Genomic DNA, 288,358 nt, shown 5'->3' with positions numbered 1-288,358 from the left:
ATTTTGTATGATATGTTACGAATTACAAATCGTATTATATGTTACGAATTTGCTAAATGTACAATTTGTTATGAATTTGCAAAATGTACAATATGTTACGAATTTGTTAAACATATGATATGTTCAGAAATTCTAGCTAGGTGGCTAACGTTGGCTAGACTAGGGATTAGGGTTAAGGTTAGGGTTAAGTTTAGGAGTTAGGGTAAAGGGTTAAGCGTAGGGTTAGGGGAAGGGTTAGCTAAAAGGGTTAGGGTTAGGGGAAGGGTTAGCTAACATGCTAAGTAGTTGCAAAGTAGCTATAAAGTAGTAAGTAGTTGAAAAGTTGCTAATTAGCTAAAATGCTAAAGTTGTTCATGATGAGATTCAAACTCGCAACATTTGGGTTGCCAGACCATTGCGGTATACGCCCACCCATCCACCCCGATCAACAACCCTAGCTTTAATTAACCATCTGTCTTGTGCAACCATACCAAACATAACATATCATACTACACTGAACAAAAATATAAATGCAACATGTAAAGTGTTGGTCCCATGTTTCATAAGCTGAAATAAAAGATCCCAGAAATTTGTTTACATCCCTGTTAGTGAGCATTTCTCCTTTGTCAAGATAATCCATTCACCTGATGGGTGTGGCATATCAAGAAGCTGATTAAACAGCCTGATCATTACACTGGTGCACCTTGTGCTGGGGACAATAAAAGGCCACTCTAAAATTTGCAATGCCACAGATGTCTCAAGTTTTGAGGGAGCGTGCAATTGGCAAGCTGACTGCAGGAATATCCACCAGAGCTGTTGTCAGATAATTTAATGTTCATTTCTCTACCATAAGCCACCTCCAACGTCGTTTTAGAGAATTTGGCAGTACGTCCAACCGGCCACACAACCGCAGACCACGTGTAACCACGCCAGCCCGGGACCTCCACATCCGGCTTCTTCACCTGCGGGATCATCTGAGACCAGCCACCAGGACGAAACTGTGGGTTTGCACAACCAAAGAATTTCTGCACAAACTGTCAGAAACCATTTCAGGGAAGCTCATCTGTGTGCTCGTCCTCGTCATCCTCACCAGGGTCTTGACCTGACTGCAGTTCGGCGTCGTAACCGACTTCAGTGGAAAAATGCTCACCTTCGATGGTCACTGGCACGCTGGAGAAGTGTGCTCTTCACGGATTCATCCCTGTTTCAACTGTACCAGGCAGCGATGTTATTTTATTTACAGCCTAAACTAGATGGGTTAGGTCTAGCTACAAAGCAGGATCAATGCGTTATAGCCAATTAATTTGCTTACATTTAGGAAATAGGTTTGAAATGGGCATGGATTGTTTTAATTGATTAAACCAACCCATGTTATTTTAGTGATATTAAGATAAGGGTGGTGTACCAGAACTCTAAGATTGTAATAGGTTAGCCCTGACACTTGACTAGTGCAGGGTTGATACTTGACTAAGCGAGGGGTGAGGTTTGAGGAGGAGGAATGGTGGAGTTCCTAATATGTATTCCGTACATCAGTGTAGTGTGCGCCGTGCTGATCCCAGTTGTCGCATGTGATTATGGCTGAGAAAAATATCCTGCTGTAGCCTCCAAATAATATTTTCAAGCTTCTTGAAATGTAATTTTAATTGTATTCTGGAAATATTGCAACTTTATTCTCGAAATATTGCAACTTTTCACGAAATGTAATCTAGACTTTATTCTCAAATGTATTTATCTAAGTACCACCACACATCACCGTTATTAGTTTTTCTCTTCACTTGGCCCTAATACTCTTCTCTACAAATGCGTATGGAAATGACATTAAGCTTAATATCTCTGTCATGGTTAGCTAAGTGGCACATCAGGGAAACAGCTGAGGCTCCCAGAGTACTGCATCTTATTTCTAAAAGTAATTTTAGGTTAAGAGGAGCTGCAGGCTTTTACATAACCAAAACACCTCCATTTATGTTTTTTTTTATTCATAAAACAACTAGATAAGCCTTGGAGTATCTTTTTGTTTTTTTATTTCACATTTATTTAACCAGGTAAGCCAGTTGAGAACAAGTTCTCATTTACAACTGCGACCTGGCCAAGATAAAGCAAAGCAGTGCGATAAAAACAACAACAACAGAGTTACATATGGAATAAACAAAAACAAAACGTACAGTCAATAACACAATAGAAAATCTATATACAGTGTGTGCAAATGTAGTAAGTTATGGAGGTAAGGCAATAAATAGGCCATAGTGCAAAATAATTACAATTTAGTATTAACACTGGAGTGATAGATGTGCAGAAGATGATGTGCAAATATAGATACTGGGGTGCAAATGAGCAAAATAAATAACAATGTAAATAACAATATGGGGATGAGGTAGTTGGGTGGGCTAATTACAGATGGGCTGTGTACAGGTGCAGTGATCGGTAAGCTGCTCTGACAACTGATGCTTAAAGTTAGTGAGGGAGATAAGTGTCTCCAGTTTCAGAGATTTTTGCAGTTCGTTCCAGTCATTTGCAGCAGAGAACTGGAAGGAATGGCAGCCAATGGAGGTGTTGGCTTTGGGGATGACCAGTGAGATATACCTGCTGGAACGCATACTACGGGTGGGTGTTGCTATGGTGACCAATGATCTAAGACAAGGCAGGGATTTGCCTAGAAGTGATTTATAGATGACCTGGAGCCAGTGGGTTTGGCGACTAATATGTAGTGAGGGCCAGCCAACGAGAGCATACAGGTCACAATGGTGGGTAGTATATGGGGCTTTGGTGACAAAACAGATGGCACTGTGATAGACCACATCCAATTTGCTGAGTAGAATGTTGGAAGCTATTTTGTAAATGACATCGCCGAAGTCAAGAATCGGTAGGATAGTCAGTTTTACGAGGGCATGTTTAGCAGCATGAGTGAAGGAGGCTTTGTTGCGAAATAGGAAGCCGATTCTAGATTTAACTTTGTATTGGAGATGCTTAATGTGAGTCTGGAAGGAGAGTTTGTGGTCTAACCAGACACCTAGTTATTTGTAGTTGTCCACATATTCTAAGTCAGACCTGCCGAGAGTAGTGATTCTAGTCGGGTGGGCGGGTGCAAGGAGCATTCGATTGAAGCCACGGAAAGAGTGTTGTATGGCATTGAAGCTCGTTTGGAGGTTTGTTAACACAGTGTCCAGTGAAGGGCCAGATGTATAGAAAAGGTGTCGTCTGCGTAGAGGTGGATCTGAGCGTCACCAGCAGCAAGAGCGACATCATTGATATAAACAGAGAATAGAGTCGGCCCGAGAATTGAACCCTGTGGCACCCCCATAGAGACTGCCAGAGGTCCAGACAACAGGCCCTCCGATTTGACACATTGAACTCTATCTGAAAAGTAGTTGGTGAACCAGGCGAGGCAGTCATTTGAGAAACCAAGGCTATTTAGTCTGCCAATAAGAATGCGGTGATTGACAGAGTCAAAAGCCTTGGCCAGGTCGATGAAGAAGGCTGCACAGTAATGTATTTTATCGATCGCGGTTATTATATCGTTTAGGACCTTGAGCGTGGCTGAGTTGCACCCATCACCAGCTCGGAAACCAGATTGCATAGCGGAGAAGGTACGGTGGGATTAGAAATGGTCAGTGATTTGTTTGTTAACTAGGCTTTCAAATACTTTCGAAAGGCAGGCCAGGATGGATATAGGTCTGTAACAGTTTGGATCTAGAGTGTCACCCACTTTGAAGAGGGGGATGACCGCGGCAGCTTTCCAATCTCTGGGGATCTCAGACGATACGAAAGAGAGGTTGAACAGGCTAGTAATAGTAGTAATAATGTTGCGACAATTTTGGCGGCTAATTTTAGAAAGAAAGGGTCCAGATTGTAACTGAACAACTGAATCACTGGACATTAACACCGGATCGCAACTAGCTAGCCGCAACCGAATGGATGTTGCTGTTGGATAATCAGCCTTGAGCTAGCCTCGAGTCAGGCCCATATCCCGGCCATCTACCTCTCTATCTACCGGACGGGAGTAGCCAGCTAACTAGCTACTTGCTATTAGCCACCGTTTGCGTTTTTTCACCATTGTCCGTGGCCTGCACTACCTACCAGCCAGCTCTAGCCTGGACTATTATCGGCCAGTCTGCACTGTCTGCACAGCGCGTTATCAACCCAGAACATATCGGTTTTTCTGTCGGAATCACTGAATCACTGGACCTTTAACACTGGATCATCGCAACTAGCTAGCTGCAACCAAATTGATGTTGTTGTTGGCTAATCAGCCTTGAGCTAGCCTCGAGTCAGGCCCATCTCCCGGCTATCTACCTCTCTGTCAACCAGGACGGGACCTCCTAGAGTCGACACGGAGCCCCGCCGATCCATCACGACTGGTCTGCCGACGTAATCGTCTGTGGTTTCAACAGGCTTCCCGTTGCGACGACCACGAAGATCCATCTGCTAGCCCCAGCCCGCTAGCACACACAAACAACAGCCGTGCTTCCTGCTAGCCTGTGCTGTAGCACCAATTTGAACTGCTCTCGGACTCACATATTGCTGTTCACTGGACCTTATGATCACTCAGCTGCACAGCTGATGCCTGCTGGACTGTTCCTTTACAAGGTACCCTGTCCTGTTTATCTGTTTAGCCTCAGCCCAAACTTTCATCGCCATTACCAGTTGTTGTCTTAGCTCTCTCAAATAACACCTGTGATTGCTTTATGCCTCTCTCCCATGTCAATATGCCTTGCCTATTGCTGTTCCAGTTAGTTCTTATTATACAATTTCACTGTAGAGCCCCAAGTCCCTCTCAAACTGCCTCAAATAGTTCCTTTGTTCCACCCCGCATACACGCGGAGACCGGCTCAATCGGTGCCTCCAGTGATGCTATCTCTTTCATTGTTACCCAACGCTTAGGTTTACCTCCACTGTACTCATATCCTTCCATATCCTTGTCTGTACATAATGCCCTGAATCTATTCTACAACACCAGGAAATATGCCCCCTTTATTCTCTGTACCCAATGCACTAAAAGACCAGTTCTTAAAGCCTTTAGCCGTATCCTTATTCTAGTCCTCCTCTGTTCCTCTAGTGATATAGAGGTTAACCCAGGCCCTGCAGCCCCCAGTATCACTCCTACTCCCCAGGAGCTATCATTTGTTGACTTCTGTAACCGTAAAAGCATTGGTTTTTTTGCACGTTAACATCAGAAGCCTCCTCCCTAAGTTTGAGTTATTCACTGCGTTAGCACACTCCGCCAACCCTGATGTTCTAGCAGTGTCTGAATCCTGGCTTAGGAAGGCCACCAAAAATTCAGACATTTCCATCCCCAACTACAACATTTTCCATCTAGATAGAACTGCCAAAGGGGGTGGAGTTGCAATCTACTATAGAGATAGCCTGCAGAGCTCTATCATACTATCCAGGTCTGTGCCCAAACAGTTTGAGCTCCTACTTCTAAAAATCCACCTTTCTCACTGTTGCCGCTTGCTACCGACCCCCCTCAGCCCCCAGCTGTGTCCTGGACACCATATATGAATTGATTGCCCCCCATCTATCCTAAGAGTTCGTACTGCTTGGTGACCTAAACTGGGATATGCTTAACACCCCGGCCATCCTACAATCCAAACTAGATGCCCTCAATCTCACACAAATTATCAAGGAACCTTCCAGGTACAACCCTAAATCCGTAAACATGGGCACCCTTATAGATATCATCCTGACTAACTTACCCTCTAAATAAACCTCCGCTGTCTTCAACCAGGATCTCAGCGATCATTGCCTTATTGCCTGCGTCAGTAACGGGTCCGCGGTCAAACGACCACCCCTCATCACTGTCAAACACTCCCTAAAACACTTTAGCGAGCAGGCCTTCCTAATTGACCTGGTGTCAGTAGAGGATGCCTGGTTGTTCTTTAAAAGTGCTTTCCTCTCAATCTTAAATAAGCATGCCCCATTCAAAAAATTCAGAACTAAGAACAGATATAGCCCCTGGTTCTCCTCAGACTTGACTACCCTTGACCAGCACAAAAACATCCTGTGGCGTACTGCATTAGCATCGAATAGCATCTGCAATGTTTGTGCAGGGCATTTCATCCAGCCATTATAAAGAAATCTCACAAATATTTTTATTTGACTTTACTTTTTCTTTGCCTTTCATTTTCCTTAACTATTGCAGTCTGGTAATATCTCAAGGCTTCTGCATTGTGTGTTTGTGTGTGTTCACCCCAGACTTGACTGCCCTTGACCAGCACAAAAACATCATGTGGCGTACTGCATTAGCACCGAACAGCACCCCCGATATGCAACTTTTCAGGGAAGTCAGGAACCAATATACACAATCAGTTAGGAAAGCAAAAGCTAGCTTTTTCAAACAGAAATTTGCATCCTGTAGCATTAACTCCAAAAAGTTTTGGGACACTGTAAAGTCCATGGAGAATAAGAGCACCTCCTCCCATCTGCCCACTGCACTGAGGCTAGGAAACACTATCACCACCGATAAATCTACAATAATCAAGAATTTCAACAAGCATTTTGCTACGGCTGGCCATGCTTTCCACCTGGCTACCACTACCCCGGTCACCAGCTCTGCACCCTCCGCTGCAATTTGCCCATGCAAATAGCCTGTTCAACCTCTCTTTCGTAACGTCTGAGATCCCCAGAGATTGGAAAGCTGCCGCGGTCATCCCCTTCTTCAAAGGGGGTGACACTCTAGATCCAAACGGTTACAGACCTATATCCATCCTGCCCTGCCTTTCGAAAGTTTTTGAAAGCCAAGTTAACAAAAAGATCACCGACCATTTCGAATCACACCGTACCTTCTCCGCTATGCAATCCGGTTTCCGAGCTGGTCATGGGTGCACCTCAGCCACGCTCAAGGTCCTAAACGATATTATAACCGTGATCGATAAAAGACAGTTCTGTGCAGCCGTCTTCATCGACCTGGCCAAGGCTTTCGACTCTGTCAACCAGAGGTTTATTTGAACAGTGAGAGACAGAATAACAACAAAAAAATCCAGAAAAACGCATGTCAAAAATGTTATAAATTGATTTGCATTTTAATGGGGGTGCCACAGGGCTCAATTATTTGGCCGACTCTTTTCTCTGTGTATATCAATGATGTCGCTCTTGCTGCTGGTGATTCTCAGATCCACCTCTACGCAGACGACACCATTTTGTATACATCTGGCCCTTCATTGGACACTGTGTTAACAAACCTCCAAACGAGCTTCAATGCCATACAATACTCCTTCAGTAGCCTCCAACTGCTCTTAAACACAAGTAAAACTAAATGCATGCTCTTCAATCGAACGCTGCTGGTACCCGCCCACCCGACTAGAATCACTACTCTCGACGGGTCTGACCTAGAGTATGTGGACAACTACAAATACCTTTCGCAACAAAGCCTCCTTCACTCATGCTGCCAAACATGCCCTCGTAAAACTGACTATCCTACCGATCCTTGACTTCGGCGATGTCATTTACAAAATAGCCTCCAATACTCTACTCAGCAAATTGGATGTACTCTATCACAGTGCCATCCGTTTTGTCACCAAAGCCCCATATATTACCCACCACTGTGACCTGTACGCTCTTGTTGGCTGGTCCTCACTACATATTCGTCGCCAAACCCACTGGCTCCAGGTCATCTATAAATCACTGCTAGGCAAATCCCCGCCTTATCTTAGATCATTGGTCACCATAGCGTAGTATGCGCTCCAGCAGGTATATCTCACTGGTCATCCCCAAAGACAACACCTCCTTTGGCCGCCATTCCTTCCAGTTCTCTGCTGCCAATGACTGGAACGAACTGCAAAAATCTCTGAAGCTGGAGACTCTTATCTCCTTCACTAACTTTAAGCATCAGTTGTTAGAGCACATTACCGATCACTGCACCTGTACACAGCCCATCTGAAATTAGCTCACATAACTACCTCATCCCCATATTGTTATTTATTTTGCTCATTTGCACCCCAGTATCTCTATTTGCACATCATCTCTTGCACATCTATCATTCCAGTGTTAATACTAATTGTAATTATTTTGCACTATGGCCTAATTAATTGCCTTACCTCCATAATTTACTACATTCGCACACACTGTATATATATTTTCTGTTCTATTTTTGACTTTATGTTTTGTTTACCCCATATGTAACTCTGTGTTGTTGTTTTTATCGCACTGCTTTTCTTTATCTTGGCCAGGTCGCAGTTGTAAATGATAACTTGTTCTCAACTGGCTTACCTGGTTAAATAAAGGTGAAATAAAAATAGTCTAGCCCAGCTGATTTGTAAGGGTCCAGATTTTGCAGCTCTTTCAGAACATCAGCTGTCTGAAATTTGTGTGAAGGAGAAGCGGGGGGGGCACGGACAAGTTGCAGCGGAGGGTGCAGAGCTGGTGGCCGGGGTAGGGGTAGCCAGGTGGAAAGCATGGCCAGCCGTAGAAAAATGCTTATTGAAATTCTCGATTATCGTACATTTGTCGGTGGTGACAGTGTTTCCTAGCCTCAGTGCAGTGGGAAGCTGGGAGGAGGTGCTTTTATTCTCCATGGACTTTACAGTGTCCCAAAACCTTTTGGAGTTAGTTCTACAGGATGCAAATTTCTGTTTGAAAAAGCTAGCCTTTGCTTTCCTAACTGATAGTGTATATTGGTTCCTGACTTCCCTGAAAAGTTGCATATCGCGGGGGCTGTTCGGTGCTAATGCAGTACGACACAGGATGTTTTTGTGCTGGTCAAGGGCAGTCAAGTCTGGGGTGAACACACACAAACATACAATGCAGAAGCCTTGAGATATTAGCAGACTGCAATAGTCAAGGAAAATGAAAGGCAAAGAAAAAGTAAAGTCAAATAAAAATATTTGTGAGATATCTTTATAATGGCTGGATTAAATGCCCTGCACAAACATTGCAGATGTTTGTGACAAATGAGATAGCACAATAAAGACAAATTCCCTATGGTAGTCTGCAGCACGAACAGAGCATTCCATGGATATAGTAGCCTACATCTCGATACTCATCAGAGCAAGTGCACTTTTCATCAAGTTTGATTTTGTATTATTTGGCATGATTGCATTGCACAATTTTTTAAAAGATAGAAAGCCTATACTTAGTCTGTGTTGGGTCATATCTGCACTGAAGGTATGACATTGACAAGATATTTCAGGTAAAATTGCAAAGTGGTGATGGCATGGCAGAGACGAGGGCACTGCCAGATAGGATGGGATTGGATAACTCTTTGCTACTGTCTCTTCTTGAAAACGTGAGAAACCAGCCCAATGCCTAAGCTTCCTCTTCTACAACCGGCATGCTTTGCGGTTTGTTGTCATGGCGGCTCACTGATGAAGTAGGAAAAGAGAGCAGGAGGGAGGAAGATGGTGGAAGTGGATGCCGGGGTTGAATCGAGCAGCGTGTTGAGCAAAGTTGGTGAAGATGAATGGTGGTGTCAAAGAATGGAACAAAAATGAAATGATCTAAAGTTGGAGTGGAGGACAGATCTTCGTGTATGTCGGATAATTATTATTTTATTGTTGGGATGCATTTGTTGATTAAGGATGCATTTGTGGTGGGGACCGCAGCAGCCCGCCCATTAGGGCGTTAGGGGCGGCGCCCCACTTGTGATTGGTAAAATAAAAACACACTTGTGATTGGTCAAACAAAGAAAGTAAATAGATATATGATAATATTATATAATTCATGGATTAGGAGTACACCACATCAGTCACTGGCTTCATCAATAATAATAATATAATAATCAATAATAATCAATAAGTGCATCAATGACGTTGTTCCCACAGTGACCGTACGTACCCCAACCAGAAGCCATGGATTACAGGCAACATCTGCACTGAGCTAAAGGGTAGAGCTGCCGCTTTCAAGGAGTGGGAATCTAACCCGGACGCTTATAAGAAATCCCGCTATGCCCGGCGACAAACCATCAAACAGGCAAAGAGTCAATACAGGACTAACATTGAATCGTACTACACTGGCTCTGACGCTCGTCGGATGTGGCAGGGCTTGCAAACTATTACAGACTACAAAGGGAAGCACAGCCGCGAGCTGCCCAGTGATACACGCCTACCAGACGAGCTAAATCACTTCTATGCTCGCTTCGAGGCAAGCAACACTGAAGCATACATGAGAGCATCTGCTGTTTCCGGATGACTGTGTGATCATACTCTCCGTAGGCGATGTGAGTAACACTTTTAAGCAGGTCAACATTCACAAGGCCGCAGGACGTGTACTCCGAGCATGCGCTGACCAACTGGCAAGTGTCTTCACTGACATTTTCAACATGTCCCTGACTGAGTCTGTAATACCAACATGTTTCAAGCAGACCACCATAGTCCCTGTGCCCAAGAACACTAAGACAACCTGCCTAAATTACTACCGACCCGTAGCACTCACATCTGTAGCCATGAAGTGCATTGAAAGGCTGGTCATGGCTCACATAAACACCATTATCCCAGAAATACCGCCCCAACAGATCCACAGATGATGCAATCTCTATTGCACCACACTGCCCTTTCCCACCTGGACAAGAGGAACACCTACGTGAGAATGCTATTCATTGACTACAGCTCAGCGTTCAACACCATAGTGCCCTCAAAGCTCATCACTAAGCTGACCCTGGGACTAAACACCTCCCTCTGCAACTGGATCCTGGACTTCCTGACGGTCGTCCCCAGGTGGTAAGGGTAGATAACAACACATCTGCCACGCTGATCCTCAACACGGGGGCCCCTCAGGGGTGCGTGCTCAGTCCTTTCCTGTACTCCTGTTCACCCGTGACTGCATGGCCAGGCACGACTCCAACACCATGATTAAGTTTGCCGACGACACAACAGTGGTAGGCCTGATCACCGACAACGATGAGACAGCCTATTGGGAAGAGGTCAGAGACCTGGCCGTGTGGTGCCAGGATAACAACCTCTCCCTCAACGTGATCAAGACAAAGGAGATGATTGTGGACTACAGGAAAAAAAAGAGTGTCGCCAGATTGACTTTAGATGCAGTATAACGTTAGGTAGCTAGCTAATTTTCCCCCAACATCGGACACCCCCTAACTTCGGACACTCTCTAGCGGTTGGAGGACTAAATCACCTCGAGTTCAACATTTAAATGGACCGGAAATTAACGGTAAGTTTTGCGACTGACCACCGATTTTCATTGCAATTTTTGTAAGTTAAGTTAGGTTTTGAGAGTTTTCAAAAAAGTTATATACATACACATTTTGTGGGACACGCTGTATATTGTAAAATTCGACTGTGCAACAGACCACACCTCATTTAATATCCAACCTTTTACCTCTGAAATATAGCTAACGGACTTTCTAATGTTGCTAGCTTAGTTGCTAAATGTTGATAGAACTGCTAAGTAAGCAAAAAGGAAAGAAATTGTAAGGATTAGATAATACACATCACGAAAACAGCTGAATGTTGTCAAGCTTGACCTTTTCAGAATTGGAGTCCTTTGACGGGGGCGTTTTACACAATCTGTAAAAATTAATTTAGAACTTTGAACCATTAACTTTTTGACACCAATCACTGTTGGCTATGTTTAATCTTACAACAGCTACATATAGGCAGTATTTTGTCTAATGTTACAATGTATGCATCAATATTAAACTAATTGGGACACACATTTTCATTACAGATAACATCAAACAAAAAACATGGGTACACTTTCAGTTATTGTGAAAACATTCATATGGAGGACTAAAAGTGCCACAATTAAATAAATAAATACACCATTAAATAATTACTTAAATGTGTCATTAATTAATTAAATGTGTCATTAATTAATTCAAATTAGAATTAAATACATAAATGTGTAATTACCGTAAATGTATCATTAATTAATTCAAATACCGATTCATTTTATGTAAAATACATATATAATTATTTCACTATTTACATTTACATTTCATGGTCCTGCGTTGGAGTGATTCATGAATTACTTAAAACTGTCAAACTGACCCATCAAAAGTTGGTAGGCGGAACCTAACGCCTGATTGGTTACCCTCTGCATCAAGCCAAGACAAATCAATTCCGGATAATGGATTGATGCAGAGCTACTGAACACATTCCAATACACTGGGTGGCGCTATTCACCTCTACGTTGGTTTAGGGGGGGGAAGCATAAACCTAGCTAGTTCGCTAATCGGCTAAATGGTGTTAGCTGGCTTGAGCATCCCAAGATAGAAGTAGAGGCTGTTTTAGCTGACTGGTGACCATTGAGCTGTTACGTTTTTCTGTGTTGCAGCGGAGGTAGCAAGGCTCTTTGCGCCATATAACATTGGAGCCAGAAGGAATATGACGAGACGACCAGCACAAGTCCAAGTTAGCCGAAGAAGCTACACACACACTGTCTGTTGTTTGGCTGACCACAATGCGGATATAATTCCAAGCGTACTGTTTAAAGCTGAACTTCTTACTTCAGGACTTGGAGAGCAAAAAGTAACATTTTCAGGTCAGTGCGAAACTAGGCATTTACCAAAAGTAAAAAAGGTTTGTACTGTCTGTGGCTTGTTGAAATTATTTGCATTTCTTTTTATAGTGACTCAAACTTAATTGGTGTTCATAGTGTCAATAATAGTTATCACAGGCTTATTTGCTTAATTTAAGGTGAGGTGAGTTATGATTTTGTTTTGTTTTTTTCTCCAGGGAATGACCACGATCCCATGGTTATAACAAATAAACTGATGGAAGTGTTTCCGAAGCTCCAACAAGGGGGAGGCTTTGAATTTCTAAAACTTGTAGGATCTACTCGCAGTCGAAATCTTGCGTTGCTTCAGTGTCCCAGCACTGGATACACCCTTGCCTATCTGAAAGATCCATCGACGATGATTGGACAGGCTACAATCTACATACGTCCACTTCAACAGGATCTACCCTTAGATTGTGTACATACATTTACAGAGACTTAGTTTAATACATAATCAAAACAAAGATTACTGGTGACTTTTAATCATTAATTAAAAGACATTTGTTGTTGTTGTTAGGAGAGCTCACGTCCTGCCTCTGGTCCAGTCATCCCCTGCATCACTTGTCAGAAGGAAGTTCCCTTTTCAGAGATGAAGCTGCACAGATTGAGCTGCAATGGGTATGTACTTCTTAAAGCAATGCAAGGGTAGCATAATTTATTTTCTTTGGGAATATGTCTCTCTTATTGTTGTGCACACAAATAAGCGAGTATGACCATCATTTCAATTGTGTTAACTTCAAGGACACCCATGCAGGAATCAGAAAGAGAACAAGAGGGAGGCCAAAGTGAAGAAAATGATAGTGAGACAGCCCTAGTCAGTGACAGTGTTCCAGTGAGGCCTGAAACATCAGCTGAGAGTGCAGTAGTACCGGCAGTGATTGTCAACGAGGAGTTGGATCGCAAAGAAACAGACAGTGGTTTGTGTCATCACAATAGTGTTGCTATAAGATTGTGTGTAACTGAAAAGTTAATAGAAAGATAACACCTGTAGGATATAATTAGATAAGATAATACAGTTACAGACAATTAATAACATGCAACTGGGTTTTTCTATTTTTCTAATATTTAGTTGTAGTTGTTTAGTAGTGCTGTTTTTATGTCAACACAGCGTTGTGACAGGTTCTGAAGATGTTGGGTCTCACGTTTTGTCAGTGAAATGAACAGAATTTTCCTCCTGTTCTGTAGAGTGAGAGGATATCTGTATATGCAGGTAACATGCCAACTCACAATATGTCTCTCTGTAATAGATAACTTTATTGTTGTTGTTTGTTTAGAATGGAAGCTTATTAAAGAACCCACTCAAGCTGCCAAAGTTTTCAAAGAGAATCTGCTAAGGGAACATGCAACTGGGAAACCACTTAGAATGAAGATGGATGTAAGGGACTCTGAAGAGGACAGGGAACGGGAGCTTCTCTTATTCTATAAACAGCAGCAAGAATGGGCATGTCCACTTCATTGTACTCTGGTTGGTAAGTAATATAACATTTATAATATAAATACATCAGTACAGTTTATACCACTCAAGTAGCTTATATGGAATTGTTAAATGGGAGAATGGAATGCACAAAATTATATAATTGATAAAAATGTTATATGTATCTATGTGAATATTGTGCACAATATACTCTTGTTATCTGGAATAATCAATATTAAGGATGCTATTCTAGAATTACAGCCAATAGAAGTTTTTCTCCCTTTCTTGTTAAATGTTACCAAATCCAGTTACCTGTATTAGGCCGCCACTTTTCTTCCAGTGTTATTATCAGTATTTTATTTCAGGTGATGTTGCTATCGGAGAGGGAGTGATGCGGTACTTTATGACAACAATCATATCCAAACTCCAGTTTGGATTCAGTCTAGATCTTGGTAAGTATCTTACTAATTTTTTGAAGGTTAATCCATCTATAAATTGCAGAAATGTCTGTCTGTAGCGCATGTCTCTCAGTTAGTCCGATGGATTTCAAACTTGACAGGTGTCTTGCTCTGGTCACGAGTAAGTGCAGTGCCAAGTTTGACGACGTTTGGATAAACGCAAAAGATAGCGTTACATATATAGGTAAAAGAAGCACACATTGGCTTTTGCCGCTCTTGCTGCTTGCCATTCTCACACTGCATGCAACGCTGACTGAGCACCTGTTTGTGTCGTGACTCACTCTACACCGCCTCTCTCTATGCGCGCGCACACACACACACGCGTACACGTACGTTCTGGTGGTTGATGAACGCGGATATGTGCTGTTTAGCGGAGGGCCGGTGGGCAATGTTTTGTGTCAGGTAAGTCTGTAGTAGGGTATACAGGGGAATTGAATTTGAAGTGGTTTGGGGTCCTTCTGTAAGTCATTTTGGAGTAGGCTACAATTTGGTTTAAGTGAATTCTACAAGCAGCAATACCACAGGCCAAGTAATCGCCACTAGTATGATGTAATATATCTATCTATCTATCTATCTATCATACATTTTTATTTAATGTATTTAAGAGGTTAATTGTTGTGACTTTATTCCCTGCTCTCTTGGTACTTTACAGGAGGAATGGGCCGAACACTGCTATTTGAGGGTGAACCTGACCATCTTGTTCCAGCAGCATCAGAGGCACTTATTGAAAGCAACCTCTTCCGGGTTGCAGGAAGGATGTTGGGCCACACCTTTCTGCATGATGGTCCCCATGTCACAGGACTAAGTCCTGCTGTAATTCATGTACTGTTCAATGGGGACCCTGAAATGGCTACTGTTGTTACAGAAGACTGTCCTGATCTGCACATCAGGAGCATCATAGAACTGGTATGTAACCTAAAAGAAACTTTGCCATGTAAAAAATATTGCTTGGGCAGATATAATAACTTGTATGGTCTTAATTCTAGCTTGAACATGAAGATCTTACACCGGAACAGAAGGACACAGTTTCAGATCTTTCCATGTCTTGGGATCTTCCGGAATTGACACAAGTTCAGTGTCTTTGAAAACATTAACACACTGTGCAGTAGTTGACTTTTTTTTCTTCCATTTACTAAAATCAAACTGTTCTGCACCTTCAGTGCTAACAGTACAGCATTCATGTTAGTCATTCTGTGGACCATAATGAGACAGGAAGCTTCAAAGAAACAGCTTTTTTTCCTTTCTTTTAAAAGGAAAGTAAACTTTCAGTTTTTCCTTGCTTGTTCTAACACAACAAATAAAAACATGGGTTGGACATCAGTCTAAGATTCTTGATAACACTTCCACAGTCTCTACATATAGTCTAAGTGCATCAGTAACAGAAACTCCTGGAGCTGGCAAAATTGCAACCTCTTCATCTGAGAGCTCACGGGCCAGCTGAACCTCGGGGACTGACACAGTGCCTCGATGAAGGCAGTGAGGTCCGTTCCAATCGATCCCATATTCTTCAGGAACCTGAATGGATGACAAGCATAATCAGTCTTGTACTTAAAACTAGTTTGACATGTCCTTACACAAGATTGTTATTTTTGGTCACCAAGGCAGTGAGAAATGAAATGTTACTTATTCAGTTTTTTAAAATAATACAGCTTTGCATAGTATGCACTGTAGAAACTACAGCTCACAGGTTGATCTTTAAAAGCTCGGGAGATTTTAAAGAGACAATAATCTATAGTAAATGTTTCATTTAAAGTATCTATATACACATACATACATACATACATATACATACATATATACATACATACATATATTTATATATATATATATATACACATACACACATATATATACACATATACATATATATACACATATACATATATATACACACATAGATAGATAGATAGATAGATAGATACCACATGCTCGAACAGAGATGACCTGAGATTTTTTGCCTCCTATGATATTTTGCTTTTCTATGATTATATTATACCCTTTACAGCAGGGGCACATCCGGACAGCTGAGAATATTACTGTCAGATATTGTTCCACCTCTATTAAACAGGAGGCTAAAAATCACAGGACATGTCTATCCTGATGATACAAGTCAGCCGTCCTGAAATGTGTGTTTCTCTTCACATTTCTTCTACACATTCTACATCTCAGAGGCGATGTCTTTCCATAAGCGGGCTTCCTTCACCTTTCAAAGGGGCAGAGCTCCAAATTAAAAATACATTTAAATAATGCCCATATTATTATCTACTCACTTGGAACATGCACACCTCTTGCATTCAGGTGACCACGCATTAGCTTGTAGCCGGTGTTTGGATGACTTCTGTGAATTTCACTTACAATACGGTCTAACTCCTCATCATTCACAGCTGAATAGAGATCTGTCTTTCTGTACAAACAAGAAAAACACAACATCAAGTAATGTTACCTTAAACGTCATATTCTTTCCGAGTGTATGAGAGCAGCAATTCATAAACAGAAAACTCATGAATTTAGTGTAAATACCTTAAACTGTATTGTTGCATGCGCCTCCTGATGGTCCTCTTTGACACACCGAACATCGCTGCAATTTGAACTGCGGGAACTCCACAAAGAAGTTGATGCTCCAGAACTGCACTCGGTATGTCAAACGCCAAACGCCCCGGTCCCTGTGTGTGTTGGGCCTGAAGTGCCCTGGTACCAGAGAAGCGGTGGACAACTTCTTCTAGATTTGCAATCACTCTGTGGTCGATATCTTCGTCGGAAAGTGCGGAAATGACTCCAACAACTTCAATAAGTTCCTCTGCTTTACTAGCTACATGCTCTGGGTCAGCAGGTCCTGCTTCTACATCCTCTGCTAAGTTTAAAATGTCTCTAACCAACTCCCTGGAAAGTTCACGGAGATCCTCCATTGTCTCTATCCAGGTTGGCCTACTCTACTTCAGACCAAAGCAATGGATCAGACTAGATTCGCGTTAGCCCCGCCCACTGACTTTGATGGGTCAGTTTGACAGTTTTAAGTAATTCATGAATCACTGCAATGCAGGATCATGAAATGTAAATGTAAATAGTGAAATAATTATATATGTATTTTACATAAAATGAATCGGTATTTGAATTAATTAATGATACATTTAATTACACATTTATGTATTTAATTCTAATTTTAATTAATTAATGACACATTTAAGTAATTATTTAATGGTGTATTTATTTATTTAATTGTGGCACTTTTAGTCCTCCATACATTCAATGCCTTAGATTTGAAATGTAAATGTTTATACATATTCAGATTGAGTTATCTTTCTAAAATGTATATAATATGCCAAGTTATTTAGCTACATGTATTTACCACCACAGCATGGAGAAAGTCAAGAGGAAGCAGTGGAGTGAGGTGGACATGTTCCATGCCATGGAGGACTGCAGGGCAGGGATGGCTATCCGCCAGGCTGCCAAGGTTAGGCATCTTTTGTTTTTAGGAGATTACCACGTGTATGTGAATTTTATCTGCTAGTAACAGTTTTATTTTCTTATCTACCAAGGTGCATGGTGTACCTCGGCAGACCCTGGCGGACAGGCTGAGCGGCCGGGTGACCCATGGTTGTCGCAGTGGACCACCCACATTGCTTGAAAATTCTCTGGTGCAGTATCTACTGCGCCAGCCATGGGTTCCCCTTTACCAGACAGAGGCTGATGAAATACGGCAACAAAATACGCAGGTATTTGGCGTTCTATGTGTTTATGTATGTAGAATGCTGGACTGACTGTTATCAATGTGTGCGATGTAAATGTGGATGTGTAAGGTGATGCCAAAACAAACATTTTCATCCTGGATGGACAATTACACATTCTCCAGGGGAAACAATCCCACCACTGGGGAAGAGGTGGTGGGAAATGTTCAGGAGGAGGCACAATAACCTGAGCATGAGGACACCGGACACCCTGGACAGGGGGAGAGCTGAGTGTGCCACACGTCCGATGATGGACACCTTCTTCACTTCTTATGAGAAGCACTTGGAGGAGAGTGGGTTGAGGGAGAAACCAAGACAAATCTATAACTGCGATGAGTCTGGGGGCCAAGGAGCACATCACAGTGCTGGCCTGCTTCAACGCAGCTGGGGAGGATGTCCCCCCATTTATCATCTACCCCAAGTGTTTCCCCGGTGGCCACTACACACTGGGAGGCCCCCCCCCAAGCCTTGTATGGACTGTCAAACAGTGGCTACATTGACAGGGACCTTTTCAGGAAGTGGTTTCAGCACTTCATTAAGTATGCAGTGAAGGAGCGCCCTCTCTTTCTCCTCTTCGATGGGCACAAGAGCCACATGGACCTGGAGGTGCTCGCGGCGGCACTAAGGGAAGGGGTTATACTTCTTTGTCTTCCACCACACTGAACCCATGTCCTGCAGCCGCTGGACGTGGCATACTTTGGGCCTTTAAAGAAGAGTCCCTGTGGTCGCCACATGCCTCACCGGGGAGGAATACACTGCTATGGTGGTCACACCACCATAGCAGCCTCGTCTGGTGTCCCTGCCCCCTGCAATTTGAATACCGCCACCTCCACAGGTAAACACATGTTAAAAATGACTTATCTGTTTTATAAAACAGCAATGTAAAAAATTTATAAAAAGATCTCTCTTTACATATCTACAGTCCATAGCACCAGCCCTCAAGTCATCTCCACCTCCTCCAAAACCTCTGCAGCTTCCTCCAGAGGTATTGATGTAAAAAAAGTTGAAAAGGGTTTTGATGAAACATGCTCAGTCTAACACTACTTTTTCTCAAACTGCAGCACAGAAAAGGAAGCGAAAAGCTCCACCGGTCACGTCTGTCACGCCACCCATGGCACTACTCTCTCAGTTGTATCAATTACTATTGTTGTTGAAGAAGTTCTACATTTTGCAAAACCATATTCATCAATTTTATTCTTATTTATTTTTTTTATAAAAGAAGACACCACCTGCTGTGCTCGCTGCGGGGAGCATGATCTGCCTGCAAGCTCCCCTCAGGAGTGTAGATCCGAGGTGCCATGGGTGTGCTGTTACTTCTGCCAGCACTGGTTCCACTGCAGATGTGTGCAGTGGGATCAAGAGGTAGCGGTGGAGCTGAATTTTTATTGAGATTTTTTTGACAATAAAGGGATGGAGGTTGAGATTTAATTGTTTGTTTTGTTTGTGTTCATATGAACTTATTTATTTGTACAAAAAAATTAATGTCTAAAATATAATATATATTTATTGAACCCATCTTGTGTATTTCTTCCTTTACTTTCCAAGTGCATCTCTGCAACACAAACTCCAACAGTGTTTTCATTGTTTATGTCAATGCACATTACTGAAATTAAAGTTTTATTTGATGTAAATTATTAATACTCATATTTTAGTATTCAAATGTTATCTACTTTCTCAAAACATAAGATTAATCTGTAAAACAAATGATGAGACATTATTTGGTTACAACACGAATATGTTGGTGAAGAACCATTTTTTTAAGAGTCCACAGGAGGGCGCACCGGGCTACGCAATGAAAAGTTGACAGGCAAGTCATTATTTTTTACCGGAAGGCTAGCCAACTAGTCAACTATCTAGTAAACACTTCGGGTACGTGGCTGGTGTCTCTTTTTTGAACAAAATTAAACAGATATATCTTGTAATTTAACAAAATAGTAAGGTGGCCAATAACTGGGGGCCGTATGCCGATAATACGGGATGTATTTTTTTGCTAAACCGCTTATCAAAAAGCTGATAATAGTAGTATTTCCACTGAAACGTCAAACTTGCTAATTGCTAACCTGTTAGCTAACATTTTTACGACACCAATAATCACATAACATTGATGGCTTGATCACAAGATAACACTGTTGAAGGTAATATATTTCTTAAACGCTGTTGAATATGCCAATAATACGGGGTTCCACGCTAGCTAAGATTGAGAGGAGACCTTAAGATTTTAGCTGTATCAATATTGATGTTACTCATATTGATGTTACACAGGAAACGGAAACCAGTTGGGACTTACTGTATGAATGTGCGGGTTGACAACATGCCTAGTAAAGTTTGCATAACTATATATATTTGTCTGTCGTGACTACAACGCAAAGCATATTCAGTCTCCCGAGTCTCCCGAGTGGCGCAGTGGTCTAAGGCACTGCATCGCAGTGCTAGCTGTGTCACTAGAGATCCTGGTTCAAATCCAGGCTCTGTCGTAGCCGGCTGCGACTGGGAGACCCATGGGGTGGTGCACAATTGGCCCAGTGTTGTCCAGGGGAGGGAATGGCCGGCAGGGATGTAGCTCAGTTGGTAGAGCATGGTGTTTGCAACGCCAGGGTTGTGGGTTCGATTCCCACGGGGGGTATAAAAAATAATGTAAGTCGCTCTGGATAAGAGCGTCTGCTAAATGACTAAAATGTAAAAAAATATATATATATTGAAACATGGTGACAGCGGTACTCAAAAGAACCTGGATCTCATCGATGTAAAGGAAGAATACATCCCAGGTGGCAGTTTGAAAAAGTGCCGCGCTTACAGGCTAGTCATCGCGCCAAACGTTAACGTTAGCTAGCTATCGTATCCAATAGCTAGCTGGATATAGGATACATGCAGATTCGTGAGTAGCTAATGTTCCATTCTAAGAATAAATCGCCATTGAAAATGCACTGAAACCTCCGGGAAAAATAGACTTTGATGATTGTAATTTAGCACTGACCTTGAAAAGATGGAAAGAGGAATTCAATTTGTACATGGCTCTTACAATGAGAGAAAAACCTGAGGATTACAAAGTGAAGCTACTGTATTATCTCATTGGGGAAAAATGCAGAGAGATTTGTGAGACTATGTGTGGGCAGTACAAAAGACAATCTCTCTGTTGAGGAAGTAATTGCAGCACTGGATGCATTTTGTGATCCCAAGAAAAATGTAACAATTGAGAGATATAATTTTTTCATGCGAAGTCAGGGCCAAGATGAGAGTTTAGACAAATATCTCACTGAATTGAGGACTCTAGTGGCCACCTGCAACTTTGGAGTAATCACAGACTATCTTATCAGGGACAGGATTGTGTGTGGCACATGTGACCCACACTTAAGAGAGCGCTTACTCAGAGAGACTGATCTCAGTTTAGAGAAATGCATACAGATTGGCAGAGCTGCATAACTGTCCATACAGAGAGCTAAAGTCATAAATGTGCAGGGCCCTGTAGCAGTGCATGCAGTCACACAGAAAGATAGGCCGAGAGGGAGAGGAGACCCTACAGAGGGACAGAGGATTATACAATGCAGATACTGTGGACGGACACATGAGAGAAAAAATTTAAAATGCCCTGCATATGGACAAAAATGTAAATCCTGTGGAAGAAACAATCACTTCTCTACGGTTTGCAAAAGTGCAGGGACCAGCAAGAGAAACAGAGTCCTGGCAATGGAAAATGCGTTAGCTGACTCAGAGAGCGGTGAGGCTGTTCTCTGCATCACACTAGTGAGAGCATCAAGGTGGTGCAGGAGAAAACCACAGACCCCAATGCAGCTCTCTTTGCAACCATGCTGGTCAACAAAAAGTCAGTCAGATTTCAACTAGATTGTGGTGCTAGTTGTAATGTTATCCCTGCAAACCTCATAAAAGCCAGTCACCTAGAGCCCTGCAGTCAGGTATTGGTGATGTATAACAAGAGTACTCTGACGCCACTGGGGAGGTGCACACTTAAAGTGATCAATCCACGCAATAAGAAAACCTACCGAGTTGAGTTCATCGTAGTCAACAAGAATGTGCACAGGCCCATTCTAGGCAGTAAGGCTATCCAGGCAATGGAGTTGATTTCTGTGCAGCATCACAACATCCTGGCCATCGAGAAAACAATAGCAAATTAAACAAGAGTACTCTGATGTATTCCAGGGAGATGGATGCTTACCCGGCAAACTGATGCTGGAAGTGGATGAGCGAGTGGAGCCCGTCCAGCTGCCAAAGAGAAGAATGCCAGTAGCACTATATAAACCACTCAAATAGGAGCTCGGTGGTCTAGAGAAAAGAAGGATGATAAAAGCAGTTGAAAAAAGCACAGATTGGATTAGCAGCCTGATCGTAGTGAAGAAACCGTCTGGAAAACTAAGAGTGTGCATTGATCCGAAACCTCTCAACAAGGCGCTCAAGAGGAGCCATTACCAACTTCCCACTATTGAAGACGTGCTGCCAGATCTGAACAGAGCATGTGTGTTCTCTGTTTGTGATGTAAAAAATGGATTTTGGCATGTGGAACTGGAGGAGGAATCCAGCTATCTCACCACGTGGGACGCTACAGGTGGCTGCGCATGCCAATGGGAATCAGTCCAGCCCCAGAGATCTTTCAGAGGAAGTTGAACCAGGCAATGGAAGATCTTCCAGGAGTCAAAATCATTGCAGATGACATCCTGATTGTGGGAGAAGGAGACAACGATGAAGCAGCGACTCTGGACCACGACAAAAACCTGAAAATGCTCCTGGACAGATGCAGGAAGCTCAATATCAAGCTGAATCCGGAGAAGCTGCAGCTCAGGCTGAAGGAAGTGCCCTACATTGGCCACCTGCTAACATCAGAGGGGTTGAAAGTGGACCCAGGAAAAGTGACAGCCATCAAACAGATGCCTAGGCCTACAGATGTGCAGGGGGTGCAACGCTTCCTGGGCATGGTAAACTACCTATCCAAGTTCTGCAGCCACGCCACGGAGCTCTGCGAGCCACTGCGACAGCTAACACACAAGGACTCACTGTGGGAGTGGTCAGAGAAACATGAGCAGGCTTTCAATAAAATCAGGGATGCCATTGCACAGACCCCTGTGCTGAAATACTACAACCCAACAGAGCAGCTTGTACTACAGTGTGATGCTTCAGAGAGTGGGTTAGGAGCAGCCTTGATGCAGGGAGGACAACCAATAGCATATGCCAGCAGAGCCCTGACAGAGACTGAAAAAGGATATGCACAGATAGAGAAGGAACTGCTTGCAGTGATGTTTGGCATGGAGAGGTTCCACCAATTCACATATGGATGAACTGTGGAAGTGCAGTCAGATCACAAGCCTCTAGAGAGCATCATGACAAAGCCTCTCCTCAGCGCACCAAAAAGACTACAACGCATGCTCAGGAGACTCCAAAACTATGAGGTCAGTCTCCGATACGTTCTGGGAAAACATGTGGTTCTGGCCGACACCCTGAGCAGGGCGTACCTCACAGAACAAGACAACAGAGGCCCTGTGGAGGTCGAAGTGGAATCAATCAATATGATACACTACCTCCATGTGTCAAGCGAGAGACTAAAGCACATCCAGAGAGCCACTGAGCTGGACAGGGAGCTCCAGACACTGAAAAATGTGATCCTGCAGGGGTGGCCTGAAGTGAAAGGACATGTACCCTTGGAAGTAGCCATGTATTTTCATAACAGAGATGAGCTGAGTGTGCAAAATTGAGTTATCTTCAGAGGTGAGCGAGTCGTTGTGCCTACTGCCCTCAGGTCAGAGATAATGCAGAGAATCCATTCCTCACACATAGGAACAGAGGGATGTCTGAGAAGAGCTTGCGAGTGTGTCTACTGTCCAGGCATGAATGCACAGCTGAGAACATACATGGCACAATGTAGCACCTGCACGGCATGGGGTATGAAGCAGCAGAAAGAAACGTTGAGGCCCCACTAAGCACCAAAGCGTCCCTGGGAAAGAATAGGGACTGACCTGTTCCAGTTCAACGACAGAGACTACATGGTCACAGTTGATTATCTCTCCAACTTCTGGGAAGTGGACCATTTGGAGAACACACAGTCGAAAACGGTCATTCAAAAACTGAAGACACACTTTGCACGCTATGGGATACCTGACATCCTTTACTCAGACAATGGTCCCCAGTACTCTTCAGACGAGTTCCGAAGTTTCAGCAAGGCTTGGGACTTTACACACAAAACATAGTCTCCAGGATACCCGCAAAGTAATGGGAAAGTGGAATCGGCAGTGAAAACAGCCAAAAGACTGATGGCAAAAGCAAAAAGAGCAGGTGCTGACCCATACCTGGCCATGCTGGATCACAGAAATACCCCATCACAAGGAACAGACAGCAGCCCTGCAATGGTGCTCATGGGAAGACGTACAAAGACACTACTTATAATGAGTGAAAATCTTCTGAGACCGGGGATGGCAAACTGTCAGCTGGAGAAGTTCAAAGAAAGACAGCAGAAACAGGCGAAGTACTATGACACCTCTGCAAAGGATCTCACAGAGCTGCAATGAGATGACAGGGTGAGAGTTCAGCCACTCACAGGACAGAAACACTGGTGGCAGAGGGCCACAGTAGTCAGACCAGTGGAGCAAAGGTCCTATGAGGTGAACACAGAACAGGGACAAGTCTTCAGGAGGAACAGGCGACACCTGAGGAAGAGCAGAGAAATAGAGGAGGATTTCCCCACTGTTGAGGAGCCTGGCACAGAGCCAGTAAACAGAGCACCAGCTGACACCCAGCAGGGTGCTGAACACAACCTAGAGGTGGACGCTGCACCTCAACAAGAAGATCCAAACATCTCAGGTCAAGCACCTCCTGATGTAATCAACACTCCCCACACAAGGTCTGGTAGGGCCATCCGAAGACCTATACACCTGAAAGACTTAAGGTGCTAATTAATGGACAGTCAGAGACAGTAAACAAACATTTAGTACACATTCCAGTTTATTGCAGACATGGTCTACAAGCCAGTCTGCCTTTATTGAAAAAAATAAAAATAAAAGAGAACATGTATCAATATTGATGTTACTCATATTGATGTTACACAGGAAACGGAAACCAGTTGGGACTTACTGTATGAATGTGCGGGTTGACAACATGCCTAGTAAAGTTTGCTTAGCTATATATCTTTGTCTGTCGTGACTACAACGCAAAGCATATTGAAACATTAGCTAGCTAACATTTAGCATTGCTAGCTATTTTTGACGAACTTTCCTAGCTAATGACAACATTGCTCTCTATCTAAAGTAAATGTGACAACATGATGATGATGGCACAGTTGTTTCCAAAGTCATTAGCCCCTGTTCTACTTTTGAGTATCAATATGGCATAATGTCTTTTTACTTATTGCATCTGCATGCTTGTTAAGTTCTCCCTGGTGCACTATTTTGTTCGTGAGCTGGCTGCTCGTTCTAGATAATATAATGTAATCTGTTCAAAACAGTTGCAGCTTGTGCAGCGGTGGTCATTAACAAACAGCGCCTCTTCAACGTCAGGAGGCTGAAGAAATTCGGCTTGCCCCCTTAGACCCTCAGAAACTTTTACAGATGCACCATTGAGAGCATCCTGTTGGGCTGTATCACCGCCTGGTACAGCAACTGCACCGCCTGCAACCACAGGGCTCTCCAGAGGGTGGTGTGGTCTGCCCAGCGCATCACCGGGGGCACACTGCCTGCCCTCCAGGACACCTACAGCACCCAAATATCACAGGAAGGCCAAAAAGGTAATCAAGGACCTCAACCACCCGAACCACGGCCTGTTCACCCCGCTATCATCCAGAAGGCGAGGTCAGTACAGGTGCATCAAAGCTGGGACCGAGAGACTGAAAAACAGCTTCTATCTCAAGGCCATCAGACTTTTAAATAGCCATCACTAGACAGATCATGTGACACTTAGATTGCACACAGGTGGACTTTATTTAACTAATTATGTTACTTCTGAAGGTAATTGGTTGCACAGGGTCTTATTTAGGGGCTTCATAGCAAAGGGGGTGAATACATATGCACGCACCACTTTTCCATTATTATTTTTTTAGACTTTTTTGAAACAAGTAATTTTTTTCATTTCACTTCACCAATTTTGACTATTTTGTGTATGAAATCCAAATAAAAATCCATTTTAATTCCAGGTTGTAAGGCAACAAAATAGGAAAAACGCCAAGGGGGTGAATACTTTCGCAAGCCACTGTACATAGACATGGAATCACTGGCCACTTTAATAATTGAACACCAGTAACTTTAATAATGTTTACATACTGCTTTACTCATTTCATATGTATATACTGTATTCTACTGTATTTTAGTCAATGCCACTCAGACATTGCTCGTCCTAATATTTATATATTTCTTAATTCCATTCTTTTACTTTTAGATGTGTGTGTATTGTTGTGAATTGTTAGATACTACTGCACTTATGGAGCTAGGAACACAAGCATTTCGCTACACCCACAATAATATATTTGTATGTGACCAATAAAATTTGATTTGATTTTACAGGTTACCTACACTGATTCATCTGCACCCAACTCCTTTCCCACCCACCCTGAAACCACAAATGGATCCGCCTACTGGACCAGATTCTTCTTTATCATGTCCATTGATGCCAGGCTCGGGTCGTTTTTCTCTGATGCTTGCTTTGGCACAGGTTAGTCGCAAAATTAGTGCCAAAACTCTGAGCGCACAGATTCGACATCGGCAAATGTAGTTTTGATTCACAGAAGAAGATTCACCAGTCGCAAGTTTAGTAAATGAGTTGCATTAATTCTCAAATTTAGTTGCATGCTTGCAAATCTTATTAAATGTATTCACATACCAGTTTACATGTTTGCAAGTGTGGTTGTATTTATTCACACATCACGTTATGCGCTTGCAAGTTTTGTTGCATTTATTCTCAAGAGAAGTTACATGTTTGCAAATATTTTTTGCAACTACAAAACTCATTATACAGGTGCAACTTATATTTCACATGTGCAAATCATACTTTACATGCTTGTATACTTGTCACTATTTTACCTCCATAGATATTTTACTACCCCCTTTAGAAGCTGGCGGCAATACACCTTATTGGTGTAGTCTGTCAATAAACCTAGAAGAAGAAGAAGAAGAAGAAGAAGAAGAAGAAGAAGAAGAAGAAGAAGAAGAAGAAGAAGAAGAAGAAGAAGAAGAAGAAGAAGAAGAAGAAGAAGAAGAATAATTAGTAGTGGGATCTCGCATTTTACAACGTGGTTTAAAAAAAGCACGTGGTCAAACGAAGCTTTGGATGTCATTGATGACGTACTTCTGATAAAGTGATACACGCATAGGCACAGTGCTTTGAATGCTGGGAACATGAGCGAAGACAGAACACGAGCTTTGGTTGGATGGGTAATACCCAGGCGAAAGAGATGGGACTGTGTGGAAGGGAGTTTAGTCCAACGGTAGTTATTCCTGTAAATCCACCATGGCTACTCCCGCCTCCAGTAGTTGATCTAGAAGTGTTGGAGAGACTACAGAAAGATAGGGAGGGTGTTGATCCAGTTGATTTCTTTAAGAGACGTCTGGAAACTGTGTATCAGGATTTTGTGGCCATTTACACAGATGGTTCAAAAGATCCAAAGACAGGACGTACTGGGTCAGCATTTATAGTGCAGGAATGTGGGGTGGAAGTCAGGAAACGTATTACAGATCATCTGGCTGTATATACGGCGGAGCTGATGGCCATGCTGTTGGCCTTGCAGTGGGTGGAGGAAGTCAAACAAGACAGAGTAGTTATTTGCTCTGATTCATGTGCAGTGTTAATGAGTCTCCAGTCCTTTAGCTCACGTAGCAGACAAGACCTGCTTTATGAGGTGCTACAAACCCATGGCAGGATTAAACAGATGGGTATACAGATAAGATTTACTTGGGTCCCAGCCCATGTGGTGGTGGAGGGGAACGAGGCAGTAGATGAACAGGCTAAACAAGCACTTAATAGTGTGTATATTGATGTTGAAGTTTCAATGAGCAAGGCAGAGGCAAAAATACTGATATATACAGTGATGGTGCAGAGATGGCAGGAGCAATGGAATAGAGATAATAAGGGAAGGCATTTATTTCAAGTACAGAGGAAAGTCGGGGAGGGGAGGACGGCAGGAAGGGACAGAAAAGAGGAGGCTATTTTTACAAGATTAAGGGTGGGAGACAGCCAGCTGAATAAGACATAAAATTTGATAGGAAAGCATCCATCAGAAAAGTATGATTATTGTCAGGAAACAGAGACCGTGGAGCATGTATTGCTACAGTGTGGGCAGTATCAGAGGGAAAGAGAGAGGATGAGATCTGTGTGGTCGAGGATAGAATAGACGCCGGAAGGGAAAGGAGGGGGAAAATTGAGTCCTTTGAGAAGGCAAGAAATAGATATTGGTTAGGAGAAATGCAGTATTATCATAAGGAGACGTATACTTGGATGAATGAGGAGGAATGGAGGGAAAAAGAGAGGCAGAGGAGGTCTAAGAGAGAGAGGGAGGAAGACTGTGAGTTTGAGTCGGTAACAAATGGCGGGGAAAAGGGAGAAGGTTTGTTAAAGAAGAGTGGTAGGAAATGTAAGCAAAGTGAGCTGAAGACAGGAGTAGAAATGGAAGAGGGTGAAGGTGAAGTGCTTGGAGCCAGAGGCTTGCACAGAGGGTCGGGATAAAGATGAGTCTGTGACAGTAGGAGTGAAGTTTGTGGAAAAAGTGGATCCTTGCCTTTTGGCTGATCCATTTGAGGTTTCAAGATGGGTGAAAAAAGCGTTGGGTATAGTGGAATCGGTGAGGGTAACCAGAAGTGGTCTAGTGATAATTGTTTGTGTTTCTGTTGGGCAGAGGGAGAAGGCGCTTAGAGTTAAACAAATGGGGGAAAGAATTGTGAATTGTTTCGCTCTTAAGAAAAGGGCGCCATTGAGAGGAGTGATTAATGGGGTAGCAGTAAATGTAAAAGTGGATCAACTGAAGGAGATGATTCCCGGTGTGTGTGATGCTCGTCGTTTGGTGCGACGTAAACAGGGTGGCGAGAGTGGGAAAACAGAAGAGTCATTGTCTGTTCTTTTAAGTTTTGAAGTTGAGTCTTTGCCGGATAAAGTGAAGCTTGGATATATAAATTATCCTGTGCGAGCATATGTGCCGAGTACGTTACGATGTTACAGGTGTCAAACTTATGGGCATGTGGCAGCAGTATGTAGGAGGGAGATTCCAAGGTGTGAGAAGTGTGCAGTAGGGCATGAGACTAAGGAGTGTGAAGCAGTGGAGAAAGTAGTGGTATGATTTTGTACATTTGCCCACTGAAAAAGACATGATCAGTCTATAATTTTAATAGTAGGTTTATTTGAACAGTGAGAGACAGAATAACAACAAAAAAATCCAGAAAAACACATGTCAAAACTGTTGTAAATTTATTTGCATTTTAATGAGGGAAATAAATATTTGACCCCTCTGCAAAACATGACTTAGTACTTGGTGGCAAAACCCTTGTTGGCAGTCACAGAGGTCAGACGTTTCTTGTAGTTGGCCACCAGGTTTGCACACATCTCAGGAGGGATTTTGTCCCACTCCTCTTTGCAGATCTTCTCCAAGTCATTAAGATTTCGAGGCTGACGTTTGGCAACTCGAACCTTCAACTCCCTCCACAGATTTTCTATGGGATTAAGGTCTGGAGACTGGCTAGGCCACTCCAGGACCTTAATGTGCTTCTTCTTGAGCCACTCCTTTGTTGCCTTAGCCGTGTGTTTTGGGTCATTGTCATGCTGGAATACCCATCCACGACCCATTTTCAATGCCCTGGCTGAGGGAAGGAGGTTCTCACCCAAGATTTGACGGTACATGGCCCTGTCCATCGTCCCTTCGATGCGGTGAAGTTGTCCTGTCCCTTTAGCAGAAAAACACCCCCAAAGCATAATGTTTTCACCTCCATGTTTGACGGTGGGGATGGTGTTCTTGGGGTCATAGGTAGCATTCCTCCTCCTCCAAACACGGCGAGTTGAGTTGATGCCAAAGAGCTTGATTTTGGTCTCATCTGACCACAACACTTTCACCCAGTTCTCCTCTGAATCATTCAGATGTTCATTGGCAAACTTCAGACGGGCATGTATATGTGCTTTCTTGAGCAGGGGGACCTTGCGGGCGCTGCAGGATTTCAGTCCTTCACGGCGTAGTGTGTTACCAATTGTTTTCTTGGTGACTATGGTCCCAGCTGCCTTGAGATCATTGACAAGATCCTCCCGTGTAGTTCTGGGCAGATTCCTCACCGTTCTCATGATCATTGCAACTCCACGAGGTGAGATCTTGCATGGAGCCCCAGGCCGAGGGAGATTGACAGTTATTGACAGTTTCTTCCATTTGCGAATAATCGCACCAACTGTTGTCACCTTCTCACCAAGCTGCTTGGCGATGGTCTTGTAGCCCATTCCAGCCTTGTGTAGGTCTACAATCTTGTCCCTGACATCCTTGGAGAGTTATTTGGTCTTGGCCATGGTGGAGAGTTTGGAATCTGATTGATTGATTGATTGCTTCTGTGGACAGGAGTCTTTTATACAGGTAACAAACTGAGATTAGGAGCACTCCCTTTAAGAGTGTGCTCCTAATCTCAGCTCGTTACCTGTATAAAAGACACCTGGGAGCCAGAAATCTTTCTGATTGACAGGGGGTCAAATACTTATTTCCCTCATTAAAATGCAAATCAATTTATAACATTTTTGACATGCGTTTTTCTGGATTTTTTTATTGTTATTCTGTCTCTCACTGTTTAAATAAACCTACCATTAAAATTATAGACTGATCATTTCTTTGTCAGTGGGCAAACGTACAAAATCAGCAGGGGATCAAATACTTTTTCCCCTCACTGTACCAGTACAGTGGGATAGGCAAGCAAGTGATATATGTTTCAGTAAGATTTGGTTTTTAGCGTTTATAGCAATGGTTATTAAATGTACTGCAGGGATGGAACGCAAATCGAAGAAAATTTAGGTTGTGGTGGCAGCTGCAGAGAGATATTTGGGTGTGCGAGACCTGACAGCAGAAGAGTTACAGGGAGTGTTAAGTGGTGATGTCCCATCATTTCAGGTTGAGGGCATGAGGTAGGATAGTGGAGAAGGGTGGGGTTAATTATTATTAGTAGTTTTGAAGTTGTGAGTGTAGTGTATTGGTAGGATATTTCTTTGGTTTGTTTTATTTATTTTTTAAGAAAAGATAAGATAAGGGAGTTGTACTCCAGTATAGTAGGTGGCGGTAATGCAACAAATTGGATGCCAACCGCCGTTAAACCTAATTGAAGAAGAACAGTGCTTCGAAGTTGGTTACTTAGCGATTTGGACGCATGCCTCGGAGCTCCAGTGTCAAACGTAACATCACTAATTAATATGCATATTTCAGCAATATTCAGGTCTTCTAGTTAAAAATATATTTTCTGCATTTCTGGAGTAGCTATAACGTTAGCTAGGTAGCTAGCTAACGTTTGATAGCTTTGCCAGATGGAGAAATAGCTATTTAGCTAGCTAGCCAACTTTACTTAGCTAACGTTATGAATTATTTGACTTTCAGGACGTGGAAGTTACAACTACTTGCAAGATTTAAAGAACAACCATGAGCACTCAAGTAAGTGAAATAATTCGCTAACGTTAGCCAAATCCAAGGTTAGTAGCTAGCTAGGTTATTTAGTAAGCTAGCTACTTCCTCGGTGCTGTAATGTTCTGTTGTTTTAGGTAGCTGGCTAACAGTAGCTGCTTGCTGGCTTGGTTAATCTAGCAAGTAACAAACACACAGGCGTGCTGAAATCAGCGTGCGTCTGTCTCAGACAGTCAGGTTAAGTCATTCTCTCAGTAAATCTGTCTGTTTGGGGGTGAACCAGAATCTTTATTTACAGGAGACGTTGAATATGGCGGTTCTCATTTTAAGACCAAGAAGCAGCCATTCACCAGCATTTCAAGTTTAATAACGTCAAAATAGGCTAGTGAGATACCCCTACCCGAGGTAGAACAAAACACAACCATGTTTTTTCACATCCCTAATGTCTCCCATTTATGAAATGGATGGTTGTGTAAAAATATTTTACTGCAAAAGTGGTTGAATATTTATGAAGAATGTAAGCTTTACTTTTTGGTAGCTGATTTAATAGACAACTTTCCAAGTCAAATGTGCTCTCATTCAGAGCTGTATCATCCTACCTGACAGAGATGTATACAGTTACATGTTTTGTTATGTTGTGGCTAGTATAATCTGCTCTAAGGAGAACAATTGGGCTCAGACGTCGGTAATTAAAAAATGTTGTGTCCAAGGTTTCTTGAACGATTTTGTATCTTTAGGCCATACTCTTGTAATTGGGTCAGGGGCCACAACAGATTATTTTTGAACCACCATGGATTTATCCTCAAATCCAAAATGGTGTCCAAAATCCAATATGGCTGCCATAATACCATGCAGGTTAAATCACAGGTAAATTCATTTTTCAGTTGTGTACAGCACCATAAAGACTGTTTTGGTGTAAATTAATTGTATTCTGAATCCAATATGGCCAACATGATTACACTTAAAGACCTTTGTCTGCATATAGGTTGTCTTTGTTTATTTTGTTTTGAATGTGTTATTCTGTCTTTAAAAGGGTTTCAAAAGGCTCTTGGTGTACAGTATCTAGGACTATGAGTCGCACTGCCATTCCTCTGTTTGAATACCTGAAGCCAAAAAATGTTCAATGTGTGTTCATGTTTAAATCTCATTCACACACTTACAGCATATCAACGATGGGCAATTCCGCAAAATATAATAACAAGCCTTTCACAACACAAGCACATAGTGCTTTAACCAAGTTACAGGAAAGCAACCTGTAATCCAACAGTCAGCTACTCTAGTAGCGTAAATGTACAACCCTAACCTTTTCCCTGACCAGCTTGTGCAGCTAACTGATCATTCTGGGATAGCTGCAGCGTCAAAGCCAGCATCCTTCCTGCATGACTGTCGGGGTATTGGGGCTGTGTGGTGATCAGTTTCCAATTCTACAACAGCAGGCACTCAGGAGATGCAGCTTGCATTTCAATGAGCCCCATGACTAATTGGAATGTTATCTCAGCCTGAGTGCTGGGGATTAGAGGTCTTCAGGGTCCAAAAAGTTGGACCCGTTCCGAAATGAACCTGGGGCGTTCCCACCCGGACCTGATATGCATAAATATATATTTTTTTAAATAAAGAGACCCATTCCGAATGGACCCGAAGAGAACTAGACCCGTTACGTATAGACCTGGTCAGATCCAGACTAGGTCCGATCCGAGTAAGGAAAGCAGCAGAAAACTACTTTATTAACCGGAGCTGATAAAGCGTGAGAGGAGCAGTTCTAGCAGGCGAGTGACATGGGGAGCAGGGAGGGAGAGACGGCAACCAAACAAGCCGACTTACGCTGTAGTTGACTAATAGCTGCCATAGCTAGGTTATTCATCATCAAATATGATTACGTAGTGCCTGTCTTGGACTGCATCAAACCGGGAGAAGCTACACTGAACAAAAATATAAACGCAACATGTGAAGCGTTGGTTTCATGAGCTGAAATTAAAGATCCCAGACATTTTCCATAAGCACAAAAAGCTTATTTTTCTCTAATTTTGTGCACACATTTGTTTATATCCCTGTTAGTGAGCATTTCTCCTTTGCCAAGATAATCCATCCACCTGACTAGTGTGGCATATCAAGAAGCTGAGTAAACTGCATGATCATTACACAGGTGCACCTTGTGCTGGGGACAATAAAAGGCCACTCTAAAATGTGCAATTTTGTCACACAACACAATGTCTCAAGTTTTGAGGGATTGTGCAGTTGGCATGCTGACTGCAGGAATGTCCAAGAGAGCTGTTGCCAGATAATTGAATGTTAATTTCTCTACCATAAGCCGCCTCAACGTCGTTTTAGAGAATTTGGCAGTACGTCCAACCATCCTCACAACCGCAGACCACGTGTATGGCGTTGTATGGTCGTGCGGTTTCCTGATGTCAACATTGTGAACAGAGTGCCCCATGGTGGCGTGGGGTTATGGTATGGGCAAGCAGGCATACGCTACGGACAACTAAAACAATTGCATTTTATCGATGGCAATTTGAATGCACAGAGATAACGTGACGAGATCCTGAGGCCCATTGTCGTGCAATTCATCCGCCTCATCACCATGTTTCAGCATGAAAATGCACGGCCCCATGTAGCAAGGATCTGGACACAATTCCTGGAAGCTGAACATTTCCCAGTTGTTCTATGGCCTGCATACTCACCAGACATGTCACCCATTGAACATGTTTGGGATGGTCTGGATCGACGTGTACAACATTGTGTTCCAGTTCCCGCCAATATCCAGCAACTTAGCACAGCCATTTGAAGAGGAGTGGGACACCATTCCATAGGCCACAATCAACAGCCTGATCAACTCTATGCGAAGGAGATGTGTCGCGCTGCATGAGGCAAATAGTGGTCACATCAGATACTGACTGGTTTTCTGATCCACGCCCCTACCTTTTAAAAAAGGTATCTGTGACCAACAGATGCATATGTATTTCCAGTCATGTGAAATTCATAGATTTCAAGGCACACCTGTTAATTGAAATGCATTCCAGGTCACTAACTCATGAACTGGTTGAGAGAATGCCAATAGTGTGCAAAGCTGTTATCAAGGCAAAGGATGGCTACTTTGAAGAATCTCAAAGATAAAATATATTTTGATTTAACACTTTTCGGTTACTACATGATTCCATATGTGTTATTTCATAGATTTGATGTCTTCACTATTATTCTACAATGTAGAAAATAGTAAGAATAAAGGAAAAACCTTTGAATGAGTAGGTGTCCAAACTTGACTGGTACTGTATGTGTGTATGTATACGTGTTGCCGCCCTAACGAGTCGTTGTCCCAAAAGTGTGAAGGCCATAGAAACGCATTAGGCTTATTTTGGCTTCACCTCTTCCTCTCCGGATAAAATCAATGACCTTTCCTGCTGCTGGATCAGAGTGATTTTATTGGAGTTGGATTTAGACCTCGTTTTGGAAGTACATACAGGCCGTGACAGCAGTAATGACAATAGTTGCTCAGCGAAACTCCATTATTTGGTAAGTACCGAACGTATTTTGACATTTTTAAGCTTGGAAAGCTGGTGTATGGCAAGTTGAATGGCTGCTTCCTGGGCTTAAAGGAGAATCGGCATATTCAACGTCTCCTGTAAGCTCAGATTCTGGTTCAGGTAGGGGGAAGCCATGTAAGGTGATTACATAATGAGTTGTGAAAGCTACCTGTGCTTGATTCAATAACAATTTATTTTCTTTCCAGTACAGTATTCTGTTCAAGCAAGAGCATGGTGAGTTTTGTCTAACTCATCCTCAATATTAACCCCCCTGTCCCAGACTCATTACATTTTGACATGAATATTTTCCTCTAAATGGAATGTAATTTTATTCTTGTAATTCCATTTTTGGTTGTTCTAATATGTGTGTTTGCCCATAGCCCACGACGATGCCATCTGGACTGCTGCGTGGGGCAGAAGTGAGAGGGATGGATTGGAGACAATAGTCACTGGCTCTCTGGACGACATGGTGAAAGTCTGGAAATGGTAATACACTTTTAATGCACCTTTTGAATCCAATTGAATTGAGCAAGTGCGGTCTACACTAAGTTGACTTCTCTCTTCTCTCTCTTTCCACTCAGGTCAGACGAAAAGTTGGAGTTGCAGTGGACCCTGGAGGGCCACCAGCTGGGTATAGTCTCAGTAGATGTCAGTCCCAACGGAGCCATAGCAGCCTCCAGCTCGCTGGATGCCCACATACGCCTCTGGGACCTTGAGTTCGGCAAGCAGATCAAGTCCATGGACGCGGGCCCAGGTAGGTCATTGTCTGGTGGCTTTTCAGCCACATTATGCATTATTACGAGGGCATTTGTAGCAGCAAGGCTGGGGACAATGCAATTTTCTTTCAGGAAATGTATGAAAACTCCATGAATTGAAAAATTCCATTTAGTTATTTTTTCATGATTTGGGATTGACCCCAACCTTGATGTTAAGTGTGTGCAACATTGAAGATTAAATATTATGGTCAGATGTGGTTCATAGGGTCAGGTTTTGTCAAGCTGCCACCCTTTACAAAGCTCACATGGCTCAACTGAGTGACCACGACCGACAAACTTGCAGCCAAAGCTATTGACATGATATGTGACATGACATGTTCCCCTATGCAATTGTGTATGATTTGTTTAGTTGTTGACTAATTGTAATTCAGGCCAGTGCCATAGGAGTTACAACTCTATAAATTGGTTATAAAGCCTGCTGAGCTGACTATCCCTGTGTCTGTTCACACTGTACAGTATCCTCAAGGGTCACCCAGGATGACACCTTTATTCTGTTTCTCTCCTCGTTCCAATCAAACAACTTGAGGAGAAACAAAGTAGCGCAGAAGTGTCATGGCTTTTACTTCTGTGGGCTTCAATGACCCCCTCATGTTTTCTCTCTCTGGTTTTCTGTGTTCAGTAATGTAATGAAGGGTCTTTTGTCTCATTCCAGTTGATGCGTGGACAGTAGCCTTCTCCCCAGACTCCAAATACATTGCCACAGGAAGCCATCTTGGAAAGGTCAACATCTTTGGGGTTGAAAGCGGCAAGAAGGAGTACTCTTTGGACACCAGAGGGAAATTCATACTGAGTATAGCCTACGTAAGAAACAATCAAGATTGAATGTCGTGTTTATTGTGGGCCATTTTACTGATCATTGCAGTGGAACAAGTGTTCACTCAAAATACATGTTATAGGTCGTCTCATCTCCCCCACACACACATTTTTCACACTTATACAGTGTTCGCTAGTTTCAACAACATAAAACAGTGAAATCTGTATTTTGACAGCACTAGGCCTTTTTATAATAACACCATGCACACATACAATTAGCATAAGGGCTCTCCATTTGCACTCTGGGAGAGCAATTTGCGCAAATTACTTAATGCGCATCTCTGTAAATGCACTACACCCAACACATAGGCTAGTCGTTATGAGTTATTATGTTGACTCGAGTATAGAACATTTCTGGGAACACAATTATATTTCTAATACTTGTTTCGATGTGTCACTTATGGGGATATGCCTTAGGGCGGGGTCACAAGCTCAAAGTATCCAATCACACAACATCTGTTGGACAGGTCGTGTGGCGAATGAGGTGAGCCCCTCTCCTCCATAAAGGGAGCCACTCGCCCGCCAACTGGTCATTCTCGTGACTTCTTTGCGGAAGTGACTGTGTTCACTGAAAGCTTTCCTCAGAGTGACTAGATTCCTGCCTTCCTACTGAACCGTTCTCAGGCTACCCGCTGATGAATGTAGGACATCAGCTCCTGTTGATAGTGTTGAGTACAGACTGAAAGGTACGTTTTGCTTAGCGTATAATTCATCTCCGTTTAGCTAGTGCCACACGGCTAGCTATCGAGACTTTGTTAGCTCTCGCCGCAAGGCTTTAGCTAACTTGGCTAGCTAGCTGCAAGGCTAGCTAGCCACACAAAGGGGTAGCTCTCGCCGAAAGGCTTAAGCTAACCCATCTAACTCACCGCAAGGCTAGCTACACCAAACTAGCTTTTCTACCTGCAACGGTAGAATTGCTAGCTCTCCTCTGGCGTTTAGCACAACACGCTCACAGGCCGTGTTGACTAGACTGACCACCCTAGCTTCACAGCCCGACGCTCGAGAGACACACTGTTCGTGGAGAGACAAAGAAGGCATGCGCTTTCTCTGGCAAGCAGTGTGCTAACTAGCTAGGCTATTAGCCACGAGGCAAACGCTAGCTAGCACACACTTTGCTTGAGGAATACTATTCCTCTGAGCCATGGAGCCTGCTACCCTTGCACAGGGAGAACCTAGCAGGCCTCCTGGCCCCACCCTTGAACTGGCACACCCGTGCCAATGCGGGGCGACGATAGCAGGAAATGATACACACCCCTGAGCACGCTGCGACATCACCCGCTAACCTGCTAACTCCCTTCACCGGCGAGTGCACAGAGCAAACCCTAAACACAACTTGTCGCCCTCGCAGCCTTCGGGCAATGAGGCTAACCCACATACCCTACCCTCTTGAGAGGAGGCTACAGTTGAAGTCGGAAGTTTGCGTACACCTTAGCCAAATACATTTAAACTCAGTTTTTCACAATTCCTGACATTTAATCCTTGCTAAAATTCCCTGTCTTAGGTCAGTTAGGATCACCACTTTATTTTAAAAATGTGAAATGTCAGAATAATAGTAGAGTGATTTATTTCAGCTTTTATTTATTTCATCACATTCCCAGTGGGTCAGAAGTTTACATACACTCAATTAGTATTTGGTAGCATTCCCTTTAAATTGTTTAACTTGGGTCAAATTTTTTGGTAGCCTTTCACAAGCTTTCCACAATAAGTTGGGTGAATTTGGGCCCATTCCTCCTGACAGAGCTGGTGTAACAAGGAGGGTTGTAGGCCTCCTTGCTCGCACACGCTTTTTCAGTTCTGCCCACACATTTTCTATAGGATTGAGGTCTATTAAAATGCTCAGAATGTGTCTCCGAGTGCTTGGGTTGATGGCATCCACCATTTCCATATTAACGCGGGGACTACTGAGAAATACTTTCAGCGTTGGGGTGCTGACCACCTTCGCCTGTGTCCACAGATGGCGGTGACCAAGGACTGTCTCTCGGCTCTCCGCCACCTTTGATCTTCGTTTCAGGCACTCCTCTAGGGCAGGGTTTCCATTAGCTGGCAGATAAATACAATTTTGCACAGGCCAATTGTCCGGGAGAAGAAATAATGGCATTGCGAAATTAATTTTAGCTTATTCATTGATGTAGATACCAGTCAATGTAAATACATTTGACAGGTCATGCTTATTGGTCTATAGGTTAATTTGCATCATTTAGTGGAATGAAATTGGCGCGTGTATATTCGTTATTTACATTTGTCATTTAGCAGACGCTCTTATCCAGAGCGACTTACAAATTGTTATGTATCTTATTAATCACACGCATACAGATAGAGCGCCTTTGAGCAAAAATATGTCAGACCGCGCGAGGGCTGCTGCTGCAGCATCTCAAACTGCAAATGCATAAGCAACGAAGGTGGGTTTCATCAGCACATCACTTTGCAATGAGCTGGAGGCAGTATGCATTTTGAAAACATATTTGTATTGATTAGGGATCACCATTAGCTGGTGCCAAGGCAGCAGCTACTCTTCCTGGGGTCCAAACACATTAAGGCACTTATATTACATATAAAACAAAAGATAAAACAGTACATCATACAACATTATTACACCACCACATACAAAATGTATAATACAACCATACAACAATATTAATGTACGTGAGTGTAGAGTGCATGTACTAGCGCTTGTGTGTGTAGGCGTCTGTACCTTGTGTGTCTTTTCAGTCCCCGCTGTTCCTTAAGGTATATTTGTATCTGTTTTTTAAATCTGATTCTACTGCTTGCATCAGTAACCTGATGTGGAATAGAGTTCCATTTAGTCATGGTTCTATGTAGTTCTGTGCGCCTCCCATAGTCTATTCTGGACTTGGGGATTGTGAAGAGACCTCTGGTGGCATGTCTTGTGGGGTATGCATGGGTATCCGAGGAGTGTGCTATTCGTTTAAACAGACAGCTCGGTGCATTCAGCTTGTCAACACTTCTTACAAAAACAAGTAGTGATGAAGTCGATCTCTCTTCCACTTTGAGCCATGAGAGATTGACATGCATATCATTAATGTTAGCTCCCCGTGTACTTTAAAGGGCCAGCTGTGCTGCCCTGTTCTGAGCCAATTGTAATTTTCCTAAGTCCCTCTTTGTGGCACCTGACCACACGACTGAACAGTAGTCCAGGTGCGACAAAACTAGGGCCTGTAGGACCTGCCTTGTTGATAGTATTGTTAAGAAGGCAGAGCAGCACTTTATTATGGACAGACTTCTCCCCATTTTAGCTACTGTTGTATCAATATGTTTTGACCATGACAGGTTATAATCCAGGGTTACTCCAAGCAGTTTAGTCACCTCAACTTGCTCAATTTCCACATTATTCATTACAAGATTTAGTTGAGGTTTAGGGTTTAGTGAATGATTTGTCCCAAATGAAATGCTTTTGAAATATTTAGGACTAACTTATTCCTTGCCACCCATTCTGAAACTAACTGTAGCTATTTGTTAAGTGTTGCAGTCATTTCAGTTGCTGTGGTAGCTGATGTGTATAGTCATCCACATACATAGACATACTGGCTTTACTCAAAGCCAGTGGCATGTCGTTAGTAAAGATTGAAAAAAGTAAGGGGCCTAGACAGCTGCCCTGGGGAATTCCTGATTCTATCTGGATTATGTTGGAGTGGCTTCCATTAAAGAACACCCTCTGTGTTCTGTTAGACAGGTAACTCTTTATCCACAATATAGCAGGATGTGTAAAGCCATAACAAGTTTTTCCAACAGCAGACTATGATCGATAATGTCAAAAGCCGCACTGAAATCTAACAAAACAGCCCAACAAACTTTTTATAATCAATTTCTCTCAGCCAATCATCAGTCATTTGTGTAAGTGTTTGTTGAATGTCCTTCCCTATAAGCGTGCTGAAAGTCTTGTCAATTTGTTTACTGTAAAATAGCATAGTATCTGGTCAAACACAATTTTTCCCAAAAGTTTACAAAGGGTTTGTAACAGGCTGATTGGTCAGCTATTTGAGCCAGTAAAGGGAACTTTACTATTCCTAGGTAGCGGAATGACTTTTGCTTCCCTCCAGGCCTGAGGGCACACACTTTGTAGTAGGCTTACATTTTAAGATATGGCAAATAGGAGTGGAAATATCGTCCGCTATTAACCTCAGTAATTTTCCATCCAAGTTGTCAGACCCCGGTGGCTTGTCATTGTTGATAGACAACCATTTTTTCACCTCTTCCACACTCACTTTACGGAATTTAAAAGTACAATGCTTGTCTTTCATAATTTGGTCAGATATACTTGGATGTGTAGTGTCAGTGTTTGTTGCTGGCATGCCATGCCTAAGTTTGCTAATCTTGAAAATGAAAAAAATCATTAAAGTAGTTGGCAATATCAGTGAATTTTGTGATGAATGAGCCATCTGATTCAATGAATGATGGAGCCGAGTTTGCCTTTTTGCCCAAAATTTCATTTAGGATGCTCCAAAGCTTTTTAATATCATTCTTTGTCATTTATCTTTGTTTCATAGTATCTTTTTTTATTTAGTTTAGTCACATGATTTCTCAATTTGCAGTACGTTTGTCAATCGTTTGTGCTGCCAGACTTATTTGCCATAGCTTTTGCCTCATCCCTCTCAACCATACAATTGTTAAATTCCTCATCAATCCATGGGAATTTAACCGTTTTGAGTAATTTTCTTAGTGGGTGCATGCTTTTTAGTAACTGGAATAAGCAATTTCATAAATGTGTTAAGTGGCTACTATATTGTGATCAATACATCCTATGGATTTGAATACTGCTTTAACGCACATTTCTGCAGCATTAGTAAAGACGTGATCAATACATGTTGATGATTTCATTCCTGTGCTGTTTGTAACTACCCTGGTAGGTTGACTGATAACCTGAACCATGCTGCAGGCACTGGTTACAGTTTGAAGCATTTTCTTGAGTGGGCAGCTTGATGAAAGCCAGTCAATATTGAAATCACCTAGAAAATATACCTCTGTTGATATCACATACATTATCAAGCATTTCACACATTATCCAGATACTGACTGTTAGCACTTGGTCTATAGCAGCTTACCACAAGAATGGGCTTTAAGTGAGACAAATGAACCTGAAGCCATATTACTTCAACAGTATTTAACATGAGATCCTCTCTAAACTTGATAGGAATGATGTTCAACACACTGTGCTGCCAGTCAGTGTAGGGCGCGATACACAACATTTTTAGGGTGGGGATGGAGGAAGAGTGCTTTGAAGCTCTGGGCATTTTGTTATGACATGCATTATCTGAGTTAGGCCTACAGAATTATACCTACGGAGGAGTGGCTTCTATGGAGGAACTTTGAATATCTTTGAAATTCCGAGTTGGTTTAACGTTGGACCATTGCAAATGTTAGCTAGCTAGCTAATAAGTTTGTGTTTGCAGAGCAGTACTAGAATTAAAAACACGTCTTACCTTTTTTGTAGTTAATAAATCCAATGTGAAACGTGATAACTATAGGATCCTTAACTAGCATTGGATTTCTGAATTACACTTGTAACATTGTCAGTAGGCTATAGTAACCTATGCTTCAGAAGGGAGGGGCAGGTAGCCTACGCACACCCACTGGCAAAGATGTCCAGCTGGCAGGCAGACGCTGCAGTAAGTTTCTGAGTGACAGAATGAGGGCTTTGCATAGGTGTTTTTTTGCGATTTGTGGGACTGGGAAAAAATGCCCGGAACGTAAAATAACGTTATCAACCGGTTCCCATGCTTTTAACCACCTAGTTGATTTCCACGTCCCGCGGCAATCTAATTAGCATAATAAAAAAATCCCCTTTTTAAACTAGTTTAAGCTAGAGATCTGTATTTTTTTGCATTGGATGCATCTCAATCCACCACATCCGCAGTGAAAGGTGGCAGAGCTAGAGCCGTGTTTGTCAGAGAATGAGACATCCCGAAAATCTGTCTTCTCATGAAAACGTTTGTAGCGTCCAAACTATTATGACCCCTCTATGGAAAGATTACTCTCACGAACATCATGGTGTGCTCCGTTTTGCTCTATGAACCCCCCCCCCCCCGTAATAGCAAGGGTTTACAGCCCCCGGGGGGCCTGAGGGCTCATTCCTGCAGAGGTATGGCTACCTCTTGGGCACTGTTCAAAGGCAACATTTGCAAGGCGTCATGTTGGGCCACCCCTCATACTTTTGAGGTTTTACCGACTGGATGTAACTGCACCTTCATTGGCGCGTACTGTCTGAGACTGAGGGGTGATGCTATTGGAACTACCCTGGCTTTGAAGAGCATGTCTGCGTTACAGGAGTTGGCCATATCCCATAAGTGACACGTCGAAACGAGTATTAGAAATAGAACTTTGGGTTACTTTCGTAACCCTGGTTCTATGAGAATACGAGTGAGATGTCACTGCTTTTCCCTGCTTGCAAGAGCGCAAGGAAGAGAGGCATGCTCGAGAATAACCAGTTGGCGGGCGAGTGGCTCCCTTTTATGGAGGAGAGCGACTCACTTCATTCGCCACTCGACCTGGAGGAGAGGGACTCACTTCATTCGCCACTTGACCTGTCTCTGACAGACACTGTGTGATTGGATACTTCGAGCTTGTGACCCGCCCTGCTTTTCCCATAAAACCAGGGTTACACAAGTAACCTAACATTTTAAAGAACTGAGTGGCTGCTGATCAGACTTTTCCCTGACCTTTTTTTCAGAGCGCTAAAGGTCCCGAAGCTTATGCGCATGTTTATTCTCTACTTTAAGTAGTATAGAACAGGCTACTGGCGCTTGTTTAATATAGTTAGATGAAAGCTGAATCAATGTCTGCAAGAACCCCCCCCCCCACCCCACATTTTTCTCTCATGTGGCCAAAACTCAATAGTGCGTACCTCTAGGCAAAATATCAAATCGTATGTCACATGCGCCAAATACAACAGGTGTAGACCTTACCGTGAAATGCTTACTTACAAGTCCTTAACCAACAAAGCAGTTAAGATAAATAAGAGTTAAAAAAAGATGTACTAAATCAACACTAAAATAACAATAACGAGGCTACATACGGGGTACCGGTATCGAGTCAATGTGGGGGGGTACAGGCTAGTCGAGGTAATATGTACATGTAGGTAGGGGTGAAGTGACTATGCATAGATAATAAACAGCGAGTAGCAGCAGCAATGGTTCAGGTAGCTTTTCAGCAGTCTTATGGCTTGGGGGTAGAAGCTGTTGAGAAGTCTTTTGGACCTAGACTTGGCGCTCCGGTACCACTTGCCTTGCGGTAGTAGAGAACAGTCTGACTAGGGTGGCTGGAGTCTCTAAATTTTTAGGGCCTTCCACTGACACTGCCTGGTATAGAGGTCCTGGATGGCAGGAAGCTTGGCCCCAGTGATGTACTGGGCCGTACGCACTACCCTCTGTAGTGCCTTGAGGTCGGATACCGAGGAGTTGCCATACCAGACGGTGATGCAGCCAGTCAGGATGCTCTGGTGCAACTGTATAACTTTTTGAGGATCTGAGGACCCATGTCAAATTCTCCTGAGGGGGAATAGGCATTGTCGTGCCCTCTTCACGACTGTCTTGGTGTGTTTGGACCATGATAGTTTGTTGGTGATGTGGACACCAAGGAACTTGACGCCCTCGACCGGTAGGCTAGCTACAGTTTAACACCATCTGCTCTAAATTTCACTCACTTTACATCATTCAACTACTTCGAAACGACACTATAACTCTGATCTAAATGCATATTCCCATGAGACTGAGATCAAATGGTTGGTATGGAGATGCTGCATGGTTATTTCACCGGTAAAACTATAAGCGTTATCATTCACGATTGACAGTGCAAAATGTGAAGGGAAAGACCCAACAAATCTGTGTGTAAAGTAGAGGTAAAGAAACATGCGCAGAAGCTTTGGGACCTTTAGCGCTCGGGAAGAAAGGTCCAGAAAAGTCGGATCCGCAGCCACAGCCTTTAAAGAATTGGCTGTGCTGCAACTATCAAATGTTCCTGATAATTAATTAACTTCTTCAGCTGGCAATGGTATCATAGTTTTTATCCCACATTTTGCCTTTGACTACACCAATAACATCTAGTTAAACGTTAAAATACAACAGTTCAAAGCAAGCTTTATAACTATCAGAAATACTTGAATTTGATATTTCCCTATTATTTTCTTCCCCAGAGTCCAGACGGAAAGTACTTGGCTAGTGGAGCTATAGATGGAATCATTAACATCTTTGACATTGCCACTGGGAAACTACTCCATACGCTCGAAGGTACATTCTCTGGCCTCTGTGTCCCTCAACTACTTTTCTTCCACTCCATCTCAGTAGCTAGGTTTCCATCCAATTGGCGACAGGTTTTCATGTGAATATTCTAAAATCAGCATAAAAACAATGTGCATTTTCCCACCAGAGATGTTTCCATCAAATTGACTTGTTGCGGATAAATTCCCATGTAACAAATAAAAAATACAAGTAAATGGGTTTCTACCGCATTTAACTCTACTGATCATTTTTGTCGCGAAAAGAAAGTGTTATATAGCGAATGTGGTCTTTACACGTGCGCTCTAGTCATCAGCTCGCAGACAGTGGGAATAGGCTAGCTACACATCTATTATGTACAAAAGAGTGAGATTTATTTTTATTTGTCAAACTGCAGCCAACCACCAATCGTCATGTCACCAGAATAAGACCCTTGATATTTATTGGAAAGCAGCATCAAGCTCATCACTGTGCACTTTAAACACCCTGTGAAGTTCATTATAACTTATTTCATCTGAAGCCTAATAAACTTAATGCTTTCCCGAGTCATAGTGGGATAATATACCATTGTGTGATTCCAAGTTTAGTCGATATGGTTATTATATCAATGTTTGCACATAAAGGCATTTCTACCATTTCTTGCATAATTCATTTTACCGGCACAAAAAGAGCCCACCTTAGCGTATTTTGTTTTGTCGACATTTGGAAAGTTTACTGAAACATTTGCTTTTTCCATCAGGCCTGTTGTGAAATGTATTTGTTTTATCAAATGTACTTAACTCTCATAAAAAGGTTGGATGGAAACGTGGTTAGTGAAACATTTCACTGGCTGCTATGTGACTCAATCTACAATGGACAATGTAATGCGTCTTCAAATTGAAGGGGTATAGCTCTCACGAATTGTCAGCACTATATCTCTGTCTGAAGACAAGCTGTGTGTGTGTGTGTTTTAATCGAGCATGCTGTCTCCCTCTCTGTAGGTCACGCCATGCCTATCAGATCGCTGACGTTCTCTCCAGACTCACAACTCTTGGTCACTGCCTCAGATGATGGCTACATCAAGATTTATGACGTGTAAGTTCACTGGGGAGTTAATGGCCATCTGACTTGACTGCTCTCATTTTAGGGTATTGTGGTGTAGAATTAGAATCCTACAGACTGTTCCAAATAAAACAATTTATGGCTGTATTGCTTTGTGTTTTTAAGGCAATGTATCTATGAATTGAATGTTGGGGATATATTTGACATAACTTTCTAAATCTTGGTGGTTCTCTTTTGAGATCCAAATGAAATGTCAAATTACAGTATGTCGCACAGGTCCACGCTGACTTCCAGTGATGGCTCACCCTGAAATCACCCCAAAGTCTGTCAGACCTTTTCAGACCTCAGCAGTGGTCTGATGCCAAGCAGAGTCCCTATTCTCATATGTTGCTGTTGCTATCACGCTCCTTTTTTGGAAGACAAAATAACTATTTGAAAAAAGTATTAACTGACGCAGATATGGTTGCAAAGCTACCAGTAATAATATGGCAACCTTTTGTTAATTTATAAATATATAGTATATTTTTATATCGTCCATGAGTTTCTAGTGGTTAGACCATATGGTTCAAGAGAAAATAGCCTATTTAATGAAAAAAGCATCTAATCAACAATGGCATTATTTTCAATTAACTCTGCAACTCTTCCAACTATTGACTTTTTTCACAACTGCCACCAGTTTGGAGCCAAAGCATTGACAACAAAGACATGGTAAAATAAATAAGTGTGTAAATATAAGAAAACAACAGGTTTTTAGAAATGTTTGCAAATGAATTCAAAATAAAAAACAGATACCTTATTACATAAGTATACAGACCCTTTGCTATGAGACTCGAAATTGAGCTCAGGTGCATCCTGTTTCTATTGATCATCCTTCAGATGTTTCTACAACTTGACTGAAGTCCACCTTTGGTAAATTCAATCAATTGGACATGATTTGGAAAGGCACACACCTGTCTATATAAGGTACCACAGTTAACAGTGCATGTCAGAGCAAAAACCAAGCCATGAGGTCAATGGAATTGTCCGTAGAGCTCCGAGACAGGATTGTGTCGAGGCACAAATCTGGGGAAGGGTACCAAAACATTTCTGCAGCATTGAAGGTCTCCAAGAACACAGTGGCCTCATCATTCTTAAATGGAAGAAGTTTGGAACCACCAAGACTCTTCCTAGAGCTGGCCGCCTGGCCAAACTGAGCAATCGGGGGAGAAGGTCCTTGGTCAGGGAGGTGACCAAGAACCCGATGTTCACTCTGATAGAGCTCCAGAGTTCCTCTGTGGAGATGGGAGAATCTTCCGGAAGGACAACCATCTCTGCAGCACTCCACCAATCAGGCCTTTATGGTAGAGTGGCCAGACGGAAGCCACTCCTCAGTAAAAGGCACATGACAGCCCACTTGGAGTTTGCAAAAGGCACCGTCACGTCTGGAGGAAACCTGGCACCATCCCTACGGTGAAGCATGGTGGTGGCAGTATCATGCTGTGGGGATGTTTTTCAGCAGCAGGGACTGGGAGACTAGTCAGGATCGAGGGAAAGATGAACGGAGCAAAGTACAGAGAGATCTTTGTTGAAAATCTGCTCCAGAGCGCTCAGGACCTCAGACTGGGGCGAAGGTTCACCTTCCAACAGGACAACGACCCTAAGCACACAGCCAAGACAACGCAGGATTGGCTTCAGGACAAGTCTCTGAATGTCCTTGAGTGGCCCAGCCAGAGCCCGGACTTGAACCCGATCGAACATCTCTGGAGAGACCTGAAGATAGCTGTGCAGCGACGCTCCCAATCCAACCTGACAGAGCTTGAGAGGATCTGCAGAGAAGAATGTGAGGAACTCCCCAAATACAGGTGTGCCAAGCTTGTAGCGTCATACCCAAGAAGACTTGAGGCTGTAATCGCTGCCAAAGCTGTTTCAACAAAGTACTGAGTAAAGGGTCTGAATACTTATGTAAATGTTATATATATATATATATATATTTGTTTTTTTACATTTACAGGAATTTCTAAACCTGTTTTTGCAAAAGTATGGACACCCCTTCAAATGAGTGGATTCGGCTATTTCAGCCACACCCGTTGCTGACAGGTGTGTAAAATCGAGCACACAGCCATGCAATCTCCATAGACAAACTTTGGCCTTACTGAAGCGCTCAGTGACTTTCAACGTGGCATCCTGTCATAGGACCTTTCCAAGTCAGTTCGTCAGATTTCTGCCCTGCTAAAGCTGCCCCGGTCAACTGTAAGGGATGTTATTGTGAAATGGAAACGTGTAAGAGCAACACTGGCTCAGCCGCGAAGTGGTGGGCCACAAGCCCACAGAACGGGACTGCAGAGTGCTGAAGCACGTAAAAATCTGTTGTCCTTGGTTGTAACATTCACTACCGAGTTCAAAACCTGCCTCTGGAAGCAACGTCATTACAAGAACTGTTCGTCGGGAGCTTCATGAAATGGGTTTCCATGGCCGAGCAGCTTGCACACAAGCATAAGATCACCATGCGCAATGCCAAGCGTTGGCTGGAGTGGTGTAAAGCTCACCACCATTGGACTCTGGAGCAGTGGAAGAAATGTGTTCTCTGGAGTGATGAATCACGCTTCACCATCTGGCAGTCCGATGGACAAATCTGGGTTTGGCGGATGCCAGGGGAACGCTACCTGCCCCAATGCATAGTGCCAACTGTAAAGTTTGGTGGGGAAGAAATAATGGACTCGGGCTGTTTTTCATGGTTCGGTCTAGGCCCCTTTCAGTTCCAGTGAAGGGAAATCTTAAGGCTACAGCATACAATGACATTCTAGACGATTCTGTGCTTCCAATTTTGTGGGGAAGGCCCTTTCCTATTTCAACATGACAATGCCCTGTGCACAAAGCGAGGTCCATACAGAAATGATTTGTCGAGAGCGGTGTGGAAGAACTTGACTGGCCTTCACAGAGCCTTGACCACAACCCCATCGAACACCTTTGGGATGAATTGGAACACCGACTGCGAGCCTGGCCTAATCGCCTAACGTCAGTGCCCGACCTCACAAATACTCTTGTGGCTGAATGGAAGCAAGTCCCTGCAGCAATGTTCCAACATCTAGTGGAAAGTCTTCCCAGAAGAGTGGAGGCTGTTATAGCAGCAAAGGGGGGACCAACTCCATATTAATGCACATGATTTTGAATTGAGATGTTCGATGAGCAGGTGTCCACATACTTTTGGTCATGTGGTGTATTTGATTAACACTTGGAAAATGTTGTTTTGCAGGCAGCATGCCAAGTTGGCAGGCACTCTAAGTGGCCACGCGTCCTGGGTCCTCAACGTAGCTTTCTCCCCCGACGACACGCATTTTGTGTCCAGGTAAAGTGTGTATGCTTGCTTGTGTTAAATCAGTAACAGTTTTTGTTTTTAATAGTGAGATCCCAGATCATATTTGATGTGATTTAATAATGGCAGGTGCCAAGGTCTAATTCAAAGACCATAGAACCATTGTCACCTGCATTTCTTTCACCAATCCAGTCATAACTTCAATGATGGGAGAAGGAAGAGACCCTATTTCCAAAGTGCTCCAACAAGTTTTTTTTGTTTCACACACATTCAGATTTTTGGGCTAGAGTCTACAAACTACAAATGACAGGTGTGACTCCAAGAATAAAGTGTTTTGAATTATTGGGGATGACAAGAAAAATTACTTTTTTGTCTTTGCTCCTCTCAGCTCCTCAGACAAGAGTGTAAAGGTTTGGGACGCCAGCACCAGGGCGTGTGTCAACACATTCTTCGACCATCAGGACCAGGTGAGAACATTCAGTCAACTCCCAACGGCTAATGGAACATTTTGTTGATCCTGAGGACCATACATTTGATATAGAAAGCACTTCTCGTTTTACAATCTAAAAAGTGCATTCAGTGAAGTGCATGTTGGGTGAACAGGACTCATAGCCTTAATCCGCCATATTATTTTCACCTACAGTCTGATCACAAAAGAAAGAAAATGAGGGAAGGGATTAATAAGACCATTTGGTCTAACAGCCATATACAATACAGTACACTCATCTCTCACCCCCTTTGGTGTGATAGTGGCTGGCCACTCAAAACAGAATATGGGAATTGATGTGGCTGTTGTCCTACTATGCCCCCTCCTGTCTTTCTGTTATGTCTCAGCGCTGGCAGACTGAATAATCCGAGCTGTCGTTAGTCTCTACTGCAGACGCCTGTAGGGAGGCTTAATCTTCTCTGGAAGAAAGCTACAAATGTACAGACATTGCTCTGAGGAGAGGAGAGATCAGAGGCAGTCGAGTGTCTAGTCTGCTTTCCATTTTTAGCCTCTGTCTGAATGAAAGCTGCTGGGAAGTCAGAATGATACGGCCAAGTGCAGCGGATAAAATAATCTTTATTTTGTAGCAGTGTCTCTCGTTCCGACTGGTCACAATAGACGGAGGAGCTCTTCTTGCTTTTCAGAGGTCGACAGTGTGTAATGGGTTATTGATGAAAGAACATCCCTTGGTTGTCCCACCACAATTTGCTCATTTCAAAGGGTGCATTTATTTTACAGAATAGTAAAAGATCTGAAATCTTGTCTGAATACATTTAATGGTGCAGACAAGATGCAGCCTTCCGTCGTACAACTGCATTCTAAACTGGTTTTGAAATGCCTGCAGTGTATTTTATGTGACATGGTGCGTTTTGACAACTGTGCCGCTGTTTTTACACTTAACAGCTGCCCTGAATGTTGTTCAAGTCTTGTCTGCTGTTTTCCCCCCCTAGGTGTGGAGTGTGAAATACAACGGCACAGGTTCTAAGATCGTATCTGTTGGAGATGACCGGGCCATCCATATCTACGATTGTCCCATGTGATGCATCAGCTCTCATTCCTACCACCTCTCCCAGCAGCAGACCAGGCAGCCTGAATACTGGCACTCTTAAACCAAGGGAAGCAGGGCGTTCTAGTAAGAGGACCACAAGAACATAGCTTATCTTGCCTGGCTCATCCTGCTTATGGTGCAGCTCAATATTCTGACTTGCTCTCCTTCCTCATCTGCACTGATCTGAAAACATAACAGGCATTTGCATTCACAAGCCCTGCTCCTTCTCGTGGAGATGGAAGGTGAGGAGAGGAAGTCTATTTAGACTATTGAGATGCACCTATGGCCTAGCTCAGTCAGAATAGCCCATGGTTGCTCCACTGAGCCAGAGCTAAACTGCTCTGGATTCATCCACTGAAATCCAACAATGATTGCGGAAGAGGTTCAATGTCATTGATTATTTTGCACTTCACTGTACCTGGCCCTCCTTTTTGTTGTACTCAAAATAAAGGATTTTTTGTATTTTCATTTCCCCAACTAATTTAAGTTAATGCTCCTTCCTACCAGTGCATGATTTATTCAATTAACTTTAACATTTGCTGTAAATTATTTTCAGAATGGTAACCTAGTAATTTGTGGAGATCTAAACTGTCTGCCGCAAATGAAATTACCGCAGATGTTTCCCAGACAGTTTGAATGTTTAGAAAAACAGTTACCGTACACAGGATTTCTGCAAATTGACAGACTTCAGTGAAGTGTGGGCACGCAATTTTAATCGTCAGAACTTCCATCTTAGGCTGGCACCAAGGCTACAGTTAGTTATCCTATTACGTTACATACAATGTGCTCAAGAAGAAAGTCTTGCAAACCAGTGCTCCATCCAGTGACCAAAAATCAATACTGCACATAGAATGAATTCCTATTCCAAAGCTTGTGTTTAAGAAAACAGTGCAACGTAACGGACACATTTGCACTTTGCCATGCCCATCGTAGAGAACATGAGTTCACATTAAGGGGAGTTTTTCCCAACTGTCCATGTTCTTAAGGTGGCACAGAAAAGTAGATTTGGGTTCAGTGTTTCCCCTGGGATTTTTTCCCTTTGCCTGGGGGGGGTATCCGTGGGAATGCAGCCCCGTGAGATTTTTTTTTTTTGAAGAATGACTTTTTTAGAAGGACAATTTAAATGTATCCCCAACTTATGCAGCATAGTGCGCTTTAAATAATTAGGCTGAAGCATGGGGTTGCCAATCAGCATTTACCTCATTGAAAAATCCCCAAAACACTCAATGCATCAATTGCTAATATATGTTGGAACTTGCCACTCCAGGGTTTTTACTAGAAGAAAAATTGGGTTTAGGTGGTGGGTGTGGTAGGTGGCAATTTGGCACAGTCTCAGGCAGAAAGTTTTAGAAGCCCACTTGGGTGCAGACTAAATGCAGCTGTTTTAAGTTAATTTCCTGCAATTCTTCACATTTTGTCATGGCTTATACAGTGTTATGTTATTTAACTCAAACATAACACAATCAATGGGGGCTCCATACCATGACATTTTTGTAATTTGATTCTCCCTGACAGTCTTTATTTTGGTGATAGTTAGTTCTCAAAGATCTTATTTTAAAATATGTCCATTCTTTTCTACATACTATCTGGTTTTAGTCAATTTGACACAAAACGTTTTACCATCCAGATTTTTATTTTAAGAATGTCATATTTTTGGGAGTGGGGTTAACATGGGTTGAAGGCAATTGGTGTAACTTTGAGGATCAAATCAGCTCCAGGCTGAAGAATTAGTCTGAAGTAGGCCTGTTGCCTGAAGCAGTACGAAGTCCAATCAATTTATAGTACAAACTGTCAATGACCTTGCGATTCAAATTCATTTTTGTGATTTATGATTTTTTGCTAAGCATTAGGAGAAACTTAAAGGCCTGAGAAAGGCTGTGACAGTATTTCAGATATTTCCCATCAAGTTAAAAGAACTTGTGCAAATCTATTTACACTTGATTTATCCTAAACACAGTTGTGACCTGAAATTGTTGCTAATTGTAAATCTCATTGAAGAAATCAGAACACTTAACCAGTTAACATGAATATACTTCACAACTGAGCATGGTACCACATATCTCAGAGCCAAATACCGGCACTCATATTTGAGGAATGTATAAGTAGATGGGCTGACAGGCAAATTCATTGTGTGTGACTGCTTCCAAACAAGGTTAATTTCATGAACTGATATCAATGAAGTGCAACATATCACCCTTATTCACTAAAGCATATTACTGCACATACTCCATGAAATGTATATAGTACATTTAGAAACCATTAATTACACTGCAAAACCTAATTTTGGCCAAGAAACACTTCATAGAGCATTTTATTGTGGCATATTTCAGAAGGAGAATGGACTCCTGATGTTGGGCGATTCAGTCGGCGTTCCAATTCATCCCAAAGGTGTTCGATGGGGTTGTGATCAGGGCTCTGTGCAGGCCAGTCAAGTTCTTCCACACTGCTCTCGACAAACAATTTCAGGATGGACCTCGCTTTGTGCAGGAGTGCTTTGTCATGCTGAAACAGAAAATGGCCTTCCCCAAACTGTTGCCACAAAGTTGGAAGCACAGAATCCTCTAGAATATCATTGTATGCTGTAGCGTTAAGATCTCCCTTCACTGGAACTAAGGGGCCCAGACCGAACCATGAAAAACAGTCCGAGACCATTATTCCTCCACCAATCTTTACAGTTGGCACTATGCATTGGGGCAGGTAGCGTTCTCCTGGCATCCGCCAAACCCAGATTCGTCTGTCGGACTGCCAGATGGTGAAACGTTTCCACTGCTCCAGAGTCCAGTGGCAGCGAGCTTTACACCACACCAGCCGACGCTTGGCATTGCGCATGGTGATCTTAGGCTTGTGTGCGGCTGCTCGGCCATGGAAACCCATTTCAACCGAGGACAGATGTTTTTACGCTCTTCAGCGGTCCTGTTCTGTGAACTTGTATGGACTACCACTTTGCGGCTGAGCTGTTGTTGCTCTTAGATGTTTCCACCTCTGAAATAGCCGAATCCACTATTTTGAAGAGGTGTCCACATACTTTTGTATATATAGTGTCCTATTCCCAAAAGTCCACAAGCAATGAAGGCAGGAGTAGGTAGTATTGTTGTAAAATTTACATGTGTTGAGCAAGCACCAATCATTTTACCATGCAAAAGTGTTTACCAAGCCTACTTTCAAATAAACTTGCTTTACACAAATCATATTCAGAGAAAAGGGTACTAGAGAGCAGTTCTGCTCTTATTCAACATATCTTCCTAGGGTGGGGGGGGCTAACTTGTTTGTTGAATGTGATTATGGTGCTTGGCTAGAAAACCTGCCTGTCGACACAGGCTCTCAGCAGGGTTGTCTACATTACCTTTTCCAGTGAAACGCAACCATTGGGTAAATACATGAACAATACAAAGCTGACAACCCTGCAGAGATAAACATGTGCATTTTAAAATGAATATAAGAACCCATTTTTAAGGGCTACAGCTCAACTCACACACATTTTTCTCCATACCTCTAATTGACAAGTTCCAATATATACAGTTATACTCCCTGAAAACAGAAAAATACGAATCATAATTCCTCCTCTGTAACCTCTACCCAAACTCACATTAAAACAAAGGCAACAGAGTTTTTCAAAGGCAAACCGAACCGGCAATATGGGGGACCAGGTAGCCATGTTTTGTCTGTGTTTGACAGTGTCCCTGGCTCCCTGGCCCAGTCTAGCCCGGGTCTGTCCCTGGTTGTCCCTCTGGTATTTACCAGTGTCTAGAGTTGACCAGCTCGGGCCGCAGGCTGAGTCTCTTGAGGGTCTCGTAGCCCACCACGATGACCACGGCTGTGGGGGTGGAGGAGATGATGCGGGCAGACAACCCCTTAGTCATCCCCCAGGGTCCTTCCTCTGCCAGCAGCTGCTTGAAGGTCGCAATGACCGATGACCTGCCCTCCACCTTAGGAGACACAGTGAGAAAGGTTAATATCATTTTTTTAAAATCCTTTAGAGTTTAGTGAGAAATCGATGGATCTAGGTGAAAAGACAAATGAGGAGTCCCTTTAGTGTCTTGACCAATGCCTAATCAGTTGTTTCAATGTGAACATGGGAATTTTTTTGCCTATGTATTTAAGCTAGGCAAATCATTCTTATGAACGTTTAAATACCCCCTGAAACGTCCCTATTTGTCATTTCAGAATGTTTGTAAAAGTTGGCCTGAAAACCCCTTGAACCTGCTTTGTAAAACATAATGAATAAGCCATTGAACTCATAAGTGCCTTGAACAGTATATACCCCCAGAATACAGTGCATTCGGGAAGTATTCAGACCCCTTGACTTTTTCCACTTTGTTACGTTACAGCCTTATTCTAAAATGGATTAAAGTGTTGTTTTTTCATCAATCTACACACAATAACCCATAATGACAAAGCAAAAACTGGCAAATGTATTAAAAATAAAAAACTGAAATTTCACATTTATACAAGTATTCAGACCCTACTTAGTACTTTTCTGAAGCGCCTTTGGCAGTGATTACAGCCTCAAGTCTTACTGGGTATGACGCCACAAGCTTGGCACATGTATTTGGGGAGTTTCTCCCATTCTTCTCTGCAGATCCTCTCAAGCTCTGTCAGGTTGGATGAGAAGCGTTGCTGCAGAGCTATTTTCAGGTATCTCCAGAGATGTTTGATCGGGTTCAAGTCCGGGCCACTCAAGGACATTCAGAGACTTGTCCGGAAGGCACTCCCGCGTTGTATTGGCTGTGTGCTGAGGGTCGTTGTCCTGTTGGAAGGTGAACCTTCGCCCCCAGTCTGAGGACCTGAGCGCCCTGGAGCAGGTTTTCATCAAGGATCTAGACAGATGTTTGCCTTTCCAATCAATTGAATTTACCACAGGTAGACTCCAATCAAGTTGTAGAAACATCAAGGATGATCAATGCAAACAGGATGCACCTGAGCTCAATTTCGAGTATCATAGCAAAGGGTCTGAATACTTGTGTAAATAAGGCATTTGTTTTATTTTTTATAAATGTGTAAATTTTTCTAAAAACCTGTTTTCGCATTGTCATTATGGGTATTGTGTGTAGATTGATTCGATTTTTTAATTTTTTAAAATTCATTTTATAATAAGGCTGTAACATAACAAAATGTGGAAAAGGGGAAGTGGTCTGAATACTTTCCGAATGCACTGTAAATCCAATAAGAGGATCTGGTATGGTAAACTTGACATTGTTTGCAAACCATGTCACCAGTGATTACAAAAAGGATCAACTAAGACAATACCACTGAATATGAATGTGTCACTTCGTTCAGTTAAACCATAACAAGGATTGTTTTCAGACAAAGCAATATACTTGTGGTTTTACCTGCACTCTGGCCCGTACAACATCCATGGGATTGGTGATGGTGGAGGCTGTGGCTGCTGCCATTGGCCCAGCGATGGCCTGCAGAAGCAGGTGAGGACAATCGCTGGGGGCTAGTTTGGAAAGGTTCTCTGTAAACAGGGGAAAATGTAAAGCACAAAAACATTTCAGATCCATTTCAAGCAGCTTTAGAATTGCCCATGTCATGTAATATCATAGAAAACCTAGCTAAAATCTACTAGTGCTTGCTATATATAAAGAGTATATGTAAAGAATTGCCTACCTGCATAAAAATGATAAAAAGGCCACCACACCGCGCTGTTGGGGATGTAGGTGAGGAGGGATGCCACGTATCCCCGGTAAAATCCCCGGAAACCGTCAGCGGCGCATATCTGCACCACAATGTCCCTGCTTTGTCCGAAAGTCACTTTGCTCTTGGATGTCGCCATCATAATTTTGGGTTTGACCTTGAAGCGGCTCAGGTGTCCCCCCTGGCCTTGCATCATGAGCTGCTGAGAGACCATATCTATGGGCACAGTGATGGTCTGGGCCACCAGGGACGCCGCTCCCCCTGCCCACAGAGACTTCACTGTGTTATTGCTGGAATATTGGGACACATACTTCCTTACCAGTTCATAGGTGGTGATGTAGGCCTGGCCTGAGATCAAGGTGAAGGTGTTGACCATGAAGCCTCGGTAGAGACCTCGCGGGCCCTCCGCCTTCAGGATCTTGTAGAAGGCGTCAAAGGTGCCCGTGTAGAGGGACTTGCCCTTCTGCACCTGCAGCCGGGTGCGGATGAGGGTGAACGGGTAGACTGTGGCCCGGGTGGTCATAGTCATGAACACACCCAGGGAGTAGAACTTTTTCTTGTCCAGGTCCTCCCATTCGATGATCCGGATGTTGCGTTTCTTCTCCTCCATCCTGCCTGCTGGAGTCCACAGCTCCTTGTTGAATGGACCGCGCCCTCCACACCACCTAATGGACCAAGAGAAGGACATTGAGGCAGATCGAAATCATGGGTCATTCTGCCTCAAAAAGCACAAAGATAGGATTTTGTCACTCACCATCTCAGATTGTTTTGAAATAATTCCTGCAACATTATTTTTATTGAAAGACAATATGAGGTCTGAGAAATTAAGCTAATTGATTGCACCCAAATTGGCCATTTCAATTGATAGAATTCATATAATATTCAATAAATAGTAACCAACATCTGATTTGGACCAAACCTCGTATTAGCAATGATTAAGATGTGAGGAACCCAAATAAATTGTCAAAAGCCAAATCACTGACCCCCAAACCAAGCCCACCCCAACGGCCAGTTTACAGCATCAGTTCTCTGTCTGACGAGTACTATGAAGCTGCGACTAGGAGTATTGTTTCTTTCTTCATACTATGTAATGTATTCTCAGTTAATTTGGTGTTGGCCATCTTCCCCTGTTCAGAGACATTTGGCATTTAAGTTGTTAAGTATATGTACCATCATACAACCACATATTACCAGGTTCTGACCACTAGAGGGTGCTGTTGAATGTCCCCCACCCCCTCAATGTTCATTTAAGACTGAACCTTGAAATGATAATGATTTATAAATGTAGAATGAGTGACAAGTTAAAATTAGAACAATGTATTTGCCCAAATATATCAAAGAAAAAGCATATGAAAACAAAAAACTGCCTTGAGAACTACTCATTCCTCATTTCATTATTTCTTTGTTCAGTGCATCTTCTATTGCAGTGATGTCGCTACATCCAAATTGATATTGGCAAACAGTTGCAGTGGTTTGTTCCTTAATGATGCAGATGTTATGTACCAAAAACAAGCATCTGGTCTCTCTCCGTTTGGCCAAGAAAATGATCTTGCTGGATAACTTGGATGCATGAATTTCACATTTACATCCATGTTTTCATCATCCACAGAATCGGCAATTCCAATCCAGTATTCATCATCATAGCAGCAAACTAGAATATCAGATACTCGCATATTCACCATTGTATGCTCATCTATGGGTTTACCATGGACCAAGTCAAACTTAATGGCAAACTGTTTACACCTATGAGGCTTTTGGAGAGTCGAACAAAGTGATGGAAGCTTCCGGTTTCTGGCAGAGTTCTTGAATTCTAGTTTGCTGCTATGATGAAGAGTACTGGATTGGAATTGCTGATGCTGTGGAGCAAGGTAATTTTCTTGGCCAAACAAAGGACAGGTTGTGTACCAAAAACAAGCATCATCTGCTCCATTAAAAGGAACATTTGTATTATATTTTTGATATAAGTGGCATGTTATAGAAGGTTCCAGACAGTTTTCTTTGCGATTTCACTTGTTTTTGATAAACTTACTCAGACTTCCTGAGCCTCATTCTGGAGTGCCAGGCCGTCCAAAAAACATGAACCAAGACTCCAACACCCAAATACGTCCTTTTACAAATGGCAAAACTCTCAGTATCGTGATGCAGATCTTTAGACGTTGAACACATGAAATTGTCATACCAAACTTTATCGGCAACGTTATAATCCATTTTGCGATAATTTCTGAGATTATATGCTATAAAGACATGCTATAAAGCAAGCTAGCTAGCTAATAAAGTAGCATCACTGATGAAAGGGGGAACACTAAGTCTGTTGTTATTTAGCTTATGTTAGCTAAAGGTTTGCTTGCTACCTAACCAGCTTCGCAAGTGTGTGTTTCGGGATAGGGTAAACGTCTAGCTACTTTCAGGTTGTTTTGAGCTTCGCTATTGTTATCATTCTGCAAAACATGTAGTTTGCCAACGTTTGATGGCTTAGAGCGCTTTCACATATCGGATCCTGTATCTTATGTTTGGGTACCCTGATAGGCTAGGTCTAGTTAGGTCTATAAAGCATGAGTGAAACGCAATATTGTACCCAGGCGAGTTGCGTGGAACTTTTTGTCCGTTGTAACCTACCTAGCTTGCTAGTTGAGCTGGTTGAGAGAATGCCAAGAGTGTGCAAAGCTGTCATCAAGGCAAAGGGTGGCTACTTTGAAGAATCTCAAATATAACATATATTTTGATTTGTTTAACACTTTTTTGGTTACTACATGATTCCATATGTGTTATTTCATAGCTTTGATGTCTTCACTATTATTATACAATGTAGGAAATAGTACAAATAAAGAAAAACCCTTGAATGAGTAGGTGTGTCCAAACTTTTGACTGGTACCTTATATATTTGTGCCCATCTCAGTGAACTAATCCATTGCGGACACCTAGATTAAAAGTCAATTTATGCTTGATCCAAAAATGAGGTCAGAGGCTCCATTTGGAGGGTGTGACGCAATTGCAGAGCCTCCAGAGGCATGCAGAGGCCAAATCAAGCTCCGTACCGCATCGCCTCCCAAATGTTGTAACAATGCGGAGGGCTCTGTATAGCTCCGCATTAACATGATTGGTTGACGGTAGAAAACACAAACTGACTTCCTTGACAACAGCTCTGCACTGCTCCGCGAAGCGCAATAAGTATGTATGCCCTGACTATGTATGCCCTGCTGCATGGCCAATGCAGACGTTGGATTGACCATGCACCCAGATGCACAATGCACTTCTCTCTCCAGAATGCGCTCTCTCCCGCCAATTTGTGCACATTCATTGTTTCATAACTTAATTGTGTGAATAGTTTGCGTTTGATTGTTAGTGTATATCAATTCCCCATGACATATCACTAGTAGTACATTTACCGTTAATTCCTATAATTTCTCATCTACAATGTTTGTTACTTTGGTTCCGGTAATTTCTGTTAATGCATTCAATATTATTATTCCAGTCTTCCCGTTATCATTGTCTGAGTGGACACATTGTTTGCAGAGTGTGAGAAACAAGTTTTGGTTTATTTCATTCCAATTACGAGTTTTGTCAATTTTGTCATTGTCTTTTGTTTGGATCGCTCCTGACAGTGTTGAGTAAGGATGCACACGCATAGAAGTAGGCCTATAGGCTACCTGGCCTGCGCGCAAATGTAGGCATATAAATGTGCCCATTTGGGGATCTGATAGTATTTCTGATTGGCTTAACGCACCACCACTAATGAGCTGTGGAGCTTCTCAAAGTAATGTTTTCTTCACCTCAAACAGCAAGCAAAATGTCTGTTTTTACATCCATTGAGAATTATAATAGTTCCTCAATGTATTTGAAAAATATTTCCAGCTCTCTCCCTTTCGATAACCACTCAGCGTGAAAGGGAAAAATGTAATGCTCTGATCCAGTGGAAATGTCATAAAATAGGTCTACCTGATTACTTCTTATCAGTGTTTGGCTTGGACTGAAATAGGTTCCGGTACTCATTTTGGGTGCTGGTACTGTTTATATTTAGGTAAAGGAGCTCCACAATACTTTTGAGCTAATATTCTATAAGAGGAACAGGAGCTCAAGCAGTAGAACATTTCAGGTGCCGGTACTCAGCTCCAGTGAGCTCCTGCCCAAGTCCAGCACTGCTTCTTATCCCTTGCAAATAGCCTATAGCTGTGTCTGTCCCGAGCTCACTGGCGCAGGAAACTCTGAGAGCCCAGAATATTTTATACAATGTTAGCTTCGGCGGACCCAAGTTAAATAGTTTATAGAATGTTTCAAGTTAGTTGCAGACAGGCCATATGTAGCCAATGTAATTTATAGGATATTTATTTTTATCAGGATATTTTCTACCTGCAGACTGCAATGTTTTTATTTGTTGGCTTTATGTAGGCTATTTTTACATAGTTGGCAATGGCAATATAATTTACTTTTTAGGTTTGTATCATTTTCATTTAGATATAATTTTTATTAACCACATGACAATGATTTTGAGATATGAAGACGTTATTATACATTAAATTAAACTGTTTCACGACAATTTGCATATGAAAACCCTAACTGGCATGCAGATCGGTAGAAATGGTAAGATAAATTGGCATTCCACATGAGAAAGGTTGCCGACTCCTCGTGTAGCCTATTACCAGCAACTTCAGGAGAGTAATGGCAGAATCTGCGAAAGCCAGCAGGAGCGGGAGGAAAATAGTTGGGTCAGGTAAAAAAAAAAAAATTCTGGTTATCTAGATCTCTGGCACCCTCGAGGCAGGTCTTATTTCATCAAACCGTAAGCTTTATGCATCAGACAAGCTCAATGCATATTGTTGATTTTATTAAAACACATAGGGTGTGTCTATATAAGGAAAAATACACCTTTAAAAATGTTGACGAAAGAACAGACGACTTTCAGTCAACCAATATTTTTTGGGGTCGGGGAGAGCCTTACTACTTATTTCCACTAGCTCTCACACTAGTTAGCCTTTCAAGCAGTAGTTGTCAAGTGTCAACCTCATGCAGAGTATACCGTGTCAGATCAATGAAAACGTATTCACTTGTACTTTAATTAATATTTGCAGAAAACAACGCCAGCGTGTGCTCAACTGTCCTTGTGAACTGTGTTTCAATTAGCTAGCAAACAATAGCTATGGGTTGTTCTGAAACCGTAGCAGACGGTTTGTGTTAGGCCTTGAAAACCCTTCTCCGTACATGGGGTTTTCAGCGGTTACAATCGCCCACGGTTGGCTCCATGTGAACTACAATTCTGATGCCGCGTTTTAACGTTTAGAAACGTCAATAATCGCTTTCAAAGCGTTTTTCGGAACATATGCTGATATATCCCTTATCTTTCATATCTGTGACATAGAATCGTTCAAATAAAAAATACACTTACTGTAGCAGTTTTGCACAGATCGACAAGCTGTGTGTGCGCGCCTCCAGTTAACGAACTACACTTCCTCCCCAGTTCAAATCAAATCAAATTGTATTTGTCACATGCTTCATGAACAGGTGTAGACTAACAGTGAAATGCTTACTTACGGGCCCTTCCCAACATTTTACATTTTAGTCATTTAGCAGACGCTCTTATCCAGAGCGACTTAAAGTTAGTGAATACAATTTTTTTTTTTATACTGGCCCCCCGTGGGAATCGAACCCACAACCCTGGCGTTGCAAACGCCATGCTCTATCAACTGAGCTACATCCCTGCCGGCCATTCCCTCCCCTACCCTGGACGACGCTGGGCCAATTGTGCGCCCGCCCATGAGTCTCCCGGTCGCGGCCGGCTGCGACAGAGCCTGGATTCGAACCAGGATCTCTAGTGGCACAGTTAGCACTGCGATGCAGTGCCTTAGACCACTGCGCCACCCAACAATGCAAAGATAAAGAAAATTGAGAAATAATAGAAAAGTAAAACACGTAATAATAAATACACAATGAGTAAAGATAACTTGGCTATATACACGGGGTACCAGTACCAAGTCGATGTAATTCAGGTAGATATGTACATATAACTAGGAATAAAGTGACAGATAAACAGTAGCAGCAGCGTATGTGATGATTCAAAAGAATTAGTGCAAAAAGGGTCAATGCAGATAGTTAAATAATTAACCAAATAGCTACACGGAGTAACTAGTTAACAGTCTTATGACTTGGGGGTAGAAGCTGTTCAGGGCCCTGTTACAGACTTGGTGCATCAATACCGCTTGCCGTGCGGTAGCAGAGAGAACAATCTATGACTTGAGAGGCTGGAGTCTGACAATTTTTAGGGCCTTCTTATGACACCGCTTGGTATAGAGGTCCTGGATGATGGCAGGGAGCTCGGCCCCAGTGATGTACTGGGCTGTACGTACTACCCTCTGTAGCGCCTTGTGGTTGATGCCAAGCAGTTGCCATACCAAGAGGTGATGCAGCCAGTCAAGATGCTCTCAATGGTGCAGTTGTAGAACTTTGAGGATCTGATGGCCCATGCCAAATATTTTCAGGCTCCTGAACAACTGTGTTGGTGTGTGTGGACCATGATAGATCCTTAGGGATGTGGACACCGAGGAACTTCAAGCTCTCGACCCGCTAAACTACAGCCCTGTTGATGTGGATGGGGGCGTGCTCGGCCCTCCGTTTCCTGTAGTCCGAATTGAGTGGGTCCAGGGTGTCTAGGATGATGGTGTTGATGTGAGCCATGACAAGCCTTTCAAAGCATTTCATGGCTACAGATGTGAGTTCTACAGGGCGACAGTCATTTAGACAGGTTACCTTGGCGTTCTTGGGCACAGGGACTATGGTGGTCTGCTTGAAACATGTAGGCATTACAGACTGGGTCAGGGAGAGGTAGAAAATGTCAGTGAAAACACTTGCCAGCTGGTCAGCGCATGCCCTGCGGCGTTGTGAATGTTAACCTGTTTAAAGGTCTTACTCACATCGGCTACGGAGAGCGTGATCACAAAGTCGTCCAGAACAGCTGGTGCTCTCATGCATTGTTCAGTGTTGCTTGCCTCGAAGCAAGCATAGAAGGCATTTAGCTCGTCTGGTAGGCTTGCGTCATTGGGCAGCTCGCGGCTGGATTTCCCTTTGTAATCCGTGATAGTTTGCAAGCCCTGCCACATCCGACAGTTATGCTTACACACAGGTGTTCGGAGCTTGACAGCAAATTAGCACAGGTGGCCACCTAGGTCTTCCGTAAACATGTAACATGGAGATGTGGGAGCACTAACTCTATAAAGGTGGTAGTAATTTAAATAAATAAAAATCTCCTCGCTGATATGAAAGATACGTTACTTATATTTCCAAAACCGTACCACAAGCGATGCATTTTTACGTTCAGAACGAGCGCCTGTATCTTAACAAAACTCCCTTGACCATAAGATACTATCGTCAATAGGCGCTAAAGCAGTTAGCGTCTAGGAATGGGTTAGTGTTAGATACAAATAATGGCTACAATAACCATATTTCCATCCAGGTTTTAATGCGAGTAATGTCATACCGTATTTTTTTTAAATCACAACAGCTGTTGAAACAGGAAGTTTCAGTATAATTTTATAAATGCAGACAGAATTTGTTCATTCAACATGGTGGTAACTTTTTGTGTCGGTCAAATTCATTATGCGAGAAATGCCGGTTTAAAACGCCTTTGTGCGAATATTGATATAATACCCATCATATCGAAGTAAACTTGTAGTCACGCAATCCCACTACGACTTGGGAAACCATGCAGTTTATTAGGCAACAGATTAAATAAATTATGAACTTCACAGGGTGGCGAAAGTGCTGTTGGCTAGAGTGCAAGCCCCCAGACCAGAGAAGGCACATTTGCTATTTAATGCAACCATTTTTGTGACAAAACTATTGGTAGAGTTGAAAATGCGATGGAAACATTTTACTTTAGATTTTTATTCGGTACATTTAAAACTTAACATTTTGTGCGCACTACGTCATCACGCACTGATTTGTATATGCAACAAGTCCGTTTGGTAGAATCACCACTGGTGGGAACATTTGCATATTTTATTTTGCGGATTTTTAGAACATTCGCATGAAAATCTATCCCCAATTGGATGGAAACCTAGCAATTGTAACAATATTTTCTGCAGACAGCGCACACGCAATTGAAGAATGCAATTTAACCTTAGCGCTCTGGTTAAACCTATCGCATGATCTGTTGATAAAAAGCTTATCGTTGGAATATAAAAAAAATAAAAACGCATCGACCTTACAAAACAAGGAAACGTGACTTACCGTGTTACAGAGCCATTTTCACATAGCTCAAAACGCCATGTTTATGCTACTGAAGGCTAAACTGATCTATAAGTATAACATTCTAATAACCTTGTAAAAATAAACATTCGTTTAAAAGATTCGGCGACTTTGCAAGCCTCGGACTAGTTTGATGTCAAATTCATGCCGTCAATGTACGGTCACCGCTGCCTGAATGAGCGTCTCATCAGCAACATTAAAAACGTACTTCCGGGTCACGGAACTTTTCTAAATAAAAGTCCCCCACCCTTTACGAAAAAAGATTGCGGTCAGAGTGCAATATAACTGCAGAGTGCAGTATAACTGCATAACACTGTAGTGTAACTGTAGTTAGAGTGCAGTATAACTGAAGTATGCTGCAAATGCTGTGTCCAAAATAACATTATTTTTACAGTAGTCATTTTGCAGTGTAACTGCAGTTACAGTGCCATATAACTGCAGTTCTTTATGCTATTTTCCTCATGACTCCTAAATGCATTTTTGACTATGACCTTGCTTGTTTACCCCCCGTGGGACAGACTGTTTGTTCCCACACTCGGGACTCTGACTCTTTATTGGTTACACGGTCTCTTGGACTCCCATCCAAATTCTAACCACCTCTCGCCGGCTTTGTATTCATGTTACCTGATGAAATTGCTGTACAATATGATCTTGTTGCCATCTGATACACATTCAAATGTCATAAAAAATCAACAAAGCAGAGCTCTCCCTGTCCTCGGCCGTGCCCTGATAGTATTACTGCTGATGATATCTGGAAATGTGCACGTACACCCTGGCCCATCTACTGTTGCTAGCCCCAATTCTGACTTGTGCTTTGATACAGTTGAAGTCGAAGGTTTACATAAATTTAGGTTGGAGTCATTAAAACTCATTTTTCAACCACTCCACAAATTCCTTGTTAACAAACTATCGTTTTGGCAAGTCGGTTAGGACATCTACTTTGTGCATGACACAAGTAATTTTTCCAACAATTGTTTACAGACAGATTATTTCACTTATAGTTCACTGTATCACAATTCCAGTGGGTCAGAAGTACACTAAGTTGACTGTGCCTTTAAACAGCTTGGAAAATTCCAGAAAATGATGTCATGGCTTTAGAAGCTTCTGATAGGCTAATTGACATCATTTGAGTCAATTGGAGGTGTACCTGTGGATGTATTTCAAGGCCTACCTTCAAACGCAGTGCCTCTTTGCTTGACATCATGGGAAAATCAAAAGAAATCAGCCAAGACCTCAGAAACAATTTTGTAGACCTCCACAAGTCTGGTTCATCCTTGGGAGCAATTTCCAAACGCCTGAATGTACCACGTTCATCTGTACAAACAATAGTATGCAAGTATAAACACCATGGGACCACGCAGCTGTCATACCGCTCAGGATGGAGACGCTTTCTGTCTCCTAGAGATTAACGTACTTTGGTGCAAAAAGTGCAAATCAATCCCAGAACAACAGCAAAGGACCTTGTGAAGATGCTGGAGGAAACAGGTACAAAAATATCTATATCCATGCTCCAAAACCGCCATAAAAAAGCCAGACTACGGTTTGCAACTGCACATGGGGACAAAGATCGTACTTTTTGAAGAAATGTCCTCTGGTCTGATGAAACAAAAATAGAACTGTTTGGCCATAATGACCATCGTTATGTTTGGAGGAAAAAGGGGGTGAAGCAGCATGCTGTGAAGGTGCTTTGCTGCAGGAGGGACTGGTGCACTTCACAAAATAGATGGCATCATGAGGAAGGAAAATTATGTGGATATATTGAAGCAACATCTCAAGACATCAGTCAGGAAGTTAAAGCTTGGTCACAAATGGGTCTTCCAAATGGACAATGACCCCAAGCATACTTCCAAAGTTGTGGCAAAATGGCAACAAGGACAACAAAGTCAAGGTATTGGAGTGGCCATCACAAAGCCCTGACCTCAATCCTATAGAAAATGTGTAGGCAGAACTGAAAAAGCGTGTGCGAGCAAGGAGGCCTACAAACCTGTCTCAGTTACACCAGCTCTGTCAGGAGGAATGGGCCAAAATTCACCCAACTTGTTGTGGGAAGCTTGTGGAAGGCTACCCGAAACATTTGACCCATGTTAAACAATTTAAAGGCAATGCTACCAAATACTAATTGAGTGTATGTACAATTCTGACCCATTGGGAATGTAATGAAAGAAATACAAGCTGAAATAAATCATTCTCTCTACAATTATTCTGACATTTCACATTCTTAAAATAAAGTGGTGATCCTAACTGACCTAAAACAGGGAATTGTTACTAGGATTAAATGTCAGGAATTGTGAAACACTGAGTTTAAATGTATTCGGCTAAGGTGTATGTAAACTTCCGACTTCAACTGTATCTGCTGATTTCTGCTCTCGTAAAACCCTGGGGTTTCTGCACGTTAACACAAGAAGCTTATTACCTAAAATTGATCAATTGAAAGTGTGAGTTCACAGCTCCAATCCAGATGTGTTAGTCATTACTGAGACGTGGTTAAGAAAGAGTGTTTTGAACACTGATGTTAACCTTTCTGGTTATAACCTTTTTCGGCAAGACAGATCTTCCAAAGGTGGTGGAGTAGCAATCTTTACCAAGGAACACCTTCAGTGCTCGGTTGTCTCCACCAAGTCTGTCCCCAAACAATTTGATTTGCTGGTTTTAAGCAATAAACTTTCAAATAGCTCTTTGTTGACTGTTGCTGGGTGTTATCATCCACAATCAGCACCGGCCTGTACCATACCTGCCCCAAGCTTTCTCCTGGCCCCTTACATTAAGTCTGAATTTGTCCTGCTAGGTGACCTAAACTGGGACATGCTTAAACCACCTGACCAAATCCTAAAGCAATGGGACTCCCTAAATCTTTCTCAGATTATTACCAATCCCACAAGCTACGACTCCAAACACCAAGAAAAGGCTACTCTCCTTGATGTTATCCTCACAAATAATCCTGATAGGTATCTGTCTGGTGTTTTCTGTAATGACCTTAGTGATCACTGTTTTACAGCCTGTGTTCGTAATGGCTACTCAGTGAAACAACCTGTACTGATTTGTAATAGACACTTGCTAAAAAAACGATTGATTCAGCCTTCCTTCATGACCTGGCCTCTGTAAATTGGTATAGAATCCGCTTGATCCCCTCTGTCGAAGACGCTTTTACCTTATTTTTTAATATTTTCAGTGGTATTGTTAACAAACATGCCCCCATAAAGACAATTAGAATTAAAACAGGTTCAGCCCCTGGTTCGACCGTGATCTGGCAGAGTTACTCCACCTCAAGAATTCCATTTGGCGAAAGGCTCGTTACACGCTTACTCAGGCTAAATGGCTCTCGTTCAGGCAAATGAGAAATAAGTGCCCTCAGGCTATCCGGAAGGCTAAAGCTAGTTACTTTAAGGAGCAGTTCTCTCTCTGTGGGTCTAACCCCAAGAAGTTCTGGAAAACAGTTAAAGACCTGAAGAATAAACCCTCCTCCTCACAGCTGCCCATGTCCCTTAATGTTGATGATGTGGTTGTTACTGACAAAGAGCACATGGCTGAGTTCTTTAATCACCACTTCATTAAGTCAGGATTCCTATTTGACTCAGCCATGCCTCCTTGCCCGTCCAACATTTCCTCATCTCCCACCCCTTCTAATTCGACTAGCCCCGATGCTCCTCCCTCTTTTCCCCCTGCCCCGCTACAAAGTTTCTCCCTGCAGGCGGTCACAGAGTCAGAGGTGTTAAAGGAACTCCTTAAACTTGACACCAAGAAAACATCTGGGTTAGATGGTTTAGACCCTTTCTTCTTTAAGGTTGCAGCCCCTATCATCGCCAAGCCTGTCTCTGACCTTTTTAACCTGTCTCTCCTCTCTGGGGAGGTTCCCATTGCTTGGAAGGCAGCCACGGTGCGTCCTTTTATTTGAAGGGGGAGATCAAGCTGATCCTAACTGTTATAGGCCAATTTCTATTTTTCCCTGTTTATCAAAAGGTTTGGAAAAACTTGTCAATATTCAGCTGACTGGCTTTCTTGATGTTTATAGTATTCTCTCTGGTATGCAATCTGGTTTTCGCTCAGGTTATGGGTGTGTCTCTGCAACCTTAAAGGTCCTAAATGATGTCACCATTGCTCTTGATTCTAAGCAATGTTGTGCTGCTATTTTTATTGACTTGTCCAAAGCTTTTGATACGGTAGAGCATTCCATCCTTGTCAGCCGGCTAAGGAGTATTGGTGTCTCTGAGGGGTCTTTGGCATGGTTTGCTAACTACCTCTCTCAAAGAGTGCAGTGTATAAAGTCAGAACATCTGCTATCTCAGCCACTGCCTGTCACCAAGGGAGTACCCCAAGGCTCGATTATCATGCTATTTCAATGGCAATACATTCCCTTATGCAGCATAATGAAAAATGTGATTTCCAATTTTGTGAGGAAGTTGACAAAACTTTGCAATGGCCAACTGGAAAACCTTAGGAATATGTGGGACAAAAATAGAGGTAATATTCAAAGTTTTGTTAATCAGATTGAGGAAAAGGTTGGGTTGACCAACCCTTTGAGCCCATCACCCATTTTCTAATGAGATAGATGAGGATGACAGTAAAAACTTGAGTCACTGCAACACAGTCAAAAACAAGAAACTCATTGATACAAAAACATCATAGCTTTCACCTGGTCAGTCTATGTCATGAAAAGAGCAGGTGTTCCTAATGTCATTTATAGGCCTACATTGCTGCATTGGGACCAATGAAATGGATGGAGTAGAAAGTGTTGCTGGGTATTTAGACCAGAGTCCCCCATGACATAACCCCATATCTAGATTCTACAGACACTACAGAGTATTCCCAACCCCACTTGTACATTGGCACATATTTTTCTTCTTCTACAAGCCAATATATCATTTACAGGCCTACAGTGTACTGCATTAGGACCAGTGGAATGGGTGGATTAGAATGTCCTGCTGAGTATTTAGACCACAGTACCCCAAGAAATAACACCATATAGACTCTAGTGCTAGATCAGTAGAGTATGTATAATATGATGTTATTTACATTCATTTACTTAAGATCCAACTATTTCTCAATGTGCTCCACCTTACAGTGCATTCGGAAAGTATTCAGACCCCTTGATTTCATCCACATTTTGTTACGTTACAGCCTTATTCTAAAATTGATTAAATAGTTTTTTCACCTCATCAATCTACACACAATCCCCCATAATTTATTAAAAATAAACAAAACTTAAATAATCACATTTACATAAGTATTCAGACCCTTAACTCAGTACTTTGTTGACGCACCTTTAGCAGCGATTACAGCCTAGAGTCTTCTTGGGTATGACGCTACAAGTTTGGCACACCTGTATTTGGGGAGTTTCTCCCATTCTTCTCTGCAGATCCTCTCAATCTCTGTCAGGTTGGATGGGGAGCGTCACTGCACAGCTATTTTCAGGTCTCTCCAGAGATGTTTGATCGGGTTCAAGTCCGGGCTCTGGCTGGGCCACTCAAGAATATTCAGAGACTTGTCCCGAAGCCAATCCTGCGTTGTCTTGGCTGTGTGCTTAGGGTCGTTGTCTTGTTGGAAGGTGGACCTTTGCCCCAGTCTGAGGTCCTGAGCGCTCTGGAGCAGGTTTTCAACAAGGATATTTCTATACTTTGCTCCGTTCATCTTTCCCGCGATCCTAACTGGTCGCCCAGTCCCTGCCGCTGAAAAACATCCCCACATCATGATGCTGCCACTACCATGCTTCACCGTAGGGATGGTGCCAGGTTTCATGCAGACGTGACGCTTGGCATTCAGGCCAAAGAGTTCAATCTTGGTTTCATCAGACCTTTAGGTGCCTTTTGGGCAAACTCCAAGCGGGCTGTCATGTGTCTTTTACTGAGGAGTGGCTTCCGTCTGCCCACTCTACCATAAAAGGCCTAATTGGTGGAGTGCTGCAGAGATGGTTGTTCTTCTGGAAGGTTCTCCCATCGCCACAGAGGAACTCTGGAGCTCTGTTGGAGTGACCATCGGGTTGTTGGTCACCTCCCTGACCAAGGCCCTTCTCCCCCAATTGCTCAGTTTGGCCGGGTGGCCATCTCTAGGAAGAGTCTTGGTGGTTCCAAACTTCTTTCATTTAAGAATGATGGAGGCCACTGTGTTTTTGGGGACCTTCAATGCTGCAGAAATGTTCTGGTACCCTTGGACACAATTCCTTCGACCTCATGGCTTGGTTTTTGCTCTGACATGCAATGTCAACTGTGGGACCTTATATAGACAGGTGTGTGACTGTCCAAATCATGTCCAATCAATTGAATTTACCACAGATGGACTCCAATCAAGTTGTAGAAACATCCCAAGGATGATCAATGGAAACTCAATTTCGAGTCTCATAGCAAAGGGTCTGATTACTTATGTAAAAAGTAATTGCAAACATTTCTAAAAACCTGTTTTTGCTTTGTCATTATGGGGTATTGTGTGCAGATTGATGAGAAAATGTTTTTAATTAATCTACTTGAGAATAAGGCTGTAATGTAACAAAATGTGGAAAAAGTCAAGGGGTCTGAATACTTTCCGAAATGCACTGTATATTATGCATCTTATATAAAATAGTAATTCTCTTTAGTTTAGTTAGTTGTAATTGTTTTTACATTATGCACTATTCAAAGCTGAAAAGATGATTGATTTCGTATCATACGCATAGCGTTTTACCGCAGACCTTTATTTGGAAGGAAAAAGCAAAAAACCGGAAGTCTTAATGTTGCTGCCGGGACGCTAATGTTGCTGTCAAAACGCTTATGCTGCCATAACGCTTATGCTGCCATGATGCTAATGCTGCCTGCATGAAAATTGACCAAAAAAGGTGAAAAGGTCACACAACGTACATTTAAATAACGTAGTGTAATCACTTTTTATAGTGATTTTTAGATATGGCCGTTGTCAAATATGCATAATGTTATTCTCAATGACTGTGATGCAAATGTTAATCTTTATTTATTTATTAAAAAGTCCTTACAAGCAGTCATGACGTCAAATTGTCATGTGACATGCTGCATGCTCACTTTTTAGTTTTCTCTACACTTTGATCAAACTATGTATACATTGAATGGATGCGAAACACTCACAGTGATAGATAGCGATATCATCTTTATATATGCCCCATTTTGGCGTCTGTGAGCCATACTTCTTCTATGAGTTGGCAAACAAACTCAAAGGGTGCATACTGCCACCTAGTGTTTGCTCAAGAGTATAATTCATTGGCTGATCCCTCCTGATGGTCCGGATGTGATCCTTCTTTAACCCATTCCCACCCAAATATTGGGGGGCATCGGTCCAACCCAGTTGACTACTTTAAAATGGTGGAAGCCCTCAATGGCAAGTGTCCTCTAATTATATGGATACATGTTACAAACAATTTGAAAGCTCTCTTTGAAAACGTTATTTGTGCATTTTCACAAATGTGCTAATCTGTAGGCAGGCTGAATCCTCAGGACTGTTTGTGGGTTATATCGTATATGCCAGTATGGCATTGCTGTCTAATATTTATTAATTGATAATAACAAGAGAAACAGTGGTGGAAAAGTACCCAATTGTCATACTACTTGAGTAGAAGTCTAAAAGTATTTGGTTTTAAATATACTTAAGTATCAGAAGTATAAATAATTTCAAATTCCTTATATAAAGCAAACCAGACGGCGTCATTTTCTTGTTTTTAAAATGTACGGATAGCCTGGGGCATGCTCCAACACTCAGACATAATTTACAAATGAAGCATGTGTTTAGTGCCAGATCAAAGGCATTAGGGATGACCAGGGATGTTCTCTTGAGAAGTGTGTGAATTAGACAATTTTCCTGTCCTGCTAAGCATTCAAAATGTAACAAGTACTTTTGGGTGTCAGGGAAAACGTATGGAGTAAACAGTACCTCATTTTCTTTAGGAATGTAGTGAAGTAGAAGTAAAAGTTGTCAAATATATATAGTAAAGTACAGATACCCCAAAAAACAACTTAAGTAGTACTTTCAAGTATTTTTACTTAAGTACTTTACACCACTGATGAGAAACATTTAAGAAAAGTGCCACATTTAGAGCTAGCTGAGCTGAGCCACCTATTCCTCATTATGTATCCTAATAAATGTAGCTATTCCATGGAGAAAAATGGCATACAATCATCACATTCTTCATGAATGCATAAATGCCCCCCAATATTTGTACGGGGACAAACACTGATGGGAGGGTGTGGTTGTGGTTTGAATGAATTCCAGGGAGGTGTTGCCATGGTCAGGAAGATTTATAGTCGTTGTTCTTGGTTACAGACACATCAAAACATTTGACAGAACAGTAATATGAATGTTTTAAATAATTTTTTTACCCCCTTTTTCGTGATATCCAATTGTCCCATCGCTGCAACTCCCGTACGGACTCGGGAGAGGCAAAGGTCGAGAGCCTTTGCGACACTGTCAGCTACCGTTCGCCAGCGCGATCAGATACTTGTGCCCAATCCATGTGCTGTATTGACATAAATTGAATTTTGTGTTTAACTTCTTCCGTCTCCTTTCTCTGTCTTAGCTAGCCGCTGACTACACTTTAGCTAGCTAGTTAGCAAAGCAGTAGATCTAAAAATAATGTTGTATTACTTAGCCTAGATAATTGTTTGTACAGTATGTCGACTTTGGGGTCTACTTCAAACCTTTTGGCATTTTTCAAGGATTAGCAGGAGAGCATTAAAAGGGGAGAAGACCATGTGGAGAAGTGCAGCTATAGTGCGGGGAAACTTGCCGGTTTGGTCAGGGCCAGCATGAGGGATAAAGTTGATCCTGTGTTGTTGAGTGTAGCTATTAAGTTAACTTTGAACAATCTAGCAATACAATGTGTTCTATACTGCTGTCAAAGTTCTACAAGGAAAGAGCCACTTAATAAATTATATAATCATTAACCAGATTACTCCGGATACCAGACTTACTGTAGATGAGCGATAACTCAGTTCTAGATAAGAATGTTATTGATAAGAATGAATCGAAAAAACAATTGACATTCAGAATTGACTTTGTTTAGACATCCAGCCTGTATTGTAGTTTCATGACCAGACAAATCTTCAAAGCCACAGTATTAAATTGTTCAGAGTGGTACATGTATTCACACAGTCTTGATTTATAGGATCCTTCCCACTATATGATTGATATGTCAAGTGATAGAATCCCAAGTTATCAATTAAAAGTTTATGGAAAAACAGCACTGGTCATGTAAAAATGACAGTTTATTAAATATTCCACATCTGTAATGTCATCAATAAAATCAAACTTTATTTATATAGCACATTTCTTACAACAAATGAATCTTAAGGTGTTCAAAGTCATGCATTGAAAGGCATGTGACACTTAACATCCTTCCTCTTGGCAGGTCTCTATAGGTGACCAGAGGATTCTCTCCACCACAAGCGAATGCCTCTGTGGAGCTCATAAGTGTAGCCATGCAGCCTATTTTGGCGGTTCACAATGTCAGCCGTACGGATGTGGAATGCGAGTGGAGGAAGCCAGCCGTGCCCAACCAGGTGCAGTCAGTGGAGGACCTGTACCCGGCCGAAGACTACAACCCTCTATCGCGACAGCCCACAGAGAAGGATCTTCAGTGGCTAAGGAACAGTCTCCGGGGCAGGTTCAGTGGAATGGCAACCTGAGCCAGAACAACCGCTACCCTCCCTGTCATCCCTGTCTGTACCGGACATTGTTAAAAAAACAAGGGCACCTGGGGCATGCAGGTATCCTGGCTGGCATGGCACTGTCCGTAGAGCAGCAGGAGGCTACATGGCAGGCAACAGTTGGACAGCACACCAACCCCAACAGGCACACCATGAGGAGAGGGAAGTTGAAGGCCAGCAATTATGGAGCAGTGGTTAGGGCCAAGCGCGTTACTCCGTCACTGCTACAAAGGGTCCTCAGATCACAGTCGTTAGATGGGGTGTTGTCTGTAAAGTGGTGCACAGATGACGAAGAGGAGGACATCAAGGCAAATGGCTACAAGGATGGATGTGCAGGAGTCAGGGCTTTGGGTCACAGGGTCTGGGATCCTGGGCGCCTCACCGGATGGTCTGGTGGTTACCGCAGCAAAGACCTTAAAGTCTTTACTGAAGACTCATCTCTTACAACAACTATGATTGAGTGTAGTCTGGCCCAGGGGTGCGAAGGTGAACGGCAAGGCACTGGAGCGACGAACCGCCCTTGCTGTCTCTGCCTGGCCGGCTCCCCTCTCTCCACTGGGATTCTCTGACCCTATTACGGGGGCTGAGTCACTGGCTTACTATTGTTCTTCCATGCCGTCCCTAGGAGGTGGTGTCACTTGAGTGGGTTGAGTCACAGACGTGATCTTCCTGTCCGGTTTTGCGCCCCCTCGGGCTCGTGCGGTGGAGGAGATCTTCGTGGGCTATACTCAGCCTTGTCTCAGGGTAGTAAGTTGGTGGTCTGTTGATATCCCTCAAGTGGTGTGGGGGCTGTGCCTTGGCAAAGTGGATGGGGTTATATCCTGCCTGGTTGGCCCTGTCCGGGGGTATCGTCCGGCGGGGCCACAGCGTCCCCCGACCCACCCGTCTCAGCCTCCAGTATCTATGCTGAAATAGTCTATGTGCCGGGGGGCTAGGGTCTATATCTGGTGTAATTCTCCTGCCTTATCTGGTGTCCTGTGTGAATTTAAGTATGCTCCCTCTAATTCTCTCTCTCTCCCTCCCTTCCCAGAGGACCTGAGCCCTAGGATTATGCCTCAGGACTACCTGGCCTGATACCTCCTGGCTGTCCCCAGTCCACCTGGTCATGCTGCTGCTCCAGTTTCAACTGCTCTGCATGCGGCTATGGAACCCTGACCTGTTCACCGGACGTGCTACCTTGTCCCGGACCAGCTGTTTTCGACTCTCTCTCTCTCCCGCACCTGCTGTCTCGACCTCTGAATGCTCGGCTATGAAAAGCCAACTGACATTTACTCTTGAGGTATTGACCTGTTGCACCCTCTACAACCCCTGTGATTATTATTTGACCCTGCTGGTCATCTATGAACATCTTGAAGAACAATCTGGCCTTAATGGCCATGTACTCTTATAATTTCCACCCAGCACAGCCAGAAGAGGACTGGCCACCCCTCAGAGCCTGGTTCCTCTCTAGGTTTCTTCATAGGTTCTTGCCTTTCTAGGGAGTTTTTCCTAGCCACCGTGCTTCTACATCTGCATTGCTTGCTGTTTGGGGTTTTAGGCTGTGTTTCTGTATAGCACTTTGTGACATCTGCTGAAAATTTGATTGATTGATTGATTTATTGAAGTGTCCCTATGGTGGAAGAGACCTTACCATTGAAGAGGCAGTGAAGTCGAAGGATTTATATATCAAGGAGGGAGGGTCTTACAACCTTCGTGAAGACAATCCTTACTGGCACCAGGTCTAAGGGCAGCTCCACATCACTGGAAGGGACACCTGCTTCTTCGTTGAGGGGACCACCAAAGCCTCCATCACCATCCCCATCCAGCTTGAAGACCTTTGACAGACTCATATGGCTCCTCCTCTCAGTACCTGTTTTCAGGGAAGCCAATGGTCCAAAAATATTCCACATAGATCACACACACGGCTCCCAGAATAGGTTATATTACATACAAGTTTAGCTCAAAGCAGCCAACTAAAGTAATGTAGTTAACTTTATCATGGGCGCACTGGGAATTTCTATCTGTGATGTTCAAATTATTTCTTACCCCCTGCCTTACTTGCTGAAAGCCCTCTGCCTGTACCTGACAGTGTGTAAAAACAAGTGAACAATGAATAAAGACCATACAAACAATAGGCTCCTAGAATAGGTTATATTACATTCAAGTCTTGCTCAAAGCAGCCAACTAAAGTAATGTATACTGAACAAGACTCAACATCAAAACTCAAAAGAAGACAATGACTTGTGTTTCACCACTCACGCCACCCTGTTTGTGTTGCACCAAATGACGAGCATCACAAACCCTGGGAATCTTCCCCTTCAGTTGGACCACTTTCACATTTACCGCTACCCCAGTAATCAATCATCTTTCAATGGCGCCCTTTTCTTGAGAGCAAAACAAGTCACAGGTCTTGTTCCAATTCGTTTGGCATGGAGTGCCTGCTCCCTCTGACTAGCAGAAACAAACAATTATCACAAGACCACTTCGGGTTACCTTCAATGATTCCACAGCACCAAACTCTGTTTTCACCCACCCTGAAACCACAAATGGATGAAATGGCAGGGGTGCAAGCCATCAGTGCAAGCCTCAGGCTCAACCACCACACCTGCCACCTCCGATAATTCGCCCTCATTCACTTCCATTTCATCTCCAGACCTCGATCCGGCTCACTCTGTTTACACTTTCTACCATTCTTCCTCGACAAACCATCTCCCTTTTTTTCTGCCATCTTTAACTGATTCAAGCTCACTCTCTTCCTCCCTCTCTTCGACCTCCTGACTCTTCTTTCCCCCATTCCTCCTCCGTATTCCACTTATACGTCTCCTTATGATAATATTGCACTTCTCCTAACATACATCTTGTTCTTGCCCTCTCAAGGGATGCCATTTTCCAACTCTTTCCCAGAGCTCAATCACAGCGTGACATTAGCTAAGAGTCCTGTCTGACTTCTTCTTCGTTGAGGTTTAACGGCGGTTGGCATCCAATAAATGTTGCATTACCGCCACCAACTAGACTGGAGTATAACTCCCTTATACTTTGCTATTCCTGTCTGACATCAATACACAGACCTCACATAAAGTAGTTCTAAAATCCCCAATGGAAAAAATTTGAAAAAACGATTGGAACCATTTCCGGGTTTTACCGCTAGGTTTTATGGGTATTATGACTCATTCTGTGGTACTAATAAGGTGTTCAAAGCTAATCAGTGCTTGGCACTCGAAAATCTCTGACTTCCGAGCGTTCAAAACAACTGGGAACTCGGTAAAAAAACTAGCTCTGACTGGAGAAAATCAACTTGAACGGTCATCCAACTGGGAATTCCAACTCTGGAACTCAGGCCTCTTTCAAGAGCTCCGACATGCCAAGTTCAAAACAACTGGGAACTGAAAAATACGAGGTCAAATAATGACGTCAGTGATCATCAGGTCAGAAAGTCAGAGCTCTAGAAAGAGGCCAGAGTTCCCGAGTTGGAATTCCGAGTTGGATGTGTCTTGTTTTGTATGCTTTGTACAAAATAATAAAATGCAGGACGACAGGATATTTATAAACGTAGCTCTTTATTAACTAGCTATAACTGGCATGTCCATGTGTCTCTGGCCATGATCATCTTTAGAATGACCACCTGGGTGGTCTTAACCAATCATAGCACAGTATGATATGACAGTAGAATGCATCCAATTACAATTCAGTATGCTGACACATATGAATATTACATCCCCCTTCTTTAAAAAAAAAAGAAAAAATATGTAGAACAATAAAGCGTTTATTTTGAATACATGCTCTGTAGTTTGAACTCGAGGTAAGTAACCATTTAAACTGCACCAACTGCATCAACATAACAGACTGAAACAATGATTCAGCATATTGTTACTTTTAGAACTAATATTTCTCAGCAACTCAGCTTTTCACTGTAGCAATGACATCTCAACATTTCAAACAAATACAATACCAAAGCATTTCAAGTTAACTTTCAATAACAAGTTTACAGTCCGGAACTCTTTTAGGGCAGTGATCCGCCTACACCCTTTGACATTTCACAGGTCTAGGACAGCTCTAGTCTTGACCTCTCTTCCTGACCTTGTGTGATATGAAGCTGAATATGCTTCTGTGTCAGTCAACAGTTCTTGTGGTGTTGCAGGTAAGTATGGTGTATGTTGTGTTGTGTCTGTGTTTAGTCCATCCCGTTCTCTTTCAGGGGAACAGTTCATCTCCTCAGTGTGTTGTTCTTTTGTGTTCAGTAGGTGACGACGATTGCGGCGGTACACCGCTCCTTCTGCGGTGCGAACGTGATATGAACGCTCAGTGTCAGCTGGTTGGATGATGACTGCTGGCTTCCAGTAGCCATGCTCCTGGATTCTAACTGACTCTCCGTCGTTCAGTGGTGGCAGTGGTCTGGCTGACCTGTTGTAGTATCGCTTTTGCTGTTGTTGTCTCTGTGCACGTTTTGCATGCATTTCCTTGTAGCTGACGACCTCAGGTTGCAGCTGCTGGTTGGTGCTGGGAAGGATTGAGCGAAGTCTGCGGCTCATCAACAGCTGGGCTGGTGATTTGAAGTTGTCAACTGGAGTGTTGCGGTATTCAAGGAGACTGAGGTAGGGGTCTCTCTTGTCTGCTTTTGCTTTGTCCATGAGTGATTTAGCGATCTGCACAGATTTTTCAGCAAGGCCATTACTTTGAGGGTAATGTGGGCTTGTGGTGACGTGTGTGAACTCCCATGCTTTTGTGAAGGATTCAAACTCATTTGATTTGTAACAGGGCCCATTGTCGGATATTAAAGACTCTACAATGCCATGCCTGGCAAAGGCTGCTTTCAGCTTGTGTATCACAGCTGCAGATGTGGTGCTGTGAAGCTTGTCGAGTCGAAGTATCTGCTGTAGTAGTCCACTGTTATAATGTAGTCCTCATTGTTCCAGGTGAACAGATCGGTTGCCACGACCTGCCAGGGTCGGTCTGGGATACGGTGAGGTAACATTGGCTCTTTGGTGTTTGAGGGGCGTCGTTCAAGACAGGTGGGGCATTTACCAACCATGTCCTCTATTTGTTTGCACATTCCGGGCCAAAACAAAATGTCCCATGCTCTCTGTTTGCACTTTTCCATGCCCATGTGTCCAGCATGGATCTTTGTCAAATTCTCTTCTCTGAGACTAGTAGGAATTATGATTTTCTCTCCTTTGAAAATGATTCCGTTGATCTGTGATAGTTCGTCACGATGGTTTCACAACTCTGAGATGCTCTGAGGGCATTTTCTCCTCTCCTCAGGCCATCCTGACTGTATGACTTTCCTCAGCTGTGTGAGTTGTGTCTTTTTCTGTTTCTGCTCGGATCTCCTTCAGTTTTGTGTCACTAACTGGTAAGTTGCTGTACACAGTGTGCACCTGCATGTCCATGCCTTCACTGTAGGTAAGACATTTCCTGGAGAGTGTGTCTGCGACAGGGATGTCTTTGCCTGGACGGTGAGTGATTGTGAAGTCGTATTTCTGTAGTTGAAGGATCATTCTCTGTAGCCTTGGCGGGGCTGCGGCTAACGGTTTCCTCATGATTGACTCGAGGGGCTTGTGGTCTGATTCCACAATGACTTGTCATCCATAGACATACTGATGGAAACGCTTACATCCAAACAGAATGGCGTACAGCTCCTTTTCGATTTGAGCGTAGTTGATTTCACAGTCTGTGAGAGATTTGGAAGCGTAGTCGATGGGTTTTCCTTCTTTCAGTAGCACTGCCCCTAGTCCATACTTTGACGCATCCACCTGGAGTCTGAGCTCTTTGTTGGGGTCGTAGTAGGCAAGGATTGGTCCTGGTTCTCTCGTGATCAAGTCTTTCACTTTCTGGAAAGCGATGTCGTGTTGCTTGTCCCAGAGGAACTCACTGGACTGCTTTAGCAGCTGACGCAGGGGTGCATTAGCATTGGAGAGGCTGGGTGCGAACTTGGCTAAGTAGTTGACCATGCCAAGCACTGTTTCCTGCTCTGCACTGTTCTTTGGTGGCTCCATTTCCTTTATGGCTGAGATCTTCTGCGGATCTGGCTTGATTCCATTCGCTGTGAGAAGATGTAGCTGACCGCTCTTCTCGGGGTTGAGCCGGACTCCTCTCTCGCGGGACCTTTGCAGCATCGCGCTGAGGTTTCTGTCGTGTTCCTCTTTGGTTCGACCATAGACAAGGATGTTGTCCACAATTGCCACGACTCCGTCGAGGCCTTTCTTACACCTCGTCGATCTTTCACTGAAACTAGTCTTGGGCTGAGATAATCCCAAAAGGCAGGCGACGGAACCTGTAGCGTCCAAACGGTGTGTTGAACGTTGTGAGCTTAGATGACTCTTCTGTGAGCTTGATAGCCCAGTAGCCTGATCTGGTGTCCATGACACTGAAGTAGCGTGCGCCTGCTAGCTTGTGTGTGATGCCATCTTGCGTCGGTAAGGGGTAATGGGGGCGTTTGATAGCCTTGTTCAAGTCTCTTGGGTCGAGACATACTCTGAGCTTGCCTGTGCGTGGTTTCTCCACCACCACTAACGCGTTGACCCAATCCGTCGGTTCTGTAACCTTGGTGACAATGTCAGATTGCTCCATGCTCTCCAACTCTTTCTGCAGACGGGCGCGGAGAGCAAGTGGAATCTTTCTCGGTGGGTAGACCACAGGGGTTGCGTCTGGGTCAAGGTGAATGGTACATTCTCCTGGGAATAGTCCTATTCCTGTAAAAACATCAGCAAACTCCTCCATGACATTCTCTATCTCTACTGGTGCTGTCACTGATAAAACTAGCTTGATAAGGTCCATGTCTAAACATGCTTTAAGACCTAGCACTGCAGGTGCTCGAGTGTCAACAACGTAAAAGTCCAACATCATGTCCCTTCCCTTGTATTTGCATTTGAAAGTGCATGTGCCTTTTACTGGGAGCTGTTCACCACCATAACCAGTCAGTCTGCGTGTGGTGGGCTGTAGCTCACACTCAGATGTCAAGCTTCTGTACTTATTCAGAGGAATAATGTTTACTTGTGCACCAGTGTCTAGTTTGAATTTTAGCTCTGTGCCTTGTCTTCCTATCTCAATGTCAGCAAAGGCTTGCTCTGTCTCTGATATCGGACTTTTCTGTGTCACTGAATCAATAAACAGTTGACTCTTTGATTGACATTTCATCTTCACTCACTGTATGTACTGTTTTTCCACGGTAAGCTCTGCACACTTTTGCAAAGTGATTCAATTTTCCACATTTAGTACACTGTTTGCCTTTAGCTGGGCAATTCCCCTGTTCGCCATGCACTTTGTATCCACAATATCCACATGTTTTGGGGCGTTTGGAGTCTGTGTCGCTCTGTTTTGGTTCTGTCTTTCTCCGTTCTGAAACATGCTCTCTGGGCACCGGCGGTGTGCTTTGATGTCTGCCTGACTGCGTGCACTGCTTGTTCACGTGATGCGCTCGTGCTGCCGCCTGAAATGGTTTTCATCTGAACCTGTGCTAGCTCGTGAGATCTGGCTATGTGGATAGCTTTGTCCAGCGTTAGCTCTGATCCAACATTCAAAAGTTTCTCTCTCACTCGCAGTGAGTGTATTCCAAATACAATACAGTCCCTGACCATCTCATCCTTGTTTGCATAATCACAGTCTTTCACAAGCAGACGCAGCTCAGTGACAAACTGTTCAAACGATTCGCTAGCTCCTTGTACTTTCTCATGGAATTTGTACCTAGCGAAAATTGTATTGGTCTTTGGCACAACATATGCTTCAAAACGATCGTAGTATGTTTTCAGTACCTTTGATTCAGCCTCGGTAAGTGTCCATGTGTTGTAAATGTCTCTCCCTTTTCCACCGATCCAGAGGAGCATGTAGCTGCACTTTTCCTCTTCTCCTCTTTCCTTCAGAGGACCCGTGAATATTAGCTCCACATGCTGTTTGAACTTACGCCATGCTTCGGGTAGATTTGTAGACCCCCAATCCATTCGAGGTGAAGGAACTCCAGCAAAATCCATCTTGTAGTCCTTTTACTCTGACACCATGTCTTGTTTTGTATGCTTTGTACAAAATAATAAAATGCAGGACGACAGGATATTTATAAACGTAGCTCTTTATTAACTAGCTATAACTGGCATGTTCATGTGTCTCCAGCCATGATCATCTTGAGAATGACCTTACCACCTGGGTGGTCTTAACCAATCATAGCACAGTATGATATGACAGTAGAATGCATCCAATTACAATTCAGTATGCTGACACATATGAATATTACAGGATGACCCTTCAAATAGGATTTTCCCAATCAGAGCTCGTTTTTTTTCCAGAGTTCCCAGGTGTTTTGAATGTACTGAAGTCGGAAGTTGGAGATTTCCGAGTTCACAGTTCCGAGTTCCTAGTTGTTTTGAACACGGCATCAATAAATACTTACCTGGTGCCCAAATTGATGACGTATGTTGCTCAACGAAAGTGGAGAAAAACAGATTTGGTTCAGTCAGTGGTCCTGATGAGCCCTTCCCAGCTAGCTAGTTTAGCTGTCACCCTGGCCTGATATTGGCTGCTACACTATCAAGCTACTTCCCTCTCATTACTGCGGCAAGCGGCAGCTAGGTCACTGTGCCCATGCTGTTGGGTTACCGGCTTGCAGCGCAAACTCTCCATATCGAGCAGTAGAGACTGTAGGCCTATCGTGGTGACATCCAGATGGTTACTAGTACCAAATACCAATATTACAAGTTATTTCTTGTGTAGGCTGTTATCCTACTCTAAATAAAACCAAGTGGGATGGAACAAATTGTCCTGCAAGGTAGGAAGCAACTCACTTCTGCACGCACTAGCCTCTTTGCCCTACCCTATTGCTTCGCTCCGGGAGACCCACAGATCGAACAATGAGCCAGATATTTCACCGGATGTATAAATGTGAAGCATCCGGTTGCCTTTTCCACTCACTACCAAATATGATAATGAGGAAGCCAAGTGACTGGCAGTGGGAGAAGATGGAGTGACACCGATTTTGGCCTGACATTCAGCAAATTTTCTCATCGATTAAATATTTGATCTCCATACATTTTTCTGTTTCCAAAACGAGAATATGTAACAAACAGAGTGGACTGTGTTTCGTAGACTTTACCCTTTGCCAAAGTTTTGAACAATTGCTTTGTTTAGGAGCGCAATGGCGAATTTAGTTATTGCACAGGCGCACTTCACCACAGGCGCACTTCACCGGGTAGGCGTTCCCTAACGGAAATATGCAAATAATGCTACAACGCACCAATAGGATCTCACTAGCTCGTAACTTGGTTCTGCCCACTATGATTAATTTGCTCCCATTGGAAATGACAGGCTCTGGTCGATCTTGAGAGACCTGTCACCAGAATGAAGAGGCCAGCAAGCACCTCGATGCAACATCGTTGCACTGGGCATGTCACGGTTACATTCAGATGTTAGTTAAAAAGACTGGTACCCAGTTGTCGCCAGCTAGCCAGCATAAACTAGCATGCTGGGAAGGGCCATTGAGCTTACGGAATCGTCACCACTCGACTCTCAGCTGTGCGACATACGTCAGCAAATAGGGTAATGTCTATTGCCGCGTTCACGTGCTAGTCGGAACTAGGAAAGTCAAATGTTCGACTTGCTAACTGGTTGTAGCTATTCACATGCCGCGTTCAACCAGTTATCAAGTCAGAAATGTCCGAGTTTCCTAGTTCCGACTAGTACGTGGACGCGGCATAAGACTCTATGGCGTATAGCCACAGATACTGGATATAATGACGAGATGCCTATGTCTCCGCCCTAACAATGGCATTCGTTGTCCACAGCGCGGAACAGCGGCTTCCTATCCTCTCTTTGGATTGGTGGGTACATCTCGTTATTTGAATACTTTTGGAATATTCGATGGTTGGGTGTTGACGTCAACAGCCTGTATTCAACGGAGAGTGAGATGCTATCCTAGCCTCATGAATATGAATAGACCGTCTCGAATTTCACCAGGGACAAATCAAATGTTATTTGTCACATGCTCCGAATACAACAGGCGTAGACCTTACGGTGAAATGCTTACTTACAAGCCCTTAATCAACAGGATGTCACGTGCATCACACTTATCACTACACTCATAACAACCTAAGCATTACAACTTCTATTAGATCAAAATAGAAATTCATTTTTATCTCCACTAAATTCGACACTCATTGCCCCCCCCAAAAACACCTAAATTGCTTAATAATTAATGAGTTGCTTAACGTGGACAGATTTTGGGAGGAGTAAACCCTCTCTCTTCGCCTCTTCCTCTCTGGTATAGCCTCTCCCGTTTCAGAAGTCATCATGGCGCTCGCTTCCTCAGTCAAAGGTAAGAGTCGTCTACGATAACATTGCCTAGCTAATTATTATTTTAATCAAGACAGTTTGCAAAGCAGTTTACGGCCATGTCAATTATTTCATTATGTAAAGCCTGAAATGTCTCACGTTTACTTGGGCTTCCTCACTGTCCAGGTAGCTTGTTATGCTAATGACACTTAGCTAACTAGCTAGCTAGCTAACGTTAGCTAGCAACATTACCCCTTTCATCTTTACTTGCAGTCGCCCAAAACAGTAACGTTACTTAGCTAGCTATACATCCAGTTATCTAAAGGGGAATTTCACTGCAGTATTTATTTAATGTGTTGTTGGCGAAATGATTTAGCTAACGTTAACAACTAGCTAACAATAGCGTGCTAGTAACGTTAGCGTGTTAGTCTTATCAGGCTGTAAATAATACACAATTAATTGGTATATACAGCCTGAAACTGATGCTTGCAAAATCGTGTACATTTTTCTTACGCTACAAGCCAGAATGTTGAATAAAATTACATTTAAACTTACTCTACCGGTTGTCTGTGCGGTTTGTCCTTCAGGTACTCGAAATTTGAGACAAAATAGTATTGTTTACCTGACTTTTTAGAGAGCCGGTAAGTTAGGTATATGGTTCGGCACCGATATAACGTTAAAGTGAGTTTTATATTGGATATTCAGTTTTCTCTCGTCAATAGCAATTGAACCAAGCATGCCATGACATTGGATGAGTATATTTTGTATGGCCCTGTGTCATGGGTGGGCGGATTTTGATCATTTTAGACCATTCCATTGGTCGTTAAAGGAAAGGTTCACCCATTTTAAATGTATATTGTTTTTGTGCATCTCTGAGTGATGTTCTATCGATTCCCTGGGTAATTTCATGTTTGCATGTGTATCTGAGTTATTGGTGTTCAAGCAGTCAGAAATCCGTCCGGTATGGCGTAGCACTATGATAAAGTTGCTCTCACTACACTAGAAGTTAATAGGAATACGACTTGTAGATTGTGAAAACGTCTATCATGCATGTCAGATTTCAATACTGGCCGATCTTCTCGAATGAGCCATTGATCATATTTTTGCGATATTCCTACCTTGAGAAATGTTTTATTAATGGAGGGTCTATAAGATTTTTCCTATTTGTCTGCCTCTTTAGTCCAGGGTGCATTGCATGGTGCCGTTGCCAGAGATATTATAGAAATGAGGGAATGAAGGAACGTATAATGCCCCACCAGCAGACTGTCAACCAATCGTGTTCACGTTGTCGTGCTGCGTCACGAGGTTGCTAAACTAACTGTCACACAATCCCTTCTCAAAGTCAGTGTATATGTCGAGAAACGTGCCTATTTTCCTCTGAAGTACGTAATGTCACGATTCCTAAGTTAATTATCTCGGAAAAGATTTGTAATGTTGTACTTCTTGTCGACAAAATGTGGGTTAATGTTGGGTTTTTGAGCTAGCGCCTAGTAAACTCCCATTCACTCCTTGATGGAGAGCGCTCCTTGTCCCAGAATCGCCCAGAATGTACCGCGCAGCCCATTGACGTAGCGTGGTATATCTGCCGTTGCGAATGATAGACTCCACTCTGTGAAGCACATCGAGCTGCAGGTTGAACATGGTGAGATTGTAGACACCTAAATTGATAATGCAGTTTTTTTAGGCGATTTTACAGCTAACTAGCTACTCTAAATGCTGATATTGTCTTTGGTATTATTGTATGTAGCTACATTTGCTAGCTACCTAGCTAGCTTGCCAGCCAGCCCATAGAGAGCATTGGATTGTGGATTTTGTAGTCGACTTGAGCTGCAGCAGATTTCGACAAAGATTTTCCATGTTGCTACCAACCTTATTATAATGCCAAAATGAAACATTTGTTCACAAAAAAATATTATTCTCACATATTAGTGTTATTTAACACTGTAAATTAAAGGAATGAGGGGTTTTGGGTGGATTGCTTTAAGTGAAATCTTCACCCACCTGAGGCACCCGGCCATGCAAAATGAACTCCGCCTTTGAAAATTGTAATTTCTGAATCAGGGGAGGATGGAGAAGAATCGTCACGTTTTTTTGAGAGTTTTTCATTAACATTTTTTTATTTGGATTTCAGTTAACAACAAAAAAAGGGTGATTGTTCTCCTTCCTCCCCAGGTTCAGAATATATTATTTTGTTTTCATGGCATGCTTGGTTCAATAGCTACTTACGAGAGAAAAATGTATATCCCATAAAAAAACAAATTTTAACTTGGTACCAACCTAATGGCCAGGCATCACATTAGCTTTCAGAAATCTGCATTTTCAAAACTCAGACAATCAAAAAATCTGCATTTAAACCATTTCACCAGCACTTTATATTGAAAGTCAACAGTGTTTTTCTTGCTTCAATAGAGTGATCAGAGGCGTGCAACTATAGTTTTCCTTCATACAAAATACATTAGTTCAACACATTCGGCAGAAAATAGCATCATTTTCATCAGATGACAACAGAAGTACAACGCTATTTTGGCAAGCAGCCACACAAGTAAATTAGCTTACAATGAAAAAGCCTCCAGCTGTGCCCTGGACACCATATGTGAATTGATTGCCCCCCATCTATTCTCAGAGTTCGTACTGCTTGGTGACCTAAATTGGGATATGCTTAACACCCCGGCCATCCTACAATCTAAACTAGATGCCCTCAATCTCACACAAATTATCAACGAACCTACCAGGTACAACCCTAAATCCATAAACATGGGTACCCTCATGCTTGGGACACCCAAGCAGGTCACCAGTGCTAGAAACATCTGCCCTACAATCAACGGCCAGGCCATCCACCTGTCCTATATCATCTCCAACCTAGGAGTCAAGTTTGCTCCTTCTCTATCCTTCGATGCTCACATTAAACAAATATGTAAAACATAATCTAATCCAGAACAGTGCTGCCAGGGTCCTGACCAGGACCAATAAGTCAGACCACATCACCCCGATCCTAGCCCAACTCAACTGGCTGCTGATCACTACAGGATCAACTTCAAAATCCTCATGCTTGTATTTAAAGCCTTGAATGGATTGAGCCCCACCTACATCAGTGACCTCATCTCAATCAGCGAGCCACCTCGCACTCTCCCTACTGTTTCAAATCCCCAGGACACATTTCCAAACCATGTAGGACCAAGCCGTCTGTGCCCCTTGCCTATGGAATGCTCTCCCTGACCATCTGAGTGCCACTCCATTACTCTGAACTTTTAAAACGGGCCTTAAAACCCATTTCTACAGTCTGTATTTTTCATAGTCCTAGTCCCATCTAAAATGTATTTCGCACCTAGACCATTATTGCTATTTTACCTGCCTTGATTTTTTGTCAACGATCTACACAGAATAATCTAATGTGAAAGTGGAAGAAAAATGTGAATATGTAAAAAGATTATATATATACAGTGGGGAAAAAAGTATTTAGTCAGCCACCAATTGTGCAAGTTCTCCCACTTAAAAAGATGAGAGAGGCCTGTAATTTTCATCATAGGTACACGTCAACTATGACAGACAAAATGAGAAAAAAAAATCAAGACAATCACATTGTAGGAGTTTTAATGAATTTATTTGCAAATTATGGTGGAAAATAAGTATTTGGTCAATAACAAAAGTTTCTCAATACTTTGTTATATACCCCTTGTTGGCAATGACACAGGTCAAACGTTTTCTGTAAGTCTTCACAAGGTTTTCACACACTGTTGCTGGTATTTTGGCCCATTCCTCCATGCAGATCTCCTCTAGAGCAGTGATGTTTTGGGGCTGTCGCTGGGCAACACGGACTTTCAACTCCCTCCAAAGATTTTCTATGGGGTTGAGATCTGGAGACTGGCTAGGCCACTCCAGGACCTTGAAATGCTTTTTACGAAGCCACTCCTTCGTTGCCCGGGCGGTGTGTTTGGGATCATTGTCATGCTGAAAGACCCAGCCACGTTTCATCTTCAATGCCCTTGCTGATGGAAGGAAGTTTTCACTCAAAATCTCACGATACATGGCCCCATTCATTCTTTCCTTTACACGGTCGTCCTGGTCCCTTTGCAGAAAAACAGCCCCAAAGCATGATGTTTCCACCCCCATGCTTCACAGTAGGTATGGTGTTCTTTGGATGCAACTCAGCATTCTTTGTCCTCCAAACACGACGAGTTGAGTTTTTACCAAAAAGTTCTATTTTGGTTTCATCTGACCATATGACATTCTCCCAATCCTCTTCTGGATCATCCAAATGCACTCTAGCAAACTTCAGACGGGCCTGGACATGTACTGGCTTAAGCAGGGGGACACGTCTGGCACTGCAGGATTTGAGTCCCTGGCGGCGTAGTGTGTTACTGATGGTAGGCTTTGTTACTTTGGTCCCAGCTCTCTGCAGGTCATTCACTAGGTCCCCCCGTGTGGTTCTGGGATTTTTGCTCACTGTTCTCGTGATCATTTTGACCCCACGGGGTGAGATCTTGCGTGGAGCCCCAGATCGAGGGAGATTATCAGTGGTCTTGTATGTCTTCCATTTCCTAATAATTGCTCCCACAGTTGATTTCTTCAAACCAAGCTGCTTACCTATTGCAGATTCAGTCTTCCCAGCCTGGTGCAGGTCTGCAATTTTGTTTCTGGTGTCCTTTGACAGCTCTTTGGTCTTGGCCATAGTGGAGTTTGGAGTGTGACTGTTTGAGGTTGTGGACAGGTGTATTTTATACTGATAACAAGTTCAAACAGGTGCCATTAATACAGGTAACGAGTGGAGGACAGAGGAGCCTCTTAAAGAAGAAGTTACAGGTCTGTGAGAGACAGAAATCTTGCTTGTTTGTAGGTGACCAAATACTTATTTTCCACCATAATTTGCAAATAAATTCATAAAAAATCCTACAATGTGATTTTCTGGATTTTTTCCCCTCAATTTGTCTGTCATAGTTGACGTGTACCTATGATGAAAATTACAGGCCTCTCTCATCTTTTTAAGTGGGAGAACTTGCACAATTGGTGGCTGACTAAATACTTTTTTCCCCCACTGTATATATATAAAACTACTATCTTCATTAGATAAGCATTTAACCCCCTTAGTCAATACATGTCAGAATCACCTTTTTGCAGTGATTTTAGATCTGAGTCTTTCTGCGTAAGTCTCTAAGAGCTTTGCACACCTGGATTGTACAATATTTGCACATTATTCTTTTTAAAATTCTTCAAGCTCTGTCAAGTTGGTTGTTGATCATTGCTAGACAGCCATTTTCAAGTCTTGCCATAGATTCTCAAGCCAATTTAAGTCAAAACTGTAACTAGGCCATTCAGGAACATTCAATGTCGTCTTGGTAAGCAACTCCAGTGTATATTTGGAGTTGTGTTTTAAGTTATTGTTCTGCTGAAAGGTGAATTTGTCTCCCAGTGTCTGTTGGAATGCAGACTGAACCAGGTTTTCCTCTAGGATTTTGCCTGTGCTTAGCTCTATTCCATTTCTTTTTATCCTAAAAACTCCCTAGTCCTTGTGGTTGACAAGCATACCCATAACATGATGCAGCCACCACTATGCTTGAAAATATGAAGAGTGGAACTCAGTGATGTGTTGCATTTGCCCCAAACATAACGCTTTTTGTATTCAGGACATAAGGTACATTTCTTACCACAATTTCTGCATTTTGACTTTAGTGCCTTATTGCAAAGTGGATGCATGTTTTGGAATATTTGTATTCTGTACAAGCTTCCTTCTTTTCACTCTCACAATTAGGTTAGTATTACAGTCATTAAACTCTGTTTTTAAGTCACCATTGGCCTCATGGTAAAATCCCTGTGTGGTTTCCTTCCTCTCTGGCAACTGAGTTAGGAAGGACGCCTGAATCTTTGACTGGGTGTATTGATACACCATCCAAAGTGTAATTAATAACTTCACCATGCTCAAAGGGATATTCAGTGTCTGCTTTTTAAAATCTTTAGCCATCAACCATTGGGTTCATTGCAAGGCATTGGAAAACCTCCCTTTGTGGTTGAATCTGTGTTTGAAATTCACTGCTCGACTGAGGGACCTTACAATTATCTGTATGTGTGGGGTACAGTGATGAGGTAGTCATTCAAAAATCATGTTAAACACTATTATTGCACACACAGTGAGTCCATGCAACTTATTATGTGACTTGTTAAGCACATTTTTACTCCTTAACTTATTTAGGCTTGCCATAATAAAGGGGTTGAATACTTATTGACTTAAAACATTTCAGGTTTTCATTTTTAATTCATTTGTTTTAATAACTTGAAAAACATAACTCCACTTTGACATTATAGGGTATTGTGTGTAGGCCATTGACAAAAAATCTAGATGTAATCCATTTTTAATTCAGGCTGTAACACAACAATATGTGGAAAAAGTAAAGGGGTTTGAACTTAACTGAAGGCACTGTAATAATTAAGACATTCTCAGAGCTTTGAGAACTCTGTAATGAAAAGCGCTATACAAATTAAATGTATTGTTATACATCTAGTATTTTGTATGATTAGCTACCTCCACACAAGCAACAGTGTTTCTACTGTTGGCCCATACAGGCTAATCTTTCAAAAACATTTGACATGAGGCTTGTGATGATAAGCAAGACGCGACCTCCCTTTACTAAATAGGAGCATATTTGAGTTACCTTCCTGTCCCTCATCTCTCTTTTTGCTCATGATCTTATGTGGTTTTGCTTCCTGGTGACAGTAAGCATGTTGGGTTTACAGTATGCATGCAAGTTTGAACTGTTATGAAATTAAAATGGTAGTTATGTCAGGCTTGTCATGCCCAGAAGGAAGAAATATGAGTTGCCTTACACAGATGCACAATGGACAGTTATGTGACAACAAGATGCTTGCATTTTTCTTATACTAATGTGGTGAAATGATGACCGTTGTTTTTAAATAGTAGCCACCTAGTCTCGGAAATCCCAGACCTTGGTGCAGAGCATTCCTACATTTTGGGAGGCAATCCGTCTAGAGAAACAGGTGCCTACGAGTCCATCTCGATCTCCAAATTCCAACTCGTTCCCATAACTCGTTCCCAGCTCTAGTAGGCTAGGGAAGTCACAAACATTGGGACCACTTTGTGCTGTCCCCTACATAGGCCTGCCTGACTACTTGTGATTTAGCTTTTATTCCAGCCTTGGTTCAAAAAGCCAGCAACCAAGTGGAACAAAACACATAGGTCTACATGACATTCCCCAGGCTTTTTTTTGACAGGCAAAATGAAGGGAAAGCTACATGGTGCTGATTTAAAGTGAGTCGACCACGGAGAAGGGTGAACGCTGCATGCCAAGAGGCAGAACTCTTCAAATGGCCCTCAAAGTTTCCATAGGATGTAGAGTAGAATAGACAACCATCCCAACTGCTAATACACACACACACACTTAGCATCTTGTATTTGCATGTGTTTCACTTGTACAAGCAGGTGCTATTTAATCACACTCTTTGTGTGAGGGTGGAAGAAGTAGTGGCCTAGTTGAACTCATGAGGTGTGTAAATAATGAATGTACGTGCTCTCCTCTAGGATGGGCAGTCTCTAGTGTCAGATTGATGTGTGTTTCTGTTTCCCCATACAGAGGAGCATCCTTTTAACCACCTGATTGACACGCTGAAAGATGGCGACCGGAAGTATTTCAATCCACAGAAGCTGAACGATGCAAGATACAGTGAGTGCGGGTTTGTCAGCTCCTGTGTACAACAACAATAGGCTAATGCTTGCACTTATGGGTCAAAAGATCAAACCAGAGTCAAATGATTTCCCAAAACGCAGCTTTTGTCATTATAGGACCCTGAGTTGAACTGTTCAGGTAGCATGGTCAAAACCAATAGGATGCAAATAAATGCCATTTAACAAAAAAAAAAACGAGGGTGTTTTCTGAGGGTGTTTACAATGGTCTCTCATTCCTTTCCTTTCCATAGACAAGCTGCCTCTCTCCATCCGTGTCCTCTTGGAGGCGGCCATACGCAAATGCGACGGCTTCTACGTGAAAGAAGAGGACGTCCACAACATCCTAGACTGGAGCGAGCAGCAGAATGTGGCGGAGGTGCCCTTCCCTCCTGCCCGGGTCCTGCTGCAGGACTTCACGTGAGTGTCTTTCTCTCCCTCTCCAACCTGTGATTATCCAGGTTCATCTCTTTTGATAGACAATCTTTTTTTGCAAGAGAAACCTGGTCTAAGATACCAGCAGTGTCCCTGTGTCACAGCATACTCCCTGTCTACCCCTCCAAAGACATGTAGAGTTGTAGCCATCCCCAGACCTTTTTGTTGGCTTCCTTTTTGTAGCGCCAGTAGGTGAGGTAAATGGAGTCTCTGTAATATTTTGTAGGTCAGGGCTCACCACCGGTATCCTCACAGTGTATTCTTCTCACCTCATTTTGGGCAGTTGATCAAGTGCACACAGTGTTGCTTGTTGTCATAGGAATGGGAAACAGTATTTCTCTGAACTCCAGAGAAGGGACCTTGCTCAAGGGTACAGCAACATTGCAGCACTATCTGGTTACATGATCGAATCAAGATCTTGAGCACAATTAGTTAAACTAGCCAATTGCAAAGACAGTTTCACTCATTTCTATGGTTCCACCACCTCAAAATCCCAATAGGCCTACATCTATTAAATCCTAGTGGGATCACCAATACTGTATTGCAGTGCTATCGGTCACCAGTGTTGGTTTCCCTGTGTATTATTGTTTTGTGGAGTAGTATGGTGGATCTGATGGTTGTTCCTTCCACACAGGGGCATCCCTGCCATGGTGGACCTGGCTGCCATGAGGGATGCAGTGATCAAACACGGAGTGGACCCCTGCCTGGTCAACCCTGTGTGCCCAACGGACCTCATCGTTGACCACTCGCTACAGATCGACCTCAACAAATGGTGGGCTTAAAGGGACAGTTCGCCCAAAGTTACATATTTTATCTTACGATAGCTGGGAAACCCTCCTGAGTTGGATATCTTTGTTACTGTGCTATTTCTGAAATTAACCTTTGCAGTTTCTTCATTATCCTCAGAAATGATCCTGCTCTTTCTGAAATGATCCACCCTTTCTCTGCAGTGCCATACAGAACTCCCCCAACCCTGGTGGAGGAGATGGCCAGAGCCAGGGACCTCTGTCTCGCCCCTCCCCCACCAGACCCACACCCAGAAGGGGGTCCCAGTGCGGAAGCGAGAGAGGGAGCTGCAGCAAAGGGGGCTGCAGTGACACCCCGGGAAGACCCGCCCCTGCTGTCCAGCAGATTGAGAACACCCCTCTCCTATGCCCCTTCCACCTACAACCCGTCTCTGAGTAAGAATGTATACATATTCATGAATTGCACGTTGCGTCACGCCATTGTTGTGAATATTCTCTTGAAGACTGGGGTGTATTCATTACGCCAATTCTGTTGCAAAACGTTTAGTCTGTTGCAAAAACGTGAAACCGTTTACTCCAAACGCTGTTGAATTCCAGTTTGTTGTTAAAAGGAAGTTGTAGTTCAGTTGTCTCTCTAAAAATATATATATAAAAAGTGTCTGGAAGAAGTTGGAAGGAACCCAGCGGACTTCACTCCACTTTAGAGCATGTAAGAATCAATAATTTATAGATGCTTGTGCCAAACACTTCAGACTATTCCGTTTGGAATGGCAACGTGTGGAACCATACAATTAAAATTAACTACAACTTCCATTTAAGAACCCAACAGCTTTTAGGTCACATTGAAGTGTTTGGAGTAAACAGTTTCTGTTGCAAAACGTTTTGCAACAGAATCAGCGTAAAGAATACATCCCTGGTGACTGTTGTACTTAATGCTTTCTCAATTGGCGCAGATGAAGATTTCAGCAAAAGTGCATTATAGTGGCTTGGAGATACGATGATATGTATAAAGGAGACATAATTGGTAGGAAAACCTTTTGTCATTGTGATGTCAGATTGACTTTAGATTACATTAGCTAGCTAAGATTGAGTGGAGAGGACCGGATTGGAGCTAGCTAATGTTAGCATTGCTAGGTATTTTTGACAAACTTTGCTAGCTAATGGCAATATGACCATCTGTCTAAAGTAAATTTGTCAACAACATAATGATGACAATGTTGTTTCCTACTAATTATTTGTCATTGTTTTGTTGAATATTTGTTATTTTTAAATACCTGCAGGCAACTTGTGCACTAGGTTAATAGATAAAGAAGATTGCGTTCTTCATTTCGCCTGTTGCATTATTTTTTCATTATGAAGCCGTTCCCCAAAGCAGTTGATTGAGTCACATGGCATGTTTGTTTGCAAAGAGCAAACGGAAGCTTTCGCGACGTGACGATCCACTGTTGTGCAGCTCAAGAGAGGTGATCAAGTTACACTTAGAATTCACTACTAATGTTTTCCAGCTAAATATATTGTAAGAAAAGTTTTACTATCTAAGATGTGCCAAATAAATTATCTCCAGCTCAGGGCTCCAGCTATGCTATGCTATGCTATGTAAGTGGCTAGCTTGCAAGATCAAGCTTCTTGATAACTAATATGCAGAAACAGTTTGTGATATATTGAAAACATAAACATAAAATGTACTATCTACACAAACATGTGCAACAATAATAATCATATTACTTGTATTTTTTTAAATGATCACTTTATAAACTGCACACGCACCAAAAACCCTGTTGAAACTACCACAACTTTAAAAAACACATGCGGGAGACCAAAGCGCATTCTGGAGAGAGCCTATAATAAAACACAAGGCAAGCAATTTACACAATGAAACGATGAATACACACAAATGAACGGGAGACGGAGAAGACATCCCCAATTCCATTGTTCTTGTGTCGCCATTTTAAATTAGGGATGTCATTTATGAAAATACTAAGCTGTAGTGTGGACCACAACTCAATTATTTTAGCCAGTCCTACAACAGGAAATGCATGTGAAATGTTAATGTATACTGCCTGCCAGACAAGTCAAAACAATTCTGCTGGCTTGCGCAGCAATTAAGCTGTATTTCTTAATCCAATTCTGTTCGGATCTCAAGTTCGGAATCCGAGAAGACCTCTAATTCGGGAATGCAGGTCCTGACTCCTGAGTATTGGGGTGATATATACTGTAGCGAAGCCTACCCTCTACCCTCTATAGGAGAGAGGAAAGGTGTTCATTGTCCTTCTGGTTGTTTTCTGCAGACCTGAAACAACTCTGAAAAACCAGGAGTTGGAGCTGATCCGAAACAAAGAACGGCTACAGTTCTTTAAGGTAACTTTCTCTCTCTCTCTAGTTAAAGTAAATTCAATGTGAACAAGATGCATAGATACAGAGAGTCTGCAGCAGCTATTTCCAACTGAAACCAGCACCTATAATCACACATTGTAACAAGGCTGCAACTTATTTAGGCCTGTGTAGCGCACCAGTCCAACTTTTTTCCTACGTGTTTCTCTTTTTCCCCTGAAGTGGTGCTCCAAAGCGTTCAAGAACGTGAACGTGGTGCCCCCGGACGTGGGCGCAGTCCACCAGGTTAACCTGGAGTACCTGTCTCGGGTGGTGCAGGAGAGCCAGGGCTTCATCTACCCAGACAGCGTGGTGGGCACAGACTCTCACACCACCATGATCAACGGCCTGGGCATCCTCGGCTGGGGTAAAGAACAACAACTTAAAGTTCTATCAATGTCCACACAGCAGCTAATACTGGCTGAAATCATTGGCATTTTGTAAAGTTATGAATATAACTACGGTACCCTGAAGGAGGGACATTTCACGGATGCACAACCTCACAATAGCTGTGTGTTGTACCGAGTGTACGGACTGAAATACCCATTAACCTCAAATACTAGATTAGCATCAAACAGAAAAACATCAACACATCAAAGAGAATGGATCAAAGAAAGGACTAAGAATTATGCTAAAATCACATTAATCATGGTTAATATCCAAGTTACAATGCTTTGGTGATGAAAGCGCATAAGAAGGAGATTGACGTGTGAATTAGCCAATAGCTCCATAACTTTAACACGTTTTCCTGTCTCTTCCCCGCTCGATGTCTGTCAGGTGTGGGAGGGATCGAGTCGGAGGCAGTGATGCTGGGCCAGCCCATCTCTCTGACCCTTCCCCAGGTGGTTGGCTGCAGGCTGGTAGGCTCCGTCAACACCCTGGCCACTTCCATCGATATTGTTCTGGGGATCACCAAGGTAGGCTACAGCTAAGAAATTAAACGTACTGGCACACATTTGGGGGTAGCTCAGAAATGTTGAAAACATATTCAAAGGAAAGAAGCTCCTGTACACTGCACTTGCAAAGTATAACTTTTTATTGATTGCTAGCATTTCAGTAACACAGTTATATAACGTTGAACCACCTTTAGGCCTATCTGTCTTGTTAATTTCCTTTGTATTATCTATATTGTCATTGACCACTCCTGAGTGGCGCAGTGGTCTAAGGCACTGCATCGCAGTGCTAACTGTGCCACTAGAGATCCTGGTTCGAATCCAGGCTCTGTCGCAGCCGGCCGCGACCGGGAGACTCATGGGCGGCGCACAATTGGCCCAGCGTCGTCCAGGGTAGGGGAGGGAATGGCCGGCAGGGATGTAGCTCAGTTGATAGAGCATGGCGTTTGCAACGCCAGGGTTGTGGGTTCGATTCCCACGGGGGGCCAGTATAAAAATAAAAAAAAATTATTCACTAACTGTAAGTCGCTCTGGATAAGAGCGTCTGCTAAATGACTAAAATGTATATGTATTGTAAAGTACATGATGGAGATGTTTTAAATGCACTGTCAAGCCTGATTCGATGTGTTCTCCATCTCAGCACCTTCGTCAGGCGGGCATAGCTGGGAAGTTTGTGGAGTTCTTTGGTCCCGGCGTGTCCCAGCTGTCTGTCCCAGACAGGACCACCATCGCCAACATGTGTCCCGAGTACAATGCCACCGTCAGCTTCTTCCCTGTCGACCATGTCACACTCAAGCACTTTAAGCAAACAAGTAAGACAGGAAGCTGTCACTAGCCTGTTTCCAGGTCTGTTGTGCTGTCTTGCCAACCTATCTGGTCATTGGCGTAACAATGACCATAGGAGTTGGCAAGACAGCACAAGCAGAGCTGGGACCAGGCTACACTGTCACTTCTGAGGCTGGGATGTGTGTTAGGTAAAACATTTAGATTTATGTGCATGCTATTTGGAACATGCTAACAGAAGCTGTACTAATTGTTTTTCACTCAGCAATGTTAATGCTAAATTAAACAAACCCAAATTCGGTCTACAGACTACTTTCTTGGTTTCCATAAGGTGGGGTAAATTTGTCATTTGGCTGAACTATCCCTTGATGTTTATACTGTTGCATCTGTGGCATGTAATGTTAAAACTTGATGTTTTCGTTTGCTCTCAGACTTTACTGAGGAGAAACTTCAATTATTGGAGGCTTATCTGAAGGCTGTGAAACTCTTCAGGAGCTATGAGGACTCGTCAGAAGACCCACAATATTCTGAGGTATTCTTTTAGTCTTTTCAGATATTAGTGGCCAACAAGCAGAGGAAGCTATGGAGGAATATTGGTCCATATTACAAAGTGCATCGTTATCCTGTTTCACAATCAAAGATGTACAGTTATGTTGTCCCTGTTTTCTCTAAAGGTGATTGAGATCAACCTGAGTTCCATGGTGCCCCATGTGAGTGGGCCCAAAAGGCCCCAGGACAGGGTGGCCGTCAGCAGCATGAAGGAGGACTTCCAGAGCTGTCTCAACGAGAAGGTAACATATCAGTCAGACACCTCAGGTCAAGGAAGTCGAGACAACTCCAATACTTGAGATCATCAGACAATTAGCCTATTCATATTTTAGTTTGCATAGCACCAGAAAAGTAAAACTGCCCATTAAGGGAAAATGTCCTATATAAGGCTTTTCATTGGTTCATCTCAAATGAATCAATCATATGACCCTTGTTCATTACAACTTAATATGAGTGATAAATACTTCTGTTAGAATGACCTGGTTTTGTCTGTTACTTAGAAAGGGGTGAGATCCCTGCCACATCTTCTGGCTGTAAAATAATGAAAGTATTGATTAGTTCATTTAATTGTGTTTCTCTTTCCAGGTGGGTTTCAAAGGGTTCCACATCTCCAAGGAGAAGCAGGAGAGCCTGGTACCGTTCCTCCACGGTGGTCAGGAGTACAAGTTGGCCCACGGCTCTGTTGTCATCGCAGCCGTCATCAGCTGCACCAACAACTGCAACCCCTCCGTCATGCTGACCGCAGGTGAGACACGGTACTATATTCCCAGGTTTTCCAGAAATCCCAATTGAAGTTTTGGGAAAGTGTCAGGAATTTTGCCAATGCACCTGGTATCGCCTTTTGATTGACAGGTTTGCTGGCCAAGAAAGCGGTGGAGGCGGGCCTTATCGTCAAGCCTTATATCCGCACCAGCCTGGCTCCTGGCAGCGGCATGGTCACCCACTACCTCAACACCAGTGGAGTACTGCCTTACCTCAGCCAGCTAGGGTGAGGACACACATGTCACGGGCGATATCTGAACCCGGGTCTCCCACGGGAGAAACCAATGTCTCGACCGTTAGACCAAGAGAACATTTCCTCTTGGGCCGAGGGCTAACACAGGTTTTAAAGTCGCAGGCAGGGCTACCTCATCACGAGAACCATAAGCAACTATGTACCCAACTCGTGTCCACCCCACACACACATCACTTGATTATGCATAATTGGCTTACTGAATATTCAGGAGTAGAATATTAGATAATTGTTCCTCATATCTGACTTAGGTTTGAGGTGATAGGCTATGGATGTGCCACCTGCGTTGGAAACACTGCACCTTTACCAGAGACCGTCACTGAAGCTATAAAAGAGGTACTTGAACAAACTCTATTAACTTGGTTACTATTCACTGCAGAGCTGTGAATGAATAAGACTGTATTCCAGAATGAAGTATTTTGGAGATATTATCCAATGTTGTATGTTAATTTGATCCTTGAAAAAAAGAAAATACACTTGACTGCCTCCTTAACGCACTCTGTTGTTAAAAGCTTTTGACCACATGCGTGGCTAGAGAGCGTGACGGAGAGGTTTTATAGGAAGGTCTAACCTTCCTCATGCGCCTCTGTAGGGGGACTTGGTGGCCTGCGGAGTGCTGTCTGGGAACCGACACTTTGAGGGACGCCTATGTGACTGTGTCAGGGCCAACTACCTGGCCTCTCCGCCCCTAGTAGTGGCGTACGCCATCGCCGGTACCGTCAGCATCAACTTCGAGAAAGAGCCTCTGGGTGAGTGAACAACATCGCATGTTTCAAACCTCAAGACCACATTTTGACGTTTGTTTGACACTTTATTTCAATAATTTGGCTCCTGTCTTCTACACTTTTTGATACCATTAATGAACTACCGTTCACTTTCTGTGATAGTCCAAAAAAGTTATCTGGGGGGTCCAAAATGTTTTCCTGGGGGACTCCAATGGAAGGTCAAAAACCTAATGTGTTAGCATGTTTGTAACCCTGTTGAGTAATGACGCTGGAGGGTATAGCTGCCGTTTTACGGGCTTCTAGCCAAATGCATTATTTTTCACGTTGTTTGTAACTTATTTTTTAAATTATTGTGTACATAAGGTTGCTGCTACCGTCTCTTATGAAAGAAATAACTTCTGGATTACTCACCTCGAACTGGACAAAGATTTTTTCTTTAACGAGTCCGACGCGAAGGATATACTGTCTATTTGTCAATAACAGCTGGTGCGTGATGTCTAATATTAAAAAAGTCTTGAGGTTTTGCTCGCCTGAGGTAGAGTACCTTATGATAAGCTGTAGACCACACTTTCTACCAAGAGAGTTCTCATCTATATTATTAGTAGCCGTCTATTTACCCCCACAAACCGATGCTGGCACTAAGACTGAACTCAATGAGCTGTATAAGGCCATAAGCAAACAAGAAAATGCTCATCCAGAAGCGGCGCCCCTAGTGGCTGGGGACTTTAATGCAGGCAAACTTAAATCCGTTTGATCTAATTTCTACCAGCATGTCACATGTGCAACCAGAGGAAAAAAAAACTCTAGACCACCTTTACTCCACACACAGAGACGCATACAAAGCACTCCCTCGCCCTCCATTTGGCAAATCTGACCATAATTCTATCCTCCTGATTCCTGCTTACAAGCAAAAACTTAAGCAGGAAGTACCAGTGACTCGCTCAATACGGAGGTGGTCAGATGATGCGGATGCTACGCTACAGGACTGTTTTCCTAGCACAGACTGGAATATGTTCCGGGATTCATCCAATGTCATTGAGGAGTATACCACCTCAGTCATCAGCTTCATCAATAAGTGCATCGACAACGTCGTCCCCACAGTGACCGTACGTACATATCCCAACCCGAAGCCATGGATCAGGCAACAACCGCATCGAGCTAAAGGCTAGAGCTGCCGCTTTCAAGGAGCGGGACACTAATCCGGACACTTTATAAGAAATCCCGCTACGCCCTCAGACGAACCATCAAACAGGCGAAGTGTCAATACAGGATTAAGACTGAATCCTACTACACCGGCTCTGACGCTCGTCGAATGTGGCCTGGCTTGAAAACTATTACGGACTACAAAGGGAAACCCAGCTGTGAGCTGCCCAGTGACGCGAGCCAACCAGACAAGTGCCTTTTATGCCTTTTATGCTCGCTTCGAGGCAAGCAACACTGAAGCATGCATGAGAGCACCAGCTGTTCTGGACAACTGTGTGATAAGGCTTGCGGTAGCCGATGTGAGCAAGACCTTTAAACAGGTCAACATTCACAAAGCCGCAGGGCCAGACGGATTACCAGGACGTGTACTCAAAGCATGCGCGGACCAACTGGCAAGTATCTTCACTGACATTTTCAACCGAGTCTGTAATACCTACGTTTCAAGCAGACCACCATAGTCCCTGTGCCCTAGGAAGCGAAGGTAACCTGCCTAAATTATTACCGACGGGCTGCCCCCAGGTGGTAAGGGTAGGCAACAACACGTCTACCACGCTGATCCTCAATACTGGGGCCCCTCAGGGGTGCATGCTTAGTCCCCTCCTGTACTCCCTCTTCACCTACGACTGCGTGGCCAAACACAACTCCAACACCATCATTAAGATTGCTGACGACACAACAGTGGTAGGCCTGATCACCGACAATGATGAGACAGCCTATAGGGAGGAGGTCAGAGACCTGGCAGTGTGGTGCCAGGACAACAACCTCTCCCTCAATGTGAGCAAGACAAAGGAGCTGATTTTGGACTACAGGAAAAGGCGGGCCGAACACGCCCCCATTCACATCGACGGGGCTGTAGTGGAGCTTCCTTCCATCCAGGACCTATATACTAGGCAGTGTCAGAGGAAACCCAAAAAATGGTCAAAGACTCCAGTCACCCAAGTCATAGACTGTTCTCGCTGCTACCGCACGGCAAGTGGTATCGGAGCGCCAAGTCTAGGACCAAAAGGCTTCTTAACAGCTTCAACCCCCAAGCCATAAGACTGCTGAAGAATTAATCAAATGGTCACCCGGACTATTTACATTGACACCCCCCCACCCCCCTTCCATTTGTTTTTACACTGCTGCTACCCGCTGTCTATTATCTATGTATAAGCACTTTACCCCTACCTACATGTACAAATTACCTCGACTAACCTGTACCCCCACACATTGACTCGGTACCGGTACCCCCTGTATATAGCCTCATTATTATTTTATTGTGTTACTATTTCTTCAACTGCATTGTTGATTAAGAGCTTGTAAGTATTTCACGGTAAGGTCTACACCTGTTGTATTCGGCGCATGTGACAGATGAAGTTTATTTGGTGTAGGTGTGACCTCTGAGGGGAAGGAGGTGTACCTGCGGGACGTGTGGCCCACCAGGGAGGAGGTGCAGCACATAGAGCAGGACAAGGTCATCTCTTCCATGTTCACAGAGCTCCGTGCCAGAAGGGAGGTGAGGGTCTGTCCTTTTGAAACAGTTGATGGTCATACCGAACTCTACCAACTGAACGTATTCCAAGCTTGTAAGTTTAGGGTTGGCTCCCTCTCTTGAGTCTCTTTTTTTCTTTCTCAACCTATTCAAGTTTCATTACGGTGTGCTGTTTGTCACTCTGTTACAGAAAGGGAACACGTTTTGGAACAGCCTTGAATGTCCAGAGTCTGTGGTTTTCCCATGGGATCCCAAATCCACATACATCCGCTCTCCTTCCTTCTTTAACAAACTTGTGAGTCTCTTATTTTTTGTGTGGAAAATTACTCAGAAATGTACAACAATAATAAACACTTTTAAGAAGGGAGATAATTTAAGAAGTAGGTATATGTATTTCATATATTCAAAGCGTAATGGATAGTTTGTTGAAACATATTAGCATCACGTTAAGCTGAATTCATAGTTCAGATCTACTCTGGGCCCTGGTTGTATATGACCTCTCCCCTCTCTCCCAGTGTAAAGAGGTCCAACCGCCCCAGTCCATAGAGAACGCCCACGCCCTGCTGTTCCTGGGAGACAAGGTGACCACCGACCACATCTCCCCTGCCGGGAGCATCGCCAGGGTCAGCGCTGCTGCCAGGTACCTGGTGAGCAAACGGTGAGCACCCTATAATTTATCTCTACGTGGTACGCAAACTGCTGCAGCATTTTACCAGAGGCTGGGTTGTTCAAACTCTTCACCTCCATGTCATGTATTTATATGTGGTATGCAGAGTGCTACTGTAGCATTTTTACCAGGGACAGGAGCAAATGTTTTGGTAAACTGTCAGTGGGACTCAGGAGGAAAGCAGTTGAGGTATCCCCCTCCTGTTTGACCTTTTAAATTCTGGATTTCTCACTCTCAGCCTTACACCACGAGAGTTCAATTCGTACGGCGCCCGGAGGGGAAACGACGCGGTGATGACCCGAGGGACGTTCGCCAGCATCAAACTCCAGAACCGATTCATCGGCAAACCGGGCCCCAAGACCCTGCACATTCCGTCAGGCCAGACGGTAAGTGAGAGAGGGGGTCAAGTCTATAAACGGTGCGCATAATTTGTGCTCTTCATTCAGCTCTGTACGGAAGGGAATAAGTATCTCCCTGCCACTCACGATCTGATAACCCAAGCAAACGCTTCAAGTGAAGTATCAAAATGCCTTATTACAAATAACATTAGATTTTATGGTGGATATGCAATTCATCTTTGCAGTAAATGTAAATGGAGAGAGGAAAATATACATGATTTCGGCCAAGTTGTTTAACAGTGTGGTTTTTTTCTGTTAGCTGGACGTGTTTGAGGCAGTAGAGCGCTACCAGAGAGACGGGGTTCCCCTCATCATCCTGGCAGGGAAGCAGTACGGCTCGGGAAACTCTCGGGACTGGGCGGCCAAAGGACCCTACCTACTGGTAAAGGCTACATTCCACACCCAAGAGCCTCGTGTCACATCCCAGTAAAACTGGCTTCTGGGTGGAGCTCATTCTTTGACACTTTTTTTAAACACTCTTTAACACTTGAAGTGTTGCAAGATTTTTTTATATATATATATTTTTTTAAATAACTAGATGCAGTACAACCGAGATCAGGGTGTTCGACGTGATGTTGGCTGCAGATCTGGTTCTGTACTATAGGTGGCACCATGTGCTCTTTTTAAAGGAGGGCCCCTATCTCTTAAAGGCCCTAGGATCCATGTGTACAGGGACGGTCAGCCAGTCACTAGGACGACAACCCAACTTGGGATGAGGGAAGGTTTTAGCGGGTGGAATATTGGAAGAATCTTTAGAGGTTTACTTAGTCCCAGCTACAGTATGCTTAACACTGCAAATATCATGGTACAGCTACACTACATGACCAAAAGTATGTGGACACCTGCTCGTCGAACATCTCATTCCAAAATCATGGGCATTAATATGGAGTTGGTCTCCCCTTTGCTGCTATAACAGCCTCCACTCTTCTGGTAAGGCTTTCCTCTAGATGTTAGAAAATTGCTGCGGGGACTTGCTTCCTTTCAGCCACAAGAGCATTAGTGAGGTCGGGCACTGATGTTGGGCGATTAGGCGTGGCTCGCAGTCAGCGTTCCAATTAATTCCAAAGGTGTTCGATGGGGTTGAGGTCAGGATTCTGTGCAGGCCAGTCAAGTTCTTCCACACCGATCTCGACAAGCCATTTCTGTATGGACCTCGCTTTGTGCACATGGGCATTGTCATGCAGAAACAGGAAAGGGCCTTGCCCAAACTGTTGCCACAAAGTTGGAAGCAGATAATCGTCTAGAATGTCATTGTATGCTGTAGCCTTAAGATTTCCCTTCACTGGAACTAAGGAGCCTAGCCCGAACCATGAAAAACAGCCCCAGACCATTATTCCTCCTCCACCAAACTTTACAGTTGGCACTATGCATTCGGGCAGGTAGCATTCTCCTGGCATCCACCAAACCCAGATTACTCAGTCGGACTGCCAGATGGTGAAGCGTGATTCATCACTCCAGAGAACGCATTTCCACTGCTCCAGAGTCCAATGGCGGCGAGCTTTACACCACTCCAGCCAATGCTTTTAATTCCGCTTGGTGATCTTAGGCTTGTGTGCGGCTGATTGGCCTTGGAAACCCATTTCATGAAGCTCCCGACGAACACTTCTTGTGCTGATGTTGCTTCCAGTGACAGTTTGGAACTCTGTAGTGTGTTGCAACCGAGGACAGATTATTTTTACGCGCTACACACCATCACTCGGCGGTCCCGTTCTGTGAGCTTGTGTGGCCTACCACTTTGCGACTGAGCCGTTGTTGCTCCTAGACGTTTCCACTTCACAATAACAGCACTTAAAGTTGAACGAGGCAGCTCTAGCAGGGCAGAAATTTCACAAACTGACTTTTTGGAAAGGTGGCATCCTATGACGGTGCCATGCTGAAGGTCACTGAGATCTTCAGTAAGGCCATTCTACTGCCAATGTTTGTCTATGGAGATTGCATGGCGGTGTCCTCGATTTTATAAACCTGTCAGCAACTGGTGTGTCTGAAATAGCCGAATCCACTAATTTGAAGGGTTGTCCACATACTTTTGTATATATAGTGTATGTGGACACTTATCATAGTACTTCTTAATGGTAAGTTTATAAACATATATTATGGTAAGTTTACTCAACTTGTATCTCATTATGGTAAGTGAGGAAATACAGTGCCTTTGGAAAGTATTCAGACCCCTTGACTTTTTCCACATTTTGTTAGGTTACAGCATTATTCTAACATTTATTACATTGTTTTTTCCCCTCATCAATCTACACACAATACCCCATAATGACAAAGCAAAAACTGGTTTTTAGAAATGTTTACTAATTTATTAAAAAATACAAATATTAAACATTTACATAAATATTCAGACCCTTTACTCAGTACTTTGTTGAAGCACCTTTGGCAGCGATTACAGCCTTGAGTCTTCTTGGGTATGACGCGTCTCCCATTCTTCTCTGCAAATCCTCTCAAGCTCTGTCAGGTTGGATGAGGAGCGTTGCTGCACAGCTATTTTCAGGTCTCTTCAGAGATGTTCAATCGGGTTCAAGTCCGGGCTCTGGCTGGGCCACTCAAGGACATTCAGATACTTGTCCCGAAGCCACTCCTGCGTTGTCCTGGCTGTGTGCTTAGGGCCGTTGTCCTGTTGGAAGGTGAACTTTTAACCCAGTCTGAGGTCCTGAGTGCTCTGGAGCAGGATCTCTCTGTACTTTGCTCCGTTCATCTTTGCCTCAAACCTGACTAGTCTCCCAGTCCCTGCCGCTGAAAAACATCCCCACAGCATGATGCTGCCACCACCATGTTTCACCGTAAGGATGGTGCCAGGTTTCCTCCAGACATGACTCTTGGCATTCAGGCCAAAGAGTTCAATCTTCGTTTCATCAGATCAGAGAATCTAGTTTCTCATGGTCTGAGAGTCTTTAGGTGCCTTTTGGCAAACTCCAAGCGGGCTGTCATGTGCCTTTTACTGAGGAGTGGCTTCCGTCCGGCCACTCTACCATAAAGGCCTGATTGGTGGAGTGCTGCAGAGATGGTTGTTCTTCTGGAAGGTTCTCCCATCTCCACAGAGGAACTCTAGAGCTCTGTCAGTGACCATCAGGTTCTTGGTCACCTCCCTGACCAAGACCCTTCTCCCCCGACTGCTCAGTTTGGCCAGGCGGCCAGCTCTAGGAAGAGTCTTGGTGGTTCCAAACTTCTTCCATTTAATAATGATGGAGGCCACTGTGTTCTTGGGGACCTTCAATGCTGTAGACATTTTTTGGTGCCCTTCCCCAGGTCTATGCCTCGACACAATCCTGTCTCGGAGCTCTACGGACAATTCCTTCGACATTATGGCTTGTTTTTTACTTTGACATGCACTGTCAACTGTGGGACCTTATATAGACAGGTGTGTGCCTTTCCAAATCATGTCAATCAATTGAATTTACCACAGGTGGACTCCAATCAAGTTGTAGAAACATCTCAAGGATGATCATTGGAAACAGGATGCACCTGAGCTCAATTTCGAGTCTCATAGCAAAGGTTCTGAATAATTATGTAAATAAGGTATTACTGTTTATTTTTTATTTTTAATACATTTGCAAACATTTATAAAAACCAGTTTTTGCTTTGTCATTATGGGGTATTGTGTGTAGATTGATGAGGGGGAAAAAACAATTTTAATCAATTTTAGAGTGAGGCTGTAACCTAACAAAATGTGGGAAAAGTCAAGGGGTCTGAATACCTTCCGTAGGCACTGGAAGTAAAGCTAGTTATAATTGTAATGGCATAGCAGATAATACCTGGCTAAAAGAGAAGGAATATAATATATATTGTTTACAGGAAACTCACTCTACACCTTTAGACAAAGTTGAATGGAAAAAGTACTGGGGGGGTGAAATATTTTTCTCCCATGGGGAAAAAAAACTCAAAAGGGGTGATGATATTAATTAACAATCATTTGGAACAAATGTTCAAACAGATCCGCAAGGAAGGTGTGGATCCTTTTAAATTTGTTATTGGACCATAAACAGATTTGGCTCATTAATCTATATGGTCCAAATAATGATGATCCACACTTCTTTGAAAATATATATAATAATTTATCGAGCTTACAGGCGATACGTGACTCAATTATTATGGTGGGAGATTATAATACGGTTTTAAGTTCCTCAATGGACCGTAAAGGAAATCACACTACAAACTACCATCCTCATGCAAATTACGAATATTATGGATATATTGGAACTAGTGGATATATGGTGGCTTAAATATCCTGACCTAGTGAGATGTACATGGTGGAGGCTCAATCAAGCTAGTTGTCTTGATTACTTTCTTATGTCATTTTTGCTGGCACCAAAAGTTGAGTGTTGATAGGGGACAGAATGCAGTCGGACCATCAAATAATTGGTATACACATTACTCTTACAGAATTTCCGCGAGGGCGACGATATTGGAAATGTTTTCAAAGCCTACTGGATGACAACTTGTTTTTAACAACTGACTTTTTATGTAACATAGGTACAGGAGATCCTCTTATTGTATGGGACACTTTTTAAATGTGCCTTTAGAGGCCATGCAATTCAATACTCATCTTTAAAACAAAAACAATTTAGGTCAAAAGAGCATCTTAAAAAAGGAAATAGAGGAACTAACGGTACAGATAGATAGCAATAAAATCTGTAACAAAGAGGCACAGAATAAGTTAGAGGAAAAACAAAAAGAAATGGAGGAACTTATTCAAGAAAGATAAAGTGTAATATATTATAAAAATAAAGCAAACTGGATGGAATATTAGGTCAAATGCACCAAATATATTTTTTTCTCTTCAACATAGAAATGCTGCCAAAAATAATTTACGGAAACTTCTCACAAATGACAGTCATCCATGATTCACCTAACAATATTTTGAAAGAAGAAGCCAAGTACTTTAAGCATATGTTTTCATTTAAGTCTCCTCCATCTCCACTAACTGAAGTTCTTTTTTTATGAATAGTGTAAAATTAACAGCTATACAGAAACACTCATGTGAAGGCCTAATTACAAAAGAGGAACTTCTAGATGCAATTAAAGCCTTCAAGTCCGGGAAAACTCTAGGGCTGGATGGCATACCAGTTGAGGTATATAAAATATTTTTCTATGTACAGTTGAAGTCGGAAGTTAACATACACCTTAGCCAAATACATTTAAACTCTGTTTTTCACAATTCCTGACATTTAATCCTAGGAAAGATTCCCTGTCTTAGATCAGTTAGGATCACCACTTTATTTTAAGAATGTGAAATGTCAGAATAATAGTAGAGAGAATTATTTATTTCAGCTTTTATTTCTTTCATCACATTCCCAGTGGGTCAGAAGTTTACATACACTCAATTAGTATTTGGTAGCATTGCCTTTAAATTGTTTAACTTGGGTCAAATGTTTTGGGTAGCCTTCCACAAGCTTCCCACAATAAGTTGGGTGAATTTTGGCCCATTCCTCCTGACAGAGCTGGTGTAACTGAGTCAGGTTTGAAGGCTTCCTTGCTTGCACATGCTTTTTCAGTTCTGCCCACAAATGTTCTATAGGATTGAGGTCAGGGCTTTGTGATGGCCACTCCAATACCTTGACTTTGTTGTCCTTAAGCCATTTTGCCACAACTTTGGAAGTATGCTTGGGGTCGTTGTCCATTTGGAAGACCCATTTGTGACCAAGCTTTAACTTCCTGACTGATGTCTTGATGTTGCTTCAATATATCCACATCATTTTCCTTCCTCATGGTGCCATCTATTTTGTGAAGTGCACCAGTCCCTCCTGCAGCAAAGCACCCCCACAGCATGATGCTGCCACCCCCGTGCTTCACGGTTGAGATGGTGTTCTTCGACTTGCAAGCAACCCCCTTTTTCCTCCAAACATAACGATGGTCATTATGGTCAAACAGTTATATTTTTGTTTCATCAGACCAGAGGACATTTCTCCAAAAAGTACGATCTTTGTCCCCATGTGCAGTTGCAAACCGTAGTCTGGCTTTTTTATGGCGGTTTTGGAGCAGTGGCTTCTTCCTTGCTGAGCGGCCTTTCAGGTTATGTCGATATTGGACTCGTTTTACTGTGGATATAGATACTTTTGTACCTGTTTCCTCCAGCATCTTCACAAGGTCCTTTACTGTTGTTCTGGGATTGATTTGCACTTTTCGCACCAAAGTACGTTCATCTCTAGGAGACAGAACGCGTGCGTCTCCTTCCTGAGCGGTGTGACGGCTGCGTGGTCCTATGGTGTTTATAGTTGCGTACTATTGTTTGTACAGATGAACGTGGTACCTTCAGGCGTTTGGAAATTGCTCCCAAGGATGAACCAGACTTGTGGAGGCCTACAATTTTTTTTCTGAGGTATTGGCTGATTTCTTTTGATTTTCCCATGATGTCAAGCAAAGAGGCACTGAGTTTGAAGGTAGGCCTTGACATACATCCACAGGTACACCTGCAATTGACTCAAATGATGTCAATTAGCCTATCAGAAGCTTCTAAAGCAATGACATCCTTTTCTGGAATTTTCCAAGCTGTTTAAAGGCACAGTCAACTTAGTGTATGTAAACTTCTGACCCACTGGAGTTGTGATACAGTGAATAATAAGTGAAATAATCTGTCTGTAAACAATTGTTGGAAAAATTACTTGTCATGCACAAAATAGATGTCCTAACCGACTTGCCAAAACTATAGTTTGTTAACAAGAAATTTGTGGAGTGGTTGAAAAAAATGAGTTTTAATGACTCAAACCTAAGTGTATGTAAACTTCCGACTTCAACTGTACTCAAAGGTCTGTTATTAACATGTTTTAACCACTCCTATAAAACTATAGGATACTCAGCAAGAAGGTTTGATTTGGCTTTTACTGAAATAGTACCCAGGTGTTAAATACAAAGATCCAGTCCACCTAAAAAACTGGAGACTTCTTACACTTCAGTGTTGTGATGCCAAAATCCTAGCAAAATGCATAGCTCATATAATTAAAAAGGTGTTGTCGGAATTATTCATCCTAATCAGACACGTTTTTTACATTGATGATACATTGGAGATACTATAAGACAAGTACTGGAAACAATAGAACGCTATGAAAAATCTGTGAAACCAGACCTGATATTCATAGCTAACTTTGAAAAGGCCTTTGATAAAGTACGACTGGAATTTATAAAAAACCTGGACTATTTTAATTTAGGAGAATCTCTTATACAATGGGTTAAAGTTATGTATAGTAACCCAAGGTGTAAAATAGTAAATAATGGCTACTTCTCAAAGTATTAAATTGTCAAGAGGAGTAAAACAAGGTTGTCCACTACCGGCATATCTATTTATTATGGCCATCGAAATGTTAGATATTAAAATCTGATCCAACAATAATATCAAGGGGCTAGAAATCCAGGGCTTAAAAACAAAGGTGTCATTGTACGCTGACGATTCATGTTATCTTTTTTAAATCTACAATTTGGATCCCTGCACATAGAGTATCTAGATAATTTTCCTAACCTCTCTAAAGACAACTTTTACATTACCGTGTAGCTTACCAATAAAATGGTCCGAAGGTTAAGTGGACATACTTGGTATTCATATCCCGAAAGAAATAAATGATCTCACGACAATACAATTTTAATAGGAATTAGCGAAATTAGATAAGATCTTGCTACCATGGAAAGGACAACACCTGTCTATTTGTGGAAAAATCACCCTGATTTATTCTTTAGTCATATCCCAGTTTACCTATTTACTTATGGTCCTGCCTACACCTAGCGACCTGTTTTTTAAAATTATATGAGCACAAACTATTCCACTTTATTTGGAACGGCAAGCCAGACAAAATTAAACGGGCCTATTTATATAATGAATATAAATTCGGAGGGCATAAATTATTAAATATTGAAGAATTAGACTGATCACTAAAGGTTTCAGAACATTAAAAAAATATAGCTATTTTTAAAACAAGCCATAGAAAGCTGGTTGCAATTTCAGTTTAATCCACCAGAAAAGACAGAACAAATATTATGGTTAAACTCAAATATACTAATTGATTTTAAAAAATAAACATTTTAAAAACGGTATAATCTTTGTAAATGATATCATAAATAGGACTGGTGGAGTTATGTCACACATGCAGTTAACAGAAATATATGGAAATGTCTGCTCTATCCAAAATTACAACCAACTGCAGCATTACCGCAGCAATGGAGGACGCAAGTAGAAATGGGGGGAAGGTAAGGAACTTGTTTGTCGGCCCTGCATTACAGACCGAAATTGGCTAAAGAAAATGGTGATAGATAAAAAAGTATACCAGTTTCATTTAAGGACCAAAAAATTGACAGCTGCACCATACATGTTGCAAAATAGTTGGGAGATTTTCGATGTACCGATTCCATAGCACATGGTTTATGAACTGATACACAGAACAACGCCCGATTCAAAACGTAGGTTTTCCATTTAAATTATTATACAAAATTCTTGCAACCAATATAATGTTATATATATGGGGTATACAACCATCCCAGCTCTGCAGATTTTGCTGACAGAATCATTAGATCACTTGTTTTGGTACTGCCCATAGGTAGCTTGTTTTTGGTCGCAGGTTCAGGAATGACAAAAAAATGGCAACATTTACTTGGAGCTAATTCTGCAAATAGCGCTGCTGGGTGATTTTGAAAAGTCATAGTCAATCGATCAATAATATAATAATACTCTTAGCAAAAATGTTTGTCTTTAATTTACAATCTGTAAAAACTTTGAGAATAGAAAGGTTCAGAACTTTTGTGAAACATCATAGCACAGTGGAAAAATGGCAGCCAGAAATCATGGTCTGGATGGTCTTTAGAGATAGATTGGAGGGATGATGGTATCTGAAGGCTGGGACTATAAGCAAACAAAAGATAACTAATGTAAAATATACTGTCTGTAAAATGTTTCTAGTGTGTATAAGCTGGAAGTAAAAGCCTAAGTATTGTTGTCCATTAGTTTACTCCAATTAAGGGAGGGGTGGTAGGGTTAGGGGAAAATCATGAAGAAGGAAATATACACTGCTCAAAAAAATTAAGGGAACACTTAAACAACACAATGTAACTCCAAGTCAATCACACTTCTGTGAAATCAAACTGTCCACTTAGGAAGCAACACTGATTGACAATAAATGTCACATGCTGTTGTGCAAATGGAATAGACAACAGGTGGAAATTATAGGCAATTAGCAAGACACCCCCAATAAAGGACTGGTTTTGCAGGTGGTGACCACAGACTTCTCAGTTCCTATGCTTCCTGGCTGATGTTTTGGTCACTTTTGAATGCTGGCGGTGCTTTCACTTTAGTGGTAGGATGTGACGGAGTCTACAACCCACACAAGTGGCTCAGGTAGTGCAGCTCATCCAGGATGCCACATCAATGCGAGCTGTGGCAAGAAGGTTTGCTGTGTCTGTCAGCTTAGTGTCCAGAGCATGGAGGCGCTACCAAGAGACAGGCCAGTACATCAGGAGACGTGGAGGAGGCCGTAGGAGGGCAACAACCCAGCAGCAGGACTGCTACCTCCGCCTTTGTGCAAGGAGGAGCACTGCCAGAGCCCTGCAAAATTACCTCCAGCAGGCCACAAATGTGCATGTGTCTGCTCAAACGGTCAGAAACAGACTCCATGAGGGTGGTATGAGGGCCCGACGTCCACAGTTGGGGGTTGTGCTTACAGCCCAACACCGTGCAGGACGTTTGGCATTTACCAGAGAACACCAAGATTGGCAAATTCGCCACTGGCGCCCTGTGCTCTTCACAGATGAAAGCAGGTTCACACTGAGCACATGTGACAGACGTGACAGAGTCTGGAGACGCCGTGGAGAACGTTCTGCTGCCTGCAACATCCTCCAGCATGACCGGTTTGGCGGTGGGTCAGTCATGGTGTGGGGTGGCATTTCTTTGGGGGGCCGCACAGCCCTCCATGTGCTCGCCAGAGGTAGCCTGACTGCCATTAGGTACCGAGATGAGATCCTCAGACCCCTTGTGAGACCATATGCTGGTGCGGTTGGCCCTGGGTTCCTCCTAATGCAAGACAATGCTAGACCTCATTTGGCTGGAGTGTGTCAGCAGTTCCTGCAAGCGGAAGGCATTGATGCTATGGACTGGCTCGCCCGTTCCCCAGACCTGAATCCAATTTAGCACATCTGGGACATCGTGTCTCGCTCCATCCACCAACGCCACATTGCACCACAGACTGTCCAGGAGTTGGCGGATGCTTTAGTCCAGGTCTGGGAGGAGATCCCTCAGGAGACCATCCGCCACCTCATCAGGAGCATGCCCAGGCGTTGTAGGGAGATCATACAGGCACGTGGAGGCCACACACACTACTGAGCCTAATTTTGACTTGTTTTAAGGACATCTCATCAAAGTTGGATCAGCCTGTAGTGTGGTTTTCCACTTTAATTTTGAGGGTGACTCCAAATCCAGACCTCCATGGGTTGATACATTTGATTTCCATTGATAATTTATGTGTGATTTTGTTGTCAGCACATTCAACTATGTAAAGAAAAAAGTATTTAATAAGATTATTTCATTCATTCATATTTTTTTGAGCAGTGTATATTTAAAATATATATTTAAAATGATATATACACTACCGGTCAAAAGTTTTAGAGCACCTACTCATTCAAGGGTTTTTCTTGATTTTTACCAATTTCTACATTGTAACTACATCAAAAATATGAAATAACACATATGGAATCATGTAGTAACCAAACAAAGTGTTAAACAAATCAAAATCTATTTTATATTTGAGATTCTTCAAATAGCCACCCTTTGCCTTGATGACAGCTTTGCACACCCTTGGCATTCTCTCAACCAGCTTCATGAGGTAGTCACCTGGAATGCATTTCAATTAACAGGTGTGCCTGGTTAAATGTGAATTTGTGGAATTTCTTTCCTCCTTAATGCGTTTGAGCCAGTCAGTTGTGTTGTGACAAGGTAGGGGTGGTATACAGAAGATAACCCTATTTGGTAAAAGACCAAGTCCATATTATGGCAAGAACAGCTCAAATAAGCAAATAAAACAACAGTCCATCATTACTTTAAGACATAAAGTTCTGTCAATACGGAACATTTCAAGAACTTTGAAAGTTTCTTCAAGTGCAGTCGCAAAAACCATCAAGCGCTACGATGAAACTGGCTCTCATGACGACCGCCACAGGAATGGAAGACCCAGAGTTACCTCTGCTGCAGAGGATAAGTTCATTAGAGTTAACAGCCTCAGAAATTGCAGCCCAAATAAATGCTTCACAGAGTTCAAGTAACAGACACATCTCAACATCAACTGTTCAGAGGAGACTGTGTGAATCAGGCCTTCATGGTCAAATTGCTGCGAAGAAATCCCTACTAAAGGACACTAATAAGAAGAAGAGACTGGCTTGGGCCAAGAAACATGAGCAATGGACATTAGACCGGTGGAAATGTGTCCTTTGGTCTGGAGTCCAAATTGGAGATTTTTGGTTCCAAACGCTGTGTCTTTGTGAGACGCGTTGTGGGTGAACGGATGATCTCCGCATGTGTATTTCCCACCGTAAAGCATGGAGGAGGTGTGATGGTGTGGGGGTGCTTTGTTGGTGACACTGATTTAAAGGAACTCTTAACCAGCATGGCTACCACAGCATCTGCAGCGATACGCCATCCCATCTGGTTTGGGCTTAGTGGGACTATCATTTGTTTTTCAACAGGACAATGACCCAACACACCTCCAGGCTTTGTAAGGGCTATTCTACCAAGAAGGAGAGTGATGGAGTACTGCATCAGTTGAACTGGCCTCCACAATCCCTCGACCTCAACCAAATTGAGATGGTTTGGAATGAGTCGGACCGCAGAGTGAAGGAAAAGCAGCCAACAAGTGCTCAGCATATGTGGGAACTCCTTCAAGACTGTTGGAAAAGCATTCCAGGTGAAGCTGGTTGAGAGAATACCAAGACTGTGCAAAGCTGTCATCAAGGCAAAGGGTGGCTATTTGAAGAATCTCAAATATAAAATATATTTTGATTTGTTGAACACTTTTTTGATTACTACATGATTCCATATGTGTTATTTCATAGTTATGTCTTCACTATTATTCTACAATGTAGAAAATAGTAAAAATAAAGAAAAACCCTTGATGGACTGTTGTTTCTCTTTGCTTATTTGAGCTGTTCTTGCCATAATATGGACTTGGTCTTTTACCAAATAGGGCTATAATCGGTATACCCCCCCTACCTTGTCACAACACAACTGATGGGCTCAAACGCATTAATTAACTTTTAAGAAGGCACACCTGTTAATTGAAATGTATTCCAGGTGACTATCTCATGAAGCTGGTTGAGAGAATTCCAAGCGTGTGCAAAGCTGTCATCAAGGCAAAGGGTGGCTATTTGAAGAATCTCAAATATAAAGTATATTTTGATTTGTTTAACACTTTTTTTGGTTACTACATGATTCCATATGTGTTATTTCATGGTTTTGATGTCTTCACTATTATTCTACAATGTAAAAAATAGTAAAAATAAAGTGAGTGAGTAGGTGTGTCCAAACCTTTGACTGGTAGTGTATATTTTTTTAACACAAGTGCCAAATGTGGTCTGTTTCACAGAACACTTGATCTTGACCTCAAGCCCCAAAATAGTATGTCTAGGGCAATGATAATGGGGAAAACCAGATCTTAAGTCATCCTGGCTCTGCATAAAATCTCTACTCCTACATTGTTGTTTGAATTTACATGAGCTGGAGCGAAATTATACACAATGAAATTCTAAATGAATCAAATATTCATTGGGAAATGTCATTCAATTGCATATGTGACTTTTTCCCCCATGAAATACAGATCCTATTGGTCACTTATTCTGTGTGTTGTATGGTTGGCAGGGTGTGCGAGCTGTCATAGCTGAGAGCTTTGAGAAGATGCACAAGAACCACTTGGTGGGCATGGGCATCGCGCCCCTCCAGTTCCTGCCAGGCCAGAGTGCCGATTCGCTAGAGCTCTCCGGGAAGGAGAGGTTCACCATCACTCTACCAGAGGACCTGTCCCCAAAGCAACTGCTGACTGTCAAAGTATGGCATCCAATCAAAAGTTACCTTTTTATAACTAAAATGTCCCATCACTAGTTAAAATGTCTCACAACTATCTTTGTCCATGGCATTGCCCCTTCATTTAACTACATTTTTCACCTTGTCTCTCTCTCTCTAGACTAGCTCTGGAAAGACCTTCAGTGTGACGACTCTGTTTGACAGCGAGATGGACGTGGCCTTTTACCGGCATGGCGGGCTGCTGCGATACGTGGCTCGGACCATGCTCTAGACTAGAGAATTTTAGCTTAACTCAACATTTAACCCCAAGGCCTAATGATTTTCTTACTGTGCTTAGCTATGGGGTTATTCATGCTCCAACCATCTAGTTGAATGGGTGGAAATGGGCCTACTAAACTAGCCTGCTCCAGTAGGGAAGACACAGAAGCTAATTCACAGAGATTATTTACCCTCCTCCGCCCACAGACAAATGCCTCCCAGGTCTAAACCGAACCTGTGCCGTTTTGAACTGCTTGTGACCAGTCTGCTCCGCTTCAGACTAGCTCAGACCAGCCCAACGTTCTTTCAGCTCCAAGACCAGCTCAGTCCTCTTTGACGATATCAGTCCGCTTCAGCATTTAGACCAACACAATCCACTTTAGAACAGATTGATACTCAACGGCTGAGAATGCCCCATCCAGAACAACCTGTTCCAGCAGGGTGCCTGTTCCATAGGGTGGAATGTTCAGAACGTTGCGGTGTAGAAGTCCAATGTATAGAATGGACATAACCTAATATGTTGTGAATGAAAGGGTTGTGTCTGATTCTAAGTCATAGATTTTTATCTGCGTCAGTCTGAAAGTTTCACCTCTTTTGAACAGGTATCTGCACTTTTTTTCAGCGCTTGAGCTTCCTGACCACATCAGTCAAGTTCAATTCTGAGACCAGATTGATCTACTTTAGCCTACCAGATGAGACCTTGTGCCCAGTTCCAACCTGACTCTTTCCCTCTACTCCTTTGATGCTTATGTAGATCTTATGTAGATCTGGACAGATTGGATTGGTGCAATAGGGAGAATATGAACATTCTCAGAATGAGTGTGGAGGAAACAGTTGTTTTTTGCCATCCATGTCTGCACAGCTTCATTGTCTACTGGTTGAACTGATTATCTGACAACGGGGTTAGTAGGGTGTTGAAACTGTCAATTTCACTGGTGTTGAGGCAGAGGTGTCAAAATGTCCTTCGCTTTGGTGCTTCTCATGACAATTTGCGAGGTCATCTGAACTAGAACTGTATATCTCTATATAGCTCTGATAGTCTAGTTTGATCTACAATATCTCATTACATGTTGCTTGTCAGGTACCGGTATTTTCAAAGGTTTACAAAGTAGTGGGCAACCATTGTTCATATGTGTTGGTATTAACACTGTATGATTTGACATTTTCCATGTTAAGGCTGTCTGTGTGACAATGTTGCCTCCGTTGGCTTACTCCGATAATGGCACTATATGAAACTTTATCCATCCAATATAATTGAGACTTCTGGAATGTGGATTTGAACATTAGCTTTTAAATATATACTTTAGAGAGCATGATTGTCTGCATTTTATTTAAAGGCGGGGGGGTGGGGTTCGTCATCATTGAGATTGTCATGTATTTATTGTCATACTAAATTCAAACAGTTGACTGTCTGGAGCTATTTGAAAACCCAAAATCTTGTTGTTTTTTTTAAGAGTGAACAACGCCAGTGTGTTGCCATGACACATTTCCAAAACAAGTTTAAGCCGAGAACAGGGTATCCTGACCTGTAATGATGTCATTCGTCTTGAGGATGCATACACACGTGTTGATGTCTTTGGTTGTCAAACTACAATTAGCCTGATTTGGGCTTATTGGTTGACTGTGTGTTGTTGTGTTTTGATTGGGTACTTGAGTCCCGGCCGGGGGCCTGATCAAGATGGTGCAACGTTGAAGAACTTTCAGAATCAGGTAGAAATGTCTAGTGTAGATCGGATGTAATTGTCATGTAGAACAGGTAATCAAGTCAACTGTATTTATTTCTATCTACAATGTTATTCTGAGTATTTCACCTCACTGAGTATACCCCAGCTTTATGTTAACGCAATTTGCCTTGAAAGTGTGATCCGTTCTTTAGGCTTGACTTCACAGGTATGCGTCTCACTGACTGCGTTGTGGAATTGAGGTTTTTCCTGAGAATACACTAGCACACAGTAATTTAGTAAATTTCAATCAATGGATGATATATGTGGTGTTATTTGTGCATAGCTGTTGTTGGGGTACTGCTTCTTTTTTCATTTTCACAAAAAATTGACCATATGCAAACAAAGCAAGTGCAAAATTGCACATAACAAGAAGTACCTGGTTAATGCAGAGAAGTGGTATAAAATAAAAACAAAGAGAAAAAAAAAATGGTGTACCGAAATACTGAATTATAACAGATATTGTATATAGTTTTTAATAAATGATTAAAAGGAAAGTTTGTTCGTTGAATGTTTTGCTGTAAAGAAACTGTACAAAAACATCTGTATTTGGATGCTAGGCTCTCAAATCAGTGCTGGCATTATTGTTCCAGCACATCACCAGCAAGTCCAAGAAAGGCCTTTTCACACTGCAATGTTCTTAGCCCCGGGCTATTTTACCCCCAGGCTGGACTAGCCCTGGGCTAGCTTAGCCTGTGTTTACACAAGCATTTGTTAACCCTGGGGCTAAGCTTTAGCCCTGGGCTAAGGATTTACACTTGTATAGAGGAAGACAGGTTTGTGTCGTCAATGACATGAGGCTCATGGTTTTGTTTAGCAACGAACAAGAAGGGTAAAGCTTTTGAACGTTGGAAAACCCATTCACTTACATGTGTTTTGCTTGAAATTAACATGCTATATTTGTATGTTTAAATGCCATCTTAACTGGCTGTAAATTAGAACCTTTACTACAGCACTACTAATATCCAACTTAAACTTGAAGAACGTCTGTGCTTTGCCAGAAGATACCGACCCTTCCGTTATGCTTGTTTACGCTGAGCTGCACTGAGGTCGGAATGCGATCCATTACATTATATCCAGCTCATTTTCGAACGTTGCTATGGGCACAGCCAAACAACAGAAGTGATGGATTCGACTTCCGCTTTACTTCCCTACTGCAGCGCAACAGTGGCAAACTTGCCAGAGTAAATTATTTGAAGGGGCAATTTATTGAGAATAAAAGTCAAGTAAACATGTAATTGTACATTTATTTCATTCAAGTTCGCTAACGTAAGCCGGACTTACTAGTAGGCTAGTTCTGTTGTGATAATGTGTTGTGTCAGAGTTAAGGCCCGGGCCATCCACCAAGCCAATAACTATAACGAAAACCATAATGATAAACTATAGGCTACATAACTATAACATTTTGGTGAGCATCCACACTAGAGGAAAGTTATAGATAGTTTATTGTCCTACACCTGTCAATCAACTGATCAACACATCCTATTGCAGGCTGCTATTAATAGGGTGGTAACAAGACCATTCATGAGGTCTAATGCAGAGATACTGGTTCAGACCATTCAGTGCTTTCAGGGTGTGTTCATTGTCATAGTGACAACTGCAAATAATACTTCAAAGTACATGTAGGCCTAATGAAAAATAATATAGTAACTCGTATTTAAATGTAGAAATTTAATAACAAACGCCTTTTAGCCTGCGCATCTTTTAGATCTACAGCATGTCATTGCCTCCTTAAGTGGTTTGCAAGTGATTATAATTTTTCTAATGGTTGTTAATTCCCTTGGGTCTCCTTTTTCACTGTGCTCTGTGCAACTATTTGCAATGCATCAGTGCAACAACGTTATCATAACTAGGGTTGAATGGAGGGAACCGGTTACTGAGATTTACCGCCCAAAACAATGCCCTATTCCCAAGATAAATAACTGCAGAAACCGGTAAATTCTAATAAATTATTGCTATGCACAGCATGGCGTGAAATGGAACTTAAATGATATGCGATGTCTACATCTGTCTTCTCTGCAGCCTCTACATGATGATTCAACGCTCAGGGTGGGGACAGACAGCCCATCTCAGTATGGAGCGCAGTTCACAATGCATGTTGACCAATCATCTCATCATGGTAACTTTTTTTCTTGGGAGAGGTAGGCCTGCATTTGCTGCAGCATAGTCTAATATAAAGACTGAATGCACGTCAAATTTACCCATCACCTTTTGGGGGTTAAATTATGATTTTAATTGTAAAGATTATTTTATTTATTGCAGCTGCAGAATTTTAAAACAGCCTTGAATATTGTTGCTTTAAATCAGTGCACGGGCACACTCTCGCAGTCTTTCTCTCTCTCCATCAACTCCATTCAAATTGCATCCAAAATAGATAATCCTGTTCTAGATTGATATTAATAGTGTAATGGAACATTTTAGTTGTACAGTCGTGGTCAAAAGTTTAGAGAATGACTCAAGGATTGGTCTTCACAAAGTTCGCTGCTTCAGTGTTATGAGATATTTTTGTCAGATGTTACTATGGTATACTGAAGTATAATTACAAGCATTCCATAAGTGTCAAAGGCTTTTATTGACAATTACATTAAGTTTATGCAAAGAGTCAATATTTGCAGTGTTGACCCTTCTTTTTCAAGACCTCTGCAATCCGCCCTGGCATGCTGTCAATTAACTTCTGGGCCACATCCTTACTGATGGCAGCCCATTCTTGCATAATCAATGCTTGGAGTTTGTTAGAATTTGTGGGTTTCTGTTTGTCCACCCGCCTCTTGAGGATCGACCACAAGTTCTCAATGGGATTAAGGTCTGGGGAGTTTCCTGGCCATGGACCCAAAATTTCGATGTTTTGTTCCCCGAGCCACTTAGTTATCACTTTTGCCTTATGGCAAGGTGCTCCATCATGCTGGAAAAGGCATTGGTCGTCACCAAACTGTTCTTGGATGGTTGGGAGAAGTTGCTCTCAGAGGATGTGTTGGTACCATTCTTTATTCATGACTGTGTTCTTAGGCAAAATTGTGAGTGAGCCCACTCCCTTGGCTGAGAAGCAACCCCACAGATGAATGGCCTCAGGATGCTTTACTGTTGGCATGACACAGGACTGATGGTAGCGCTCACCTTGTCTTCTCCGGACAAGGTTTTTTCCGGATGCCCCAAACAATCGGAAATGGGATTCATCAGAGAAAATGACTTTACCCCAGTCCTCAGCAGTCCAATCCCTGTACCTTTTGCAGAATATCAGTCTGTCCCTGATGTTTTTCCTGGAGAGAAGTGGCTTCTTTGCTGCCCTTCTTGACACCAGGCCATCCTCCAAAAGTATTTGCCTCACTGTGCGTGCAGATGCACTCACACCTGCCTGCTGCCATTCCTGAGCAAGCTCTGCACTGGTGGTGCCCCGATCCCGCAGCTGAATCAATTTTAGGAGACGGTCCTGGCGCTTGCTTGACATTCTTGGGCGCCCTGATGCCTTCTTCACAGCAATTGAACCTCTCTCCTTGAAGTTCTTGATGATCCGATAAATGGTTGATTTAGGTGCAATCTTACTAGCAGCAATATCCTTGCCTGTGAAGCCCTTTTTGTGCAAAGCAATGATGACGGCACGTGATTCCTTGCAGGTAACCATGGTTAACAGAGGAAGAACAATGATTTCACCCTCCTTTTAAAGCTTCCAGTCTGTTATTCTAACTCAATCAGCATTACAGAGTGATCTCCAGCCTTGTCCTCGTCAACACTCACCTGTGTTAACGAGAGAATCACGGACATGATGGCAGCTGGTCCTTTTGTGGCAGGGCTGAAATGCAGTGGAAATGTTTTTTGGGGATTAAGTTCATTTTCATGGCAAAGAGGGACTGCAATTAATTGCAATTCATCTGATCACTCTTCATGACATTCTGGAGTATATGCAAATTGCCATCATCTAAACTGAGGCAGCAGACTTTGTGAAAATTAGTATTTGTGTCATTCTCAAAACTTTTGACCACGACTGTATGTGTCCACATAACTGAGTATGTGACTAACCTTGTGAAACTGTGTGAAATTATCCTATTATAATCTCCTGTTCTTCTGAGTATAATCCTGTGTTGCAAACCAGTTTGCTCCTGTGTCCTTGTATAGATAAAATGGGAACTGAGAGTCCCGCCCAAGAACAGGAACTATAAAGATATGTGCTTATCACCCAATGCTTTGGAATTCAGACTGTCTACACTGCGTTGTGTAACTCTGTTATTCTCTCTGAGCTCAGAAATAAAGAATCTTGGTTTGACTTGGACTCCAGCAGATCCTAATTTTATATACAGTGGGGGAAAAAAGTAATTAGTCAGCCACCAATTGTGCAAGTTCTCCCACTTAAAAATATGAGAGAGGTCTGTAATTTTCATCATAGGTACACGTCAACTATGACAGACAAAATGAGATTTTTTTTCTCCAGAAAATCACATTGTAGGACTTTTTATGAATTTATTTGCAAATTATGGTGGAAAATAAGTATTTGGTCAATAACAAAAGTTTCTCAATACTTTGTTATATACCCTTTGTTGGCAATGACACAGGTCAAACGTTTTCTGTAAGTCTTCACAAGGTTTTCACACACTGTTGCTGTTATTTTGGCCCATTCCTCCATGCAGATCTCCTCTAGAGCAGTGATGTTTTGGGGCTGTCGCTGGGCAACACAGACTTTCAACTTCCTCCAAAGATTTTCTATGGGGTTGAGATCTGGAGACTGGCTAGGCCACTCCAGGACCTTGAAATGCTTCTTACGAAGCCACTCCTTCGTTGCCCGGGCGGTGTGTTTGGGATCATTGTCATGCTGAAAGACCCAGCCACGTTTCATCTTCAATGCCCTTGCTGATGGAAGGAGGTTTTCACTCAAAATCTCACGATACATGGCCCCATTCATTCTTTCCTTTACACGGATCAGTCGTCCTGGTCCCTTTGCAGAAAAACAGCCCCAAAGCATGATGTTTCCACCCCCATGCTTCACAGTAGGTATGGTGTTCTTTGGATGCAACTCAGCATTCTTTGTCCTCCAAACACGACGAGTTGAGTTTTTACCAAAAAGTTACATTTTGGTTTCATCTGACCATATGACATTCTCCCAATCCTCTTCTGGATCATCCAAATGCACTCTAGCAAACATCAGACGGGCCTGGACATGTACTGGCTTAAGCAGGGGGACACGTCTGGCACTGCAGGATTTGAGTCCCTGGCGGCGTAGTGTGTTACTGATGGTAGGCTTTGTTACTTTGGTCCCAGCTCTCTGCAGGTCATTCACTAGGTCCCCCCGTGTGGTTCTGGGATTTTTGCTCACCGTTCTTGTGATCATTTTGACCCCACGGGGTGACATCTTGCGTGGAGCCCCAGATCGAGGGAGATTATCAGTGGTCTTGTATGTCTTCCATTTCCTAATAATTGCTCCCACAGTTGATTTCTTCAAACCAAGCTGCTTACCTATTGCAGATTCAGTCTTCCCAGCCTGGTGCAGGTCTACAATTTTGTTTCTGGTGTCCTTTGACAGCTCTTTGGTCTTGGCCATAGTCGAGTTTGGAGTGTGACTGTTTGAGGTTGTGGACAGGTGTCTTTTATACTGATAACAAGTTCAAACAGGTGCCATTAATACAGGTAACGAGTGGAGGACATAGGAGCCTCTTAAAGAAGAAGTTACAGGTCTGTGAGAGCCAGAAATCTTGCTTGTTTGTAGGTGACCAAATACTTATTTTCCACCATAATTTGCAAATAAATTCATTAAAAATCCTACAATGTGATTTTCTGGATTTTTTTTCTCAATTTGTCTGTCATAGCTGACGTGTACCTATGATGAAAATTACAGGCCTCTCTCATCTTTTTAAGTGGGAGAACTTGCACAATTGGTGGCTGACTAAATACTGTTTTTCCCCACTGTATCCACCACAATTGCTCTATATATGTATATATGTCCTAGCCTACCTCTTTCAGGTAATACATTCAATGCAGTATTAGCCTTATATTTAGCTAGTTTATGATGTGTTATGCATAATAAGCTTCTAATGTATAGCCTCTGTCTCTTGCGCAATACGCACGCACCTGTGCTCCGCTGTTCTCTCTCCTTAAAAAAATATCCTTAGCTCTTGGAGTCCCATGCAGGAAAACCTAGACTAGAATAGCTTGCTGGACATTATTTTATTTAGCATTTCTTCTACCACTAGACTATTCGAAGAGGGACACAAGCTTTTGTTTGCTGAATGTTAAATACAGCAGCCAATAGTACTCACGGGTAGTTTGAAAGGAGAGCGAGTGCGCGATTGCGGTAGGCTATAGCAGTTATTTATTGTCACGAGAATTTCTATCTCTAATTCAACCTAAGCTTGAATCATTACCAGGGGTTGTAAGGCTCTGGTTTTAATCATAAATGATTCAAGGTCCACAACCAGCAAGAATTATCTGTATTTTTATTAATGGAGAGCTCTGGCGCCCAAAACCCAAACATACTGTTTTATACCCCTTGACACACAAAGGCACTTTGCTCCGCCCACCTTTAGGAGGCTTTCTTAAACAGTTTCCGCAGTCTCCTTCACCCTGGAATGTTTAGTCCCGCCCCCCTCTGTTAGTGGGTTGCTACTACATTATAACTCTTAACACCGTTCACACATTTATACTGTATTTGGGGTGAAATCCTTTAGTCATTATTCTTAAAATACAAATTAATCTAACAATCCACCCCTTTGACTAAATGTTTTCACATTCAGGATAAATGTATTTTACAAGCATGATTAATCTCAGAGATTACGTCAGAACTAATAAACATTTCATCCAATTGCGGCCTTTCAGGGTCCAAATCCTCGTCATCCACCAAGCCTGGAGGATCGTTTTTCACATTCCCCTGGTCAGAGTACGAAGTAAGTCCATCTCTCATCATTGTTTAGATACTGCATTTCACCAACGCCTGACTCACCAATCCTCGGACACAGGGAACAAGACAACAATAATGTTTGTATCAATCTAATTCCTCATAACTAATCCATAAAACCTCAAAAAAATTATTTAGTATACAATGATTAATTAATTGATTACCCTAAATCTGCTACATGTGATCTCATCTCAAATGATCAATTATCAATTATTTGATCAACCCCCTAGGAAAATCTGTCTACCCTTCTATTACACAATTCAGTTATTTTTACCTTTATATTCCCAATTTACTATTACTTTAATCATTGCAACTTGTTGCATTGATGTTCTTAAAATGTAAACCTATTGTTTAATAACTTCATACTTATAACCAATGTTTTTTCAATCCATCATCCTAATAGTAAAAACGATATCCCATTGTTCACGTAACGAAACTAAATTATTTTTTTAGAATCCACCATTTATTTTCATCCACCACTGGTGTTACTCAACCTATACAATAAAGTAATAACCATTTGAATTCATCAAAGCAATTCCTTTCAGTAAAGTCTTTAGACCTCTACTTGAAATTTTCCAGCTCAATCTAACTCGCTGGACTGTCTCTATTTTTTCCCGCTAACCAGAGCCATAAATTATTCTCCTTTGTCCTCAACTAAATTTTCACAGCTCTATCGCCATTTCAGTTCGCTATTCAATTTCTTTAACTGTTCTCTCTGATTCGGCCCTAATTAATAAAACAAATACTTGATATCGTTGATAAGCATACATTTAATGATATTCCTATCATCTGAACTATGTACTGTCTCTCACCTCCCCCCCCCTCCCCCCGCTCCTTCCTACATTACGGGGGAGGCGCGGGGACCTTCCCTAATAATCTTCCTTCTTAGGAAATAATGTCATTCGTACTTGTAACATATTTTCATAGACCTATCTAGAATACTACTAAAGCTATCTAATGCAACTTTTAATACACATAAAAACTCTCTCCCTACACCCATTCCCTATTGAATAAGTGAGTCTTTCTATTTAACCCCCAACCACGCTTCAAATCTTCCATTCAGCATTAACCAACCAAATACTAAGTAGTATCCCGTTACCATTCATACCAGCCGTTGAATTCCCTCATACACACAGATTTCACCTTATGCCATTCAAATGCCCAACAAAACATAATAGTTCAATGGAACCCTCTATTGGCTCTCTACTATTTATACATTACTTCTATAACCACTTTAGTTATGGTCCAATTACCCATTAAACCTTATCACATAACCTTATCACCTAATCAAACAACGGCACAACCTTAAACTCATATCGGCCGGCTGGTAGCCCAGTAAGCAAGAGCACTGTGTCAGCAACCGAGAGGTCGCCGGCTCCAATCCCAGAGCCGACCAGGCGAAAAATCTGCCGATGTGCCCCCGAGCAAGGCACCCAACCCCAACTGCTCCTGCAAGTCGCTCCGGACCAGAGTGTCTGCTAAATGACCAAAAATGCAAATGTAAATATTCTCTACTTTCTCACCCATGACGTACGTCTACGTTTGGGTGAGAAAGTTCATACGTATATATCGTTAGAAATGTATAGGTACCTCTCAAACAATCGCTTCGTGGTGTTTTTAGCCAATTCTTAATCGACACAAATCATTTCTTCAAACATTTTACCCGTGAAACCAAAAAAATAGACTGTCATATCTCGGACACTGCCCTTAGCTCTGCAGTCGCGATGGTTATGACCTGTTTTGTTACAGTATTTACCCGGGGCCTTACACTCCCTTGCCAAATATTCCTCTTTGTTACAGTTAAAGCACTTCCTCTCTCCTTCGCGCTTCCAAAAGCCATACCCTCGCTGTCTCTAGCCCCTCCTCTCGCTGTTTCTTCAAATCCGTTCCACAGTATACATGCATCTGCTTAATCATAACTTCTAACTTCTCCACATCGAGATGCCCAATAAATCCATACCTCTTCTCCCAAATGGATCCATAAAACATATTTCTTCGATCTCTTCCTAACATATATCTTTCATCCCCCGTTAATTGTCGGACCTCTTTAGAATATTTATTTCCCATGGTGGAAAAATAAGAAATCCCCCCGTTTAGTAATAATTCAATCCAGAATTATTTTCCTGGGACTTATTATTAGGTGCGACTCTTGAGCCAATGTTATGATCTGCTTTTGTAATTAACCATTTAAATGATCTAACCCGTAACCCAGAGTTTTTTTTTACTCCAGTTTCATGAAAGGGATCAGACAACCATTTTTTCTCACGCGACCTATTTTAGTTCCTTCCTTGAAACAATTATCACGTATTTCGATGGATCATTAAGTCTCACACGTATACAACATTTTACGATTTTTTTCTAACACTATCCGTAACCTAGAGGTCGTAACTGCTCCAGTTTCATGAAATAGACAGAGTTAGAGCAAATCCCCAGTTGTTTATGCGACTTTTGACTTATCTATCTTACACGATGATAATTATCTCCCTTCCTGTTTATATTGTAACACTGTACCCCGTACAATCTCAATATTAACTAGTTTATTTTGGTGATGGCCATTCACCTTGAGTCATTTCAGACCCCCTTCCTTTTAATTCTCTTATGAGATTTTGGTAACTATTCTCTGCCCTCCACAAGAATTACTATTCTCATACAAGTTCAAATAATTTCACCAAAACCATGAATAAAAATTACTGACCTTTTCCTTGCAGTTTGGATTTAAATGCTTTTTCAATCTCGTTAACGTCTTTATCGTTCATAAGATTAATCACCGGCCTGTTTATAACCTTAACGTCGAAGGCCAGGACTATTCTCCACGGAGGCAATCACCCGCCCGTGCACGGTTTCGGTGTCCTTAGAACGACAAAGACGTATTTTAGAGCTCCGCTCGAAGGACCACTTGTCACGAGAATTTCTATCTCTAATTCAACCTAAGCTTGAATCATTACCAGGGGTTGTAAGGCTCTGGTTTTAATCATAAATGATTCAAGGTCCACAACCAGCAAGAATGATCTGTATTTTTATTCATGGAGAGCTCTGGCGCCCAAAACCCATACATACTGTTTTATACCCCTTGACACACAAAGGCACTTTGCTCCGCCCACCTTTAGGAGGCTTTCTTAAACAGTTTCCGCAGTCTCCTTCACCCTGGAATGTTTAGTCCCGCCCCCCTCTGTTAGTGGGTTGCCACTACATTATAACTCTTAACACCGTTCACACATTTATACTGTATTTGGGGTGGGACTAAACATACAAATTAATCTAACATTTATTCAGACCCATAACCATTCAATCTTCGTGAAGAGAAGTGAAAGCCTTCTGAATCTAATTCTAGTCCTATATTATTCAAGGATGTCATTAGAATGATAAGGACAACAAAACATATTTAATTTAACTGTTGAAAGCGAGGAAGAAATGAAGCAACAATAGAGAGAGAAAGGTAGGCTAATAACATTAGGGGAAATATTATGCATTCAGAAAGTATTCAGACCCCTTCCCTTTTTACACATTGTGTTACATTACAACCTTATTCTAAAATTGATTAAATAATTTTTTTCCCTCATCAATCTACACACAATACCCCATAATGACAAAGCAAAAACAGGTTTGTAGAAATGTTTGCAAATTTATTAAAAATAGAAAACAGAAATATCACATTTACATAAGTATTCAGACCCTTTGCTATGAGACTCGAAAAATTGAGCTCAGGTGCATCCTGTTTCAATTGACCATCCTTGAGATGTTTCTAAAACTTGATTGGAGTCCACCTGTGGTAAATTATATAAGGTACCACAGTTGACAGTGCATGTCAGAGCAAAAACCAAGCCATGAGGTCGAAGGAATTGTCCGTAGAGCTCTGAGAGAGGATTGTGTCGAGGCAAAGATCTGGGGAAGGGTACCCAAAAATGTCTGCAGCATTGAAGGTCCCCAAGAACACAGTGGCTCCATCACTCTTAAATGGTAGAAGTTTGGAACCACCAATACTCTTCCTAGAGCTGGCCGCCCGGCCAAACTGAGCAATCGGGGGAGAAGGGACTTGGTCAGGGAGGTGCAAAGTACAGAGAGATCCTTGATGAAAACCTGCTCCAGAGCACTCAGGACCTCAGACTGGGGCGAAGGTTCACCTTCCAACAGGACAATGACCATAAGAACACAGCCAAGACAACGCAGGAGTGGCTTCTGGACAAGTCTCTGAATGTCCTTGAGTGGCCCAGCCAGAGCCCGGACTTGAACCTGATCTAACATCTCTGGAGAGAACTGAAAATAGCTGTGCAGCGACGCTCCCTATCCAACCTGAAAGAGCTTGAGAGGATCTGCAGAGAAGAATGGGAGAAACTCCCCAAATACAGGTGTGCCAGGCTTGTAGTGTCATACCCAAGAAGACTCGAGGCTGCAACAAAGTACTGAGTAATACAGTATAATACAGTACAGTAATATAGTTCACACTCAAAAACCTTAGCCTACTGGAGCTAGTTTCATTTATTTACCCAAGAGTGCATATAGCACACTACATCTATGGGCTTTTATATGTTTCTGTCATGCATAATGTGCAGTAGCCTATAATATATGTTGTGGCGTACCCCGTACAAGCCACCAGGTGGAGACTCATCGAGGCCTGGTGACAGATGGTCTACATCAGGGTTCTTCAATTCCGGTCCTGGAGGGCCGAAACACCTCTGTTTTTCATCCTCTCCTTCTAATCAGGGGCTAATTCAGACCTGGGACACCAGGTGAGTGCAATTAACTACCAGGTAGAAATAAAAAACAGAAGTGTTTCGGCCCTCCAGGACCGGAATTGAAGAACCCTGGTCTGCATCATGCGGCGGTGGCTCCCTCTGCTAGACGTGCCAGGTTTCAACGGGTCCTCCGGCCAGGACTAATTGGGGCTGATTCAGGCTGGTGAGTAATCAAGGGGCTGATTGCTCACCAGCCGTACAGGGCCCATAAAGCTGCCAGGAGGGCAGCACATGGGAGAGGTTGGAGGTAGTGAGAGGTTGCTACTGGATAGATGTCCTCACGGTCTTCTAGAACCGAGGGGCTTGGTGTTCTACCCCAGAGGAGACAACATTCCCCAGAAGGCGGTAACCCGGAAGAGGTCTCCTGGAGGAGGACATTTTCTTTTTATTTGTATTTTTCTTTATTGTTTTAAATAAACACCCTTGAATCTGAGGTATCACACTTGTGTCATGTCTGATCTGTGGAAATGTCTTGATCAAACCCCCTGGTCTGCCACAATGATTGGATAACGGCTAAATCATTTTGGCTTTTTTGGGCTTGGGCTCTTTTAAATGTCTTTAATGTAGGGCTCATAAAATGTATTTAATTTATGGCTCATCAGGCTCAGGTAGCATCAGGCTTGAATTTTCGATCAAAGCTCTAATCAAATCCAGACATAGGCCTATTTATGCTGGCGTGGTCACATGTGGTCTGTCAGTACATCCAACTGGCCTCACAACCACAGATCACGTGTAACCACGCAAGCCCAGGACCTCCTCATCTGACTTCTTCATCTGCGAGATCGTCTGAGACCAGCCACCCGGACAGCTGATGAAACTGAGGAGTATTTCTGTCTGTAATAAACCTATTTTGTGGGGGAAAACCTCATTCTGATTGGCTGGGCCTGGCTCCCCAGCAGTGGTGGAAAACATTCCCAATTGTCATACTTGAGTAAAAGTAAAGATAACTTATTAGAAAATTACACAAGTGAAAGTCACCCTGAAAAAAAGTCTAAAAGTATTTGGTTTTAAATATACATAAGTATAAAAAGTAAATGTAATTGCAAAAACATACTTAAGTATCAAAAGTAAAAGTATGAATAATTTACAATTCCTTATATTAAGCAAACCAGACTGCTCAATTTTCTTGTTTTTTAAATTACGGATATCCAGCGGCACATTGCAACACTCAGACATCATTTACAAACAAAGCATTTGTGTTTCATGAGTCCGCCAGATCACAGGCAGTAGGGATGACCAGGGATGTTCTCTTGATAAGTGTGTGAATTTTCTGTCATGCTAAGCATTCAAAATGTAACGAGTACTTTTGGTTTGGAGTAAAAAGTACATTATTGTCTTTAGGAATGTAGTGAAGTCAAAGTAAATAGTAAAGTAAAGTACACATACCCCCCAAAACTACTTAAGTAGTACACCACTGCTCCCAAGTGTTAGGCCTATGCCCTCCCAGGCCCACCCATGGCTCCGCCCCTGCCCAGTCATGTGAAATCCATAGATTAGGGCATTCATTTATTTCAGACTGATTTCCTTATATGAACTGTAACTTGAAGTTGCGTTTATGTTTTTGTTCAGTTTAAATATTACCTAGATATTAGGCCATTCATTAGCTAAATATTAGGGCTATAGGCTAAATATTTACCTGTCAATGTGCAAGAAAAATAGGTAACCAGATTATGAAATGGCAGATCTGTAGTGTGTTCCTCCAGGCTGCTCTCTGTTGTGCCCGGGCACACAAAGCTCCACTATTAAAGAAAATCATATCAAATTTTTGTTGTTACATGCTTCATAAGCAACAGGTGTAGACTAACATCGAAATGTTTACTTACGGGCCCTTCCCAGCAATGCAGCATACAATAACAAATACAAAAATTAAAAATATTAACATGAGGAATAAATACACAATGAGCAATGATAGTTTGGCTATATACATGGGGTACCAGTACCGACTCCATGTGCAGGAGTATGAGGAAATTAAGGTAGATATGTACATATGGGTATTATGTGGGGGTAAACGTAGTCCGGATAGGCCTAAGACTACGTTTTTAGACAAGAAAAGTATTATACCTGGGCTACAACAACACAGTGCAATGAGGAATGTATTATTGATATCAAGTGAATACACAATTATTGTCCATAGGCTGTAAACTGCAGTGATGTAGGCTAATTTGAATAACCGCTCACACTTCCTGTTTTGTTTCATGCTGAAATAACTGCATAGGCCAACAGTCACACTCTGATCTGTTTCACCTGTCTTTGTGCTTGTCTCCACCCCCCTCCAGGTGTCGCCCATCTTCCCCATTATCCCCTGTGTATTTATACCTGTGTTCTCTGTTTGTCTGTTGCCAGTTCGTCTTGTCAGGTCTTACCAGCATGCTTTACCGTCTTCCTGTTTCTCAAGTTCTGTTTCCTAGTTTTCCTGGTTCTGACCATTCTGCCTGCCCTGACCCCGAGCCTGCCTGCCATCCTGTACCTGCCTGACTCTGACCTGATTATGAACCTCTGCCAGTCCTCGACCTGCCCTTTGCCTGCCCCGTATTTATAATAAATTATCTGAGAACTGTACTATCCGCCTCCTGTGTCTGCATCTGGGTCATATCCTGAGTCGTGACGGTACGAACTGGCCATGACTGACCCAGCAGACTCGGACCAGCTCCGCAACGCCGTCTCCTCCCAGGGAGCCACCATTAGAAGACACAAGGAGTTACTTCAAGGTCTTATGGAAGGATTCCAGACCTTGGCGGAACGCCAGGACCGTGCCTTCAACACATTGCAGGAGCAATTCCGCGGATTGTCTGTGAGGCAGCCTGCCACTACCCCAGACTGTCAATTACCCTGCTACCTGGGCTACGGCGGTGTGGGAGCAACAATCCACTGTTTGCCTCAGACTGGAGGAGTTCGTGGCGGAGGTACGTAAAGTGTTCGATTCTCCGTTGTCCGGGAGAGAGGCGGCTCATAAGCTGCTCCAACTACGTCAGGATTCACGTAGTGTGGCAGACTACGCAGTGGATTTTCGCACGTTGGCGGCTGATATTGCCTGGAACCCAGAAGCCCTGTTCGACGCGTTCCTTCACGGATTATCGGAGGTGATTAAAGACGAGCTCGCAGCCAGGGACCTGCCCCTGGACCTCAACTCCCTCATAGCCTTGACCATCCGGATCGATGGGCGGCTACAGGAACGTAGGAGGGAGAGGGAGTCTGTTCCCTGTTGCCGACGCTCGTCCTCGATTTCCACCTCGCCTCCGAGTAATTCCGAAAATCCCGAAGTCCACATTTCTGAGTGGATCCGATATCGCCCGAGTTCTCTCGGAGGTCACCGAGGGCTGTCGAGTCATCTCCTCTGGAGCCCATGCAACTGGGCAGGACTAGATTGTCTCCTGCTGAGCGCTTACGTTGACTAAACACCCAGAGCTGTCTGTATTGTGGAGCTACGGGACATTTGTTATCTACCTGCCCATTAAAGAACTAGGCTCATCAAGTAGGTACTAGTACGCTGGTGAACCGTACGGGGAGTTTCCCATCTTCCAGTTCTCGTACCCCTCTCCATGCTACCCTGTTGTGGGGTGACTGGTCCAAATCTCTCCGGGTGCTCATTGACTCTGGGGCCGACGAAAGCTTTATGGACGCTACCCTGGTGTCGGAGCTGGAAATCCCCCCACAGCCCCTCTCCATTCCCATGGACGTCAGAGCGTTGGATGGGCACTCTATTGGCAGAGTCACCCACACTACGTTTCCCATTAACCTGAGAGTGTTGGGTAATCACAGTGAGTCTATGCAGTTCCTGCCCATTGAATCCCCTCATGCACCCATGGTTTTGGGTTTTCCTGGCTCCGGAGGCACAACCTCTGATCGACTGGACTACTGGTTCTAGCCTGGGTTGGAGCCCGTTTTGCCATGCGCATTGACTAAAGTTGGCGTTGCCTGCGCCGGGACATCTTCCTGCGGAGTATCAGGACCTCCGGGAGGTTTTCAGCAAGGCCCGTGCCACCTCGCTTCCTCCGCATCGGCCCTATGACTGCGCCATCGACCTTCTCCCGGGCACTACACCACCTCGGGATGGCTTTATTCCCTGACAGGTCCCGAGACCAAGGCAATGGAGACGTATATTGAGGACTCCCTGGCTGCAGGGGGTATCCGTCCTTCTGCCTCCCCCGCTGGCGCAGTGTTCTTCTTTGTGGAGAATGACAAAACTCTGCGTCCATGTATCGACTACCGGGGCTTGAATGACATCACGGATAAAAAACGTTACCCAATTCCACTCATCATCTCGGCTTTCGAGCCTCTCCAGGGGGCTACCATCTTCTCCAATTTGGACCTCCGGAACGCATACCATATGGTACGGATACGGGAAGGGGATGAGTGGAAGACCGGACAATGCAAATAGTCCAGGTAGCCATGATTAGCTGTTCAGGAGACCTATGGCTTGGGGGTAGAAGCTGTTAAGAAGCCTTCTGGACCTAGACTTGGTGCTACACTACCGCTTGCCGTGCGGTAGCAGAGAGAACAGTCTATGACTAAGGTGGCTGTAGTCTTTAACAATTTTTAGTGCCTTCCTCTGACACCGCCTGGTATAGAGGTCCTGGATGGCAGGTAGCTTGGCCCCAGTGATGTACTGGGCCGTACGCACTACCCTCTGTATATCCTGGAAGTGATGCAACCAGTCAGGATGCTCTCGATGGTGCAGCTGTAGAACCTTTTGAGGATCTGAGGACCCATGCCAAATCTTTTCCGTCTCCTGAGGGGGAATAGACTTTGACGTGCCCTCATGACTGTCTTGGTGTGTTTGGACCATGATAGTTCGTTGGTGATGTGGACACCAAGGAACTTGAAGCTCTCAACCTGTTCCACTACAGCCCCGTCGATGAGAATGGGGGCATGCTCAGTCCTCTTTTTTTTCCCTGTAGTCCACAATCATCTCCTTTGTCTTGATCACGTTGAGGGAGAGGTTGTTATCCTGGCACCACACGGCCAGGTCTCTGACCTCCTCCCTATAGGCTCTCATCATTGTCGGTGATCATGCCTACCACTATTGTGTCGTAGGCAAACTTATTGATGGTGTTGGAGTCGTGCCTGGCCATGCAGTCATGGGTGAACAGGGAGTTCAAGAGGGGACTGAGCACGCACCCCTGAGGGGCCCCCGTGTTGAGGATCAGTGTGGCAGATGTGTTGTTACCTACCCTTACCACCTGGAGTCGGCCCGTCAGGAAGTCCAGGATCCAGTTGCAGAGGGAGGTGTTTAGTCCAAGGATCCTTAGCTTAGTGATGAGCTTTGAGGGCACTATGGTGTTGTAGTCAATTAATAGCATTCTCACGTAGGTGTTCATCTTGTCCAGGTGGGAAAGGGCAGTGTGGAGTGCAATAGAGATTGCATCATCTGTGGATCTGTTGGGGCGGTATGCAAATTGGAGTGGGTCTAGGGTTTCTGGGATAATGGTGTTGATGTGAGCCATGACCAGCCTTTCAAAGCACTTCATGGCTACAGACGTGAGTGCTACGGGTCGGTAGTCATTTGGGCAGGTTATCTTAGTGTTCTTGGGCACAGGGACAATGGTGGTCTGCTTGAAACATGTTGGTATTACAGACTCAGTCAGGGACATGTTGAAAATGTCAGTGAAGACACTTGCCAGTTGGTCAGTGCATGCTCGGAGTACGCATCCTGGTAATCCGTCTGGCCCTGCGGCCTTGTGAATATTGACTTACTCACATCGGCTACGTAGAGCGTGATCACATAGTCATCTGTAACAGCTGATGCTTTCATGCATGCTTCAGTGTTGCTTGCCTCGAAGCGAGCATAGAAGTGATTTAGCTCGTCTGGTAGGCTCGTGTCACTGGGCAGCTCGCGGCTGTGCTTCCCTTTGTAGTCTGTAATAGTTTGCAAGACCTGCCACATCTGACGATCGTCGGAGCCGGTGTAGTACGATTCAATCTTAGTCCTGTATTGACTGTTTGATGGTTCATCAGAGGGCATAGCGGGATTTCTTATAAGCGTCCGGGTTAGAGTCCCGCTCTTTGAAAGCGGCAGCTCTACCCTTTAGCTCAGTGCGGATGTTGCCTACAATCCATGGCTTCTGATTGGGGTATGTACGTACGGTCACTGTGGGGACGACGTCATCAATGCACTTATTGATGAAGCCATTGACTGATGTGGTATACTCCTGCTTTATTTTTTGCTTGTAAGCAGAAATCAGGAGGATATAATTATGGTCAGATTTGCCAAATGGAGGGCGAGGGAGAGCTTTGTACGCATCTGTGTGTGTGGAGTAAAGGTGGTCTAAAGTATTTTTTCCTCTGGTTGCACATTTAACATGCTGGTAGAAATGAGGTAGAATGGATTTAAGTTTCCCTGCATTAAAGTCACTGGCCACTAGGAGTGCTGCCTCTGGATGAGCGTTTTCCTGTTTGCTTATGGCCTTCTGCAGTTCATTGAGTGCAGTCTTGGTGCCAGCATCGGTTTGCGGTGGTAAATCGACAGCTACGAAAAATATAGATAAACTCTCTTGGTAAATAGTGTGGTCTACAATTTATCATGAGATACTCAACCTCAGGCGAGCAAAACCTTGAGACTTCCTTAATATTAGATTTTGTGCACCAGCTGTTATTTACAAATATACACAGACCACCACCCCCAGTCAGCTGTTCTATCCTGCCGATGTAGCATATATCCCGCCAGCTGTATGTTATCCATGTCGTCGTTCAGCCACGACTCGGTGAAACATAAGATATTACAGTTTTTACAGTTGGTAGGATATCCGTGATCGTAGCTCGTCCATTTTGTTTTCCAATGATTGTACGTTGGCTAATAGGACTGATGGAAGAGGCAGATTACTCGTTTGCCGTGGGATCCTTACAAGGCACCCCGACCTACGTCCACGATGTCTCTTTCTCATGTGAATGACGGGGATTTGGGCCTTGTCGGGTTTCTCTAGAATATTCTTCGCGTCCGACTCGTTGAAGAAAAAATCTTTGTCCAATATGAGGTGAGTAATCTCTGTCCTGATATCCAGAAGCTCTTTTTGGTCATAAGAGATGGTGGCAGAAACATTATGTACAGAATAAATTACAAATAACGCGAAAAAACACACATAATGACACAATTGGTTAGGGGGCCGTAAAACGGCAGCCATCTCCTCCGGCGCCATTCTGTTGTGAAGCCGGATGCGCTGTCACGCCTCTATAGCCCCACTGCTACACCATCGGACCCCGAGACCATCCTCCCTACCTCTTGTCTCGCGGCTGCACTCATCTGGGGTATAGAAAACCAGGTCTGTGAGGTGCAGCGTTCCCAGCCGGACTCCAGGGGGGCCCAGCTAACCGGATGTTTGTCCCAGACTCTGCCTGTTCCTCAGTTCTGGAATGGGCTCATTCCTCTCGACTGGCATGCCATCCTGGCTCCCATCGGACCCTGGCCTTTGTATGACAACGTTTTTGGTGGCCCACCTTGGTTCCTGATGTCTCCGCGTTTGTCGCTAACTGCACCGTGTATGCCCAGAATAAGATTCCTCCTCAAGCTCCGGCTGGCCTCCTTCAACCACTTCCTGTCCCTCACCGTCCCTGGTCACATATATACTTCGTCACTGGTCTCCCCCCATCTGATGGCAACACTGTTATCCTTACCGTGGTGGACCGGTTTTCCAAAGCCGCCCATTTCATTCCTTCCCCCCAAGCTACCCTCAGCCGGAGACTGCCCAGCTCATGGTGTAGCACGTCTTCCGGATCCATGGACTTCCGGTGGACATGGTCTCCGACTGGGGTCCTCAGTTCTCGTCCCAGTTCTGGAAGACGTTCTGCACGCTCATTGGGTCGTCGGCCAGCCTGTCCTCCGGGTTCCACCCCCAGTCTAACGGCCAGTCAAAGCAAGCCAATCAGGACCTGGAGACGACTCTTTGCTGCCTTGTCTCCGCCAATCCCACCACCTGGAGCCAGCAGCTTGTCCAGGTAGAGTCCCGCAAACTTTCCCCCGTTTTATCGGCCCTTTCCCCATCTCCAAGATTCTTAGCCCCTCTGCTGTTCGTCTTCTGTTGCCCCGTACCCTCCGTATACATCCCACTTTTCATGTGTCTAGGATTAAACCTACAGTGGCTTGCGAAAGTATTCACCCCCCTTGGCATTTTTCCTATTTTGTTGCCTTACAACCTGGAATTAAAATGGATTTTTTAGGGGTTTGTATCATTTGATTTACACAACATGCCTACCACTTTGAAGATGCAAAGAAATAAGACAAAAAAAAACAGAAAACTTGAGCGTGCATAACTATTCACCCCCCCAAAGTCAATACTTTGTAGAGCCACCTTTTGCAGCAATTACAGCTGCAAGTCTCTTGGGGTATGTCTCTATAAGCTTGGCACATCAAGCCACTGGAATTTTTGCCCATTCTTCAAGGCAAAACTGCTCCAGCTCCTTCAAGTTGGATGGGTTCCGCTGGTGTACAGCAATCTTTAAGTCATACCACAGATTCTCAATTGGATTGAGTTCTGGGCTTTGACTAGGCCATTCCAAGACATTTAAATGTTTCCCCTTAAACCACTCGAGTGTTGCTTTAGCAGTATGCTTAGGGTCATTGTCCTACTGGAAGGTGAACCTCTGTCCCAGTCTCAAATCTCTGGAAGACTGAAACAGGTTTCCCTGAAGAATTTCCCTGTATTTAGCGCCATCCATCATTCCTTCAATTCTGACCAGTTTCCCAGTCACTGCCGATGAAAAACATCCCACAGCATGATGCTGCCACCACCATGCTTCACTATGAGGATGGTGTTCTTCGGGTGATGAGAGGTGTTGTGTTTGCGCCAGACATAGCGTTTTTCTTGATGGCCAAAAAGCTCAATTTTAGTCTCATCTGACCAGAGTACCTTCTTCCATATGTTTGGGGAGTCTCCCACATGCCTTTTGGCGAACACCAAACGTGTTTGCTTATTTTTTTCTTTAAGCAATGGCTTTTTTCTGGTCACTCTTCCGTAAAGCCCAGCTCTGTGGAGTGTACGGCTTAAAGTGGTCCTATGGACAGATACTCCAATCTCCGCTGTGGAGCTTTGCAGCTCCTTCAGGGTTATCTTTGGTCTCTTTGTTGCCTCTCTGATTAATGCCCTCCTTGCCTGGTCCGTGAGACAGATATTTCACCGGATGTAGGGCCCATACATGTGAAGCATCCAGTTAGAGTTTCCACTCACTACCAAATCTGGTGATGAGAGGAAGCCCCCATGGTCGGCACTGGGAGAAGATGGAGGGAGATGGATTTTGGCCAACATTCTGCAGATTTTCTCATAGATTATACATTTGATCTCCATACAGTTTTCTGCTTCCAAAACTAGAGTTTGTTACAAACAGAGTGGACTGTGCTGTGTAGACTTTACCCTTTGCCAAAGTTTCAAAAAAATTACATTGTTTAGGAGCGCAAAGACAAATTGAGTTATTGCACACATGCACTTCACAGAGTAGGCGTTCCCTAATGGAAATATGCAAATAAATGCTAGAACACACCAATAGGATCTCACTAGCTCTTGCTTGTCACTGTGCATCTCCTTGCTTGTTCTGCCCACTATGATTAATTTGCTCCCATTGGAAATGACAGGCTCTGGTCTATCTTGGGTTAGTTCTAAAAAATCTTTGGTCATATAACCCTAAATATTTTGATGTGCAATTTGGAATGACAATTTAATAGGACCAAGTGCTTCTATAAAACAAATCTCACATCTGTGGCAGGTAACAACACAACCAAATCACAGGTATAACAAGAAAGGAAAGGGGAGGGAAGTGGTGTCCAGGGCTCTATTTCACTTTCTTAGTATAACAGGAATAATTAAGATAATGTAATGTAGGTAGGCCGTGACTGGCCTCATACTCCAATACAGTAGGTGGCGGTGTATGCACCGTAAATTGGATGCGATTCGCCAACCTACTCCCGAAGAAGAAGAAGTAGACGAAGAAGAAGAAGAAGAAGAAGAAGGAACTATATTTGACACAAGCTTCTTTCACGCCGGCTACGTTAGGGTACAACTCAAGAGAAGGTGTATGACAATTTACATTGTATATTTCAGCTTTTAGTTATCCCTTAATTTTTTAAAATGAAAACACGCCTATTGCTTTGCACAATAATGATACTGTTATTAATGTCATTAATATTAGCTAGCTAGCCATTTCCTTGAACATCAGTAATGGTGGATGGAGTGGGGGAGCTAGCGAGCTAAAAGTTGCTGCTTCATGGTAGCTCGAGAGCTAGCAGTTAGCTATCGAGCATCTTAATGAATAGAGCTTGCGCTAGTACAATAGTTGTAACTTCTATTTCTGCCATAGCTAACTAGCTAGTTAACTTGTTATGAATAAATCCATATTGGTGTGTACAAATGTTGTCCTTATAGCTAATTATTTCCAATGCCTCAGGTACTACTGCACTTTCAGTTTCACTCTGCTAGCCTCCATACTATCTCAGGCTAACTAGCTAACGTTAGCCATAGATATGACAAGCAAGCACTGTAGAATACCGTTACTGATAAATATCAATCTGTGGCAGAATGAGTTGACTAGGCCTTTAGCAACTTGATTATCATGTTTGTTAGTTGATACATTTTTGTATCTAAACATGATTTGTTTCACAGCCACAGGATTTAAAGGAATCTACTAAGATGGTGAGTATCAAATCAACCAACTGAGATCTAAGTTTTGTAATGGATGCCAAAGAACCTGATGGAAGCACAACCGCAATTTATGATAGTTTGTAGTCTGCCCTATATAATGTGATATTGTTGACCTTTTACAGTCTCGTCGATATGATTCAAGAACAACCATCTTCTCGCCTGAAGGTAAGTTATTGACAACTGATGGACATTCATGTTGGAATACTTTTGAATGCATCCTTAATTCGCTCCTTGAAATAAGATGGATCAAATACAATTGGATAGGTGAAAGCTAATGATACTACTGCGTAGTTTTACAAATCCAATCATGTCAGAACAGTTATTTCTGAATGTAGGGCCAGCCCGCTCATTAGGCAGGATTAGGCGGCTGCCTCATGGCAGATTGACAAGGGCGGCATTTTCTGAACTAAACTGATCAAGACGCATCTCCAACCACATAAAGTCTCACATAATCCTACCCAAAAACAATGACAATTTCACTCAAACAGTGGCATATGGGCTTCTTAGGTGAGCGCTGATGCCGCCCTGTGATAAGCAGTGCCCACTTTGTCAAAGGCAGGGGCGCAAAATATTTATCCTGTCCATTCCCAGGATGCCTCTCCAGGGTGCTGTTGGAGAGACTCATCGCTGTGGCGCTCCAGCAACATTCTGTCAAAAAAATGATCGAGCATAAATCATGTAGCAGATATAGCATATGGTAGAACAAGTATTTGGCCTTTTCTGTAGCCTACAGGCTGGAGATAAAATGTATGACAATGGAATGAGATGGAAACTTTTTACATCATGCAGGTTTCTCCACTCAAATAGCCTAACCAAAATGGTGCCCAATCAAATAAAAAATGTCCTGACATGTTAACCAACAACATATCCTAAAAACAGGACAGGCCAAAGTAAAATGGAGAATATGGAATGGACAATCAGGCTACTCACAACTGCTGTCCATGAGTTTCACCCCATGAGATAAATTGTCATGATCAGTGATTTCAAGTTTTAACTGTCAATCTTTTATGAGCTGATCATAGCGAAAAAGAAAATACTTCTGCATTTCCCACTGTGTAAACATATTGCAAATAGGTTTAGGAGAACTCCCGATAAAGTTGGGTATTTGATATTCAGATCTTAAATAGCCAAATTGATTAGTGACAGGAAACAGGTGTAATAAAGCCAATGCAACGGCCTGTTTTACAAATGGATGGGCATTCATAAAATTAAATTGCAGGCTGACATGGTAGGCTATACCCCAGTAAGCACAGACCGACGCCAACATCTTTTTTTGACTGGCTGTGTTTTTTTGTGTGTTTTACAAATGTTAGGCCTACCACATAGATGGGCGTTCCTAAAATTCAATTTCAGGCGACACTGTAGGCTACACCTCAGTAAGCATGGACCGATGCTAACGCCTTTTGGACAACTTGTTTTGGTCCGGACTGGACATACTTTTTTGGTTTAGACGTCTATATTTGGTTCATATTTTGTCCGGTCTGTACGAGCCTTGATTTGGCCCAAACACAGATGTCTATAAATGACGTATTTTCACCTTTCATTCAGAACCTACATTTAACCTAGCTTCAATGTCTGGTAAATATGTTTTTTAGACATCTTTTCAACGTCATTTTGCTTACTGGGACTATTTTGCCTTTATTTATTTGATTGATTTAACCTTTATTTAACCAGGTAGGCCAGTTGAGAACAAGTTCTCAAGCCTCGGGCATCAGAACGGCCAGGACCGGCCCTGTCTAAAAGGAAGGGTGCATTTATAGTTGTGCAGAGAGACACAGGCAATTCCATGATAACGGTGTTACGCAGAGACTCAGATTTTTCACCTTAAAATGTATACCAAACAAAAAACAATGATTTCACAGTTTAACAAACCATATAACTCTACGCTCAAGGACTACTTTTAACAATTTCCACTGACAATTTTACAAAAACACATTTACAGGAAGAACTGGGCAGATGCAGCATTTGGTAACAGAATAAAACTGAGGGAGATTCTACCGTTACTGTATTACCAAACTTTGCATCTGCACAGTATTTTTTTGTATTTTTTACTGTGTAAATTGTTCAAAGTAGTCATTGTGCATAGAGTTATGTTTTTTTTAAACTTTGAAATTCCGTTTCCGTGGAATTGCCCACACACATAATTTGTCGTCTCTGTCATTGGCAGGCCGCCTATACCAGGTAGAGTATGCCATGGAGGCCATTGGTCACGCTGGCACTTGTCTGGGGATTTTGGCCAATGACGGTGTGCTGCTGGCGGCTGAGAGGAGGAACATCCATAAGCTATTGGACGAGGTGTTTTTCTCAGAAAAGATCTACAAGCTGAATGAGTAAGTTGCTGCTTCCTTTGTGTTTATCTTCAGATCAAAATCCAAATACATCATTCTAGTGGCAAGCAGAAGTGTCCTTCCATTCCATCTTTCTAGTGGCAAGCAGATGTGCCCTTCCATTGCCTACTGGCTTGTGACATTTCCTCTTGTGTTGCAGGGATATGGCCTGTAGTGTGGCTGGAATCACATCAGATGCCAACGTACTGACCAATGAGCTGAGACTAATAGCACAGAGGTGAGCAGGGGACGAGCTAAGAGATGAATAGAGGGTGGCGCTGGATGGGCAGAGCAGCGTGCCAATCAAGCACTGATATATAGGGTTGATGTGCTTCATAGCTATCATGAAGCATAATAATAAATAAGGGAAACATTTCGGAGATCCGAAAAGACAATAATTGTTTCTCTTAACAATGACAAATGTCACTGTTCCATTTTACTGTCAGTGACATCTGAAATGCCTCTGGCTTCACTTCACATCAGGGTTCGCACAAGGTGCTTAAAGTACTTGAATTTGGCACTCTGAAATTCAAGTACTGGAATACCTTGAAAATCAGACATTTTTGGAAGTTAGTACTTGAAAAGTACTTGAATTGAAATGAGAGGAGATCAGAAAATGATCTAATATGAAAAATATTAGAAAAAAGTATTGGTCTTACAAATTAATTTCCTGGCAGACTGCCAAGTTTTATTTCATTGCGTGTTTTGCGCTCTGGTTGCCAAGCGAGCTCGCTCATTCCACCCACAATGCCACTCAGCCAGGCAGGTACAGAACTGACTGATTAGGCGGCAGCAAATGTCACATAGATAGGTAAAATGCCTGGCAAATGTAGATTCAAACCTGCCTTTTGTGCGTATGAACATTTCTGCTCATGAAACATGGGACCAACACTTTACATGTTGCGTTTTATATTAGCAGTATTCTTAGGGTCATTGTCCTGCTGGAAGGTGAACCTCTGTCCCAGTCTCAAATCTCTGGAAGACTGAAACAGGTTTCCCTGAAGAATTTCCCAGTATTTTAGCGCCATCCATCATTCCTTCAATTCTGACCAGTTTTCTAGTCCCTGCCGATGAAAAACATCCCCACAGCATGATGCTGCCACCACCATGCGTCACTGTGGGGATGGTGTTCTCGGGGTGATGAGAGGTGTTGTGTTTGCGCCAGACATAGCGTTTTCCTTGATGGCCAAAAAGCTCAATTTTAGTCTCATCTGACCAGAGTATCTGCTTCCATATGTTTGGGGAGTCTCCCACATGCCTTGCCTATTTTTTCTTTAAGCAATGGCTTTTTTTCTGGCCACTCTTCCGTAAAGCCCAGCTCTGTGGCGTGTACGGCTTAAAGTGGTCCTATGGACAGATACTCCAATCTCCGCTGTGGAGCTTTGCAGCTCGTTCAGGGTTATCTTTGGTGTCTTTGTTGCCTCTCTGAATAATGCCCTCCTTGCCTGGTCCGTGAGTTTTGGTGGGCGGCCCTCTCTTGGCAGGTTTGTTGTGGTGCCATATTCTTTCAATTTTTTAAATAATAGATTTAATGGTGCTCCGTGGGATGTTCAAAGTTTTGGATATTTTTTTATAACCCAACCCTGATCTGTACTTCTCCACAACTTTGTCCCTGACCTGTTTGGAGAGCTCCTTGGTCTTCATGGTGCCGCTTGCTTGGTGGTGCCCCTTGCTTAGTGGTGTTGCAGACTCTGGGGCCTTTCAGAACAGGTGTATGTATATGTATATGTGTGTATATATATATATATATATATATATATATATATATATATATATATATATATATATATATATATATATATATATATATATATATATATATATATATATATATATATATATATATATACTGAGTTCATGTGACAGATCATGTGACACTTAGATTGCACACAGGTGGACTTTATTTAACTAATTATGTGACTTTTATTTGTAATAAATGAGCAATTTCTAAAAAAAAAATCATTATGTGGTATTGTGTGTAGATTGATGAGGAATAAAATTAATTTAATCAATTTTAGAATGAGACAACGTAACAAAATGTGGAAAGGGTCTGAATACTTTCCGAATGCACTGTATGTAGTAAATAAGTAGTGAAATGCGTATTTTTGGAATAGAACTTAAAAGGTAGCGATGAATAGTAAGTAATTTTTTTTCTCATTAGGTATACTGGCATCTGGTGGCGACTAGAAACAATTGCAGAATAGGAACTATTACAAATTGATGGTCTTTGAAAGTAAATATTAGTTCTTAAACTCCTTGAATGTCCTTTAATGTGACTTGCCACTGTCTGCACGAACCTTGCTTCGCACTGATAAAGGACACATATTCCTGTAGGAACCGGATCCTGGATCGTTTGGTAACCTGATCCGCACTATGAAGCATGTGTGAGCAAATACAGTGTCTTATTCCACATTTTGTTGTTACAGCCTCAATTAAAAATTGATTAAATTTATTTTTTTCTCCCCCATCTACACACAATACTCCATAATGACAGTGAAAACATGTTTTTAGACATTGTTAAAAAATGTATTGAAAAGGAAATACAGAAATGCACAATGTATGTGGACATCCCTTCAAATTAGTGGATTCGGCTATTTCAGCCACACCTATTGCTGACAGGTGTATAACATTGCGCACACAGCCATGCAATCTCCATAGACAAACATTGGCAGTAGAATGGCCTTACTGAAGAGCTCAGTGACTTTCAACGTGGCACCGTCATAGGATGCCACCTTTCCAACATGTCAGTTCCTCAAATTTCTGCCCTGCTAGAGCTGCCCTGGTCAACTGTAAGTGCGGTTATTGTGAAGTGGAAACGTCTAGGAGCAACAACGGCTCAGACGCGAAGTGGTAGGCCACACAAGCTCACAGAACGGGACCGCGAGTGCTGAAGTGCGTAAATATCTTCCGTCCTCGGTTGCATCACTCACTACAGAGTTCCGAACTACCTCGGGAAACGTCAGCACAATAACCATTAGTCGGGAGCTTCATGAAATGGGTTTCCATGGCCAAGCAGCCACACACAAGCCTAAGATCACCATGCGTAATGCCTAGCGTCAGCTGGAGTGTGTAAAGCTCGCCACCATTGGACTCTGGAGCAGTGGAAACGCGTTCTCTGGAGTGATGAATCACGCTTCACCATCTGGCATTGCGACAGACAAATCTGGGTTTGGCGGATGCCAGGAGAACGCTATCTGCCTGAATGCATAGTGCCAATTGTAAAGTTTGGTGGAGGAGGAATTATGTTCTGGGGCTGTTTTTCATGGTTTTTGGCTAGGCCCCTTAAGGGAAATCTTAATGCTACAGCATGCAATGACTTTCTAGATGATTATTTTCTTCCAACTTTGTGGCAACAGTTTGGGGAAGGCCCTTTCAGCATGACAATGCCCCCGTGCACAAAGCGAGGTCCATACAGAAATGGTTTGTCAAGATCAGTGTGGAAGAACTTGACTGGCCTGGCAGAGCCCTGACCTCAACCCATCAAACACCTTTGGGATGAATTGGAATGCTGACTGCGAGCCAGGCCTAATCGCCCAACATCAGTACCCAACCTCACTAATGCTGTTTGGCTGAATGGATGCAAGTCCCCGCAGCAATGTTCCAACAGCCTTTCCAGAAGAATGGAGGCTGTTATAGCAGCAAAGGGGGGACCAACTTCATATTAATGCCCATGATTTTGGAATGAGATGTTCGACAAGCAGGTGTCCACATACTTTTGGTCATGTAGTGTATCTCATTTACGTAAGTATTCACACCCCTGAGGCAATACATTTTTAAATTTTAGTTATTTATCAGACACTCTTATCCAGAGCGACTTACAGTTAGTGAGTGTATACATTCTTTCATACTGGCCCCCCGTGGGAAACGAACCCACAACCCTGGCGTTGCAAGCGCCATGCTCTACCAACTGAGCTACACGGGGCTAACATGTTAGAATCACCTTTGACAAGGCCTCTCGAGTGGCGCAGTGGTCGAAGGTACTGCATCGCAGTGCTTGAGGCGTCACTACAGACCCGGATTTGATCCGGCCGCGACCGGGAGACCCATGAGGCGGCACACAATTTGCCCAGGGACGTTAGGGGAGAGTTTGGCCGGCCGGGTTGTCCTTGTCCCATCGCGCTCTAGCGACTCCCTGTGTTGGGCCGGGCACATGCACGCTGACAGTTGTACGGTGTTTCCTCCGACACATTGGTACGGCTGGCTTCCAGGTTAAGCAAGCAGTGTGTCAAGAAGCAGTGCGGCTTTGCAGGGTCGTGTTTTGGAGGATGCATGGCTCTTGACCTTCGCCTCTCCCGAGTCTGTACGGGAGTTGCAGCAATGGGACAAGACTGTAATTTGGATATCACAAAAAAGGGTTATAAAAGTCTAAGAGCTTTGCACACCTGGATTGCACAATATTTGCACATTTTTCTTCAAGCTCTGTAAATTGGTTGTTGATCATTGCTAGTCTTGTCATAGATTTTCACGTAGATTTAAGTCAAAACTGTAACTCGGTCACTATGGAACATTCAGTGTCATCTTGGTAAGCAACTCCAGTGTAGATTTGGCCTTGTGTTTTAGGTTATTGTCCTGCTGAAAGGTGAATTCATTGCCCAGTGTCTGGTGGAAAGCAGACTGAACCAGGTTTTCCTCTAGGATTTTGCCTGTGCTTAGCTCTATTCCGTTAATTTTTAGTGTCCTGAAAAACTCCTCAGTCCTTAATGATTTCAAGCGTACCCATAACATGATGCAGCCACCACTATGCTTGAAAGTATGGAGGGTGGTACTCGGTAATGTGTTGCATTGGATTTGCCCCAAACATAGCACTTTGTATTCAGGATAAAAAGTGAATTGCTTTGCCACATTTTTTGCAGTATTACTTTAGTGCATGCTTTGTAATATTTTTATTCCGTACAGGCTTCCTTTTTACTCTGTCAGTTAGGTTAGTATTGTGCAGTAACTATACTGAACAAAAATATTAATGCAACAATTTCAACAATTTTACCGAGTTACATTTCATATAAGGAAATCAGTCAATTGAATTCGGCCCTGATCTATGTATTTCACATGACTGGGCAGGGGTGCAGCCATGGGTGGCCCTGGGAGTGCATAGGCCCACCCACTTGGGAGCCAGGCCCAGCCAATCAGAATGAGTTTTCCCCCCACAAAAGGCCTTATAACAAGACAGAAATACTGCTCAGTTTCATCAACTGTCTGGGTGGCTGGTCTCAGATAATCCCGCAGGTGAAGAACCCGCATGTGGAGGTCCTGGGCTGGCATGGTTACATGTGGTCTGCTGTTGTGAGGCCGGTTGGACTTACTGCCAAATTCTCTAAAACGACGTTGGAGGCAGCTTATGGTAGAAAAATTAACATTAAATTATCTGGCAACAGCTCTGGTGGACATTCCTGTAGTCAGCATGTCAATTGCACGTTCCCTTAACTTGAGACATCTGTGGCATTATGTTGTGTGACAAAACTGCAGATTTTAGTGGCCTTTTATTGTCCCCAGCACAAGGTGCACCTGTGTAATGATTGTGCTGTTTAATCAGCTTCTTGATATACCACACCTGTCAGGTGGATGGATTATCTTGTCAAAGGAGAAATGCTCCCTAACAGGGATGTAAACAAATTTGTGCACAAAATTTGAAGAAATAAGCTTTTTCTGCTTATGGAAAATTTCTGCGAGCTTTTATTTCAGCTCATGAAACATGGGACCAACACTTTACATGTTGAACACTGAACAAAAGTTCCTTCCTCTCCGGCAACTGAGTTAGGAAGGACGCCTGTATTTTTGTAGTGACTTGGTGTATTGATACACCATCCAAAGTGTAATTAATAACTTCACCATGCTCGAAGGAATATTTGTGTAGATTTTTTATTTTTTAACCATCTACCAATAGGTACCCTTCTTTGCGAGGCATTGGAAAACCTCCCTGGTCTTTGTAGTTGAATCTGTTTGAAATTCACTGCTTGACTGAGGGACGTTACAGATAATTGTATGTGAGGGGTACAGAGGTAAGGTAGGCATTCAAAAATCATGTTAGGCTAGAGATGTTTTTTTGTATTGGATGCATCTCAATCCACCACATCTGCCTATGTCGCACTTCCTCATCTGTGGTGAAAGCTGACTGTGCTAAAATGGTGTTTGTCAGACCATAAGACATCTGAAAATCGGTCTTCTCACAAAATCGTCTTTAGCGTCCGAATGGTTTGGCCTACAAACTATTATGGAAAGATGACTCTCGCGAACATGATGGTGTTTTCCTCTACGACCCACATAAGCGTCTTGGGACTCGGTACAGCAGATCTGCCAAAGTAATAAAAAACAACAACATTTTAGTCATTTAGCAGACTCTCTTATCCAGAGCGACTTATAGGAGCAATTCGTGTTAACAGAGCCTTGTCAGCTCGAGGAGTCAAACCAGCAACCTTTCAGTTACTGGCCCAATGCTCTAACCTCTAGGCTACCTGCCGCCCTGTCTGTAGAGTCCGAGCAGTTTTGGCCACGAAACTCTCACGAACACGTCGGTTGTTTTGCTCTAGGACGCTCACAAGCCTCACAAGACTCATCTGAAGGTCCCCCGTACCAGTTTAAAAAATGAATGGAAGTAAACTCAGCAAAAAAAGAAATGTCCTCACTGTCAACTGGGTTTATTTTCAGCAAACTTAACATGTGTAAATATTTATATGAACATAACAAGATTCAACAACTAAGACAAACTGAACAAATTCCACAGACGTGACTAACAGAAATTGAATAATGTGTCCCTGAACAAAGGGGGGTCAAAATCAAAAGTAACAGTCAGTATCTGGTGTGGCCACCAGCTGCATTAAGTACTCCTCATGGACTGCACCATATTTGCCAGTTCTTGCTGTGAGATGTTACCCCACTCTTCCACCAAGGCACCTGCAAGTTACCGGACATTTCTGGGGGGGAATGGCCCTAGCCCTCCCCCTCCGATCCAACAGGTCCCAGACGTGCTCAATGGGATTGAGATCCGGGTTCTTCGCTGGCCATGGCAGAACACTGACATTCCTGTCTTGCAGGAAATCAGGCACAGAACGAGCAGTATGGCTGGTGGCATTGTCATGCTGGAGGGTCATGTCAGGATGAGCCTGCAGGAAGGGTACCACATGAGGGAGGAGGATGTCTTCCCTGTAACGCACAGCGTTGAGATTGCCTGCAATGACAACAAGCTCAGTCTGATGATGCTGTGACACATCGCCCCAGACCATGACACATCGCCCCAGACCATTTTCTTCATGATTATTTTTTTCTAATTTCCTAATCTTTCTTCAGAACAAACTTCCTTTAGATTTTTTTTTGGGGGGACTATCTGTTCCATAGAGTGAATCTGTTATTCAATGCTTTTCTATTTGCTAATAGCAGTAATGCCAAATTCAATGTTTCATCCCCCAACTTTGTAAACAATTTTTTGGATACCTTAAGGTGTCTAAAAATTCCAATTGAAATAGCTAAATTATCCTTGGTATCGCCATCTTAAAACAATTCCACATGTAGGGCTTAGACTAGAGGGTTAAGATGAATGCTCTATAAGTCGCTCTGGAGAAGAGCGTCTGCTAAACGACTAAAATTGTTCAAAAGAAAAGTGCGAAATGCAAACCAACTCTGGCTGTAACGAATCCTGGACCTGTTTGAGTAGCGGGTCCAAGATCCATGACCAGAGTACCAGGTATTGAGTCATGTGGAACTTATACTGAACAAAAATATAAACGCAACAATTTCAACATTTTACGGAGTTACAGTTCATATAAGGAAATCAGTAAATTGAAATAAATAAATTAGGCCCCAACCTATGCATTTCACATGACTGGGAATACAGATATGCATATGTTGGTCACAGATACCTTTAAAAAAATGGTAGGGCCGTGGATCAGAAAACCAGTCAGTATCTGGTGTGACCACCATTTGCCTCATGCAGCGCGACACTTCTTCATTGCATGGAGTTGATCAGGCTGTTGATTGTGGCCTGTGGAATATTGTCCCAATCCTCTTCAATGGCTGTGTGAAGTTGCTGGATATTAACGGGAACTGGAACACGCTGTCATACATCTCAATCCAGAGCATCCCAAACATGGAAGAAATGGGACTTTTCCAGCTTTCAGGAATTGTGTACAGATCCTTGCGACATGGGGTCATGCATTATCATGCTGAAACATGAGGTGATGGCGGCGGATGAATGGCACGACAATGGGCCTCAGGATCTCGCTACAGTATCTCTGTGCATTGAAATTGCAATCGATAAAATGCAATTGTGGTCGTTGTCCGTAGCTTATTCCTGCCCATACCATAACCCCACCACCACCATGGGGCACTCTGTTCACAACGTTGACATTAGCAAACTGCTCGCCCACACAACGCCATACACGCTGTCTACCATCTGCCTGGTACAGTACAGTTGAAACTGGGATTCCTCCGTGAAGAGCACACTTCTCCAGCGTGCCAGTGACCATCGAAGGTGAGCATTTGCCCACTGAAGTCGGTTACGAAGCCGAGCTGCAGTCAGGTCAAGACCCTGGTGAGGATGAAGAGCATGCAGATGCGCTTCCTTGAGCCGGTTTCTGACAGTTTGTGCAGAAATTCTTCGGTTGTGCATACTCAGTTTCATCAGCTGTCCGGGTGGCTGGTCTCAGACGATTCCGCTGGTGAGAAGCAGGATGTGGAGGTCCTGGGCTGGTGTGGTTACACGTGGTCTGCGGTTATAAGGCTGGCTGGAAGTACTGCCAAATTCTCTAAAACGACGTTGAGAAATGAAGAACAATGGTAGCGAAATGAACATTCAATTCTCTGGCAACAGCTCTGGTGGACATTCCTGCAGTCTGCATGACAATTTGGAATCCAAACCAGAGCAATGCATTTCATATGTGAAAATGCCCTAAAGGTAGCCTCAATTTTGGTCTATGCCTTGTTTGTTGCTCCTAAATATTTTATTGAAGCTGATGATAAAGCAACATTGTTGAAACATACGGAATACCTCTTCTCCCTTCTCACAGATACCTGCTGCAGTACCAGGAGCCTATCCCCTGTGAACAGCTGGTCACAGCTCTGTGTGACATCAAGCAGGCCTACACACAATTTGGAGGTAAGTTGCTGCCCTACACCACATAGGACTTTATTCAGTAGCACTCTCCAATGAAACGAGAGTCCACCAGCAGGTCACCGCAAGCAAATGGAGCGCTGTGTCAATTGGAAGCAATTGGTTTAGCTCACTGCTCCTCAATACTGTAATTTCAAGTGTGAAGTTGTAAGTGGCTGGCCCGGCAACCGTCAGTGTAAAATGCAGTGTCTTCCAAATTCATTATTGGCTTTCGTTCTCTGAGGTTGTTCAAAAAGCAAAGTTGAAATTATTTAAATTGCTGTTTGTGCGGTTTGACCACAGGGAAAAGGCCCTTTGGCGTGTCTCTGCTGTACATGGGCTGGGACAAACACTACGGCTTCCAGCTCTACCAGAGTGACCCCAGCGGCAACTACGGAGGCTGGAAGGCCACCTGCATCGGCAACAATAGTGCCGTAAGTCCCTCTTTCAACATTGTATGTGTTTACATGCTGCATTCTTCATCTGCTGTGGCAAATTGCAATCACCAGAGATGGGCCACGGGTCGACTCTGGACTACAACCACAAATGACCACGTTTTTCTTTGTTGCCAGTCCTACATCCCCTTTATATAAAGCAGCCTGTTTCTGTGGGGGATTCTCAGATGGCCTGTAGTATACATTGAGATTTGGGTTGGTTATGGAGAACCAGTACAATGAACGGTACCATAATACTGGTTCCTACATACACTACCACACCTGATTTCACTTAGTCCACCAAAAGACCACTCATGGCTGCACCGGATTCTTCTGCCCCTCTTTGTCCTTATGCTGTGTCGTCTCTCCTGCAATAAACTGAATGATGAAACTATGCAACGCTTTGGGCACCAGAGGGCGGCAGCTGTGCTTCTAAAGGTCTCTGCATGTTGGAAAGGCACTCGCCATTGAACAGATTGACAGAGTAAATTAAAGTGGTTCACCACACAGGATTGTAGTATAGGAGGTTTCACCATGAAGGCTCAGTCTGTTTGACTAACCTGGATGTCAAGGACATGTTTGCTTAGCGAGATTGTGTGTGCATGTGCATAAGAGCTGTTAAAGGTACACGATGGAAATGGAGTTGCTAATAGTTTTTCTCAAAATGTGTCTTGAGTGTTTGCTGTATTCATACACTTAAATACTGTATTTAGTTTTAATCAGCAAGGGAATTCCTGCATAGCTATAACATCTGACTAGTTTTGACACAGCCAGATCAACAGTCGGGGCATAATAGTATCATCCACATAGGCTTGTCATGATACCAGGCCAAGTATCACGATAGAGTAGTATCGTAATACCACGGTGGGAAAAAATCAGTGGCCTGGCATCCTGTTCGCCCGACCCCCGGGACGCTTGTTCACGTATTCTAAACATTCTCCAAAAACCTGTCACTGAAATTCACACTCTTACTAAATACAACACATTGAATTAAACATCAAACTGTTCAGTGTATAATAGAATACTGCATAGAATGGCTGATTTTATAATATTTGCAAAGGCCTACCTGTGATTTGGCTGGAGGAATGGGAGTAAGGAATGTACATTCACAAATGGAATGGCATCAAACACATAGAAGCCATGTGTTTGATACCATTCCACTCATTTCGCTCCAGCCATTACCACAAGCCCGTCTGTTATGATAATTATTTAACAAACTATTTCAGTGTCTCTGTGCGTCTCCCAAAAGGTTGTAAGTCTTTTGGGATTTAAGTAACGGACAGAGACCCGGTCTGCATAGTCAGAGATTTATTCATTGAGAATTCTGCCATCACAATTTCAGAGTTCATCTTTTATACTCATACGTCATACTAAAATCCCTCCCCTCTTTAGGCGGGCTGTAGTTTTCCACTTTAAAACTGCTCTCCTGACCATCAGTTCACACACACAAACACACACACATACATATACACACATGCATACACACACACACATACACACACATTCCTTAGTTATCGCCGTCCTCACAATATCCTGCATACTCCTTAAAAAGCCTAACAGTTTCTCTCCTCCCTAAATTGGGAGGCCTCTATCTTGGTTTCTCAGTTGTCTGTAGACAGTTCTCCTTGTCCTTTGTTGTCTGGTCTAACTCTTACTCACATTGCTAAATAGTAGCTCAATGTCATAGTCTTTACTGGTCCTACACTCACACATTCTAACACATTTCACACAGTTTCAGGGTGTAATAATTAGTCACTTCTAAGAAAGTACTAATCATACTTAAAACAAGAACATTTCACAACTATATTTAAGGGTGGAACATTTTGTCATTACTTTTAACCTGTATATATTTTAATTCCTATATCACCGTCCTCCCCAATTAATGTGCCACCAACCTCCTGTGCTATACAGTGCCTTCGGAAAGTATTCAGACCCCTTGACTTTTCCACATTTTGTTACGTTATAGCCGTATTCTAAAATGAAAAAAACCAAGCCATGAGGTCAAAGGAATTGTCCGTAGAGCTCCGAGACAGGATTTTGTCGAGGCACAGATCTGGGGAAGGGTACCAAAAAATGTCTGCAGCATTGAAGGTCACCAAGAACACAGTGGCCTCCATCATTCTTAAATGGAAGAAGTTTGGAACCACCAAGACTCTTCCTAGAGCTGGCCAAACTGAGCAATTGGGGGAGAAGGGCCTTGGTCAGGGAGGTGACCAAGAACCAGATGGTCACTCTGACAGAGTTCTAGAGTTCCTCTGTGGAGATGGGATAACCTTCCAGAAGGACAACCATCTCTGCAGCACTCCACCAAGCAGGCCTTTATGGTAGAGTGACCAGATGGAAGCCACTCCTCAGTAAAAGACATGATAGCTCGCTTGGAGTTTGCCAAAAGGCACCTAAAGACTCTTAGACCATGAGAAACAACATTCTCTGGTCTGATGAAACCAAAATTGAACTCTTTGGCCTGAATGCCAAGCGTCACGTCTGGAGGAAACCTGGCACCATCCCTACGGTGAATCATGGTGGTGGCAGCAACATGCTGTGTGGATGTTTTCAGCGGCAGGGACTGGGAGACTAGTCAGGATCGAGGCAAAGATGAACGGAGCAAAGTAGAGAGAGATCCTTGATGAAAACCTGCTCCAGAGCGCTCAGGACCTCAGACTGGGTTAAAGGGTCACCTTCCAACAGGACAACGACCCTAAGCACATAGCCAAGACAACGCAGGAGTGGCTTCGGAACAAGTCTCTGAATGTCCTTGAGTGGCCCAGCCAGAGCCTGGACTTGAACCTGATCGAACATGTCTGGTGAGACCTAAAGATAGCTGTGCAGCAACGCTCCCCATCCAACCTGACAGAGCTTGAGAGGATCGGCAGAGAGGAGTGGGAGAAACTCTCCAAATACAGGTGTGCTAAGCTTGTAGCGTCATACCCAAGAAGACCCAAGGCTGTAATCGCTGCCAAAGGTGCTTCAACAATGTACTGTGTGAAGGGTCTGAATACTTATGTAAATGTGATATTTCTGTTTTTTATTTGTAATAAGAGGGCATCGGCCCTCTTATTTGAGGAGAACCCTGGCATAGTGAGCATATCTTGGTTTTAAATGCTTTAAATGCCTTTGCGTGACCCTGGACAACACCCTGTCGTTCTCCGCTAACATCAAAGCGGTGACCCAATCCTGTAGGTTCATTCAAAGAGTACGACCCTACCTTACACAGGAAGCGGCACAGGTCCTAATCCAGGCACTTGTCATCTCCCGTCTGGATTACTGCAACTCGCTGTTGGCTGGGCTCCCTGCCTGTGCCATTAAACCCCTACAACTCATCCAGAATGCCGCAGCCCGTCTGGTGTTCAACCTTCCCAAGTTCTCTCACGTCACCCCGCTCCTCCGCACACTCCACTGGCTTCCAGTTGAAGCTCGCATCTGCTACAAGACCATGGTGCTTGCCTACGGAGCTGTGAGGGGAACGGCACCTCCTTACCTTCGCGGAAGCACAGTTCCCGCTCAGCCCAGTCAAAACTGTTCGCTGCTCTGGCACCCCAATGGTGGAACAAGCTCCCTCACGACGCCAGGACAGCGGAGTCACTGACCACCTTCCGGAGACACTTGAAACCCTACCTCTTTAAGGAATACCTGGGATAGTATAAAAGTAATCATTTTTACAAAAATAATACAATATATGTATAAAACAAATGAAAATTAAAAATATACTCAAAAGTAAAAAATTAGAAAAATATAAAATAAATACATTGTAAAGTGGTTGTCCCACTGGCTATCATAAGGTGCATGCACCAATTTGTAAGTCGCTCTGGATAAGAGCGTCTGCTAAATGACGTAAATGTAAATGGTCACTTCTGATTTTTGCTGTATTTCCCGGGAATCTCTGATAAATATGAATGATTCCCAGTATTGAAACTTGGTAGGTTTTCGGGAAAATATTCATCAGCAGTGCAGGTGTAATTCTTGATAGGCCTATTTATTTATTTTATTTCATGAAACCACACAATCCTTTTGCAATATCGTATTTTTCTCACAGGTGTGGGGGGTTTTCTGGACAATATTTCTGGCCATTTAGGGTTCCCTTTTTGGCTCGCAAGCACCCCCAATATCTTCTGTAATATAACTTAAAGTGTACAATGTTTTTTCTCAGTGTTGTGTTAAAGATGTTAAATGTCTTGTTTGTGTCCTCTCTCCAAGGCGGCCGTGTCCATGCTGAAGCAGGACTTCAAAGAGGGAGAAATGTCTCTGTCCTCTGCCCTGGCTCTGGCCGTCAAAGTGCTCAACAAGACTATGGACGTCAGCAAGCTGTCTGCTGAGAAAGGTGTGTTAGTGAAAGATTGCCTGTGTGTATGATAGTGCTCTTGAGACTCAATCAGAACGGAATATTACTCAAATTGAGTGTTTATAGACCTTTTAACTTTAGCCATGTTCACATTGGCAGTTTGAAGTGACTCAAATCATATTTATTTGCATAACCGATTCGAATCAGTTATTTTTCCTGCAGTCTGAACAGCCAAAAAGCACATGGAATCGGATATTTCAAGCCACATCTCAAACCACCTTCGTAGGTGGTTTAAAGTCAGATGCAAATCTGATTCCTGGCCTAGGGCTGGGCAGTATACCGTATTTTATGATATACCGGTATTGATGGACGGACCAGTTTGAGTTTTTATTTGACCTTCTATAACTGCATTTGAATGTTTGGTTTGTTAAATGTGATACGCCGTGTGTAACGTCTATTTTTGTAGTTTACTTGGCTACTTTAGTCATCTCTCTCTCCATGCCACTTTCCATACAGACTTAGCTCCACCCCCTGTCACTCAAGGAGCGCATTTTGTTGTTCATCGAAAACGAGACACTTGCATTCAGTCTGCATGGTCAATGCAGCACATGCAACAATGTTGATGTCAACAATGCGGATTTCACTTTGCTTTTTACAATAAATCCACTAGTGTTCTGTACTGAACAAAAATATATACACAACATGCAACAATTTCAAAGATTTTACTGAGTTAGTTCATGGAAGGAAATCACTCAATTGAAATAAATTCATTAGGCCCAAATCTATGGATTTAACATGACTGGGCAAGGGTGCAGCCATGGGCGGGCATGGTAGGGCATAGGCCCCCCCAACTGGGGAGCCAGGCACAGCCAATCATAATTACTTTTTCCCCACAAAAGGGCTTTATTACAGACAGAAATACTCCTCAGCACCCCCATCCTCAGACGATCCCGCAGGTGAAAAAGCCGGATATGGTGGTCCTGGGCTGGTGTGGTTACACGTGGTCTGCGGTTGTGAGGCCAGTTGGACTTACTGCCAAATAAAATTAAAAATTACGTCGGAGGTGGCTTATGGTAGAGAAATGAACATTCAATTATCTGGCAACAGCTCTGGTGGACATCCCTGCAGTCAGCATGCCAATTGCACGCTCCATCAAGACTTGAGACATCTGTGGCCTTGTGTTGTGTGACAAAACTGCACATTTTAATGGCCTTTTATTATCCCCAGCACAAGGTGCACTTGTGTAATGATCATGCTGTTTAATCAGCTTCTTGATATGCCACACCTGTCAGGTTGATCTATTATCTTGGCAAAGGAGAAATGCTCACTAACAGGGATGTAAAAAATGTAGCACAATTTGAGAGAAATAAGCTTTTTGTGCTTATGGAACATTTCTGGGGTCTTTTATTTCAGCTCATAAAACATGGGACCAACACTTAAAATGTTGCTTTTATATTTTTGTTCAGTATATAATTTCACTATTAGTTTTGTGTCCCATACATCTGCAAACAGCTAGTTTGTCTTTTCTTAGCAAGTTGGGCCTAAATCTTGTTAGTCGCTAATGGTAATCGCTAGTTAGCTGGCTAGCTAGCTAGCTAATAAATGTACTGAGTCAGAGCAAACGTAATTAGCTATACAGCCTGCATTCAAAGTGCCCACGATTATATTCAAACTATAGAATTCGAATAATCATTCTATTTCCATGATTCCAACAGTTCACCCAACTGTTTTAATCTAAATCGCAATTGCAACATTTGGTTAAAAATAAGGCCTATTTTTCTTGCCCATATCATGCAGCCCTACGTGTTAGTGTGGAAATGATCTCAAATGAGTGCAGGAAATGCAGAAGTTGATGGAAAGTCAGGAAATTATTTTTGGTTGAATTGATCAGTATAAAACAATCAGAATGGAGAAAGACCCATTGAAATCACTTAGAATGTATGTGTTGCCACCCTAGGGTCACGCACTACTCAAAGCAAATGTTGAACTTGTATTATTAAAAAACATAAAATACTGTCCATTTTATTTGATTTTATATACTGTGATGTATTTTGGCCATATTGCCCAGCCCTATCCTGGACATGTGACTTGTCTGAACGGTCAAATCTGATTGATTTGCCCTCAAGTGTTTTTTATATTGTTGATTATTAGCTACTCTGCTTGACAGTTTGACAAGAACATGGTAGATAACTAGCTTGTTAATCGTTTACAAACAAATTGGTGAATGTGCTAGAAAGCTAAACGGCTACCTAGCTAGTTAGTTGACTGCTATGGCTAGCCAAAAAGGACTAGTTTTGAAAGTTGGATCATCTTATCCTTTGAGGCTTTAAAAGTGTTCTTATCCTATGATTTTGAACATTCAAAGGAAATGGGAAACGTCCAGGCAGGCATTGTTGTCACCTTAGCTTGCTACATAACTTCTGAGGGATAGGAAACACAAGCGCCACCATCAATCAGCCTACACACTGCACACAGACCCGTTGTTACTATGACAACTAGCATAGACTTGTCAGCAAATTACTGCTGTCTGAACACACACATCAATTTGGTCACTTGTAACTTGCTGTTTGGACAGGCAGTATTCCAAAATGGATTTGAAAAACAAAACTGATTTGAGCATTAAGGCCTGCAGTGTGAACAAGGCTTTATTTGCATATACTGTATATGCTTGTCTGCTGTATTGCGTTACTCACTTTCCCCCTTCCAACCTCTTAAGTGATAATATTCAGGGTAGTAGCCTTCTTTTTTTTAACCCTGTGTGTCTCCGCTTTGGTGTTATCTAGTGGAGATCGCCACTCTGACCAGAGAGAACGGAAAGACTTGCATCAAGGTGCTGAAACAGAAGGAAGTGGATGAGCTGATCAAGAAACACGAGGCGGAGGAGGCCAAAGCGGAGAAGGAGAAGAAGGAGAAAGAACAGAAGGAGAAAGACAAATGAGTGGCTATTTTGTTACATTTCTGTAAAAAAAAACATTAAATATTCCAGGTTTTCTAAATTGTTCTCTTCGACTGGATCTGTTGTATTTCTTTAAATAAATGATCAGTACTATACATGCCTGAGTCTGGCATCTGCTGAATGTTTATTCAGACAGCTAGGGCTGACTCCGTGTTGTCACATCTGTAATTTTCTGTATAACAACTCTGTACTCTGTACAAAACTCACAACCTCTGCACAGTCTAATATTTGTCACACTACAAGTGTGTAGTGATATATATTAAATATGACAAATATTAGACATGTTATTTGAGCCATCAAAGGAGTCAACACAGTATGTTTGAGAGGCAATATGAGGCTTTATGCTGTGAGCTATATGATGAGCCATCAGTGCTGAGGAAATGTTAATTAATAGCATTCTGATCATGTAATTAAGGACATTTTCATGAATCATGTAATGTTGAGAATATTAATGAAATTCCCTAAATGTGCTTACGAAACATCCATGCTCCATGCGCTTATCTGGTGGAATTAGCGGATATCAGATGTGATGTAAAAGATGAGTCGGGTCATTTTTAGAAGGGATTAGTTATTGATTCTAGCTTGCTTTAATTCTGCTGACCCGATCCTCGAATCCTGATAGCGATAGAAAAGGGATTTCTGCAAAATGCCGTGACTGACATCCATGCGGTAACAGCCTCAATCTGAAGGCTTGTTATGTAAAGTCAAGTGAAGATTAAGGTCAGAAGGGACTAACTGTCCTTTTTTGCTCCGCCAGGAATTAGTGGTGGGAGACAGAATGGCAGCTGGGTTTCTGCTGTGTCCGTCATGTTGCATAAAACAATTTGTGTGGAAAAAGTCATGGAAAATATCTGTCAAATGTGTGGTACATCAGCCTTACAACCTGAGTGTGCACGGGGCCTTAGACACCTTGTAACCCAGCAACAAAATAGCATGTCTAAATGTCTCAGAGACCTAGGTGAAGTGGACCATAAGGCATGCAGCACCTTTACTGTCACGACACCGAAAATAGAAGGAATGATCAACCGATTTGGGACAAAGTGGGCTTGGCAGAACATCAGGAGTGTCGGACAGTTTACCGGGAACAGCCTGAAGATTATTGGTTGCGTCAGCAAGAGAGCTGAGAGCCCAGCGGGAGAAGAAGAGCGTTTTATAAACTTTGGCCTACTCATTCTGATAAACAACTCTGCCTTTGAAGCACCTATTCTGTTAATCCCAACATCCTCTTCGTCTCTCATATGCACTAGATTACTGTTGGTAGATACCATTTGAGGTTTTGTAAAGCCTTGTCTAAATAAGGTTGAGGGGGTAGTTCCAAATCACACACCAAAATGTAAGCCTACAGACAGCAGACCCAAAATGTAATTGTGCTACAGCTGAGATAAACTGAAGGCCCACACATGGTGTATTGCTGTTCCCTATTGCTTTATTGCTGCAGTATGATATGAAACAAAGGTTTGACTTCACAGAAGTCTTTGTCAGGGCCAGACCTCTGTGAAGTCTAAATGGTGCAGGGAATGGAATAAAGCCCTAGGGATGACTGAGACTTCTGTGAAGTCAACACGTATAATATCATAGTGCAGGTATAACACAGTGCACCTTTTTAGTTTGTCTATCTCCTTTCTACAATATACCTTTTGTCTGCCGGTTTCTTGATGTTTTGGAGGTGGATATGTCCGACCCTATTTAGTGTCACTGTACTACATCGTCCCCTTAGGGTATAGGCCCGATTTGGAAATGGTTCCTAACTTCCTAGTGCCTTCTGTCAATTACAGAAGATTAAACACTAAATTCAACAACCTGTTTGATGGACCGTTGTCAGTAAAGTGTCTGTTTGGCTGTCAAATAATGATGCTCATGAGTCTGCTATTACCATTTTCATTATATTCATTTTTTTGGTGCCAAAACCTGGGATCGACCCAGGGACATAACTTCTTACTCAAACACATTCTCTCTCAATTGTCAGCAACTATGCACACACATCCCCATGGAAAAACAAACACAAGCAAGATAAATTAAAACCATTTTATATATTTTTTCCATACAGAAAAAGTTATACAGGTATGGATTGTCATTGAATGAATGATTATCTCTGTATGCCACTGTACACAAAAGAAAAATAAACTAGGCTATAAGAAAGAAACAATCAACCAAGAAAGATACATAAAAATATAACTCTGAAGATGAATAGACATTATCCTTATCGTCACGGCTCATTCAATAGCTATAGACAGGTTGGTTGTTTAGCAACGCAACTGATGCGTGCGCAACTATGAGGCAAAACAGACGGGGTTGGCTTTGATTGTTGACAACGTGTAAACTATATTTCTTCATTGTTTATTGAAATCATAAATGCATTTGCACAATGAACACTTGTCTCTCAAATATATCTTTACAGTTGTTGGTTAACTAGCTAGCAACATTTTGCCATATTAGCATTGACATGAAATCAGTCAAAACCCCACAAAACAAGACATGGTATCAAGAACATGATGAAACTAGCTACAACGAGTCACTTACCATTCCCTACATGGCAGTTTCTTGTTATTGTTGGTAGCTATCTGGCCATTCAGAATCACAACTCCTCACAGACTTCTGCCCCATTGAAGCGTGCGTATAGTTTTCGTGACGTTGTCAGCTAACCCATCTATGAAGACTCAAGATCTACACACATGCAAAAATGAAAGCCCCCTGCACATAGGATCCCAAGCACAGATCACTCTTGACCATGTTCCTCTGAGACAAAAAGCTATTGGTAGGGGAATGTATTTGTATATTGCTTTCCTGAACAAACCAGGTCACCCTAGCACTGTTTTAGGGATCTTGTTAGTGTGAGAGAGAAACTTAAACCAGTGTCCTATAGGTTTACTGTTGACGGGAACCTTTTAACTGTTACTGCTGAATGGAGAACCATTTCTTTGGCAATTGTCAGGTTTGCGCGGCAAAACAAAATAGAAGGTGCTGGCCACATCTCCATGTTGGACCCTAATGCACTTCCACTCGATTTTACGTGTCTACCTAAAGTGCTTGTATCGTACATTTCCCTTCATGGGTTGGTTTCCTTTTTGCCCCGTTGCTTTGGGTAGCTAGGGATGAATGTGGGAAGATTCTACAGTAAGAACATACTTACTTGTTCTACAGTAGAACATTCTACAGTAAGACTGAAGTGTAAAAGAGAACACTTTTATTAGGCGGAAAAGGCCCCACCACAACCCTCTCAAAATAGTTTCAACTGAGCAGGGGTGTTGTTGGGGATGGTATTAATAGTACAAAAGGGCTCTGGTTGATTGAACTGTATATGAAGATATGAATTTGAACTGGGATTGAAACCAGGAAGAGTCATCTCAGCCAAATTATTTTATCGTTTCAATGTATTAGCAAAAATGATGAAGGCTAAGTCTAGCCATTTTTTCCCCTGCAATTTTCCAGCAACTGTTTAGGATGTGACTTATGAGCCGAGTGAGAATGGAATGCAACATTAATGTTTAATGTTCTTCCACCCTTCTCGATGTACCTCTACTGGCTCAATAATTCAGGTGTTGTTAGTTTCACAGGCTAATTGCGTAGCTGAGCGACCTCAGGTGAGGGGAACACACGTCATTGCTGCAGAGAGCAGTGAACTAGATTGCCCTGACCCAACATTCAAAAAGACGACCTTCGCTCAGCTTTCAAATATCAGGCGAGACTAATATCACGCTGACCAGAATCGGATAAGAGAAGAAAAGCGTAAGCTGAAAGATCATAGCTAGTGATGCAAAAGTAGGAATGATGACTTAATATACCCAACAGTTTGAGAATATATATATTTATATGTTATAGAATGAATGCAATTGTAACGGAAAGATCAGTGTTATACTCGTCCCTATCATAGAAAAAATACAAGCAAAACAATTCATTAATTCATGTTGACCCAACCATACCCAGGCAAATATACCCTTAAGATAATTCCCTTATGCTACCCATTACATTGCTGTCCCTACTAAACAAGCCCTGCTTTGTATAGAAACTACTGTACATTAAAAGACCAAAGTTAGGCTCTTTGATATTCTGTGCAAGCTGTCAGAGTATAGATATGATTTTTCTTCCAGCACCAACCACCCAAAAGGTCACCCTGTTGGATTGTCGTGGGCAGGCAGGTTAAGCCAGGCATGGAGTGGAGCCCATCGGTGGGGCGATTAGTCAAATCTGAACCAATCGGGTGATGACTCAGTCCAAGCTCCGCCCTTCCCTGCTCCACCGCTGTGCTCATCAGGGGAAGATGCATCACCACAGAGATCTTAGCATCTCCAAGCAGCACACCCCTCTTATAATAGTCTACAAAAGTGAGACAACCCAATCAATGAGAAGAAAGGTGGAGGTTTGGGTGGGAGAGTTTATCTTTGGGGTTAAGGAGGGGGCACACAGTTTGAGGATGGGGAACGGGGAAGAAGGCAGCTGGTGGGAGGGGTTCTGTGGGGGTCATGGGTGGGCTAGGGAGTGGCAGGGTGGACCGGTGTTGCAATGTTTCATTCACTCCTCATCGGAGCTGCTGTTTTCCAGAGAGTAGACCATGAAGATGAGGTCTGTCCGAGCCGGCACCAGAGGGTTGCCGGGCTTCACCACCACAAAGCCCATGTAGTGGAAAGTCTTTATGATGGATACTGTTCAGAGAGAAAGAGAGACCATACAGAGAAGTGTTAGTGAACCTAGCAGGACCAGGACAGGATTAACCAGTGTTGTGGCTGTTCTGTCTTGGGTACCAGATTAGAAGCACTATCAAAGCTTAACTTCGCTAGAACATCACTGCCACTTCTAATCAAGATACACTACATGACCAAAAGTATGTGGACACCTGCTCATCGAACATCACATTCCAAATTCATGGGCATTAATATGGAGTTGATCTCCCCTTTGCTGCTATAACAGCCTCCACTCTTCTGGGAAGGCTTTCCACTAGATGTTGGAACATTGCTGCGAGGACTTGCTTCCATTCAGCCACAAGAGTATTAGTGAGGTCTGGCACTGATGTTGGGTGATTAGGTCTGGCTCGCAGTCGGCATTCCAATCCACCTCAAAGGTGTTTGATGGAGTTGAGGTCAGGGCTCTGTGTAGGCCAGTCTAGTTCTTCCAAACCCATCGCGACAAACCATTTCTGTATGGACCTCGCTTTGTGCACGGGGGCATTGTCATGCTGAAACAAAAGGGCCTTTCCGAAACTGTTGCCACAAAGTTGGAAGCACAGAATCATCTAGAATGTCATTGTATGCTGTAGCGTTAAGATTTCCCTTCACTGGAACTAAGGGGCCTAGCCCGAACCATGAAAAACAGCCCCAGACCATTATTCCTCCTCCACCAAACTTTACATTTGGGACTATGTATTAGGGCAGGTAGCGTTCTCCTGGCATCCGCCAAACCCAGATTCGTCCGTTGGACTGCCAGATGGTGAAGCGTGATTCATCACTCCAGAGAACGCGTTTCCAATGCTCCAGAGTCCAATGGCGGCGAGCTTTACACCACTCCAGCCGACGCTAGGCATTGTGCATGGTGATCTTAGGCTTGTATGTGGCTGCTCGGCCATGGAAACCCATTTTATGAAGCACCCGACAAACAGTTATTGTGCTGACCTAGCTTCCAGAGGCAGTTTGGAACTCAGTAGTGTTGCAACCGAGGACAGAGGACAGTGGTTCCGTTCTGTGAGCTTGTGTGGCCTACCACTTCGCAGCTGAGCCGTTGTTGATCCTAGACATTTCCACTTCACAATAACAGCACTTACAGTTGACCGGGGCAGCTCTAGCAGGGCAGAAATGAGACGAACTGATTTGTTGGAAAGGTGGCATCCTATGACGGTGCCACTTTGAAAGTCACTGAGCTCTTCAGTAAGGCCATTCTACAGCCAATGTTTGTCTATGGAGATTGCATGGCTGTGTGCTCAATTTTATACACCTGTCAGCAACGGGTGTGGCTGAAATAGCCGAATCCACTAATTTGAAGGGGTGTCCACATACTTTTGTATAGTGTACTTATAAGCTATGGTTTTGGTTTCATGGACGTTATTTATATACAAAATGATAGCTCAATCAAATGTCACTATCCATTCAATGTTTTTTTCTCCATGGAAATGTTCTACAGTTGGAGAGGAAATGCAACCCTTGATTTCCAATGTGTATTATAGTGTGAACATCTAACTGGGACAGTCCAAGTACATTATATGGACTTGAATTTGCATGCTAATGCTAACCACCAATTCTGTCTGAATCTCCAATTCAGCTTTTTTACCAAAACAGAGGTGGGGGTGATGCTTTTTTGTTTCAAATAAGAGTTCTAGCTGCACTCCTCTTTTGAATCCAGCTACATAAACTATGGATTACTGTAAATTCAAGAGCACAATTAGAAAGTTATACAATTTGAGAACTGTCCCTTTAATGTCAATTTAAATTGGATGTATGGCATTAACTCCTCTTCCTTACCTACTGACAGCCATGCCTTGATGAATATCTGACAGTTTTGGGCAAAACAAAGAGCAAGCACTAAATCAGGGTTCTTCAATTCCGGTCCTGGAGGGCCAAAACACTTCAGTTTTTTATTTCTACCTGGTAGTTAATTGCACTCACCTGGTGTCCCAGGTCTGAATTAGCCCCTGATTAGAAGGAGATGATGAAAAACAGAGGTGTTTCGGCCCTCCAGGACCGGAATTGAAGAACCCTGCACTAAATAGTGGAGCACTTACATCTATCCTCTCTGGCTCTATCAAACCACAAGAACACGTAGTTGACATTCAGCTTCTCCTCAGCAAACTCCAGCAGGCTGGTGAGCCTGGGGAGAAAGACAAGGGGGAGAGAAAGAGATGATGCACTGTTAGTTTTTACATAAGAGAATAGCCTTACATAATAATGCAGTTGCAGCTCGTTAGCACTGCAGTATTGGAGGAGCCGCTGAGACGGTGTTGGCACTGTGCGAAGATGATATTGACCTGACACTGACAACATATTACATGACGACGTAGCATAATGGCTCTCCCATTACGGCTCATTTCTATTCATAAGCGGAATGGACTAGACACAGTGTTTCCCAACCCCGGTCCTCGAGTACCCCCAACAGTACATATTTTTGTAGTGGCCCCGTTGACAAGTAGAAGCACACCTGATTCTACTTGTCAACTATTGATCAAGCCCTTGACAAGTTGAATGAATCAGGTGTTTTTGTCCGGGGCTACAACAAAAATGTGTGCTGTTGGGGGTACTCGAGGACCGGAGTTGGGAAACACTGGACTAGAGAGAGATAATAGCCTCCCTGAAATACATTGTTTCAAGTTTTATTAGTCATATGTAAGGGACATACAGTGCCTTGCAAAAGTATTCATCCCCCTTGGCGTTTTTCTTATTTTGTTGCATTACAACCTGTAATTTAAATGGATTTTTATTTGGATTCCATGTAATTGACATACAAAAAAAAATAACTTGTTTCAAATAATAATAAAAAATTAATAATGGAAAAATGGTGCGTGCATATGTATTCACCCCCGTTGCTATGAAGCCCCTAAATAAGATCTGGTGCAACCAATTACCTTCAGAAGTCATATAATTAGTTAAATAAAGCCCACCTGTGTGCAATCTAAGTGTCACATGATCTCAGTATATATACACCTGTTCTGAAAGGCCTGCAAGACCACTAAGCAGGGGCACCACCAAGCAAGCGGCACCATGAAGACCAAGGAGCTCTCCAAACAGGTCAGGGACAAAGTTGTGGAGAAGTACAGATCAGGGTTGGGTTATTAAAAGAATATCTGAAACTTTGAACATCCCATGGAGCACCATTAAATCCATTATTAAAAAATTGAGCCATGACCAGCCTTTCAAAGCACTTCATGGCTACAGACGTGAGTGCTATGGGTTGGTAGTCATTTAGGCAGGTTACCTTAGTGTTCTTGGGCACAGGGACTATTTTACATTTTACATTTTAGTCATTTAGCAAACGCTCTTATCCAGAGTGACTTACAGTTAGTGAGTGCATAAATTTATATTTTTCGTACTATGGTGGTCTGCTTGAAACATGTTGGTATTACAGACTCAGACAGCGAGCGGTTGAAAATGTCAGTTAAGACACTTGCCAGTTGGTCCGTGCATGCTCGGAGTACACGTCCTGGTAATCCGTCTGGCCCTGCGGCCTTGTGAATGTTGACCCGTTTAAAGGTCTTATTCGGCTACGGAGAGCGTGATCACACAATCGTCCGGAACAGCTGATGCTCTCATGCATGTTTCAGTGTTACATGCCTTGAAGCGAGCATATAAGTGATTTAGCTCGTCTGGTAGGCTCGTGTCACTGGGCAGCTCGCAGCTGTGCTTCCCTTTGTAGTCTGTAATAGTTTGCAAGCCCTGCCACATCTGACGAGCGTCGGAGCCGGTGTAGTACGATTCAATCTTAGTCCTGTATTGACTCTTTGCCTGTTTGATGGTTCGTCGTGTGCATGGCGGGATTTCTTATAAGCTTCCGGGTTAGAGTCCAGCTCTACCCTTTAGCTCAGTGCGGATGTTGCCTGTAATCCATGGCTTCTGGATGGGGTATGTACGTACAGTCACTGTGGGGACGACGCCATCGATGCACTTATTGATGAAGCCAGTGACTGATGTGGTGCACTTCTCAATGCCATCGGAAGAATCCCGGATCATATTCCAGTCTGTGCTAGCAAAACAGTCCTGTAGCTTAGCATCTGCTTCATCTGACCACTTTTATTGACCGAGTCACTGGTGCTTCCTGCTTTAGTTTTTGCTTGTAAGCAGGAATCAGGAGGATATAATTATGGTCAGATTTGCCAAATGGAGGGCGAGGGAGAGCTTTGTACACATCTCTGTGTGTGGAGTAAAGGTGGTCTAAAGTATTTTTCCCTCTGGTTGCACATTTAACATGCTGGTAGAAATGAGGTAAAACGGATTTAAGTTTCCCTGCATTAAAGTCCCCGGCCACTAGGAGCGCCGCCTCTGGATGAGCGTTTTCCTGTTTGCCTATGGCCGTATACAGCTCATTGAGTGCGATCTTAATGCCTGCATCGGTTTGTGGTGGTAAATAAACAGCTACGAAGAATATAGATGAAAACTCTATTGGTAGATAGTGTGGTCTACAGGTTATCATGAGAAACTCTACCTCAGGCGAGCAAAACCTCGAGACTTCCTTAGATATCGTGCACCAGCTGTTGTTTACCAATATACATAGACCGCCACCCCTTATCTTACCAAAGGATGCTGTTCTATCCTGCCGATACAGTGTATAACCCGCCAGCTGTATGTTATTCATGTCGTCGTTCAGCCACGATTCGGTGAAACATAAGATATTACAGTTTTGAATGTCCCGTTGGTAGGATATACGTGCTTGTAGTTCGTCCACTTTATTATCAAGCGATTGTACGTTGGCTAATAGTACCGATGTCAAAGGCAGATTATCCACTCGTCGCCGGCTCCTTACCAGGCACCCCGATCTCCTTCCAGGATATCGCCGTCTCTTTCTACTGCGAATGACGGGGATGAGGGCCCTGTCGGGTGTCTGGAGCAAATCCCTCTCGTCCGACTCATTAAAGAAAAATTATTCATCCAGTTCAAGGTGAGTAATCGCTGTTCTGGTGTCCAGAAGCTCTCTTCGATCATAAGAGACAGTAGCAGCAACATTATGTACACAATAAGTTACAAAAGGCAGCCATTGTCAGTCCGAGTGAAGCATTTGCGAGTGCGACACACTAGGCAGGCAGGGACATTAAGTGCTCAGCATTTAAACATTGAGTTGTATTAAATCATTATAGTTTATAAATTGCACATATAAGCTGTGACTTACTTAGAATTAAATACAAATTAAAAAAATTATAACGAAAAGTCCATTGTCCTTATACTATCAATGTTGTCAGAGTATAACTTGCATGTGAAATTAGTAACCTAACAGGTTGTCACGTTCGTCGGGAACAGAGGACCAAGGCGTTGAATGCGAACATACTTTTTATTTAGTGATTCCACGAAACAAAACAACAAACGATAACGTGACGTCTACACAAACCACACTGGAACAAGATCCCACGAACACAAAGGGAAAACAGACAGTTTAAATATGGCTCCCAATCAGAGACAACCCGCAACAGCTGACACTCGTTGCCTCTGATTGGGAGCCACTCTGGCCAACATAGAAATAGCACCCATAGAATACACCATAGAACAAAAACACATAGAACTTACACACCCTGGCTCAACATATAGAGTCCCCAGAGCCAGGGTGTGACAGTACCCCCCCCCAAAGGCGCGGACTGCGACCGCGCCTGAACATCAACAAACCAGGGGAGGGCTGGGTGGGCATTCCTCCTCGGAGGCGGTTCCGGCTCCGGGCTAGACCACAACCCTCTAATAATCCCCCCGTAGCGCCCCTGGTCCGGTCTGGCCCCGCTGTCTGGAGCTGAACTGGACATCGTAGGAGCGGATAGCTTCAGCTCCAGTGTGGAGCAGCTGACCGGTACCTGACCAGGCACCGGTGACCCAGGCACGGGTTGTGCCGGACTGACGACGCACACCCCTGGCTTGGTGCGTGGAGCAGGAACGGGCCGGACCGGGCTGACGATGCGCACCCCTGGCTTGGTGCGTGGAGCAGCTACGGGCCGGACCGGGCTGACGATGCGCACCCCTGGCTTGGTGCGTGGAGCAGCAACGGGCCGGACCGGGCTGACAATGCGCACCCCTGGCTTGGTGCGTGGAGCCGGAACGGGCCTTACCGGGCTGACGACTCGCACCCCTGGCTTGGTGCGTGGAGCAGCAACGGGCCGGACCGGGCTGACGATGCGCACCCCTGGCTTGGTGCGTGGAGCAGGAACGGGCCTTACTAGGCTGGCGACGCGCACCGTAGGCTTGGTGTGAGTGGCAGGAACAGGCCGGGCCGGGCTGGCGACGCGCACCGTAGGCTTGGTGCGAGTGGCAGGAACAGGCCGGGTCGGGCTGGCGACGCGCACCGTAGGCTTGGTGCGAGTGGCAGGAACAGGCCGGGCCGGGCTGGCGATGCGCACCGTACACTTGGTGCGGGGAGCAGGAACAGACCGGACCGTACTGGGGACACACACCACTGGCCCTACACCGGGATCTGGAACGGGCCGGACCGGACTGGTAACACACCCCAGTACCTCTCGCCGTGCCTCTACACCTTCCTTCCCTTCTTTGACCAGTGGCCCCCGTAACCTGGCGGCCTCCTCTGCTAACCTCCCAAATCGCCCTGTGGCAGCCTCCTGCTGCCCAGTCGCCCATGCCGTGTGCCCCCCCCTAAAAATATTTTGGGGTTGCCTCCTACCCGTGGACCAGGTCTCCATACTTTTCGCCAGACTCTCACCCCACTGCTCCAAAGTCCAACCTCTCTGCTCTTCACTTGGCTTGGCCCATTCGAAGTTGCAAAGGCGATCCGCTAGAGATTCCCCTGGCGATGGCTCCTGGACACGCTGCTTGGTCCAGTTTTGGTGGGATCTTCTTTCACGTTCGTCGGGAACAGAGGACCAAGGCGCAGCGTTGAATGCGAACATACTTTTTATTTAGTGATTCCACGAAACAAAACAACAAACGATAACGTGACGTCTACACAAACCACACTGGAACAAGATCCCACAAACACAAAGGGAAAACAGACAGTTTAAATATGGCTCCCAATCAGAGACAACCCGCAACAGCTGACACTCGTTGCCTCTGATTGGGAGCCACTCTGGCCAACTTAGAAATAGCACCCATAGAATACACCATAGAACAAAAACACATAGAACTTACACACCCTGGCTCAACATATAGAGTCCCCAGAGCCAGAGTGTGACACAGGTCATCCAACATTTCTGTAATGGGTGTCTGCAGGCATGCTGGTAGGTCTTAACAAGGGGATATGTGTCTCAGAGCTGCATGTAACACCCTGCCTGTCTGTCTGTCTGTATGCCTGTCTGTCTGCCTGTCTGTTTGTGTGCCTATGCTTACCCCTCTTTGCTGCCCTCCGCCAGTGCCCCAGCGGCGATCTCCAGAAAGAGGCTGTCCGAGGAGAGGGCTGTTTCCCAGCAGGCCGCGCGGCGCTCACTCAGTTGGTAGTGGAAGTGCAGAATGGCGGGTGTCCCATTGACAGGAGCTGCCCGCGTCACCGTCAGCCTCTCGTCCTTTAGTGGAGAGGGAAGGAGGACAGATGAAAAGGTAAATTTCCTGAAGATAATTGATGTGCTTGCGTCAGACGAAACTGTTCACACAGCGCTTTGACACCTAGCTCATTTCAGACAATGACAGTGGCCTTGGAGTTTTTCAAAAGAGTAGGAATGGGGAATGACTATTATGTGATGCCCATTAAGTTCTCTAGACCTTGAAAGAATGCAGACATTTTTTTTATTGACTGTATTAACTCCCATGAGTTTCCCATGGAATATTTGAGGTAAAATCAATGATGTACAGTATATAAACCCTGGATTGCTGATGCTATGTATTGGCCAATGAGAGGCTTAAAAGCCACCGGTCGGCCATATTAGTACTCCTCAGAAGGAGCAGTCCTCCATAGGAATGAATGGAATTCTACAGTATTTCAATTAAAAGTTTTGAGAACAAAATGAAATGTATTTAAAGAGCGACTGCCACTAAAAAACAACTAATCCCTTTGACATGAGTCAGAAAAAATGTATTCTATTGTCAAAATGTACTACAAAGTGTAAAAGGATAATTTTGGTAATAAAGTCAGTCTCGTCTAAAACTGAGTTTGGAACCTGAGTGCGTCACGACGAGTAAATGAAGGTTGGGTTTGTATTACAATTATGTCAATAAAACATTATGTCTATCGAGGGTGAAAAGAGACAATAATGAGACAAATGCGCTACTGTCGCCTACCATTGAAGATCTGACTGGCATGTCGCGATACCAACACCTGACTAACGTCTGCGTGACACCTGCGTCTTAGAAAATAGCATTGAGCTGTATTGTTCATCTGCAGGCTATTATAATACCATAAGCCTCTCAACTGCGGGAGGGTCAACTCATACAATTTTGATTAGATTGTCTTTACTTTAGGTTAAAAAGAATTGTGTCTTCCTCTTACACGGTAAGCCTACTGCTGGCAACTGTAGACTATATTGTAGACCATTGCATTGGATATAGGCATAAACACCATGGCAATTATGCAATCCAATAGTAATGATGTAACATGCATCAATCCACTGTAGACCTATCTAACAATGTATCATCATCATCTAGCCTATATGTAGTTGGGATCATTCTCCCACGTCAAATCAATGTCTTCATTATTATGTTGCTGAAATTCCAACTTGAATCGATTGATCAACTGGTTATAGCCTACTATTAGGCCTGATAGATATTCTTATCATAAGCCCTATTAGGAACGGACTATTACTAGAACGTTGGTTATGTAATTATTACACCAGCATCACTCCCGTAGTGCAGTTTCTCTGGACCACTGCAAGGTCAGAGTCCAGACAGGCTAGGCCTATTTCAGGAAACCTTCTGAATGGACATAGAGAGAATTAGCACACACACCCACCTAAAAGGACCCATCAATCAAAGCCACCTGCAGCGCATCTCACTCAGACACATAAGCAAATCAAATTTCTCCCTTCCCCGAAAACCTTGCCTTAGCTTTAAATCCTTTCTGTAGGATACCAAAAACGAGTCTACATTATAGGATAATGCTAAATCAATGTAGCCTATCCTATAAATTGAGGAAGAAAGTTCAAATCAAATTGCGTCGAATACAACAGGTGTAGACCGTACCATGAAATGCTTACTTACAAGCCAACATGCAGTTTTAAGGGGAAGATAGAGACAGCTGTGATATAGAATGCCTTCAGGAAATATTCACACCCCTTGACCTTTTCCAAATTTTCTTGTATTACAAATTGTGATTATAATGGATTTAAATGTATTTTTTTTTACGATCTACACAAAATACGCTAATATCAAAGTGAAATATTGTTTTATTATTTTTTATTAGATATAGTCAATACATGTTAGAATCACCTTTGGCAAACGATTACAGCTGTGAGTATTTTGGGGTAAGTCTCTAAGAGCTTTGCATACCTGCATTGTACAATATTTGTCCATTATTCGTTTTTAAACTCTTCAAGCTCTGTCAAGTCGGTTGTTGATCATTGCTCGACATCCATTTTCAAGTCGATTTAAGTCAAAACTGTAACTAGGCCACTCAGGAACATTCAATGTTGTCTTGGTAAGCAACTCCTGTGTATATTTGGCCTTGAGTTTTAGGTTATTGTCCTGCTGAAAGGTGAATTTGTCTCCCAGTGTCTGTTGGAAAGCAGACTGAACCAGGTTTTCCTCTAGGATTTTGCCTGTGCTCAGCTCTATTCTGTTTCTTTTTATACAAACAAAAATAACTCCCTAGTCCTTGCCGATGACGAGCATTGCCATAACATGATGCAGCCACCACCATGCTTGAAAATATGAAGTGGTACTCAGTGATGTGTTGTTGGATTTGCCCCAAACATAATGCTTTGTATTCAGGATGAAAATGTGTATCTATTAGCCAAAAACCTCCCTGGTCTTTGTGCTTGAACCTGTGCTTGAAATTCATTACTCGACTGAGGGACCTTTACAGATAATTGTATGTGTGGAGTACAGAGATGTGGTAATCATTCAAAAATCATGTTAACCACTATTATTGAACACATAGTCCATGCAACTTATGTGACTTAAGCACATTTTTACTCCTGAATGTATTTAGGCTTGCCATAACAAAGAGGTTGAATACTTATTGACTAAAGACATTTTAGCTTTACATTTTTTATTAATTTCAAAACATTTCTAAAAACAAAATTCTGCTTTGCATCGTGTGGTATTGTGTGTAAATCAGTGGGACAAAATCTAAATTGAATAAAAAATTTATTCAGGCTGTAACACAACAAAATGTGGAAAAAGTCAAGGGTGTGAATACTTTCTGAAAGCACTGTAGGCCTAGGCTATGAAGATGAAATTGACAACCATTAAAAAATAGAAACACATAAACGCAACCTGTCCATAGCCTATCAGCCGTTGATAAATTTTAGTGAAGCGATGGGTAGTTATGTTGACACTAAGCCTACATTAAAAATGTTGTGCTTTATCTAAATCTGTGACACCACTTACTGATATGAGTAACCTAAACTCCGGCGGCTATTTCACTGTTCCCTTCTTGTAACTCACGCATCGCCGCTGGCAACTCGCCTATCTCTTCCCCCTCTCTCTAGCTCGTAAACAAGAAGCCTAGGCAATATAGTTTGAAACGTATCAGCTCTGGTGTGATGTGATCACATTGGCTAAATTGATACATTGTCGCAATGATGCATTGCAACAAAAAAAAAAATGACAGAGGAATTAATTAATTCCTTCACACAACGAACCCACAGACCTGTCAGCGGTAGTGTGCAGACTGTCAGTGGCAGGCTATATAGCCTACCCTGTATTTTCTGTCGTCTTAAAAAGATTATGCTAATGTCTCCAGTCATATAAAATGTAGTAGACTAGAAATGGCATGAAATGTGTTTATATAGGCCTAAGGCCACATTTTTGTCAGGCAAAGAAAGGAGAAGAAATGTCTCTCTATTTGCCGTTTCTAACATAGTCATTGGAATTCTTCCATGCAGCTATCACACAGTAGCGTAGGCTACATCCAATTACAATAAAGCAATGTTTTGCAAAGTTTTATATAGGCCTATATGAGGTTAATTCAAACGAATTATAAAAACAGGATCATTTAATAGTTTCATTAATTAAGTGCCTGTGTTTGTAGCCATGCGTTCAATGTTAGGCTAGGCTATATGTTGTTCGACATCAATTGTTTTGTACTGTTTAAACAAACAGAGTTTTACAATATCACGGAAAGAAAAAAAATATACTGAACAAAAATATAAATGCAACATGTAAAGTGTTGGTCCCATGTTTCATGAGCTGAAATAAAAGATCCCAGAAATGTTCCATATGCACAAAAAGCTTATTTCTCTCATATTGTGTGCATAAATTTGTTTCCATCCCTGAGAGTGATCATTTCTCCTTTGCCAAGATAATCCATCCACCTGACAGGTGTGGCATATCAAGAAGCTGATTAAACAGCATGATCATTACACAGGTGCACACTGTGCTGGGGAAAATAAAAGGCCACTCTAAAATGTGCAGTTTTGTCACACAACACAAAGCCACAGATGTCTCAAGTTTTGAGGGAGCGTGCATTTGGCATGCTTACTACAGGAATGTCCACCAGAGCTGTTGCCAGAGAATTGAATGTTAATTTCACTACCATAAGCTGCCTCTGTCGTTTTAGAGAATTTGGCTGTACGTCCAACCGGCGTCACAACCGTAGACCACGTGTAACCACGTTAGCCCAGGACCTCCACATCCTGCTTCCTCGCCTACTAGATAATCTGAGACAAGCCACCCGGACAGCTGATGAAACTGAGAAGTATTTCTGTCTGTAATAAAGCCTTTTTGTGGGGAAAAACCTATTCCTATTCTGATCTATGGATTTCACATGACTGGGCAGGGGTGTAGCCATGGGTGGGCCTGGGAGGGCATAGGCCCACCCACTGGAGAGCCAGGCCCACCCATGGCTACACCCCTGCCCAGTCATGTGAAATCCATAGATTAGGGCCTAATGAATTTATTTCAATTGACTGATTTCCTTATATGAACTGTAACTCAGTAAAATCATTGACATTGTTCCATTTTGCGTTTATATTTTTGTTCAGTATAGTTTAAGCAGGGCTCTCTACCCCTGTTCCTGGAGAGCGTCCTGTAGGTTTTGCCTCCAACCCTAATCTAGCACACCTGATTCTAATAATTAGCTGGTTGATCAACTGAATCAGGTTACATGTAACTTGGGTTGAAACTAAAACCTACAGGAACAGGGTTGGAGAGCCCCGGTTTAATGAAACAATAGTTGTTATGTTTGTAGTCGGCATGCAGATCCCCCCTCATTTATTTCTGCAGGCTATAGGTTGCTTGCATATTACTGTAAAAGTTTTGCTCCTTCTGTTTTAATGACAAAAAACTATTGAATTAGTTATTATAAAATGTTCATCTCAATTAGACCGATCTGGTTGAATAAAGGTGAAATTACTGGTTAAATAAAAAATAATTAACCTTGTTAAATAAATTTGCCCTTACACAGCTTGGAGGTGTGTTGGGTCATTGTCCTGTTGAAAAACAAATGATAGTCCCACTAAGCCCAAACCAGATGGGATGGCGTATCGCTGTAGAATGCTGTGGTAGCCATGCTGGTTAAGTGTTCCTTGAATTCTAAATAAATCACAGATAGTGTCACAAGCAAAGCACCCCCACACCATAACACCACCTCCTACATGCTTTACGGTGGGAAATACACATGCAGAGATCATCCGTTCACCCACACCGCGTCTCACAAAGACACAGCGGTTGGAACCAAAAATCTCCAATTTGGACTCCAGACCAAAGGACAAGTTTCCACCAGTCTGATGCCCATTACTCGTGTTTCTTGGCCCAAGCAAGTCTCTTCTTCTGATTGGTGTCCTTTAGTAGTGGTTTCTTTGCAGCAATTCGACCATGAAGGCCTGATTCACACAGTCTCCTATGAACAGTTGATGTTGAGATGTGTCTGTTACTTGAACTCTGTGAAGCATTTATTTGGGCTGCAATTTCTGAGGCTCGTAACTCTAATGAACTTATCCTCTGCAGCTGAGGTAACTCTGGGTCTTCCATTCCTGTGGCGGTCCTCATGAGAGCCAGTTTCATCACAGCGCTTGATGGTTTTTGCGACTGCACTTGAAGAAACTTTCAAAGTTCTTGAAATGTTCCATATAGACCGACCTTATTTGAGCTGTTCTTGCCATAATATGGACTTGGTCTTTTACCAAATAGGGCTATCTTCTGTATACCCCCCTTTTTTTGAGCAGTATATATATATATATATATATATATATATATATATATATATATATATATATATATATATATATATATACTACTGGTCAAAAGTTTTAGAACATCTACTCATTCAAGGGTTTTTCTTTATTTTTACTATTTTCTACATTGTAGAATAATAGTGAAGACATCAAAAAGTTAATTTATGGAATTTCTTTCCTTCTTAATGCGTTTGAGCCAATCAGTTGTGTGCTGAGGATGCGTGATCACTCGACATCAACAGGACAGAGAAAACAGACACATGCTCATATGCTCACAAAAGACAATGAAGAAATTTACCAACAAATCTGAAATTGACAAAAATCATAATGATATGAAATAAATCAAAACTTCTCGATCACAAGAATAGGCTAGCAGTTCGAATTACATTAGCCTTACAGAAATTACCGTAACTATTATTTTATTCTTCTAAAACTGGGATTAATAGTGAACATTTACTGGTGCTATAAACAGTGCTTGACTTAGACTGAAATAGGTGCCGGTAGGCTATTCATTTTTGGTGCAGGTAAGCTACTGTTTATAATTTATATGCAGGAGCTCCCCAATACTTTTGAGCTAATATTATATATGAGGAACAGGAGCTCAGTAGAAAATGTAAGGTGCCAGTAGGCTACTGCGCTCCGGTCAAGCACCTGATATAAATGATCAGGCTATGTAATAGGGATTTGATACATTAACAAATTAGGGTAGCTGAAAAAACAATTCACACAATGAAACTATTTTAGAAATATGCCTATATCTACACAGTAGCCTAATGGTGGCTGGCTGCAAATCAACTAGCCTAATATTTTTTTATAGAGGTGATAGGCCTAGTTTAGCTAAATCAACAAATAAAAATGATTAAATTACTCTGCCAATGAAAAATATATAAACATGTAGACGTCGTGTAGACGTTTGTAATGTGTTCTAATAATAAACTGACACGTGACGTGTAAGTGTCACGTGTACACGATGTGAACACTACATCTACATGATGCGTGCCTGTCACGTGACATGAACGTGACGTGAACACATCAGCAGTTTAACACCTTTAAAAACGAATCTTCATTGACGACAGTCCATGTTAATTCATGACGGTATTTAACGGCGTTAGTAAGACGTTAGATGACTTGGTGAGAGGTATCGGTAGCTTCATTAGGCTTAATATAGGCCTGAATCACTCGCGATAATGTCAGCAAATCATGCCCCCTTTTGCCAAGCTCCACGTACAAATCACCCCTCCGCCCACTTCGCTTCCCTTCATTGAATGGGGCTTCGTTGTTTCGTCGCCCCCCAACACGTTCAAAGGACGGCAGACTGAAAAGCCCTATACGGATTGACCATTCCTGGTGAGTATAATCAGAGATACTGGAATATAATGACCTCTCTGGTAGTCTTAGATAACGTTATTGTTGGATATGTACAGTTGAAGTCGGAAGTTTACATACACTTAGGTTGGAGTCATTAAAACTCGTTTTTCAACCACTCCACAAATGTCTTGTTAACAAACTATAGTTTTGGCAAGTCGGTTAGGACATCTACTTTGTGCATGACACAAGTAATTTTTCCAACAATTGTTTACAGACAGATTATTTCACTTATAATTCACTGTATCACAATTCCAGTGGGTCAGAAGTTTACATACACTAAGTTGACTGTGCCTTTAAACAGCTTGGAAAATTCCAGAAAATGATGTCATGGCTTTAGAAGCTTCTGATAGGCTAATTGACATCATTTGAGTTAATTGGAGGTGTACCTGTGGATGTATTTCAAGGCCTACCTTCAAACTCAGTGCCTCTTTGCTTGACATCATGGGAAAATTAAAAGAAATCAGCCAAGACCTCAGAAAAAGAATTGTAGACCTCCACAAGTCTGGTTCATCCTTGGGAGCAATTTCCATACGCCTGAAGGTACCACGTCGTTCATCTGTACAAACAATAGTACGCAAGTATAAACACCATGGGACCACGCAGCTGTCATACCGCTCAGGAAGGAGACGCGTTCTGTCTCCTAGAGATGAACGTACTTTGATGCGAAAAGTGCAAATCAATCCCAGAACAACAGCAAAGGACCTTGTGAATATGCTGGAGGAAACAGGTACAAAAGTATCTATATCCACAGTAAAATGAGTCCTATATCGACATAACCTGAAAGGCTGCTCAGCAAGGAAGAAGCCACTGCTCCAAAACTGCCATAAAAAAGCCAGACTACGGTTTGCAACTGCACATGTGCACAAAGATCATACTTTTTGGAGAAATGTCCTCTGGTCTGATGAAACAAAAATAGAACTGTTTGGCCATAATGACCATCGTTATGTTTGGAGGAAAAAGGGGGACGCTTGCTAGCCGAAGAACACCATCCCAACCGTGAAGCACTGGGGTGGCAGCATCATGCTGTGGGTTGCTTTGCTGCAGGAGGGACTGGTGCATGGAATCATGAGGAAGGAAAATTATGTGGATTTATTGAAGCAACATCTCAAGACATCAGTCAGGAAGTTAAAGCTTGGTCGCAAATGGGTCTTCCAAATGGACAATGACCCCAAGCATACTTCCAAAGTTGTGGCAAAATGGCTTAAGGACAACAAAGTCAAGGTATTGGAGTGGCCATCACAAAGCCCTGACCTCAATCCTATAGAAAATGTGTGGCCAGAACTGAAAAAGCGTGTGCGAGCAAGGAGGCCTACAAACTTGACTCAGTTGCACCAGCTCTGTCAGGAGGAATGGGCCAAAATTCACCCAACTTATTGTGGGAAGCTTATGGAAGGCTACCCGAAACGTTTGATCCAAGTTAAACAATTTAAAGGCAATGCTACCAAATACTAATTGAGTGTATGTAAACTTCTGACCCACTGGGAATGTGATGAAATAAATAAAAGCTGAAATAAATCATTCTCTCTCCTATTATTCTGACATTTCACATTCTTAAAATAAAGTGGTGATCCTAACTGACCTAAGACAGGGAATTTTTACTAGGATTAAATGTCAGGAAATGTGAAAAACTGAGTTTAAATTTATTTGGCTAAGGTGTATGTAAACTTCCGACTTCAACTGTAGGTAGCTATCTTTTTATAAAGCAAGGCAGGCTAGCTAATGTTAGCTAGCGAGGCAGGCTAGCTAATGTTAGCTAGCGAGGCAGGCTGCTAACGTTTTGGCTAATGTTAGCGTAGCTAGCTAGCTAGCTAGAAACTAGCAACTAACTAGCTACCTCATTACAATGTAGGTTGTAGCTCATACATGTGTATTCTGTATTGTCTAGGGCAAAATGTAATAATGGATGCAGCTATGGTGGTAGCTAACTCATGTCTGAGTCTAACTATTACAGTGAACAAGGAGCAACAAACCATAGCGCTGTCACCAGCCTGAATTTAATCCAATCTGGAGCTACACTCCTCTATGTAAAGCATAGAATAAGGTTTTCCACTAGTTACCACAACCACACAATTGTGTTTCCTATATCGTAAAGATTCATGAAAACAAAAATGTGCCTTTTGGTCTTCATTTAAGGTTAGGGTTAGTCATGAAGTTAGCGGTGAGGTTAGGGTTAAGGTGAGGGATAGGTTTAAATTACATTTTAAGAAGATCAATTGTAGAAATAGGCAGGGTTTATGACTTTGTGGCTGTGGTAACTAATGACGACCTAGAATTAGCTTGACCCGAGTTAATGCCCCGATGACACAGATGGCTTCATCAACAACGGTAATGTGTGTTATGTGAAAAGTTGTATTAAAAAATACCCGGTTTGATAAACTAGTAGGTTAATTACCCAACCAAGCAGATACATTTTGGTTGTGAAGTGCATTTTCAAAAAACGTTGTCCTTTCTTTATAACAAAATGCAATTGACCACATGGCTGTCTATTGTATCAACTTGTCACAGGCACTCCCAGTCAACACCACCTCATAAGATGAGGAAGTATATTGTTCCTGCCTGCTGCAGTTGTTCGAGAGATGTCCAGTTTGCAGCCGAACATGCAACATAGAGAAGACCAGCAAGGGGACCCTCAGCATCACACAGACATGCCCTCGCTGTGAGCATTCCTATAAATGGAACCGGGAGGACACTTGAATCAGGTTGGTGACATCTGACCTGGTCAAAGGTCAAAACAGTTTTGAGTTTTGTCCCAATTCCCCTTCATAACCTAGCCTGGTGGCAACAGTCTGATCATTGTGTTTACCATTCTATTTCACTTCACATATCATGATATCTGAAGTGAAATAGAAAGGTGAACACAGTGATCAGGTTGGTTCCACCATGCTAATCATAACCACCATTGATAATGTAATCAGTGCTTTGTATGTGTGTTTGTGTGTGACCGACCAGTATCTTTGATGAGGGGCCAGGAGCCGATCAATGCTGCCATGCCCATCAATGGGGCGCTGGCAAAGATCTTACTTCCTGGCTCACCTCTTGCCTGCTCACCAACGGTCGTCGATGGGGAGACCAGAATTAGGTAGGTTTAGTCTGACCTGTTCAAACTTCAACATAGTATATTTACTATCTTTACATAGTATATGTTTGTTTGTCAGATATCACCTATCCTAACTGCCATCGGTAATAGAATAGTGACTGTGTATGTGTTCACAGATACATCTATGGAGCCAGCACTTGGAGACATGCAAGATGATGTGATGGAGTCCTGACCGATAGACAGGCTTGATACTGACGTCTCTGAATGGAGAGAAACTTGGCACTCGACATATCCACAATGTGGGACTGAAGGGGATTCCTAATAATACAGTACAGTAGAAATGTCCAGAATTTGCAACATCCTTTTCATTATTTTCATTCCATTGGAGACACCAGTTAGTGCTCTCACTCAAACCCTTGTCATTTTTTGATCTTATGTTGCACCTACCACACATTTTCCAAGAATATTATTTTCATGTTACTGAATGTATCCAGAGTATTTTCAGATTTTGTCGCGGCGAAAAGTACAGTAAATGTAAAATTCACATAAAATCAAGTTTGGAATCATTCTTGTGTCCGGTGAACTGTTGTGTCCTCACCTTTGGTCTAATAATTGTCCCATAATCTCGAAACTGTTCCCTTTCAGTTGCTTCTATGGTTATGCATTTCAAATGTATTCTGTAAGAAACATTTCAATTTAGCTCTATCCATATAGGCCAATTCCCACGAGTGTAAAGGGTTAAGGAAAATGTTTTTATTTGTATGGCTTCAAAACAGCGCCTCCTGTTAGTCATCTAATGTATATATAAATCACTGGGTAAAACTAATTTCAACATCAGTCAATTCAGAAATTGAATTGGACACAGTATCCAATACGACCCACCTCTGTTGTTGATTTAAAAATCAGTTTAATGTTGACCACCCACCTCTCTTTCTCTCTTCCCATTGGTGGTGCCTAATAAAACAGTGGGTAAAAGTAGACTGGGTAGGCGGCTGCCAGCCATCTGCTGTCAATGAAAGGGCTCTTTCTTTCATACGCGAGGCGAGGATGTTGATATCACAGGTGTGACTGATCTGTTTGAGCCTAACCCTCTCAGCCCACTCTGAGACAGTCTGGGGCAAGGACACACCTGTGTGTGTATGCAAGTGTGTGCAAAGAGAGGGAGGGTAGAGCAGATTCAGGTGCGAATACACATGCAAAGAGAATCAAATGTGTGGGCTCAGCACAGATGGGGACTAAGAACCCAAAGGATATTGTGGTAGAGAGTTTCAAGTTCCTCAGTGTCCACATCACTAAGGACGTATCATGGTCCAAACACACCAACACAGTCATGAAGAGGGTACTACAACACATCTTCCCCCTCAGGAGGCTGAAAAGATTTGGCATGGGCCCTCGGATCCTCAAAAAGTTCTAAAGCTGCACCATTGAGAGCATCTTTACTGGCTGCATCACCGCTTGGTATGGCAACTGCTTGGCATCCGACCGTAAGGTGCTACAGAAAGTAGTGCGTATGACCCAGTCCATCACTGGGGCCGAGCTCCCTGCCATCCAGGACCTCTATACCAGGCTGTGTCAGAGGAAGGCCCCAAAAATTTTCAGGCTCCAGCCACCCAAGACAGACTGTTTTTTCTGCTACTGCACGGGAATAGGTACCGGAGCGCCAAGTCTGGGACCAAAAGGCTCCTGAACAGCTTTTACCCCCAAGCCATAAGACTGCTGAACAGTTAATCAAATGGCTACTGTGACTATTTGCACTGACTCTCTTGCAATGGCTCTATGCACACTCACTGGACTCTACCCACACACTCACACATACTACACTGAAACTCCAACACACACATACACGCACATAGACTACATACGCTCACACACACAAAACACACACACACACGCATATTGTCGCCACACACACACTCAATCACAGATAGACACACTTTCACACTCTTCACATACGCTGCTGATACTCTGTTTATTATCTATCCTGATTGCCTAGTCACTTTTACCCCTACTTACATGTACATACAGTGCATTCAGAAAGTATTCAGCCCCCTTGACTTTTTCCACATTTTGTTACATTACAGCCTTATTCTAAAATTGATTAAATAAAACATTTTCCTCATCAATCTTCACACAATAACCCATAATGACGAAGTGAAAACAGATTTTTAGAAATTTTAGCACATTTATAAAACAAAAAAAACAGATACCTTATTTACATAAGTATTCAGACCCTTTGTTAAGAGACTCGAAATTGAGCTCAGGTGCATCCTGTTTCTATTGATCATCCTTGAGATGTTTCTACAACTTGATTGGAGGCCACCTGTAGTAAATTCAATTGATTGGACATGATTGGGAAAGGCACACACCTGTCTAATGAAGGTCAAAAACCAAGCTATGAGGTCGAAGGAATTGTCCGTAGAGCTCCGAGACAGGATTGTGTAGCGGCACAGATCTGGGGAAGGGTACCAAAAAATGTCTGCAGCATTGAACACAGTGGCCTCCATCATTGTTAAATGGAAGAAGTTTGGAACCACCAAGACTCTTCCTAGAGCTGGCCGCCCGGCCAAACTGAGCAATCGGGGGAGAAGGGCCTTGGTCAGGGATGTGACCAAGAATCCGATGGTCACTCTGAAAGAGCTCCAGAGTTCCTCTGTGGAGATGGGAGAACCTTCCAGAAGGACAACCATCTCTACAGCACTCCACCAATCAGGCCTTTATGGTAGAGTGGCCAGATGCAAGCCACTCCTCAGTAAAAGGCACATGACAGCCCACTTAGAGTTTGCCAAAAGGCACCTAAAGACTCTCAGACCATGAGAAACAAGATTCTCTGGTCTGATGAAACCAACATTGAACTCTTTAGCCTGAATGCCAAGCATCACGTCTAGAGGAAACCTGGCACCATCCCTACGGTGAAGCATGGTGGTGGCAGCATCATGCTGTCGGGATGTTTTTCAGCGGAAGGGACTGTGATACTTGTCTGGATCGAGGCAAAGATGAACGGAGCAAAGTACAGAGAGATCCTTGATGAAAACCTGATCCAGAGTGCTCAGGACCTCAGACTGGGGCGAAGGTTTACCTTCCAACAGGCCAATGACCCTGAGCACACAGCCAAGACAACGCAGGAGTGGCTTCGGGACAAGTCTCTGAATGTCCTTGAGTGGCCCAGCCAGAGCCCGGACTTGAACCCGATCGAACATCTCTGGAGAGCCCTGAAAACAGCTGTGCAGCGACGCTTCCCATCCAATCTGACAAAGCTTGAGAGGATCTGCAGAGAAGAATGGGAGAAACTCCCCAAATACAGGTGTGCCAAGCTTGTAGAATACTTATGTAAATGTGATATTTCTGTTTTTTATTTGTAATAAATTTGCTTTGTCATCATGGGTTATTTAACATTTAATCCATTTTAGAATAAGGCTGTAACCTAACAAAATGTGGAAAAAGTCAAGGTGTCTGAATACTTTCCGAATGCACTGTATTACCTCAATTACCTCAACTACCTCGTAGCCCTACACATTGACTCTGTATTCAGCGTATGTGACAAATAACATTTGATTTGACTTGATATTATGATATTAACTCTTGGACAATGCACATTACCAATAGTGTTGAATGAACAACACTTTCTAGATCACCATGTACAGAGTCAGTGGTTGGTTAACTATCTCACTTATTTTGACTGCCTCTGTTCAAACCATATATGGTTTCAATATTGTCAATATTGTATGTCAGAGCTATAGTTTCAATATTGTCAATATTGTATGTCAGAGCTATTATTTTGACAGTACACTGTGTACAGTATAAATACTGACAAGGGGTGATCAGGGCAAAAGAGGACAGGCACGTTATGTAGACTTCCTGTGTTGTCTCAGCATGAAGAGCCTAAATCATCCAATGATATTCAGCTTTTCAGGGGATCCATTTGAGCAAGGCGAGGCTCAGAATCGTTTATCGTGATCACTTAAGGAGTATTTACAGGTTGATGCAAGGTGATTTGTTGATCAGTGACTGCATTGAAGTTGCCTCTGGGGTTCTCACCTTGTGTAGTAACACACCGAGAGAGTGATCCCTGCCAGTCCCTCGCCCACCCGGGATCTTCAAGTGTGGGTGAGGGGCATCAGGAGCACCACAGAGGCCCCGGAGCCTGGTGCCTGGAGCAGTGGAGCCTGGAGCCCACTAACGAAGAACTGCAGAGAGGGGAGGGAAGGAAAAAAAGAGAGAGAGAGATGAATGACCATGCCACAGGATTCATGAAAGAGATATAAAGCAGGAGCACATGACTGATTTACGATTCAGGTTTAAAGTGTAGGGTATTAGATTTGTCGGTTTTTGAAGGTTTGGGGTATATACGATTTGCTTAGTCTCATTCACCAGCCGTGTGTCTGTTGGCAGCTATTAACTTGATAAAATGTTGGCGGAGTTATTATTCCCGTAGAACCTTTGATTCAGTGTTTCAACATAGGACCAGGATCAATCAGTAGTTAAAAGGGCCCAGGGTACTTAATATTCTTTCCTAGAGGTACCAATTGTGTCCCAAATGGCACCCTATTCCCTACATAGTGCACTACGTTTGACAAGAGCCCTGTGGACCCTGGTCAAAATTAGCGCACTTACAGGGAATAGGGTGCCATTTGGGATGCAGACACCGTTACAATAACACTAAGTGGTGCACTGCCATGTCATAAAGTCACCGGGACACTACTCAACTCACATACCTCCCGTTGCTACTCTACTTGGAAATGTATGATTTCAATACACTTAATGGAAGTGGATGGCTAATGGAAACCAGGGGAACCAAGTGCCCAAGTAATAAAAGTGCCAAGTTTGCATTAGATTGATGTCTTTCTTTGGTTGTGTTCAATCTGCCAGCTTGTTGTGTCACTGACACTATGACAGTCCTACCTTAGTGTTAATCAAGTGCTGTTGATTAACCAAATAACAGCACATCGGTAACAACACCTCTTTGCTCCTAGCTATGCCAAAGGCAGAGTAAGATAGTTAGGTGTTGAGAAATCACAGTGTGCCATCTCCATTGCATCTAATCTCGGCAACCTCAACCTTCATTGAGGCAGGCTATGTCATCGAGAACAAATTGAATTTTACAATAGCAACCTGCTGAAGTTAAGTGTTAGCTCTGCCTCTGTCACTGCCCGCCTCCTCTGTGTTATTCATGGTTCACCTCACTGCAGTCCTGGGCCTGGAGAATAGCTGTGGCTGTACTTGTCATTGTCTGCTCTCATTAGAGATCTCGTAAACATTCCATAAGACTAAAGCAGCAGCCAAGCCTCTTATCAGACGCAGGTAGTACTGAATGTACAAAATCAGTGGCCTTCAGCTTGAGCTTTAAGGCAGGCTGGACAGGCATGGCTGGTTTTAACTGTATCTCTCTGGGGCAGACAAGTAACCAAGTCTGTGTAAACAACTCTTTGGCCTCAGGGCCTTTTGACTAGTAATAAATAATACTAACCCAGACTAAACCATAAACAAAGTAGATAATCAAAATGTCAGGGGTGGCCAACTCTGGTCTCCGGTCCTGCAAATATTGTTATGGAACAAATGTGTGCATACACTGTAGCTCTTCAGGAAGGGGTTGTCAATGCTACCCCTTGTTGCAATATGGCAAAAAAATACAAAACAATCTTATTTTCAAAGGTTTATCAGCACTTAAATTGAAAAGTCACACAACACAGTGGTTTGACTTGAGAGGCTGCTAAGCCTAGCCTTGTACCAGCAGCAGAGGAACTACTGTGCTGTGGAGAGAAAGGATCTGGCTTGTGGTGAAAAGGCATGCATCACAAACAAGCGCATGATCTGTAAACACCTCTGCAAATAGCCTCGTCGGGGCCCGGGAACACACATCCCGGGCGTTTGGAGTTACGGGGCCTAGTTTCAGGCCAGTAGTAAGAATAGCCAGATGCTCCCGATGGGGCTTACAGAAACATCGAATGGGCCTGCGTTTCCATTAAGAAAATGTGGCGCCAGACATTTGACCGTCAGCATTTTAATTTACCGGACATTTGAGAAATGTACTGGACCCATATGCATTGGGTGCGTAACCTGATTAGGGTTTCCACCCACGGTGCTCAGAATGACAAATCACATTTAGATTATGGTCATTAATCAAAACAGAACATGCAAGTCGAGGATGCAACAACGTGTCCTTCGTACCGAATTCCGATGCGCACTTTGAAGATGTTAGATTAATGCCCCATTCACAATAACCATAAGCACTCCATTACGTTGCGACGGAGGTCATTCATTTGAATGGGGACCATCCACAATGGAGTGGAATCACAGCGCCCCCTTGCGGTTGAAGGCTCAGTTGCGAGACGGACGCCACATACTTTTAATTTTTCCAAACTCTGCATCTTCATCAGTCCGGTCAGATTCCGTCGAAGAACAGGAAGTTGACAAACCACTGAAGAGGATGAAAATATGTGGTTTTCGACTATGAATTTATGGGATAGCTAGCAACTTGTAAACAATTAGACATTCTTATAAGTGAGTGCTATTTTAATAGTATGTTAAAAATAATACACATTAACTGTTATGCCAATTATACTTGACTTTTGCCTCCCGTTTTAGTTTGTGATGGTAATGACGTTTGTTTTTTATGATAATTATTAGGTGGAGGTCGCTAGCTACAGTATAGCCTAGCTTTTAGCTAGCTAGCTGCTCTGTAAGCTAGCCTGACTTGCTAGAAAGTTATAGTAACAAGTTGAGGAAAAAGTAACTAAACGAAACATGTTTTATTATCAACTGAAACAATATGTTTCCACCTGTCTTGAATAAAAAGTTCATATTTGACAATCTCCCAAAATAAATGCAATCCCTGATGAGACACTAGGCTCTCCTCCATCTTATCTTGCATTGTGAAAACCTCTCTATGCTCTCCATCCAGTAGCTGAACGAGATTGCATGAAGATGACGTACGGCATACTGAAACACGTCACGATGTAAATGAGGCATAATTGTCCACATTTACTTTTCCTAAGCCAAGAAGACAAGAAGAAGACAATCTACTATACACCAAAGTAGAAAAGTTGACCTATTCTATTGGTCACCTTGTAGAGAAAGACATAGCCTATTCCAAACAGACTTTGGGACAGTTGTGGGACGATAGATTCCAAATTCATACAACCAGTAGGCCTAGGCTACATAAAAAACTTTAAAAGGCAATAAGGCTGACGCAACAGATCAGAATGTTTAGCTTAAAATGTTGATAAACTATTATTTCTTCACATTGTAAGCGCAGCAATGCGCACAAGGCAGTAGGTTATGCGAAAATACATGGACATTCACAAAATAGTCCAAATTGGTGAAGTGAAATTTAAAAAATAACTTGTTTCAAAAAATTCTAAAAAAGAAATAACGGAAAAGTGGTGCGTGCATATGTATTCACCCCCTTTGCTATGAAGCCCCTAAATAAGATCTGGTGCAACCAATTACCTTCAGAAGTCACATAATTAGTTAAATCAAGTCCACCTGTGTGCTATCTAAGTGTCACATGATCTGTCACATGATTTCAGTATATATACACCTGTTCTGAAAGGCCCCAGAGTCTGCAACACCACTAAGCAAGGGGCACCACCAAGCAAGCGGCACCATGAAGACCAAGGAGCTCTCCAAACAGGTCAGGGACAAAGTTGTGGAGAAGTACAGATCAGGGTTGGCTTATAAAAAAATATCAGAAACTTTGAACATCCCACGGAGCACCATTAAATCCATTATTAAACAATTTAAAGAATATGGCACCACAACAAACCTGCCAAGAGAGGGCCGCCCACCAAAACTCACGGACCAGGCAAGGACAGCTTTAATCAGAGAGGCAACAAAGAGACCAAAGATAACCCTGAAGGAGCTGCAAAGCTCCACAGCGGAGATTGGAGTATCTGTCCATAGGACCACTTTAAGCCGTACACTCCACAGAGCTGGGCTTTACGGAAGAGTGGCCAGAAAAAAGCCATTGCTTAAAGAAAAGAATAAGCAAACACATTTGTTGTTCGCCAAAAGGCATGTGGGAGACTCCCCAAACATATGAAAGAAGGTACTCTGGTCAGATGAGACTAAAATTTAGCTTTTTGGCCATCAATGAAAACGCTATGTCTGGCGCAAACCCAACACCTCTCATCACCCCGAGAACACCATCCCCACAGTGAAGCATGGTGGTGGCAGCATCATGCTGTGGGGATGTTTTTCATCGGCAGGGACTGAGAAACTGGTCAGAATTGAAGGAATGATGGATGGCGCTAAATACAGCGAAATTCTTGAGGGAAACCTGTTTCAGTCTTCCAGAGATTTGAGACTGGGACAGAGGTTCACCTTCCAGCAGGACAATGACCCTAAGCATACTGCTAAAGCAACACTCAAGTGGTTTAAGGGGAAACATTTAAATGTCTTGGAATGGCCTAGTCAAAGCCCAGACCTCAATCCAATTGAGAATCTGTGGTATGACTTAAAGATTGCTGTACACCAGCGGAACCCATCCAACTTGAAGGAGCTGGAGCAGTTTTGCCTTGAAGAATGGGCAAAAATCTCAGTGGCTAGATGTGCCAAGCTTATAGAGACATACCCCAAGAGACTTGCAGCTGTAATTGCTGCAAAAGGTGGCTCTACAAAGTATTGACTTTGGGGGGGGGGGGGGGGGGGGGGGGGGGGTGAATAGTTATGCACGCTCAAGTTTTCTGTTTTTGTTGTCTTATTTCTTGTTTGTTTCACAATAAAACATTATTTTGCATCTTACATTTACATTTACATTTACGTCATTTAGCGACTTACAAATTGGTGCATTCACCATTCACTCACTCCAGCAGCAACGAAAGAGCTGTTTTGAGGAGCTGTAGCAGCAGCTCTCGCGCTGTCTGACACATTTTCTGCTCAAAGGCTCTGTATCTGTATGCTTATGATGAATAAGGCCTACATAACGAATATACACACTCGCCAATTTAATTCCACAAAATTATGCAAATTTATCTGATAAGCATGACCGGTTAAATGTACAGTACCAGTCCAAAGTTTGGACACACCTACTCATTCAAGGGTTTTTCTTTATTTTTACTATTTTCTACATTGAATAATAGTGATAACATCAAAACTATGAAATAACACATATGGAATCATGTATTAACCAAAAAAGTGTTAAACAAATCAAGATATATTTTATATTTGAGATTCTTCAAAGTAGCCACCCTTTGCCTTGATGACAGCTTATAGAGTGCATTCGGAAGTATTCAGACCCCTTGACTTTTTCCACATTTTGTTACGTTACAGCCTTATTCTAAAAAAGTACAATTCTCATTCATCTACACACAATAACCCATACTGACAAAGTGAAAACAGGTTTTTAGACATTTTTGCACATTTATAAAAAATGTAAAACATATCTTATTGACATAAGGATTCAGAACCTTTGCTATGAGACTCGGAATTGATCTCAGGTGCATCCTGTTTCCATTGATCATCCTTGATGTTTCTACAACTTGATTGTAGTCCACCTGTGGGAAATACAAGTGATTGGACATGATTTGGAAAGGCACACAACTGTCTATATAAGGTCCCACAGTTGACAGTGCATGTCAGAGCAAAAACCAAGCCATGAATTGTCCGTAGAGCTCTGAGACAGGATTGTGTCGAGGCACAGATCTGGGGAAGGGTACCAAAACATTTCTGCAGCATTGAAGGTCCCCAAGAACACAGTGGCCTCCATCATTCTTCAATGGAAGAAGTTTGGAACCACCAAGACTCTTCCTAGAGCTGGCTGGCCGGCCAAACTGAGCAATCGGGGGAGAAGGGCCTTGGTCAGGGAGGTGACCAAGAACCCGATGGTCACTCTGAAAGAGCTCCAGAGTTCCTCTGTGGAGATGGAAGAACCTTCTAGAAGGACAACCATCTCTGCAGCACTCCACCAATCAGGCCTTTATGGTAGAGTGGCCAGACGGAAGCCACTCCTCAGTAAAAGGCACATGACAGCCCGCTTAGAGTTTGCCAAAAGGCAACTAAAGACTCTCAGACCATGAGAAAACAAGATTCTCTGGTCTGCTGAAGCCAAGATTGAACTTTGGCCTGAATGCCAAGCGTCACGTCTGGAGGAAACCTGGCACCATCCCTACGGTGAAGCATGTTGGTGGCAGCATCATGCTGTGGGGATCTTTTTCAGCGGCAGGGACTGGGAGACTTGTCAGGACCGAGGGAAAGATGAACGGAGCAAAGTACAGAGAGATCCTTGATGAAAACCTGCTCCAGAGCACTCAGGACCTCAGACTGGGGTGAAGGTTCACTTCCAACAGGACAACGACCCTAAGCACACAGCCAAGACAATGCAGGAGTGGCTTCGGGACAAGTCTCTGAATGTCCTTGAGTGGCCCAGCCAGAGCCCGGACTTGAACCCGATCGAAACATCTCTGGACAGATCTTAAAATAGCTGTGCAGTGACGCTCCCCATCCAATCTGACAGAGCTTGAGAGGATCTGCAGAGAAGAATGGGAGAAACTCCACAAATACAGGTGTGCCAAGTTTGTAGCGTCATACCCAAGAAGACTCGAGGCTGTAATCGCTGCCAAAGGTGCTTCAACAAAGTACTGAGTAAAGGATCTGAATACTTATGTAAATGTTATATTTCTGTTTTTTTACACTACCGGTCAAAAGTTTTGATGTAGTCACTATTATTCTACAATGTAGAAAATATTAAAAATAAAGAAAAACCCTTGAATGAGTAGGTGTTCTAAAACTTTTGACTGGTAGTGTATATTTAATAAATTTGCAAAACATTCTAAATACCTGTTTTTGCTTTGTCATTATGGGGTATTGTGTGTAGATCGATGAGGGAAAAACAACTATTTAATCAATTTTAGAATAAGGCTGTAATGTAACAAAATGTGGAAAAAGTTGAGGGGTCTGAATACTTTCCGAATAATATAATAATAATATATAATATGCCATTTAGCAGACGCTTTTATCCAAAGCGACTTACAGTCATGCGTGCATAAAGTTTTGTGTATGGGTGGTCCCGGGGATCGAACCCACTATCCTGGCGTTAAAAGTGCCGTGCTCTACCAGCTGAGCTACAGAGGACCACTGTGTATATATAGTCTTGAGTGTGCATAGAGTCAGTGCAAAATAGGGTCAATGCAGATAGTCCGGTTTACCATTTAATTAACTATGTAGCAGTCTTATGGCTTGGGGGTGGAAGCTATCTGAGCCTGTTGGTCTGGTACTGTTTGATGGACGGTAGCAGAGTGAACAGTCTATGGCTTAGGTGGCTGAAGTCTTTGGCAATTTTTTGTGCCTTCCTCTGTCACCATCTGATAAAGAGATCCCGGATGGCAGTGAGCTTGTCCCCAGTGATGTATTCTCCTGTAATCCACAATCAGCTCCTTGGTCATACTGATGTTGAGGAATAGGCTGTTGTCCTGGCACCACCAGGAATAGGCTGTTGTCCTGGCACTGTTGTCCTGGCATCAGGCCTACCACCGCCGTGACGACAGCAAACTTGATGATGGTGTTGGAGTTGTGCGTGGCCACACAATCGTGGGTGAACAAGGGAATACAGGATGGGACTAAGCATACACCCCTGAGGGGCCTCTGTGTTGAGGGTCAGCGTGGCAGAGGTGTTGTTGCCTACCCTCACCACCTGGGGCTGGCCCGTCAGGAAGTCCAGGATCCAGTTGCAGAGGGATGTGTTCAGTCCCAGGGTCCCGAGCTTGGCGATGAGCTTGGAGGGGACTATGGTGTTGAAGGCTGAACTGTAGTCATTCTCACATAGTTATTTCCCCTCTTGTCCAGGTGAGATTACGTCATCTGTGGCTTTTTTGGGGCGGTATGAGAATTGGAGTGGGTCCAGGGTGTCTGTGATGATGGTGTTGATGTGTGTCATGACCAGCCTTTCAAAGCACTTCATAATTACAGATGAGAGTGCTACAGGGGGATAGTCATTTAGGCAGGTTACCTTGGAGCTCTTGGGAACAGGGACAATGGTGGTCAGCCTGACACATGTTGGGATTACAGACTGGAACAAGGAGAGATTGAAAATGTCAGTGAAGACACTTGCCAGCTGGTCTGTGCATGCTCTGAGAATGCGCCCTGGTATTCCGTCTGGCCTGGCCGCCTTACGAGTGTTAACCTGTTAAAAAGTTTTACCCACATCGGCCACGGAGAGCGAGATCACACAGTCATCCGGAACAACAGGGGCTTTCATGCAATATGTTATTTTCCTCTAAGTGAGCATACAAGGCATCACTCACGGGTGGGTTTCCCTCTGTAGTCTGTTATCGTCTGCAAGCCCTGCCACATCCGACGAGCGTCGTACCCGTTATAATAGGATTCCACCTCCTATATTGTCCTTTTTTATGTCTCGGAGGTCATAGCGGGCTTTCTTTTATGCATCCATATCTGTGTCCCGTTCCTTGTAAGCGGTAGCTCTAGCCTTTAGTCCATTGCGGAAATGTATTGATGAAGCCCGTGACTGAAGTGGTAAACTCCTCAATGCTATCAGATGAATCCCGGAACATATCCCCGGCTTGTACTAGCAAAACAGTCTTGTAGCCTCGCGTCTGCTTCATTAGACCACGTCTGTATCCAGCGTGTCACTGGTACTTCCTGTTTGAGCTTTTGTTTGTAAGCAGGAGGATAGAGTTGTGGTCTGATTTACCGAAGGGAGGGCGAGGGAGGGCCTTGTATGTGTTTCTGTGGGAAGAATAAAAATGGTCTAGAGTTTTAGCGCCCCTAGTGGCGCAGGAGACGTGTTGGTAGAATGGTTTCTCCCCTCATTAAAGTCTCCGCCCACCAGAAATGCTGCCTCTGTGTGTGCGGTTTCTTGTTTGTTTATAGCCCCATACAGTTTGTAATTCAATCAAAAGCGGTTTTCAGGAGTTACCTTGGAAAGGCTTTGAGAGAGCATTATCTACCAGTTGCTGTTCTTATAGTTGATTTTAGTTTATCAAAAATGTAATAGTTAATCTGTTGATTATATTATTCCAAACGTGCAGCGCAAAATCTAGCAGTGCAAAATATTATGTTCTTTGGGCATATCCTGGAAACTCCCAGTGGGTGACTTGCATTGATTTATTTATTTGTTGTTGTCACTAGCCACATGATTACTCGATGTGTCACGAGATGACGAGAACATTCCAAAAGTTTCAGAAGGGTCACAGCTCGTAAAAAGTTTTGAACCCGCTCAGCGTTCTTAGTTGTGCTAAAACTTTCTTGGGCACATTCCATTTTTACATTTTAGTCATTTAGCAGACACTCTTATCCAGAGTGACTTACAGTAGTGAGTGCAGGTTTTGTTTTTACTTTTTTGTACTGGTCCCCCATGGGAATCAAACCCACAACCCTGCCGTTGCAAGCACAATGCTCTACCAACTTCCTAAGGAGGATAGGAAATAAGGAGAAGGTTAGGGTTAAGGTTAAATAATGGTGGCACTGCTAATAACGCTGAGAACCAACACCTTTTTCCATTCCCTTTTATAGGAAAGTGCCTGTCCTTGCACGAAATGCCAGCTTGTTTTGAAAGGTAACACTCTCGCCCTCTGACATTCAGGACCCACCCCACCCCCCCACCCCCCTACTTTCCTCCTCTCTCTAGCAAACGTCCTTGCACCCTGCCAGCAAGCTCGCTGGGCTCATGCCCATCAAATCTCCTTATGGGTCACAGGTTGCCCTAAAAGGGGGATATGGACAGGTTTTCAGGGAGTGCCAAAGGGCGCTAGGCTAAATAACCATGGTAACAAGTTGAAAAACGAACAAAAACAAAAACCACTGCAACCTAGTATCAAAATTATTCAAGTCTTGCAGCAGCAGTAGTGACCTAGCTTGCACCATACTGTATTAACATACTGGTGAGGTATTAATAATCTCTGTGTTGCAGGCACAGCACTGGGACACAAGGATATAAGTGCGTCATGCACCATGTATTCTCCCGGGACTTGTGTTAGGAGAGTGTGTGAGAGAAGCAGTGGTTGTATAATCACTGGAACCCAGACAAGCACACCAAACTCTGCATTAGGGTGTAATATAGAGTACACTACAGTGCAATGAGAAAGTACTGTATGGAAGGTCGAAAAATAATATGGTCTGAAGATAGTTAAATCCAAAACCCATAGTGCTTTTTGTCTGGTCAGGATTTTTCGATTATTTCAAATATCATGAGTTCTGCAATTATTAATAAAACTGGTTTCTTCAGTCCATTTCTCTTGGTGCTGCAGTTGTTTTGAGTTTCAACCTTTGGCAGCCTGATTTGAGTTAATTATTCCTTAGATAATGGCTTTGGATGCTATGTTTGCCCTGGTGACTGGTTAAGAGTGTGTGTGTGTGGCACACGTCCAAGGAACACAAGGCTCCAAAACAGGATACTGTTCCTCACAAGTCTTCCAGGAAAGCCCTAACAGACTAGCTCAGAGAGAAAGGCCAAACCACCTCTTATTAGGCAGTTAATCTATGGGTCAAACCCGAGCTGATCCAACTATTTTATAACTATCGTTTAACTAATACAATTTAAGTGAGTCAACAATATACTATTAACCATACTATTAACCATAGGCCTACTGGATAAAAAAAATCCTTGCCTTCATAGCAAACCAAAAGTTAACCATGAACTTGATGGGTAAGATTTAGAGCTGTACAGTATAAGTGTGAAGGTAGGTTCTCGTAAAAAAAAAAAAAAACCTGAATACCAAACTGATACATTTTGGTAATCTGAGCTGCGTTTGCTCATTGGAGACTGTTAAACAGATAACATCCATAGCATCCCACAGGTTTCCACTGGTGCTTTAGCCACAAGCTAATATAAGCTAGTCCAAGCCCATGGGGCTTGGCTGGTTGTGTAATAGTGTGTGTCTGTGGGATGCAGCTGATGCCTTCTGCTGACAAGGACATAGGCTAGCACACTAGTGAATTGACCCTGCGCTTGCCACCACACACGTAAAACATGCATGCACATGCATGTATAGTACACACACATTCTATTTTGTCAGTGTAATATTCATTGTAGGCAATTTTGATATTCTTGGTTTGTCCATATCATGTAATGCATCCTTTTATAAGACATAGGCTGACATTTGGTGGTGTATGATGATGGAATACTGCTTCGGACATTGACACTCATTCTTGAAAATGCAGTACAATGTTTACCAAGATTGAGTGATAGGCTATAAACGACTCTCCTGATGGAACATGGAAGAAGATTCTGAAGAATGATATCATTGTGGATGCATCATGTCAATATGTAGGCTAATCTAGGAGGCTATTGTTGCTCTGCTGTTTGGACTACAGCTAAGCAACCCTGTCATGAGGAGCAATGTCCCCTTTGACGCAAAGCCGATTTATAGATGAAATCAATAATATTCTGAAGTAGGTCTCGGCATGGGGTGATATCAGACCATAGGTAGGCATGGCACCTGCTCAGATTATGGCAACAATAGCCTAATAATAAGAGGTGCATCTACATTTTCCCGTATTAACCTCTAATTTATATCAAAGGGATATTAATCCTATTGACTTGATTTTCTAAGAAGATATGCGCTATTAGTGCGACATTTGGGCATCAAGAAAATAGGTTGCGTTCACTGACACTGCACAAAATGAAATGTCCCGTGCGCAGAAAGAACAAGGCTGGAATGTTTTTGGTAATTTGATCCATCTTCTACGCTGTATGAAAACAACTTCGTAGGACAATTGTTGTAGACTTAGGGTAAGCGTTATAAAAATATGAAGTATAGGCTACTTTAATTATTGTTGGAGCAATTCAATGCAAATGCATAGTGCGCAATAGGATCATTGTTGAATACATTGATACAAAATTGCCTATAACCAATAACAAACAATATGTAGTCTAGGTTATGCATGTAGGCGTTCAAATGCTATTAGGACATGTTAAATTATATGGGCCTAGTATGTGACATCAATACTATTCTATTAATGTTCATAAATAGTATAGATAATTCACATGCATAATGCTACTGTAAATGAATCTAATCAAATACCTAAAGCAAATCATGAATACACCAGCTATAATTCTAACCTACAGACAGGAATTAAAGCCAAATCTTAAGTGTTATTATCACAGAATGAAATATCTGGTTATTATTGTGTTATTATGAAAAGTTAAAGAGTGGAAAATTAATGCATTTAAAGATACATAATCAATGGTCAGTTTAGCAAATCTCTGAAAAAAAAGATTTGGAAAATAAATATCTATAATTGTAGAAATTTATTCACAAAATCGTGGAAGACATTGCCTACCTTTCCTCGGTATTCAGCATGATACCCTCGAGGAAATCGAAAACTTTATGTCCTTTCTGACAACCAAAGCAATGACTATTTAATAGAAGCTCCACGGAGAAGTGCACCATCCGTAAATAAACGGAATTAGAGTTAACTCCTGCGCTGTTCTAGCTATATTATATGGGGCTTCAATTCGCAAGAGGACCAGCCGTAGACGCCTCTGCATCGACTTCAGTGTTGATGCTGGAAAGGGGCTATTTATATGCCCGTCCACGACCAATGGAATCATGGGTAGTTCAAAGCAGGAAGCAATGTGCTTGCTATAGACCGTTTGGGTAACATAATGAATATAGGCAGAAACAGCTTCTCCAATAGAAATCCCCGATCACGCTTGTAGGCGATGTCATGGCGACGTTGGCTAGCTAAACTCATGCGCAGAAACACGTAATCGGGTCTAACGGTCGTCTTGTGCCTAACTGCGCATGTGCAGACCTTCAAATCAAAGGCACTCTTCCATATAAAGTTGTTTTTCACGAAAATGAAAACGTGTTGGTTTGTACATTTCACGAGGTTGGATTAATAACATGTTAAACTATTGAAGACATTTGCTCGAATCTAGATTATGCCTTTAGATAAATGTAAATCCAGGACACTGAAATTAGTATGATACAGTATGTTACATTTGGTATGATTACATAAAACAGAAGGTTACTTAAGGCAAAAATGAAGGGGGTGGTTGGTTAGCCACCTAGTTAACATTAGCCACAACAAATGGGAATTCGTGACACATCAGACATATAGCAAATGATATCATACGAATAATCAACATCTACAAATTAATACTTACCATACGAAATGTAACATATCATACTAAATGGAGGGAGATAGAGTTCTATTTACTATGTTACGTCTACCACTGAGTCCAGGTTGCAGGCTGCTGTGTGTCTTAGAGTAGAAAATAAATGCTAGTGTATAAGTTGAATACTTTTTTGGTTGTTGTGGTGATGATGATGATTTTTATGGTGATGACGACTGGTGACAATTACAAATATTAGTGATTGATAGATTTTTCTACATTCTGGAAAAGTACTTTCTGACTCAGTAACAACATTCATGACATAACAATAATAATAATAATATGCCATTTAGCAGACGCTTTTATCCAAAGCGACTTACAGTCATGCGTGCATACATTTTTTTTTGTGTATGGGTGGTCCCGGGGATCGAACCCACTACCTTGGCGTTACAAGCGCCGTGCTCTACCAGCTGAGCTACAGAGGACCACTTATAGCCTGTGCATAATTGTGTGAAACAGTGGCGGTCGGTGCCGTTTAAGATGAGAGAGGATGATTTCTTTTCATTAGCATGGCCTTATTTCTATTATAGCATATTGGATGACTGTCATTCATATTCCGTTCACCCAGTTCAATATAACAGTGATAGGTTTAGGCTACTACATGATACAACATTTTTCCCTATACCCATGAGGTTGCTACAACCTAGCCTAAGAATGAAAAGTTTACAACGTAGGTGCACACAGGTCGAGAGAAAATGTTGAGCTGACAGACAGTGACACATGGACAGACAATGACACATTCAATCCCGCCTTGCACACTCTTGCCTGCATCTAGCTGATTGATCTACGGTGTAATTATTAGTCCAACAGTTGCAAACGAGAGTTTATATTGGACAAATTCAGGTATGTTTATCCCTGTTTTGTTCCGTTTGCTTCCGTTTAAGAAACGTTTTTCAACAGAATCGGCGGAATGAATACACCCCTGATCACTCGTAAACACGGTTCATTTTCATAGCAGCCACGTTGTATTCCTTCTCGCATCTATGCACTCTCCTCGGCTCACCTTTTCCCTTTGCTTGTGGACTTCAATGCACAACACATCAGCTGTATGTGACCAGGCGAAAAAACCTTTCCAAACCATATCATATCCGCTACAAACAGCCTACATCGTTGTCACCATATTAGCTAAAGTAACGTCATAGTAAACATAGCTAATAGAACTAACGTGTTAGTAAACCCCCTACAATCATGCATTAAGGTTACAGTGTACTGTCAGTAAGCAGTTTAGCACTTACACTGGGGGGCCGCACTGGCAATAAATTAGTAAAACCAACAGCTTACCTTGACTTGGATGAGTTCCAGTGTTGCGTTGGATAGTCATAGCCAGTTAGCTAACATAGCATCCCTCTGTTTGAGCAGGGTGTTTGAGTAGGCTAAACTAGCTAGTTGCATTTGCTAGGTAAGTAAGTGACACTGAAATTGAAAAAAAGACTAAATCTCTCTCTCTATCTCTGTTACACCCTGATCTGTTTCACCTGTCTTTATGATTGTCTGCACCCCCCTCCAGGTGTCGCCCATCTTCCCCATTATCCCCAGTGTATTTATACCTGTGTTCTCTGTTTTTCTGTTGCCAGTTCGTTTTGTTTCGTCAAGCCTACCAGCGTTTTTCCCATTGCTCATGTCTTTCTCAAGTTCCTGTTTTCTAGTTTTCCCGGTTTTGACCATTCTGCCTGCCCTGACCCTGAGCCTGCCTGCTGTTCTGTACCTTTTGGACTCTGATCTGCATTACTGACCTCTGCCTGCCCTTGACCTGTCGTTTACCTGCCCCCTGTTTTTGTAATAAACTTTTGTTACTTCGACACTGTCTGCATCTGGGTCTTCTCCTGAAACTTGATAATCTCTCTCTTGCTTCTCCTTCATTTTGGAAGTAATTAATTTGTTAAAAACTGTTCAACTATTGTCTTTCTCTCTCTTGGAGTCAACTACTCACCACATTTTATGCACTGCAGTGCTAGCTAGCTGTAGCTTATGCTTTCAGTACTAGTTTCATTCTCTGATCCTTTGATTGGGTGGACAACGTCAGTTCATGCTGCAAGAGCTCTGATAGGTTGGAGGACATCCTCCAGAAGTTGTTATAATTATTGTGTAAGTCTATGGAAGGGGGTGAGAACCATGGCCCTCCTAGGTTTTCTATTGAAATCAAATTTAGCATAGTTTTATCTAAAAAGGACAACTTTTTAAATGTTTTAACATTTTCATTTTTTATGAAATTCACAGAGGAAGGTGGTCCTCCCCTTCCTCCTCTGAGGAGCCTCCACTGGTGTGAAACAACATTAGCTAGTTATAACAACATGAGCTAGTTATAACATATATTTATAACTGTTTTAGTTGTTTACACCACCAAGTGTATCCCAACATGGAGAACACTTATGTAAAGCCAAGGATGGAAAAGAGCCCCTCTCCCAAAACAGATTAAAAGATTAGTAGCAAGATACCAACTTAGAAACTTGAACCTTGCACCAAGGTGACTTTCATAATGGTGTCAGTCCGACTGGCCTTGATAAATCTTGCTGTGTGAAGGCTAACAGAACCACAGCCACCTTGTCCCCTCAGTGGAAAATATGTCCAATGATGTTACACCATGGTTGTGTCCCAACTAGCACCCTTTTCCCTATATAGTGCACTACTTTTGACCAGGGCTATATAGGGAATAGGGTGCCATTTGGGATGGACCACATGTGAGACACTAAAATACTGTTGTTATGCAAATTCTATTTGACAGCTCGTCGCGGACGTTGTGTCATCGTTCAGGCCAAGATGTACCGTGGAGTGGAGTATATGCTGAATCATGAGAGGGGTGCCGATTCTGAATCAAAGGTTAAAGCCCCGGAAGGGAATGCTCTCCCATGTGTGTTATCCCACTGTAACATTGCGATGTGATCGTCTACAGTATGTCCACTCCAGATTTCCATGTAAGCATACACTCAAATGAGACTTGGACCCTTTCCATAAACATAGGGCTCTGGTCAAAATAAGTGCACTATGTAGGGAATAGGATGCCATTTGGGAAGCAGCCTATATCCCTCCCTCCTGTGGGGATGAAATATTCAACAGCTCTAGGTGGAGAACAAAGCCGGGAAAGATTGGAGCCAAAGGAGGTCTGCGCCTCCTGTTACAAGATGGAGAGGTTAGATAAGAGAACATGGCTACTCGGACTAGTCGTCAGGGTTGGGACATCCCAAGGAAAGTACATATCTCATGGAGATGTAGCAGGACGGTGTATTGTTCATTCTGTGGAGAGTGATAGCCGCCCTCCTATCCATATGGGGCACACACTGTCCTGTCTACCTGGTGTGTGTGTGTGTGCGTGCCTGTCTGTCTGTCTGTCTGTCCATGCATGCGTGTATCTCTATGACTGTGCCTATGTGTGTGTGTCTTGTGAGTGAGAAACCGACCTTTCCCACCGTCTCGCATTCTCTGGACAGCCTCCTTGATCTAATTAAAGGGTCCATTGTATCGCTTCCCCTCTGTCCGGGAAATGTGTATTTACTGGGCCAGGTAATCACAACAAACATTAAGTGCAGTAGAAGTGAATTCCATGCTGGCTTGATTGTCCGGATTGTGTAGCGGGATGACACTGGCATGGACCCACTGCAGGACTCTTGCAGCACCCACTTCCAGGGATGTTTGATTTAAGGGCAAAGTTTGGGAGCCATCTCAGAATACAAAAGCTTAGTTAGGTTCCAAAATGCACTTGACTTGCTTGCTCTCTACCTCTGTGCTCGCTCTCTCTCTCTCTCTCTGCCTCTTTCTTTCTTTCTTTCTTTCTTTCTTTCTTTCTTTCTTTCTTTCTTTCTTTCTTTCTTTCTTTCTTTCTTTCTTTCTTTCTTTCTTTCTTTCTTTCTTTCTTTCTTTCTTTCTTTCTTTCTTTCTTTCTTTCTTTCTTTCTTTCTTTCTTTCTTTCTTTCTTCTCTCCTTCCAACTTTATTTGCTCTATTTTATTCTCTCTGATGTGTTTGCTTTGGAAGAGTTTGGTTTTTTCCACTTCTTGTGCAATGATATGTCAGTAACCTTACTCCATCCATGTTTGGGAAAAATGCGAAGCATCTCATCAAATGTTGTTTGTTGAAAACCTTTGAATCTTTAAAAAAACCTTTGGATTCCACCATCAATCATCTAGGACAAGATCCCAAATGAATCTGTTTTGGGGGGAAGTTTGCAGCTGAGATAAAGCTGTATACGTTCTCTAGAAATCAGGCTGTTATGGTATGAGAGCTGGTCCCAGATCTGTTTGACATGTTAATGCTGACGTGACAATGGAGTTGACAAGGCATCACAAACAGATCTGGTAAATAAACTCACAAGCACCTCCCGCAGCATTACTCCATCACATCTTAGCACACAAGGAACTGTCTTGTCTCTCTCACGGATTAAATCAAAACCTTCTTAAGCTGATTATGTGGCAGTATTACGGCCCAGGTATGTCTACCTCAGAGTTTCCATGGCAGGGATACACACAAACATGCACGCACGCAAATACACACACAAACTTATTAAACACACTCACACACACTAAAGTACACAAACACATGCATGCACGTAGACACACACATGGGTTAGCAAGGCTAACCGAGGACAAGGCTAACCCAGGACAAGTCATGTACTGTAAATAGGTATGTTTTGTTTAGAGGTGCTGAAGTAGGTAAGCATGGTTAAATCGTTAGGAACTCCTAGAAGCTCAAGCACACACTACTCTAAGCCATTGCTAAATTAGAAAATTGTGGCTAGCCTCTTAAAAAGGGACACTGCAAATATCAATGCAGAGCAAATCAAATATCAATGCAGAGCAAATCAAATATCAATGCAGAGCAAATCAAATATCAATGCAGAGCAAATCAAATATCAATGCAGAGCAAATCAAATATCAATGCAGAGCAAATCAAATATCAATGCAGAGCAAATCAAATATCAATGCAGAGCAAATCAAATATCAATGCAGAGCAAATCAAATATCAATGCAGAGCAAATCAAATATCAATGCAGAGCAAATCAAATATCAATGCAGAGCAAATCAAATATCAATGCAGAGCAAATCAAATATCTGGCAGCATGCACGGTCAGTGCGTGGATCTGTAAAGTCGGGTTTTATTAAACCAAAACTAAATCAGATCAGAAATAAAACTGAATTCCATGAATGACTTTCAGTAAGACTTCTCCCCTGATCCATTCATTCACTAGATTTCCTATGTATGTACTTCCTAAGATAAGTTCATGTTGCTTTCCTAAAAACGTAATGCTAAGTGGTTATGTGACCATTGTCATCCTGAGGCGAGTGAGGCAGTCTGTGCCACTCTGCTCTGTCAGGGCCCAAGATCTTTGCTCTGTTACACATCCGTCTATCCACCCCACTACCTGTATTAACAATATGCTCTTATTTTCTCAAAAGGAGGTCTGTGCTTTGTTCTGTAACCCCCTCCCCTGCTCCACTCTTCCTCTCCCTCCCCAGACTGCAGTGCAGTCCAATGGAAAACGCCTGAGCATTACAGTAAAATTAATATTTAATAGGGTTACGCAACCTGGACCCACTGCTCAGCTATCCTTTTAAATGTCCTGTCACTGCTGTCAAAGCCCTGCATGAGACAGGGCCTGCTAGGAAGGTGTGAGGACGGCTATGTCAGCCTTATGTCCCATGGGCTGTTGTTGTATAGTACTTATCCCTGAGCACTGACCTAAGGTCAGCTTTTATTCAAACTCTCAGTGCTCAAGGGCCAGGTTGAAGGAGAAGTAAACAGATTCTAGAACAGCGCTTAGGGGAGACTCCGGCTTGGAGCTTGTTTAGGGTATTACATTACACCCCCCCCCCCCCCCACACACACACACACACACAACCACACACACATAAAGAACATGCACACACTAAGATCACAGGATGATGATAAGGTTTGCAGCCTGTCCAAAACAAATTGCTTTATGGTTTTCATTATAGAGGAACACCCAGTCAAAACGTTTTGGTCAATCTTTTCTTTGATGACTTTATTTACCATTCCCATCCTGACACTCAATATCTATTTCAGTTGAGCTTCTGAGAAGAAACCCAGATATGATCAGATCCTTTTGGTAATTCCCATGGCAGAGAGAGAGCTAAGGATGACCAGACCTTGCCCTGCAGCTTCCATCGCCCTCCCTGTTTGTTTGCCTAAATTAGCCCTGCGGTGCTCTCCGAATGGACTGGAGGCCTTTGCTGACTTCCTGTTTCAAGCCCTCAGCGAGCAGTAAAGGTGGAGGAAGTGCAGGGGGTCGTGGGAACTCGCTCTGTGCCATAACACCACCACGTCCATTTCCCAGTGAAAGCTCTTTCCAGAGAACAACATCACTCTGAAAAAACGCCACAAAAAGAAAAGAAAAAAACAGAGGAAGCTTGATAACAATGAAGTTTCACGTAGAAGCAAGGCAGTTTAGTGATCTTTGGTGGGAACCCAGAGCCTGCGGCCCTACGTTACTGTGCTGTTAACCTAACATTGTGGGCGTAAAATAAACGCCTGAGCGGGGTATAAGAAACCGGAAGGAACCGGTTTTCAGTCTTCCCCTCTTCTCTGCTTTTCCCCTGAAAACGGATGCTTCCTGTTTCTACAACCCAGCTGAGGGTGATGTGCTGTAGCCTACATCTGGGTCTCTGCATAGTCGTGGGAAGATGTTTGGGGGTGGGGGTTCTGTGAGTGGGGGGGGGGGGGGGGGCTATATCAGTCCTCTACTCCGGGACTGATAAAGGCCCAGTGCACTACTTTTGTGAAGCAGTATTATTAATATTATTTTTTTATTCAGATTTCTCAGGGGGTGCTGCAGTACCCTCAGCATCCTTACTTCCCGTGGCTATGGGTCTCTGGCCATCCAAGCTCATTTACCCAAAATTTGACCTCAGTTCCCACAGTGACCATTCCCACGGTAGCTGCAGGTCTTCTATTTACATGTGCCTTGTTGATCTACTTCCTCTCCGACTGGGTAGAGTCGCAGCACTTTCTTGATGAAAGTATTACTGTTGGATTTGACCCTGTGTGATTTATGTTTTCAATTTTTCAGGCAGATTTGTCCGGATTTTGTTTTTGTTTGAGTTTAAATGGATAGCCATGGCACTGACCAGAGAAGTCATATTTTAGACCATATTTATTTGCAATGTCACACGAGTTGTCATGAACTGTCATTCCGCGTTAGGTCAAGTTCCAAGTGGAGTTGTTTATGACAACGTTATGTAAGCAATTTTGAAACAATAATGCATGTATTTTTGTTCAACCTGTCCTGCCAATTTACACCAAAACAGGGAAATAAACCAGTACAGATAGATCTTTGGAATCCATCTGTATCTGTGGCCTAGTATACACTCAGCTTGTACTGATGTAGGCTACAATGCATTTGACACAACGGTTGTGATACGAGTTTTTCTGCACAAACATTTTTACACAACCATTGTGTGGAACCATTCCTAGCAAAGATAACTGCAGAAATGTGTACTACAGTGCAGTACATTGCAGTTATACTGCAGTTACTGTTTCCTAAAAATGAGGCACTTTCATAACAGCAGTGTTACTTCAGTATGCAGCATGTCTGCAGTGCAGTAATTTTGCATTCAAATGCAGTTCAACTGTGTTTACTTTGCAGTAAGACTAATAAATATTATATTTGATACTGATATGATCCTTGCTTGATATTAGTTTGCGGTAATACTGCAATTACTAGGTCCACAAACATACAGTTACTTTCACAACTGCGGTTTCAAAACTGTAATAATATTTGTGTAATTGGTGGCACAGGAAGAACAGACATAAGAGCTGTGCAGGCCATCGGTGTGACAGAATGAATTTATGGGCATCCAAGCTGGTGTGTTGTGATTCCCTCCGCGGTCTTTAATCTCTGTGATTTCGTAACAAAGCCACTTGCAGGAAGCTATGCCAGATATGTCCGGCCCGTCATGCCCTTCCCAGCAGAGCCGCTTCGTGAACAATAACACTGTTTCACTGAACAATCCCAATCGACACAAACAAGGCCAAGCTTCACAACAGGGGATTTAGCCAAGTCCACGTTTGTGCAGACTACGGGGAATTCTTTCCATACTTCCCTCCCGGTGAGTCACTGTATGCCTGACTGCACCTGGGCAAAACAAGGACCACAGCAGTTATGAGATAGGTCTGACCTGGTCTGGTAGAAAGCCCAAAGTGTTTCTGTCAGAGTAACACAATTCTGTTTTTTTCCGAGCTCGCTTAGACAATCCATAGCAACCAGGTTGAAGGAATTTTGGGGTCAGTGCAAAACAACATTCTTCCACTGCAACAAATCATGCTTGAATGGAGGGCCTTCTTTCTACAGAGTTCCCATTTGTTTAATAGATTCGCTGAATGTAAAAGCAAATTCACAAAGCTCACATGGTATCCAGATCCCTGAATATTGCTTTTCATTGAATAGTCCCATCAGTAATATCATAATTTCTTTCATCACATGGTTGTATTTAGCCTCATTGGACTAGGTCACTTTGTAATAAGATAGAATGATGTGTGTGTCTCTAACTGCTAGACCCGTTGTGCCCAAATGTCTGTGATGGAAGAGAGGTGTGGAGGAAGAGTATGTATCCTAAGTGCAGTGTAAGCTGCTGCAGTGTGTTCTGGGTCAGAGGCTGAAACTGGAGTGGAGTTTAACGCTGAACACAGACCCAGTCATAGTGGGTGTGTGTGTGTTTGTCTGTAGGTCAGTAGGTTGGTCCGACCGACCGGGTCCGTGGTCTGTCCGGTCTGTCGGTCTGTCCCTCTGTGCGTGCGTGCATGTTGCATAACCAGCCAACGTGTGTCTAATAATGCATTCATAGCCAAGTGGGAAGGTGGTAATTACCAGTTGTGAAGTCGTAAATATGAGTTGGATGCATTCACATGCTTTGAACTCAATGAGAAACGCTGATTGGCTAATGGCAAACAAGCTGCGTCAACCATAAACTAAAAGTACAGCTATCATGCTCGCAAACAAATGAGTGTTAAAAAACCAAAACCACTTTTAAACTTTGGCCGTTTGTGTAGACCGTGTACTGGGTCTGTTCACCTGGAGGAAGAGTATATAGCCTAAGTGCAGTGTGTGCTGGGTCAGAGGCTGAAACTGGAGTGGAGTTTATCGCTGAACACAGACCTAGTCATTGTGTGTGTGTCTGTGGGTCCGTCTTGATCGGTCCATCCGTCTGTCCCTCTGTACGTGCGCGGGCGCATGCCTGTATCTGTGTAAGAGACGGATTGTCACTTCTAGCCACTGCCGCTCCATATCTCATCATTCCATTTGTTTTGTCTTGTCAATTACACACACCTGGTTCATATCCCCTCATTAGTACATGTATAAGTGTTCCCTCTGTCCCCCTTGTCCTTGTGGGTGATTGTTGAATGTGAGGAGAGAGTAGCTCGGTTGAGCTACGTGTACTTTGTATTGCCGGGGTATATTTTCCCCGTATGCCTGTTTTGTTCCAGTGGGCCTGTTTTGCGCACTGGACTGTCTCTCGCTATCCAGCGTAACTTTGTACTACGGAATAAACTCTGTATTTTGTGATTTACCCTCCTGCGCCTGACTCCTTCAAATCACCTCTCACACGGAACGACATCTACAGAATGGTTAACTGGAGGAAAATGGGGAGGGTCATGCTTTTTCAATGGGAGGTTTTAGTATTTTTTAAATCTAGACCAGGGGAGGGTCATGTAATTTGTAATTGATGAAATTTCAATATTTCTCAGTGTTTTAGAATGATGCTTATTAGGCTATATGTCAGTGTGTGCCTGGTGTCGCCCCTCATCTCTGATTCTCCGCTGGGCACGCAATATCAATTTCACATGTAGGTTATTTAGTGTGGTCTCAATCAAATGAGCCATAGCCTATAGGCTACGAAGTGCATGCTCGGAGAAGCACAGAGCAAAGTTATATTTCTAAGATAGCTGCTGGGATGATGTAAATAAAACTAGGCTGCATTACACACTGCAATGGATATTCCAACCCTGAGCCCCGGCCTGGTCTGCTCTTGCTGATCATAACATTTGTGTGTGCTGCTTAACCAATGGCTGTGCTGTGTAGGGCTATGGTGGCAGTTCAGGAAGAGAGTCAAAGGTTTCTTCCGAAAATATTTGTTTTATTAGGCCTCGTCCATAAAATGCACTATCATGCACACGTACTAGCCTATAGCCTATGTTCTGTTCAGTTTGAGAAGGACAGCACGAAGATGAGACGGAGGACCGGAGGTCAACGTTGATAGCTTGCTACTACTATAATTGATTTGATTAAAAACAATATATTTCTTGCCCATTATGTACAGTATTTATCAGAGTTACTGACTTCACAACAAGCCAGATTCGAGTAACTTACGTTTTGGTGCTGGAACTTGAAGCAGCAGCCGTGGCACAATCAATTGGAAATGGACAGCTCATGGTGCTGAAAGTAGGCAAATTCAAGTAGGCATAATTCCTTTAAACGTCTTCATTTTAATTAGACTTTACTAACAACAAGAGGTGTTAGTGTTGGAGCCTATTTCTTCCTATTTAAGAAATAAGAGGTAGGCCAGTGGAGGCTCTTCAGAGGAGGACCATCTTACTCAGAAATTCAGAATTTTTTTAAATAATGAAAAATTAAAAAACATAATTTTTAGATAAAACTATACTAAATATATTCACGTCACCAAATACCTGATTAAAACACACTGTTTTTGCAATGAAGGTCTACATAAGTCTCAACCACACACTCTAGGCTAGCACCTTGGTGTAGCCGGAGGACAGCTATTTCCCATCCTCCTCTAGCTACATTGACTTCAATACAAAACCTATGAGGCTCGTAGGCCTTACCCCCTTCCATAGACCTACATGGCAATTATGACCACTTCTGGATGACGTCCTATGACCAACCAAAGCTTTTGCAATATGAACTGACATGTTGTCCATCCAATCATAGGATTAGGATCAGAGAACGAACCTAGTGTGGTGTATTGGGGTTGTGCCACAGAGCATAATGGGGGTTCTATGTGTTGAGAAGCTTGGTGAGTTGGTGACATATTGGATAGATATTGAGAGTGAAGAGTGCTAGTTGAGCATTTTTAGGACATTATACAATTCAAAGTAGTTTCTTCAAACAACAGGAGACGGAGGAGGTAGATTATATATTGTTTTCTTGGTTTTAGAACATAATTTTTGAGTGGAGTTTACATTTTATTTATTTTCTTATTAACTAGTAAACCTACACATTCTGAACAATTATAGTTTTAAGCAGTGTATTGGTAGTTAGTTAACATGCTACCTAACTGATCAACGATTCTAGGTTCAAGCTAATAACAAGGTATATATGCTATCTTATTGAACAAGCAACTTAACTCAAATAATGATGTGTGCGCTAGGCATCTCTCTCCAGCTCTCTCCAGGTTGTTGTGCTGCTTGGCTGGCCTGCTGCTGCCTGTGCACGAGCTGAGCGCCTGCTGCTGACGTCACTCACAATGCACTTTTGCAGCCAGGCACGTGTGTTGTGACTGAGTGTGTGACAGAGGAAATCGTTTTTGTGTCATTTAGACGGAAAATGCGTGCATTTTAGCGTTTGAGTCACTTTTCAAAAGTTGTTAAAAGTTCCAAATACATTTTTAAAAGTAGCTACATTTGTTGCCAGGTGGTGCTTGAAAAAAAAGTTGCCAGGGTAGTCTGAAAAGTTGCTAAATCTAGCAACAAAATTGCTAAGTTGGCATCACTGCCTTCCATTGCCCACATCAGATGCAAGCTTTGATTGATCATGCTTTGAAGCTGCATTGATCATGTAATCAATTAACGTCTGCATATTCAAACTGCGCAACACAACGAAAAGGTAAGAAGAAACAAGCAGTTTATCGGCAAGAGTTGGCTTTTACTTAGGGGCACGATGAGAGGGAAAGTTCAGCTAACAAGGGCAACTACAAGGAGCTTGCAGAGGTAATTGCACGTTACAACGCTTTACTTGCTGAGCATATGGAAGTTCCTACTGTCTTCTCTGGGATGTCGAAATCAATTCAGAATGATTTGATCGCTTCCAACGCATCATCCATTAAAAGTGAGATAACAAATAGAGGTTGACAAAGCGCATTTTTTCGCGTGTGCTCAAGTAGGCTTTCAACTTTCCTCCGGTTTTATTTAGCAAAGGTGATCACATAATCACTCCGGACAGACTCAAGCAAAAACTCTTTACATAAATGTTGCAGCAGCCTAGGATACACCTAAACATTAGAGATCTGACATACTGTATGGAAAACTAGAAGATTTTTAAGTCTGATCAACTGTAGGCTACTAATAATAGCAGCTGCATACAGCCCATATGCACCCTATCCATCTGGTCAGGGTAAACTAATTGGTAACGTTATGTATTTATAGTCCATTTGTGTGTCAGGAGAAAATGTGAATGTGATCAAATTTGGTTTATATTCAAACTGGCTGGCTAGGCTGCCTATACCTTTTAAATCCACAATTATTAACTGGAATTAATCAATCAACATAACAGTGATGTGACTGTGAGTTAATTTTAAATTAGGCCTACAGTTGCATAGGCCTGCATGATGCAAACCTGCATAAAGCAAACTCAGCCCTGTGAGTTCTATTGTCCAAGAGTTGTTGTATCTTTGTCTGGGTAGGGGAAACCCCCCTGTTAAATATAATTCATATAAACAAGTATAAGGTTTCTGCAGTTTGACAGGGTTTTCATCCTCCCCAGGGCCAGGAGTTTTTTACAGGAGTTTATTTTAAACCATGTGACCTGATTAGAAAAACTGGTCCCATAATAGCCTGTATAAAACCTTTCTACAACTGATTAATCACTGTCATACCCTATAGGGTCCGGAGTTTTCCTGGTTAGATACCAGATCAGGGGAAAACTCTGGGTCCCAGGGGAAAATAATTGCCACACCACTCTGGGACCTATGGTGCCACCAGTCTGCTTGCAGTTGTCAGTTATCGTCAGGTATGTGAATGATCAGGGCTTTATTCAGGAACGTTTCTTGGGATACTTTGATGTGTAAAGTGGGTGAGATGCGCAGTCTGTGTTTGACTTTGTGAATTCTGAGATGTCTGAGTTTAACTTCATGGAGAAACTTGTTGCCCAAACCTATGATGGCACTGCTGTAATGGAATGTATCTGCTATTTGTATTTACAGCTAAGTCCCCTTCTGTTCTCTGATTTAAGAGGTGATGACCCTCCACTCCACTAACATTGTCAACTCTTTCCTGACATGAACTGAAGCCACGTGTTATGTGCCCGCTCATCCACTGGCATATTGAATGTTTCCTCTCCAAGCACTGTGAGTAGACCTGTACATTTTCTCTCATTACTGTATGTAGAGTCGATCACATACACAAACACAATCACATTATTACACAGCAATGATTTTACTCCTTGCTTGGACTAACTTATTCTTAGCTCTTTTGTCTGTGTAGTGTGTTGTGTTATTGTTTTTTCCCAGTCAACTCCTGTCCTGCCCTCAGTGGAAGAGTTGAGCTCTTCTCCAACACCAAACATCCATGATGATCCTGTACTGCACTGAAGCCTATGAATACCTCAACCCCTGTCCTGCACTGAAGTCAAGCCTCTGAACACCTCAACTCATGCCTTATACCCTCATTCAATCACTGCTGTGATCCCTTCCCAGCACTGTGTAAGTAGCCCTCTCATTCCCATTCCCCATAATATTGTACTATACATGTCTTTATTAAATGCTTTTGTCACGGTTAACCCCCCCCCCCCACCCCCCCGGTACTGCTGCTCATTCCATTCACCAGCTCCGGAGGTCTACGTCACCAGCCTTCTAGGTGTCGCTGAACTGGATTATTACCACCAACCCGGACTGGCTTGTCTTGTCTCATTACGCACACCTGGTTCCCATTCCCCCTGATTAGTATGTGTATATATATGTGCCCTCTGTTACCCCACACCACCACTACCTGCCTCCGTCCCATCTGAGCCGGTCCACGGAATAACCCTGTCCCTCCCGGAGCACTTTGACGGCGCGCCAGCGAGATGCAAGGGATTCCTTCTGCAATGCGACCCGTACCTCGCTCGCTACGCCGAGGCTGTCTCCGGGAGAGACAGGGTTGCCACAGTTATCTTGGCACTAACCGGACAGGCCCTAGACTGGGGTGCCGCAGTCTGGGGAAACGGGCAGACCCGAGGTCGAGTCCTACTAGCGCTTCACCCTCCCCTTCTGCTCGTGTTTGATCATCCTGTGGAGGGCCGAGAGGGGGGTGAGCGTCTACTCCGACTACGTCAGGGATCTAGGACCGCCTCTGAGTTCGCCCTGGAGTTCCGGACCATCGCGGCCTCCACCGGATGGAACGAGTCGGCTCTGGTCACCGTTTTCCGCAGCGGACTGCAGGAGGAGGTACAGAAGGAGTTAGCCTGCCGTGATGACAACCTGTCACTCGACCAGCTCATCAGCATGGCCATCTGGTTGGACAACCTCCTGCGGTTCCGACAAAGACCTGCGCGGAATCCTGAGCCAATGGCTACACCTGCTCCGTGGCCAGAGCCGATGGAGGTGGGCTCTGCAAGTTTGCCCGAGGCAGAGCGTAGGAGAAGGAGGAATCTGGGCCTCTGCTCCTATTGTGGAGAGAGGGGTCATTTATTCCCCTGCTGGTTCCACAACGACCCTGGTCTCACCTCTTGGTGGACTTTGTCACTGACCTTCCCCCCTCCCAGGGCAACACCACCGTTCTCGTCGTTGTGGACCGGATTTCCAAAGCTTGTCGCCTCCTTCCTCTGCCTGGGCTCACGTCGGCCATGCAAACCGCAGAGGCTCTTTTTACGCACGTCTTCTGGCACAACGGGATCCCGGAGGACATTGTGTCAGACCGTGGCCCTCAGTTCACCTCACGTGTATGGAAAGCGTTCATGGAACGCCTGGGGGTCACGGTCAGTCTCAAGCTAATGGGCAGGTGGAGAGGGTCAATCAGGAGATGGGCAGGTTCCTGAGGTGTTACTTTCAGGACCGGCCGGGGGAGTGGGCGGATTCTTGGGCTGAGTACGCGCAGAAATCCCTCCGCCACTCCTCCACTAACCACACTCCTTTCCAGTGCGTGTTGGGGTATCAGCTGACCCTGGCACCTTGGCATCCGAGCCAGATCGAGGTCACCGATCCCCCCGGTACTGCTGCTCATTCCGTTCACCAGCTCCAGAGGTCTACGTCACCGGCCTTCTAGGTGTCACTGAACTAGATCATTACCACCAACCCCGGACTGTCTTGTCTCATTACGCACACCTGGTTCCCATTCCCCCTGATTAGTATGTGTATATACAGTTGAAGTCGGAAGTTTACATACACTTAGGTTGGAATCATTAAAACTCGTTTTTCAACCACTCCACAAATTTCTTTAACAAACTATAGTTTTGGCAAGTCGGTTAGGACATCTACTTTGTGCATGACACAAGTAATCTTTCCAACAATTGTTTACAGACAGATTATGTCACTTATAATTCACTGTATCACAATTCCAGTGGGTCAGAAGTTTACATACACTAAGTTGACTGTGCCTTTAAACAGCTTGGGATATTCCAGAAAATGATGTCATGGCTTTAGAAGCTTCTGATAGGCTAATTGACATAATTTGAGTCAATTGGAGGTGTACCTGTGGATGTATTTCAAGGCCTACCTTCAAACTCAGTGCCTCTTTGCTTGACATGGGAAAATCAAAGGAAATCAGCCAAGACCTCAGAAAAAAAATGGTAGACCTCCACAAGTCTGGTTCATCCTTGGGAGCAATTTCCAAACGCCTGAAGGTACCACGTTCATCTGTACAAACAATAGTACGCAAGTATAAACACCATGGGACCACGCAGCCGTTATACCGCTCAGGAAGGAGGATCGTTCTGTCTCCTAGAGATGAACATACTTTGGTGCGAAAAGTGCAAATCAATCCTAGAACAACAGCAAAGGACCTTGTGAAGATGCTGGAGGAAACAGGTACAAAAGTATCTATATCCACAGTAAAACGAGTCCTATATCGACATAATCTAAAAGGCTGCTCAGCAAGGAAGAAGCCACTGCTCCAAAACCGCCATAAAAAAGCCAGACTACGGTTTGCAACTGCACATGGGGACAAAAATCATACTTTTTGGAGAAATGTCCTCTGCTCTGATGAAACAAAAATAGCAAAAATAGAACTGTTTGGCCATAATGACCATCGTTATGTTTGGAGGAAAAAGGGGGTTGCTTGCAAGCCGAAGAACACCATCCCAACCGTGAAGCACGGGGGTGGCAGCATCATGCTGTGCGGGTGCTTTGCTGCAGGAGGGACTGGTGCACCTCACAAAATAGATGGCATCATGAGGAAGGAAAATTATGTGGATATATTGAAGCAACATCTCAAGACATCAGTCAGGAAGTTAAAGCTTGGTCGCAAATGGGTCTTCCAAATGGACAATGACCCCAAGCATACTTCCAAAGTTGTGGCAAAATGGCTTAAGGACAACAAAGTCAAAGTATTGGAGTGGCCATCACAAAGCCCTGACCTCAATCATATAGAATATTTGTGGGCAGAACTGAAAAAGTGTGTGCGAGCAAGGAGGCCTACAAACCTGACTCAGTTACACCAGCTCTGTCAGGAGGAATGGGCCCAAATTCACCCAACTTATTGTGGGAAGCTTGTGGAAGGCTACCCGAAACATTTGACCCAAGTTAAACAATTTAAAGGCAATGCTACCAAATACTAATTGAGTGTATGTAAATGTCTGACCCACTGGGAATGTGATGAAATAAATAAAAGCTGAAATAAATCATTCTCTCTACTATTATTCTGACATTGCACATTCTTAAAATAAAGTGGTGATCCTAACTGACCTAAGACAGGGAATTTTTACTAGGATTAAATGTCAGGAATTGTGAAAAACAGAGTTTAAATGTATTTTGCTAAGGTGTATGTAAACTTCCGACTTCAACTGTATGTGCCCTCTGTTCCCCATTGTCCTTGTCGATTATTGTCCCATGTCCGTTGGTCTCGTGAGTACCGTGTATTGTGCTCTTGTTGTTTACGGGTCTCGTCCCGTGTATTGTGTAGAGGTTACACCTCACTCTTTGTTTGGGTTACATCCCTTTGATATATACAGTGGGGAGAACAAGTATTTGATACACTGCCGATTTTGCAGGTTTTCCTACTTACAAAGCATGTAGAGGTCTGTAATTTTTATCATAGGTACACTTCAACTGTGAGATACGGAATCTAAAACAAAAATCCAGAAAATCAAATTGAATGATTTTTAAGTAATTAATTTGCATTTTATTGCATGACATAAGTATTTGATACATCAGAAAAGCAGAACTTAATATTTGGTACAGAAACCTTTGTTTGCAATTACAGAGATCATACGTTTCCTGTAGGTCTTGACCAGGTTTGCACACACTGCAGCAGGGATTTTGGCCCACTCAGACTTTCTCCAGATCCTTCAGGTTTCGGGGCTGTCGCTGGGCAATACGGACTTTCAGCTCCCTCCAAAGATTTTCTATTGGGTTCAGGTCTGGAGACTGGCTAGGCCACTCCAGGACCTTGAGATGCTTCTTACGGAGCCACTCCTTAGTTGCCCTGGCTGTGTGTTTCGGGTCGTTGTCATGCTGGAAGACCCATTCACAACCCATCTTCAATGCTCTTACTGAGGGAAGGAGGTTGTTGGCCAAGATCTCGCGATACATGGCCCCATCCATCTTCCCCTCAATACGGTGCAGTCGTCCTGTCCCCTTTGCAGAAAAGCATCCCCAAAGAATGATGTTTCCACCTCCATGCTTCACGGTTGGGATGGTGTTCTTGGGGTTGTACTCATCCTTCTTCTTCCTCCAAACACGGCGAGTGGAGTTTAGACCAAAAAGCTCTATTTTTGTCTCATCAGACCACATGACCTTCTCCCATTCCTCCTCTGGATCATCCAGATGGTCATTGGCAAACTTCAGACGGGCCTGGACATGCGCTGGCTTGAGCAGGGGGACCTTGCGTGCACTGCAGGATTTTAATCCATGACGGCGTAGTGTGTTACTAATGGTTTTCGTTGAGACTGTGGTCCCAGCTCTCTTCAGGTCATTGACCAGGTCCTGCCGTGTAGTTCTGGGCTGATCCCTCACCTTCCTCATGATCATTGATGCCCCACGAGGTGAGATCTTGCATGGAGCCCCAGACCGAGGGTGATTGACCGTCATCTTGAACTTCTTCCATTTTCTAATAATTGCGCCAACAGTTGTTGCCTTCTCACCAAGCTGCTTGCCTATTGTCCTGTAGCCCATCCCAGCCTTGTGCAGGTCTACAATTTTATCCCTGATGTCCTTACACAGCTCTCTGGTCTTGGCCATTGTGGAGAGGTTGGAGTCTGTTTGATTGAATGTGTGGACAGGTGTCTTTTATACAGGTAATGAGTTCAAACAGGTGCAGTTAATACAGGTAATGAGTGGAGAACAGGAGGGCTTCTTAAAGAAAAACTAACAGGTCTGTGAGAGCCGGAATTATTACTGGTTGGTAGGTGATCAAATACTTATGTCATGCAATAACATGCAAATTAATTACTTAAAAATCATACAATGTGATTTTCTGGATTTTTGTTTTAGATTCCGTCTCTCACAGTTGAAGTGTACCTATGATAAAAATTACAGACCTCTACATGCTTTGTAAGTAGGAAAACCTGCAAAATCGGCAGTGTATCAAATACTTGTTTTCCCCACTGTATATGCGTGTTTGTGTTAGGTGGAGTAAATAAAAACCCTAATTCGTATTCCTGCGCCTTTCTTCTAATCATTATACAACGTGACAGGTTAAAATAATTAGACTTTGCTGATTTTTTTTACACACTTTGTCGTCTCCGTGTGGTTTGCGCCTTTACAGTGGGTCTCCCATCCTCCTCAATTTTTGAAGTCACCGGCCTCCACTGAGGTAGGCCTACCTGTTTGACAGATGAAATTAGGCTATAGGCTGCTATATCCATAGATTTGTCAGTCAATTCCTCCACCCACCATGCAGTCTTTAAAAAGCCTACCTCCGTGTAAGTGATGGGCTGTTAAGTTAAAACCAAGACACAAATTGAGGGGGTATGAGAGGGTATGCTATAGACCTACCTTTTATTAAAGAAAATGGCAAAAAGCACAGGCCTACCCCTTGTTAGCTTAAGATTTTAAACGCATCCGATTATATAAAGGGATCTTTAAATGCGCTTTGGTCTGCAATGCTTTATGCTAGAAACAAGCTTTAAAATACCTGGGAAAGACATGACTCTTTGACATTCAGAGGCTGACTTTGCTTGGGAAGTAATCTAATTCTGTCACTATCAATTATTTAAGCTATTCACTTTCTGTACAATAGAAGATGTTTAAACTCAGACAGCTTTTAAAGGAAACACTTGTGACCTTCTCTCGTTGGGTTAAGCAGCGGAAGAAGAGTAGCCAGCAGTTAAAGCTTGCATTTTTATGCGTCTATAGGCCTACTCTGTCTGGGGTGGAAATATAAAGGGAAAGTAAAGGTCTAACTTTTGAAAGTACCATGCTCAAATTCTTAATGATGTCTCAGATGTAATTATTTGCAAACAGGGACAGTTTCGTTGCAAACAAGACACACTGATTTGGCATTGGAGAAATATAATAAGATTAACACATAGGCCTATCGCTCTGTCCATTCTTACCCTGTAAATTAGGTAATTTGTGTGGTATAAAAAAAAAAGATTCCACTAATATGTAAAATTACGTAGAATTGCATGAAATGTTTATAAAAGGCAATTTTTTCTCAGACCTGCAAATACAATGATCGATTTATGCTTTTACTATAAAGGAGATCTTTCCACCCGTACTCCATATGGACCGGTCGTGTATAGCCGTAGCACGTTTTTCTGTGACTTTATGTGACCTTTCTGCCTGCTTTTGAGACACGGTTCGATCCCACCCTGGGACACTACTTGTCCCACCCTGGGACACTACTTGTTGAGTAATTACAACAATCAAAATACAGTAACTATATACAGTAACTATAATTGTACTATTACGTGTGTTTTTCCGCGTTATTTGTAATTTATTTTGTACATAATGTTTCTGCCATCGTCTCTTATAACCAAAAAGAGCTTCTGGATATCAGGACAGCGATTACTCACCTCGTATTGGACGAAGATTTTTTCTTCAACGAGGCGGCCGCGAAGGATATCATACAGACACCCGACAAGGCCCAAATCCCCGTCATTCGCGTGAGGAAGAGACGGAGATATCGTGGACGGAGATCGGGGTGCCTTGTAAGGATCCGACGGCGAGCGAGTAAACTGCCTCTTCCATCAATCCTATTAGCCAACGTTCAATCTTTTGAAAATAAAGTGGACGATTTAAGATTACGGTTATCCTACCAACGGGACATTAAAAACTGTAATATCTTATGTTTCACCGAGTCGTGGCTGAACGACGACAATGATAACATTCAGCTAGCAGGCTATACGCTACATCGGCAGGACAGAACGGCTGACTCCGGTAAGACAAGGGGTGGTGGTCTGTGTATATTTGTAAACAACAGCTGGTGCACAAAACCAAATACTAAGGAAGTCTCGAGGTTTTGCTCGCCTGAGGTAGAGTATCTTATGATAAGCTGTAGACCACACTATTTACCAAGAGAGTTTTCATCTATATTTTTCATAGCTGTCTATTTACCACCACAAACCAATGCTGGCATTAAGATTGCACTGAATGAGTTGTACAAGGCCATTAATCAACAGGAAAACGCTCATCCAGATGCAGCGCTCCTAGTGGCCGGGGACTTTAATGCAGGGAAACTTAAATCCGTTCTACCTAATTTCTACCAGCATGTTAAATGTGCAACCAGAGGGAAAAAAACTCTAGACCACCTTTACTCCACACAGAGAGACGCATACAAAGCTCTCCCTCGCCCTCCATTTGGCAAATCTGACCATAACTCTATCCTCCTGATTCCTGCTTATAAGCAAAAACTAAAGCAGGAAGCACCAGTGACTCGGTTAATAAAAAAGTGGTCAGATGACGCAGATGCTAAGCTACAGGACTGTTTTGCTAGCACAGACTGGAACATGTTCCGGGATTCTTCAGACAGCATTGAGGAGTACACCACATCAGTCACTGGCTTCATCAATAAGTGCATCGATGATGTCGTCCCCACAGTGACCGTACGTACATACCCCAACCAGAAGCCATGGATTACAGGAAACATCTGCACTGAGCTAAAGGGTAGAGCTGCCGCTTTCAAGGAACGGGACTCTAACCCGGACGCTTATAAGAAATCCCGCTACGACCTCCGACGAACCATCAAACAGGCAAAGAGTCAATACAGGTCTAAGATTGAATCGTACTACACTGGCTCTGACGCTCGTCGGATGTGGCAGGGCTTGAAAACTATTACAGACTACAAAGGGAAGCACAGCCGCGAGCTGCCCAGTGACACAAGCCTACCAAACGAGCTAAACCACTTCTATGCTCGCTTCGAGGCAAGCAACACTGAAGCATGCATGACAGCACCAGCTGTTCCGGATGACTATGTGATCACGCTCTCCGTAGCCGATGTGAGTAAGACTTTTAAGCAGGTCAACATTCACAAGGCCGCAGGGCCAGACGGATTACCAGGACGTGTACTCCAAGCATGTGCTGACCAACTGGCAAGTGTCTTCACTGACATTTTCAACATGTCCCTGACTGAGTCTGTAATACCAACATGTTTCAAGCAGACCACCATAGTCCCCGTGCCCAAGGACTCTAAGATAACCTGCCTAAATGACTACCGACCCGTAGCACTGACGTCTGTAGCCATGAAGTGCTTTGAAAGGCTGGTCATGGCTCACATCAACAGCATTATCCCAGAAACCCTAGACCCACTCCAATTTGCATACCGCCCCAACAGATCCACAGATGATGCAATCTCTATTGCACTCCACACTGCCCTTTCCCACCTGGACAAGAGGAACACCTACGTGAGAATGCTATTCATTGACTACAGCTCAGCATTCAACACCATAGTGCCCTCTAAGCTCATCACTAAGCTAAGGATCCTGGGACTAAACACCTCCCTCTGCAACTGGATCCTGGACTTCCTGACGGGCCGCCCCCAGGTGGTAAGGGTAGGTAACAACACATCTGCCACACTGATCCTCAACACGGGGGCCCCTCAGGGGTGCGTGCTCAGTCCCCTCCTGTACTCTCTGTTCACCCATGACTGCATGGCCAGGCACGACTCCAACACCATCATTAAGTTTGCCGACGACACAACAGTGGTAGGCCTGATCACCGACAACGATGAGACAGCCTATAGGGAGTAGGTCAGAGATCTGGCCGTGTGGTGCCAGGACAACAACCTCTCCCTCAACGTGACCAAGACAAAGGAGATGATTGTGGACTACAGGAAAAAAAAGAGGACTGAGCACGCCCCCATTCTCATCGACGGGGCTGTAGTGGAACAGGTCGAGAGCTTCAAGTTCCTTGGTGTCCACATCCAAACACACCAAGACAGTCGTGAAGAGGGCACGACAAAGCCTATTCCCCCTCAGGAGACTTGATTTGGAATGGGTCCTCAGATCCTCAAAAAATTCTACAGCTGCACCATCGAGAGCATCCTGAATGGTTGCATCACCGCCTGGTATGGCAACTGCTTGGCCTCCGACCGCAAGGCACTACAGAGGGTAGTGCGTACGGCCCAGTACATCACTGGGGCAAAGCTTCCTGCCATCCAGGACCTCTATACCAGGCGGTGTCAGAGGAAGGCCCTCAAAATTGTCAAAGACTCCAGCCACCCTAGTCATAGACTGTTCTCTCTGCTACCGCACGGCAAGCGGTACCGGAGTGCCAAGTCTAGGTCCAAAAGACTTCTCAACAGCTTCTACTCCCAAGCCATAAGACTCCTGAACAGCTAATCATGGCTACCTGGACTATTTGCACTGCCCCCCCACCCCATCCTTTTTACGCTGCTGCTACTCTGTTAAGTATTTATGCATATGTCACTTTAACTCTACCCACATGTACATATTACCTCAACTACCTCAACTAGCCGGTGCCCCCCGCACATTGACTCTGCAACGGTACCCCCCTGTATATATAGCCTCCCTACTGTCACTTTATTTTTACTTCTGCTCTTTTTTTTTTTCTCAACACTTTTTTTGTTGTTGTTTTATTTTTACTTTTTTTGTTTAAAATAAATGCACTGTTGGTTAAGGGCTGTAAGTAAGCATTTCACTGTAGTGTCTGCACCTGTTGTATTCGGCGCATGTGACCAATACAATTTGATTTGATTTGATTTGATTATTATATTAATTAGCAATATATTATTATAATATGTATTCATTATAGAATTCTGTCAGTTATTAATGATAAACCTTCAGTTTCTTTTTAAACTGCGCTCTAGAGAGTTGCACTAGAACTATGCACCAATATCAGACCGACTGGTTCCCCAGTCTTGTACTTATTCACACACTTTAATCAGAGAAACATCCAATAAATCAAAGCTTTTTCTCTTCTGGATAGGACCCTTCATCTCAATTTCCGCCTAAAATGACATACCCAAATCTAACTGCCTGTAGCTCAGGACCTGAAGCAAGGATATGCATATTCTTGATACTATTTGAAAGGAAACACTTTGAAGTTTGTGGAGATGTGAAATTAATGTAGGAGAATATAACACAATAGATCTGGTAAAAGATATGTTTGCATCATCTTTGAAATGCAAAAGAAAGGCCATACATTGAGATAGGAAGCTGTGGATAATTTAGATGTTGTCCACAACATGGCAATAGTGTATGCGCAAGATACATTCAAGAATGAGAGCTACATAAAATTTTGTACGATGACTCCCAGGTGTCCCTCACGAGTTTGCCCAAATGTACCCAAGTGGCCTCCAAGTGGCCGAATTGGTCAATTGATACATGTTCAAGTACATAACTATAGAGAACATACAAAAATGCTATGGTAATAAAAAATGTAAGTTTACACACAAAGATGAAGGGGGCTGTACTTTCCAGTCATGTCCAGCTGAGGTCCTGGCTGCCTTTTAGGTCGAAATGTTGGTGGAGGTGGCTCCACAAACTCCTCTAGCACAGTGTGCCAACGGTCCTCTCCCTCGGTGGTAGTTGCCGCCCTCCTCCGCTTCTGGGCTGGCCTCTTCACATCTCTAGATGGCCCGGGCAGGGATGGGTGTGGAGCCAGAGACAACAGCAGGGGTCAGACTGGAGGAACCAGTTCCTACGTTTGAATGAGTGGGGGATGGAGGACTTGAATGTGGTCTCTTTGGAGTTGGCTCACAGAGGTAATCTCTACCACTATTGAGGATTTTAAAAATGACGTTAGAACTCAAGTTTACTATTACTTATTTTATTGAACCTTTATTTTAGCAGGGGGTGAGCCCTGCATCAATACTTTTACGGATGAGCCCTGCATCAATACATCAAATACACAACACATATCTATAAACATATATATTATATAGAGTATGGGGAACACAATCACTATAATGAAATATGTGGACCAATAGGCAATAAGACACTCAAAAACCACAGCCACAGCATGTCATAGCCAACATAACATACACATAGGCTATGCTAATACATTGTATGCCTCAGGTCTATATATATATATACACTGCTCAAAAAAATCAAGGGAACACTAAAATAACACATCCTAGATCTGAATGAATGAAATAATCTTATTAAATACTTTTCTTTACATAGTTGAATGTGCTGACAACAAAATCACACAAAAATTATCAATGGAAATCAAATGTATCAACCCATGGAGGTCTGGATTTGGAGTCACCCTAAAAATTAAAGTGGAAAACCACACTACAAGCTGATCCAACTTTGATGTAATGTCCTTAAAACATCAATGCCTTCCTCTTGCAGGAACTGCGGACACACTCCAGCCACATGAGGTCTAGCATTGTCTTGCATTAGGAGGAACCCAGGGCCAACCGCACCAGCATATGGTCTCACAAGGGGTCTGAGGATCTCATCTCGGTACCTAATGGCAGTCAGGCTACCTCCGGCGAGCACATGGAGGGCTGTGCGGCCCCCCAAAGAAATGCCACCCCACACCATGACTGACCCACCGCCAAACCGGTCATGCTGGAGGATGTTGCAGGCAGCAGAACGTTCTCCACGGCATCTCCAGACTCTGTCACGTCTGTCACGTGCTCAGTGTGAACCTGCTTTCATCTGTGAAGAGCACAGGGCGCCAGTGGCAAATTTGCCAATCTTGGTGTTCTCTGGCAAATGCCAAACGTCCTGCACGGTGTTGGGCTGTAAGCACAACCCCCACCTGTGGACGTCGGGCCCTCATACCACCCTCATGGAGTCTGTTTCTGACCGTTTGAGCAGACACATGCACATTTGTGGCCTGCTGGAGGTCATTTTGCAGGGCTCTGGCAGTGCTCCTCCTGCTCCTCCTTGCACAAAGGCGGAGGTAGCAGTCCTGCTGCTGGGTTGTTGCCCTCCTACGGCCTCCTCCACGTCTCCTGATGTACTGGCCTGTCTCCTGGTAGCGCCTCCATGCTCTGGACACTACGCTGACAGACACAGCAAACCTTCTTGCCACAGCTCGCATTGATGTGCCATCCTGGATGAGCTGCACTACCTGAGCCACTTGTGTGGGTTGTAGACTCCGTCTCATGCTACCACTAGAGTGAAAGCACCGCCAGCATTCAAAAGTGACCAAAACATCAGCCAGGAAGCATAGGAACTGAGAAGTGGTCTGTGGTCACCACCTGCAAAACCAGTCCTTTATTGGGGATGTCTTGCTAATTGCCTAGAATTTCCACCTGTTGTCTATTCCATTTGCACAACAGCATGTGACATTTATTATCAATCAGTGTTGCTTCCTAAGTGGACAGTTTGATTTCACAGAAGTGTGATTGACTTGGAGTTACATTGTGTTGTTTAAGTGTTCTCTTAATTTTTTTGAGCAGTGTATATATATACACACTACCAGTCAAAAGTTTTAGAACACCTACTCATTCAAGGGTTTTTCTTTATTTTTTACTATTTTCTACATTGTAGAATAAAATGAAATAACAGATATGGAATCATGTAGTAACCTAAAAAGTGTTAAACAAATCAAAATATATTTTATATTTGAGATTCTTCAAATAGCCATGCTTTGCCTTGATGACAGCTTTGCACACTCTTGGCATTCTCTCAACCAGCTTTATGAGGTACTCACCTGGAATGCTTTTCAATTATTTGAAGAATCTTAAATATAAAATATATTTTGATTTGTTTAACACTTTTTTGGTTACTACATGATTCCATATGTGTTATTTCATAGTTTTGATTTCTTCACTATTATTCTACAAAGTAGAAAATAGTAAAAATAAAGAAAAACCCTTGAATGAGTAGGTGTGTCCAAACTTTTGACTGGTACTTGTCATGACTTGCCCTCATGGGTTGAGGATCAAACATGCTGGCTAGGCAAATGTTTGAACACCCCCTTTCCTGGGGGCCAGTTTTATGACCGGTTGTAAATACTGTGCAGACTTTCTCTTCCTTGCCATGAAGTATTGGGAGAAAGGACTCCTTTGTTAACAAAGGAAGTATTCCCGCCAAGACTCCAACATCCAAAAGTGGATAATGAAACAATATTCCTACTTAAAAGAGTGTGGGAAATGGTTGGTGGGGACTTAAAGAACAATCATGTAAAATGTATTACTATGTTGTGGTGTCATTAAAGACGGTGGAACAACATAACTGTATCTCTGGGGGTACACTTCCCAGTTGTGAGGTTTGCATCTAATTGTTGTATAAAAATAATTATTAAGTATAATAATACTTTTGTGAAGATAACAATGTGATTTTAGCATTCTAGATGAGATGATTGTTTCCATATTGATTTGTTCTCAGTCAGTGGCCACGCCCAGATTTGCACAAACATGATGGAACGCCCCTTTAACTCCGAGTGCATAAAAAGCCTTGTGACGAAAAACCACAGACGAGCAGACGTGAAGCATGAGCTAAACGTTGCAAATGGTTGAATTTCTACCAGACCAGGAAGCCCACGGCTTAAAATGGTTGACACTCTACAAGACCAGCAGACGTGAAGCGTGAGCTAAACGTAGCAAAATGGTTTAAAACTACAACTCCATTACCAAAGGAAGACCAAGCATACCACGGTATAAGCCGGATGTTGCAAATGGTTGAATTTCTGCAAGACCAAGAAGCGTGAAGCTGAAGCTACACGGTTAGACCAGAAAGACTAAATGGTTAGACCAGAAAGACCAGAAAACGTGGGACGTTAGTCCACACGTTTGAAATGGAAAAACTCAAACTCTCAACCTCTACACGAGGTGAAGAAGAAGACAATGCACTAGACCTTATCATTTCAGTCTGCAGCTGGCATGTATAGTCGTCTAGAGAACTTTCACTAAAGACACGAGTTGGAAAGGACAATCCCTCTCAGACAACTGCTGGTACATCTGAAGTACCCATTCTAACCGCAACTACGACCAGAAACTCTACATAGGACATTGGGATCTCTGGTGGGCAAACCAGAGTCCTACATCATTAACTCAACTATCGAGGACAGCTACACGTAAATACATGTTGCATTTCTAATCCGAATGAGCGATTATTAGGGTGCAGAAGTATTATGAAGTATTAGGGTGCAGAAGTATTTGTATTGTGTAATTATTTAGTTAGTTAATAAATAATTAAGCCAATTTGTTTATTGCTGATTCATCAATAAGGTTAGGGTTCTTGCAGGTTCAAGGATTATGCGACGTTCAGAATGAGACTGATAAGAGGTAATTATTTAATAAGTGACTATTATTGATATAAACTCAGCAAAAAAAGAAATGTCCTCTCACTGTCAACTGCGTTTATTTTCAGCAAACTTAACATGTGTAAATATTTGTATGAACATAACAAGATTCAACAACTGAGACATAAACTGAACAAGTTCCACAGACATGTGACTAACAGAAATTGAATAATGTGTCCCTGAACAAAGGAGAGGTCAAAATCAACTAACAGTCAGTATCTGGTGTGTCCACCAGCTGCATTAAGTACTGCAGTGCATCTCCTCCTCATGGACTGCACCAGATTCGCCAGTTCTTGCTGTGAGATGTTACCCCACTCTTCCACCAAGGCACCTGCAAGTTCCCAGACATTTCTGGGGGGAATGGCCCTAGCCCTCACCCTCCGATCCAACAGGTCTCAATGGGATTGAGATCCGGGCTCTTCGCTGGTCATGGCAGAACACTGACATTCCTGTCTTGCAGGAAATCACACACAGAACGAGCAGTATGGCTGGGGGCATTGTCATGCTGGAGGGTCATGTCAGGATGAGCCTGCAGGAAGGGTACCACATGAGGGAGGAGGATGTCTTCCCTGTAACGCACAGCATTGAGATTGCCTGCAATGACAACAAGCTCAGTCCGATGATGCTGTGACACACCGCCCCAGACCATGACGGACCCTCCACCTCCAAATCGATCCCGTTCCAGAGTACAGGCCCCGGTGTAACGCTCATTCCTTTGACGATAAACGCGAATCCGACCATCACCCCTGGTGAGACAAAACTGCGACTCGTCAGTGAAGAGCACTATTTGCCAGTCCTGTCTGGTCCAGCGACGGTGGGTTTGTGCCCATAGGCGACGTTGTTGCCAGTGATGTCTGGAGAGGACCTGCCTTACAACAGTTCTACAAGCCCTCAGTCCAGCCTCTCTCAGCCTATTGCGGACAGTCTGAGCACCGACGGAGGGATTGTAAGTTCCTGGTGTAATTCGGGCAGTTGTTGTTGCCATCCTGTACCTGTCCCGCAGGCGTGATGTTCGGATGTACCGATCCTGTGCAGGTGTTGTTACACATGGTCTGCCACTGCGAGGACGATCAGCTGTCCGTCCTGTCTCCCTGTAGCTCTGTCTTAGGCGTCTCACAGTACGGACATTGCAATTTATTGCCCTGGCCACATCTGGAGTCCTCATGCCTCCTTGCAGCATGCCTAAGGCATGTTCACGCAGATGAGCAGGGACCCTGGATATCTTTCTTTTGGTGTTTTTCAGAGTCAGTAGAAAGGCCTCTTTAGTGTCCTAGGTTTTCATAACTGTGACCTTAATTGCCTACCGTCTGTAAGCTGTTAGTGTCTTAACGACCGTTCCACAAGTTCATATTCATTAATTGTTTATCGTTCATTGAACAAGCATGGGAAACAGTGTTTAAACCCTTTAAAATGAAGATCTGTGAAGTTATTTGAATTTTTACGAATTATCTTTGAAAGACAGGGTCCTGAAAAAGGGACGTTTCTTTTTTTGCTGAGTTTATAACATACAGTGATGGAAAAAAGTATTTGATCCCCTGCTGATTTTGTACGTTTGCCCACTGACAAAGACATGATCAGTCTATCATTTTAATGGTAGGTTTATTTGAACAGTGAGAGACAGAATAACAACAAAAAAATCCAGAAAAACGCATGTCAAAAATGATTTTAATTGATTTGCATTTTAATGAGGGAAATAAGTATTTGACCCCTCTGCAAAACATGACTTAGTACTTGGTGGCAAAACCCTTGTTGGCAATAACAGAGGTCAGACGTTTCTTGTAGTTGGCCACCAGGTCTGCGTACATCTCAGGAGGGATTTTGTCCCACTCCTCTTTGCAGATCTTCTCCAAGTCATTAAGGTTTCGAGACTGACGTTTGGCAACTCGAACCTTCAGCTCCCTCCACAGATTTTTTATGGGATTAAGGTCTGGAGACTGGCTAGGCCACTCCAGGACCTTAATGTGCTTCTTCTTGAGCCACTCCTTTGTTGCCTTGGCCGTGTGTTTTGGGTCATTGTCATGCTGGAATACCCATCCATGACCCATTTTCAATGCCCTGGCTGAGGGAAGGAGGTTCTCACCCAAGATTTTACGGTACATGGCCCCGTTCATCGTCCCTTTGATGCGGTGAAGTTGTCCTGTCCCCTTAGCAGAAAAACACCCCCAAAGCATAATGTTTCCACCTACATGTTTGACGGTGGGGATGGTGTTCTTGGGGTCATAGGCAGCATTCCTCCTCCTCCAAACACGGCGAGTTGAGTTGATGCCAAAGAGCTCGATTTTGGTCTCATCTGACCACAACACTTTCACCCAGTTCTCCTCTGAATCATTCAGATGTTCATTGGCAAACTTCAGACGGGCCTGTATATGTGCTTTCTTGAGCAGGGGGACCTTGCGGGCGCTGCAGGATTTCAGTCCTTCACAACGTAGTGTGTTACCAATTGTTTTCTTGGTGACTAAGGTCCCAGCTGCCTTGAGATCATTGACAAGATCCTCCCGTGTAGTTCTGGGCTGATTCCTCACCATTCTCATGATCATTGCAACTCCACAAGGTGAGATCTTGCATGGAGCCCCAGGCCGAAGGAGATTGACAGTTCTTTTGTGTTTATTCCACTTGCGAATAATCGCACCAACTGTTGTCACCTTCTCACCAAGCTGCTTGGCGATGGTCTTGTAGCCCATTCCAGCCTTGTGTAGGTCTACAATCTTGTCCCTGACATCCTTGGAGAGCTTTTTGGTCTTGGCCATGGTGGAGAGTTTGGAATCTGATTGATTGATTGCTTCTGTGGACAGGTGTCTTTTATACAGGTAACAAACTGAGATTAGGAGCACTCCCTTTAAGAGTGTGCTCCTAATCTCAGCTCGTTACCTGTATAAAAGACACCTGGGAGCCAGAAATCTTTCTGATTGAGAGGGGGTCAAATACTTATTTCCCTCATTAAAATGGAAATCAATTTATAACATTTTTGACATGCGTTTTTTCTGGATTTTTTTGTTGTTATTCTGTCTCTCACTGTTCAAATAAACCTACCATTCAAATTATAGACTGATAATTTCTTTGTCAGTGGGCAAACGTACAAAATCAGCAGGGGATCAAATACTTTTTTCCCTCACTGTATACCATTGAAGTCAGAAGTTTACATACGCCTTAGCCAAATACATTTAAACTCAGTTAGGATCACCACTTTATTTTAAGAATGTGAAATGTCAGAATAATAGCAGAGAGAATGATTTATTTCAGCTTTCATTTCTTTCATCACATTCCCAGTGGGTCAGAAGTTTACATACACTCAATTAGTATTTGGTAGCATTGCCTTTAAATTGTTTAACTTGTGTCAAACGTTTTGGGTAGCCTTCCACAAGCTTCCCACAATAAGTTGAGTGAATTTTGGCCCATTCCTCCTGACAGAGCTGGTGTAACTGAGTCAGGTTTGTAGGCCTCCTTGCTCGCACACGCTTTTTCAGTTCTGCCCACACATTTTCAATATGATTGAGGTCAGGACTTTGTGATGGCCACTCCAATACCTTGACTTTGTTGTCATTAAGCCATTTTGCCACAACTTTGGAAGTATGCTTGGGGTCATTGTCCATTTGGAAGACCCATTTGCGACCAAGCTTTAACTTCCTGACTGATGTCTTGAGATGTTGCTTCAATATATCCACATAATTTTCCTTCCTCATGATGCCATCTATTTTGTGAAGTGCACCAGTCCCTCCTGCAGCAAAGCACCCCCACAGCATGATGCTGCCACCCCCGTGCTTCATGGTTGGGATGGTGTTCTTCGACTTGCAAACAACCCCCTTTTTCCTCCAAACATAACGATGGTCATTATGGCCAAACAGTTCTATTTTTGTTTCATCAGACCAGAGGACATTTCTCCAAAAGGTACGATCTTTGTCCCCATGTGCATTTGCAAACCGTAGTCTGGCTTTTTTATGGCGGTTTTGGAGCAGTGGCTTCTTCCTTGCTGAGCGGCCTTTCAGGTTATGTCGATATAGGACTCGTTTTACTGTGGATATAGATACTTTTGTACCTGTTTCCTCCAGCATCTTCACAAGGTCCTTTGCTGTTGTTCTGGGATTGTTTTCACTTTTCGCACCAAAGTACGTTCATCTCTAGGAGACAGAACGCGTCTCCTTCCTGAGCGGTATGATGGCTGCGTGGTCCCATGGTGTTTATACTTGCGTACTATTGTTTTTACAGATGAACGTAGTACCTTCAGGCATTTGTACATTGCTCCCAAGGATGAACCAGACTTGTGGAGGTCTACAATTTTCTTTCTGAGGTCTTGGCTGATTTCTTTTGATTTTCCCATGATGTCAAGCAAAGAGGCACTGAGTTTGAAGGTAGGCCTTGAAATACATCCACAGGTACACCTCCAATTGACTCAAATGATGTCAATTAGCCTATCAGAAGCTTCTAAAGCCATGACATCTTTTTCTGACATCAAGCTGTTTAAAGGCACAGTCAACTTAGTGTATGTAAACTTCTGACCCACTGGAATTGTGATACAGTGAATTATAAGTGAAATAATCTGTCTGTAAACAATTGCTGGAAAAATTACTTGTGACATGCACAAAGTAGATGTCCTAACCGACTTGCCAAAACTATAGTTTGTTAACAAGAAATATGTGACGTGGTTAAAAAACAAGTTTTAATGACTCTAACCTAAGTGTATGTAATCTTCTGACTTCAACTGTATCTTTTAAGAGTTTAATTTGGTTGATGGTAACTCGTTAAACAACTTCTTCCGTGGTTCCCCAAATTCCTAATGAGTTAATTGTCACATGATTAATTTAATTGAGTGACAATTAAACATAGTTAGGTGATTGGATAAATAACAGTCATACATTAAAGTAAGTCACGTCACTCCATACTGTATGTATTTTTTTAACTGACAAATCAATTAAATCAATCCAAATTGTGCAGAGGCAATTTGATGAATGGAAAGAGACATCTGTTACAAAGCACCAAAAGGTTTTTATGACATTCAGAGATTGTCAAGCCAAGCCTTCGATACTGGGTAAGCCTAGAAGGTAGGGAGGGACGTATTTTCTGTTTGTTGAGATTTACATAGTCTATTTATTGTGGTGTTGAAAATGCAAACCATGTTGGTATGTTTTGTTTGTTGGTTGTGTGGTTCATTGGCACAGAAACCTGTTGGTGGATGTTTTTTCGCATATACACTATATATACAAAAGTATGTGGACACCCCTTCAAATTAGTGGATTCGGCTATTTCAGCCACACCCGTTGCTGACAGGTGTATAAAATCGAGCACACAGCCATGCAATCTCCATAGACAAACATTGGCAGTAGAATAACCTTATTGAGGAGCTCATTGACTTTCAACGTGCCACCTTTCCAACAAGTCAATTCGTAAAAGTTCTGCCCTGCTAGAGCTGCCCCGGTCAACTGTAAGTGCTGTTATTGTGAACTGGAAACATCTAGGAGCAACAACGGCTCAGCTGCAAAGTGGTAGGCCACACAAGCTCACAGAACGGGACTGCCGATTGCTGAAGCGCGTAGCGCGTAAAAATCGTCTTGTCCTTGGTTGTAACACTCACTACCAAGTTCCAAACTGCCTCTGGAGCAACGTCAGCACAATAACTGTTCGTTGGGAGCTTCATGAAATGGGTTTGCTGCACACAAGCCTAAGATCACCATGCGAAATGCCAAGCGTTGGCTGGAGTGTTGTAAAGGTTGCCGCCATTGGACTCTGGAGCAGTGGAAACGCGTTCTCTGGAATGATGAATCACGCTTCACCATCTGGCAGTCCGATGGAAGAATCTGGGTTTGGTGGATGCCAGGAGAACGCTACCTGCCCCAATACATAGTACCAACTGTAAAGTTTGGTGGAGGAGGAATAATGGTCTGGGGCTGTTCTTCATGTTTCGGGTTAGGCCCCTTAGTTCCAGTGAAGGGAAATCTTAACGCTACAGCATACAATGACATTCTAGACAACTCTGTGCTTCCAACTTTGTGGCAACAGTTTGGGGCCCTTTCCTGTTGCAGCATGACAATGCTCCCGTGAACAAAGCGAGGTCCATACAGAAATGGTTTGTCAATATCAGTGTGGAAGAACTTGACTGGCCTGCACAGATCCCTGACCTCAACCCCATCGAACAACTTTGGGATTAATTGGAATGCCGACTGAGAGCCAGGCTTAACCGCCCAATATCAGTGCCCGACCTCACTAATACTCTTGTGGCTGAATAGAATCAAGTCCCCACAGCAATGTTCCAACATCTAGTGGAAAGCCTTCCCAGAAGAGTGGAGGCTGTTATAGCAGCAAAGGGGGGACCAACTCCATATTAATGCCCATGATTTTGGAATGAGATGTTCGACAAGCAGGTGTCCATACTTTTGGTCTTGTAGTGTATTTTATACAACCATAAATATGGCATCAAAATGTTGAAAATCAGATTTCCCCCAGCTGTTCGTTGTCAATGTGAAGTAATGAAACAGGCAGGGAGAGTGAGCTCCTCTGTGGTGGTCAGAGAACCCTCAACCTTCTGGCCCATAGCCCTGCGTGGCATCGGCTGTGCCACAAAAGCAAAATAGATATCCACGTTAATAAACACAGGGTCGATACACTTATTGTTTTCTGAGGTCGTAAATGTTATTTTGAGTTAATTCTATGAGGGGGGAGGGTGTTTAATTTATTGTACAGTACAAGGTGAGGGTCATGTGAAAATATGTTTTACTTTGAGTTGGATTTTATACACCTGTCAGCAATGGATGTGGCTGAAATAGCCGAATCCACTAATTTGAAGTGGTGTCCACATACTTTTGTATATACAGTACCAGTCAAAATATTGGACACACCTACTCATTCAAGAGTTTTACTTAATTTCTACTATTTTCTACATTGTAGAATAATAGTGAAGACATCAACACTATGAAATAACACATATGGTATCATGTAGTAACCAAAAAAGTGTTAAACAAATCAAAATATATATATATATATATATATATATATATATATATATATATATATATATATATATTTGAGATTCTTCAAATAGCCACCCTTTGCCTTGATGACAGCTTTGCACACTCTTGGCAAAGTGTATGTTGTTGACTTGACATTAGCTAATATGGTGACAACGATGTAGGCTGTGTATAGCGGTTATGATATGAAGGTTTGGCTTGGAAAGTTTTTCCTGCCTGGTCACAGACAGCTGATGTGTTGTGCACTGAAGTACACAAACGAAGGGAAAAGGTGAAAGGAGGAAAGCACGTAGATGCGAGAAGGAATTATACAACAATCTGGCTGCTATGAAAGCAACCTGTGTTTGCGTGTGATCAGGGGTGTATTTATTCCGCCTTTTCTGTTGAAAAACCTTTCTTAAACGGAAGCAAACGGAATGAAACGGGTATAAACACGGGGATAAACATACCTGAATCTGTCCATACCTGAATCTGTTTGCAACTGTTGGACTAATGATTACACCCTAGCTCAGCTAGATGCAGGCAAGATTGTGCAAAGCAGTATTGAATGTGTCAATGTCTGTCACCTTGATTCCTAAAATGCATCTCGACCTGTGCACCTACGCTGTAAACTTTCATTCATAGGCTAGGACCCCATACTCAACTGGCGGACCGGATCCGGACCCAGAACGGGGTCAATATGGACCGCGGGTCCCCCCCCCAAAAAAAATATATTAATAATGTACTCGGTCGGGCTTCGACTCCTGGTATCATATGCGTAGAATTGCAGGAAATTCGCTTTAAAACTTCAACCTAGGAAATTTGTGTGACCGGACCTTCTCAAATCGTACTTGAGTACCCCTGGGCTAGGTTGTAGCAACCTCATGATGGTTATATGGACAATTCGAGTATCATGTAGTAAGTAGCCTAAACCTATCCATGTTACATTGAGCTGGGTGAATGGAATATGAATGACAGTCATCCAATATGCTGTAATAGAAATATATATAAAAATAATAATAATCGTCCTCCCTGCACCGACCGCCACTGTTCCCTAGGAGGGGTGCATCACATCTTGTCAGGATTTTATCGTTATGCTCGACTTGAGTGGGTTGAGTCACTGACGTTATCTTGTCTGGTCTTGCGCACTCTCGGGCTCTCTCTCTCTCTCTCTCTCTCTCTCTCTCTATCTCTCTCTCTCTCTCTCTCTCTCTCTCTCTCTCTCTGCTCGGCTATGAAAAGCGAACTGACATTTACTCCTGAGGTGATGACCTGTTGCACCCTCTATAACCACTGTGATTATTATTTGACCCTGCTGGTCATCTATGAACTTTTGAACTTCTTGAAGAACGATCTAGCCTTAACGGCAATGTACTCTTATAATCTCCACTGGCACAGCCAGAAGAGGACTGGCCACCCCTCAGAGCCTGGTTCCTCTCTAGGTTTCTTACTAGGTTCCTGCCTGTCTAGGGAGTTTTTCCTAGCCACTGTGCTTCTACGTCTGCATTGCTTGCTCTTTGGGGTTTAAGGCTGAGTTTCTGCTAATGTAAAAAGGGCTTTGTAAATAAATGTGATTGATTGATTGGCTCACAGCACACCTAGGTGGCGTAGTATGGCTAAATTATACCCTCTGCTGCCTGCCATATGTACGACACAGTCCCCCACCAAAAATAACCATATTTGATTAGTAGAGACCCTACTGAGTATTTTCCACCCCACTTTAGCTGAGACAGGAAGAACATTTTTCTCTAAAGCAAGTTTTCTGCAATTCTACACATTTTGCCATGGGGCAGAGAGAAAAAAGTGCTGTTTTACAGCTGATTTCCTGCAAATCTATTAATTTTGCCATTGGGTGGAGAGACATGTTTGCATTTTTAAAGCTAATTTCCTGCAATTTTACACATTTTGTAATGACTTATGTCATGTTAATATGATATCTGAGTGAGAATGACTAACAAAATCAATAGGGGCCCCTTGGAGGTCAGGGCCCCTGCGTGCCTGGTCGGTATTCAGCAATGATTACTACAAGTTTAGATAGCTGGGTAGACTAACTACCAATCTAAAAATTGTTAGCCGACATGGCTAATTGAGTGACTGTCAGTGACTGACATAAGAGAAAAACTGATGCAAAACCACATTTCGAAATTGCACCAGGTGTATTCTACAATTCTTACTCGCAATAGTAAGTTGAGATCCCGGATGAGTTCCGTTTATGTCGCTTATGCCTGGAATCGGCCCTGGTCTTTTGTACGGGATACACATGGTATACACTGTCCAGCGAAATGCGAACTTGCAGGTTCCTAATAAACAATGCAAAAACAATAAGGAATAAGAAAATATAAAAATACAAAGTAAATGCCTCAGTAGAATATAATAAAATCAGGCCCATGGAGATTTGACGTGTTTCCATGGATTTCATCCAAATGGGGCCGGCCTGTCTACTAGTTATTTGTAAGTCGCTCTGGATAAGAGCGTCTGCTAAATGATGTAAATGTAAATGTAGTTGGTCAGCATCCCTCCTTTGGACTCTTTGGGATCTTCTCTCTGTACTCCTTCCAGAGATAGGCATGTGCCAAAGAGGCTCACATGAAAAAACACTATCATGCCACAGCTCCTCCGCAGATCCCTGCACTGCACCCAACCCTAAATCTCATCACACAAATCACTGCGCAGAGAGCGAGAGAGAAAAGAGATACACTTTTTTTTAGGAAGAGCTCCTCTAGAACTAAAGGGCTCGATTCAATCCGTAGTGCTGAAGATCCACGATATAGAGTGATTTTAATGTGAAGGTAATTTCCAATTGTGCCGAAATATGCAGCATTTACAGTGAATTGTCTCCGTGAACATTGCCTTTAAATTCCGCTATATCGCAGATTTTATTGTATTTTTTAAATCAAGCCATAAAATACTATGGTTTGACATGTGGCGGTAAGTACTACAACAAAAAACTATGGGATATGGTATTGTGAGGCAGTTGAGAAAATAAGTGTAGCCGATCCTACACCACCCCAGGTTTACAGAAGAGCATGGGGAGCTCTGCCTAATCATACAATATATCAATATATACAGGTTCTTTAGAGCTGGTGGGAGCTCATACTATTTAACTCAGGGAAGAGGCCGAGATGGGAAATGCAGTCTGAAAGTTTTATTTTGGACGAGTCTCTTTCCTCTAAAAAAGGTATGGAATATTAAAAGGGATAATCAAATTAAAATACAAAAGGAACAAAGGGAAGATACAATACAAAGATAAGTCCTTGGTTGAAGCTTCCACAGTAGTATAGGCCAGTGGTTTAAACCACAAGTAAAAATACTTTTTCTTTTACACAACATTTACTTCACTACATTCCTAATGAAAATAATTTGCTTTTTACTCCATACATTTTCACTGACACCCAAAAGTACTCGTTACATTTTGTATACTTAACAGGACAGGAAAATTGTCCAATTCACACACTTATCAAGAGAACATCCCTGGTCATCTCTACTGCCTCTGATCTTGCGGACTCACTAAAAACAAATGCTTTGTTTGTAACCAATGTCAGTGTTGGAGTGTGCCCCTGGCTAGTAAATTAAAAAAGCACTAAAATTGTCCTGCCTGGTTTGCTTAATATAAGGTATTTGAAATTACGGTATATATCAAAACCAAATACTTTTACTCAAGTAGTATTTTACTGTGTGACTTCCGAGTAATTTTCTATTAAGGTATCTTTATCTTTCAGAACTGGTGACAGTATGTCTAGATCACTGAAAAATCCGTCTATCAGTCTGTTAAATCGTCAGGATTATTATTATTATTTTTTTTACAATTATGCCCAAGGACTAAACCAAATCAAAATAGTAAGGGTTACACAAAAGAGACAATTCAACTTATAAACTAAACCTAAAACCCACACACACTCCAGTGCTCACTCGCTCTGGCAGTCGAGGAAAACGCACACCCAACATGCACACACCAGTCATTCTACCACCAGCTAAGTAGGCTACTACAGAAATGATTGGCCTCATCTTCAATTATGTTCGCCTCCACACATGAACACACACTCAAAGTTTGGACAAGTTCATCAGATGCCCCGGAGTCGACGGGCTCTGTCGAACTCCCAGGAGAGCGCCTTGTGGAGTATACGTCGCCGCAGTCTGCTTCTATTCGTCTACTTCTCATCGGTGCTTGCTTCGTCACTGGTTCTGTTAGATTGGTAGCAAGTTTGTTGTGGTAGCGTGTGGCTGTGTCAGAGCTTGAAGCTGGAGCTCTTGCTGGAATGGCGTGCAGGAGGAGCGAGAAAAAGGAGCGCCATACCTCATTATAAAGGGAGCCAAGCAGTTGCGTCTGTTCAGGTAATCAGAGGCAACATAACGTGATTTGGCAGCCTGGTCTCATAGACTAGATGTAACATAGTAAATTAAAAAACGACACTCAAACTAGTTTGGTATAGTTACATAAGACAGAAGTTTACTTAAAGAGCCACTGAACACGCCCATTGGCATGTGTGTTTTTCTGTTGCTCTTTAGATAAACAAGATTTCAGCCTTGGAGGTGTGTTTCCTGACTGATTCTGCGTTTGGTTAGTAATATTTGTGACCCCCATTTCACTTCCTCAAAATCCCCAGAATGAATCTAAGATAACTCACGAAATCTGTAATTAATTTTGACGTTTTTGCAGAGGATGTTTTAGTTGCACTGTCTATGCTATTGGATAGAGAGCAATCACTGCAGCTGTTCACCCCATGTTAGTGGGCAAATGGACAACGTCAAATCAAAACCCAACCTTCGTTTACCGGTTGTGACGCATGGATATTCCAAACTTTTACGTTTTAGACGAGACTGACTTTATGACCAAAATGATCCTATTTACACTTTGTAGTCAATTTTGTTTCAAAGGAATTTGTTGCTTTTTAAAGGCAGTCACTATTTTAAGGCAAAAATGTGAATGTTGAACGTGTAGCAACCCAAAGGTCGTGTGTTCACATCTTATCACGGACAACTTTAGCATTTTAGCTAATTAGCAACTTTGGAACGACTTACTACTTTTTAGCTACTTTGCAACTACTTAGCATGTTTTCTAACCTTTCCCCTAACCTTAACCCTTTAACCTAACACCTAACCTTAACCCCAACCCTAATACCTAGCCTAGCTAACATTAGCACTAACCACCTAGGTAAGGTTAGCCACAACACATTGGAATTCGTAAATATACATACCATACGAAACATAACATATACTAATTGGAGTGTTCTGGAATTTACATTTACTATGTTACGTCTACCCCTGAGTCCAGGTTGGATTTGGGGCTGCAAATATTCTAGCAGTTAGAGCCTAGACCATTTACATTTTAGTCATTTAGCAGACGCTCTTATCCAGAGCGACTTACAGTTAGTTTATTTTTCATACTGGCCCCCCTTGGGAATCAAACCCACAACCCTGGCGTTGCAAACGCCATGCTCTACCAACTGAGCTACATCCCTGCCGGCCATTCCCTCCCCTACCCTGGACGACGCTGGGCCAATTGTGCGCCACCCCATGGGTCTCCCGGTCGCGGCCGGCTACGACAGAGCCTGGATTCAAACCAGGATCTCTAGTGGCACAGCTAGCACTGCGATGCAGCGCCTTAGACCACTGCGCCACTCGGGAGACAGTAACCCAAATGTTGCTGGTTGGAATACCCAAGCCAACAAGCTGAAAAATCTGTCAATGTGCCTTCCCTTGAGCAAGGCACTTAACCCTAATTTGCTCCAGGGGTTCCGTACTACTATGGCTGACCCTGTAAAACAACACATTTCACTGCACATGTGGTGTATGTGACAATAAAACAATATATATATATTTATTATTTGGGGGGGGGGGTTGCCTCATATTACATCATTATCATATCTTTTGTGAGAATGAACATCATAGTGAAATAAAAAAAAACATTTAAAAAAGCTTTGAAATTAGTTATTAGTTTGTAAGCCCCTTTTGCATTGCACTGCTTGCTAAACCCAGTCACACACATCCATGTGATACCCTGCCAAAAAAAGTATATCATATTCATCCCCACCAGTCGTCTGGAGAATCTCAATTGCATTTCCTTGATTCCCCCGGTCCTCCCTCATCCTCCTCAAAACCCATTGGATGCTTTGACCTTCTCATCCAATGGGTTTTGAGAAGGAGTTGAGGAGAGTGGACATGAGGAATCAAGGAAATGCAATTGAGATACTCCCCATGAGTTGTCCTTTTGTGCAGTCTTTCACATCCATTGCTCTTATTGACATCCCAAAGCATTTTCTCTGTTCTCCACTAGAGAGCAGCACACACACAGAATCCGTAGTATCCTGGGGCACAACTTTCAATATACACTGTACTGTACCCAGCACAGGAGGTCAGTGGCACCTTAATTGGGGAGAACGGGCTCGTGGTAATGGCTGGAGCGGAATCAGTGGAATGGTATCAAATACATCAAACACATGGTTTGATGCCATTCCAGTTGCTCAGTTCCAGCCATTATTATGAGCCGTCCTCCCCTCAGCAGCCTCCACTGGTACCCAGTAACTTACTGCATTGTACACCCTCCAATGTACAATGTACTACTAATACCGCTCTAATTGTTGGCTTTTTAGCATGGCCTTTCAGAATGAAGAGGATGAAGATTGCAATGATGATTAAGCAAATTTGAAATACTATACCAGAACATTACCGGAACATTTCCTAAAATGTCTAACATGGTTACATTTAATTTAATTGTTGGTAATGTTTCCGAGAACGTTAAGAAGCAATGTTCTTCTGTGGGAATTTCAGTTCTTCCACAGGGCATTCCACACAAGTTCCCATGCAGTTCTATTTAATGTCATATTTTAACTACATTCTGGGAACGTTCTCAAAAATGGTGTGACTTAAGCAATGTTTTTAAAACGTTCAGAGAATGTATGGTTCTCTTTTATGTCAATTCTTGGCAATATTCTGGGAATGTTCCAAAAACATCGAAGAAAACGTTTCATAAAAAACACAAGAAAACTTTAATAACGTTCAGAGAACGTTCTAAGAATGTTATTTAAAAACATATACATTCCATTTTCAGCATCACCAAAACTCTCTCTGTCCGCTATCTTGTTAATCAATCAATCACATTTATTTAATAAAGCCCTTTTTACATCAGTAGTTGTCACAAAGTGCTTATACAGATACCCGGCCTAAAACCCCAAAAGAGCAAGCAATGCAGATGTAGAAGCGCAGTGGCTAGGAAAAACTCTCTAGAAAGGCAGGAACCTTGGAAGAAACCTTATGAGGAACCAGTGAACTAAGTGAAAGAAATAAAACAATGACAATTGTAATAAAAAACAACATCAATAGAAATAGATATAGCACTATATCCATCATAACTGTAGCAGTGATGAATAAATAAATGTCCATTTGGGTGGAGGCAGAGTAAAGACTGAGGGGGTGGGGGGGAATGACCATAGGGGGAGCAGTAGTCAGACTAAATTACTAAGTGAAATAATACAATAAAAATAATCAAAGATGGAAATAATAATATACATATTAACAACGGCAACAGTGATTAATGTCGTTGGGGTGTGGGCAGAGTAAAAGTCAGGTGGGGGGAACATGTCCATAGGGGGAGTAGCAGGGGGGAGTGGGTAGCCGACTATTGATGGCTATTCAGCAGCCTGATGGACTGGGCGTAGGAACCAGTCTTCCAGTTTTTGCCACGATGCTCCTGTACTGCCCGCGTCTGAGTGATGAAAGCGGGGAGAACAGGGCCTGGCTCGGGTGGCTGGGGTCCCTGATGATTTTCTTGGCCTTCCTGCGACACCTGGTGTTGCAGGTGTCCTGGAGGACAGGCCGTGTGCACCCAATGGTGCGTTCGGCTGTGCGTATCACCCTCTGAAGCACCTTGCGGTGGTGGAGTTGCCATACCAGGCTGTGATGCAGCACGACAGTATGCTCTCAATGGTGCTCCTGTAGAACACTGTGAGGGCCCTCTGGGACAGGCCAAATCTCTTTAGCATCCTGAGGTTGAAGAGTCGCTGTCGTGCCTTCTTCACCACTGTGTACGTGTGGTTGGACCATTTCAGCTTCTCTGAGATGTGTACGCAGACAAATTTGAAGTTATTGACCGTCTCCACGGCGGCCCCGTTGATGAGGATGGGGGCGTGTCCAGCCTGGATCATCCTTAAGTCCACAATCAGCTCCTTTGTTTTGTTGATGTTGAGGGATAGGTTGTTTACCTGGCACCACGCCGTCAGAGTGCCTACCTCCTCCCTGGAGGCTGTCTCGTCGTTGTTGGCAATCAGGCCTACTACTGTCGTGTCGTCAGAGAACTTGAAGATGGAGTTGGAACTGTGTGAGGCCACACAGTCATGGGTATACAGGGAATACAGGAGGGGACTGAGGATGCACCCTTGTGGGGCCCCCGTGTTGAGAATCAGTGTCGAGGAGGTAATGTTGCCTACCTTCACCACCTGGGGGAGCCCGTCAGGAAGTCCAGGACCCAGTTGCATAGAGAGGAGTTCAGACCCAGGGCCGTGAGCTTTGTAATGAGATTATAGGGCACTATGGTATTGAAGGCCGAGCTGTAGTCGATGAACAGCATCCTCACATATGCATTGCTTTTGTCCAGGTGGATAATGGCAGTGTGCAGTGCAATGGCAATTGCGCCGTCTGTGGATCTGTCAGGGCAGTAGGCGAATTGGAGAGGGTTGAGTGTGTCGAGGAGGTGATATGGTCTTTGACTAGCTTCTCGAAGCACTTCGTGATGACGGAAGGGAGTGCTACTGGTCGGCAGTCATTCAATTCAGTTACTTTCCCTTTTTTGGGCATGGGGATGATAGTGGACATCTTGAAGCAGGTGGGTATATTATAAATTTAGTTCTTAGAGTGTTAAGAAAACATTCTATAATAACCATAACAAAACTTTTACAACATTTAGAGAATGTTCTCAGAATGTTATTTAATTACCTTAAAATAACCTATAATTTCTGTTCTCAGATCTTTATTAAAACCTCCCACAAAAACTTTCAAGGAACCAGAGTAAAACCTTCTCAGAACCTCCATGGAACCCAGAACAGGTGAAATGTTCACTTCTGTTCTAAGAATGTTTAAAAAAAATAATATGTTTTACCGGTCAGGAAACTTACGGCTTTGTTTCGACAACCAATGTGAAACCAAAAACATACGTTCCCACAACTTCCAAGAAACCAAATGAGCTAGCGGGGATATTACCTACAGAGAGCTGAAAATCTAATGGCATATGACTGGTATGTGACGCCCTGTCTTCATGTAAGGGCAGTTGATGAGTAACAAGTGGAATTCCACTCAGAGAAGCAGCCACTTCCGCTATTTGCTGCAAATGAAGGGACTCTGTAGAGGAGTGCTTTTCTCTTTCTCTCTCTCTCTCTACTTTTCTCTCTTCTCATTGGAGCCCTCCCGGTTTGCAAACTCAGGGCCAGTATCCATAAAGTGTCTTAGAGTATGAGTGCTGATCTAGGATCACCCCCCCCCCCCCCCACTCCCATATACCATATAGTCTTATTCATCATAATCTAAAAGACCAAACTAATCCTAGATCAGCATTCCTACTCTGAGACGCTTTGTAAATACGGGCCGGGGCCCTGGTCTTATTGACTTTCCCCCGCTAATGCAGTGTAATTTTTCTTGTGTAACCCAAGTGTCAATGTACAACTGGAGCAGAAAGGTGTTGTCAATGATTTTCCAAAGAGGCTGAAGGTCAGAGTCAACACAGTGGAAGGACTTAAAAATACTGTCAAAACGGCTTTGTTTTGGAACAGAATCGCAATGACTGTGGGTTGGGATGATACAAATGCAGTATATAATATTATGTGTATATTATACCAGAATATATTATACAGAATAGGTATTTCGAAGTTCCTGAAGGCCCAACAACAACTGGGACGATTTCCATTTACATAGATTCCACTGAATAGAAAGAAATCCCCATCTTGTTTGACAGTTGATTTCAGTCGAAACATATCATCCTTTTTGCCCTGGTCTCTTCCTCCTCCTCCTCCTCCTCCTCCTCCTCCTCCTCCTCCTCCTCCTCCTCCTCTTCTGTTTGGCCACCCCATTTTCAAATGTGAAAGTAGAGAGCAGGAAAGTGAGAGAGAGGTACAGACATGAAGGGATTTACAAGGCCTTTCATCATCTCATCTCATCTTTCATCATCTATGTTAACTTCAACTCAGAGGAAACAAATATAACCCTAAATAGAGTAAGGGAGCAGAAGTATAGAAAGGGAGATGGCAGGTGAGAAGGAGACCTGTAAAGACTGTGCTGTCATTGCCCTCTTCCTCCTCTTCTTCTTCCTCCTTCTTTCCTTCCCTCCTCTTCATCCTCCTCATCCTCTGTACAGCCCAGAGAGCCTGCCTTTCACCTGTTTTTAGAATCAGAGAGGGTAGAGAGTGAAGAAAGTAGGGAGAGGGTGGACAACGGAGTGTGGGAGGGTGGGATGGAGAGAGACGTGAGGAGATGTGGAAAGGGTCCTGAATAATGCATGGGCTGTGGGGCTGAGTTGGGGTGGAGGCAGGGCGGCCCACAGCTGTACCTCCAAACAGAAAGTGACAGGGGGGTATAGGCGGGGGAGAAGAGGCCATGAAATATTCACACTGCTAAGTAGGCCTCAGCCAAGCTGGCCCTGATGAGAGGCGATGGGCGGCCGTGTAATGCGACAGGCCTCATGGGAGGCCCTGTGTGTAATGCACTTCACTTTAGAACTCTGGACATTTTACACCCCTGTTTCTCCACCTTTTACAGCCCCCCCCCGAAAACCACATGTATACGCATACACAGATGCATACACGTGCGTGCATGCATGCACACGCAGGCACAAACACACACACACACACACACACAGTGAAATGTACAGTATACACCCCTTTACTCCCGAGTGGCGCAGTGGTCTAAGGCACTGCATCGCAATGCTAGCTGTGCCACTAGAGATCCTGGTTCGAATCCAGGCTCTGTCGTAGCCGGCCGTGACCGGGAGACCCATGGGGCGGCGCACAATTCGTCCAGGGTAGGGGAGGGAATTGCTGGCAGGGATGTAGCTCAGTTGGTAGAGCATGGCATTTGCAATGCCAGGGTTGTGGGTTCGATTCCCACGGGGGGCCAGTATGAAAAATAAAAAAACAATGTATGCACTCACTAACTGTAAGTCGCTCTGGATAAGAGCGTCTGCTAAATGACAAAAATGTAAAATTGCTCCACCTATGAGGTAAGAACATGCAATTTTGTGAATTTTTAAGCCATTCTTTTACACCGTCAATAGGATTTTGTATTTAAGACCAGTGATGCACAATTTAGAAATAAGTGTTGGGGAGAAACGATACTGCATTCTCTGTTGAAAGGTTCAGAAAACAAAAGGGAGTGAAGATTAAACAAAATGGCTCCTAAGTGCTTGTCCAAGCATGAGCTTGGTCTCTGTTGCCAGGGAAAGCCAAGTTCCACTCACTGCGGCTGATGGGAATTTCATCTCTGTTCAAGCTTGTTTGACCCCCTGGTCCACAGTGACAGAGGTGGAAGGAGATGGATGTTGCATGCTTCATGTCATTTGTCTGATTCCCATGTGTGCCAGCCATATTGTTCCACTATTGTTTGTATTGTATGGGCACAGATGTATGCACTACATAGAAATCCTCATTTGATAGGAAGCAAACAGATCAAACAACATTTTGATGAATTTGTCATCGAACTGAAAAGCCTCAAATAATACTGGATGGATTTCAGATTCATTCAAGTTTCTCATACAGTCAGTTGGTCAAATTCAAACTTCCGCTCTCCACTGCCCACACGTAATTCCTGATTGCGAGTAAAATATATGGCTGATTTCCAACAGGCTATTATCTAATTAACTGAGGTACTTATTCTTAAATGTGTTGCCTAGCAGTTAACGATAACTACCAATACCACCTAAAGTAAATAAATGCCTTACAAAGAAATAGGAGTGGAATGGTTTGATTCAATCTGTTTCAGTAGGCCGGGCTAGTCTACCATTATGTTACCATTCGAATTTACCCTATCCTGCCTCACAGGTCTCCCAGGCTGGGTCCCAAATTACACCCTGTTTTTTCACTACTTTTGACCAGATATAGGGAAAACAGAGGCCGTGTCCGAAATCTGTCTTGCCTACTACTTACTAAAACTACATCCTGTGTATTAATCGTACCACATACTATTTACAACATACAGTTTCGTAAAAACATATGCGGTTAGCAATATCAACATACTAGGCTCATACAGTACATACTGAGAATGCGTCATCTAATGTGCAATTTCATTGGGCCCTGGTCAAAAGTGCACTACATAGGGAATAGGGTGCCATTTGGGACACACACCCAGTCTGTTTACCTTATTATGGCATAGGAATAGGTGGAATATTTATTTTGTATAATACTGTATGCACTCCTACCTTTTCCCTCACTTTACTCTGCTGAAAACCACTGAACTTTCCTCCCTATAAATCTTTAATTGGCTTATTAGATCATGAGATTCTAGGTATAGCACTATCCTGGCAGATCTCACTGGGTTTTGGTAGAAAACATGGAGAAAGGAAGGACAATGAGATCAAAATGAAGACAGAGAAATGAAGGGGATTTGGCAGTGAGTCTGTTTTTTCTCTCTCTTTGCACATGACCGTAGATGTGTCCCAAATGCCACCCTATTCCCAATATAGTGCACTACATTTTTACCAGGGCCCATGGGGCGCTCGTCAAAGGTTGTGCACTATGTAGGATGCCATTTGGGATGCAGCCTGTGGCTTAGTGAGGCTGTGAGGGTCTCCAGTCTCCACACGGAGGGAGAGGAGCGGGAGGACGTCTTGTAAACAGAGGGGGAGAGAAGCAGCAGGACTTTCCTGCGAGGCCACAGGGATAAATAAGATCTTCCTCTACCGTCCCATCTGATCGACGGGATGTCCCTTGTGTAAATCACACCACTTCCGTCAACGCAAACAGGAAATGAAAGTTCAATTTAGTCTTACTTTTTAATGTATTTGGACAACTCTGCCTCTGTCTGTAAAACTCTGCTGGAGGGAGACAGTTCAATGGTGTCTTACTTTTTTAACGTATCGAGGCAGCCCAGGTTTCCCTGTAACTCCAGGCCTCTCGATCAAAAAAGGCTGAACTGGATGTCTTTTAATCTCCCATATTGTGCTGGTTACAGTCAATGCTGGTGGGTCGGGAAAAACTACATACAGTTATTAGAGAAATTACAGTAAAGTCACACTTTAAGATTTGCAGATGCTTATCAATTAAAATAGTCCAAGCTTACGATAATTACAGTTTAAAAAGGCACATTTGGTTATTAAAAAGTCTGATGGTAGTGGCTATGGTAGAATTTGTAAACCTATTTGTCCTTTCGTTGATCTTGGACCGTTGGTTCTGGTTACGGAGGAATCAGCCAATACTGTCTCCACTTCTCTGTGGTAGGAGATCATGTAGAGCACGTGTCAAACTCATTCCAAGGAGGGCCGAGTGTCTGCGGATTTTCGCTCAACCCTTGTACTTGATCAATGAAGTAAGGTCACTAATTAGTAAGGAACTCCCCTCACCTGGTCTAGGTCTTAATTGAAAGGAAAAAACAAAAACCTGCAGATACTCGGCCCTCCGTGGAATGAGTTTGACACCCCTGATGTAGAGGGTGGTCAGGTTGGTGCATGTCAGTGTACAAAACTTTGACTGGTACCTTCTCATAGTTCATCAGGCTACATTAAGCAATACAGAAATGCAGCAAAACACTGAAGAGGCAGACGTTTAGAAGAATGTCCCTGAAATGACTCAAACACCTCCCAGAATCCTTTTCCCGACTTTGGTTATCTGGTATTGGATGAGGACTAAGCCTTACTCCATTATATGTTAATTAAGCAACATGTCAACAAGTCAATGGATTTCTAAGACTCCCTGTTGAAGCTCTGTGTATAAAGAAAATAGTGGTTACGGTGCCCAACTCTCACAACACATTCAACCACCCAAAAGCTTGTTCTAAGTTAGAGAGGGGGGAGCTGCTTGCCTGTTCTCTGTGGGACCCTTGGGATCCTGGGGAGGCACAGCGTCCTCGCTCCATGCTTCGTAGTGACCCTTTTCATTTTTTATGAGATTAGTTCTGCTGACTGGCTTTGCAGTGTTAGTTCTGCCCAGTGAATTCATCGGCCTCCTAAATAGAGCAGCAGTGAGTGACTGCCTGCCTGCCTGCCTTTCTGCTTTGGTGCAGCATATGGGCCTGTTGTTTGTATTGAAGGGGGGATTTGTTAGCCTGGTTAAACCAGACTAAAATAACTAATCAGTGTAGGAGCACAAATCCTTAGCCTAAACCAGACTGAACGCTCGAGCATAGCCTGTTTTTTTTAATTTCGTTTTTATTGGAAGAACAATAGCCATATCATACATCAGTACATCCAATTGGCAAAATCAATGGTTTGAGGCGTTCATCCAGCACAAAGAGGTGTACTCCATGACACTGCAGACTTGAGCTTTGAAAAATGTGTCTAGGCCCTCTGTCAAGTTTGTTGGCCAAGTTTGACAGTGGCGACCCGTCATTCAGGGCAGGTAGGGCAGAGCCTGTTTTGAGCCCGACCTGTTTAGCAAAATATATATATAAATATATGTACCAGTCAAAAGTTTAGACACACCTACTCATTCCAGGGTTTTTCTTTATTTTTTATATTTTCTACATTGTAGAATAATAGTGACGACATCAAAACTATGAAATAAGACATATGGAATCATGTAGTAACCAAACAAGTGTTAAACAAATCAAAATAAATTTAATATTTTAGATTCTTCAAAGTAGCCACCCTTTGCCTTGATTACAGCTTTGCACACTCTTGGCATTCTCTCATTGAGTTAATAAAGCCACATACAAACATGGTCTCTTTTTTGCTTTCTTGAGTAAGGCAGCTCCAAAATGCAGGTGTTTCAGCCTAGCTCAGTGCTTTCTGTGGTGGTGGGGCAGCCAGCGGAAAATACGGAGCGTAGGGGTTGGTAAAGTTCTCTAGTGTTCTGTCACTCGTGGACACTACGTCATCGTAAAATCTACGGGGAGTGCTCGAAAAGTCAAGCCCCTTGGGTGCTGCCATAAATTTACATTAGAAGTGCCCGTCCAAAAAGACTTAAGGTCATCGGCCACAGATAAAATGACGTAAAATCACGTTATATCTACCGTAGCTTTGATTGGACTGGTCATGTCAACATCATCCTTTCAAAATCTTAAATAGCAAGTTAGACAAGCAGTCATCATCATGAATCAAGTCGACAACCTACTGGCAAATCCTTGTCAATCCTTGTCAAATGAAGATAAATTATAGATAAAACGTATCAGTGCTCATTGGCCATTGGACATAAACATTACACAACAAGTTGGAAATCGCAAATTCAACAATGAGGGGTTTGGAAGGAATCAATGGCTAACTGCAAGATTTGCAAAACAATCACTAACCTGCTGCTATTTAGTGGAGAGGGTGTGTGGTCCAAGTCTGGGTTTAAGGGTCTCTTTTCCAAACTTAAAAGGATAAACATTCACTCGCAACACACCATGGGCCAGAAAAGGTTGAATACATTGGCCATGCTGTCAATCCAGCATGGCTTCTGCCGTATTCAAAACAACTGGAAACTTGGAACTGGGAAATCTCAGACTTCAGTGAGTTCAAGACAACTGGGAACTCGAAAAAAAAACGAGCTCCGACTGGGAAAATATGTTTTGAATGGTGATCAACCTTGAATTCCAAGTCAGGAACTCGGGCCTCTTTCTAGATATAGATATAATATGACTGACGTCATGATTCAACCTTGTTTTTTTCCCCAGAGTTCCCAGTTGTCTTGAAAGCACCATAAATCCAGAGAATACCAGACTTTGATGATAAAGTTTGATGACAAAATGTGCCCACAAGAAGGACCGCCACATGGTGAGTCCAAAAATGTATTGTATGCTGCTGCATAAATGATGTAATATGCCAGGGAGATATGTATACTGTAGCTAAGAAAGTAATACTAAGTGTATGTTGTGTAGTAAGCTGTTGTAGCCCATGTGCCTCACCCTAATAATTTGGTCCCTTTCCCCCTCATAACTTAGCCTACTGTTCTGACTTGGTGGTGCACATGTAGCCTATAGCCTGTTTTAGAGAAATGTAATCATCGAATATTGTAAGAGCTTTCATTGTCTGCTTACATGCCCCCTTTATTTATCCTACGGTTCTGACTTGGTGTACAGAGAGAATACTGTAAGAATGGCCCATGTTCTGAATTCTGTTGCTGTACATTTACAAGTGCTGAACAAATAGTTCTATTGACTACATCCGTCCTAGCTAACTCATTAATGTCTTAATCGAAATTACGGATTGCCTCTTATCAGCTCGTCGTTCCCTTATGCCATAGTTTGTACATCTCAATTGTCAGTAGAAATCACATTTGTTTAAGCAAGTCAGCCATATCAGCTATGTTTTTAAAAAAGGCAGTAAATGAGGCTGAATGAACTGTTTCACTGCCAAACAAGGCTCCGCTGATAGCCAGTGTAGCGGTGGTAAGGATTCACTCCATGGTGCTGAAAAGAAAGCTCTGCTGTTGGGATAGCTTTATTTACTTTGCTAAGCACTACATTAATTCGCTATGCAGAGTCTGTGGTGTAATTGTTTACAAATCATATCTTCATAGGTCAATTTCGGCCCATGCAATGTACTGTATTTAGCTAGCTAGCTTCAGCATTTTATATTTAGCCTGAGCCATAGTGATGCCTGAAGGTCAAGTTGGGCTAATGACTGTTTTGTCTAAATTACATTATAGTGGCCTGGAAATACAATGACATTGCTAAAATAGGCTAATAACTCATAGGAAACAACTTCACCATCATTATGATATGGTCAAATGTACTTTAGAGATATGTTACAGACTGTTCAGTCGGGCATCAGTCTTCAAAATAACGTTTATTATGACGAAATGTGCAACCATGAATAGCAAGTGTTGATGTATGAAGAGGCGATCGCTGTAGTAATTTTTTTATCAGTTTTTCATTTATTCCAGAATCACATTCCCATGTTGGATATGCAAGTAGCTAAGTGTTTGTTTGTGTTTGCCTTCTATCCTCAGGTGCAAAGGCTGGGACCTTATTTCTGGTAGTGTTGAATTATAACCACCACAGATCAGCCATGCAGAACTCGAAATTCTGTAAGTCTCAGCTATTGGGTGTAATATTATATTACTATGAATTGAGCATTCATAGTTCCCGCTCAGCCCAGTCAAAACTGTTCGCTGCTCTGGCACCCCAATGGTGGAACAAGCTCCCTCACGACGCCAGGACAGCGGAGTCACTCACCACCTTCCGGAGACATTTGAAACCCCACCTCTTTAAGGAATACCTGGGATAGGATAAAGTAATCCTTCTACCCCCCCCCCCCCCCCCCAAAAAAAAATAATAATAATAAAAAATAAAAAATTGTAAAGTGGTTAACCCACTGGCTATAGGGTGAATGCACCAATTTGTAAGTCGCTCTGGATAAGAGCGTCTGCTAAATGACGTAAATGTAAATGTAAATGAATGTAGGAGAACTACTGCCACATTGCACAACATAAATGTCACTCAGAGTTATTTTAGAAATAATGGCGCCGGAGGGGATGGCTGCCGTTTTACGGGCTCCTAACGAATTGTGCTATTTTGTGTGTTTTTTTCACATTGTTTGAAACTTATTTTGTACATAATGTTTCTGCCACCATCTCTTATGACCGAAAAGAGCTTCTGGATATCAGAACAGAAATGATTCACCTCGAACTGGACAAAGAGTTTTTATTTAATGAGTAGGATGCATTAAACTTACTGCTGCTCCCAGACCAGGCCCAAATCCCCATCATTCGCATGAAGAGGAGATATCGATACAGGGGCCGCAGATCCGGGTGCCTTGTGAGAATTCATCGGCGAGTGGGTAACTCGCCTCTACCATCCGTCCTATTGGCCAACGTGCAATCATTGGAGAATAAACTGGATGAGCTCCGTTCGAGACTATCCTACCAATGGGATGATAAAAACTGTAATATCTTATGTTTCACCGAGACGTGGCTGAACGACGACATGGATAATATACAGTTGGCTGAGTTTCCGTGCATCGGCAAGACAGAACAGCTACCTCCGGTAAGACGAGGGGTGGTGGTCTGTGTCTATTTGTCAATAACAGCTGGTGCGCGATCTCTAATATTAAGGAAGTCTCGAGGTTTTGCTAGCCTGAGGTAGAGTACCTCATGATAAGCTGTAGACCACACCATTTACCAAGAGAGTTTTCATCTATATTTTTCATAGCTGTCTATTTACCACCACAAACTGATGCTGGAATTAAGACCGCACTCAACGAGCTGTATAAGGCCATAAGCAAACAAGAAAATGCTCATCCAGAAGCGGCGCTCCTAGTGGCCGGGGACTTTAATGCAGGAAAACTTAAATCCATTTTACCTAATTTCTACCAACATGTCACATGTGCAACCAGAGAAAAAAAAAAGCTCTAGACCGCCTTTACTCCACACACAGAGACGCGTACAAAGCTCTCCCTCGCCCTCCATCTGACCATAATTATATCCTCATGATTCCTGCTTACAAGCAAAAACTAAAGCAGGAAGTACCAGTGATTTGTTCAATACGGATGTGGTCAGATAATGCAGATGCTAAGCTACAGGAGTGTTTTCCTAGCACAGACTGGAATATGTTACGGGACTCATCCGATGGCATTGAGGAGTATATCACATCAGTCACCGGCTTCATCAATAAGTGCATAGATGACGTCGTCCCCACAGTGACCGTACATACAGTTGAAGTCGGAAGTTTACATACATTTTAGCCAAATACATTTAAACTCAGTTTTTCACAATTCCTGACATTTTAATCCTAGTAAAGATTCCCTGTCTTAGGTCAGTTAGGATCACCACTTTATGTTAAGAATGTGAAATGTCAGAATAATAGAGAGAATTGTTTATTTAAGCTTTTATTTCTTTCATCACATTCCCAGTGGGTCAGAAGTTTACATACACTCAATTAGTATTGGTAGCATTGCCTTTAAATTGTTTAACTTGGGTCAAAGTTTTCGGATAGCCTTCCACAAGCTTCTCACAATAAGTTGGGTGAATTTTGGCCCATTCCTCCTGACAGAGCTGGTGTAACTGAGTCAGGTTTGTAGGCCTCCTTGCTCGCACACACTTTTTCAGTTCTGCCCACAAACTTTCTATAGGATTGAGGTCAGGGCTTTGTGATGGCCACTCCAATACCTTGACTTTGTTGTCCTTAAGCCATTTTGCCACAACTTTGGAAGTATGCTGGGGGTCATTGTCCATTTGGAAGACCCATTTGCGACCAAGCTTTAACTTCCTGACTGATGTCTTGAGATGTTGCTTCAATATATCCACATAATCTTCCTTCCTCATGATGCCATCTATTTTATGAAGTGCACCAGTCTCTCCTGCAGCAAAGCACCCCCACAGCATGATGCTGCCACCCCCGTGCTTCACGGTTGGGATGGTGTTCTTCGGCTTGCAAGCAACCCCCAAATATAACGATGGTCATTATGGCCAAACAGTTATAATTTTGTTTCATCAGACCAGAGGACATTTCTCCAAAAAGTATGATCTTTGTCCCCATGTGCAGTTTCAAACCGTAGTCTGGCTTTTTTATGGCGGTTTTGGAGCAGTGGTTTCTTCCTTGTTGAGCAGCCTTTCAGGTTATGTCGATATAGGACTCGTTTTACTGTGGATATAGATAATTTTGTACCTGTTTCCTCCAGCATCTTCACAAGGTCCTTTACTGTTGTTCTGGGATTGATTTGCACTTTTCGCACCAAAGTACGTTCATCTCTAGGAGACAGAATGCGTCTCCTTCCTGAGCGTTTTGATGGCTGCGTGGTCGCATGGTGTTTATACTTGCGTACTATTGTTTGTACAAATGAACGTGGTACCTTCAGGAGTTTGGAAATTGCTCCGAAGGATGAACCAGACTTGTGGAGGTCTACAATGTTTTTTCTGAGGTCTTGGCTGATTTCTTTTGATTTTCCCATGATGTCATGCAAAGAGGCACTGAGTTTGAAGGTAGGCCTTGAAATACATCCACAGGTACACCTCCAATTGACTCAAATTATGTCAATTAGCCTATCAGAAGCTTATAAAGCCATGACATCATTTTCTGGAATTTTCCAAGCTCTTTAAAGGCACAGTCAATTTAGTGTATGTAAATTGCTGACCCACTGGAATTGTGATACAGTGAATTATAAGTGAAATAATCTGTCTGTAAACAATTGTTGGAAAAATAACTTGAGTCATGCACAAAGTAGATGTCCTAACCGACTTCCCAAAACTATAGTTTGTTAACAAGAAATTTGTGGAGTGGTTGAAAAACGAGTTTTAATGACTCCAACCTAAGTGTATGTAAACTTCCGACTTCAACTGTACATGTCCCAACCAGAAACCATGGATTACAGGCAACATCCACACTGAGCTAAAGGCTAGAGCTGCTGCTTTCAATGAGCGGAACACTAATCAGAATGCTTATAAGAAATCCTGCTATGCTTTCCGATGAACCATAAAACAGGCAAAGCGTCAAAACAATATGACCATTTAATCCTACTATACCGGCTCTGACGCTCGTAGGATGTGGCAGGGCTTGCAAACTATTATGGATTACAAAGGGAAGCCCAGCTGCGAGCTGCTCAGTGACACGAGCCTACCAGACGAGCTAAATTACTTATTTGCACGCTTCGAGGCAAGAAACACTGAAGCATGCATGAGAGCACCAGCTGTTCCGGACGACTGTGTGGTCACACTATCCGTAGCCGATGTGAGTAATACCTTTAAACAGGTCAACATTCTCAAGGCCGCAGGGCCAGACGGATTACCAGGATGTGTACCACAGGAGGTTGGTGGCATATTAATTGGTGAGGATTGGCTCATGGTAATGACTGGAGAGGAATAGGTGGAATGGTATCAAACACAGGGTTTCTATGTATTTAATGCCATTCCATTTGCGCCGTTCCAGCCATTACTATGAGCGGTCCTCCATTCAGCAGCCTCCACTGATGTGTTCTCAGAGCATGCGCTGACCAACTGCAAGTGTCTTCACTGACATTTTCAACCTTTCCCTGACAGTCTGTAATACCTACATGTTTCAAGCAGACCACCATAGTCCCTGTGCCCAAGAACGCCAAGGTAACCTGCCTAAATGACTACCGACCCGTAGCTCTCATGTCTGTAGCCATGAAGTGCTTTGAAAGGCTGGTCATGGCTCACATCAACACCATCATCCCAGAAACCCTAGACCCACTACAATTTGCATACCGCCCCAACAGATCCACAGATGACGCAATCTCTATCGAACTCCACACTGCCCTTTTCCACCTGGACAAAAGGAACGCCTACGTGAGAATGCTGTTCATTGACTACAGCTCAGCATTCAACACCATAGTGCCCTCAAAGCTCATAACTAAGACAAGGACCCTGGGACTAAACACCTCCCTCTGCAACTGGATCCTGGACTTCCTGACGGGCCGCCCCCAGGTGGTAAGGGTAGGCAACAACACACCTGCCACGCTGATCCTCAACACGGGGGCCCCTTAGGGGTGCGTGCTTAGTCCCCTCCTGTACTCCCTGTTCACCCACGACTGCGTGGCCAAGCACAACTCCAACACCATCATTACGTTTGCTGACAACACAACGGTGGTAGGCCTGATCACAGACAACGATGAGACAGCCTATAGGGAGGAGGTCAGAGACCTAGCAGTGATACAACATGTCGAGATTAAATTTTACTGTAGAAATAGGTTTGTTTTTTGCTGCTATCAATTCTGCTCCACGAGACTCCAAACATTTTCCTCCGGGACCGTCAACAGCAAGTCAATGCAATTCCGAGCAGGCACTCCGTCAGATAGCCCTGTCAGTCTAGCACGTTTGTAGTATGGGGCACGAGATAAAGTATGTTCAAGTGCAAGCATGCAATTACTCTCACTACCACCAGTGTCGACATTGCGGCAAAAGTCGAACACTGCAAAATGTACCTTTTAAAAGGACCCCTCCAGAGGAAGTTGCTGCTACTATTTCTACCTAATTCCTGTCCTTGTGCAGAAATGCTCGTTTAGTTCCACCTTTTGAACCAAGGTTATTATAGTAAACTTAAACTAAAAACGAAAACTAATCTTGAAAAATCTATTTAGTAAACTGACTAATTAATAAACCTGTTTGAAAAACTAAAACTATACTGAAACTATTATCTTTGAGTTTTTTTTACTAAACTTTAGACGGAAATCCACTGGGGTTTTCAAGATTTGTGGGTGTTTTCAAGCTACTGAATCCGGCAGGTAAATGCTGTTAGGAGATGGAGATGTTTCAAATATAGGCCTTTCGACGGATCAAAACTTACAGAATGATTACCTGGAGGAAAATGGGGGAGGGTTATGCTTTTTATCAATTTCAGTCAAGGGGAGGGTTTAGTATGTTTTTTAAATCTAGTCCAGGGGAGGGTCATGTAATTTGTAATTGATTAACTTCCTATATTTCTCAGTGTTTTAGAATGAGCTGCTTATTAGGCTATATGTCAGTGTGTTCCAGATGCCGCCCCTCATCTCTTATTCTCCGCTGGGCACGCAATATCAATTTCGCCTTTATGTAACGTAATATGCCGGGAGTTGGGAAGCGGGTGCAGAAGATGAGTTTAATAAAGAATAAATGCAGACGAACATAACATGAGAAGCGTACATAACGTGAGAGAAAACAATACTACCTAGTGAATGCTGTCTACTGAGGGCTAAATAAAGGGGGAGTAATCAAGGAGATAATGATGAACATGTGTACGATGGGGAGCAGGTGTGCATAATGAGAAGGAGCAGGCGTGCGTAATGATTGTTGCCAGGGCCAGTGGTTAGTAGACCGGCGACGTTGAGCGCTGGAGAGAGGGAGCGGGAGTAGACGTGACAGTACCCCTCCCCTGACCCGCGGCTCCAGCCGCAGGACAACGCCGGCCAGGAGGACGGCACCGAGGGCGAGGAGCAGGCCGGTCAGGACAGCAGAGATGGAAATCCCGGATGATGTTGGGGTCCAGGATCTCCGCCGACCACTTCCGAGGCGTACACCTCCTCACGAAGTTCAGCGTAAGTTCTGGGTGTCTCAGCAACGAGTCAGAGGTGAAACGCCCCCTCAGTAGGTAGAAAGCTTCATCCGCTGCAGGACTCCACACCAACTTATGACCCTTACCACCCTTGAGGTGAGGGGAGAGGCGATGGAGCTGAAGTTAATAATGAAGCGGCAGTAGAAGTTGGCAAACCCCAGAAACCGTTGGAGCCCCTTTATGGTGGTTGGGACTGGCCATGACCTGACTGCTTCAACCTTCCTTTCATCCATGCTCATCCCCTGCGGGCTGATCCGGTAGCCCAAGGCGACCTCGACCTGATGGAACTGACACTTCTCTGCTTTAACATAAAGGCGGTTCTCCAGGAGACGTCTCAGGACTACTCGAACGTGAGGGATGTGCTCTTCCAAGGTGGCTGAGTAGACCCGGATGTCATCGATATACACGACCACCTGGCGCCCGATCATGTCCCTGAACGCCTGAAACACTGATGAAGCACTGGAAAGTCCATAAGGCATCACCAAGTACTCATAGTGCCCAGACATCGTGCTGAAGGCCGTTTTCCACTCATCCCCCTCTTGGAGGCAGATAAGATTGTAGGCACTCCGCAGATCCAGCTTCGTAAAAAAACGGGCCCACCAGAGCTGTTCAATGGCGGCCGGTACCAACGGAAGGGGGTAACGGTACTTAGAGGTAATGAAATTGAGACCGCTGTAATCGATGCAGGGACGTATACCCCCATCCTTCTTGGTCACGAAGAAGAAGCCTGCCGATGCAGGAGAGGTGGATGAGCGGACAAAACCCTGCTGGAAAGTCTCCTGGATGTACTCCTCCATGGCCTCAGTCTCATCCACCGACGGAGGGTAGACCTGGGTGCGTGGCGCAGAGCAAGGGAAAGCAGGTCATCCGGGTGACCAGTCGGTGATTTCCATCCTCGACCAGGAGATGGTGGGATCATGACGTTGGAGCCACGGGAGGCACCGAGGATGACTTTGTGCACTGGTGCAGTGATGATGAGGAAGGGAAAGCTCTCCTGGTGCATGGATCCCATGTGAAGGTGAGCGGTGCTATGATGTGGGTGATAATGCCGGATGCCACTGGGATTATCCAGGGCAAGGACTGGAAGAGGAGAGGAGAGTGGGTACGAGGAGATATTCATGGAGGAGACGAGGGCCTAATCGATGAAGTTCCCCGTTGCACCGGAATCCTCTAGAGCGGTAGAAACAACACTAGGGACAGCCAACCTGTGAAATGGGAACCAGGAACAGTTTGGCGGAAAACGATGATGATGGAGTACTCACACCTTTCCTGAGAGTCGGATGATCACATGACTGCCCCTCTGCTCTAATGGATCCTGGGCTGGGACATTGCTGAAGCTGGTGCTCTTCCTGACCACAATAGGCACAGAGCCCCAGCTGTCTCCGGGGACGCCGCTCTGCTGCGGGGAGGTGTGTGGACCCTATCTCCATGGGTTCAGTCTCTGGACGGCCAAAGGAGGGAGGCGAGTGGCGAATGGCGAGGTGGACACCGGCGCTCCCGAAGAAGGTTATCCAGGCGGATGGCCATTGCGATGAGTGCGTCCAAGGATAGGTTGTCATCCCGACACGCCAACTCCGTCTGGACCTCTTTGCGCAGTCCTCTCCGGAATAGTGTGCGGAGCGCTGGCTCATTCCATCCGCTGGAGGCTGCCACAGTCTGAAAGGTGAGGGCATACTCCGCAGCAATCTGGGCACCCTGCTGGAGATGGAGAAGTTGCTCACCTCCCTCTCTGCCCTCTGGAGGATGGTCGAAGACCGCCCTGAACAGAGCCATGAACCTCTCATAGGAACCCAGCTCCTCCTCTCCTCTCTCCCAGACAGCTGTAGCCCACTCCAACGCCCGCCCGGTCAGCAGGGAGATTACCATGGCAACCTTGGACCTCTCAGTGGTGGGGGCTCCTGTCTGATGGGAAAAATAGAGGGAGCACTGGAGTAGGAAGCCACTGCATTTTGATGGAGGACTGTCATATTTCTCCGGAAGGGACAATCGGGCATCGCTGACCTGGGCGGACTGTTGGGTAGGCTGGGGAACTGGCTCACTGTGACGACCCATTGTTGGAGGCCCTCGGATAGGGGTATGGAGAGTCTCGCTGGTGGTGTCGAGGTGGTGGAGAGCATAGAGGACCTCCTTCATGGCCGTACCCAGTTGCGCCAGCTGGCCGTGGTATTGGTGGAGTAGATGACCCTGTTCGTTGACCGTCTGGAAGATGGTTTTATCCTCTGCTGCTTCCGTATTGCGAGTTAGTATTCTGTAACGTAATACGCCAGGAAGCAGGTGCAGAAGATGAGTTTAATAAAGAATAAATGCAGACGAACATAACTAGTGACTGCTGTCTACTGAGGGCTAAATAAAGGGGGAGTAATCAAGGAGATAATGAGCAGGTGTGTGTAATGATGGGGAGCAGGTGTGCGTAATGATGGGGACCAGGTGTGCGTAATGATGGGGACCAGGTGTGGGTAATGATGGAGGGCAGGTGTGCGTAATGATGGAGGGCAGGTGTGCGTAATGATGGGGGGCAGGTGTGCGTAATGATGGGGACCAGGTGTGCGTAATGATGGAGGGCAGGTGTGCGTAATGATGGAGGGCAGGTGTGCGTAATGATGGGGGGCAGGTGTGCGTAATGATTGTTGCCAGGGCCAGTGGTTAATAGACGTTGAGCGCTGGAGAGAGGGAGCAGGAGTAGGCGTGACACTATAGGCTATTTAGTATGGTCTCAATCAAATTATACATAGGTTAAAGGCTATGAAGTGCATGTCCGGAGAAGCACACCGCAAAGTTATATTTCTAAATAAAACTAGGCTGCATTACACACTGCAATGGATATTCCAACCCTAAGCCCGGCCTGCTCTGCTCTTGCTGATCCAAAAAGTTTTTGTGTGCTGCTTAACCACTGGCTGTGCTATGTAGGGCTACGGTGGTAGTTCAGGAGGAGACTCAAATAAAATAATTTTTGATTAGGCCTAGTCCAAAAAAATATTGAAGCGTGGACTAGTCTATAGTTCAAAGTGGACTAGTCTATAGTTCAGTTTGAGAAGGAGAATGCAAAGATGAGGAGGAGGACCGGAGGTCAACTTTGATAGGTTGCTACTTCTAAAATAGATTTGATTAAAAACAATATGTTTCTTGCCCATTATGTATTTATCAGAGTTACTGACATCACAATAAGCCAGATTCGAAGCAGCAGTGTGGCACAATCAATCGGACAGCTCATGGTGCTGAAAATAGGCAAATCCGAGTAGGTATAATCCATTTAAACCGTTTTCATTTTAATTAGACTACTAACAACAAGAGGGCTTTGTGTTGGAGCCTATTTGACAGACACATTTAGGCCAGGGTTCCCCAACTAGTGGTGCTTTTATTTGGCCCCCCAAGTTTTCTGAGCAAACAAATTACATATTTTTTTGCATTATCCTTGGACATTAAAGACTGTAAAAACACCAGGAAATCAGCTCCAAGTGATTTGAATTTAAGAAATCTGTTCCCAAGTATTCCCACACATAATAGAGAGACATGTGACCATATACAGTGGGGAAAAAAAGTATTTAGTCAGCCACCAATTGTGCAAGTTCTCCCACTTAAAAAGATGAGAGAGGCCTGTAATTTTCATCATAGGTACACGTCAACTATGACAGACAAAATGAGAAAAACAAATCCAGAAAATCACATTATAGGATTTTTTATGAATTTATTTGCAAATTATGGTGGAAAATAAGTATTTGGTCAATAACAAAAGTTTCTCAATACTTTGTTATATACCCTTTGTTGGCAATGACACAGGTCAAACGTTTTCTGTAAGTCTTCACAAGGTTTTCACACACTGTTGCTGATATTTTGGCCCATTCCTCCTTGCAGATCTCCTCTAGAGCAGTGATGTTTTGGGGCTGTCGCTGGGCAACACGGACTTTCAACTCCCTCCAAAGATTTTCTATGGGGTTGAGATCTGGAGACTGGCTAGGCCACTCCAGGACCTTGAAATGCTTCTTACGAAGCCACTCCTTCGTTGCCCGGGCGGTGTGTTTGGGATCATTGTCATGCTGAAAGACCCAGCCACGTTTCATCTTCAATGCCCTTGCTGATGGAAGGAGGTTTTCACTCAAAATCTCACGATACATGGCCCCATTCATTCTTTCCTTTACACGGATCAGTCGTCCTGGTCCCTTTGCAGAAAAACAGCCCCAAAGCATGATGTTTCCACCCCCATGCTTCACAGTAGGTATGGTGTTCTTTGGATGCAACTCAGCATTCTTTGTCCTCCAAACACGACGAGTTGAGTTTTTACCAAAAAGTTATATTTTGGTTTCATCTGACCATTTGACATTCTCCCAATCCTCTTCTGGATCATCCAAATGCACTCTAGCAAACTCCAGACGGGCCTGGACATGTACTGGCTTAAGCAGGGGGACACGTCTGGCACTGCAGGATTTGAGTCCCTGGCGGCATAGTGTGTTACTGATGGTAGGCTTTGTTACTTTGGTCCCAGCTCTCTGCAGGTCATTCACTAGGTCCCCCCGTGTGGTTCTGGGATTTTTGCTCACCGTTCTTGTGATCATTTTGACCCCACGGGGTGAGATCTTGCGTGGAGCCCCAGATCGAGGGAGAGTATCAGTGGTCTTGTATGTCTTCCATTTCCTAATAATTGCTCCCACAGTTGATTTCTTCAAACCAAGCTGCTTACCTATTGCAGATTCAGTCTTCCCAGCCTGGTGCAGGTCTATAATTTTGTTTCTGGTGTCCTTTGACAGCTCTTTGGTCTTGGCCATAGTGGAGTTTGGAGTGTGACTGTTTGAGGTTGTGGACAGGTGTCTTTTATACTGATAACAAGTTCAAACAGGTGCCATTAATACAGGTAACGAGTGGAGGACAGAGGAGCCTCTTAAAGAAGAAGTTACAGGTCTGTGAGAGCAAGAAATCTTGCTTGTTTGTAGGTGACCAAATACTTATTTTCCACCATAATTTGCAAATAAATTCATAAAAAATCCTACAATGTGATTTTCTGAGAAAAAAAAATCTCAATTTGTCTGTCATAGTTGACATGTACCTATGATGAAAATTACAGGCCTCTCTCGTCTTTTTAAGTGGGATAACTTGCACAATTGGTGGCTGACTAAATACTTTTTTTCCCCACTGTAGAAATGTAAGCAAGGTTTGAAATGATTCTGTTTTAGTCAAACATTATATCTGTTTGGGCCTGCGGCTGAATCTAGTTGATGATCCCTGCTATAGGCTGCTATATCCATAGATTTGTTGGTCAATTCCTCCACCCACCATGCAGTCTTTGAATAGCCTACCTCCGTGTCAGTGAAGGGCTGTTAAGATAAAGCCCGTGTATTTTTCAGAGGTACGTGTAGTCGGGCTGTCTTCCTTCAGCAATCTGTGGAGAAAAGTGCTGCCCCACATCTCAAGCACTAAGCCCAGGACAGACCTGTGCTGGCAGTGCCAGAGGAACAACTAGTGTTTTTCTTTCTGCTTGCATTTTGTATTTATATTGATCTGTGTATTTTCTGTAATTTATGTAATTCATCTGTCAAAGAGACTGTGGCCTCAGTATGACTCTGTGATGAAATAAGTCATAGGTATATATATATCTATATATATACAGTGAGGGAAAAAAGTATTTGATCCCCTGCTGATTTTGTACGTTTGCCCACTGACAAAGAAATGATCAGTCTATAATTTTAATGGTAGGTTTATTTGAACAGTGAGAGACAGAATAACAACAAAAAATCCAGAAAAACGCATGTCAAAAATGTTATAAATTGATTTGCATTTTAATGAGGGAAATAAGTATTTGACCCCTCTGCAAAACATGACTTAGTACTTGGTGGCAAAACCCTTGTTGGCAATCACAGAGGTCAGACGTTTCTTGTAGTTGGCCACCAGGTTTGCACACAACTCAGGAGGGATTTTGTCCCACTCCTCTTTACAGATCTTCTCCAAGTCATTAAGGTTTCGAGGCTGACGTTTGGCAACTCGAACCTTCAGCTCCCTCCACAGATTTTCTATGGGATTAAGGTCTGGAGACTGGCTAGGCCACTCCAGGACCTTAATGTGCCTCTTCTTGAGCCACTCCTTTGTTGCCTTGGCCGTGTGTTTTGGGTCATTGTCATGCTGGAATACCCATCCACAACCCATTTTCAATGCCCTGGCTGAGGGAAGGAGGTTCTCACCCAAGATTTGACGGTACATGGCCCCGTCCATCGTCCCTTTGATGCGGTGAAGTTGTCCTGTCCCCTTAGCAGAAACACCCCCCCACCCCCCACCCCAAAGCATAATGTTTCCACCTCCATGTTTGACGGTGGGGATGGTGTTCTTGGGGTCATAGGCAGCATTCCTCCTCCTCCAAACACGGCGAGTTGAGTTGATGCCAAAGTGCTCGATTTTGGTCTCATCTGACCACAACACTTCACCCAGTTCTCCTCTGAATCATTCAGATGTTCATTGGCAAACTTCAGACGGGCCTGTATATGTGCTTTCTTGAGCAGGGGGACCTTGCGGGCGCTGCAGGATTTCAGTCCTTTGCAGCGTAGTGTGTTACCAATTGTTTTCTTGATGACTATGGTCCCAGCTGCCTTGAGATCATTGACAAGATCCTCCCGTGTAGTTCTGGGCTGATTCCTCACCGTTCTCATGATCATTGCAACTCCACGAGGTGAGATCTTGCATGGAGCCCCAGGCCGAGGGAGATTGACAGTTCTTTTGTGTTTCTTCCATTTGCGAATAATCGAACCAACTGTTGTCACCTTCTCACCAAGCTGCTTGGTGATGGTCTTGTAGCCCATTCCAGCCTTGTGTAGGTCTACAATCTTGTCCCTGACATCCTTGGAGAGCTCTTTGGTCTTGGCCATGGTGGAGAGTTTGGAATCTGATTGATTGATTGATTGATTGCTTCTGTGGACAGGTGTCTTTTATACAGGTAACAAACTGAGATTAGGAGCACTCCCTTTATGCGTGTGCTCCTAATCTCAGCTCGTTACCTATATAAAAGACACCTGGGAGCCAGACATCTTTCTGATTGAGAGGGGGTCAAATACTTATTTCCCTCATTAAAATATAAATCAATTTATAACATTTTTGACATGCGTTTTTCTGGATTGTTTTTGTTGTTATTCTGTCTCTCACTGTTCAAATAAACCTACCATTAAAATTATAGACTGATCATTTCTTTGTCAGTGGGCAAACGTACAAAATCAGCAGGGGATCAAATACTTTTTTCCCTCACTGTATATATGCAGTGCATTCAGAAAGTATTCAGACCTCTTCCCTTTTCCAAATTCTGTTACGTTACAGCCTTATTCTAAAATTGATTTTTTTTAAAATCCCTCATCAATCTACACACAATACTCCGCTTGGAGTTTGCCAAAAGGCACCTAAAGGACTCTCAGACCATGAGAAACAAGATTCTCTGGTCTGATGAAACCAAGATTGAACCCTTTGGCCTGAAGGCCAAACGTCATGTCTGGAAGAAACCTTGCACCATCCCTACAGTGAAGCATGGTGGTGGCATGGTGGTGACCTCAGACTGGGGCGAAGGTTCACCTTCCAACAAGACAATGACCCTAAGCACACAGCCAAGACAACACAGGAGTGGCTTCGGGACAAGTCTCTGAATGTCCTTGAGTGGCCCAGCCAGAATCTGAACTTGAACCTGATCTAACATCTCTGGAGTGACCTGAAAATAGCTGTGCGGTGACGCTCCCCATCTAACCTGACAGAACTTGAGAGGATCTGCAGAGAAGAATGGGAGAAACTCCCCAAATACAGGTGTGCCAAGCTTGTAGCGTCATACCCAAGAAGACTTGAGGATGTAATCGCTGCCAAAGCTGCTTCAACAAAGTATTGAGTAAAGGGTCTGAATACTTATGTAAATGTGATATTTCAGTTTATTTTTAATACATTTGCAAAAAAATTGAAAAACCTGTTTTTGCTTTGTCATTATGGGGTATTGTTTGTAGATTGATGAGGGGGAAAAAACAATTTCATCAATTTAAGAATAAGGCTGTAACGTCACAAAATGTGGAAAAAGTCAAGGGGTCTGAATACTTTCCGAATGCACTGTATATATTCAAATGGTAAGCAGGCACATGTCTTTCACTGAGCTGTGTAAAGACAGACTGACAGGGGTGTGACAATGAATTTTCATTTCTCTTAATGTTCTTTTGTTGTTGTTTGCAGGTGCACTGTCCTTCGGACCCTATGCAGCCAGGTCCCATCTACTTTTTAACTCCTCGCAAGTGTGGCTTGTTTGGTGTCTGCTGTGAAGGTATACCACAACAAGTCAACTACTTGATTGATGAAGGCATGTCATCCAGCAAAGGCAGCAGCGCAGTCATCAACTACATGCACTATTTCTTCACCAATTATGGAGTTGGGGAAATACCTGGAATAGTATAACAGTAATCCTTCTACCCCCATTTAAAAAAAAAAAAAAGAAGAAAAAAAAAAAAAAAAAAGGATGGTTGTCCCACTGGCTATCCTAAGTTGAATGCACCAATTTGTAAGTCGCTCTGGATAAGAGCATCTGCTAAATGACTTAAATGTAAATGTAAACAACTGCAGTGGCCAAAACAAGAACAAGCTCCACCACAGTGTGGACCTTCACTTCCTGATTACAGGCCACACGTGCAGATGTTTCTCACACACTTTCGTAGTGGTCAAGTCTTTGCAAACGCAAAAAATCCCTCAGCACTTTGACGCGTGAGTTCGGGTGTTTATATGCTGACCTCACGCTTCAACAAGTTTCTGATTGGTCAGTGTCAATACTCATGGCAACCATTGATTGACAGATCTGTGAAGCAAATGCCAGTGCCCACAGAACCGTTTTTTAAGGTCGAGGGAGGGTGTGAGAGAAACATCCGCACGAGCTCAGCCATCCACATAAAGAGATGCACGTGCAATTATTGAACTGGGAACATTTTCACGCTGGGAGACATTTTACAGCATGATGTCACAATCAGAACACAATCAGAACGATTGGGAACTATTTCACGCTGGGAAGATTTTTACATGACACCCTGCACCAAATTCAAGGGCAGGACAGAAACAGGCTCTACAAATATAGATTCCCTTGGTGCATGGTGCGGACGGACCAGTTCATCACTGGGGGCGAGTTCCCAGTCATCCGGACTATCTGCAGTGCCTCTATGCACATTCACAAGACTCTCTCCTAACACACACAACCACGCCACTGCTACTATTTTTTTTATCATGCTGCTCAGCCACTTTTGCTACATAAGACCGAATCGAGGCGGTGAGTCACAAATATGCTAGATAGATAGCTACCATTCAGCTGTTTTTCTGATAACCTAATTATCTGGGCCCAGTTTTTCAAAAGTTATCTATCCGGATTTTGCTGATAGGATTAAATGCATAGAAATAGAATGAATAGAACGTGAGCCCCCATTCAAGCCAATGATTTGGCCGTTCTGTTAATTGTATTTCTATACATTTAATCCTATCCAATAGTCAACATCCAGATAGATAACTTTTTTAAACCAGGCCCTTAAGAGTAAAATTGAGGTAGTTAGTAGCTAGCTACTGTACTCGAAATGTAGCTAGATTGTTAGCTAACTAGCTACCTGGCTAGCTAACTAAACAACAGCTGGAATGACCTAGTATCCCCGCTAGCTGGCTACTAGACGACCAATATAACAGTTGGCCCTAAAGCTTTTTGTAGGGAGCCAATGAAAGCAACTATTGCCTGTATCGGTGATGGACACTAGCTAGCATGTGGACCAATACTTTTATAGCAATATAGCAAGCTACTAATAGCCCAACTTCTTGCACATTGTTCTGATGAGCCGGTTAGAATAAGGCTGTCACTTGGTCAAATCATAAATCATACTCTGTACCAAATGCATTGCCAATCAATAAACATCTGACAATGTATACATATCATGTAATTCTACTGTACGTTCTTATTATTTACTTAGTATTATCAAACTTCATCCAGATATTACACTGTTGATGTGTATGCAGTACAACATAACTAGTTATATTGTATTCTCCGAACAATAACACCAGTGTTCCTGTACCATTATGTGTGTACTGTAATATAGGTTATAGCCAAGAGAGGAGGAAGTGGTGGCTTGTTAGAGCACAGACATGGTTCTAATTTCAGTGGTGCTCATGAGGACCCCCATCAAAATGTAAATGTCAATGTGGCCCCCCTCAAACATATTGTAACATTGGGAACCCTCAGTAGTCAATGTGTGATAGGACTCTGAGCGCACTAGTAGACTATAATGAACATGTGGGTGTTCTGTACATTGTAATCATTCATTTTCCACTCCATTGTTTGCTCAGTTTATAATTGTAGTTGGTTATGTAAACATTATCAGAACAGGCATTGAATGATAAATATAACAAAACATGGACCCATTCTGTGCTATATGTTTTTTTAACAATTTAATCCACATCCTCATTTTATGTCAATATTACAATATTGCTGCTTGCTCAGCCTCTGTCATTGATCTGCATCCCACAGCCTGGGAGTCTTCAGCCCTGTAAGACACATGAAACACATTAATTGTCATTATGTCTGTCATGGATCCGGTCCCACATGACCATTTTGCTGTTCTCAGTTTAGCCCAGAGTACTGAGAATCAGGCAGGGATTCTCTCTCTCTGTATATAGTCAAGACAGTGCTGTTGGGTTCCTACCGACTGTGTCCATCAACACCCAGGTCAAGCCACCCATGATTGTCCAGCCTTGTTATAGTTCTGACTCTACTCTACTTCACCCAGGTGTTGTAGGGATTTTAGCAGGGTTGGACAATCATGATTTGCATTTTTTGGGAGAGGGAGAATCCTCTCTTTCTTAGTTTTCTGGGCGTGTGTGAGTTATGATGTTATTAACAGTGATATAGGCCTACCTTCACAATAAGCTACTCAAATGCATGTGTACACTGCATTTTTCTGGACAAACGTTGGTGAGGCTGAATTGTTGTTATCTGTTGACTCCTGAAACACAGACACAAAGGTGGAATTAGTGAATAGTCACATTGTCTGTCTGTCATGGATCAATGTATAGCCTAAATTCTATGAACTTGACAATGACATACTCAAACATTCTCAGTGGGGGAAGGTGTCTGTCTGACCATGGTTACACGTCTGTGGCCATGCAAACCAGAGGGTGGCTGGGATGGGTAGCCTAAGAGAAAATCACATATAGGCAACTACAGTACAATATTAGTTCTCACATTTGGTGCCTGTTGGATAGGACAGAATGTTATTCTGCTAAACACAGAAGTGCAAAATCTCTCAACTTTGAAAGCAAGCTAGCTAGCTAATTCAAACATAATTATGTTTTGTACTTACAACTTTAACTGAACTGTAGTTGGCACATTTTTAGATTGCTTTGCAGCAGTTTGTATCACATTGTCCAGCAATCACATTCCGTTTGACAGCTAGGTTTATTACTGTAGAGACACCATGTAGTTTTGGAGACAGCTTCGAATTTGGTAACAAAAGTAAGGCGAAGCGGTAGCATGAGTACTGGTAAAGCAGTGATTTACTCACTGAGCTATATATTAACTTACCGGTACTTCATATGGATTTACTTCACTGCAACAGTTAGCTATGCTAGCTATAGCTAGCTAGCCAGCAGAACTTGTATAGTTAGCGAGCAACTGCTACTTGCTAGCTAGCTACCGCCGCCGCGCACGTCTCCAGAAACAATGAGGTGTCCCAGCTGTGTTTACATTTCACTGATCCACTTCATCCACTAATCAGAATAATATAGCTATTTTCTTACTCACTGTTTCACCGGCGTCAGCCCATCCAACATCTCCTAACAGTCGAAGTACATTGCACACAGTAGCAACAGGTTGAAAACAGGAAGTAAGGAGCCTACACTTGTTAGCTCTAACATGTTTGTAGGTACACTATACAGTGCATTCGGAAAGTATTCAGACCCCTTGACTTTTTTCACATTTTGTTACGTTACAGCCTTATTCTAAAATGGATTAAATAAATGTTTTTCCTCATCAATCTACACACAATACACCATAATGACAAAGCGAAAACAGGTTTTTAGAAATGTATTACAAATAAAAAACAGAAATACCTACATAAGTATTCGGACCCTTTGCTATGAGACTCGAAATTGAGCTCAGGTGCATCCTGTTTCCATTGATCATCCTTGAGACGGTTCTACAACTTGATTGGAGTCCACCTGTGGTAAATTAAATTGATTGGACATGATTTGGAAAGGCACACACCTGTCTATATAAGGTTCCACAGTTGACAGTGGTTGTCAGAGCAAAAACCAAGCCATGAGGTCAAAGGAATTGTCTCATGGCTCGAGGCACAGATCTGGGGAGGGGTACAAAAAAGCCAGAGCCCGGACTTGAACCTGATTGAACATCTCTGGAGAGACCTGAAAATAGCTGTTCCGCGACACTCCCTGTCCAACCTGACAGAGCTTGAGAGAATTTGGGGAGTTTCTTCCCAAATCGCTGACAAAGGTGCTTCAACAAAGTACTGAGTAAAGGGTCTGAATACTTATGTAAATGTTTTATAGAAGTTTTTTATTTGTAATACATTTGCAAAAATGTCTAAAAAACCGTTTTTGCTTTGTCATTATGGGGTATTGTTTGTAGATTGATGAGGAGAAAATAATAGAATAAGGCTATAACGTAACAAAATGTGGAAAAAGTAAAGGGGTCTGAATACTTTCCGAATGCTCTGTATATACACCCCTTCAAATGAATTAGGCTATTTCAGCCACTCCCATTGCTGACAGGTGTATTAAATCGAGCACACAGCCATGCAATTCCCATAGACAAACAATGGCAGTAGAATGGCCTTACTGAAGAGCTCAGTGACTTTCAACGTGGCACTGTCATAGGATGCTACCTTTCCAACAAGTCAGTTCGTAAAATTTCTGTCCTGCTAGAGCTGCCCCGGTCAACTGTATGTGCTGTTATTGTGAAGTGGAAACATCTAGGAGCAACAACGGCTCAGCCGCGAAGTGGTAGGCCACACAAGCTCACAGAACGGGACCACCGAGTGATGAAGCGCGTAGCGTGTGAAAATCGTCTGTCCTCGGTTGCAACACTCACGACCGAGTTCCAAACTGCTTCTGGAAGCAATGTCAGCATAATAACTGTTCATCGGGAGCTTCATGAAATGGGTTTCCATGGCCAAGCAGCCGCACACAAGCCTAGGATCACCATGCGCAATGCGTTGCGTCGGCTGAAGTGATGTAAAGCTCACCGCCATTGGACTCTGGAGAAGTGGAAATGCGTTCTCTGGAGTGATGAATCACGCTTCACCATCTGGCAGTCCGACGAGATCGGTGTGGAAGAACTTGACTGGCCTGCACAGAGCTCTGACCTCAATCCCATCGAACACCTTTGGGATGAATTGGAACGCCGACTGCGAGCCAGGCCTAATCGCCCAACATCAGTGCCCGACCTCACTAATGCTCTTGTGGCTGAATGGAAGCAAGTCCCCGCAGCAATGTTCCAACACCTAGTGGAAAGCGTTCCCAGAAGAGTGGAGGCTGGTATAGCAGCAAAGGTGGAACCAACTCCATATTAATGCCCATGATTTTGGAATGAGATGTTCGACAAGCAGGTGTCCACATACTTTTGGTCATGTAGTGTAGGTTGTTCCAAATTAACTAAAGCCAGCCCTACAACTGACACGCAAGTCAGAAAGAACTTACACGTCATTGACATGGATTTCTACGAAGTTCCCACTTCTGATTTCCCACTTCAAGTACAAATATATAATACTTTGAGTAAAACGATGACGTATTGACTAGTGCAACATCATGGGTTAGCTCTGGGCATCGTCTTCCAGCTGAAACATTTTTATTTTCGCTGGTATGGGCGTTTAAAGAGCAAGCTTTTGCTTGATATCAGAAGTAGGAGAAGAAGTAGGGGGAATAGGAGACTTGTGACGCAATCAGACTAATCAAAATACCTTTGGGCTCACAACAGTGGGGTTAAATCACAATATATTGTCAAGCAATGATACGATCAGTAATAATAAAGACTTGGTAAGAGTGTGTGTTATTGTCGAGTTCCGCTGGCAGTCAAGCAGATTCATACTAGATGTTTATAAGGTTCTTGAGATGGGTTTATAGGCAACTTGGAAAACACATTTCATGATTTTTCCGTTGTTCCTTTGCTTATAGCAAATAAAAAAGTGCATGCTGGTTTCCATGTTTGGTTTCCATGAGCTTCAAAATAACCTTACCCAAAGCCCTAACCTTAACCACTTGCTAGCATGACTAAACCTCACCTTAAATCTAACCTTAATCACTCACTAGTATGCCTAAACCTAACCTTGCATTTCGGCCTTTTGCGATTCAGAGAATGTGAGCTCTTCTCAGGCTGTTACTATTTGGACAATGTAAGCATTGGTTGTTTTTTATTTTATTTTATTAAACTTTTATTTATTCAGGGGAGCCCAATTGAGACCAGGTACTCAATTGTTAGTATCGGTCAGGTTGAGAATGCTACATAATTGATTGAAAAATCATTGGCCGTTGTACTTTACTGTCAACCGTAACGCCTCTAGTATTGGGCACCACTCAGGGCACCACTCAGGGCACCACTCAGGGCACCCCTCAGGGCACCACTACAGAGAGTTGTGGCCTGAGAACCATAGCCTCGGGAAGTAGGGGTGATTAGGGTGCTGCAGCAAGATACAACAGATACACTTCATTTCAACAACACAAATATATTATAAATTATTACAATCAAACAAAACACTTGCAAACCTCAATTAATTCATTCCTCAGCCTTCTAAACTGCCCCGTTGGCACCAGGGATTCAAGATGTAATGAGGATTGTAAATTATTTCATTGTGAGATCATGTTGTCTAAACACGCCCTTCTTAACAATACCAAGGTGTAGAACCAAAGCCGGGAGCGGTAGAATTTTCAATCGGAGCTACACACTTATGAAACAAGAGGGGCAGACACACTTGAGGTTTTTAGATGCATTTTAAAGAAAGTTTGATTTGGATCTAAAGCTAAAGTTCATATCAAAACTATCAAAACCTAGACTAGATCTGAAAATGTTTACATTGGTGAAGTGGAGATGAACTAGCTTTGAGAGATCTAGCACCCAGGGCAACCTGATAATGTACACTCATATAAAGGGGCTGGAAGCCGCTCTCTCTGTGCCTGGCAGGCGCCTTGACAAATTTCCCCCGATAACATCTCCAAACTCTCCTCATAGGGCTGGAAATGGTGTGCTGGCTAGAGCTCATACCAACTTGATTAACAAGCATAGGGCTGTTAACAGCTACTGCCAGGTAGGGCCTACAAAATGGCCTACGCAACCCCTTGAAGAGCTAAGGGAAGTCTTGCCAAGTGTCACCCCGATACTACAGAGTCGAGGGTCAGAGAGCAAAACATTAGGAGCAACGCTGAACATCTGGTTGCTGTTTATCGTCCTGATTTTGATTATTAATTATCTTCACATGTTGGAGTTCTGACAGAATATTCACACTTGATTGAGTGCAGCTTTAAACTACATCCAGATGTAGGCTATTTGAGCTATGATGGACACTTGGAAAGTGCATGCGTTAATGTGTTGTGAGTAAAGAATAATTGAGGAGATTAGATAGTTCTGTGGCTCTGGATCAACCTTTACACACCATATATGGGGGAAGTCACCATCAGATCCAAGAAATGCTATAAAATATGGACTGGAACATTAATATAATGTTTCCCATTAGACGGGAACGTCAATATGACGTTTACCCATCGACTGTAACGTTAATAAAAAGGTTAGATAATGTTGACCTAGTGAACTTCCTGCCTTTGAGGTTGGAGGTTCCGTGATCAGTTTTTAAGCAGTTTCTCTTCAGTCACAGAGGTTCTTCATCTGATGAAAATGTAGAGAAATCATAGAATCAAAGATGCTCAGGGGACATGTTAGGTTGCATAAACACTGTGTGTGGCCCCGTGTATGTTTGTGTAACTTAGCCACGTGAATGCCATGTGCTATAAGTAGAACTCAAGAACAAAATAAGATACAGTGAGGGGAAAAAGTATTTGATCCCCTGCTGATTTTGTAAGTTTGCCCACTGACAAAGAAATGATCAGTCTATAATTCTAATGGTAGGTTTATTTGAACAGTGAGAGACAGAATAACAACAAAATAATCCAGAAAAACGCATGTCAAAAATGTTATAAATTGATTTGCATTGTAATGAGGGAAATAAGTATTTGACCCCCTCTCAATCAGAAAGATTTCTGGCTCCCAGGTGTCTTTTATATAGGTAACGAGCTGAGATTAGGAGCACACTCTTAAAGGGAGTGCTCCTAATCTCAGCTTGTTACCTGTATAAAAGACACCTGTCCACAGAAGCAATCAATCAATCAGATTCCAAACTCTCCACCATGGCCAAGACCAAAGAGCTCTCCAAGGATGTCGATTATTCGCTAATGGAAGAAACACAAAATAACTGTCAATCTCCCTCGGCCTGGGGCTCCATGCAAGATCTCACCTCGTGGGGTTGCAATGATCATGAGGAATCAGCCCAGAACTACACGGGAGGATCTTGTCAATGATCTCAAGGCAGCTGGGATCATAGTCACCAAGAAAACATTTGGTAACACACTACGCCGTGAAGGACTGAAATCCTGCAGCGCCCGCAAGGTCCCCCTGCTCAAGAAAGCACATATACATGCCCGTCTGAAGTTTGCCAATGAACATCTGAATGATTCAGAGGAGAACTGGGTGAAAGTGTTGTGGTCAGATGAGACCAAAATTGAGCTCTTTGGCATCAACTCAACTCGCCGTGTTTGGAGGAGGAGGAGGAATGCTGCCTATGACCCCAAGAACACCATCCCCACGTCAAATATGGAGGATGAAACATTATGCTTTGGGGGTGTTTTTCTGCTAAGGGGACAGGACAACTTCACCGCATCAAAGGGACGATGGACGGGCCATGTACTGTCAAATCTTGGGTGAGAACCTCCTTCCCTCAGCCAGGGCATTGAAAATGGGTCGTGGATGGGTATTCCAGCATGACAATGACCCAAAACACACGGCCAAGGCAACAAAGGAGTGGCTCAAGAAGAAGCACATTAAGGTCCTGGAGTGGCCTAGCCAGTCTCCAGACCTTAATCCCATAGAAAATCTGTGGAGGGAGTTGAAGATTCGAGTTGCAAAACGTCAACATCGTACTAAGTCATGTTTTGCAGAGGGGTCAAATACTTATTTCCCTCATTAAAATGCAAATCAATTTATAACATTTTTGACATGCGTTTTTCTGGATATCTTTGTTGTTATTTTGTCTCTCACTGTTCAAATAAACCTACCATTAAAATTATAGACTGATCGTTTCTTTGTCAGTGGGCAAACGTACAAAATCAGCAGGGGATCAAATACTTTTTTCCCTCACTGTATCCGACCTAAACATCTTTGAACTACAAAGATCAAAAGTCGTATGTGAGCATAAGCAAGCAACATTAGACCAAGTGTGTCATGTCTCTCCATTTGACGCAATTCTTGATACTATTTGTGTATATTATAGGCATTGGGGATAACAATCTGTGCTATATTATATTGTTTCCTCCTGGGGCTATGTACAAATCCTAGAACAAGGGAATTGTATGATTTGGTTGCCACGTTTCCAAAACGTATTTTCCGAAATAACAAGAACGTATGTGGCCAAAAGTCTGCCATAAAAGAGAAAGATTGTGTTTCAAGTCACATAATTACACAGACTTACCCAACAGAGTCCTAGTTCGACCCATCTATTACATTTCTAAGCAGACAGAGATTTCAGCACTCTAGTCACTCTACGACACATAAAACACAGGCCTACTATGCTACAGTAAGTAGCGAGGACTCCTGTAGTCTATGACTTACGCTGGCAGTGAAATACACTATGTTAAAACTTACAGCCTACTAATCAGAGCCCAGCTATTTATGTCAGCCTATCCACGTTCCTGTCCCACCAGTCTAACAGTCTACAGGAGGAAATGGGGGTACTGGGAGAATCAGCCTTCAGGGAGAAAGTCCCATGTCCCAGCCACCCCTTCTCCTTCCACTGTGGTTTCACCCAAAGGGACACTCAGGGAAGGGATCAGAGGTCAAGCTTTCATATGGTGAGCTCTGCGTACTACCCTGGGAAGAGTGAAGTTTAAGTACTTTACTTGGTTTAGGAGGGTTAGCTTGTTGCTTGTTTTTTTCCGTGTGTGGTAGCTAGGGCGCTAGGCTATGGGACACTCATTCATTGAGGCAACCCAACATCTTTGGAGAGGAACCAATACATATTTATTTACTCACTTAGGCCTTTTATGCCTCCTGGAGCACAATCCATTGACAACAGTTTTCCAGCATATCTGGTCCTGGGCAAAAATATTTAGCTCTCCCCATGTGTGTCCAGTCTTCCACATCTGCCTCAAGTTTGCGTCTCAAGGAACTAATACATGCATACTCTACTTTCCACTAGATTCACATACCCTGTCCCTTTTAAGTGGGTAAATCAATCAATTTGTATAGCACTTCTTACAAGTACAGTACATTGTGTTGTTAAAACAATCACATACAGTTGAAGTCGGATGTTTACATACACTTAGGTTGGAATCATTAAAACTCGTTTTTCAACCACTCCACAAATTTCTTGTTAACAAACTATAGTTTTGTCAAGTCGGTTAGGACATCTACTTTGTAATTTTTTTAACAATTGTTTACAGACAGATTATTTCACTTATAATTCACTGTATCACAATTCTAGTGGGTCAGACATTTACATACACTAAGTTGACTGTGCCTTTAAACAGCTTGGAAAATTCCAGAAAATGATGTCATGGCTTTAGAAGATTCTGATAGGCTAATTGACATAATTTGAGTCAACTGGAGTTGTATCTGTGGATGTATTTCAAGGCCTACCTTCAAACTCAGTGCCTCTTTGCTTGACATCATGAAAAAAAATAACAGCCAAGACCTCAGAAAAAACATTGTAGACCTCCACAAGTCTGGTTCATCCTTGGGAGCAATTTCCAAACACCTGAAGGTACCACGTTCATCTGTACAAACAATAGTACGCAAGTATAAACACCATGGGACCACGCAGCCATCATACTGCTCAGGAAGGTGATGCGTTCTGTCTCCTAGAGATGAACGTGGTGCGAAAAGTGCAAATCAATCCCAGAACAACAGCAAAGGACCTTGTGAAGATGCTGGAGGATCTACTGTATATCCACAGTAAAAATGAGTCCTATATCGACATAACCTGAAAGGCCGCTTAGCAAGGAAAGGCCACTGCTCCAAAACCGCCATAAAAAAGCCAGACTACGGTTTGCAACTGCACGTGGGGACAAAGATCGTACTTTTTGGAGAAATGTCCTCTGGTCTGATGAAACAAAAATAGAACTGTTTGGCCATAATGACCATCGTTATGTTTGGAGGAAAAAGGGGGTTGCTTGCAAGCCGAAGAACAACATCCCAACCGTGAAGCACGGTGGTGGCAGCATCATGCTGTGGGGGTGCTTTGCTGCAGGAGGGACTGGTGCATTTCACAAAATAGATGGCATCATGAGGAAGGAAAATGATGTGGATATATTGAAGCAAAATCTCAAGACATCAGTCAGGAAGTTAAAGCTTGGTCGCAAATGGGTCTTCCAAATGGACAATGACCCCAAGCATACTTCCAAAGTTGTGGCAAAATGGCTTAAGGACAACAAAGTCAAGGTATTGGAGTGGCCATCACAAAGCCCTGACCTCAATCCTATAGAAAATGTGTGGGCATAACTGAAAAAGCGTGTGCGAGCAAGGAGGCCTACAAACCTGACTCAGTTACACCAGCTCTGTCAGGCAGAATGGGCCAAAATTCACCCAACTTATTGTGGGAAGCTTGTGGAAGGCTTCCCAAAACATTTGACCCAAGTTAAACAATTTAAAGGCAACGCTACCAAATACTAATTGAGTGTATGTAAACTTCTGACCCACTGGGAATGTGATGAAAGAAATAAAAGCTGAAATAAATCATTCTTTCTACCATTATTCAGGGTACTTTTACTAGGATTAAATGTCAGGAATTGTGAAAAAATTAGTTTAAATGTATTTGGCTAAGGTGTATGTAAACTTCAGACTTCAACTGTATACCCTCTTTGGCATCAGAACCAGTCAGGTGGCTCATACAGTATATCAATCTTCTCAGCCTCTCTCAAAGTGTGATGAGTGTGATTAGAAGGAGGGTAAATCAACGAATATAGAGATTATTCCGTCGTACACTGTTGCGCTGGACAGCGACAACAGAATACAGGCACAGGGGAGTAATCTACCCCAGCAATACAAGGTATGAGTAGCTCCACCGAGCTACTCTCAACTCACATAAAACAATCACCCACAAGGACAAGGGGGCACGGTCTAATGAGGGGATATGAACCAGGTGTGTGTAATTGACAAGGCAAGGCAAATGGAATTATGATATATGGAGCGGCAGTGGCTAGTAAGCCGGTGACGACGAACGCCGAAGCCTGCCCGAACAAGGAGGGGAGGCAGCCTCAGCGGAAGTCGTGACAGTACCCCCCCCCCCCCTTGACGCGCAGCTCCAGCAGCGCGGCGACCCCGGTCTCGGGGACGGCCAGGAGGACACGGAGCAGAGCGAGCCGGATGGCGACAGTGAAAATCTCGCAACAGGGAGGGATTGAGGATATCCCTCACCGGGACCCAGCACTGTTCCTCCAGACCGTACTCCTCCCACTCCACAAGGTACTGATGGCCCCCAACCCGAAGAATTGCGTTCATCCACCTCTGGCCTGCTGGCCCCCCTACCTCTGCGGAAGCACAGTTCCCGCTCAGCCCAGTCAAAACTGTTCGCTGCTCTGGCACCCCAATGGTGGAACAAGCTCCCTCACGACGCCAGGACGGCGGAGTCACTCACCACCTTCCGGAGACACTTGAAACCCCACCTCTTTAAGGAATACCTGGGATAGGATAAAGTAATCCTTCTACCCCCCCCAAAAAAAAAATAATAATAATAATAATAATAATATTGTAAAGTGGTTATCCCACTGGCTATAAGGTGAATGCACCGATTTGTAAGTCGCTCTGGATAAGAGTGTCTGCTAAATGACGTAAATGTAAATGTAAATGTTGTAACTTACCCGCTTGGAGGTGCCTAGGTAGCTTACTCTGGGTGCACACCGAGCAGAAGGAGACATACACCCTCACGTCCTTAGCCAAGTTAGGACACCAGTACTTTCCGGTCAGGCAGCGCACTGTACGACCGATACCTGGGTGACCAGAGGAGGGTGACGCGTGTGCCCAGTAGATCAGCTGATCACGGATAAGAGCAGGCACGTACCACTGCCCAGCTGGACACTGAGGTGGAGATGGATCTGTGCGTAATGCCTGCTCTATATCCGCATCCATCGCCCACACTACCGGCACCACAATGCAGGAGGCCGGGAGTATGGGGGTGTTGTCTCTGGACCTCTCCTCTGTGTCATACAGCCGTGACAATGCATCTGCCTTCACGTTCTTTATACCCGGGATGTGTGACAGTTTAAAATCGAACCGGGTGAAGAATAGGGCCCACCTGGCCTGGCGAGGATTCAGCCTCCTCGCTGCCCGGATGTACTCCAGGTTACGGTGGTCCGTCCAGACGAGGAAAGGGTGTTTCGCCCCTTCGAGCCAATGCCTCCACACTGTCAAGGCTTGGACAATAGCCAACAGCTCCCGATCACCAACGTCGTAGTTCTGCTCCGCCGGGCTGAGCTTCTTAGAGAAGAAGGCACAGGGGAGGAGCTTGGGTGGCGCACCCGAGCGTTGAGACAGGACAGCCCCTATCCCTACCTCGGACGCATCCACCTCCACTACAAATGGTAGTGATGGATCGGGGTGGGCCAGTATCGAGGCTGAGGTGAACAGTCCCCGCAGTCTGCTGAAGGCGAGGTCAGCCTCAGCAGACCAGCGGAGCCGGGACGGCCCACCCTTCAACAGGGATGTAATGGGAGCTGCGACCTTGCCAAAGCCCCGGATAAACCTCTGATAGTAGTTAGCAAAGCCAAGGAAACGCTGCACCTCCTTAACTGTGGTTGGAGTCGGCCAATTACGCACGGCTGAAATGCGATCTCCCTCCATCTCCACACCTGAGGTGGTAATGCGGTATCCGCATGGTGTCCCGGCAGGCTAGCTCCCGTCGGACGTCCTCCCGCAGATGGCACCGGAAATGGTCGATCAGGGCCCGCTCTTTCCATCCGGACCCCGCTGCAAGAGTCCGAAACTCCAAAGCGAAGTCCTGCACGGTCCTCGTCCCCTGCCTCAGGTGGACCAGCCGCTCGCCCGAACTCCCCGTAGTTTTCCAACACAGCTCCTCCTTCGTTCCAAACCACGTTGGCCCACTCCAGGGCTTTGCCCGAGAGGCAGGAAACGAGGACGGACACCTTCTCCCGCTCCGATGGGGCCGGCATGATACTGGAGAAGTAGAGCTCCAGTTGGAGGAGGAATCCTTGGCAGAGCGCTGCCGTCCCGTCGAACTCCCGTGGTCGGGATATCTGGATCCCTCCGGGTGCTGGGGTGTGGGTGGCTGGATTCCGGTTGGCCAGCTGGTCTCAACAGATTGGGTACTCTCCTCTCCAGGTGTTGGACGACCTGAAGAACCCGATCCGTCACTTCCCCCCAGCTGGCCAGCATCGTGGAATGCTCCTGGACCTGTGCCACGACTCCAGGCATGCGCTCCTCTCCCGCTGACTTCATAGTGGGTGGGTGATTCTGTGATGAGTGTGATTAGAAGGAGTCAGGCGCAGGAGGGTAAATCAACGAATACAGAGTTTATTCCGTCGTACACAGTTGCGTTGGATAGCGACAACAAAATACAGGCCCAGGGGAATAATCTACCCCGGCAATACAAGGTAAGAGTAGCTCCACCGAGCTACACTCAACTCACATAAAACAATCACCCACAAGGACAAGGGGGCAGAGGGAACACTTATACACGGACTAATGAGGGGATATGAACCAGGTGTGTGTAATTGACAAGACAAGGCAAATGGAATTATGATATATGGATCGGCAGTGGCTAGTAAGCCGGTGACGACGAACGCCGAAGCCTGCCCGAACAAGGAGGGGAGGCAGCCTCAGCGGAAGTCGTGACACAAAGTGAGAGCTGATGAAGTTTGGTTTATTTGTTCTTTCACTGCACCCATACAGATGGTCCCTATGGTTAATGTCTCTCACTGACAGAGGGGGGTGGGAGGATGCTGGTGGGTTAAGGTTTTGTTGGAGCCAAGGGGGCGTTAGAAGAGACTCCTAAGAACTATATGTTTACTTGCAGGGATAGAAACTGTTGTTCCCAGGCTTTGGATTGTTTGATGGGAACATGTTGCCCTTTGGATTGGAGAGTGCAACCCCCTCTCATTACATACACGAGCCAGAACTAAACAGGATGCAGAAGAATTCTGTGGTGCCCTAAGAAACATGGGAAGACGTGGGGGAGTAGTGTACTTTCGGGCTGCTCTAGTGTGTTTACTCTGGTTTTGTTTTTCGCCACTGTTGAATGCATATATGAAAGCTCTTTATTACGTAATTTACCTAGTTACCGTAATTACTTCATAGCTGAATTGTATTTACTATATTTCATGAAGGAACATGTTGTTCCCATTTATTTTTTATTTTGTACATATTAAACTGAGACTCAGTGATACGACATTGTCACAAGTAGCACCGCAGACATTGAGATGAGCGCGATGGATGACTTTGCTCTCACATAGTCACACAGAGTATCTGCACATGTGGGCCAGTGCACTTTACACTGCTACAACGCGATAGCAACAGGACCAAAACAGCAGAAATGGTTAGCCTTGTGCTTCAATGCACTTAATTGTTTGGATATCGACCCGATATTGTTGTTCATTTTGTGCATCACTGACTCTACCTTTAAAATTAATTGATAACATGACTCCAAACATGCATTCTCACAATGCAAGAGCATTGTCTTCGTCTTCGTCTGGACATAGCTAATGGTTGTGTTTCAATAGGGCTCACAGTTGTTAGTATCTCTATTGCTAGCTCTATGGAAAACCATGGGCCCCCCAAACACATGGCCGCTATCCCCCTATGTTCACAGGTGTAAAGCATTACTGGGAGCAACACATTCCATAGGCAGCAATATTTACTTAAGGTCAACAGTTATTCCTCACACTTACACATATCCTTACACCTCCCCCACTTTCTCTCTCTCTCTCGCTCTCTCGGCATTGGTTGAAATGGGTCTGACGTGCCAAAGACGTGTCGTTCTCATCGGTGTGGAGTGAGAGAGAAAAGAGCACTCTCTAGAATGTAAACAGAACCAAAGGCAGCAAGCAGGACCGTGTGTTCTGACACTTGGCCCTTCGGACGGGGTTGAGATTTATGAAGCTCCAGCATAAACAAAGGAAAAGTTAGGCCGGAGAGAGGTAAAGAGGAGGAGGAGGAGAAGAGCCAAGGTTCCTCAAAGCACTTATGTCTGGGTTATTCTGACATTGAGTATGAATGTGGGAGGATACAGAACTAGGCTACGTCCCAATTCTATTAAATGGCTTCCTTTCCTTTCCTCATCTCCTTTCCATTGAATTATGATGCACCCTGAATTAAAAGGACAAGATAAGTGAGGGCAAGATGGTGGAATTTCCACAACTGTTTTCCATCCACTCAGTCAGATGAGGAAAAGAGCTACCCAGCAAACATGTCCACATTGACACGATGTGGGCCCAATGCGTGTTAAAACATTTGACCCACGTAGACTGCTCACATTGGGCCAATTTGCCTTTGCTCATCGGCTCCACATTGGCCCCAGGGCATGTGGCCCCAAGGACAGCCCTCACTTCGCCTGAAATAAGCCCACCCTTTTGGATCTGCTACCCGTTACATTGTGTCAGCAACAATAAATTGTTACTATCATATACACTGAGTTAACAAAACATTAGGAACACCTGCTCTTTCCATGACATAGACTGACCAGGTGAATCCAGGTGAAAGCTATGATCCCTTATTGATGTCACTTGTTAAATCCACTTTAATCAGTGTAGATGAAGGGGAGAAGTTGGGCTAAAGAGGGAATTTTAAGCCTTGAGACAATTGAGACATGGATTGTGTATGTGTGCCATTCAGAGGGTGAATGGGCAAGAGAAAAGATTTAAGTGCAACTCAACATTAGAAAGATGTTAAAAACGTTTTGCACACTCAAGGTATATATTTCCAACAAAGAAAAATGCAGTTTCTCATACATCACATGCACTTATCTAAGTCTTTCCAGTCTTCATCATTGGCAGTGTGCAATATAATTTATTTGTTAATGTCACACAACAGGACACTTAAGCTAGAATGACAATCTAAGTAACGGTTTCACAAAAACTATAATGTTCTATTTGAAAAAATTGGATTCTGAGATAATTGGCTTTAAAGTTCAGAACCGTCATTAGTTTGAATGGTGTTAGCAATTTTTACCTAACAACATGAATTGGGGTATTCGCAAACGACGCCCCAAAATATTCTAATGAGCCCTTGCCTCTACATTATGAAGTAGTAGCTGGGCTTGGTGTGGGATAGACCATATTGGGCTGGTGTCCGCTAGCCTGTGCTGGTCTGGTGTAGGCTAGCATGTGTTGGGCTGTTGTAGGCTAGCCTGTGTTGGGCTGGTGTGGGCTTAGTGTGGACTAGCCCGTGTAGGGTTTGATGTGGGCTAGTTGTGGGCTAGCCTGTGTTGGGCTGGTGTAGTTTAGCCCGTGTTGGGCTGTTGTGGGATTGGTGTGGGCTTGCCTGTGTTGGGCTGGTGTGGGCTAACCTGTGTTGGGCTGATGTGGGATTGCTGTGGGCTAGGTTGTGCTGGGCTTGCCCGTGTTGGGCTGGTGTGAGGTTGGTGTGGCTTGGTGTGGGCTAGCCCATGCCCACCTTGCCCACCTAATACCCACATGGGGCCAATGGGGTCATGTTTGCTGGGTAACTAAGAGTAGTGGGACACAGCCCCAGTAATTTCTACTGTTTAAAAGAATACACATGAGTGGATTTAAACATAAAAATTGCACAGTTGATACAGTACTTATGTAAGAACTCATACAATTATTTTATGAAAATACAGTATGATAACATGATAATCTTTCCCACAGAAGTTCTAAAGAACTGAAGAACTGAAGCCTTTGATAGTGATTCATTACACAGGACATGGGGTTTTGCTAAACGACTTTAGTAGATCTTAGATTACCGTAATCCTCACTTGGTTATATGGGGTGTGTGTAGTTTATCTACACTTTGTGGTAGATAAAAGGGAGATTATGTCATGTGGGTGGTGAAGGAAATTCAGTCCCGGGTCCCCTCAAAGTGTCACACCGGAGACAGACTTGCAGGGTCGTCTCATCGCCATGGCAACAGCGGATCCTGGAAGATGTTTGACTCTGACCTCCATTTGATCTCTGGTTGCATTACCACAACATCAGGACTTGGACCTGACCACCCTAAAGACATTTTTAAAAAAAATGGCCACTCACATGATGATAAGTTGAGAACCAAAGACACAGTTCTCGAGTGGTGATATTAACATCTTTATCAAAACAAACAGCTGTCAGGAAGTGTTGAGTGGGTGGGAGGGAAGGAAAAGGAGGGGCATCATACTTCCTTTTAGACACCCTGCTGAAAAAGACAGCATAGACCGCATAGGCTGGTCAGGCTGGTCACCAGCATACTGGTGACTGGTGCTGTTTTTGCTGGTGACCAGCCTTCACTGTGTTTTGGACGCTGGTGACCAGCTTTTGCAAAAACAGCATCAAGTTACATTATGCTGGCTTGCAAAGTGATGTTTAATTCCAATTGGAATCCAGCCAGAGTGGGGATATCCAACAACTGTAACTTATATTCACCCACAATCTGTGTTTAGAATGACTGCCAGGGTTAGAAAGATGAATAAATTAGACTAACCATCTAAACTGAAACAACCATTTCAGTAACAGGTTGCAATAACTCTAACTAACAGATTAGATTAGTTTAGAAAAAATGTATGTATAATGTGTAGCGTAAGATTAATTAATCAATCAATGTACATGCAAAAACACAAACAAAAAGATATTGATACAAACTATTTGAGAGCTTGTGACTATAAGGTTCTATCTGCAAAAATATGATTCTGAGATAATTGGCTTTAATGTTCCGAACCCTCATTGGTTTGAATGGTGTCAGTGATTTTTTATCTTGTATTCTTTTAAACTGTCACGATCGTTATATCCAGTAGACCAAGGCGCAGCGTTGCGGGTGAACATATTTATATTTATTAACTAGATCACACGATCAAAACAATGAACGAAACGTGAAGTCCTTCGATACACAAACCAAAAGGAACAAGAAACCACAACACAAAGTGAAAAGACCGATAGTTAAATATGGCTCCCAATCAGAGACAACCAGCTGACACTCGTTGCCTCTGATTGGGAGTCACTCAGGCCAACATAGATATACAAAACATAGACTTACACACCCTGGCTCAACATAACATAGTCCCCAGAGCCAGGGCGTGACATAAACTTAACATGAATTGGGGTGTCCCAGGTTGATTCCAAGATGGCGTAGCAGTGCGGTCGTGTACTCTGTAGTGTGTCCGTGTAAATAGCCTTTTTTTTTTTTGTCTTTTTCGTTTATATTTCCCTATCACACTTTTCATCCTTCTACTAAATATACTTTCCTGCAACCCACCTCACTCAATGTGGAACGGATTCTATTATTTACTTACCTTTTATCTAGAATCTCCAGTTGAAACTAGCTAGCCAGCTAACTAGCTACTTGCTATTAGCCACCGTTAGCGGTTTTCACCCAGAACATCAGATTTTCTGCCGGAATAACTGAATCCCTGGACCTTAACATCGGATTGCAACTAGCTAACCTCAACCGAATGGATGTTGATGTTGGCTAATCACCACTGCCCCCGAAGCAAGCACCAGTTAGCCTTGAGCTAGCCTCGAGCCAGGCCAATATCCCGGCTATCTACCTCTCTGTCTACCGGATGGGAGTAGCCAGCTAACTAGCTACTTGCTATTAGCCACCGTTAGCGGTTTTTCACCATTGTCAATAGGCAAGGCATATTGACATTACCAGTTGTTGTCTTAGCTCTCTCGAATAACACCTGTGATTGCTTTAGGCCTCTCTCCCATGTCAATATGCCTTGCCTATTGCTGTTCCAGTTAGTTCTTATTATACAATTTCACTGTAGAGCCCCAAGTCCCTCTCAAACTGCCTCAAATAGCTTCTTTGTTCCACCCCCCATACATGCGGAGACCGGCTCAATCGGTGCCTCCAGTGATGCTATCTCTTTCATTGTTACCCAATGCTTAGGTTTACCTCCACTGTACTCATATCCTTCCATATCCTTGTCTGTACATAATGCCCTGAATCTATTCTACAATGCCCGGAAATCTGCCCCTTTAATTCTCTGTACCCAACGCACTAGAATACCAGTTCTTAAAGCCTTTAGCCGTAACCTTATTCTAGTCCTCCTCTGTTCCTCTGATGATGTAGAGGTTAACCCAGGCCCTGCAGCCTCCAGTATCACTCCTACTCCCCAGGCGCTATTATTCACTGCGTTAGCACACTCCGCCAACCATGATGTTCTAGCAGTGTCTGAATCCTGGCTTAGGAAGGCCACCAAAAATTCAGACATTTCCATCCCCAACTATAACATTTTCCGTCTAGATAGAACTGCCAAAGGGGGTGGAGTTGCAATCTACTGTAGAGATAGCCTGCAGAGCTCTATCATACTATCCAGGTCTGTGCCCAAACAGTTTGAGCTCCTACTTCAAAAAATCCACCTTTCCAGAAATAAGTCTCTCACTGTTGCCGCTTGCTACAGACCCCCCTCAGCCCCCAGCTGTGCCCTGGACACCATATGTGAATTGATTGCCCCCCATCTATCCTCAGAGTTCATACTGATTGGTGACCTAAACTGGGATCTGCTTAACACCCTGGCCATCCTACAATCCAAACTAGATGCCCTCAATCTCACACAAATTATCAAGGAACCTACCAGGTACAACCCTAAATCCGTAAACATGGGCACCCTCATAGATATCATCCTGACTAACTTACCCTCTAAATACACCTCCGCTGTCTTCAACCAGGATCTCAGCGATCATTGCCTTATTGCCTGGTCCGTAACGGGTCCGCAGTCAAACGACCAACCCTCATCACTGTCAAACGCTCCCTAAAACACTTTAGCGAGCAGGCCTTCCTAATTGACCTGGCCCAGGTATCCTGGATGGATATTGATCTCATTCCGTCAGTAGAGGATGCCTGGTTGTTCTTTAAAAGTGCTTTCCTCTCAATCTTAAATAAGCATGCCCCATTCAAAAAATTCAGAACTAAGAACAGATATAGCCCCTGGTTCTCCTCAGAGTTGACTGCCCTTGACCAGCACAAAAACATCCTGTGGCGTACTGCATTAGCATCGAATAGCCCCCACAATATGCAACTTTTCAGGGAAGTTAGGAACCAATATACACAAGCAGTTAGGAAAGCAAAGGCTAGCTTTTTCAAACAGAAATGTGCATCCTGTAGCACTAACTCCAAAAAGTTTTGGGACACTGTAAAGTCCATGGAGAATAAGAGCACCTCCTCCCAGCTGCCCACTCCACTGAGGCTAGGAAACACTATCACCACCGATAAATCTACAATAATCGAGAATTTCAACAAGCAATTTGCTACGGCTGGCCATGCTTTCCACCTGGCTACCACTACCCCAGCCACTAGCTCTGCACCCTCCGTTGCAACTTGCCAATGCCAACCCCCCCCCCGCGTGTCAAATTGGAGGGCTTGTTGTCTGGACCTATGGTAGTCTCTATGGGGGTGCCACAGTGTTCAATTCTCGGGCCGACTCTTTTCTCTGTGTATATCAATGATGTCGCTCTTGCTGCTGGTGACTCTCAGATCCACCTCTACGCAGACGACACCATTTTGTATACATCTGGCCCTTCATTGGACACTGTGTTAACAAACCTCCAAACGAGCTTCAATGCCATACAACACTCCTTCTGTAGCCTCCAACTGCTCTTAAACACTGGTAAAACTAAATGCATGCTCTGCAATCGAACGCTGCTGGCACCCGCCCACCTGACTAGAATCACTACTCTCGGCGGGTCTGACCTAGAGTATGTGGACAACTATAAATACCTAGGTGTCTGGTTAGACTGTAAACTCTCCTTCCAGACTCACATTAAGCATCTCTAATCCAAAGTTAAATCTAGAATCGGCTTCCTATTTCGCAACAAAGCCTCCTTCACTCATGCTGTTAAACATGCCCTCGTAAAACTGACTATCCTACCGATCCTTGACTTTGGCGATGTCATTTACAAAATAGCCTCCAACACTCTACTCAGCAAATTGGATGTAGTCTATCACAGTGCCATCCGTTTTGTCACCAAAACCCCATATACTACCCACCACTGTGACCTGTATGCTCTTGTTGGCTGGTCCTCACTACATATTCATCGCCAAACCCACTGGCTCCAGGTCATCTATAAATCACTGCTAGGCAAATCCCATGCCTTATCTTAGCTCATTGGTCACCATAGCAACACCCACCCGTAGTATGCGTTCCAGCAAGTATATCTCACTGGTCATCCCCAAAGCCAACACCTCCTTTGGCCGCCATTCCTTCCAGTTCTCTGCTGCCAATGACTGGAACGAACTGCAAAAATCTCTGAAGCTGGAGACTATTATCTCCCTCACTAACTTTAAGCATAAGTTGTCAGAGCACCTTACCTATCACTGCACCTGTACACAGCCCATCTGAAATTAGCCCACCCAACTACCTCATCCCCATATTGTTATTTATTTTGCTCATTTGCACCCCAGTATCTATATTTGCACATAATCTCTTGCACATCTATCATTCCAATGTTAATACTAAATTGCAATTATTTTGCACTATGGCCTATTTATTGCCTTACCTCCATAACTTGCTACATTTGCACACACTGTATATATCTTTTCTGTTGTATTTTTGACTTTATGTTTTGTTTACCCCATATGTAACTCTGTGTTGTTGTTTTTATCACACTGCTTTGCTTTATCTTGGCCAGGTCGCAGTTGTAAATGAGAACTTGTTCTCAACTGGCTTACCTGGTTAAATAAAGGTGAAATAAAAACTTAGGGTACTATATAAAACATTGAACAGAACAAGGCTGTCAGTAACTCAATTTGGACAAAAATGTAGATAGAACCTTATAGTCCGAAGTTCTTGGATTCAAAAAATCTAACTGCAACAGAGCATGCTGGGAAATATGATAATGAAGGGCATGGTTTTGCAGACCAGCTTGACCAGCTAGACCATACTGGACCAGCATAAACCAGCATAAACTTGTCACCGGCATACCAGCATCACCAGCATAAGCTGGTCACCTAACCAGCTAGACCATAATGGTCAGACCAGCTTGACCAGCTGGACCAGGGCTCTCCAACCCTGTTCCTGGAGAGCTACCCAGTTGTAATTAACCTTACTCAGCTTATCAACCAGCTAAGTATTATAATCAGGTGAGATAGATTAGGGTTGGAGTGAAAACCTACAGGGCCCGGTTTCCCAAAAGCATTTTAAGGCTTAGTTCATCATTAGAACCTTCGTAGGAGCATCGTTAAATCGGGG

The 288,358-nt window shown here is 43.3% G+C and overlaps 5 protein-coding genes and 2 long non-coding RNA genes across 8 annotated transcripts; 4 read left to right on the top strand and 3 right to left on the bottom strand.

The window, feature by feature from the left end:
* Nucleotides 1–12,939: 12,939 nt before the first annotated feature.
* LOC311135097 lies at nucleotides 12,940–15,609 on the top strand. 2 transcript variants are annotated; one of them, XR_014613738.1, is made up of 5 exons: nucleotides 12,940–13,041; nucleotides 13,698–13,892; nucleotides 14,203–14,289; nucleotides 14,948–15,201; nucleotides 15,282–15,609. It is a non-coding gene; the product is annotated as an uncharacterized lncRNA (long non-coding RNA). The 2 variants fall into 2 exon arrangements; XR_014613739.1 differs by lacking the exon at nucleotides 12,940–13,041 and adding an exon at nucleotides 13,164–13,340.
* A 15,665-nt stretch (nucleotides 15,610–31,274) lies between these two features.
* Nucleotides 31,275–51,243, top strand: skic8 (SKI8 subunit of superkiller complex). The gene is made up of 11 exons (XM_084169173.1): nucleotides 31,275–31,346; nucleotides 31,546–31,599; nucleotides 35,297–35,324; nucleotides 35,471–35,576; nucleotides 35,672–35,844; nucleotides 36,519–36,667; nucleotides 44,826–44,919; nucleotides 45,888–45,981; nucleotides 49,181–49,273; nucleotides 49,629–49,707; nucleotides 50,678–51,243. The coding sequence occupies exons 2-11, from the start codon at nucleotides 31,588–31,590 to the stop codon at nucleotides 50,765–50,767; spliced, it is 918 nt and encodes a 305-aa protein (XP_084025299.1). The 5' UTR covers nucleotides 31,275–31,346; nucleotides 31,546–31,587; the 3' UTR covers nucleotides 50,768–51,243.
* Nucleotides 51,244–52,393: 1,150 nt separating this feature from the next.
* On the bottom strand, nucleotides 52,394–64,842 carry slc25a44a (solute carrier family 25 member 44a). Its single transcript, XM_084169172.1, has 4 exons — nucleotides 64,630–64,842; nucleotides 56,386–57,077; nucleotides 56,106–56,233; nucleotides 52,394–54,701 (listed from the first exon to the last, which is right to left on the bottom strand). Exons 2-4 carry the CDS (start codon nucleotides 57,020–57,022, stop codon nucleotides 54,510–54,512), a joined length of 957 nt encoding a protein of 318 aa, XP_084025298.1. The 5' UTR covers nucleotides 57,023–57,077; nucleotides 64,630–64,842; the 3' UTR covers nucleotides 52,394–54,509.
* Nucleotides 64,843–83,853: 19,011 nt separating this feature from the next.
* Nucleotides 83,854–119,623, top strand: ireb2 (iron-responsive element binding protein 2). The gene is made up of 23 exons (XM_084168805.1): nucleotides 83,854–84,061; nucleotides 84,508–84,555; nucleotides 92,093–92,182; nucleotides 92,436–92,601; nucleotides 93,251–93,388; nucleotides 93,567–93,797; nucleotides 95,651–95,720; nucleotides 95,916–96,099; nucleotides 96,510–96,649; nucleotides 97,266–97,437; nucleotides 97,840–97,940; nucleotides 98,083–98,199; nucleotides 98,543–98,702; nucleotides 98,810–98,945; nucleotides 99,221–99,305; nucleotides 99,562–99,718; nucleotides 102,268–102,392; nucleotides 102,559–102,663; nucleotides 102,884–103,026; nucleotides 103,274–103,421; nucleotides 103,693–103,815; nucleotides 116,254–116,439; nucleotides 116,576–119,623. The coding sequence occupies exons 2-23, from the start codon at nucleotides 84,531–84,533 to the stop codon at nucleotides 116,684–116,686; spliced, it is 2,913 nt and encodes a 970-aa protein (XP_084024931.1). The 5' UTR covers nucleotides 83,854–84,061; nucleotides 84,508–84,530; the 3' UTR covers nucleotides 116,687–119,623.
* A 20,280-nt stretch (nucleotides 119,624–139,903) lies between these two features.
* On the top strand, nucleotides 139,904–159,796 carry psma4 (proteasome 20S subunit alpha 4). The gene is made up of 9 exons (XM_084169380.1): nucleotides 139,904–140,001; nucleotides 140,588–140,617; nucleotides 140,749–140,791; nucleotides 142,794–142,956; nucleotides 143,114–143,191; nucleotides 151,950–152,038; nucleotides 152,336–152,466; nucleotides 156,661–156,784; nucleotides 159,529–159,796. The coding sequence occupies exons 2-9, from the start codon at nucleotides 140,615–140,617 to the stop codon at nucleotides 159,681–159,683; spliced, it is 786 nt and encodes a 261-aa protein (XP_084025506.1). The 5' UTR covers nucleotides 139,904–140,001; nucleotides 140,588–140,614; the 3' UTR covers nucleotides 159,684–159,796.
* A 1,916-nt stretch (nucleotides 159,797–161,712) lies between these two features.
* Nucleotides 161,713–241,831, bottom strand: oaz2a (ornithine decarboxylase antizyme 2a; the record flags this gene model as incomplete). The annotated part of the gene is given in 6 exon segments (XM_084169330.1): nucleotides 161,713–164,341; nucleotides 166,408–166,493; nucleotides 171,647–171,819; nucleotides 186,023–186,103; nucleotides 186,105–186,171; nucleotides 241,629–241,831. Coding segments are annotated over 6 exon segments (741 nt in total). The 3' UTR covers nucleotides 161,713–164,210.
* A 25,367-nt stretch (nucleotides 241,832–267,198) lies between these two features.
* On the bottom strand, nucleotides 267,199–268,626 carry LOC311135096. The gene is made up of 4 exons (XR_014613737.1): nucleotides 268,540–268,626; nucleotides 267,844–267,932; nucleotides 267,655–267,742; nucleotides 267,199–267,284 (listed from the first exon to the last, which is right to left on the bottom strand). It is a non-coding gene; the product is annotated as an uncharacterized lncRNA (long non-coding RNA).
* Between the last annotated feature and the right edge of the window lie 19,732 nt (nucleotides 268,627–288,358).

This window comes from Coregonus lavaretus (assembly GCF_964263955.1).
Source record: "Coregonus lavaretus genome assembly, chromosome: 9".
NCBI classification, from domain to species: Eukaryota; Metazoa; Chordata; class Actinopteri; order Salmoniformes; family Salmonidae; genus Coregonus; species Coregonus lavaretus.
The sequence above is the reverse complement of the archived record's forward strand: the minus strand, read 5'-3'. Positions and strand labels throughout refer to the sequence as shown.

Coding starts and splice junctions, on each gene's coding strand:
- skic8 (XM_084169173.1), top strand. Junction 45,982..49,180: donor TACATCAAGATTTATGACGT/GTAAGTTCACTG, acceptor GTTGTTTTGCAG/GCAGCATGCCAAGTTGGCAG. Junction 49,708..50,677: donor TCTTCGACCATCAGGACCAG/GTGAGAACATTC, acceptor TTCCCCCCCTAG/GTGTGGAGTGTGAAATACAA.
- psma4 (XM_084169380.1), top strand. Junction 142,957..143,113: donor AAGATCTACAAGCTGAATGA/GTAAGTTGCTGC, acceptor CTTGTGTTGCAG/GGATATGGCCTGTAGTGTGG. Junction 143,192..151,949: donor CTGAGACTAATAGCACAGAG/GTGAGCAGGGGA, acceptor CCCTTCTCACAG/ATACCTGCTGCAGTACCAGG.
- slc25a44a (XM_084169172.1), bottom strand. CDS start 57,022: ATGGAGGAGAAGAAACGCAACATCCGGATCATCGAATGGGAGGACCTG. Junction 56,234..56,385: donor TTTTTATCATTTTTATGCAG/GTAGGCAATTCT, acceptor CCCTGTTTACAG/AGAACCTTTCCAAACTAGCC. Junction 54,702..56,105: donor TTGTACGGGCCAGAGTGCAG/GTAAAACCACAA, acceptor GTGTCTCCTAAG/GTGGAGGGCAGGTCATCGGT.
- ireb2 (XM_084168805.1), top strand. CDS start 84,531: ATGGCGCTCGCTTCCTCAGTCAAAG. Junction 96,650..97,265: donor TTGTTCTGGGGATCACCAAG/GTAGGCTACAGC, acceptor TCTCCATCTCAG/CACCTTCGTCAGGCGGGCAT. Junction 98,200..98,542: donor AGAGCTGTCTCAACGAGAAG/GTAACATATCAG, acceptor TTCTCTTTCCAG/GTGGGTTTCAAAGGGTTCCA.